At 39.2% G+C, this 288,358-nt stretch overlaps 2 protein-coding genes and 2 pseudogenes across 2 annotated transcripts; 3 read left to right on the top strand and 1 right to left on the bottom strand.

Annotated features, from left to right (window-relative positions):
* Positions 1-47,425: 47,425 nt before the first annotated feature.
* LOC149996475 (alpha-parvin pseudogene) lies at positions 47,426-47,839 on the bottom strand (annotated as a pseudogene).
* Positions 47,840-56,751: 8,912 nt separating this feature from the next.
* KCNU1 (potassium calcium-activated channel subfamily U member 1) lies at positions 56,752-180,360 on the top strand. The gene is given in 29 exon segments (XM_090258223.1): positions 56,752-56,946; positions 59,648-59,767; positions 75,377-75,438; positions 76,430-76,520; positions 78,301-78,409; positions 79,338-79,413; positions 81,646-81,721; positions 89,761-89,931; positions 90,825-90,916; positions 92,419-92,529; positions 95,951-96,056; positions 97,177-97,257; positions 98,409-98,480; positions 101,535-101,687; positions 105,410-105,474; positions 105,476-105,520; positions 105,897-105,965; positions 109,638-109,727; positions 109,863-109,960; positions 116,328-116,439; positions 150,222-150,309; positions 153,587-153,811; positions 155,170-155,356; positions 161,927-161,998; positions 164,913-165,052; positions 175,590-175,784; positions 177,468-177,592; positions 180,047-180,130; positions 180,132-180,360. Coding segments are annotated over 29 exon segments (3,339 nt in total).
* Positions 86,560-88,329, top strand: LOC149996474 (DDB1- and CUL4-associated factor 8-like). The gene has a single exon (XM_090258815.1). The coding sequence runs from the start codon at positions 86,560-86,562 to the stop codon at positions 88,327-88,329; it is 1,770 nt and encodes a 589-aa protein (XP_090114941.1).
* A 13,606-nt stretch (positions 180,361-193,966) lies between the features above and the next one.
* Positions 193,967-196,419, top strand: LOC149996472 (exocyst complex component 3-like; annotated as a pseudogene).
* The last annotated feature ends 91,939 nt before the right edge of the window (positions 196,420-288,358 follow it).

The following is a 288,358-nucleotide window of genomic DNA, read 5'->3' as shown; positions in this document are numbered from 1 at the left end:
TGACAAGTGCCATTTTTCCACAGCCATTCCTCTCTCAAGTTTGGGAAATGTCAGATCGTATGAAAATATCATATGTTCTATGCCTCAACAGACAGACCAACACATACCCACTGTTGACCCCTATTCATGAGTTCAATTTAGGGATGTCAGGAGAATAAACCTCCAAGAGGTGTGTGTGTGAGAAAGTACGTGTGTGTGTGTGTGTGTGTGTGTAATTGGTTTCAAAGAGTAAACTATAATGCTGGGTATATTGAAATTGGGCTACCTATAGTCCAAAGTTGGTCAGCAGCTCTGCATAAGCAGCCCCTCACACAACTCAGAGGCCTGAGCCCAGCGATCCACACATGAGTTAATGAAAACCATAATTCAGGATAATTCAGAAGGGAATTTATTTCACGGTCTTGACATTATAATATTATGGGCTGTTTGTTGATCATTATGATTTTTAGGGTGTATGTGGCGGGGGGGGATACCAATGATAAAGAGAGCACACAAATCAAAGGGACAGACTTGACAGAGTCAGCTTCACTTTCGGGCCCTAAGTGTGCCGCAGCCTGATAGATGAAAACACACCAAGAACAAGGGGAAAGCAAACAACCAAAGCCCAAACAGGCAACTCCAAGGAAAGCTTTCAGAAGCAGCCCTAGCTTATTCTCCTCCCTTTGTTAGCCCAAGCCAGCACCTGCCCCAGCACCCAGGTAGCAGCAGAGCTGTGTGCCCTCTCTTACTGTGGGCTAACACCTTCTTTGCTTTGATTCTCTGGGCTTTGAAGTACATACATCCAGACACACACCCCAAATTGAATTTCCACAGGGCAAACCTCAGTGGTTTCTTTTTTTCAGGATTTTTTTTTTCTCCCCTTGTCTTCTCACCTTTTTCTCATATACACTCCTTCAGCGTGCACTTCACCTCCAACCCCACTTTCATTTTTAGAGCTGTCATTTCTAACTAGCTGTTCTTAGTCAACAACTGACTGTGTTCTGTGAGGCATCTCCCACTGGGCACCTTGCCTGCATGTGAGAGGGTCTGAATTACAGGTTGGCTGCATTTTTGATACACCCTGAACATAATGTATTATCAACCAGGGATGGAGACAGCCAGTGGCATTTGGACTGAGTAGTTCAAGAAACGTATTTTTCAGACATATTGGATTTTGCAAGGTCTGCATTGGATTTTGCCTCACAGGTATACTACTTATTTATTCCTTTAATTTCGGGGACTTTATGGATTTAAGAGGGTCTGAATCATACGAGCAAGTTACAATGAAGCTTTTTAAAGTTTAGCTTAAAACCCAAGATGCAAAGAGAAATCTCAATGAATGGCAATTCTGAACTTACAAAACAATGGTTTATTTCCAACATGCTGCACAATTGTGTTTAAAATCCAGCAGTAAGCAAAGGATAAACATGAAGTAATGAATGTTGATGTATATATTTGTCAGCTTTTACTGTGGCAGCAAGCAAACTCAAGATCTCAGTGGCTTATAACACATTCATTTCAGACTAACGGGTCTGTAGATTGGGTAATGCTCTGCTGTGCTCAGCTGGGTTTGGCTGGGCCTGGTTCCAGGTTGTAGTTTGGGTTCAGGTCTGCTCTACTGGTTTTCATTTTTGTGGCCCAGGCTCAAGGAGCAGCTACTCTCTGGGGCTTGCAGTCAGGGTAACTGAGGACAGAAGATCAAAAGTCTGAGCAGAAAGGGGGAATTCCTCTTAAGTCCTTCACTTGGACTGAGCACAATGTCACTGTCATGCACATTTTATTGTTCCAGGCAAGTCACATGACCAAGCCCAAAGTCAATGGAGCATGAAATATATTGTATAGAGAAAAAATCAATATTTGGTCTTTGTTTTTAGTCTCTTTCACAGAGCTCCTAAAACTTTTGAAATTTATTGTCTTTTATAAGCCAGTAAGATGACTCAAATGGAGGGGCCCTCGGTAGCTTTAGGATAGGGTTGGTTACTAGAAAAACCAGCCATATGAATACAGGGTTAGACTCTCAGCCTTAACCCCAGGTAGAAACAAGAAGCTGGGGACTGAGTTCAAACACCAGTGTCTAATGACATAATTATTTGTGCCTATGTAATAAAACCTCCATAAAAACTCCTATGATAGGGTTCAGGGACCTGTAGGGTTGTTCAGCTCATCAATGTGCTGGGAGGTGGCAAGCCTAGGGAAGGCGTGGAAGCTCTGTGCCTCCCCAGTTATACCTTCCCCTGTGTGTCTCTTCCATTCAGCCTTTCCTGAGTTGTAGCCATTATAACAAACCAGTAACACAAGTGAAGTGCTTTCCTGGGTTCTGTGTCATTCTAGAAAATTAATGAACCTGAGCAGGGCTGGGAAGCAGGTGGAAGCGTTGGTAGCCCACGGACCCCACTTGCAACTGACAGCTGAAATGGGTGTAGTTTTGTGGAACTGATTCCTGAAACTGTGGGGTCTGCACTAACTATTGGTAGTTCATGCCAGAATTGAATTAAATTGTTGAACATCTAGTTATTGTTGAAAAAAACTGGGAGACTTGAAATAACATCTTTGGTGTTTGAAAATACCACACAGAGGACTTCTGGCCAAGATGGAGGTGTAGACAGACATGCTGCATCTCCTTCCACAGCTAAGAATGAATACAACTACCTCAAAACTAAAAACAACCAGAAGTTCCAGAAAACCAAACTGCATAGAAGTCCAACAAACAAAGATATAAAGAAGAAATACTCATCCAGACAGGTAGAAGGGACGGAGTCAGGGCAGAGAGAATGCGGTGTAGTGGTGGCAGCAGCGGAGGCAGCAGCAGGCCAGCAGAAAGCACATTCACACGTTTTAAAGTCAGGAGGGACACCTGGGAAGCGTTCCCAGCTCCTCACCAGATGGCGCAGTTCACAGTCCCAGCCCCAGGGAAAATCAAGCCTCATTGCTTCTGATTGTGCAAACCAGTAGGGGTTGGGGAGGAGGCAGAAACTGCTGGTCTCTTAGCAGAGCTCACTTGTTTAAAGGGCCCCACAGTCCTAGAATGTCTGCAGACCCACCCACTCTGGGCGCGACTTCCAGGGCAACAGCTAGAGAGGTGCCAGTCCCATACGGAAGTGGGAGAAGTGCCTGGAAAAGGGGCAAGTGCTGGGCAAGCAGCATTGTTCTTCTTAGACCCCTCCCCCCACACAGCACCACAACGTGGAGAAACAGGTCTCCCTGTACTGACAAATCCCTAACGCTCTGCCCCTTACAACATAACAGAAGCAACAGCTCTACCTGGGATGTGGAGGCAAACAAACACAGGAACCTGTCAGAATGAAGAGATGGAGAAGTATGGCCCAAAAGGTGGAATGGATCAAAGTGATGAGGATATAGCCGACCTAACAGATGAGGAGATAGCCAACCTAAAAGATGCAGAATTCCAAACACTGGTGATAAAGATGCTCATAGGCTGACAGATATGCTTGAATACAGCAAACACATAAGAGAAGTGATGGTTCTGCTAAGTGAAATGAAGGAAAATCCACACAAAACCAATGGTGAAGGGAAGAAAATTGGGGTTCAAATCAATTATTTGAAACATAAGGAAGAAAAAAACAGTCAACCAATACAGAAGGAGGAAAGAAGAATTGAAAAAAATGAAGAGAGGCTTGGGAACCTCTGGGACAACTTTAAACATGCCAACATCTGAATCATAGGGGTGCCAGAAGGAGAAGAGGAAGAGCAAGAAATTAAAAACTTATGTGAAAAAATAATGGAGGAAAGCTTCCCAAATTTTGTGAAGGAAGTAGACATACAAGTCCAGGAAGCATAGAGAGTCCTAGGTGAGCTGGACCCAGAGGGGACCACACCAAGGCACATCATGATTAAAGTGCCAAAGGTGAAAGATAAAGAGAGAAGCCAAGAGTTGCCTACAAAGGGGTGCCTATAGGACTATCAGCTGATTTCTCAAAAGACACTTTGCAGGCAAGAAGGGACTGGCAACAAGTATTCAATGTGATGAAAAGCAAGGACCTACAACCAAGATTACTCTATCAAGCAAAGCTATCATTTATAATGAAAGTGCAGATGAAGTGCTTCTCAGACAAGGTAAAGCTAAAGGAGTTCATTATCACCAAGCCATTATTATATGAAATGTCAAAGAGATTTACTTAAGAAAATGAAAATCAAAACTATGAACACTAAAATGACAACAAACTCACAACTATCAACAACTGAATCTAAAAAATAAAAACAAAATCCAACTAAGCAAACCAGAATAGGAACAGAATTATAGGTATGGGGGTCATTTGGAGGGTTATCAGCTGTGAGGGGGAATGGGGAGAAAAGGGGAAATGATTCAGGGATTAAGAAGCATAATTGGTTGGTACAAAGTAGACAGGGAGAAGTTAGGAATAATATAAGAAAGAGAGAAGCCAAATAACTTATATGCATGATCCATGGACATGAAATAAGAGGGGTGGAATTGCTGGAGGGAGGGGAGATACTGGGCAGAGGGGAGCAAAGGGGGAAAAAATGGAACTACTGTGACAGCATAATCAATAAAATAAACTTTAAAAAAAATTTTTTAAAGAAAATACCACACAGAGAAGTATTCTAATCAAGTGAAACCAAGCTTAAGGAATGAATAAATACTTATAATCAAATAATACTATCAACCCAATGGTACTTTGAAATATATTAAAAATACTGAGTACTACTGAGGATCCTCAAATCCCAGCTTTCTAGTGTACTCCCCAACCAACTGTGTAGCAAAGAGAATCATCTCCTTCTTTCATAAAACCATCAATATAATCCAGCCTGGGTCAGAGGAGGTCTGTTTCCTGGTATATATTTCATATAACTTGTCTTCCACTCAAACTATTCAGTGAAAAAAAGGACGAAAGTTGTAAAACAATACAGACAAGGCCAGCATAGTCCTCGGTGCTTCCTTTCCTTAGCTCCTTTGCTCTCATGAGAGCTCTAAAAGGGAACACCATCACCTCCAAGCCCACCCCAGTTGTTCATATGAGAAAACTGAGATTCAGACACAAGTAATTTGTCCACAGTGGCACAATTGGCATGCCATAGAACCAACTTTTGAACTTAGTCCTGTACAACAAAAGCTTTTCTCTCTACTCAGTATTTTTCCACAGGAGAGGTCCTAAACTTGACTTTCTCCCAAGAAAAGACCAACTAAGAATTGCTGTAATATAGATTATGAAATCTAGCAAATGTTACCTGTATTTGGAGAAGAAAGCAGTAAAGTAAAACTGTATTAACCTGAATAAACAAAACTAGTATTAGATATCTCTGGCATAAGTTATTCTTCACAGCTAGGGTTTATTTGCTTGTTTTAGCAGAGCCCTCTATGTACCTTACACCCTCTGAGCAGACAGTTCACCAAAAAAGATAAACAGATGGCAAGTAAACACATGAAAAGATACCCAATATCACTAGTCATCAGGAAAATGTAAATTAAAACCACAATGAGACCCTACTATCAGAATCGCTAAATTAAAAAAATAAAATAAAGACAATAACAAGAATTGACAATGATGTAGAGTAACTGGAAACTCTTATATACTGATGAAAAGTAAAATTCTATAACAAAAATTGTACAACCACTTGGTAAAACAGTTTGGCAGGTTTTTTTTTTTTTTTTTTTTTACTGGTAACAAACTATATGGCACAACTATGTGACTATCAGATAGTTACTCAATAAAATTAACAACATATGTATACAATGATATTTACACACAAATATCCATCAATAGATACATGTATAAATATAGTGTGGTATAGCCACATATAATGGAATACCACTCAGTGATAAAATAAATCAAGAGGATACACACGACCACATAGGTGAATCTCTATGTTAAGTTAAATAAGCCAGGACACCCCCCCCCCCCGCAATTATATGATTCAATTTATGTGAAATTCTAGAAAACGCAAATTGATATGTAGTGACAGAAAGCATATCAGTGGTTGGACAAGGATGGGAGGTGGGGAGACACAGGAAGGAAGAATTACAAAGAGCATGAGGAAACTTTTGGAAGTGCTAAATTTTATTTTGATGGTGGTGATGGTTTCATGGGTATACACCTATGTCAAAATTTATTAAATTGTACCCTTGAAGTATGTTCAGTGTGTCGTATGTCAATACACCACAATAAAGCCTTTCTTAAACATAAAAAGTACACCATACAGGCATATTGTGAAGAATAAATGATATCAGATATGAAAACTTAAAACCATGTCTGACACATTGTAAGCATTTAATGCATGCTAAGGTCTTAGAACCTTTGTTTTCATTTTTTTTTAATGTGTTTTATTGATTACAGTGTTACAGTTATCCCAATTTCCCTTCCCTCTGTTCCCCTCCACCCGGTGGCCCCCCTCCCTCCCCTTGTCCCCCCCTTTTAGTCCATGTCCATTGGTTGTGCATATAGTTCTTCTCAACCTCTCTCTGTCTATTCCATTCCCACCTATGATGTTTCTTAATTCCTATACCATCTCCCTCCCTCTCCCCCTTCCCCTTCCTTTGTTTTCATTTTTATTGAGAGGGATATTGCAGGGTCATTGCTGCCATTAAATATATCTGCAAAGATCTACTTTATACTTTCTGCAGCAGTTGCCTTCCTGTGGCACCGCTCAACCATGACAGAGTTGACAAAATCTAAGGCAAAGCCTTAAGACTAAGTCTGACTGAGGAACACCGTCATGTCTACATTTTACAATGTGAGAAAATAAAATCTGTTCCATGTGAAGTCAAATAGTTTCTATTAAGAATGGCTTTTGATAATCCTTAATGAGCCCCAAGAATTTAGCATTACTGACCTCAAGAGGTTAAGCTGTCCTCCAACCATTTTCCCTTTTCACCCACCCTGACTGCTGAATGGGGCTCAAACGTTTCTGAATGTTTCACTGTCTGGGGGAAATGGGGAGTGAAGCTAGCCCAGCTCCAGGGTCCATCAGAATCCACATGCCTTGACAGTTGTAGTAATTTCCCAAGTATTAAAGAAGAAATTATCTTCACTCCTTTACTTGTGTTCTAATATCATTGCTAGGTAGTTCACCTTCGTGGTGTACAGATTCCTGTTGATAAACAAAGACCCTGTAGGAAGTGACCTTGGACAAACAACAAATTTATAAGTTTCTCTTTAGGTTGGAGCCACAAGCCAGAAAGGACATGCGCTAAGAACACTGGGGACTGGCCAGGAAAGTCACCAGTGAATGGCTGTTAACTGCATCTTAAGTAAGAATACACATATGCAAGTGACTGGAGTTAGATCCAGGCTGAATAGTGATTATAAAAGGGGGCGGGGTGGGGGGACTAAAACTCTACAGAGATTAGGCTTGAAGAACATCGGTGTGACCAACCTTTCTAAGCTTTTTAAATATACTACCCTGAAAATTTTTATCTTTAGTATTAAACGACAAGATCTTTTGCTCTCACCTTTGTCCTGGCTACCTTATACATATTCTCTCCATTTTACTGATCACTGGGGAGGAATAGAAGTGGGGAAATGTGAAATTTGTGTCATCTTTATCTTCATCTAGTATAAATTTAGCACTTTTTGCCACTTTCTTGGAAACTTTCTGTATGGAGATTAAAAGAGAAGGTTGAACTCAGGTTGAATCAAATGTGATCTTTGTCCTCATAACTACAAGTGATCAAGCAAAATTCAACTTTATTGAAATAAGGGAAAGTGTCGGCTCGCCATTATATCATTATATATAACATTATATTGGGTTGGCCAAAAAGTCTGTTTAGCTTTTTTCCATAAAATAGAAGACACATTTTTTATTTTCATCAATAACTTTTTAATTTGGATATTTTGAGTATGTCAGCTATCTCCCATGTGGTGTAATGTTGATTGTTCTCAATTAATGTCTCCATTTGATCGTTATCAACTTGCCAGTGTCCCCCTGAGAAAGTATCGAGACTTGGAGCTCCATGCAGACTAGGTGAAGGAAAAGAAGCCTGTAAGACCTGACTGGAAAACTGGGAAAGCTGGGTGCATATGTGCCTCGATGCTATAGCCAGTGGGCCCCTGTGGGAATCAGGCCATGAGAAAATGCTTTATGTCCTCTGAAGCTTGCCCTGCTCTTTTACCTCGCTTGATCGCTTTATTGTACCAGCAGCAGAGGTTTTAACTTTAACTCAAAATGAACTCACCCTCCCTATTTTACGGCCATCTGAAGTCTTTGTGTCCAACACACCCTGACCTGAGGGAGAGTTCAACGTTCCTTCTATTGTTATCCCTGAACAATATCTGTTTTCCGTAATGAGCACTGTTTAACATGGTTGATGAGCTTTACATGCATGCTATATGCCCTTAAGCTCACTGCACTCGATAAAAGACCTTGGAGGAAGGCAATTGGAGCATTTGTCTCTCAGACACTTGCTGGCCTACTCTCCCCTAGCACAAGCTGCCTGAGAAGCCTTCATTTCATCCACAACACCAGGGGATCTCTGTGGGGTGGGGGTCCCCAAGAAAGTTCAACTGCTCTACCCCACCAAGCAGTATTGTCCAGTGAGAAATCCCCAGCATGAAACTTCACAAACCACTTTTGACACATTCAATCGGTCGTAGCATCTTCTCCATACACTGCACAAGTCTTTTGCATACCAGTGCATTTTTACCTTTCTTGAAATAATAAACCATAATATGCCAAACATTGCATATTTTCTTTCATCTTCAATATTAAAATGGCTGCACAAAAATTCACCAATTTTAAAGTTTTTTTTAATGCACGTTGATATGAAAGCTGTCACAATACCGTCTTAACAAAATAGTTTTGAATGAAGTTGAAGACAACTAAGTGCTATTAAAGCCATCTTATGGAAAAAAACCAAATGAACTTTTTGGCCAACCCAATAAATATATCACCATTTATTTATTTGATGGGCATTTAGACATTTTTTTAGTTCAAAGATATTACAAATTGTGCTGTTCATGAATGCATGTGTATCTACTGGGTATATCCTGAGGAACAGAGTGGCAAGGTCCTGGGTATGCATATTTCAGCTTTAATAGAGGTTGCCAAACAGATTCCTCCGGTGAGTGTTCCAATGTACACTTTCACCATCAGGCTATGGGAGTGTCAGTTGTTCCATATTCTTAACAGCACTTGAAATTTTCATGTTGGCAATTACAGTGGGTGTGCTACGGTACTTCAGCATAGTTTTAATTTGCGTGTTTGTGGTAACTATGAAGATGAACACTTTTAGATTTAACCATCTGGATAACCCTTTTGTGAATTGTCTCTTCAGGATTGCTGTCCTGTTTCTTTCTATTGAGTGTTTTAAATTACTTTGTCTGGACTCCTTACATATTCTGGATGCAAACTTTTTGATGAAATCATGGATTGCAAATAGTCTCCCCACTCTGGGGCTTGCCTTTTTATTTTCAAATATATATTTAACAAATAAAATTGTTAATTTTAACAGGTTTTCTGTTATGTCAATTCTTTTATGATTAGTACTTTTTTCCTTATTCTAAGTTCATGAAATCATTCTCCTAAGTTTTATTCAAAAAAAGTAATCATTTTTCCTTTCACATTCAGATCTATAATCCATCTAAATGGATTTTGGGTATATTGTGTAATAGGGGTTAAGATGCATTTTTCTTCATATAAATATCCAATTGACCTTATATTATTTGTTGAGTAAAAAAATTAAAAAATGACTTTCCTCCCATTTTTTGCAGTGGCAACTTTTTTAATAAATCAAGTAAGTATGTATGTATGAGCTGCTTTTTGGACTCTAATTTGTTCCATCAGTTTGCTTGTCTTTCCTTGAACTAATACCACACTATTTTAGTCATGTAGCTTTATGCCAAGACTTAATTAACATCTATTGAAGAAAGTCCTATAAGTTTTTGTCATTTTTTTTTTTTCTATCTTGGACCCCCACCCCCTCAGCTGTCATTTTTTTTTTTTCTTGCCTTTTCTTGGGCCTTAGACTTTCTACATAAATTTTAGAATCAACTTTTCAGTTTAAAAACAAAACAAAAATACTTCTGGCATTTTGACTGAGACAGCTTTGAATTTAAACCATTGATCTATGGGAGAATTGACATTTTGAAATATTGAGTCTTCTAATTCATGGACCTAATAATTCCTTCTATTTATTTTAAAATTTATCTCAGCAACGAGATTTCATTGTAGCAATTCTTTGCATGTTTCATTAGATTTATATCTAAGTAATTGATGTTTTTTATGCTGCTATAAGTGATATTTTTTATAAATTTCAAATAAAATTTATTTTAGATGATATACAGAAATGCAATTGATTTTTATGTTGACTTAGAATCCAGTGACCTCATTAAATTAACTTATTACTTCTTTCGGTTTTTCCATAGATTTCTTTTTGTTTGTTTCCTATTCATACATGAAGGCCTTGTATAAATAATGATAATTGAATTCATCCTTTCAAATCTTTACTATTTTTATTTTATTTCTTGAACTATGTGTATTGTCTATGATTTTCTTATGTATTGGATAGGAATAAAAGACCATAAATTCTTCTCTCATTCCCAGTTTTAGCTGTTAGTAAGATGCAGCTAAGTATCATATATTATTTTTATAGGTTAGTTTTTTTTATATAAGTACTGATCTTACCAGATTAAAAATGTTTGCTTCTATTACTAATTATGTTGGAGTTTTTATTATGAATGGCTATTAGATTTTATCAAATGTTATCAGATAGTTTTTAGCATCTTTTGAAATGAGTATATTATTTTCTCTTTTGTTCTTTTTATGTAGTAAATTTAATTGATTGAACTTTTAATATTAAATCAAACATATGATCATAAAATAAATCTAGTTAGGTTGTGTTACTAAAAAGATTCTTATGCATAGTTGTATACAATTAGCTGATATCTTATTTTAAAAGTTTCATTTATGTTTATAATTTACTGATATATAATTTTCTTGTCCTTGGTACAATAGTTTGTAGCAATATTTTGGTAAGAAAACTATTCAAGCTTCTATGAGAGGTTTTCTTGTTGTTTTTCTTTGAAAAAGTGCATGTAGGTTTGGTGCTTTTTAAGCTATTTGTTCACCTCATCTAAATTTTTTAATGTATGGCTTTATCAATTTAATTGGTCTTTTTAAAGAACCAACATTTTCTGTTCTTGATTTTTCTCTTGTAATTTGTTTCTATTTTATTAATTTCTACTCTCAACTTGTTTCATTTTTTCTACTTTCTTTGAGTTTATTACATAGTCCTTTCCCAACATGTTGATTTTGATTCTCAGACCATTGATTTTAGCCTTCCTTTTTAAAAAATACTATAAATTATATTTTAAGAAAAGTTTTAATTTCATTCAACAAGTTCTGATATACTGTATTTTTATTGTCATCCACACAACAGGATTTAAATCCAGACTTTCTAATTCTAATCTAGAATTCCCTCAGCTAAAGTGTACTAGTCTTTCATTTGTCATCCATAAATAAATGGTACTCAAAATTTTATGTAAAAATACTTAAATACAAAAGGGAAGAAAATTGCCATTTTTAGATTGTACATTCTGTGCCAATAAATGGCCAAGCTTTTTCCTTATTTGTGCTTTTATGTTTAATACCTTGGGGGTATGCATTATTATCTCCTCTCTACAAATAAAGAAACATGTACAAACATATTAAGGGATTGTATTCAACTAATATGTATTGAACATAGGATTTGAAGATGAACAAGATAAACTTTTCCAGCTCTAAAGTCTGTGTTCCTTTTCTTTCATCCTCTCCTACTCCCTGCTGCTTCTACACATATACTACCATGTATTCACATAATAGAATCTAAGAATTACAACTAGAATGAGCAAAGTATCTTAGACCCCTCCTTATATTTTGCAGGTAAGAAAACTAGATTCCAGAAAAGTTGCATGGCTGATCCAAGCCATTTTGCTAGCAAAAGGTTTAGCCAGCGTCAAATCTGTCGTAATTCCTAGAACAATATCTCTGCCCTTCTGAACTGTCCCAGTTCACCATTCAGGAATGGCACTAAGGCCACACCATCAACAATGCTTATATAACCTCTCAGTTCACTTGGCTGTAAATCTGAGAAAGAAGTTAGTTTGTCAGTATTGCCATAAGAAAGTCCAGAACACTGATATTGGTCCCCATTAGCTCCTTAAAAATATATTTTATAACTTCTTCAAAACTTTTCTTGTCCCTTCTTGGTAGTCACTGGGGGGAGTTAATGTAGAGAGTAGAGGAGGAGAGTTCTCAAGTGGTCAGCAAGAGTGTTTTCTGGAAGTGCTAAAAACTGTTACCCAGGTTTAAACTTGACTTCAGGGAACAAAGTTCAGGTATGTGGATTCTATTAGACTTGACCGATAAAACTCCGCCTGCCAGTTTTTTCCATCTTTTGGCCTCTGGCACTTTTAGTAGCTTACCCTCCTGCCCCCGAGGAATTCTGTTAAGGGTACCCAAAGCTTTGATACCAGGTCCCTGTGGGCTGTGACAAGAAAGAGGAGATTGTAACTGCATGATTTAACCTCTTTTCACTCTCCGTACTCCTTGCCAGAGAGAATCTCAGTCACATCAGCTAACAGCAGCAACAAGGCCAGTGAAAGAAACCATAAACTGTAAAACTCTATTCTCAGAAAACACATCATCCAATGAAGCCTGGTAGCTTTTGCTGAGACAATAAATGCTACTGCTCTGCAGTAAGGAGAAATGAGAAATTCTATTCCCAGGGGAGAAAAGAATACATCTCCAAGTGTGACATGTAGTTCACATTATGAATACGGTTGTCCTGCGTTCTTATCATGATGCAAATTTGTTTTCTATTCACTGGCTTGAATAGTAACAAAATAATATTAAAATGTGAACGAAGCATCAGCCACAAATTTTATTACAACTTCCATGGCAATCTGACTGGGGGTGGGTGGAGTTAGGAGTGAATAAAAGCAGATAGCAGTTAGTCAACTCTAGTATTTATAACCTCTATAGGAAAGCCAGTCTGTTTATTAATAATAAGTCAAATGCTTGTTGGGATAAATTTTTTTAAGCTTTGTCAATGTTATATAATTGAATTTTACATAAAGTTTCTGAAGTGCTCTGTACTAACTTGTTGACAAGATTGTCTATTATTTCTTTTGGATGAGATATAAAATAAAATTTTGGCCACAAGGCTCATAAAAACTATTTTATGCCTTTTTTTCTTTTCCTAGGAATAGAGATACTAGTTGTGAGGTTCTGGATAAATCTACTTCAGATTTATCCTTTATATTAAACTGCCAAGAGACAGGACTCATATTTCTTAAAAACTCAGTAGAGCACCTAGGTTAGATAAGTTTGAAGGCATGCATTGACAACAATAAACTGGGGAGTTTTAGGACTTATACAATGATAATAGTTCACATGAAGTGAACTCTAGCATTACAAGTAGACATAAGAGATTTTATTAATTGTCTTTTTATTCTGTATATACATGGTTTCTTCGGGTGTATGGCCTGACTTTCAGAGAGATGCTCATTTTTACCATGACCTAGATTGCTTTTAGGAAATGTAGATATGTTTCCTCACTGCTAAATTTAATTTAAGGTAATTAAATCATTTTCCTTAGCACTAGCTTTCATTTTATTCATTTTATGACTATGTTCAGTCTAGAATTTAAATAGCTTTTGAAAATATTTAGTTTAGAAATTACATTTTTGTTTCCAAGAATTGTAACGGGTTCTTTTTCATTTTCTACCTCTTCGTATTTTGTCTCTGTACTTTTTTCTTTTCTACTAATAGTTGCTATAATGTTTATCTTCTTGATTATATAAATGTTTTATCAACGTTTTTCAAATGGTTTATAAATTTCATGTCATTTAGAGAAAATTTACCTTCCACTATTGACACTTTGTCGTCTTTCTTAACTGAGCTGTCTCCCTGTGTTTTGGAATTTTGGTTTGCAGCTACATATGGAGAAGGGGGATTTCTGCCTTTTGTCCCCCTTTTTTTCCCTTTTTTCTCTTCATTTATACCTGTTCTCTAGTTGTAGTATTTTTCCTTACTCAGTCTTCCAGGCTCCCAGCCCAGAACTTAGTCTTATATTAGTGATCTAAAGACAGTATAGACCTTGTTACTCAGCCTGTGGGTGGTTTGGCTCAGATTCGGTCTTGAGTCTACACCCGCGTCCTCCAGAATGCCCTCCCTACAGACGTGGCCTCATGGAAGTCAGAGTCTGGCATGTGCCAGCAGGAGTGTTTTTAGCTTTTTTTCACAAATGAGTTTGGGGGAAGGGACATCATTCTTCCAGTTCCTAGTTTCAATTTGTCATTTTGTATTTTACCTATCACTTTTAAGTCTTTGGATCCATAGAAAAACTTATTTCTGGAAAAGATACATTACTTTTATTGAAAAAATAATATAATTTGTTTGAAACACCAATGGATATGGAATGCATTGACCAGAGGTTGTGGAAGTCAATTTTAGGATAATTTAAATACAGAAAGGTGATCTCAGGAACTGGAGAACAATATCAGAGCTGGAAGTGTCCACCATTATTAATTCCAACCTCTTCATTTTAGAACAGTAGAACCAGGACTCAGAGAGGCTGTGAGATGCTTCTACAACATTTAGACTCCAAGCCTGTAGGAAAGAGGTACCAGTGATTTCATTCTTTCACCAGGGCAAAGCCTGGAATGAGTCTTTTAATGTTTCAGCTGTTTCTGGACTCCCCCCGCTACCCCCTCCCCCCGCCCCCGCCTCAAGAATGCTACACAAGAACCAGGAGAACTTGTGTCAGCATTATGGAGGCAGAAACAAAGAAATAAAATTATTTCTAGCCTTCACCCACAAACTGCAAGGCTGGAGGAGTGAGGTCAATCAATATGTGTGTTATTGCATTTAGTCCTGGCTGGAACACTATCACAGACAAGCCTTGATTCTGATTTCTGCTCCTCATGGCTGCAAAAGTCTGCTGGATCCCTTGTGTTGGATTCTTATTGGTAATAGTCTTTCCCAGTGCTGGAAAGTGTCCGTATTCTGTGTGTGGAGAAGGCTATTCACATCTAAAATTGATTATAGGAGCCAAGTGAGAACCCTCTTAAAGTGACAAAGTCAATTTAACTTACAATACACAGAGAGTACAGTAACTGGAAAAATATGAAAAAGATCTTGCTAAACCTTCTGAGTTCCTGATTGACTTCACTAAGGAAAAAGCCACTGACAGGAATAGCAGAACTTTCCAAAAATATATATTACTTAATAAATTTAGATTGCCTTCCCCTTCTACTCCAGTAACTAAATGTAATGTTAAAATCTTAATAATGCTTTCTGGGTTTCACATAGCTTACATAACTTAATTCTCAATGTGACTATGTGAAGTAGTTACTGTAATAGCTATTGTTGTTACAGAACCCCTGGGCTGCTCCAATTGAAAACAAATCCACGGGCTCTTTAGTTAGGGGCCCGATTGCCCAGCACCAAAATTATAACTCTCAATACCAGAGTTTAGTGAAAAGAAAAAGAATAGTTTATTTAACAGTTATATAGATTTAGTTATTTGCGGATTTCTGTTGTTAAGTCTTATGTTCTTTAAAACACCCATAAACACATATCCTTGCCTCCCCCCCCACCAAACCAGGATAGTTTTAGAAAAGTCAGAGAAACCCTTTCCCTACTTTCCAAACACAGTTCAGCTTTATCAGTAGCTGCCAATCATTCAATTCTGATTGGGGAGACCTCATCTGTGTTATGGGGTCCACCAGCTTTTAATCCAGAACCTCCTGGATTCTTGGCCTCCTTGTAAACTGTATAGTTAGTCCTTTTGTAATCCGCACAGTCAACCTCAGCCTCAGTCAAATCCGCAGTCCACCTGGCTAAAATGTCTGCCGCTTATTTTTAAATCCCTGACTCCATCCTCTGATGCAGTGGGTGTGGTAACCAGTTCTGACCATTCACAGAACCCCACACAGGCCCTGTGTGCTTTCTCCATATCATCCCCTGGTCCAAGCCCCCTCCCATCTACCTGAGGCTTTGGATGCATTAAAGCCATTTTGCATAAAAAAGACACCAGCCACCAGCCTCAGGCATGTGGAAGCACTCTAAAAGCTGCTTCCTTCTCCCCATCCCCCAGCCGCAAACTCTGGGGTTTTTTGGACTCCCCTGTTTCTGTGACATTGTGATCTCCACTCACAACTGCTTGTCAGGACCCATTACCCATTCGGCAGCGGCAGGAGAATATTAGCTCAGACTGTTTATGCTGCCTTCCTCTACAGAAGTTGCCTTTGGCCTTAGGGAACAGCCACACCTAAGATTTTTGTCTCCTTCCAGGGTGTAGCATATGACCACCTCTGAAGAGCATTCACACAATTGATCTGGCAAATCCATATTTTTTTTTTCTCTCTCTCTATCAGAAAAGAAGTTCAGAAGCAGTTCTCACTCATCTGGTACTGACTGACAACAGGGTACATTTACAATCAGCTCTAAACTGTCTAGCCTTTCCATGGAATATTACGTTGGTCCATTCTATTGGTATAATGCTAACTGATCAAAGTGAGTCAAAAATGGTAACTACATTGGAGACCTTGGTAAGAACGTGCTTCAGAGAGTTGAACATAAACACTATAAGGCCTACCATCCTAGTACTGTTATTGGAGATTAGGTTGTTTGGGTGCACTAGGGTATCCTTGTTAAAGCAGAGGAGACAGAGCATCTGGAACCCTCCATTACTCAGAAGGAAACACAAAGCCTGTTAAGGCTCTTCAGGTTCTGAAAGAAGCACATTCCCAGTTGATAACTTTGTGCCCTACAGTTTCAATGTCAGCACGGACTTAATATCTAATAGTTTTTAAAAGGTCTAAATATTTCTTTTTCCCCAGCATACATTGAGTAAATCATGGCGTAATCACTACTGCATGTTCTTGCCAGGGCGTTGCAGAATCCTTCTTGTGACCCATCTCCTCCATTAAATACCTTATGGGTCTGAAAACTGGCTCACATTTAGAAATGGAGTAAGGATGTTGACTATTTAGCATCATATGGGATAACTTTCTTCAACCTCTTAATCCCCTCTTCTTGATTTATTTGTTGTGTAAAATAAGTATTATTCTTGGTGGCTGCTCATCTATTTGCCCCTATGTACACAGTGTCCCAGTAACCATTTTCACAGCTCTCTACAGGCCAGGCCTCTCGACTACTGCTCAAACCTTGACACTCACTACGATCATTGTGCCCACTGGACTGCGCTCTGCAAGCACAGCCACCTGGGCTCTATGATAACAGATTTTATTATCCCAGTTGTGTATTCACATCTCCTGCTCTCTTCCCTAGTCTACAGAAGTCAGAGTATCATTCAGCTTTCGAATGATATTTTTGCCCAATTCTCCAGGTGTTCCTTATTGCTTTGGTAACTATAGTATCTTTGAACTCCAGAATGCAGCTGGCAGGTGAGTTTTCTGGACTTCCTCTAGCATGCTCATACCTCTGGGCTTTTAAATTCCTCCTTACACTGTGTACCATGGAAGTTCTAGCATTTCAACTTAACTTAGTGTGGGCCGTACCTTTCTGTAAGCTTCCAGTAACATCCTATTAGCATATACAAATCATCCAATGGTCCTTGCCAGGGCATTAAATAGTATATGTCCACATCTATAAATTCTCCATTAATTTGGATAACTTTATATTCTGTCCCTCTTGATTTACTACCATCAGCTTCCTGTTCCATATGTATGCTCATTACTATTTCGAACTAAATCCTTAGTCCCTTCAAACTCTTGCATCCTTAGTAGGCCCAGCACTTCCCGGACACAGTTATGTATCACTTGACCTTAGTTATTTGACCTATGAGGGCTGTGAAGGGACATGAAGGTAGTTTCTAAAAGGATGTTGCCATACAAGAAAAGGTCTTTGAAAAGTCATTAAACAAACTGAGCACTAGTCTTTAAGTTGGAGAAGTGAGTCACTTCTGCAATCTCAGAGCATTGTAGACAGTCTGAGGACTCAAGATTTTCAACTGCATAAAGTTTGGCAGTCCAACGCAGGGAGCAAAGTCTTTACTTCTTTCCATTCAGGTTCTTGACCTTGGGGTAACAAACATATCAGGGCTAAGAGGTCAGTCCTCTCTGGAATTTTGCTATCCATAGGTATTGGATAAAAGGATCCTACTGGAGAGGGGGAATACTTTGGGTGAGGCAAGCTTCCTTTGGCAGAGATCACTCCCAGAAAGGAACTCAACTTTGAGAAATCAGCAGCCAACTCTTCTGACAACTGGGGGAAGGAGTGCTATAATCCCAAAAAGGGAACCTGTACTATTTATTATAGCATCTATTACAGTAACCCTGGGTTTATCTCTCACGGAGAAGGGCCTGAGTCACTCCACCAACCAATCAACTTAATTCAGCAGAGGTACCAGCAAAGCATGAGATTAATCTAGAGTGTATGGAGGAGGGAGGGGCTCGTAGGTGTCAGTTATGACCTTGAAATCAGCTGCACCACTATAGACTATAGTGCGGGCCAGTCACTGACTCTTCTCTTGTAAGTTTCTCCAGGAATAAGACCAATGAGAATTCTGTAGAAGGTGTCCTTTATCGGTAAACTTATTATATGAAGCAGATGGACTTGATCCAATTAGGAGTATAGTACAATTTTGTACCAGAGAAGGAAAACTCTGACTCCAAAAAACCTCCGCTGCCTTGCGGCATACCTCTTCAGGGGAAAGGCTAAGGGAGTAAACCCCGACAGAAAATCCGGAGCCCGAGTCCCTAAGGCGGTTTGACATTGTAGTCAACACTGGCAACTCCTGCGGCGCACCTGAAGCCAAGCTGTATTGACTCCGTCTTTCCCTTGGACCCTTCAGCTGCGAAGAGAGGGGGGGTCTGCTGCATGGGCAACAGCAGACCCTCCATATCACCCTGCCCAGGCTCTGTAGCTTCAGCTTCACTGGAGAGGACACTCCAGCGTCATCACAAGATGTCGATTCAACACGGGAGGAGACAGATACCGTGTCACTCCCGAGTTGGACTGCACAGCCATTCTCGGCGGTGCAGATAGACTCTTAAGAAGCTACACCATCGTCTCTCGAGACGGACGGCTGCCGACGAACAATTTTGTATGGATCTCCTTTTGGGGCCAAACTGCCTATTCACCAGAACTGGAATTATTACCTGCTGATAGTTCACAGCTGTGTCCCTCACTGGGCATTGCCTTCCGCCAAGGGATCTGCTTTCCCCAAGGTTATGCTCTTTCCCACAGGGGGACTCTCAGGCAATGACTGGCTGACACAGGGCTATAAAGATTTGTCCTCTTGCCTTGACTTGAGACAATAGAGGTACAGGCTCCTCTAACCTGATTTGCCTGAATTCTCTGTAGGATCAACTGAGTCCTGAGTTGCAACCACATTGCAGGTAGCTTCTCTTTCAGTCCAATACTGCCCTTTTCACTTCCTAAAAGACACACATTCCAAGTGTTAGTTCCCAATAAGCCTTTCGCATTCAACTCTCCGTCTCACAAATTGTTTCCAAAGAACCCAATCTGAAGAGTTATTATTATCATTCTCATTTATACTTGAGGGAAAGCATTCTTTAATATTATGATTAAATCTCAGTCTTTTAATAGGGCTGTGTCTCTGAGCTGTGACCTTTGCAAATGTTTCTCCCTCACACATACACCAAGGGGTGATAGAGGGGACTATAGTGGGGTAAATGTTCTTCCTCTGAGTGGGACAGAGAACTACAGAGGGGACTATGGTAGAGTAAATGTCCTTTCTTCAGGTGAGAAAAGGCTCAGGTAGTCTTTTATCCTGGAAAGAAGGTCTGGGAGAATGGCTGACTATGTTTCAGAATGGGTACTTTTCTGCTGCCTCTGCTAGAGCCGTAAGAGGATCTTTCTTCATTCTTCAATGTGCAGATCTGTGGTGTTCTTGAAGGTTAAATGTACTAAGGGATGGTCATTCTCCTAAGACTGTGGCCTCTAGGGGTTTCTAATTCTCCTGCTAGTCTATGTTCAGCCTCCACTTATTTATCAAAATAACCATTTAAGTATTTCTAACATTTTATTGCTCAAGTGACAACTACCCCAGGTAAGAAAATACTGGCTGTGACTCAGGATTTTCCTATATCTCCAAATTTTGGTGTGGAGGTTGTTCTTGAGACCTCAACTCTCTGATAGATTCAAGGCAGGTCATTAATTATTAGTTTATTCAGTTTTTTCTTATTGTGAGGTTGGGAGTGATGAATTCTAGCTCTTGTCAGAACTGAAGCTGGAAGTCTCCTACTCTCTTTAAAAAGTTAGTGACATAAAAAATAAAGGTGGAGAGGTTCTAGAGGAAAAGAGCATTATAACATAAGTACTACCAAATAAAATTTGTTTTCCTTTATTGGATCCTAGTTTGGACACTAGGTATTTTTTAATACCACACATTTTGGATACAATTGGAAGCATTTTACTATGTACTTGATATTCGATTATATTAAGGACATATTACTTTATTTTGGTACTCCAATGGTATTGTTAATGTTTTTTCACACACTGTGTTTATTTTTTAAAATGCATATTTAAGAATTTAGAGTAAAATATCATAATATTTATAATTTACTGTTAAAACTCTAGAACAAAACAGGCAAAAAATTTGTCAAAATGTTAACAATTAATTTATAAAATCAAGGTAATATATACATAAGTATTCATATACATAGGTTAATAGGTATGTATGGGTGTTCATTACACTATGCTGTATACTTTTCTAGATGTTTAAACATTTTTATTTCAAAATTTTAGAATAAACTTAAAATATTATAAAATTAATAAAATTTAAAATATAATTACCAAGCATGTAAATGAGTAGAAAATTGTACATACGAAATACCAAATAAATTATTGGGTTGGCCAAAAAAATCCAGTTAGTTTTTTCTATAAAACTCATTTTCACCAATAACTTTATTGATTTGGATATTTTGAGTATGTCATCTATCTCCCGTGTGGTATAACATTGATTGTTTTCAATTAATGTCTCGATTTGATTGCTATCAATTTCAACTGTTCTACCTGACTACGTCCAGAGAGAAATCTCCAGCACAAAACTTCGCAACTGCTTTTGACACATTTGATCAGTCGTAGCACCTCCTATATACATGGCATAAATCTTTTTTTGAACTTCTTGCATTTTCATATTTCTTGAAATAATAAAGCAGAATATGCCAAAAATGTTGCTTATTTTCTTCCAGCTTCAATATTAAAATGGCTACACAAAAATTCAGCAATTTTGATGTTTTTAAAGTATATTTTAATGATTATGTTGTTACAATAGTCCCAATTTCTTTGTCTTTGCTCCCCACTTCCCAGTACCCCTCTTCCCTCCAGCAATCCAGCCCCCTTAGTTCATGTCCATGGGCTGTACATATAAGTTCTTTGGCTTCACCCTTTCCTATATTATTCTTAACTTCCCCCTGTCTATTTTGTACCAACCAGTTATGCTTCTTAGTCCCTGCACCATTAACCCCATTTCTCCCCCTTCACCCTCACAGCTGATAACCCTCCAAATGATCTCCACACCTATAACTCTGTTCCTATTCCACTTAGTTTGTTTTTGTTTATATTTTTTAGATTCAGTTGTTGATAGTTGTGAGTTTGTTGTCATTTTGATGTTCATAGTGTTGATCTTTTTCTTAAATAAGTCCCTTTAACATTTCACATAATAACGGCTTGGTGATGATGAACTCCTTTAGCTTTACCTTGTCTGGGAAGCACTTCATCTGCCCTTCCATTCTAAATGATAGCTTTATGGGATAGAGTAGTCTTGGTTGTAGGTCCTTGCTTTTCATCACATTGAATATTTTTGCTAGTCCCTTCTTGCCTGCAAAGTTTCTTTTGAGAAATCAGCTGATAGTCTTATAGGCACCCTTTTGTAGGTAACTCTCTGCTTTTCTCTTGCTGCTTTTAAGATTCTCACTTTATCTTTCACCTTTGGCATTTTTATATGATGTGTCTGGGTGTGGTCCTTTTTCAGTCTAGCTTGTTTGGGACTCTCTGTGCTTCTTGGATTGTATGTCTATTTCTTTCACCAAATTTGGAAAGTTTCCTTCCATTATTCTTTCCCATAAGCTTTCAATTTCTTGCTTTTCCTCTTCTCCTTCTGGCACCCCTATGATTCGGATGTTGGCATGCTTAAAGATGTCCCAGAAGTTCCTCTCCTCAGTTTTTTTCAATCCTCGTTTCCTCATTTTGTACTGGTTGACTGTTTTTTCTTTCTTATATTCCAAATCATTGATTTGAACCCCAGTTTCCTTCTCTTCACCATTGGTTTTGTGTGGATTTTCCTTCATTCCATTTCGCATAGCCTTCAGTTCTTCCCTTATGCATTTACCATACTTAAGCATATCTGTCAAGTCTGTGAGCATCTTTATCACCAGTGTTTTGAACTCTACATCTATTAGGTTGGCTATCTTCTCATTTGTTGGGTTGGCTGTCTCCTCATTGCTCAGTTCTCCCACTGGAACCTTGATCTGTTCCCACTTTTGTGCCACACTTCTCTGTCTCCTCATCTTGATAGGCTCCTGTGTTTGTTTGCCTCTGTATCTTAAGTAGAGCTGTCGCACCTGTTACATTGTAAGAGACGGAACCTTAGGTATTCGTCAATATAGGGTATCCGTTTCACCACATTGTGGCGCTGTGTGTTGGGGAGGGGTCTGAGAGGGAACAATTCTGCTTCCTCAACACTCGCCCCTCCCCCTGACACCCCTTCCATTTCTGTATGGGACTGGCGCCTCTTTAGCTGTTGCCCTGGCCGTGATTCCCAGAGTTGGTGGGGCTGTGGATGTTCTAAGACTATGTGGGCCCTTTAAACAAGTGGACTCTGCTGAGAGACCAGCAGTTTTTTGCCTCCACCCCAACCCCCACTGGCAGTTTTGCAAAGTCAGAAGCAATGAGGCTTTATTGTCCCCAGCGCTGGAATTGTGAGTTGCAAGGTCTGGTCTGGTACTGCGAGTGCTCTCCAGGTGTCCCTCTTGATGTTTTTAAATGTTTAACTGTGATTTCTGCTGGCCTGCTACTGTCACTGCTGCTGCTGCTACCACATCGCATCCTTTCCATCCCAGGTCTGCCCCTCCTGCCTGTCCGATGAGTATTTCTTTTTTATATCTTTGTTGGACTTCCATGCAGCTCGATTTCCTGGAACTTCTGGTTGTCTCTAGTTTTGAGGTAGTTGTATTCCTTCTTAGTTGTGGAGGGAGACACAGTGTGTCTGTCTAGGCCTCCATCTTAACTGGAAGTCCCTTGATAAGTTTTTATTTTTTTTAATGTGTTTTATTGATTATAATGTTACATTTGTCCCAATTTCCCTTCCCTCTTCTCCCCTCCACCTGGTGGCCTCCCTGCCTCCAGTTGTCCCCCCTTTTTAGACCATGTCCATTAGTTGTGCAATAGTTCTTCTCAACCTCTCTCTGTCTATTCCATTCCCTCCTACCATGCTCCTTAATTCCTATATCATCTCCCTCCCTCTCCCCCTTCCCTGCTGACCTCCCCCCAATATGCTCCCCATACCTATAGTTCTTTTTCCACTCTCGTTGCCTGTTTAGTTTGCCTTTGTTTCAATTCCCGAGCTTCTGTTGTTGTTTCTTGTGTTGCAGTTTTCATTTTAGTGTTCATAGCTTTGATCCTCCTTTTTCTAAACCAGTCCCTTTAACATCTCATATAACAGTGGTTTGGATCTAATAAACTCTTTCAGTTTTATTTTGTCCTGGAAACACTTTCTCTGCCCTTCTATTCTGAATGACAATTTCGCTGGATAGAGTATTCATGGTTGTAGGTTTTGGATTTTCATTACTTTGAATATTTCTTGCCAGTCCCTTCTTGCCTGCAGGGTCTCCCTTGAGAAGTCAGCTGATAATCTAATTGGGACCCCTTTGTACATGATTCTTTTCTTCTCTCTTGCTGCTTTTAAGATTCTCTCTTTATCTTTAACTTTTGACATTTTGATTATAATGTGTCTTGGAGAGGTTCTCCCTGGGTCCAATTTTTTTGGAATTCTCTGTGCTTCCTGGACCTGTAACTCTATTTCCTTCCCCAAGTTTGGGAAGTTCTGCTTTATTTTATTTTCACTTAATTTTTCAATTTCTAGTTCATCTTCTTCGCTCTCTGGCAAACCAATGATTCTTATGTTGGGCCTTTTATAGCTGTCCCAGAGGTTTCTGATCCTCTCATCATTTTCCTTGCTTCCTGTTTTTTCTCTCTGCACTGGTTGACTGTTTGTTCCTTCTTTGTGTTCTGGTTTGTTGATTTGAACTCTGGATTTTATTTCCTCACCATCTGTCTCGTATGTGGTTTTGTTCCTTTCAGTATGAGTGTTTTTCGATTCTTTCTCATCTTTTTCCAGATATTTTGTTAATTCTGTAAGCCACCTGATAACAATGGCCCTGAACTGAGCCTCTGACAGGTTTCTTATTTGTTCATCTGTCAGATTCTTCATCTGTTGCCTGGTGAGCTGCGCCACCGGGATTTCTATAGTTGTCTGCCTCATTTTGACAGATGCGTTTTGTTTTCTTGGGCCGGCTATAGGGGATAGTGCCTGTGTACTCATCACAACCCAGCAACTGGCACCGATCCGCAACCTTTCTCGCTGGTGCTTTGCCGTCACTGCCCAGTGACCAGTGGCGATCCGCAACCTATTTCTCAGCCTGTGGCGCTTTGTGTGGGGACGGGGGTCCAAGATGGATTCACACAGTTATTCCGCTAGGAGACCGGGACCTGTCCTCCCGCCCCCTGGGCCTCACTGTTCGAGGCGATGTGGTGGCTGCTTCTCCCAGTGTTGGGGTCGCGAGCTGCCAGGGTTTGACTGCAGCTGGGATTGTCCTCCCTGCCGCTGGGATTGTTCTCCCTGCCGCTGTCCCTGGTGCGACCGCAAATAGCACCACCCACTTTCGCTCTTCCTACCTGCCCAAAGAGCGCCACTGACAACTTCATATGCTGGGCTTCCGTGTAGTTTTATTTTCTGGAATTTCTAGTTATCTTTTGTTTTGAAGTAGTTGTATTCCTCTCTAGTTGTAGAGAGAGGCCTAGCATGTCTGTCTAAGCCTCCATCTTGGCCAGAAGTCCAAGGCCATTTCTCTGATAAGTTTTTTAATGCATTTGATATAACAGCTGTCACAATACAATCTAACAAAATTGTTTCAATGAAGTTAGACAACTAAGCACTACTAGAATCTTCATACGGAAAAAAACATATGAGATTTTTGGTCAACCCAGTAGAATGCAAGGCATACAGAAAGTGCTCAGTAAGTGCTATGTAATATTATCCCCTGATTGCAAATTTTCTATTCTGGAGTAAGGAGTCATGTGTTGGCTTAGAATAAATAATGTGGTCCTCTGAAATTAGTTTCACTTCACCTAACACTCATCTTTTTCAAGCAATGAAGGGCAAATCAATGTTGCTTGTCAAGCAAACACTATTAGCATGAATGTAGCGTATGTTAATGCCTTTGCAAGTTAATGTTAAATGATCAATAAGTGAGGTAGACACCTACAATACAATCCCACCTGTGAATTTCCTGACACTTGGTAGACATCCATTAAGTGATTCATACTTAGTTGGGGATTGGCTGGTCAGAAAATTTATTGATTTTCGGAGCTTCAAAGAAGGTTCCAATCTGTGAAAATATGCATTCAGAAGGTTAACTTGAATTTAATATATGAATAGTTTACAAACATTAAGTTGCATGCTTTTCTACCACCCTGGTAAGCTATTTAACAATTCTATATTCTATGAATTATGAGTTGCTTTCAAAATCAACTGGAACATAGGAACCATTTGGCATAACTCTCTCAATTCAAATATGAGGAAAATAAACTCGAGGAAACCAAAGGACTTCCCAGACCAGAAAACAGGAATCTTGTTCTGAGTTCTGTGTCCTAATACATAAAACACATACAAAGGATGTTCTTTCAAATAACTTTAGATGGGAGTTCAACATAATATGGAGATTACTCTTTTTTTTAAGTATATTTTATTGGTTATGTTGTTACAGTAGTCCCAATTTATTCCCCTTTACTCCCCTCTGCCCAGTACCCTCCTTCTCTCCAGCAATCCCACCCCCCCTTAGTTCATGTCCATGGGTTGTGCATATAAGTTCTTTGGCTTCACCCTTTCCTATATTATTCTTAACTCCCCCTGTCTATTTTGTACCGAACAATTATGCTGCTTAATCCCTGCACCATTTCCCCATTTCTCCTCCTTCCCCCTCTCAGCTGATATCGTCGTCGTCGTTGTCGTCGGTGGCGGCAGCCGTCCGTCTCGAGAGACGATGTTGTAGCTTCTTAAGAGTCTATCTGCACCGCCGAGAATGGCTGTGCAGTCCAACTCGGGAGTGACACGGTATCTGTCTCCTCCCGTGTTGAATCGACATCTTGCGATGACGCTGGAGTGTCCTCTCCAGTGAAGCTGAAGCTACAGAGCCTGGGCAGGGTGATATGGAGGGTCTGCTGTTGCCCATGCAGCAGACCCCCCCTCTCTTCGCAGCTGAAGGGTCCAAGGGAAAGACGGAGTCAATACAGCTTGGCTTCAGGTGCGCCGCAGGAGTTGCCAGTGTTGACTACAATGTCAAACCGCCTTAGGGACTCGGGCTCCGGATTTTCTGTCGGGGTTTACTCCCTTAGCCTTTCAGCTGATAACCCTCCAAATAATCCCTATACCTATGATTCTGTTTCTATTCTTGTTTGCTTAGTTGAATTTTGTTTTTACTTTTTAGATTCAGTTGTTGATAGTTGTGAGTTTGTTGTCATTTTAGTATTCATAGTTTGATCTTCTTTTTCTTAAATAAATCCCTTTAACATTTTATACAACAATGGCTTGGCGATGATGAGTTCTTTTAGCTTTTCCTTGTCTGGGAAGCACTTCATCTGCCCTTCCATTATAAATGATAGCTTTGCTGGATAGAGTAATCTTGGTTGTAGGTCCTTGCTTTTCATCACATTGAATACTTGTTGCCAGTCCCTTCTTGCCTGCAAAGTTTCTTTTGAGAAACCTGCTGAGAGTCTTATAGGCATCCCTTTGTAAGTAACTCTTTGCTTTTCTCTTGCTGCTTTTAAGATTCTCTCTTTATCTCTTACCTTTGGCATTTTAATTATGATGAGTCTTGGTGTGGTCCTCTTTGGATCTAACTTGTTTGGGACTCTGTGCTTCCTGGATTGTAAGTCTATTTCCTTCACCAAACTTGGGAAGTTTCCCTTCATTATTTTTTCACATAAGCTTTCAATTTCTTGCTCTTCCTCTTCTCCTTCTGGCACCTATGGTTTCAATGTTGGCACATTTAAAGTTGTCCCAGGAGTTCCTAAGCCTCTCCTCATTTTTTTCAATTCTTGTTTCCTCACTTTGTACTGGTTGACTGTTTTTTCTTCCTTATGTTCCAAATCATTGATTTGAACCCCAGTTTCCTTCTCTTCACCATTGGCTTTGTATGGATTTTTCTTTGTTTCACTTAGCATAGACTTTACTTCTTCCCTATGCATTTCCCATATTCAAGCATATCTGTCAAGCCCATGAGCATCTTTATCACCAGAGTTTTGAACTCTATGTCTGTTAGGTTTGCTATCTCCTCATTGCTTAGTTCTTCCAATGAAACCTTGATCTGTTCTACCTTTTGGGCCATACTTCTATCTCATCATTTTGACAGGATCCTGTGTTTGTTTGCCTCTGTGTCTTAGGTAGAGCTGTCACTCATGTTACGTTGTGAGGGGTGGAGCCTGAGATATTCATCAGTTAAGGGGAACCCGTTTCGCCATGTTGTGGCACTGTATGTGGGGCAGGGGTCAGAGAAGGAACAATGCCATTTGCTCAGCACTTGCCCCTTTTCCAGACACTTCTCCCACTTTTGTATAGGACTGGCACTTCTCTGGCTGTTGCCCTGGCCCTCACTCCCAGACTGGGTGGGTCTGTGAATGTTCTAGGACCGTGGGGTCCCTTTAAAGAAGAGGACTTTTCTGAGATAGACCCCCCCACCCACCCACTGGTTTGCACAGTCAGAATTAATGAGACTTGATATTCCTTGGCACTGGGACTGTGAGCTTAGCAGTCTGGTCAGGAGCTGGGAACGCTCCCCAGGTGTCCCTCCCCACTTTTTAAAATGTGTGACTGCACTTTCTGCTGGCCTACCACTGCTGCCACTGCTGCCTTCACCACACTGCGTCCTCTTCACTCTGGCTCCGCCCCTCCTACCTGTCTGGATGAGTATTTCTTCTTTATATCTTTGCTGGACTTCCATGCAGCTCAGTTTTCTGGAACTTCTGGTTCTCTCTAGTTTTGAGGTAGTTGTACTCCTTCTTAGTTCTGGAGGGAGACCTAGCAGGTCTGTATAGGCCTCTATCTTGGCCAGAAGTCTGGAGATTACTCTTTATTGTATTCTCAAATAATTTTGGTTTCCTCAAATATAAGTTTATCAATTGTTTGCCATGTGACAAGCAATCAGGATTCTAAAAGAAAATTCGGTGTTTCTTGCCTTCAGCAAGCTCACAATCCAGTGGGGAAATTAAATGAACAACGGTAAGCAGGTTAACTGAGAACAATGAAAATATCAACTAGAAAGGAATAGATTTTGCCAGGGTTGACCATGCAAAGAGAATAGATGTCATGGAGGAAATGGATCTGATCTAGGTCAATACATATGTGTTCACTGGATAAAGTAGGAGTGACAAGGGACAACGTGAACAATGACACAAAAATGCAAAATGTAAAAGAAAAGTGGAGATAGTAAATTTATCTGGTGACTCAAGAACTTAGTTTTTGCTCAAACAGTTAGTTTTAGCTGTTAAAATACTTTCCAATTCTCTGTAATAATCATCAGACTCAGGGTTTTAAAAACACTCAAAACTAAAAGACTATTTTCCTCAAATCTCTCTCTCACTCAAATATCTAATGACACTGGTATTAAAGAAAACACAAGGTAGGACATTCTCAGCTTCTCTGGATTTATCAAACCCTCATACTACAATCCCAACCTTTAAGTTCTCAAACATTGTTTTAATTCAATCATCTCAATGTTCATTTATCTAGAAAATATTTAATGCATATTGATGGTGTGCCAGGCCCTTACCTGCAGTGAATAAGACAACCCGTTTTTATACTCATGGAACTCATACTCAGGCAGGGTCCTTGTTCCATTGAGTTCACTTCAGCACTTCTCATTTCATCCTTTAATTCTTTCACCAATGCAAGTAACTCACAACAAATTTTGGTTTAGATTGAAATATGCACTCATTTTTTTCCATCTGTCTTCCTATTGTTTCTCTTCCATTTATCTTCTTTATTAATCTCTTAAAATCACCATCACTACATGTCACTCTTGTTCAAAAATCTCCCATAGGTTCCTCTGGCTTTTTGCAGTGAATTTGTGGTCATTTTTTAATCTCCTCTCCCATCTCACCTTTCTTTGAGGATCACTGTGTGTCAGTTCCTGTTATTGAGATAAGTAGAATACATTCCCCAGGTTTATTAGGATGGAGAAAAAAAATACAAATTCCTTACATTAACCGCAGCCATGCCTGATCCCTCAACTCCTTGCTCAGCTTTACCAACCTCTGATACAGCATTATTCTCATACTCTCTACATCCATGTCTAAAATCTCTTCCATCACCCTGTTTCTCCCTGCTAAAAAGTCCCAGTGCTTTTGGATTCTTCCGGTTTTCAAAAATTAATATTTTTTTCTTAAAATATCATTCATGTTATTATTTTCACCTCTATTTACCTCAAGAGATGAATGGCCTGTTGCAGGATCAGGGCCATATTTTATCATTATTTGCATCGTGGGCACATAGGGGCAGTGTGGGATGAATGCGAGAGCTTCGTGCTTAAAAGTCAAACAGACCTGGATTCAGATCTGGTTTAGAATCTGATAGATCTTGATTTATTCACATACCAAAAAATAAAAGAAAAGACACTAGGTCTTTTTTTTTTTTTTTTTTTTACAACTTTGAGTCTATTAATTTACCAACAAGGGAACATGTAGCAGGGAAGAAATTTACTTAGTTGATCACTGAGTGCTCCAGAATATGACTATATTGGAGATAGCACCCTTTAAGCAGTAACTAAGGTAAAATGAGAGTATGTAGGGAGGTTGGGGAGCTAATCCAATGTGACTAGTACTTATAAGAAGGGCAGATGGTCAGGACCCAGAACACACACAGGAAGGATCGTGTGAAGACAATTATCTGAAAGCCAGGAAGAGAGACCCCAGAAGAAAGCAACTTTACTGAGAACTTGGTTGTGGACTTCTAGCCTCCAGAACTCTGAGAAAATAAATTTTAGTTGTCTAAGCCACTCAGTCTGTACTACTTAATTATGCAGCCCTAGCAGACTAGTAGACATTTTGGTCCTGGGAAGCAGGGTCCTGCCATGACAAATAGTTAAAAATGTGCAAGTGGGTTGGAACTGAGAAATGGGTGGAGACTGGAAAGGTCTGAGGTATGCGTTACAAAAACCTCGATTGTCTTGAAAAGAATGTTGGTAGAAACCTAAAGATTAAAGGCATTTCTTGTAAGGTCTCAGACAGAAAAGAGAAACATGTAATTGGAAACTGAAGGAAAGTGATCCTTGTTACAAAGTGGCAAAAAACTTGGTTGAATTGTGTTCTCGTGTTTTGTGTAAGTAGAACTTGTAGGTGATGCACTTGGATATTTCACTGAGAAGATTTCCATGAAAGTGGAACATTCAATACGAATCAGAGATGATAGGAGATGTGGGATAATGAAGGCCTGTCTCAGTTGTTAGAAAAGCAAGTTTTCACTAAAAACCTTAGCCGGAAGTCCAAAGAGAAGCTTTAAGTTCAAATCTTACTTCTTACACTATCAAGGATTACTCAAGAAGTCTAAAGAGCAATGTGTTTAAAATCTGTCTCAACAAATGTCCCAAAGGTCTAGTTAAATACACTTATCCTTAACTTTAGTTTGAGGTTTGCAAAGCCAATAATTCTTGACACACACTTTCTGTTCCTATTAATTGGCATAAAGTGACTGGAACTGTCTTTAGGGAAGTGCTTAGTTCAGAATTTTTCACCCTGAAAATGACATTGCTGGCCTGGTTCCCACCCACAACTTTGTTATTCTCAGACCAGAGACCAGGGAGAAGGTTTGGTCTCTGATTTCAAGCAATCCGTATAATATTAAGTCTTTGAACAAATAGACTTTTGTACCTTTCTCCCAGTCCATTATTTAAAAGGCTTTAAAGACTTAGTCAGGAGGTGGTCATAATTCTTAACCAGATACATAATATATACTAAATACAAAGTTCAAAATACCCAGTTTCTTTCCTCATAAAACTGAGATGAAGCAATTCCTTTTCCTAGGATTTTTGCATCTTAAAGATCTCTTTTCTACTTTTGGCCTGGAATATATATACTGCCACAAAAATAGTGGTGCTGTTACATATAGAAACGTAACAGGACATCTTCATAGAATAGTAGTTTTTAACTCTAAATCTTTCTATTTCTTTAATTTAGATCACATAAAATCACCAACTGAAGTATGACTTTTCTTTCTATACAATCATTTGACAATAATCGATGTAATTCTCTGCATATTTTTTTCACACGTGTGTGAATTTCTGGAAGGTAAAAAAAAATGTCTTTTACTGTAGTATTTATTTTTATCTAGTATCATACCTTGCAGATGAGAGGTACAAGATATAACTTGCCAAGTTAATCTAGTGAAAAACAATATGGAAAAACAACATTACACGCAATATTTTTCTTATATCAATGATTATAAATCCCAAACTATTAATAAAGTATCCAGAAAGACAATAATGAGAGGCCATAGACCATCAGTGGGCCAATTCACTTAGTCATGTGGGTGTGGAGGTGCACTTACTCCCTACGGAGCATTGGGTCACAGTACTTCTCTAAGTCAAATTGTCTATGGAAGCTCAATTGTGCTAAAGATGGACATAGTCACATCTATCCTCAAAACCTTTTACCCAATGTTATTTCTTCTATATCTTCTGGTTTAGACATCTCTATGGGCTTCAACCCAGGACTTTCTGAAGCTTCTGAATAAAACTTTGGCTCCAGAAGAACACTTGGCAGGGCATTCTTTAAGAGCAAAGATGGGAAAGCTCTCTATATCAGTAAGAAATCAAAGCTAGGTATTTTGTTTTCAAAAGAGAAAGTCAATTTTGCTACCATTCTGCCTGGTTATTTGAATTTAATAGATCTCCTTTCAGCACACAATTCAAACTGTTTGTTTTTCAGCTGCTTATCAGTATCCTAAACTCAAACATTTTTGCCACCAATCTCCAACCTATTTTTTTAAAAAAAGGCATATCCACCATTAGTAAGAGGATAGAATGTCGCCCTCTTTTGGAAGAATACATATTAAAATAACTAGCATATGGGGCCTCTGGGACAACATCAAGCATAACAACATCCATGTCACAGGGATATCAGAAGTAGAAGTGAAAAAGCAAGGAATCAAGAACCTACTTGAAGAAATAATAACTGAAAACTTCACTAATTTGGGGAAAGAAAAAGACACTCAAGTCCAGGAAGCTCAGAGAGTCTCAAACAAGATGAATCCAGAGGCCCACATGAAAATACATTATCACTAAATGCCAAAGATTAAAGACAAAGAGAGAATCTTAAAAGCAACAAGAGAAGAGCTGTTAGTTATCTACAAGGGAGCTCCCAAAAGACTGTCAGCTGATTTTTCAACAGAAACATTTCAGGCTAGAAGGGATTGACAAGAAATATTCAAAGTGATGAAAAGCAAGGACCTAAAACCAAGATAACTTTCTGCAGCAAAACTGTCATTTAAAATCAAAGGGCATATAAAAATCTTCCCAGACAAGAAAAAGCTATAGGAGCTCATCACCACAAAACCAGTATTACAAGAAACATTAAGGTGTGTGTTTTTTTAAGAAGAAAAAAGATAAAAAATATGAATAATATAATGGTAATAAATACATATCTATCAACAATTACTTTAAATGCAAGTGGATTAAATGTTCCAATCAAAAGACATAGGGTACCTAAACAGATAAGAAAACTAGACCCTTACATAGGCTGTCTACAAGAGACTCACTTCAGCTGGAAAGATACATACAGACTAAAAAGTAAAGAGGTGGAAAAGTATATTTCATGAAAATGGAAATGAAAAAAAAGCTGGAGTAGCAATACTTACAGCAGACAAAATAGACTTTGTTTATTTACTTATTTTTAATCTTAAGCTGAGAATATGCTTATTGATTTTAGAGAACGGAAGAAGGAGAGAGGGAGAGAGAGACAGAGAGGGAAATATCATTATGAGAAAGAAACATCAATCAGTTGCCTCCCATACATGTCCTGATTGGGGATTGAACCTGCAACATTTTGGTGTACAGGATGATGCACCAATCAATTAAGCCACCCGGCCAGGGCCATGAAAAGATAGACTTTAAAACAAAGTCTATAACAAGAAGCAAAGAAGGACCCAGCAATTCCACTTCTGGGTATTTATCCAAATAAAACAATACACTAAATTGAAAAGACATATTCGTCCATATATTCACTGCAGCATTATTTACAATAGCCAAGATATAGAATCAACTTAAGTGTCCACTAATAGATGAACAGATAAAAAAAGAAGTGGTGTGTATATACAATGGAATATGACTCAGCCCTTAAAAAAGAATGAAATCTTGCCATCTGCAACAACATGGATGGACCTAGAGGGCATTGTGCTGAGTGAAATAAGTTAGGCAGAGAAAGGCACACGCCATATGATTTCACCTACATATGGGATCTAAAAACAAAATAAACAAACAAGAATAGATACAGAGAATATTTTGACACTGTCAGATGGCAGAGGGCTTGGGGGGAATGAATGAAAAAAGTAAAGGGATTAAAAAACAAAAATTGGGAAAAAAATTCAAGAGGTTGTCTAAATTGAGTGGAATGAGATTAAAGAAGGTTTTTAAATCCTCTTGGAAGAGTGCAGACTTGTAAAAATAGTGAGATAAAGCAGCTAAACAAAGTTTGTTGTGGTTAAAGTACTCCCCATTTCCAATAATCTCTTATTCATGTTTCCCTATTATATATTATATATATATATATATAAATATATATAATATTTGACTCATAAATTGGGGTGCTTGGAACTGTCAGTCTCAGGTGAGGGTAATATTTTATTTCCCAGTAGATTATAAACAATTTGAGTAAGGCAACAGCATTTTTTTGTTCTTCTGTCATTCCTTCTACACATATAGATACTGCAATGATTGTAAGTCACCAAGGGACTCAAAAAAATTGCAAGAGGGAGGTGATGGATAATAAAATGCCATAAGTCTGCACTCTGACCTTTATTCATACTTCGGTGCAATGTGACTTTACAGGACTTCCCGGCCAGGGACAGAATCTATTCCCTGATCCTGTACATCTGGCCTATACTTGCTCTGACCATGGAATGTGGGAGAAATGATGCTGTACCAGTTCTGAGCCTATTCCTCAAGAGGCCTTGTATGCCTCATTCTCTCTGAGAACCCTCCAGCCACTATGTGAACCAACACAGGCTAGCCTGCTCTATATTAAAAAATGCTTGATCTATTGGCAAACCACATATTGTCAAGTAATATGTAGCCAACCCGCAGAAGCAGAGCCTCCTGGCTGACCAGAGCTGACCACAGATGTATTACTGAACCAAGCTTAGGATTGCTAACTCATAGAACTGTGAGCTGAATAAATGTTTGTTGTGCTAGCCACTCTTTTCAGGGTGGTATTTTTCATAGAAAACTCTAATTCATGCAAGGGATGAAGGGGGGTGGGGGAGATGAGATAGAAGGAGACAGGAAGGGAGAAGAGCCTCCCTATATGGATGACTTTTTCATGGAAGCTCTGATCCTATATTTTATTTAAACAGGCTAGCTGTTGCATTGGTAGCATTCAGCAAAGTCACAAAACTTATGTTTCATTCCTTCTTCTATTTTATCAAACTTGAAGTTTGAAAATATTCATATAGATAAAAGAACTCATTATAATTCAAGAGAAATGTCTTCATTTGCCATTAGCTCATATGTACAGAAGCAGTACCTGTCTTCCAGCAACAGGTAGCTACTTAGTCTCGCATAGCAGTTTTCCCTTTGATTAAGCCCGTATATCAGACATTACTGCTTTCCTGTATCTATTAGGATAGCAGTGATTTACCTTTTTAAGGCTGTTGATAGAGCATTGAGTGAGGTGATTTTTTATAGAGACATTGATCAGATTCCTGAAGCCACCATAATTTTGGACTCCAACATGAAGTTCCTATTTTTTTCCCTCTCTCCCCACCATACACCTCCTCTGAATATGTTTTTCTAAAAATCAGAAAATACATGAGAAATAGTACCCAGTGAAAAAAGACTTACAAAGACCTGGAAAAAAGGGAGTTTAAGGGGTGAAGGGATCAAACAAAAGGGAAAAAGGACTCCTGGGCATGGACAACAGTGTGGTGATTGCAAGGGGGCAGGGGGTAAAAGGGGGTTAAATGGTAATGCAAAAAATACAATAAAAAAGATCAACATCAAAGTTTAGATAAGAGATAATTTCTTTTATCCACTATCAAAATGTCAGTGTTCTCTCTTCATACCGTGCAAAGACCTCAGAGAGTATCTGTGGACTGAGAAAATGAAAGAAAGAGGTACAAGAAGTTAAAATAAAGAAATATTAAACTCTTGAATCACTCAATTGCTTACCCCCCTATTAAGGGTTTCTGAAAAATTGGAAGAAGACTGGGGAACCAAGGGGATATGCAAGGCAGTGATGCTGATGTTATTAGAGAATGAATAGATTGGAGGAAATAGAGGAAGCATGGGATAGAGACATCTGATATTTTCTTCTGTAATTTTGGCTTTAGCCATATTTCTTGGTCTTTTCATTCAGTGGACTGCTCTGGCAGATCAAAATAAAATTATTAATGCAAATAAATTTAATTCTACTTGTCAGTATTCTTATACCTGTTAAATAATCTAGTGGCATTAGTCAATGTATTTCCATGCCCCTCCAGCCTTCCCTGACTTCAGGGTGGGACAGGCTGAAGGAGACTCATGGTTCCCAACACACTTGGGCGACAGAATTGCCTTAGATATTCTAACAAATAATTAGACATCTTTGAGGGTGGGAGCCTGATCATCCAAATTCAGAAAACTCCCCCAGTTAATTTTCTTGCAGCCATCCAGGTTCTGGTTCATGACTAGATTTTTGAAAACCACTGGACAAGATGAAATTAAGGTCAAGATTCTAGGATAAGGCATTTGTAGAGCTTTTGGTACAGTATGCTGATTTTTATTGAATTAGTTTTGGCATTTCTATAAACACACCATTTTAACGAGGCTCTAAAGCAGAGATTACAAATACAAATACCTCCAGAATGAAGCAGGCAAGTGGAAAGTATAAAATACTTGGGGAGTAATGCCCTTTCTAAAACTCATAGCCTATTACTGCCATCTGGAAATGAGAATGCAGTCTGATTTGTCAGATACATCCAGACATCCAGATATTTTAAAGTAAAATTTCTTAATTTTAAAATATTAGCACTTGTTTTTAAAAACTTAGAACACTATCCTTCACAGGCCCCACTGGAAGTTTCTCTGGGCTGGAATGTGACTGCTTCATAAGCAGATGTGACATTGCCTTTGTAGAACGCCATTCTATAATAAATATTCTCAAGTATTTCAGGTATCAAAAGACTCTAAGCACAGCAAAGAAATTACCCCAGATTTAATAATGACTAATCTTTACCAAAAGTTATTTTTTTTACATTTGTGTACATTATGACTTCATTCTAAAGACAGACTGATGTGGAGCTCAGCAACACCCTTCTGTCCACACGTAAACTCAAACATGTACATATATTTTTCTTTTGGCATCTTCTTGTGTGAGCTTATGTACATGGGTGTTTGGTTTTTGGTTGGAGGAAGCACGTTATCCAGGAATGCTGGGTGTAATAAAGGAAAGGAACCATGGCTACTGCTCTCCACGTTTCCCCTCACTTTTGGCCCTTGTGGAGAACAGTGTTAAAACCACAAAATATAACAGTTCTTTTTTTTGAGAGATCTTGTAAGTCTCTGAGCCCAAAAGGTACCCAGAACGTCAGCACAGAGCCAAACGTTCTCTCTCTTTCTCTTCAGTTGACCACACGGCTCCAGCACCTGGGGAACTCAAAGACAAGACAGCTTCACCGGGCACCTGCAGAGTGGTTTGGGGTCAGGAATTCAGTATCTTTTGGAGAGTGGCACTGGCAGTGACAAATGACTTACCTAGAGTCAACTGTCAGTAGCCACCATCTACAAAGAAAGCAGAGTTGACATAAGCCAACTCATTCCTATATATCAATGAAACCACCGAGGGAACAACCAGAAAATTGATCTCTGCCTACCATATACTGCCACCATCATCACCTGTGGCCCTAGTGAGTGCATTACTCACCCCAACAACACCAATGAAGGCTGACCTGAGCCAATGTAGCCATTCAGAGTCATTGGGTTCTTTCTGGTAACTATTAGTTGTCTCCAGTGGTTAGGGATGGCTGGAGCCAATTGTTCCCTTGCATCATTATTGCCAGATACTATGTTTTTTTAAAAAAGCAAAACCATACCTAATTCTGCCACGAGTACCAATATTTATTGGTGAGCAGGCATCAAAACACGCAAATGATGAGGTCTTGCAAATTTGGTGACGTCCCCACTCTCCATCCTTTCCATTCTGTGCTCTCTAGGTATACCACAAGCCCATGTCATGAAAGGCTCATCTTGCCATACCAAATACTCTGACAGCAGAAACAGCTATGTTTCTCATTTGAGCAGAGCAAAGAATTCACTATAAAGTGGGGAACTCAGGAATAAGTAGAGTTCTAGAGCTGGGGTAACACTCAAAAAATATTATCCTGCTGGGATTGTCAGAGTATTAATCATGCAAGGGTAGATTTTCCTGTACAAATGTTCTTGGCTGATATATATTGACACTATTCATTTCTCCATGGCATAATTTAATATTCTTTATGTTAATTAATAAACCCTCTGGTGCCAAATCAGACTGTGATATGTGAGGTACTTCCTGTAGTCCCCTCTGGGGAATGTGAACCATAGAATAAGGTTTTTGAATTCTAACCAACCACTTCTGAAATGTTCTGAAGTGTAAATTATCAAGTAGCATACTTCACACGTCATGTGACCATCCCTGCAGTACAGATTAATGTTAATTTAGACATGTGCGTACACCTTCCACTGTCAAACTGAAGTGCTTCAAATAAATTTTAGAAAATAGAGTAATATTTCACAGAATACTGTGCTTGGCCAAGGAACTCACTTTTCAGTGAAAGCATCCAAGTCCATGGGATTCACTAATCTTACCACCCAATCCATCATCTAAAAACAGCTAGCTCTCTAAAACAGTGGAATGGCTTATTCACTGTTAACTAGGAGGAACTACCAAACAAGACAGGGGTGTTGTGCACAGATTTGGTCTTTGCTCTGTTATCAGCAGCCAGCAGTGGAGCCCTTTCTCACTGAATGCACAGGTACAGGAGTGAAAGGAGCCCCTCTTAGGTTTATGCACAGAATTTCACCTTTCGCAGCAGTAACATATTCCCACTATATAGTCAATACCACTTCCCTTGCCCAAGAATTCCCAAATCACCTCCTTCTTTTCTGTTTAACTGGAAGCTGGAGAAACCCAAATTAGCCAGCTTCAAATTTATTGGAACCATGTTTAGTGGCACCCCTATACTCCTGAAATATTATGGGTTGTTGTTTTTTTGTATTTTTAAATACTTATTGTATTTTTCCCATTACCATGTAACTCCCTTATAACCCCTTCTCCCCCTTCAATCATCACACCATTGTCCATGAAAAATTTTACAACCATTGCAGCTCTGGAAGGACTAGCACCTGCCTGCTAACAAGCCATCCAACTGCCTTGGACTGCTCAGGACAGGGTAGGGATGCTCAGATCAGCCTTTGAGTTGGAAATCTCTAGGAGTCATTCTGAAAGAGAGGGCATGAATCTGAAGACATTCAAATGTGGCCTCAGATCTGACCGATGGACTGGACAGAAAGGAGAAAATTGAGGAGTCTGTCTGGAAGAATGTGCCAGAGCCTAGACATCAGTTGGTAGACTGGTTCTAAGAAAAGTGAAGCTAGCTGGCCAGTGCCTGCCATAGCTCCTCCTCTGCCCTTGAATCACCTTGCTGTCTGGGAAGGAGAGGCCAGGCCTGTGGCATAACAGAGGATCCTGACCATTCTGGTGTGGAAAATCCCTTCCAAAGAGCTGGTTGAAAACAGAGAGGAACATACCTGCTACCCATGCTGAGAGAAGCCCGTGCTGGTCAGGGAAGTTCTCGGGCTGAGACAGAAGGAGCAGCCATCATGGAAAGGTAAGAACATCTAATATTTTTGTGACTTTATCCTCTTCCTTAACCGAATTCCTAAAAACTAATGTTGCGAGGGGAGCCCAGAAGTGCTTAATCAAGAAAGGGGAGGCTCTGAACATTGATATTTGTGGAATTACAGAATATTTATAATGCCCGGTAGGAATCCAGGACACCTATGGGTTACAGATAAATGCACCAAAGGGTTAATATTATCCTTAATATATGATATGCTTAACATTGAAACAAAGAAAGGATGGCCTTTCCAATGGAAAAAATATCAAACGATGTCAACAGATAATTTACTATCGAATAAAGGAGATCAGAAAACGTTATCCCAAAATATGCCTCTTTGACATAAAAAGTTTTTGAGCTGAAGGCAATTAAGAAACAGTAAATTCAGAAAAAGCTCTTCTTTTTCTGCCTAAAGATAAGATGTAAATTCCCCTTTTACTGCAAACTCTTATCAACCCAGAGATGGCACCACGGGACCCTGCAAACAAACCTTTGTTAAAGTAACACCATCTTCCTAGTTACTGGTCATTATTTAATCATTTACTACCCCTAGAACAAACCCAAACCCCTTGTCTGGTCAGTCCTTCAGAAATATCTTGTTCTTCTGTCTAAAAAGTATAAAAGATTCCTGCTCTGGTTACTTCTTTGGGCCTTCATTCTCTTGTGAAGTCTCCTTCATGCATGTAAAATTCAATTAAATTTGTATGCTTTTCTATTGTTGGCCTGTCTTTTCTGCCCTACATGAAGAACTGTGACTGACAAATACATAATAAACAAACATTCCATTTGAAAATAAAAAGAGAAATAACAATTAAAATGATAAAATACATTAAGTTATCAACCAAACTAATACTTTTAAAATGCTAAACACTACAGTACGGGTGGAAGAGAGAAGACCCAGGAGCTTCCATGAGAATAAAAATGGCATAAGCTTTCCAAGTAAAGATTTGACAATAAATATGGAATGCTTAAAAATGCTTATGTTCTTTGACACAGTCATTTCACTTTTAGGACTCAATCCAAGGAAGTCGCTAGAAATGAGAACTAATATTTACAAAGATACTTGTTTTTATAATAAAAGCAGCATTTTTGTAATTAAAACACTGAAAACCTAAATAGCTAGGGAATGGCTAAATAATTAAGGTAGCATAAGTATTACACAGTCATTGAAACGATGTTTTAAAGTAATTTTAGTGACATGGAAACTATTCAATATCTAACATACAATGGAGCATAAAAGGATGTGAAACTGTAAAGAATGATTACCTACAAGCTATCAAATCACTGAACTGTAGCTCAGGTATCACCCAGGCCCCTGAAATCATTTTATGGATAAAGAAATTAAGGTTCAAAAAAGAAACGAAGGATGGGAGAAGGTAAATGACTTCCCCAAAGTCACAGAGTTAATTAAAAACAGACCAGGGTTGAAATTCTAGTTCCTCAACTCCTCATTCATAGTTCCTGGAATTTGCTTACAGATATTTCCTGACTCACAACATGCACCCCTAAGGGTTTCCAACCTCCCAGCTGCATCACCTCATGGCTCTCTTTTCATTGGCACTATCCTTATCAACTAGTTAGGACTCTAGCTCAAGCTGTCTTAGCTCCAGATCCAAACCTTACTAGGTAAAGGGAATTCTTTTTCAACTACTCTGCATCCACTCTAAATTTTAATTTGGTTCTTTTCTCTACCATGCCGTTAACACTTTAAGAACTATGCATGTCCCTGGGCCTTCTCAAATTCACAAATTTGAGAATACCATTACACATCACTTCACCCATAAAATGCTATAAAGTGTAACTTAAAATTTTAAGTGACCTCCTTAGACAATTCATGAGCCTACAAATTGAGTGCTAAAGTCTTTCATATAGCTATTAAAATAAATTCTGGTAGAGGCAATCGCTGAAAGTTTCACAAATTGCTTACTCTTTTTTTCTCTGTGGAGTATGTACCTCAAACTCTGAGTCGAACTCACCATTTGAGTCCTTAATATTATTTTCTGGCTTAGAAACATAACCTTTGGAGCCACTTAACTTTCATTCCAAACTTAATTGTTGACTTTCTTTCAAGGTCATTTTTCAAAAAATATGTATATTTTGTTATGTTTTTAATCTAATCATGAGCAATAGTGAATAGACAGTACTAAGTGGAGAACAGAGTTGAGTCAATATTTAGATATTGGAAAGCCAAGTTCACCTACTAAGAGACTCAACATCATAACCCATTCGAGAACATTAAGTTCAAATTCATGAGCCCTGCAAAATCACTATGCCAAGGTCCCAAATAATTGAAATTTAAAATGTTATCTATAAGTGCCAAGAATCTACTCTATTGTTTTAATTGTGGTTTTTTGTTTTCAGTAGGACACTTTATTATCTACAGTCTATTTTTTAAAATTATCCTTTGCCTATCTTATCTTCCTTCCAATTAGCTTAGGTAGATACTTCACTGTTCTTAACCCCATCTCTAGCACAATGTTAAACAGTTTCTCAGGACTCACCTGTTTGTCTGACAAAAGCTCTGCAACCATACCAGGCTCAGATTGTTAGTGGTACAGAGAGGAAAGACTAAAATGCATGTTCTTGGGACAGCCCTTTGGTTTTATGCAATCAAACCTTGGATTTCCTACATTATCCTGAAGTGAATGTTAAGGGGGAAATTGCATTGTAAATGTATAGTGGAAGAATAAAATCCCACTATATATACCTTTTGCAAATTCCATTATATATTCCATTTGCAGAAAGTAAAGATGAACACTCAAATTGTTATGGTCTTCCTTATTTCCCCAGCAAATACCAGTTCACAGAACTATTGGAAAGGTATGTCAAAACATAGTCTAGCTTTGTCATGCTGAGGACTATGAAAGGATTTAACATGTGGTCCAAAGAGCAGGGAAGCCCAGACTTTTAACTGGAGACATAGAGAAGGGACCTACCTGTTCCTTATTAATGTGTGTTCGCGACTTTGAACAAGTCAATTATTTCGACCTGAACTTACTCTTGAATATTTTTCTGGCATAAATTTCCTTTGGTTAAGGGAAGATTTGAAGGATTGTTTTTCAATGATTATAATAAAAGTCACCAAATGTTAACAATTTTTGAGTCTAGTAAATAAATTTCAATTAGATTTGCATGGTAAATACTAGTGTGCTTTATCACTGTTCCCATGTACAGTCATGGCTGAGTCCTCACAATTTTACCTCCTAAAGATCTTTCACATTCATCCACTCTTCTTTGTTCCTGCCAGCATCATCCAATATCACACCACCACATTCCCTGACTTGAACTTTAATAATTATTTTCTATTCTTGCTTCCCACCGATCTCTTCTCCCCATTACCGAGAGAGATTTCAAAACATATCTGTTGTCAAGTCTCTGCTCAAAATGCTTCCAAGGCTTCTCAGTGCTGTCAAGATAATCATTAAGCACACACTATAGAAATCCCATGATCCACAGAGCCTTACATGGTCTGGTTCTGCACACCTGCCAGTGGGCTCAGAACCAATGGGCTGAAGTTTGTATCACCTGGAGAGAGGAACCTGGGCCAAAGAGGATGAGGTTGGTGGTGGTGCTGGGGGTAGGGGTGGGATTTGTTAGCTATTTTTTAAAGCATCCCTCATGATTCTAATACTCCAATACACAGTCAGATTTGAGAACCAAGCCTTCCAAGTGGTGGGGGTCAGCTCACTTTATTTTGAATTCTCACAGAAACGTGCTTACTTCATTCATAGTAGTTGTTTCCATTTGTAATTTTACACTTGTTTAAGGGATTATTTGGAAATCACTGGAACCCTCGTAGGCAAGTGCCTACTTAGCACTGTGGTTTCTCAGAACTTGTTAAATGAGTGAATGAATGAAAGACAACTGCAAGCTCATTGGTTATTTTATTTAAAACCTTTGCAACAAAGCAGTACATATTCATTATAGAGGCCATGAAAAACATAAGATAAAGAACTCCTATAATCTCACCACTAAAAGATAACAGGTGTCCCTGCACTATATTTCCTCCAAGTCTTTTTTTAACCTAAGTGTAAATTTGTAAATATTATTGTGATAACAGTATACATTTATTATTGCCTTTCTTAAAAATAAGTTATTTTGTCATTTTCCATACTATGAGTGGCAGGATAACACTATACTGTGGATGTCTTTATTCTTTTTCATTTTCCATTTAATCCTTAGGTACTATTATTTTTTTCATTAAAAAAAATACCATCTTTTTGAAGTGGTTTGTTTTTTTTTTTAAGTTCTGATTGCTTCCTAAGGATAGGTAACTTAAAATAAATTATCAAATAAAAGGAAATAAATATTTTCATGCTTTTGCAACATTTATATTTTCAACAGCAGTATTTGAGGCAAAATGTTTGACTGCCCATATGAAAAGAAAACTTCCTTTTATTGGAATTTTCAGATTGTTTTCAAATTCCAGTTTTTATCTTCATCACTGAACAGTCATGCCCTTTTCTTTTTTCCAGTGATGTTTAGAATTTCTTATAAATTTTATATGTTATTAATAAGAGAAATCAAACTTTGGGCCAATTAATTATACTAAAAATATTGCTTGGTTTTAAATTTATGAAGTCTATGAACTATAAAAAATTAATTTCCATATTATCAAAGAAATTCATTTTCCTCTTGTGATTTTTTTTCTCTCTCTCATTCTGCTTAGAAAACCTTTTCCCTTGCCAGGTCAGATAAATAGCAACCGCATTTTCTTCTGGCTTTAACTTCTTTTTCTCTCTTCTTTCTCTCTCTCTCTCTCTGTCTCTCTCACTTTCTACCTCTTTACATTTTTAGATGTATATCTGTAAATCTCAGACATGGTTTAAAGGAAAGAACACATGGTTTGGGATCAAAGGATTAGGGCTTCTACTTCTGATTAGGTCTATGATCTTTGACAAGTTAACTCATACCTTTTAGCAAACTGGGAATCATGTCCACTAGCCAAGACTATTATAAAAGAAATGTTGTAAAATAGCTGGATCTCGAAGATAATATTTCTGTTTTCTTTCCCCTGTGCATGTATATTCAATGTTCATTCTTTCTTGTCATAACATATTTTCACCTGTAATGATTTTGTGTTTCCTTCACCCTCTAAATTCTATCTGGTCTTTATTGGTGTCTCCTTCTTAAGACTATTCAGTGTTACCTAATCTCATATCCTTCCCTAGCGCTGCACCCCTGAGGGTATAATTAAGTACTAAATGTCTCTTCATAGCCTCTCACAGCTTATTGTGTGTTTGCCTTCTCTGCACAACTATCTCCTCCACTAAATTCCTCATTTAAAATGTGAAGACATTCTGCAAGATGCTGTGGAGGAGACAAAAGAAGATCTTACAAATCTCAGCTGACTGATATTTTATTTTTCAAAATAAGATCAACATACAAGAACTTAACCCCTACTGCCATCTGTATGCTAACCAAAGAACTTGCACTTAAAAAAAAAAGTATATATGGAAGAAATAATAGAGCTGGGTGAAGAAGCAAGGTGTTGTCTTAGAAGATGTTAACCCATTACAGAGCACCTTATTTGACCCATGCTTCTATCATTTGTTTGGATTTTATTTTAAATATGTAGATTAAAACATATTTGGTTTTTGTTGTTATTTTGTATCTATAGAGCAATATATATATATATATATATATATATATATATATATATATATATACACACGTCGCATATGTGTGTACATGTATACACACACACACACACATATATGAAGGGATTAACCAAATTCCAGCTACAGGCAGCAAGTATCAATGACAAATGATATATTCTAGATTAGTCCCCCTTTCTAATGCAGTTGGGAGCTATGGGGCTATTTCCCTGTTCTGATCAGTCTCCAAAATTGAGACACTGGGTTGAAGTACTTCTAAGAGGGCCTGGGCCCACGGCCCTGAGTACTCTTTTTCCTGTCTTCCATGGGATCTCAAAGTTTTCAAAGCACTACAACCTCCCAGTCTGACTTCTTAGAAGAGTCCCTTTCATGCAGGCTACAAAATGCTACTAATTAGGTGTGGTGACTGGCCTCTTCCCTTCAGCTGCTCTGCCTTCCCCTTTCTCTATCCTCCATCCTTTTCTTTTCTTCTTAGACTGAAGACTTCCCTTTAGATAACAAGATTTCCAAACAGGAAGGTGGAGCCGATCAGGATGGTCATGGAAGGCCATTAAAGTTCCTTCATTAGCATCAAGTGCCCCTTTGTAATGAACCCTTGGCCTGAAAGGAGAAAGGAGGCTTAACCTCCGCAGGGAAGCAGCCTTGGAGGCTGAAGATCTTACTGCCCAAGATAAAGGCAGTGGCTTGCAACAGACTAGTTCCTAAAGCGATGTTGGTTAATGGTCATGTAGAGAAGGAAAAGATTTTCCTCGCCACTCTTAGGGTCCCTGCTGGGTCTGAATATTAAACTGACAAAGCTAGATGAACATGAAAAAAGCATGCAAATTTTAATGAATTTTAACATGCCCACAGGAGCCTTCACAAGAGAATAAAGACCTAAAGAAGTGATAGGAGAAGGAAGACGTAGTATCTTTCAGACAAAGAAATGTATTAGTGAAGAATTGACAAGACAAAGAGGTTTAGAGTAGGGGTAGTTAAGGGTAAAGGGGTAACTAGGAAAATAAAGGTTAATTCAGCAAATATTTTTATACAGACTTCTTGACCCTAAATTCCCTGCATGCCTCTGGTTATAAGAATGCTTTTTCCACACAGTGTAGGGAGGGCACCTTTCACATGGGAGTTTTGTGACCTATTTCAGGAAAAGGCAAGGGGAAAAGGGGGAAGATTAAAATAACCTTGTTTCTGTCATTAAAAAAAATTCCTTCAGATATTTTGTATGCTGAGGTGCCATACTTTGGGGTAACATGTCCTAAACCCCAGCAGTGAAAACACTGAATCTGGAGTTGAACAGGCTGTAGAATGGGCTTTGAATTAAAATCACCACTTGTGAACTCAGAGACCTTGGACAAATTGCTGAATTTCTCTAGACCTCCAAGTTTTCACCTCTAAAGTAGGGAAATTTATATCTCATGCAGTTGTGATGATTTAGTGAGACAATCTGCATAAAGTGTTTAATATGGAACACTATGCTCAATAAATGACAGCTATTATTATTGAGCATCCAAAGTGCTATCCCACTGAGGGCTTAATACACTTGAAATTTACAAAGTACCTAACTAGACCTTCATGCAAACTATGAGGCAGACAACATAAGTATTTTATCTCTCAGGAGACTGTTGGGTTTTTGTTGTTTTCAGATCTGGTAAGTAGGAAAGCCAAGGCTCTAAGCCATCACTTGACAGCCCAAGGCACTTTCTCCTGGCCACAAAGGACCTTGGGATCGCCTCTCTCTGGGTGGAACCATCATCTACAGGGGCCAGAAATCCCCTTTAAATAATGAGTTTCTAAACAACGAGAGTGGTGTGTTGGGTTGATGTCATTCCATCTACTTGATCCAGCCAGGCGGTATTAAAGTCAAGAAGTCCAACTGTTGTGTCCTGTCATTCGCCTAATGAATATTCTAGGAACAGGTGATTTCTGTTAAGAGTGCAAGTGACAGATAGCTCATTTCATAGAAATGCATGTTTGTCAAACTAGGACCCCTCGGCAAACAGGGAAGCAGAGCTGTCTGGTCGCTAACCCACACCCAACAGAACGGTTAACAATGTGATTACCTGGAGACTGTTTGGCCAGGCAGGGGTGCCAGACTCTGAACATCTCTACTACCACCTGTTCCCTCACTCCAGAACCGAGAAGCCCATGGGACAGGCAGGATGAGGGAGAATGAACAGTGCATGTGACGGTTTTGAAAGAAGAGTCTAGAAATCAAAAGGGGCCCCAGGAGCTTATTTTCCAGTTGGCGAGATTAGGGAGGACTCACAAAGCCACGGAAGAGTCCTGGACCATCTTTCTTACAGCATCGCTGTCTTTCTGGAGGAAACCATTGAATTTCTCCCAGCTTTCTGCGCTTTGTCTTGCCTCATCACATTAAATTGGGAAGGTTTTTAAAGATTCTCCCGCCGAAGTCTTGACCTGTGTGGTAAATCTTTTTTTTTTTTTTGGTATTCTCCACCCAAATGCACAACTTTAATAATAATTTTCTCTTGTCCAAACCTCTGAGGTGGGAGAGAACCATATGTGCAGGTGTCTAGTGGGCAGTGAAGCATCAAAGTCTAGAACCAAACAGCTTCTGCAGGACTTGTCCGTCATACAGATCTTCAGCCAGGTCTTTCACGATCATTCTTTCTCCAACCAACACATCATTAATCCAGTCAATTAATACCTTCATCAGTTCTTGAAGTTTGGGGTCGCTGCGTGAGTTTGGGTCCACCATTGTTCGCACTTCATTCTCCTCCAGCATCGTGTCCTCAGGGTCCAGCTCAAAGGGGATGGGGCTGAGGGGCAGGTTGATGGCGTTCATGCCCTCCTCCTGAAGCTCTGACACCTCTTTGGCTTTCTTCCTCCGGGCCAGAGTCCCTCCGAGTTTGCCCAAGAAGGAGTCATCTTTCTTCCGGGACGGGGGCGACTTGGGAGTGGGGGACTTGGGGACCGAGGGCGACTTTTGCGGGGACGTGGCCATGGCGGTGGAGCGGACAGCCGTGGACCGGTCGGGACGCGGAGCTGGTGCTGGGCGAGCGCGGCAGGACTCCTGTGTGGTAAATCTTAATAGTCAATGATTGAGATCACTTTTGCGAAGGTGGCCTTTGCATCAAGAAAACCCTATGCTAAAGAAGACATTTTGAGTGAAAATGCAATGAAATAATTTATCTTTTTGGTTCTTTCATTACACTCACTAATCCAACAATAATGCCTCAGGGCATGGATTAACTCTGCAAACATGTTACAGTTCTCTGACATATGAAAATCCAGAGAGGAAAGGTATCCTGTGTAAAATAGTGAGGTTTGTGTGCACAGACCCAATCATCTGTCCTAACTTCACTGAGGTGAGCCAGGGCAACAGCAGACAAAGGGAGAGCCAAAGTCTCACTGTCAACTCGGGATTCCATTTCTTTCCCCCTCCTCTGAGCTGGCTGAGCAAAGGTGTGGGTTTCTGTTTTTTTTTTTTTTTTTTTTTTTTTTAAGTGTTTATTTGGAATGTTCTCCAGGTCAAAACAAACAAAAAAACAAAAAAGGCTTTTCAGGCAAAAGTTAGTCATCATCGCTCCCTTGTGGCAAAATTTCCAAAGAGCAACCTTTGCTTTGCTGAGTAACTGCAATGACACTTGCTAGTTGGAAACCTGGCCCTTGACATTACTGATCAGGAAAAGTATAAGTGATGCCCAGGACAGCTAGCTCAGTTGGTTAAAGCATTGTTCTGATATGTCAAGCTTGCGGGTTTGATCCCTGGTTCAGGCACCTATAAGAAACAACCAATGAGTGCATAAATAAGTGGAACAACAAAATGAACAAATAAAAAACAAAACTAAAAAAAAAAAAAAGTGTAAATGAGGAGAAGGGGGTTACGAGCTCAGTGACGGCCATTCCATGGAGTTTGATTTTTCTCAACTAACAGATAAAATCTTGCCAGCAAAATCCTACACTGTCTCCTTTCATTGTCTCTCCTGGCTAGAGAGGATTTGATTCTCTTCTATAGTATCTTTTTTCTTCCCACCATCAGTTTAATGACTGTTAGAAGTGAGATAAAAAGATATTTTAAAATACTGAGGAGGCTCAAATATTTTACCATATCAGCTTACCATTAGTCCTTGATAACTACTCCCCATCATAGGCTGAACTTTTTTTCTTCAAAACACTATGCATTTGGATGAGTTGAGAATGGCTCTGCATTCACAAACTGAGGAATACATTCCTGCCCCCTGGTCTGGGTTTCCTTGTTTTTAAAAGAAATAAGGAGGACTTAGGAATAAATAGATTTAATGTTCAATAATTCTGATACTTAAAGGCTTATCTACGTAGTTTTTGCATATTATATTCCAAAAGGTCCTTACTTCAAGGAAAGTCCCCAAAAAGAAAATAAATGTATTAATGCAACAGCTACATTCAAACTCTGTATCAAGGGCATTGATTACAGAGGCAGTTTTCAGAGAAATGCAATTAAAATAACAGTGCTGATGAAGAATGTCAGAAATACTAATAGAAAGGGCAGCATTATCCTTGGTGGGAGAAATAATAGAGCTGGGTGAAAAAGGAAGGTGTTGTCTTAGAAGATGTTAACCCATTGCAGAGCACTTTATTTGCCCCACACTTGCACTTTATATCGTTCGTTTGGATTTTCTTTAAAATACATAGATTAAAACATGTTTTGTTTTTATAAAGTTATTTGGTATCTGTAGAGAAAAAGTTTTTCTCCTGAAAAAATTTAAAAACTGTTGAGCTATTCACAAACCAAAGATAGAGCTAAAGCCCAGTCTTTTTGTCCCCAAAGTTTGCAAGGAGACAGGAGCATTTAAAAAGCAGTTTTTGGGTGAACATACTGATCCAGGGGGAGTTGATACAGGAAAGATATTGTTTCACCTCCTATGCCATTGGTGACAAATCAGTTTTCAATATAATCTTCAAGTTGGATATGACACCCAGAGACTCAAACATACATGCATGCACACACATGCATAGTTCATTGAAATAGGGATTTTGGAAACACACACACACAGCACTCAGAGGAATAATACAACCAGCTGCTGGGATAGTGCTTGGTGATTCGACAGTAGGCCAGAAATTCCAAACTGGAGCAGAAGAGAGGATTGGCAAAGGGACAGCGTGATGACCTCTGGCCAGAATCGGCAGCTAGAGCAACCATCACACCACTCAGGCTCATGGGCCTTAAGCGTTCCAGTGAAATCACCGGCCTGATGTTCAGCTGGCCTGGTTGCTGAAGAGACTGATTGCATTATTCATTTCTCGTGAAAAGATTTTTAGATTCATAGAGATTATATTAGATTAAAAAACTCTAGAGTTATCACAGTTTAAGTTATCATTCTATTCTTTCAAAAGGGACAGCAGCAGAGGATAAACAGAACCTGAATGCAAGACGGTTTTGGTAAGACTGAGTTTGGAAGCCCAGTTTTTTTATAGAATTGGGTGTTCCTCTCTTCCTTGCTTGGTTTCTGTTTTTTATTTCTCCTTTCTACTTCTTTTCCAGAGGGGTCCTCCATCTTCTTTAAAAAAACAAAACAAAAACCAAATCAAACAAAACTCTGCTGCTTGTTAATCACCTATGAAATACTTCCATCTACTGGACAAATGAAGAAGTTTCATGTCTTAACTTTTTTTTGTTGTACCAGGATTTATGAAGACCACCACCCTCCAAACATTTAGTGCAATCATCAGGAATTACAAATCAGAAAATTAAAGAGGCTTATAAAATTTTTTACTTCGCACTTAGCAATTCATCTAAGTAAAATCTTCATGTATGTGATATGCATATGGACACACACATGCAGTTTGCAAATACCCAAAATAAACCATAACTCCGCAGTACTGCAAAAAGCAAATCAGTGAGAAAAAGGAACGGAAGACTGAACAGAGAGAGGGGAAGAAATAGTCTCTCTGGCAAACAGTCAGCATATTTGGTCACAAAGAGACTCTGGATTCAGAGATGGAATCAGAGACTGTGGCCGAGTGAAGCATATTCGCTCTGAAGAAAATTAATTCCATGAGACCTGAGATGAAATTCAGGTTAATTTATCAAGACGATACCCCCTTCAAAAGAAAAGCCACTCAGAGTCAAGCTTTCCTCCCTTTTGTTCAATTTTTCAAAAGAATCTATCTGGGAAGTATCAGGCACTGGAATATTAAAAAATGATAATCTGTTGGAGACATAATCTCGGATGACGATCAAAGATTCACAGTGTGTCAAAGCTGGGAGGGATCCCAAATACCAGTCCAGCCTTCTCATTTTACTGATGAAGAAATTAAGATTGGGGAGCATAAGAATCTCACCCAAAGGCTTGTATTTCAGAAGTAAACCAACAAATTTGAAAAACAGATAAAGACAAAACTCAAGGCTTCTGTATGGATTTAAAATATAATTAGATTATTTTTAATATCAGCCTCTCCAGAGCTGATAGTTTCTAAAAATAAAACCACCAAAATAGTATAAACATTCTATTGGATTAAAAGACCTACCACAGTGGAACGTCTTGCTGTGGTTTATCCATTTTGAAAAAACAGGAAACAACAGAGTGAAGAAAAAAGTACCGTGCCTTTTTAAAAAGGTGAATTTCAGTAGATTATGGATCTAAATAGGATATGGATTAAATTATATTATTTCAAAAGTAAGCTTTCTCTAAAAGTGACTAATATACAATCTGTCCTATTCCATGAAACTTGAGGAGTTAAACCAAAAATGAAACATTAAGAAGATGAAAGGTAAAGACTCGGAGACTAAAACAGCTTCATGGAAACACCTTGTGGAATGGAGGCAATAATCTGTCAGTAACATTCCCAAAGTGATAGATACATTAAATCAGTAACAAGACGTGTACCCGAGAAACAGCTTACTGCGATGCACTTACACAGTGATGGGAGTGTTCTGTGGAGAAAAACCATCTTCGTTCTTGACTTTAGAGCTGTTTCTGTCACTGATTAGCTGCACAAACCAGTCCCAGTATGTCCTCAGCACAGTGTTTGACTAATATTCTTTGGGGGTAAGAAATAAATGTCTGCTTATAGAAATAGAAGGAGGTGGGGATACATCGATAACTGGGACAGATGGATATAGACTCTTAAAGGATAACATTACAATATGATTTACTACTTCAGAAGCATTAAGTACACACACATTCATGAGTGCTGCTATATACACTTAAAAAATGAAGTTCTTCCTCTTCAAGTATGGCATATTTCTTGGGAAAAAAATGGAAGTTTTAAAATGAAACATATGTTCAATCTCATTATAAAGTATAACTTTTCCCAGGATATTTGAGTGCCCAGAAGTAATTTATGGAGATGTGTACAAAGTGAAACTATTTTTCTAATCAAATCATTGACATGTTAAAAAATTCATCTGAAATAAGGAAGTGTTCAGTAGCATAGTCTTGTTCATTTCTTAGATCTAGTTTTTTAAAAGGTAGCAGTGAGAGTCCCCAACAACCACCCAGAAGGACAAGCCAGAGGTGCAGAGTCAATGTCCCACCTGCAGGTGCACAGCCCTCCCATCCCAGCCTCTGCTCACACCTGCCGCCTGTCCCACCCACCAGTGCAATCACTGGACTAGCCCCCTCTCGCCCTGGCCCAGTGTCTTCTCTGACTAGAAGTCAGGGTGGTCCTTTTACAACTGGCATTCGATCCCTTCTTTCAAGTCCTAAAAGTGTTATCATAAAGCATTTGTTTGTTCGTTTGTTTTCATCTTAAACTGGAACACAAAGCCTTGGATGATCTGGTCCCTTCATGCACATCTAGCCTTCTCTTGGATCATGGCTTTCCATCGACCACCCCTTTGGAGGGCCATCTCTTTTCCGCCCTTGCCCACAGTAGTCCCTCAGTCTAACAACACATGACCCTGGTTTCCTGACCCCACCAGGGGTCCTGGCCTAGGTAGCATCTCATGCTTCAAACCTCAGCTTCAAACATGACACAGCCACTAGACTCCTCACCTAAGTCAGGTTCCTCCTTCCACTACATGATTTCCCCCCAAAACATCTCCCAGTTTCTAATTGTAAACATCCTCCTCGGTTAACTGTATCGCCTCTTGGGGGACCAACAACGTTTGCTCTGTTGACCACTGTGCTTCCGGTGCCTGGTGCACGCGCGTGCGCGCGCACACACACACACACACACACACATCCTGTGTTCATGCATACGCACACCATGTCTTCATATGTACATACACACACCTTTGACAAAGAGTCTGCTTGCAGTAGGTAGCCAACAAAGTAGATATTATTTTTTGTTTCTTTAAACTCTCGAGTACAGGAAGAGTGCTTTCTTACTTATTGTGAAGGGTAACATGGCTTCAAAGTTGTCTACCTCCTATGTTGTGAACACTGAATTGCTACCAAGTTACAAATGGCAGATTTTTCCTAGTCACACATGCCCCCTGTGACAAAATAACTTAATAACTATGAAAAAGTTATCAAATTCAAACCTGTCAGCAGAGATAGCACTTTAAATGGCATTTGATCCAAATCAGATAACAGATACCCAGTCTACTACACACACACACACACACACACACCCCACGACCACCACTATACATCACACACAACAAACACACCACAAACTGTGCATATATACCTGGCAGACAGGACTTCCTTCATGAGAGCAATCAGAGATGGGAGAAAAGGAGTACAGAAGTGGGGATAACGTGGGCTAAGGTCCATGTAGATTCAGTATTTCATGCACCTAACATATTTGTTCTTTAATTTTTAAAATTATAAATATATATATTTCTCAATTACAGTTGACATATAATATCATATTAATTTCAGGTGTACAACACAATGATTAGACATTTGTATGCCTTACAAGGTGATCACCCTGATAAGTCTAATATCCATCTGACATCATATATAGTTATTATAATGTTACCTAACAAATATTTTTAAGGATTTATAATTGATTCATTTAATCATCAACTCTTAAGTTCCTGTGATTTCCCAGGCATGTGCCAGGTTTATTACTAGACATGGGGTACTCACTTGGTTATGAATGCAAAAGGTATGATCCCTAAGCTTATGGAGCTTATGTGCTTGTGAGGGAAGAAGGAAAACAAACCAGGAGACAAGTAAATAACATAATTACAATTTTAAGTGCTATGGTGTGCTGTGAAGGAAAGGTTCAATGTGCCACACCAGAGAACACTGGGGCAGGTGACAGGGCTTTCCTTTCTGTAGGATGGTCAGGAAGGCAAGATGAGACCTTTAAATGGAGACCTCAAAATATAGCTGCTTCGAGAGATGTTTTCCAGGAAACAGGAGAGATGAGTTCAGAAGGCCTGGAGAGGAAAAGGCATAGCTTGTTCTTGTCGCTAAGAGGAGGTAGCATGGCTGTAGCTCAGTGTAGATGAAGAAGCATGAGGTGCAGGTGACCAACAATCCCAGTTTGCTCAGGACTAAGGGGTTTCCCAGGGTGTTGTACTTCCAGTACTGAACTTGGGACAGTCCCAGGAAAGCTAGATGGCTGGAATGTCCCAGGTTCAAGATGAATTTGGAGAGACTGTCTTTGAAACCACTTGCACGTTTTTTGACTCATCCACAGAAGTTAATTACATAACAATAACAGAATATTAGAGGGGGCAAACTACCTATCTGTTTAAATTGAATTAAATCTTTTTTGTTCTTATAGGTTAATTGCTGGGAAAAGGGAAAAGATGCCTACACAGCATCTTGGAAACACATGGTAATATTATGACAATATTAAAGAGTAAGTTAGGAAAATTGGCACATTTCTTTGATGATGATAGCTCAGTCATTACTTAAGTCGTCGGCGTCGTCGGCGTCGGCAGCCGTCCGTCTCGAGAGACGATGGTGTAGCTTCTTAAGAGTCTATCTGCACCGCCGAGAATGGTTGTGCAGTCCGACTCGGGGGTGACACGGTATCTGTCTCCTCCCGTGTTGAATCGACATCTTGAGATGACGCTGGAGTGTCCTCTCCAGTGAAGCTGAAGCTACAGAGCCTCGAGAGACGATGGTGTAGCTTCTTAAGAGTCTATCTGCACCGCTGAGAATGGCTGTGCAGTCCGACTCGGGAGTGACACGGTATCTGTCTCCTCCCGTGTTGAATCGACATCTTGCGATGACGCTGCAGTGTCCTCTCCAGTGAAGCTGAAGCTACAGAGCCTGGGCAGGGTGATATGGAGGGTCTGCTGTTGCCCATGCAGCAGACCCCCCCTCTCTTCGCAGCTGAAGGGTCCAAGGGAAAGACGGAGTCAATACAGCTTGGCTTCAGGTGCGCCGCAGGAGTTGCTGGTGTTGACTACAACGTCAAACCGCCTTAGGGACTCCGGCTCCGGATTTTCTGTCAGGGTTTACTCCCTTAGCCTTTCCCCTGAAGAGGTATGCCGCAAGGCAGCGGAGGTTTTTTGGAGTCAGAGTTTTCCTTCTCTGATGTGCCCTGACTGGAAGATCGAACCAGCGACACTTAGCTCGCAGGCCGACGCTCAATCCACTGAGCCAAACCAGCCAGGGTAATTACTTAAGTACAATCAGACTAAGTAAATAACATGAATGAACTTTGACTTGGAAACTGTGATCTTATTTTCCAAATAGCTAAAAGTATGTGTGTATCTGTGTGTAATATAAACAAACAATTCCTCCCTCCCTCCCTTCATTTTTTCTTTCCTTCCTTCGTTCTTCCCTTCCTCCTCCTTTACAATCAATGTCATTCAAAAAGGAACTGAAATAACTCTAACTGTATTGAGTTTATGTTTTTCAATATAAAACCTTGTTGAATCTCCACAATAATTCTATCAAGTAGCTGTTATTTTCAACACAAAGTAAGACTATGAAAAGTCAAGTGACTTGTTAGACATCATATAGTAACTTACTACAAAACTGGGTCTGGAACCCAAGGCTCCTAACCCCTAGATCAGAGTTCTTTGTGACACTGCCCTGTGCCGGTCAGTTAGCTTCATGACACAGTTTTGCGGAAACTACAGGTGAGCTTAAAGGAAGGAACCCTAACGATGGCAGCAGTTCTAGGAAACATATTTATCTTCTAGACATAGTCTGCGACCCAAAGCAGAGTCATGGCGGACTGCAAAGGCAACAACATTTTTCCTGGGTCTCATCACCTCAGGTCAGGTCATCTTCACAATAACTGGGGGGAACCAGACCCTCCTTCAGGCTCTGACATTTTCTCTGCCACTTGTATACACCGAAAGGCATCACGTTTCTTACACCTTTGAAAACATCAGAGAAAACAGAAGAAATTGCTCTTATTCTGAACTTTACCTCTGCTGAAACCAAAGGATTTGCTGACAGGGCAAAGATAAAAATAAGAAAGGGGAAGGTCCCATGAAGAAATAAAAGGAGCAGGATCATGGGTTCAAATAACGATTGACGAATGTTCACACTGGCAAAATTGCCCCCTACGGTACCTCTACTCTATACCATTCCTTTCTTATTGAAAGGATAAACTAAAATCCTGACATTCTTCTCTCATCTGTCCTTCCAAGATTATGGAGAATGTAGTATTTGCTCAAATGAAGAATCAATTCACTGACACAAAGACGTTTGGATGTCATTTCGTTCAAAAAGAGCTATTCTGCAATTGCTTGACTGCGCAGACCAGATAAAGAGCCTGTTGACCAGAGCCACAAAGGATGTAAATTCCTGAAGGTAATGGAAAAAGTAACAGGAATCACATCTAGAATTCACATCATTCGAGGACCCCTGTGGTGGACCCCAGCTTTCTCCCTCTGTTCATTCATCTGCATCTTATGAGTCAGCACCTCAGTGATGAGCCAACCCACATTCTTAGAACCACTCATTGTACTGCACCCAGTGTTAAGGCTGTATACACTGAACTCTAATTCCTAGAATCATTACCATGTGACTATGACATCATAGAATCCTGACATTCTGTTTCCTGATGTTACAAACCAAGCTACGAAATGCTAATGGGAAAGAAGTGGGGAAAATGTCCTGCACAACTGAGATCCAAGCTGCGTTTATTCTTTCCTCCTTATGGACATTCTTAGGTGGACTTCTCGTCTTATTCCTTTCCAGGCTAATCTGGAGGGCCATCAGAAAATGGCAAAACATCAAGAGAATAGGAATTCTCTAGGTCAGTTTCCTTATTTGGGACCCCACTGTATGAAGATCAGAGACAGGTTTGACATGTGTTTGTGTTTAGAAAATGATTAAGGCTTCACTCCATCTTTATAGGGTAAGAGACCCAGCTCTGATAGGGTACCTAAGAAAGGGGCTGAGCCTCCTGAGGCTGAATATCAGGCCCCCAGGCTGCTATTCCAAAGGCTTCGGGTGCAGGGCCAGGCCTCCTCTCCTACAACTTGGAGAAGAAATGTCTTGTATGGCTGATGATGAATGTTAGCTCTGGGAAAATAAACAACACCCACACATTGTGCTTATGCCTCTATTTTGTATTTTAAAATGACAATTGTGCTGGGTCCTGTGAAGGAGGCAAAAAGGAACACCAAATTCAACCTCAATTTCATAGATCCTTCATTCATGATTCATATGCCTTCACATATGTACACTGCCTTTTGTATACCCTGTGAACACAACACACTGAGTTGCACACACCTATCACATGGACACCCATGCACACACGTACATGACATCCTGCCTCAAATGTGGAGACCTTTTCATGATAAGACAAGTTTTGCGAGGGTGGGTGCTGTTGAATGGCATATGGCAAGTGACAATGACAAGAATAATGATATATTACCCAGATAAGATGTTGCTTACAAGCTTGAAATAAAACTCTCAAATGCTACATAACAGTTATTCTATTACCAGTGGTCCAAGGTGAAGAGCTTTATTATGCCCTATGTGGCTTGTTTCTAAATTTTGTTTTCTAAACTTTGTTTCTCTGATTATAGTAATTTCCATTGCAGAACATATTTCATCTGTGCAATATGATTAAATTGAAAAGTTTCTTGAAACATTTCTCTTAATGCTAAACGTTGACAGAAATAACAGAATTAATGATAGAATGGTAACTTTTTAAGATTATTGACAATCTCATAATACGGAATTCAGGTTTCTGCATTCAAGAAGTACCTAATATAGAAGTTCATAGATTTTGTTGCAAAATAAACTCACTCTATTACTAATTTCTTCTAGATTAAAGGTTTTAAGTAGTGGCATAAAAATTGGGGAAAGAATTCTGCAATACCGACTCCTTATCAATACTGACAGAATATACAGATAGGTATGGTGAATTAGCCTTCTTTTCCTATTTTCAATGCACAATTCAATTGGCAGAATTATTTAATCTTCTTAGACTTCTGCTACAGGAACTATATCATCTTCCCCATTATATTCATTTGCATGTAGTTACCAAAAATATGTGAATCCATTTGTCCATATATATTTGCTGTATTTTTCATTTCTTTCTTTGGATATAATTCCTGTCCACCCTTTAGTACAGGGGTACCTTTTAATTAGGAAGCAAATGTTACAAAATGTTAAGCAATGAGGTCCAAGCAAACAGAATACTATACTGTTATGCTCTTAAAGCTTGAGGATTTTGAGAAAAGTTGAGTGACTTCTCAATAATTTGTTATATTAATGCAAATTGAAAGTGCTGTTATTTTTTCTCTAAGCTTTTGGGAAAGTTGGCCTAATATAAAAAAATGCCACAAATCTAAGTACTGTCAAAAGTTCTTGTAAAAATTATTTGGAGAGTCATAATTTTTCTCCTTAAGTGTGCATTTTAAAAAGGTTTACTACATTAGTAAGTATAATTTTTATTATATCTTAGGGCCAATTTGTTTTCCACAGAAGGCACCTCCAATTTTATAATGAAATTCAAATGAGTGTTCTATATTAATGTCATATTGAATATTTTAAAAAAATCAATTCTCAAACATCTCAGGAATACACACAATGAATCATAGGTATGAAAGGGCAAATCATTGATCAAGATATGAACTCTATCCAATAGTTATTTATTAAGATTTCGCTTCCTTCCACTCAGAAAATATGAGTAAAAAAGATTAAGTCATTTCAAAATCCTGGCCCTATTAAATGAACTTCTCTAAAAGTCAGAGGGTCCAGGCAGCATGGTGTGGTCAGTCCTAATTTGCTTTTGTTTTTCTTGATGGTAATTCAAGACCAGCAACAGACATGGAGGTGAATTTAGACACTATCTTTCCTGATTGCCTGCTTGTGGGCATGTCATTTAATTTCTCCATACCTTGGTTTCTTTATCAATATAAAATGGATTTAATCATATTTGGTTTACATCATAGGATTATTATACATGTCATATATAATAAGTAAAGGCACTTGGCAAATGTGAGGATCAATTATAATTTCATCAGGATATGATACTAGATAAGGAACTAAAAGCAACATCAAATTCCTAAACCTTTTCCTTTTTCTCTCAGAAAAGCAGATACTTAAGTAATTACCTAAAAATCAATTTGTAATCTTTTTACTGTATCCACGTATCTTGATGGAAAAGGATAAGACCCTTGTTGCCAGAGCAGAAAGAAGCGTGCTCCTCTTAATCCTGATCACTACAGCAATATCCATCTGCAGGGTCTGGGAGTATGAGTGTGGAAGAAAAGTGTACTGAAGACTGTGAAATTCAGAGTTAAAAAGCTGTGCAGAAGACCAGTCAAATGCAAACTCAGTAAAATGTATCTCTTGAAACACTGAATGACCGACTTCAGTGTTCCGTGGGCTGGACTAAGTAGGTGGGGTAGTTTCTGGCTGATACCACAGCAAGCGAATCTATCAACAGATGACTTTCTCTGAGGTCCAGCTCACACTTGGTTCCTTTCTCTTGTTTATAGAAACTAACCTTGCCAAAGAGCATCAGTAGTAAACATTTTAAAAGTCTCCATCTCCATGAAGTATTTCAAGATCAAATAGAAATGTTACTTTCGGCACAGACCTTTGTGGGGCAAGTGTTGGTAAGTACATTTTTCACTGATACCTTGCTAACAGACTTTAGCCATGGGCATGATGATAGTTGGTATATAATCTTATCATGCAGGTAAGTGTCTAATATTCTCTGATGGCCTCATCTAAAATATCACTACTTCCCAACTGCCATCTCTGTGTCTACCCTCTTTAGTACTGTTGTGCTTATTTTTTCTTTGGAGTAAATATGATTACTTGGCATTATGTTTTATATTTATTGTCAGGGCAAAGGTTGTAAACATTTTGTTCTTCTTGTATGGATGTCTGGCATATAACAGAAGTTCAAGAAATTTTTATGTTTAGTGGATTCTCTGGCCTGAAATGTACAGCTGTTTTCCATTTCTTTGAATACAATAGCCTCTTTTCTTCCTTAAACAAACTAGTCTTTTTTTTTTTTCTTTTTGCCCTTTCATAATATTTATCATTTTACTTTGTGTTTTAATCTGGGTAACTTGGACTTATTAAAACTCAATCCAGACACCATCTCCTTGTGGAAACCTGACCTTGTCTCCACATTAGGCTAAGAGTCTGTCTCTAAGGCTCTATAACATGCATTGAACACTGTTACTAAAATTATCTGTGCATATGCCTCTCTCCCCAGCACACAGTGAGTTCCTTGAGTAAAAAGATTATGCCATGGAAATCTTTATATACCATTGTCTGAAAATACCAGATGTCCTATAAATGAATATTATGCTGATCATCATTTCAGTAGTATACTTTGATCTGAAACATTAAAAATCAGAATCTGTAATTTGAGGAAATGCTGCCATCAGATGGTGGTATGACAGAAGTAGACACATGTAAGCTAGAATTTCCTCTGCTTTTTTATAATTGGGAAAAACACTGCTCTTTTCTAACTAGTTTAATTCAAAATAATGAATTTTTAAGACATATTTGGAAGTGCATAAGTAAAACTGCTTTGATAATATCTGCAAGGCATATTGAATCATCTGGGAATGTGCCTCTCTTTTCTCTTCTTTCTGAGTTTTTGATTTATTTTTTCCCCCTCCAAAATCTCTGCTGGAATGACTTGTTAAGGAAGAATTTTGAAATTCTGATTATAATATGGATTTCTTGGTTAGGATCTCTTCAGCTGTTCTAACTGTGTTTGACTGTATGAGGATGATATTGGAAACAATATATTGTACTAAAGGTCACTGCTGTGAGGCAGAAGAGAACTTTTATCATCTACAAAATTTCCCCTTTTTATAAGAACACCATTGCTATTGTATGGACTCCTATGATCTTACTTAACTTGAACACATCTGCAAAGACCCTATTTCCAAACAAGATCACTTCCTGAGGTACTTATATATTAGGACTTCAACTTATATTTGGTTGGGGACGGGACACAATTCAACACTTAACCATTGTAATGATAAATGTAACAAACCTCAACAAGGATGTGACATCACAAATACCCTTACACCAAAAATATAACTTAAAAAAATGAATAAATGAAAAAGAAATAAAAAAGAATTATTAAAAATGCAAAGGTAGTAAGAACTTTTAGTTCAGTAATCTCATATCAGGACATACTAACTAGACAGAAAAAATATTAATAATCACGAAGACGACAGCAGCTTAATTAATTAGAGAGCTGATTGAAATGGTTAAAGTCAATATCTGAAAAGAAATTCAACTTACAAGTGACTATGGACTATTAGTAAGAATTCAGCATATATTAAGCCACAAAAAAATCCCAAGTATAGAACATAGAGTACAGACAAACAAAATTAACTGAACAGAGTACAATAAATAAGAAAATAATAAATAAACCCAGGGGAAAAAAAGAACCAAAAACAAAGACCTTACAACTAAAATATTAAAAAGTCTCTCTTTAATGATTCTTGACTCAGAGAAATCAAAATAATAATTTTGGTATATATAAAGCATAAAAATAATGAAAACACCACATATCACTTGCAGCTAAAGTATAAGAAGAGGGTGATTCTGGGTTAAAGGCATAACAAAAAACTTAGATGAATAAAAAAATTAAAATAAATGAATTAACTATGAATCTCAAGAAGTTCAAGAAATAAAATTAAATCTAAGCAGAATAAATGTAAAAAGTCAGAAATTATTGAATTATAAAACAGCCTATTATTTGAAACAAACAATAAAGAAAGAAACCAATAGCTAGTCTAAACAAGGAAAAGAGGTACAAAACACAAATACATATGAAATAAGACATTAAAATGAGAAAATAAGTACAGATAAAAGGAAATGAGAACAATTTGTTTGCAATAAAATTTGAAAACTTGATGAGTCCTTAGGACAACATAAATTACCAAAACTGACCATAAAAGAAATTTTAACAGAGCAAATATCTGGAGGAAATAAAGATGTTGTCAAAGACCTATATTAATATCACCATCATCACCCCTCCTAGCTGGAGACCTAGATAATTTCAAGGTCTAGTCAAACAAATCTTCAATGTGTGGGTTTTTCTAATGATAATTCAACAGTGCCAGGACAGAAAATAATAGAAAGAAAACACCCACTTTTCTTTTTCAATGAAGGCAAAGTATCTACATCAAACCCCCCAAATATAGCAAATTAAAAATCTCTACAGAATAATGTCCTTAATACTCTGTGGAAGGATTCTCGGCCAGCTACCCCGTGGAAGAAGAAAAGGAAGGGAGAGGAAAAGAAGGAGAAGAGAACGGTGAAAAAAGGAGAAAAAGAAAAAGAAAATAAGAATGAGGAGAAAAATCCAATAACCAAAGGGAAAAAAATATTATCTTCAAAACAGGATACCTTCTAGAAATCCCTCTAGAGATCAGAACATGGCAAAGTATCAATCACTTTTATGCGTGTGTGGTTTTTTGTTTGTTTTTTAAGTTATCACAAGGTATGTTTTTACAACTACTTGTGGAGATTTTTTAAATTTAGTTCTAAATATAGTCCTAGTCTGAAACAATTCGTTCCCTTGGGGAGAGGGGTTTGTTGTTAATTATATAATGAACTATGTTTCTTTATTTCTCTGAAGCCTAGACCATTTAAAACCAAAATTATGGCTCATATTTATTAAGTATTTATTTTTAGCCTCATTCTAGGCACCACTTTTATGTTCACATTCTGTTTTTCTGTCTTCTCTGACTTCAATTTGTTTTTTTAGGTAATTTATCACTTTAAGTGTCTTTGTATTCTGCCTTAACTCCTTCCCATAAAAGTTCAATCTTTTCTGTGAATGTGAAATTCTTTCTGTAGATATGTAAATAAGACTTTAGCTAGAACAACAGTTGTCAGTCTCAGTATACAGAACAACTAAATGAGCAAAGAAAGCATCATAATTCATTTGAAAATAAGAAAGAATATTTCAAAAATGATACTGGGAAAATTGACTAAATAAGAAACTATTTTGCTGGGTTTTGCTCATTTTTGTAATGTAATGAAAAGAAAAATATAAAACATAATAGAAATGATCAGTCTCTTCACATTTTGCATCCATTGTTTATGTTATAAAATAAAACAACATTTTCTACCACCTTGAAATTTATCTTCATCTATGTTTTATTTCATTTCCTTTCTTATTTCATATTTCATATTTAACATACTATCAAGCATCAGGAACTCTTTTTGTTAAATAGTATGAGATATGCTTTAAGTTAGAGATCTTTATCATATGAACAAAGAAAACATTTGTAGAAAATACAATATTCACACTGATTATTTCTGGATGATTTCATTGTTTGTCTTTTTATGTACACGATAAAATATTCAAAAAGTATCAAAGGGTATATAGTAAAAAAAATACTTTCTTCCTTACCCCTGTCTCCATCCACTGCCATGAGTTTCTTCCTTCAAACCTGCAGATTCTTAGCAACACTGTCAGATTTATTTTCTTTAGTTGTTTAGGTAACTTAAGATAATAATTCTCCCTCCCTCACCATAGGTTATATCTGTAAAATTTAAATTATGAAGTGATAAAATTTGTTATTACTTGTGGCAATTCTTTGTGGAGAATAGTAAAGTGAATGGTTAATGGAGCCAGTGGAGGTAAAATTAGATCTGAATTCAGGTTAGTCCATTGATCTTTTTCTTTTTTTTTTTTAAAGTATATTTTATTGATTATATTGTTACAATAGTTCCAATTTTTTTTCCCCTTTGCTCCCCTCCGCCCAGCACCCCCCTTCCCCAACAATCCCCTACCCAAGTCCATGCCCATGGGTCGTATATACAAGCTCTCCTGCCTCACCCTTTCATATATTCTTCTTCTTTTTTTAAAAAAATAATTAATTAATTAGTTAAATATTTTAACAATAAAAAATAACAATCCCTCCCTCTCAGACTTAAGACCCTTTACAATCTTATAAAGGACAATGGACGAAGGTCTCGAGCTCCTCTAGCTGCTTCAAGCTGGACATGGTCGTCGTCCTACCTACCCTTGGGTCAAGAAATCCCTAATAAGAGTGGGGGTGTGGAGGGGAGGGTGGCCTTCCCACAAGGGGAAGGATCGTGCAGACTCCAGGTTGGTTGGCTGTCTCTGGACAACGGCATGCTTGGTTTAACAGGTTGGCATCCTTGTTGTATTCTGGGGGCAACAAGGTTAAAGGACATCATTCAATCCGTAACCACTAGATGACAAAAGACAGGTATTAATTTTTCAATGTCCCACATTAGGGAAAAGAAGGGCTTCTTTGGAGGAAGGTATGCCAGGTACATCTCACCTGTCCAAAACCCTTTTGCCCATTATACTTAGTTTGGACTGAGGGAAACATTTTAGGTTTCCCCCTCTCAGGCCTCTGGGCTCTTTCTGTCCAAGCCATTAGGATAGAAAAGAGAAACCAGTTTTAAAGTGAAGCCCACAGACCACCCTGTTCTTCACCAACCCAGCCACTTAGTTCAGCCAAACCATTGAGTCTCAGGAGGCAGCACTGCAGAGAGGATTAAGTGAGGCCTATACGTACAGACAATCACTCAGGTAATGAGATTGTAGGCTTATGCCCTTTGAAAACAGAAAACACATGTTAATTTATGTAACATAACCCACATACAAGTCTCTAAATCTGTAGGACTGTCTTATCGGAAAGACATCCAGTTGCAAGGCATTTGACATTCTTCTTGCCTGTAAATTAAACATCTTTGATAATGCCACAGACATAGTTTAACTTTCAAATGAAAACAAATTTTAAATGAAAAGAAACTTTAAAGACGGTTAGCTGCACTACTTTATAGTCTACCACTGGGCATTGTGATCTTCCTTGAATCTTGATTTTTCTCCCTAAGATTACCCTCCTTGTCATTAAAGGGACTGCATTAAGTCCATTTTTAATTTATCCTGTTCATTTGCATAACACAACAAGAGCAGCAAATGATCACTTATGATCTTTAGTTCTGCTTTGCTGGAACTTACACAAGGAACATTTAGGGTGACCTTCAGTCTGCCCTTCAGGGCACAGAAGCTGAGCCACATACCTGGCATTCAGCCTCGCCTGTAAACACCTGTCTTTTCCAGGTCCTCCTGGTTTTCCATTGTGCCTTAAGGTCCCTTCTAGCCATCTTTCAGGAAAACAACTTTTGTTCCTTACCTGGAAAGATTGCTATGGACCACTCATCCATCCAAGGTACCAGGCCTTTTATCTCGTGGACTTTTATTACCTTTGAAAGTCAGTCCCAGTTGCTCAGAGCTTTTTGGTAACAACCAAAGCCCAAGTACGTCTCCTTTAGGCATGACATTCCATTCAAAGTCTTAGTCAAAAAAATCGTTATTAACAACTGGTCTTATTAGTTTTATGCAAAGAAACTTAGGTCATTACTTACTTCTTTAGAATGCCAAATTCTGGAGGGATCAGATAGGGAGAAAATATATACAGTGTGAGGGAAAATCCTTGTCCTTCTAATATTCACTGAACTTGCAATTCTATTCTTTATATTTTTATTCCCCCCCACTAAAAATTTTTCTATTTGTTTGTTTTTCCATTACAGTTGTCTCACTTTTTTCCCCCTCTTGCTTCCCTGCACCCTGCCCCCCCTTCTTCCACATTCAGTCTCCACCCAGTTGTCCATGTCCATGGGTCATTTATACATGTTCTTTGACTAGACCCTTCCCCTTCTTACCACTTCTCTCCCTCCCATCTCCCCCTTTGTTGCTGTTAGTTTATTCCTTGTTTACAAGTCCATTGATCTTGTATCTTCAAATTGAAATACATCCCGGGGAGGAGGTAAAGGCTGTTCCAAGAGATTTTTGAAGGGCCGACAGATACCATCAGTTCTCCAACTTTCATAAGTGCTATTTCTTAAAATGGATCTACCTGAGGATTCTTCACAATGATTCTCCTCTCCTATCTTCCTTTTACAACCCATCTTAAAGAAGAGATGTACTATCATTACCTCCTTTTGATAAATGAGGAATTTGATGCATAAAGAGATAAAATGAAAAAATTATACTATCTATAGTTTATTTCAATGAATAAATGAGTTAATATATAATATGCTGAATATTAGCTCATTCGAGCAATATTTATATCCATAAATACATACATTAATTTAAAAGTCCATCTTATTTGTAGGAATTTCCTATATGATTTTACTTTTGATAATTATCAGAATCTGTAATATAGTTATGTTGCTTAATCAAATGCATCTTAACAACTGTAATGATAATTCAGTCCAGAAAAAAAATTATAAATATGTTTAGATTTGCATCTTTCTGATGACTAGTGATGTTGAGCATTTTTTCATATGCCTATATGTATGTCCTCCTTGGAGAAGTGTCTCATAATGAGATATCACTTCACACCTACCAAAATGCCTACCATTAATAAATCAACAAATAATGAGTGCTGGTGAGGAAGTGGAGAAAAGGGAACTCTAGCGCACTGTTGGTGGGAATGCAGACTGGTGCAGCCACTGTGGAAAACAGTATGGAATTCTCTAAAAAATTAAAAATGTAACTGCCTTTTGACTCAGCAATCCCACTGCTATGATTATACCCAAAGAATCCTGAAACACCAATTCAAAAGAACCTATGCATCCCTATGTTCATAGCAGCACTATTTACAACAGCTAATTGCTGGAAACAGCCTAAGTGCCCATCAGTAGATTAACAGATAAAAAATCTGTGGTACATTTACACAATGCAACACTACACAGCAGAAAGAAAGAAGGAATTCCTACCTTTTATGACAGCATGGATGGAACTGGAGAATATTATGTTAAGTGAAGTAAGCCAGACCGTGAAAGACAATCACCACATGATCTCACGTATAAGTGGAACCTAATGACGATGGAACTCAGGGGCAGGCTGGGTGGAGGGGGCACAAAGAAGGAAAAATTGGGACAACTATAATAGCATAAACAATAAAATATTTAAATAAGTAAAATATTTAGAGACAGGTGTCAGAAAATTTATATTCTTTTAGTTTCTTGGACCTATCTTGACATTTCACAACTGTTTCCCCATCTCTACTCAATTACTGTCTCCTAGAGGTATTGAGCAATAATTACTGAATCAACATGACATAGGATAATCATAAGCCAGGTTTTTGCCAGTTGTCCTGATATAATTGATAAGAGAGTCTCTTGCATTCTTGAAGTTTATGTGTGCGGACAATAAATAATAGACCCACCTTTGATGTCAAAGCCATAGGACATTTTCCAAAGAAAAAGAAACACTAGAGAGAATGTAACTTTGAAGGACTCCTTAACTGCTCCATAGATTAAAACGTTACCTTTGGTTAGAAAAAAAACTTTTTCTCTCTGATGCCCTAATTTACACCATTTCCATCCCATGACCTGCCACATTCCTCCCTTTGGGTCTCATTTAGCCTTGCTGGAAACTTATATTTTTCATTAGTCTCGTGATATACATATATGTATAATTAACATATTTTTATCATTCTGGACTTTGTTACCTGGTTTTTTCTCCCATTTATTTTGTTTAATTTCCTTTTTTCCCCATCCAGTCAGTATTAACGAATGATAATATTGTATCATATACAACCCCACCGGTTTAGGGTGAGAATTTTCTAATAAGCCTTTCGGACTCTAAATCTGCTTTTTCTCATACCATCCTTAGGTCCAAGTTTGGGGAAGACCTGACTGGATAGGTTCTGAGTTGATTGGAAGAAATCCCCAAGTTGACATATTTCCCTTCTGCAAGGAGATTGGTCAGGGAGAGCGAGTTGTAGTCCCCCCTCCACTCAAGGAAGAAGGATTAACAGACAATAAACATGCTGCTCCACCTGGTAAAGCCTGCCCTTAAAAACAAAACTCCTTAACCACAGATCAGTTTTTTCCACCTTGGCAGTGGCTTACATTGTTTCTTGCAAGGACCCTGGTTCCCAAGCACAGAATCTATGTATTTTCATCGCTGGGGCAGCTTTGATGAGCTGAGCCTTCCCGAAATCTGTCTCAGCTTTGCGAAGGGTTTGCAGTCTCATTTCTTGTCAGTCTGGGGTCCCTGCGTTCAGGGCCCTGGTGTCTCCCCTGAGGCTGGCTGCTCAGCCTGGATGCTGCCACACAGCCGGGTGCTGGCCTAACCTTTCCGGCTTCTGAAGTTGAATGTGACTTACAAACTATTTTTTTCTTCAGAGTATTTCTTTGGCTATATATCACAGACTTTGGCAAGTAATGTCGTTTTTTTAATTAATGTCTAATTCATCTTTATGTTGTTTTAAATGTTAATTTCTTGTTTGATTCATGACCTATTGAGATTAATGTGGTCTGCTTTTATTTTATTTGGGATAAAGTGGCTGGCTGCTTTTTCTGCTTTGGTGAAATTTATGGACCAAGAATATCACTGCCTTTATTATTTCTAGTTTATAAAATGTATGGGGAAATTGTTGCCTAGGGCACATGATCATTTTTACTACTAAATGGACTTTTGAAAGAATATATGTAGTATATTTTTTATATATAAGAACTCTAATTGTGTTATATATGTTTTCTGTATCCTTAATTATTGGATGACCAGAAGAGGACTGTCAAAATTTTTCATTGATGATTTTGTAGCTTTATCAAATATCTTGAATTTCTAATAGGTTTTGAATTACAAATTTTATATAACATCAGTTATATAAAGTGCATAAAGTTACCTATTATATCGTCTCACCTGAGTGTGCCTTTTATCAATATGAAATATTCAGTTCTGTCACATTTAGGGATTTTTAAGTTTTTGGGGGGTGGGACTGGAACATTTTTAAGTACAGCATTAGTATGTAACATTGCTTCCATTCATACTTCATTGGGACGTCTTTGCCCAGCTGTCTTTCAATCATCTGTCTTATTTCCTTTTCGGTGTGTCTCATAAATGCCGTGTACCTGGATTTTTATTCTTTTATTGATTTACAAATACACTTATTTGTTAATTTACCAGGGGAGTTATTCTTCTTATGGTTATCTGCTTTATTGGTCTTTATAATATTTAGAAATTGAATTTGCTGTATAATAGAATATCCAATATCAGTAGCTTAAAAAAATGATGTCTATTAATAAAAAAAAGGGAGAATGGGACTTCCGGCCAAGATGGAGGCTTAGACGGATGCACTAGGTCTCCTCTACAACTAGAGAGAAATACAACTACTTCAAAACAAAGGATAACTAGAAATTCCAAAAAATAAAACTACACGGAAGCCCAACATATGAAGTTATAAACCAGCGGTGCCCTTTGGGCAGGTAAGAGCGAAAGGGGGCGGCGCTGTTTGCGGTCGCACCTGGGACAGTGGCGGGAAGAGCAATCCCGGCTGCAGTCGAACCCCCGGCAGCTCGCGACCCCAACGCTGGGGAAAGCAGCCACCACATCGCCTTGAACAGTGAGGCCCAGGGGGGCGGGAGGACGGATCCCGGTCTCCTAGCGGAATAACTGTGTGAATCCATCTTGGACCCCCGCCCTCAAAGAAAGCGCCACAGGGCTGCGAAATAGGTCGCGGACAGGCACCGGTTGCTGGATTGTGACGACAAAGCACCACGGCACAGCAAGAAAGGCTGCCGAACGGCGCCGGTCGCTGGGTCATTACGAGTACACAGGCACTGCCCCCTACAGCCAGCCCAAGAAAACAAAACACATCTGTCAAAATGAGGCAGACAACTATAGAAATCCGGGTGGCACAGCTCACCAGGCAACAAATGGAGAACCTGACAGATGAACAGATAAGAAACCTGTCAGATGCTCAGTTCTGGGCCATTGTTATCAGGTGGCTTACAGAATTCACAAAAGATCTGGAAAAATATGAGAAAGAAGCGAAAAACACTCATAACGAAAGGAACAAAACCACATACGAGACAGATGGTGAGGAAAAAAAATCCAGAGTTCATTTCAACAAACTGGAATATGGAGAAGGAACAAGCAGTCAACCAATGCAGGGAGAGGAAATGGGAAGCAACAATGAGAGGATCAGAAACGTCTGGGACAGCTATAAAAGGCCCAACATAAGAATCATTGGTTTGCCAGAGAGTGAGGAAGATGAACTGGAACTTGAAAAATTGAGTGAAAATATAATAAAGGAGAACTTCCCAGACTTGGGGAAGGAAATAGACTTACAGGTCCAGGAAGCACAGAGAGTTCCAAAAAAACTGGACCCAGGGAGAACCTCTCCAAGACACATTATAATCAAAATGTCAAAAATTAAAGATAAAGAGAGAATCTTAAAAGCAGCAAGAGAGAAGAAAATAATTATGTACAAAGGGGTCCCAATTAGACTATCAGCTGACTTCTCAAGGGAGACCCTGCAGGCAAGAAGGGACTGGCAAGAAATATTCAAAGTAATGAAAATCCAAAACCTACAACCACGAATACTCTATCCAGCGAAATTGTCATTCAGAATAGAAGGACAGAGAAAGTGTTTCCAGGACAAAATAAAACTGAAAGAGTTCATTAGATCCAAACCACTGTTATATGAGATGTTAAAGGGACTGGTTTAGAAAAAGGAGGATCAAGACAATGAAATCTAAAATGAAAACTGCATCACAAGAAACAACAGGAGCTAGGGAATTGAAACAAAGGCAAAACTAAACAGGCAACGAGAGTGGAAAAAGAACTATAGGTACAGGGAACATATTGGGGGGAGGTCAACAGGGAGGGGGAATGGGGAGAGGGAGGGAGATGATATAGGAATTAAGGATCATGGTAGGAGGGAATGGAATAGACAGAGAGAGGTTGAGAAGAACTGTATGCACAACTAATGGACATGATCTAAAAGGGGGGGACAACTGGAGGGAGGGGGGCCACTGGGTGGAGGGGAGCAGAGGGAAGGGAAATTGGCACAAATGTAATATTATAATCAATAAAACACATTAAAAAAAAAAAAAAGGGAGAATGGGTACCAGATACACAACTAAGCTCCATTCCAGCCTAGGTTCCATATCTTACTGGAGAGGCAAAATTACATGGTGGTTGTAATTTTTGAGAGACATGGACTCAAACACTGGCTCCTCCACTTCCTCCTGTGTAATCTTGGGCAAGTTAGTTTTCTTAAGTTAGATTCTGTTCTTATAATGTGAATAACCTCCTTTAAAGTATTGTAGGGAAAATTATATGATAATACATGTAAACCATTCAGGGTACATAAGCACTGACTATTAACTGATATTTCCATTTCTGATTTGTTACTTTTTATTACTTTTATTTAGTTCCTTGCAACCTTGACTTGGATAATTCCATTTTTAATATATAGCATAGGCATATTAGGTAAATCAAATTCAGAACAAAATTTCCATTCTGTATTTCTCTATGTATCTCTGCACATTTTATAACCACATCCTCTTCTTGCATGAGATCTTCACACGACTCTTCTTTCCTTCCAGAAATGAAACTAATCTGACATTCATGTCTGGATTAGCATTTTGTTTTTAGCATTATACACCTGTTAAGATTTTTTTCTTAATATTTGCTTCAGGGTCAAAATTGCATTATTTTTCCCTCTCATTATGCACCACTTTTATCTTCCTGATTTTTTTTTCTTTTTTTTTTTTTTTCTCTTGAACACTTTCCATATTTATTTGAAAGGGAAAGTGTGGGTGGTATAATCTCTGAATTCTTAAATATCCAAAAATGGTTTTTATCTTCCTGTCACAAGTGAACAATAATTTGATTGGATGTAGAATTGTTGGCTTGCAATCCTTTTTTTTTTTTCACAATTTCAGTGAATGTTGTTTCAGTGTCTTCTAGAATTTAAGACAACCTGCTCCCAATCCACCCTCTATCCTCTGCCAGCACTCAGCAATGACATGTGTCTTGTTGAGCTCCCTTATGCTCATAATTAGGCTCTGCTAACAGGGCTACAAGAGGAGACAGGAATCCTAGAGGAGAGGAAGGGAACTGCTTCTTCCATATTTTGCATCTGTAATTTTCAGCCTCACCTGCTCAATGATATTTTACTCATGTAGCAGTCAGTACTTAAAAAACTATTAAAACTATTGAAAAACTATTTTTTTCTCAACATTGCAAGAACCAAGCTCACAGCATCTCCTCAGAGGTACAATTGCTAGCCAAGCCAAAACCTGTCCTCATAGGTCTGAATCTCAACTACCAAGGGTACCTCTTTTAAGATGCTAAATGTTGATAATCCTGACCTCTTTTATTGATCTTTCAGCCAGTGTTGGGGTGCAGCTTCCTGCAGTTATGACATCTATGTTATCTCCATATTCTTTTCTTGCTTTTCAGATCCTCCTTACTACTTAACACATTTTTAGAACCGCACTGGGAACAGTAATTGCAATTTTTAAAAGTTTAATTACATAATCTGTTAACTCTTTCATTGGAGGTCATTTCATCGCTTTTCTCTGCCTGAGCCTCCTGTTTTCTTACACTTTACATATAACTGTCCATTTTTATTGTCTGCTAATATTCATAAATGAAGATTTAAAGTATTCACAGTGTCCTTTGGTAACCATGTTGACTGCTGTTTGTATTCTAAAGATACCCATAACTATCCTCCAGCTAAACAGGGAGATTTAAGCCCCATTTTGGAAGTCAGAGCCTCAATTTACTGTGCATTTTCCCACACAGGCAAACCCAGGGTGGACAATGCTGTGACCAGCAACTCTGCAGATGAGGCTGTCTCTGGATGAGGTCTTAAAGTATTCAGTTAATTTTTCTCTGACTACTTTCCAAAGTGCTTCAGAGAAAAAAAAGTGTTGTTTGCTAGCTAAAATGTTCCTCCTCAGCAACTGCTTGGCTTCAGAATGCCTCCTCTTAGCCCCTCTGGCTTTGTGGCTCCATCCTCGATCTGTGCCTCAGGTGGAGAGCTTTCTACCTTTGTCAAAGAGCCAGCGTTTCCAGATTTTGCTCCTTCAACCCAGGAAGTCTTCTCAGAATTATCTCCCATTTCATCCTGACACTGAACAATGTCCATAGCTTTTAGGTTCCAGTGCCTTTTTTGGTTTGGTATGCATTTTTTTGTGTGTTACATATTATTTTTTCTGGATAAATGTTCTTTAGGTTTGTGACATGAGGTTTGTATTGTTCTCAATTTTGATAAAACTAACATATTCTTATTTTTGTTACTTTCTATGATTTGGAGGGTTGTAAACATATGGCCTGCCCCCATCTTTCTGGAAGCCTGTTAATATCTGATTTATACTTAAAGAATCACTTATGAAGCTTAGTAGAGAACAAATATGTTCATATGTAAAGAAAAGAAAAAAGATTTCATGAAAACTATGTATTAATAATTATCAATATGCTGATACACACACATACACACACACATAAAATCTTCACATTATTCCTAAGCTTAGAAATATCTCAACACTTAATATAAATGTTAAAATAGATGTCAGTAACTCGCATGTTTAAGTAAGTTGCAACACTACCACTTCACAAAGCAGTTAGAAGAAAACCAGTTGAAGATCTTAGAATATTACCCAAACACATGTAAATGAGGGTAAATTGGAAATAGAAAAGGTTTTTTGAAACCAGTTCTACCGTAGCAGAAGTGTGGGATTATATCCTCTCATGTGAAGCCTGAAGAAAAAGGCATTCGAGAGACCACTCAGAAATTTCAATTTGCATCTCTTGAACTTTGGGGACACAGTGAACTGACATCTGGCTTACCTGTGATAAAGGACCGTCTGGCTAGCTACTCTATGCCAGGAAAGTTGCCACACTGAAGGTGGTCTGTCCTTCTAGTGTTTGTTGGGGCAAAAAATACTTGAGTTTATCCATGGGCCAGATGTGAATCCCATGTGAGACCTTCTCTTACCTGCTCCAGAGGCAACTGGAGGTTAAGGGTTTCAGCAGAATATAGCACTATGAGGTATATGGAGAAAAGACTTGTGAGCAACCCAGTGGTTTACCCAATTCACAGGAACCACAAATGGCACATGTAGCAGTGAAATATTATTAAGATGGCAACTGTTCTGCCCCCTCCCCTTGCATTTCTCAGTTCCTTTCCTTTATTTTCCTAGCATGGAGTATCTTCTAACACACCTTATTAATTAAGCTCCATATAGGCAGGGATGTTTGTATAAGTTGTTTGCTGATTTATCCCAGTCACCAAAGTAATGCGTGGGTCATGATAGGAGCTAAAGAAATAGTTGTTGACTGACTTGAATTGGGTTTGCCAAAGAGCAATGGAAGAACTCACAGAAGTAAACATTAAACATGCCCCATGCTCAGAGAGCCCCAGGGTGAAAGCGTCATAATCTAAAAGCAGTTGAGTCCAACTCTTCAACTCCGGCCTTCCCTTTCTGTTCACTGCCCTACATGACCTATATTTCCGCAGAAGCCATAGATAGCCTAGTCACTGGGCAACTAGGAATAAAACCCCCCAAAATGCTTAATAGAGAAGAAAGTGACCTCTTTCCCAGTACAGATAACCTACCGCAGGAATACCTGAGCTGGAAGTGTGTAAAGCTTCAATTATAAATAAAATTAATTTTTATTATTAGCATTATTAAAACTATAGTGGACTGGGCATATTAAAGAAACACATAGTTTGAAAACTAGAAATAACTGGAAGAACATTAATTTACCTAAAGTTGACCTGAAAAATCAAGAGGGCTGCAAAAGATTTCATCCAAATGCATCAGGGTTTTGATGGCTAAATTTCTGTTTATATTCTACAAGCTCTGCTTATTTCATAGATCAGATACATTGGCAGGTTAAAAGCATTCATTTTTTTCCCCCTCCTTGTAGCATTTTCCCTCCAGTCAGGTCAGACCATCTTGTAGATGGACATGCTTGGGACTGTTTTTTCTACCATATCACAGGCTAGTCAACCCCAAAGTCTATATCTAGTAGCCCTTGTTTTCTAGCATGTAATAAAGCGTATATCTTATATCAACTACTTAATAAATGCTTGATGAGTGAATGAATTAATAAGTGATGGAACTTCTTGAGGTTAGAAAACTTTAGGAACAGCAGGAAGTATGAACTATTAGGAAATGTGTGAGAGGTAAAATTAGGTAAGTAAAATGGGTGGGTATGTGTTCCTTTACTGAATATCCAGTATAGGTCCAATCAATTTTTCTTGAAAAAAAGAATGAAACAATGAATGAATGAATACTAACATAAATAAATTGTGAAAAAGGGCTACCCATGTATAGACAAGATATAAAGAAAAAAATAGTTTTGTTGATTTGTTTATTCATCTATATCCATGTCAATAAAATTGATTTTGTACATTTGTCTCTGCTTTTTTTTTTTTCAGATAATCCTTGTCTTGGTACTAAGCATTGGGTCTCTTATAATCTATTTCATCAACTCTTCTGAGTGAGTAAAATCCCTAGTCACCTTTGTCTGCTGTATCATTAGGTTGCCAGCTAATTTTGAATTTTCTGTCATGAAAAAATGGTTAATATGATTTTAAACATATTCACATACACAAGCTCATAATAAGGATAAGTGTTTAGTTGCCCCCAGGCAGCACTAAAACCAACTCCACAAAAATGCATGATTTGCTTCTGCATCCAGCTGTGCTGCTTTGCTAGGGGCTCTCTAGTCTTTGGGTCACTTAGGAGGGCTTTATACACCTTTGGATTCTTTAGATGTTGAAGCAGCAGTTCTGCAGTCATTTCAGGGTGTCTCATAGGTCCAAACAGCTTAGGGTAGTCTTGAGAAAGAAAAATACTAGATCTCACCTGGGGCAAAGGAGCAAATTATTGTCTGCTCCTCTCTGAAGACATTTTCTTTTATGCCAAAGTGAGAATGAACCCAATCTAATCTGAACCCCATGCTGGACCTCTGGGAATTACCTTGGATTTCCAGCTGAGGTAAAACTGGGATTGTGGGGCCAAAAAAGTCACGCAGCTTTAGAGATCCTAAGAAAACTAGTAGTCTTTGCTTTGTGAATTCCTTATTGACCTTTTAGAAATTTGTGTGTTTTCTTTTTAATTTGTTTTGGGTCAGTTCATTTGACCTAAGTTGTTCTGTATCAAAAGTGTACAGAACCTAAATTTTGGGGCTGGGTAGATGGACATACAAACCAAGAAAAGCCACATAGTTTCTAAGCCTCTGAATCCCTGTTGATAAAACAGAAGTAGAAGCAATAATCTCTGTGAAAGCAAAGCAGGTAATTTTCCTGTTATTTTCAGCTCCACACACAGTCTAGTGGTTTTATTCATGCATACCTCTATTCCCAAGATAAAAGATATTTCCTTGAGATATGAACTTAGGTGTCTAGATTGGCTCTTTTTATTTCATTGTGTGTAGCCACAGCTTTTAAAATGTACATCTTTATAAACTGTCCTTGTTTCTTTTCCAGCCTTGTCAGGAGCTGGTCTTCATACCAAGACAAAACCATGCCTATTGATCTGACTTTCAGTGCTTTCTTTATTTTCTATTTTGGGTTGAGAGTAAGTACCTATTGAAAGTGGGAGTAAACAGACAAGCACAACAGGTGCAACACAAAGAGATCTGTGTGTGCCTTGGTTAGGCAGTCGGCCTATGTTTGCAGACTCTAAAGTTAGAGGGTCCATGCCCTAAATTGTTAAATGCATACTAAGTAATAATAACTCTCTTGCATCTGAAGCTGTAAACCAGGCCAAAAATTCCAACACAAAAATATCATCAGCCTGTCAACACTGCCTTCCTTATTGGCTTTCCACCTACCATTGAGAAAGCTTTACTAATAATCACAAGCTAGCAGAACCTGGATAACAAGCCTCTGAAAATGTCATTCGCTTCACTGACGGCATATGTGCCATGTAATGGTATAAAATACTTTTATATCTTTGTTTCATTTTTGTTACACTCATATATTAAATAGTTCTCTCGTGCCACAGGCTCTTATTGAGGACCTATCCTAGATCTAGATTTCAGTGTACTTAGATATGTTATACATACAAGGTCTGTCTGGAAAAAGTCCAGCTATTGTTAATGTAACGGGAACCGTTTGTGCAACATTAATGTAACCTGGCAGCCAAGGAGAGTGGACTGGAATGCACATGTGTGAACAACGATGACCTCACTATACTAGTCAGTGGGGGATGTAGACACCATTGAGTGAACATGTGTATTGTGTGGCCATCACATTCAAAATGACTGAGTGAGTAGAGCAATGAATATGCATCAAATTTTTCAGTAAGTTTGAATATTCCTCTGGGAAAACTATTCAGATGATTTAAAAGGCTGCAGCTATGGGCAACTGGTGATTGGCAGCTTCATTACAACAATGTGCTCACTTATGCATCATGTCTTGTGCAGAGTTTTTTGGCAAAACATCCAATCACCCAGGTGACTCAGCTCCATTACAGCCCAGATATGGTGTCCTGTGACTTCTGGCTTTTCCCAAAACTGAAATCACCTTTGAAAGGGAAGAGATTTCAGACCATCAGTGAGATTCAGGAAAATAACAGCGGTGCAGCTGATGGCGATGGGAAAACTGTGAGATCCCAAGGTGTCTACTTTGGAAGGGACTGAGGTGTCATTGTCCTATATACAGTTTTTCCTTTATTTTGTATCTTCTTCAATAAATCTCTCTACTTTTCATATTACATGGCCGGATACCTTCTGGATAGACCTCATATATATATATATATAATATGTATTTCTGTGGCTATCCTTCAGAACATACTCTGGCCACACTGACCATCAAAATTATCTTTTTACAGCAAACTCTCCTTTCTGGAAATGCTTATTTCCTTAATCTAAATAGGGAAACTCATAAACACAGGCCCTAGCCAACCTAAGTTCTAGATAGCTGTACCTTTTCCAATGAAGACTGCATTAAATCATCTTTCTACGTGGCTTACAAATAGAGGGTTTTGACTATATAATTATAAAGCTCTGGGAGCAGCAGAAAGGTCAAAGTGTGAGAGTTAAGATCCAGTAAGTAACATGGGTTTGTGTTCATTTATTGAATACCTGCTAAAGGTACAATCTTTATATCTACCAAATTATATATGTATATAACTATATATAATATATATAGCTATAGAGTAAGAAGCTACGCCATCATCTCTCGAGACGGACGACTGCCGACGACGACGAGCTATAGAATATGTATGTGTGTGTATGTGTGTATATGCATATTATGGAATTAGAGCAAAACACCACATGATGAATGAAATGTGGTTGAATAAAGCCACTCTGGTGTTCAAACAGAATTTGGAATCTTTTGTTTTTATTCCATAGTTTTGGGCAGCTAATGACAAGATCAAGTTCTGGTTGGAGATGAATTCAATTGTAGACATCTTTACCATCCCACCAACTTTTATTTATTATTTGAAGAGTAATTGTCTAGGTAAGCTTATCATGGGAATCGGAAAAAAATCTCTTTAAAAAGCCTCAACATTCATTCATAAGCATCTTCCCTTTTCCTTTAATGCCTAAATGCCATTTTAAAAAATTCCTCACTGTACTTTCACGGTTTTGTAATATATTTTCAGAACCCGTTTCTTTTTACCTCAGTCCCTAGCACTGTGATGTACCCGGTGCACAGTAGGTGTTGATGTCTGTTGTTGTTAAGGGACTAGCTCATCCGCACCTTGAGAAGCAAGGCCCCAGCACCCCATCCCCCCTGGGGTTCCTTTATGCTGGGATCCCATGAGTGGGAAAGATGAAAACTTCCCTTGGCCTTTAAAATCTATAAATCATCATATCCAGACGTGCTGTGACATGTTAAAGATTTATTTAGTGACTTAGTCTTTAAGGTGGACATATTGACAGTACATGGGCATCATGTGGCTTCTGCCAATTTTCATGTAATTTTGTTTATTATCTACAAAATATTCCTTGCTATCATTATTACCAAACTACATAAAGTGAAGCATCATACAAAGAGTGAGGAACATACCATAGACATTTTGTAGTTAGAAGTTTAAGTAGTTTATGGATAATTTGCTTTTTATTCTAAGGAAGAATTAAGTAAAATGTGAGTAGTGTTATTACAACATATGCTTTCTATTAGCTCAGCAACCCTATGAGGTAGGTACTATTGTAATTCCCATTTTATAGATGAGGAACTAGAGAAGTTGATTATAATGGCTATTAAGTGTCAGGGCTGGGATTTGAGCCAGAGCTCACACTCTTAAACCTATGACATTACAATATATTATGAGAATTTCAGGAAGGAAAAGAGTGTAATCACTCCTAACTGTGTTGTAAGACAATTCACTCCCTGCAGTAACCCTCTTCTTCTGGTGGCTTTCTCCTTCCTAATTGCTTTCTAGGTTTAAGTTTCTTAAGAGCATCGAGGCTCCTAGAACTCCCTCAAATCTTGCAAATTCTGAGAGTCATCAAGACCAGGTAAATGCCCTTCCTCAAGGACTACTTATTGTTTGGGATTAAGGAATTAAAATGTTACCTGAACCTTCAATTCAACTCATTTCTTAGCAAAACTTATTTGCTCACTTTCTCCTACTGTGTTAACATCACACACTCACTGAAAAGTTTGCAGTCCTTTTGAAGATATTGTTTCTTCTTTGTTTTGTAGAGCTACAATGTGTAATTCCGATGAGGTTTAATTCCCCTACCGTCGTCGTCGGCAGCCGTCCGTCTCGAGAGACGATGGCGTAGCTTCTTGAGAGTCTATCTGCACCGCCGAGAATGGCTGTGCAGTCCGACTCGGGAGTGACAATCCCTGCCGCACTTGTTACAGGTGAAGGCAGATGGCCGTTGTTGCTGCTGTTGACGCTGCTTCCGCCTCGATCTTTTCTGGACCGCCTCCTCGTTGCGCGCAGCCTCTGCGCGTGACGTACCTTGTCTGACCGCGAGCCTCCAGGCTAGGCGGTCGTCTGCTTGAACTTCCCATGTGTTGAGATTGATGGAGCATTGTGTCATGTCCTTTTTGCAGATGTCTTTGAACCGCAGTTTTGGGCGCCCTGTCATCCTCTTGCCTTCTGCTAGCTCGCCGTAGAGGAGGTCTTTGGGGATACGGCCTGCATCCATTCTTTTGACATGGCCAAGCCACCTGAGGCGTCTCTTGCTAAGAACTGCATGCAAACTGCTCATATTGGCTCGCTTCAGCACCTCGGTGTTGGGGACCTTATCCTGCCAGGCGACATGCAGGACGCGTCGCAGGCACCTCATGTGGAAGCTGTTGAGTTTCCTTTCGTGCCTTGCGTAGGTGGTCCACGTCTCGCTGCCATAGAGGAGAGTGCTGAGTACGCAGACTTGGTAGATGCGCAGTCTGGTTTTCTCATTGAAGCTGGAATTGTTCCATGCTCGCCGGTTCAGTCTGGCCATAACTGTGGCTGCCCTGGCGATTCTCCGGTTGACCTCCAAGTCGACTGACAGAGAGCTCGAGATGGTGGACCCGAGGTAAGTGAAGTCGTTGACAACCTCCAGGGTGTATCCATCGATGGTGATGCATGGGGGAGTCCCCGTGCCTTGAGCCATAACGTTCGTCTTCGTCAGGCTGATGGCTAGTCCGAACTCCTTGCATGCATGGGAAAGGCAAGTGACTAGCTGCTGGAGTCCCTCTTCGGAGTGTGATGTCAAAGCTGCGTCGTCGGCGAAGAGCATCTCATGGATGAGCACCTCTTTGACTTTGTTCTTGGCTCGTAGACGGGCATTCCCCTACCACAACCACCCAAATAAAATATCAAAGTAATTCAGTGGCTTTGGTTCTATGTATTTGCTATTATGGATCGTGTCTTTCTTGGCTAGAAATTAGGAAGGTGAGACAATCTCTGAGCATGAGAGCTGCCCAGTAGAACAGTGAACTATTGCTTGCAGAAACAGAGCCACCCAAATATCACAAAGAGAAACAATAAAACTACCTTTAAGCAGCAATACTTCTAAAGTTTTAAGCAGTGTGGTCTTATGTTACCCATTCAAAATCTCCATACCTCTACATCCTCACTAGAAGCATCACATATTACAGGCCAGGAATATTTCACTGCTAAATATTTATGCATGATGGAGAAGTCAGGTCGGGAAAAGGCAGTTCTTGTGTAACAGGTGGTCCTGCCTGCAAACCACAGAGATTTCAGCCAAATGCTAGGGCTCTATTTAGGGGACAGGAGATTGGCTGATCCTCTTCACTCAAAGATGGTGGTACAAGTTTAGCAACATGAAACTGCATTTCTGTGACCTACTCAAAATTTCATTTAGCAAGCCTACTCTGGATTCCCAGGACACTGCAGTTCATACAACTGTTTTAGACAAAGTAGCAATCTATTCAATTTATTTTATGGTGTTACACATATCATATGCTTTTAAAAGCAGTCTAATATTAGGCTAGTGGATATCATAGCAAAATCTAAGCTTTAAGAACAAGTGTGTATAATTGGGTGTGTTTTAAAGCTGTGCACCTTCTAACACGTATATGAATCAAGCAGAAGATCTTGTAACACGGCAGGTCTGTAGATCAGGGATGGGGCCTAGGTGTCTGCATTTCTAATACACTCCTGGGCGAGTGTATCATTGTTTCAGGTTCATGAACCATACTTTGAAGAGCAAAAATTTACAGGGTGAGGTATTTTTGTTGTTTGGAACTTATCAGAACCCAACAGCTCTTTGTCTTTCTTCCTCTAACAATTCAGTGAAGTTTTCTAAACTGCTATCAATTGTTCTCAGTACCTGGTTCACAGCTGCAGGATTCATTCACCTGGTAAGCATCTCATCAAACTCTAATGTTGCCAGTCAGCATGAATGTCTTTTCTTTAAAAAATGGACCATCACTGTAATGAGTGTGAGGCTTATCTTTTTACTTCCCATTTCAGGGTTTTCTCCAGCCCCATATTTATGACAAATATGTATCTCCTACCCTCAAGCTATCTGTATTCTTTCTTTCAGCTTTCAAAACCTACCCTAGTAAAGCTTACCCTTCAGAGGTATAAGCAATAGGTAAAATTTATTACTGTATCTTCACAAGGGTTTCAGCATTTAAAAAAAAATCCAAATAAATGAAGCTAGAGAGAGAATTTTATACTTATAAAACCCAGAAAATTGTGGGGGAGGTGTTTCTGAGTTGTAAAGGGGTGCTTTGGGTATTTCTTGGTTCTGAAATTAATCTGCTTCCTTTGCCTATACGAAAGGTTAGTTTTTATTCCACATTAATCAGCAAAATAATAAATGGATTTCCACAATAGGAAAGAAACTTGTAGATTTTATTGCTCTAGGAGAGTGGAGGAACAGTCATTAGAAAATGCAGAAATTCAAGTGGGATGTTAAGAGCCTGCACACGCCTTTGAGAAAAGCAAAGCAAAACAAAAATATAGCAGAAGTCATTTTCACATGAGTCCTTGTCTCAAAATTAATTAAAACAATAGCAAGAAAAAAGAAAAATGTCAAGCACCAAATGCAAATTGTGATACAAAACTCTAGGAAATCTGCAATTAGTCACATCCTTTCTTAGCACTCAAGCAAGCAGGACAGAGCTTTTCCTGAAATGGAGTGTCGCAGCAGTAAGGCAGGTCCCTAGATCTAGAGGATTGGCCCTAAGGGCACGGGACTGCCACGGGAGAAGCAATCACCAGTGGCCTTGTAGAGACCTGTGGGCCATCACAGGATATTAGGGCAGAGCATGTGAGGGGAGAAACGATGGTGACAGGGCATTTTGCCTTCAATAGCAGTTCCAATGAGGGGCTTGCAGGCTGAATGTAGGCTACTGTCATATTTTATTTGACTTCATTATGTTTATATTTTATTTTCTATTTTTTATTGCTTGCTAACTTTTATGGAGAACCTATACAGAAACCCAGATTTCTGGATTTGGGGGGAAAATACAAGGTTCTGGCAACCCATTCTACCAAGGCCACCAACAGTCCTAGTTGAAGACTAGCTGCTCCCTGTAAATAGCATGTGCTCCTGAGTTTGACAGTCTCTGCCAGACTTATTTGAATCATCCAAGTTTTTTGCTTGACCCTTCTAAGCATGTGAATATGTGTCCTTGTTGGGCATCCAGTCACCCAGGCAAAGAGACCTCCAGCAAGGATGCATGTAGGGAAAGAAGAAGTAACCAAATGGCTTGTGATTTAAAGGGATCCACTTTAGTCCCACCAACATCTAGAGTTTTAAAAACCTAGAAGAGCTATATTCCAAAGCAAAGAAAATAGCAGATTTTGTGGAGAGGATATTTGAAATGACAAAACAAAATAAAAGTATAGTTGTCTCAACTTACCAGCTTCCCATAGTCACAGCTAAAAGCTAATACCATTTAAAAGTGAGTATTAAGCAGAAAGCAATCAATATGGTACCTATCCTTAAATGCTGCCAGAAATAACAAGAGGGTATGAAGGAGAGCAGACATCAGCTTAACTACATTTACGTAATATAACAGTTCTAAGAACAAAAATTACAAGGTAATTTGCCCAAGGAAACAAAATTTAAGAAAAAGCCCTTATATTTTTGGAAAAATACAAATGGAGGGTTTTAAAAACTGAAAATGATAATTCAAACAAAATATATACAATTTTAAATAACAGAATGTTAAACCATAGCAGGAGCTGAAAATGGGCTGAAAGATATCAGAGAAGAAGAAAAGTATTATGGAGACGAAAACCACATTAGGGGAACCACAATGTAGTAAATGAGACAGCACGTGCTCAGAAACATGGTAGGCAGGCCTGAGGCAGAACACTAACATGGAAGTGAAGATGCTCAGGTGATTGCTGGGCAGAAACACGCAAGAAGGGCAATGTTGATACAGCATACTATTAAATTCGTGTTTCTGAAGAAAACGACATGCCAAACGGCACCAGAAAAATGTTTAAAATAAAGTTTTGAAGCTGTAGTTTAAAAGGTACACTGAATCCAGGAAAAATAACCGTAAATTATTTAACTATATTTTGGAGAAGTTTACTGACCTTTGAGGATAAGGAGAGAATCCAAGCAGAATATAGCAAAGTCTATAAAAGGGGAAAAAATTCAAATTATCCTCAGATTTCTTGGTAATATCGACCAATACAAGATGATAGAGCAGTGTCTGCAAAGTTTGTGTGAAAGAAAGTGTTACCTGTCCTGTCATTTTAAGAGAAAATAACACCTATAGTCCCCTTTAAAAAATGTGTCTTGATGATAAAATCTAGCCAGAGAGGAGACAAATCAAAATTAAGAACTCAAGAACGAAAAAACCATGATAAAAATTAATGGTGGTGATTATTGAATGACTTTAAAATAGAACTAAGATGAAACTAAGGGCATTATGGTTCTAGACCAGAACACACATATATACAATGTAAAAATAATATATAACTAATACAAATAATGAGGAGGAAGGAGATGGGAGAGTGTCCTTCTGCCCTCCTCCTCTATAGCATATCTAACGTAAAATTGAAACACGCTTCAATCTACGTCCCATGTGGGGCTGACAGGTCAATGCTAACGTGGTTAAGAGGAAGAGCAGACTAGACAAGCCAACCAAGAGAAGGCTGCCATGTCCCAGGGCTGTGCCAGGGGAGTAGGAAAGGACTTGAAACACTAAAATAATACTTCCAAAGAGATTGAGTGAATCCTTAAAGGGTTATTTACGTTATTGTAAAGGAGATTTCCAAGTTGAAATAAATTTAGTTTTAGTTTGTACAGCACGTTGTATAAGGATATGTTGAAACCATGTGCTAAGATGTTATGAAAAGACACTGTAAGGTTTTAGCTTAAAGGGAACTGTCCCAAGTAACTCTTGTATTCCTGGGTGGAATATATACATACAGGGTGAAGCAAAAGTAGGCTTACAGTTGTTTGTATGGAAAACAGTAGATTAATAAATCATACAAAAATAAACTCTGTGTTTTACATACAAGTGTGTGTATATATATTTTAAAAATCTGTGTAATTTAAACTTGGTTTTCTAACAGTACAATAGTTTCTATGAGTACAATAATACTTATAGCCTACTCATCAAATTTAAGAAAGGGTCAGCACTGGGTATATCACTTTTAAAAAATGATCTCCTACCTGCTCTGACCAGTGTGGTTGAATTGTTTGGGTGTCATCTAGCAAAGTGAAAGGTCACCAGTTCGATTCCCAATCAAGGCACCTGTCTGGATTGTGGCCTGGTCTCACCAGTGGCATGCGAGAGGCAATCATTTGATGTTTCTCTCACCCATCAATGTTTTTCTCCCTTTCTACCTTGTGTCCCCTCTCTAAAAATAAGTATATAAAAACTTTTTAAAAAAGTGATCACAAACCTGATCAAACTACATTATTTCTAATTTACATTCCAGTTCTTCACAACAAAACAAAATCCTACTTAGGCATCTTTAATATTTTATTATTTTTGTATCAAATAGAAAAGGAATATGTCTAGGAAATATGTAAGCTATTTGGAAAGTACATTTAAAAATTGAAAGAAAGCGAACACACTATGCGTCAGACACCAGAGTCAGAGGATCGGTACCGTCTGCCAGGGTAGAGAGGCCACATGGGAGGGAGCACGCTTGGGGGCAGCTGGCTGGGGCGATTTGAGACCTGAACCTCAGAGAATGTTTTCTTTTTTCTTTCATAAAATCATGGTGGTATTCCCGAAGTATCTTAAACTGAACAGATTCTAAATAAATACACAAAGTCTCTGGTGAAAGAAGGAAAAAGTGGTGCTTCTATTTCAAATGGGTGATGCAGCGCTCTTTCAATGTCTACATTAAACCGACCAGTTGATTTCAGCCTGGATTACACAGAGCGTCTAAATTATTCTTCTTGATAAAAAGGCTGCCAGATTTTTTAAAAAAGAAAAAGGAAAAAAGGACACACATTGAAATTTGTAATTCAAATAAATAATAAGCGCCTCTATTAGAAGTCATGCCTAATGCAAAATTTAGGATCTACTGCTGCTGAAAGGGTGTTTATTTTGAAACGTAAAATGCAATGACCTGGGCATTGTGTATTTTATCTGTCCACCCTACGGCCTTGTAACCAATTCGAGCACTCGGGATTTCCCTTAAGCTGTTTGATTCGCTGAAGACATTGTTTGTATTTCGGGAACTGACTATCTGTGCTGGCCTTAGCAATCTTACATTACGTTTGACTATTCATTTCAGAACTGTACATTATCTTAAGCAAAGCACTGAGAGACTTAGCCTAAGTGATTTTCCCGAGAAGGATCGGGGTTTTTTGTAGGTTCTCTAATAAGAATGTTTCGCAAGCGCAGTATGTTTCAATGTTCAGAAGAACAAACAGTAAACAAGATAGTTGACAGTTCAAGATAGCTGCGGGGGCGGGGCTCCGGGCCTGGAAACAGGAAAGGGGAAAAAAAAAAAAAAAAAATCTGAGCGGCCCCAATTATCGCGAGACCACAGCCGGGACGAAGTCTTTGAGCTTCCTCGGCACCCATACTGGCTGCGCGCCGTCAGCCACCTACGGCACTTCTGGCTTTGGCCTATCTGAAGTAGCGTCGGACCTTTGGATCTACCTTCTTCTCCGCTGTCCTAGTCCCACCCGGGGCTGATCCGCCGCTGTCTCCAGGACTCTAGGACTCTCACAGTCACTACCCGGCTACAGCTAGCGTCTTCCGAGATGTCTGGCCACGGCAGTGGCAGCAGCAGCGGCGCTGATGCCCCAGAACAGCAAGGTGCAGACGCGGGAAACGACCGCGTCATCTCTGGACGCGTGGAAGGTGGTGGCGACAACACGGCCCGTTACCGCGAAGTCCGGCTGAGAAGGGATGTAGAGGCGGTCCAGGAGGAAGCGGCAGTAGAACAGCCCCAGGTACAGAGCAGCGGGGCCAACCCTGATCAGTACCTAGCAGATGAGGATCGGGCCCTGGAGGACTGGCTGTCCTCAGAAACATCTGCCCTGCCCCGCCCTCGCTGGAATGTCCTCAGTGCCCTTCGAGATCGGCAGCTGGGTTCAGGGGCCTGCTTCGTACCCGCGGCCTGCGGGGCGAGAGTGTTTGTGCAGCGTTTGAGCCTGCAGTACGGGCTGGAAGGCCACCAGGGCTGTGTCAATAGTGTTCACTTCAACGAGCGGGGCACCAGGCTGGCCAGTAGCAGTGATGACCTGAGAGTGATAATTTGGGACTGGGCACGCCAGCAGCCGGTAATGAACTTGGACTCTGGTCACAGAAACAACGTCTTTCAGGCCAAGTTCCTTCCGAGTTGGGGCGATTGCACCCTGGCCACGTGTGGCCGTGATGGGCAGGTACGGGTGGCACAGCTCCCTGCTGCGCCGGGCGATGTTGTTTTCCGGAAGGTGGCCCAACATAGGAGAGCCAGCCACAAGTTGGCTCTGGAGCCGGGCTCCCCTTTCACATTCCTAAGCTCTGGTGAAGATGCTGTTGTCTTTGCCATTGACCTCAGACAGGAGCGGCCGGCTTACGAACTGGTGGTGACGAGGGAGAATGCCAGGAGAGTGGGACTGTTTACAATCTTTGTGAACCCCGCCAATCCTTACCAGTTTGCTGTGGGTGGAAAAGACCAGTTTGTAAGAATTTACGACCAGAGGAGAATTGATGAGAATGAGAATAACGGGCTACTCAAGAAATTCTGTCCTCATCACCTGGTCGGCTGGGATGACCAAGTAAATGTCACCTGCGTGGTGTACAGCCACGATGGCACCGAGCTCCTGGCCAGTTACAGCGATGAAGATATTTACCTCTTCCACTCCTCTAGCTGTGATGGAGACCAGTATGTTAAGAGGTATAAGGGGCACAGAAATAAGGCCACGGTCAAAGGCGTCAATTTCTACGGCCCCGGAAGCGAGTTTGTGGTGAGCGGTAGTGATGGCGGTCACATCTTCCTCTGGGAGAAATCATCCTGTCAGGTCGTTCAGCTACTGGGAGGGGACATATCAGGCACTGTGAACTGTGTGGAGCCCCATCCTTACCTACCTGTGATGGCGAGCAGTGGCCTAGACTATGATGCCAAGATCTGGGCGCCCAGTGCTCAAGCTCCCACTAAGCTTCTTCGGTTAAAGAATGTGATGAAGACGAACAAGAAGCGTCGCGATCAGGACTGGTTGAGGTCCGGTAACACGTTGGACACAACCCTGCTTTCCAATTTTTTGCGTCACCAGCCACAGAGAAGTTTTCGCCTTCTTAGCCGTCGTAGGGTATTTGACATCGGGGGTGCACAGGCGGATGACCCTTCCAGTGCCTCAGATGTGTCCGATGATGATGACTACAATGGCAGCAGCGATGACGATGATGAAGGCAGTGATGACGACGGCACTGATGACAACTACGATGACGACGACGACTACGATGATGACGACTACAATGATGACGACGACAATGCTGGCGACGATGATGAGGACGAGGAACCCCAAGACCAGGGACAACACCAATAATATGTGCGGTGCCTGACATCCTGAATGCCTGATACCTGATCCAGCACGATGTCACCTTAGTAGGCTGGACTTTTAAGTGTGAAATTCAGTTTTCCACGATCCAAGCCACGTTTCATCTCTTCCCTGTGCTTTCCTTCCTTCCTTTCTCACATTCTTCGCCCCTCATTCCTTTCCTCTCTCTTGGTCCCTTTATTCCCCTCTCTTTCCCCCTTGCTTATGCGTGCATGTAGAAGCCATTTATTTATGCTGATTGTTGTTCTCTTATGGTTGACATCCAAAGGTTCCCTATTCTGATGAAAATATTAAGAGCCTTACTGAATACATTATTATTTCTGACACTGAAAACTCTCACCTTCCTTTCACCTTTAGGAGCATATCAGTAAGTTCTTTGGCTGAGCTGAAAACTGTACAAAGGCGTTGGTTCTTTAAAAGTGATAAACCAAGTAAACGCACACATGTACACAGGGATGTGTACTTACACAGAGTCTCGCACAAAGAGGGGCAGAGGGCGCGGAGAGAAAGGAAAATGGAGAGAAAAGGAGGTGGTTGGATACATTCCTAGGAAGGGAACTTGTCTGTCTAGAATTAATAACTTTGTGTTGTTCTCATTTTCTCTTTCCATATGTAAACAATGATTAATTTTAGTAGGTGGCAGTGCTGGTAAGGATTAAGTTTAGTGGCATGCCACTCTTTACCCTGTACTTGAATTCTTGTGAAGTTTCATGGCTGAGAACTCCCACAAGATTACCTTCCAAAGACTTCTCTTACAATGGCCAGCTCCTAGAAGGTACCAGCCATGAATATGAGCATTCTTTTTTTATTTTATTTTATTGATTATGTTGTTACAGTAGTTGCAATGCTTTCCCTTTTGCTCCCCTCTGTCCGGTACCTCCCTTCCCTCCAGCAATCCCACCGCCCCCTTAGTTCATGTCCATGGGTCATGCATATAAGTTCTTTGGCTTCACCCTTTCCTATATTATTCTTAACTTCCCCCTATCTATTTTGTACCAATCGATTATGCGTCTTAATCCCTGCACCATATCCCCATCTCTCCCCCTCTCCCCTCCCAGCTGATAACCCTCCAAATGATCCCCATACCTATGATTCTGTTCCTATTCTGGTTTGCTAGTTGGAGTCTGTTTATATTTTTTAGATTCAATTGTTGATAGTTGTGAGTTTGTTATCATTTTATGAGCATTCTTGATATTTGAAAATGCATATACATTTGAACCAACTTTAAAAATTACTTCATGTTGCAATAAAGAATGGTTTGTGCTTACAGAAAAAAAAATTGAAAGAAAGCAAGATTTCACAACAGCTTAGGGATCATTTAATATTTCATTAGAATTGAATTAAGTGATTTTGCCTATCTTTTAAATCCTTTGTAATCTGTTCAGAAACCTTTGCTGAGTCTTTTTCTTTTCTGGACAGGTAGAAAATTTTGGTGATCCTTGGCTCAAAGGTAGAAATTCACAGACTATATCATATTTTGATTCCATTTACCTGGTCATGGCAATGATGTCAACTGTTGGCTTCAGAGATGTGACAGCAAAGACATTCCTAGGACGAACATTCATCATATTCTTCACCCTAGGGAGTTTGGTGAACAATATTTTTGATATCTTTTGAATGTAGCTGTGTAAATGAAAAGCATTTGGTTAATGACGAGAAATAAAGCAGTATAGGCTTGAGAGTGAATGCTACTTTGTTCAGGTGTCAAATAAAAAGCTATATGGATCCCATGTTTTGCCAAACTGTATCCCCTGGAGCACGAGATGTAATTGTTTGGTTGCCAAAGATGAGGATGGTTGACAAAGGAGAAGTAGATTTTCCTTATTTGCCTCCACATCGATTTGAGCAACACTATTTTCCTTGATCTTTTGCCCATCAGATTAAAGTCTTTTTCCAAAGAGGAAGGGCCTTTGAGATTTGATCTGAAGAAAGTTCTGTTCTTTCCAGCCCAAGTGACTAAGCTTTCCAAACCAGCATTTACTTCAGATAAGTGAACATCTGTGCGTGGGTCAGGAGTGTGTGTCAAGGACAATAGACTCCTCCTTTTCTTTTAGTTTCTAATTTCAATTCCTTAAAAACCATGCCAGGGTCCTCTACTTCACCTGTGTGACATTCCATGTCCACATTACTACATCTCATTTCATTTTGCCTTGACTCTACTCTGCCCCATATGCTCCCCCCACTGACACCCCAAATGAAATCAAATCAGAGAGTGAGAAGGACAGTTGGTAGTGATGAGGGACAAAATGGGAAAGAGGTTGCCTTACTGCTAGTCTTTGTTTCATTGTTTTCATCATTTTGAATGCTGAGAAGCATTTTATTCAACTTTAACCAAATGTGAAGGCAGAAGTAAGAGGAAAATGGCATCTCTTTAAATAAGAATTCACAGTGGTGCCCTTCCTTCTTTCTTCTTTATAATCTCAGAATTTTGGATTATCCTTTAAAATGATGAGACTTAAGGTTTTATTTGCTGATCAGTTTAGGTACTATTTGCAAATTATATGCCTGAGATGGTGGAACTTTTTGCTCGCAAGAGGGAATATACCATTTCCTATGAAGTATTGAAAGGAAAGAAGTAAGTAGCTTTCAAGTATAATTTGTACATTTGGAGATATTCACTAATCAACTATCTGTTTCTAAACACCTATTGCTTGGCCTAGGTGAATATATTGACAGGATCCTTTATTCACTAAAGAGGGTTGTGCTAAGATAAATGCCGTAAGAAGATAATATTTGCTACTTGATACAAACTACTAAATAGATGCTCATAAGGGTATTAACTCAACTAAAATGACAGATGATGTTGTCATTCACTGTCAAATATTGATTGTGACAAAATTTTGACCTTCCTTATCACTGGCTCTTATATCCATTATTAATTGTCTTATTCATTTTAATCAGGCTAATTTTTTACATGATGGATCAAATTCAAGCCACAGTTTGAGTTTAAAATAATTTAGTTGTCTTAGCCAGAACTCCCCTAAATCATTGGGGCTCATTACAGGCAGAGGTTTGCTAGGGTGAGGTGCAATTTCAGCCTCTTCTCCAGTGTTCCATAGATCTCCTTTGTCCTGCCCCAGCCATTTGTTCCCAGAAGGAACACAGATTTGTTTTTACCTTATTTCTTTGTGGATATATGTTGCCTCCATTTACATGATGCTTTTTCACATCTAAGGGTAAAAAGGAATGAATCAGAGATCTTAAATTTGAAGTGATGCTTGTTTTATTTAGTCTCTATTCACTGGCAAGGAAAGAGGCACCGTGGAGGCAAGTTCTTTTGGAGTGGTCTCCTAGTGCAGCTGAGTGAAAACCGAGTCTGACCTAGGACAAGAAATAATGAAAAGAATCAAGACAATGGAATAAACTAGATAAGCCAAAGTTTGATACAGTTCATCTAAGAAAAGGGATATGTGAGCCATGCTAAATCAGCCAGGAAGATCTGGAAAATTTAGGGTAAAGCAAGTTTTTAAAAAATATATGTTAAGCTTAAGGAAACTGACAACCATTTCCCACCATAAAAGTTACATGCTTATACTTTTGCACCTCTCCAAGGTATCTCTCCATTGGACTTACCTTTTTTGTGACTACTAGATAATTTTAGATGTGGAAGATAAACAGAAATAACCTAGATTCTAGTGCTACCTCAGCCATAGCATTTAAGTATAGGAAAATCAAGAAAACATTCTGAGCTGCAGTTCTTCCTCAGGGAACAATAATTATATCATCCAAGCAGGAATCAAGTGGAAAGTCAAATCAAATTACACATTTACAAGTCTGTTATAACTTACAAATAGCCATGAAAAACCTAGCAGGTATGAGTTATGGTTGGCTGTCACTAGGTGTAATTCAAATGTCTGAAGGGGTATCCTGTATAGGATGAACGAGAGATGACAGAAATCTTATGCTTCTTTTGTATAATGGAGATGCAGTTCTGAATGCTTCTATTTTTCAAATCTGGGTGGTTAAAATACCAAATTTATTTAAAACTAAGTTTAAGCTAATAGTCCATCTCTAAATCTAGAAAGGAAGATAACTTATGTTCCTTCGATGATTGCCTGACCTGCTCCTGCCCCCTAGGTTCATTGTGGTGTGTGGCAACATCACTGTGGACAGCGTGACCACGGTCCTGAGGAATTTCCTCCGTTACAAGTCAGGGGAGATCAACACTGAGATTGTTTTCCTGGGAGAGTAAGTGCATCTGTTTGGCTTGTGAGCTCTACACGAATACTCGCAATATGTGTGAATAGTTTAAATGGAACAAAATTAACCTTGTAATATTCATAGAAAAATTAGAAATAAGAAATTAAAAGAAAAGAAAAAGCAACCTCATGACCAGAGTTACTTCTGAAAAAATTTGGGAATATATCTTACCAGATGTTTTTCTGTCTATGTGCTATTAAGTGATGGCCTTTCATTAAGGTTATTCTACACTTACTGCTATGATATAAGACCATAATTTTGTGCACAAGTCTGGTACACTTCATGATTATAACTCTGGTAACTGTTAATTATCAGAATTGGACGTCTAAATCTCAAATTGATGCACAAAGGGTTTTTTTGATGATGTTTTTGTTCTATACAGTTTACCTTTTCACAAGCAGAAGAGTCCAAATCAAATATTTTGTGGAACACTGAGAAATGTACTTTTAATGTAAAAAGATTTTAAGTGGGAAAAATGGTTTTCTAATTGTTTTATTTTACAATTTTAGTTCCTAGTGAGATGGAAAAACGTGTGTGTGTGTGTGTGTGTGTTTTTAACTTTACTATTTATTTTTTTAACCAGTTTTATTTATTTTTAATTTATTTTTTATTGATTTTCTATTACAGTTGCTCTGTTTCCCCCCTTTCCTCTCCCCTGCTCACCCACCTCCCCCTCTCCCACAGTACAACCCCATTTAGTTCTCCATGTCCATGGGTTGTTCATACTAGTTCCTTTACTAGATGGTTTGCTTTCTTTTTTGAAATTCCTCTTGATTTTTTAATCCTCTTTTTTTATGAGGCAGGTCACCTATTATTTTACTGACTTCCAAGCACTCAATATATTTTGATATTATCTGTTTTGGGTCACATGTTGTAAACGTTTCTTCTCCCTTTTTGCCTTTTAATTTTGTGTACATTTATTTTAATATAGGAGCATTTGATTCATATGCACTTCAATCCATTCACTTTTTATTTTATTTTATTTTTCTTGGTTTCTTGCTTTTCTTACATCCTTAGGCTTCTCTGTTCTAGGATTAAGTAAATATTTCTCTAGCATCTCTGTGTTTTCATATGGAAAATTTTTTCTTATATTTAAACTCTCTGGAATTGATTTGGTATAATGTGAAGGAAACTAAGTTCTTTTTTTCCCAAATGATTAATCAGTTATTTAGACATCACTCAAGTCAGACAAGTTTGAAATGATATTTTGGTCTTATACAGGAAAGTATAGAGGATTCACCTCAACCTTTACATGCTTCATAGTTAAAACAGAAAACTAGACATTGTTTTTAATACTCCTGTCTCTCTCAAACCCTGTGTATGCTTTCATCAATATCATTAATTTTGTTTCTTAAATACATTCTAATTCTACTTCTCCCATTTTATTTCCACTATCACAATCCTGTTCAAAATTAATATCTTGTCTCTCCTGAGTTTCTGTAAAGGCCCCTTTATTGATTTTTCTTTTTGCTTAGAATTTCTTCTACCTTTATATGACCAGTTTACTGTCACACTTCAGCACTCAGAGAGACCTTCTCTGTTCAACACACCTAAGTTAGTATCTTCTAATCCTTGTCTCTTTACTCTATTTCTTTTAAAGCACATGTCGCCGTCTCTAATTGTGGTAGATTTTCCTTTAATATAACTATTAACATTTTCCTCCCTTAACTGTGCATTCATGCTTCTCCTCTCAATAAAAGATGGAGTCTCTTTCTCCTCCCTTTGAATCTGGCCTGGCCAGTGACTTGATTTGATAAATAGAATATGGCACAGGAAACACTTGGTTAGTTTAAGCCTGGCTTTTAAGAGGACTGGCAGTTTTCAACTTCCACTCCAATCATATAAAAAGTTAGAGTAGTTTGCTGGGGAGAAAGCCCAGCCAGATCTCACCTGCTCTATTCAGGTAACTGAGACAACAATTATATGTGTAAAGTCATTTTAATCATTCCAGCTCTGAGTCAGACTCTGATGAATGTACCACATGAATGGCTGCAGTCACTATGTGGAATTACTTTGCAGAGACCAGCCAACCACAAAATCATGAGAAATAATATAGTCTTCTTGTTTTAGATCAATAAGTTCTAGAATGGTTTGTTTTGCAGAAACAAAAAGTGGTAGTGGAAGTGGGGTGCTATTATAACAAAAGCCAAGATGTGGTCTTTTCCTTGGAACTAGTGGTAGGCAGCGACTGGAAGGGTTGCATGGAAACTCTCAGTAGAGGCCAGAAAAACAATGAGAAAATTTCTATTAGTTATTGGAAGAAGAGATGAATTTTGGTAACAGTGTCACTAAAAGTTAACATGGAAGATAGAAAATGTACATACTGCAGATGTGAAGCTGGCTAAGAAAATTTCCTGAAAGAATGCTGAGTGTCATTTGCTACTTATCAAGCTGAGAAAGCTGCTCAAGTACAAATATGGGACATTTATCAGGGAAAAAGAAAGATGGCTCAAAAGGTTAGAGGACAGAAACAAGAATCAAGAAGAACAATGGATTAGCTCATAAGGACAGAACTGGGCTCTAATTGAAAGGTTCAGGGATTAAGAAGTACAAATTAGTAGGTACAAAATAGACAGGGGGATGTTAAGGACAGTATAGGAACTGGAGTAGCCAAAGAATGTATATGCATGACCCATGGACATGAGCTAAGGTGGGGGGATTGCTGGAGGGAATGGGTATACCAGATGCAAAGGGACAAAGGGGAAAAAATTGGACCAACTATAATAGCATAATCAATAAAATATGTTAAAAAGTACCCTCTGCCCCTGGAGTAGGGACCCCTAATACTATATGCTCAGAGAGATTTCAGAATTTCTTTGTGCTGATTTTTTGCATCTGTATGTGCCCTTCATTACCAGCCACACCTCTTTTGATTGAGAATGTCTTTTGCAATTTTCTTTTTATTTATCATGGGGTGTTGGATGTGGAGATGGGGATATTAAAACTTGACTGTTTAGTTTATGGGTCTTCAGAGGAGGAGGAGCTATACCTGAGGATCAAGTCAAGACTTGACTTAAGAAGACCACATTCAGGACTTTGGCCTGATGGATATGAAGAGATGAGACTTGGAGGGGAGATCATGAGAGTATTTTGTACAGTGGAGGGATGTGAATTCTGTGGCCAGAGGGAAGACTGTGGCAGATTGTTTTTAAAAGAGGGCTACCAGCCATTTCTCCCAAATGTTTATACATGTACTGTTTCTCTACCAAATTCAACCTGATCTTCAGACCTTTCCCTAGAATTAGGCTAGTGGTGTCAACATCACCTAACTATATGGATTAATAATGAATGGAGTGTATGTTTTTTCTAAGAGGAGATTGGGGGTTCCATTAAATGCAAATAAATATAATAATCTCTTAAGCAAAATCAGTCATCTTTTTCCATCTTTGGTCCTCCACTCTTTGTCCAGGATGTCTCCTTCTTTGGGATTAGAAACCATATTTAAGTGTTACATGGCCTACATAACTTTTGTGTCTGGATCTGCACTCAAGTGGGAGGATCTGAGACGAGTTGCGGTAAGAACTAATTTTTTTCTCTTTGTAGTGAACCTCAACTACAGTAATTAGGATGATAAGATATATGCTCTTTTAAAAGCATTACTCTAGACCCTTAAATTTGGAGAAATATGACTTTCTTAATTTTAAAAACTAATCATAAAGGAAATGTAGTAATTGGCCTCTAGTTCCTCTGTGACAAATACCAAGCAGACCTCACTGTTTGTCTACACTTACAGTTAAATTATTTAGTTCACTAAATTCTCTATCTAGAGCGTTTTATTTTCACACACTAAGAGATCTGAAAAAATTATGGATAGCAAAAGTGCGTTTGATCTTATCATTCAAATGGGATTTTTACCAGAGGACAGATTTACCAACTTCTAAACACACTGATGTGCCTTCTGATAGGAGAGACATGAAGGAAAACAGCAGAGATTCCATTAAGGTTGGAACTAAAACTAATGATTAAAGGCCAACCCTCTAGGCAGCTTTCATTTAAGATCAAAGCTAGCTTCCTCTCATTTTGTAGGTTTCACAGAATCATATAAATCAAAAGGCTTCAGTTTTTCAAAGCAGAGATCTATAGTTAACATAGAGAATTGAAGCAGAAAATGAGAGACTCAGAATAATCATTCTCTTTCCTGCACCTTGGTTTTATAAGAACTACACCAATAATTTTCTAGAATCTTAAGATTCAGAACCCACAGGTAGTGAATGACTGCTTACTTTGAGCTAAGCAGATGTCCAGTTCCTTCATTCTTTGCTGTCCTGAAAGGCAAATAAGTATTCCAGCAATTGCTTTGAAAGATTGTATTACCCATCAGTAGGCATACATTGATGATTAGGATGATAGGAAAAATATAACTATGCACTTTACCCATTTTAAAGCAATCTATGTTGGACAGCCTGTGCTCTAGTCCATCTATTGCAACCCTCACAGCCCTTGCAGCATTTGCAGGACTATGATCCAGATGTTATTGCATCCCTATCACAACTCCTTCCCAAGTGTGTTCTATTTCTCATTCGAAATTTTATGAAAAAAAAAAAGAAAAGAAAAGAAAAAAACACCCAAAAGAGAAACACTAGAGCATCTCCCATGTAATTAACAAGATGGTTGCTGTTCAATCTTGAAAAATAGGTGGAATCTGCAGAAGCATGCCTGATTATAGCCAACACTTTATGCAGTGATTCACATGCTGAAGACACTTCAAACATTATGAGATGAAGAGCTGGTACTGTATTTTTAATGCTCCAATGCTGATTTATTTCTGCCTCTTTTAAAAATAAAGCTTGATGCATGGGACTAAACAGGAGAATATGTCATTTACCACAGTTATAGGTTCATCATATTACAGGTTTCTGCCTATTTTTTATTTATTTTTTGCCCCCAGAGGTGGTGCAGATGTATGAAAACATAATTGAAAATAGAATATCCTGAGTGTCTATGGGATTCTCCACATATTTTCCTGAAGTTTTATATGAATAATAGCTATCTAAATTTCAAAAGCAAGCATACAAATAACTGATAACTGTTCAGATGGCATCATTATAAGTAATATCCTCTCCCCCTCAAAAGCAGAGATGCTTTTGTTGATATATGAATGCTATTAGTAGCCTTCACTTACTGGGATTTTCCCCACTACTTCTGGTAAAAGATTGTGCATGGTTCAGTGTAATGTGCTTGTGACTATTGGAAATTCTTTTCAAGATGGCCCAAATTAGAGTTACCATCTTTAACTGTGAACTATCTGTGAGCAGGAACTTGACTTGTCACAGATTCAAACTATCATTGTGGTGGCAATGGCATTGTTCAAGACCAGATGGACTTCTGGCCCCCACGGAAAAATAAATATAAATAATTAGGGCGACTCTACAAATAGTAAAAAACAAAAACAAACAAACAAAAAAAAAACTGAGAATTTGTACTGTGAATAATTTAGTAAATATGAAACAAACTTTAGTTTCATAACTTGTGAAATGAGAAAGTTGGATATGAGATGTCTATGAACTATTTCAAGCTACAGACAATGATTAATTCAGTATTCAGAGTTTTTTTTTTTTTTTTTGTAATTAATGTGTTTGAGTTTGAAGGCTAAAATATATATGAAACTATTTATTTCCTTCTCAAGAATTGGTACCAGAAGTCCATAATCTTCTAATACCAAGAGCTGACCTTTAGATAAATTTATTTTACTAAGTCACTAAAACAACTGCATCCTATTAAACAGAACATTTTTAGAGAACAGCATAATAGTGAAACTTATGTCATTTTATTATGCTTACCTACATATCAATTTAACTCTGAATTGAATTGTATTACAAAACTATTGTATGTGGCACATCACTAATAAGCATATTTGTTGTTTATATAGGATACTCTCTATCAAGAACTATAATTCTAATACCAGAGTCATCATACAGATACTTCAATCCCATAACAAGGTATTGTAACTTTCAAGCCTATCCAGTCACCTTGTCTTTTAGTCTGAGGAGCTAGATGAACTTAGTTCATCTAATAGATGAATTTATTACTTCCAAATGGGTTTACACTCAAAACATTTTTGCCAACTGTAGATGAAATTTGGAGTCCCATTAAGATTGTTAATCACTGACAAATGGAAATTCAGAAAGCAGTATATTTGTGTACTTTAAAAGCTGCTACATGAGGCTCTAACTTCCAAATCATCTGAATCTAGGTGATAAATGAGATATTTGCTCTGGGACACTTACAGGTCTTGGCACCCTCTCAACTGCGGGGAGCCACTAAAACTAAAGTAGGCTGATTTAGACAATCACAAAAGTTTGAGAGACAGCCAGGAGCTAGGCTGGGGTTGATTGATAAGGTTCATCGTCTACACAAGGTCATTCCTTTAAGATTAGAAGAGGTCGATGTTTTCTCTAATGCAAAAAAACCAACACAGAGGGTCAAGAAAAATGAAGAAACAGAAATATGTATTCTAAACAAAAAGCAAAACAAGACAAAACCTCAGAAAAATACATTAATGAAAGAAAGATAAGTGACTTACTTGACAGAGTTCAAAATCATTAACATAAAAATGTCATTGAACTTGTAAGAAGAATGAATAAAAAAGTGAATATTTCAACAAAGAGGTAGAAAATATCAGAAAGTACTAAATAGAAGTCACAGAACTGAGGAATACAATAACTGAACTGAAAATTGCAATACAGGAGCTCAGTTCAACTAGATGAATCAAAAGAAAGGATCAGTGAACTGGAAGACAGAGTAGTGGAACTCATCTAACCAGAGCAGCAAAAAAGAAAAAAGAATGCAAATGAGTTTAGACGACTTAAGTGGCTTATGGGACAACATTCAGTAGGCCAACATGTACATTATAGGAGTCACAGAAGGAGAAGAGAGAGGAAAGGGGGCAGAAAACTTATTTGAAGAAATAATGGCTGAAGACATCCCTAACATGGGGAGGGAAACAGACATCCAGAATCAGGAAGACAAAAATTCAAAATAAGTATAACCCAAAGAGACCTACACCATAACACATTAAAGTATCAAAAGTTAAGGATAACCAAAAGTTGTTTATTTGAGACTTTTCTTTTTCTCAACATAGGTATTTATTGCTATGATCTCACTTATATATTGAATCTAAAAATAAAACAAACATACAAATAAACCCTGAACTCATAGATGCAAAGAATAGATTGGTGGTTGCCAGAAGCAGGGGATGGGAGTGGGAAAAATTGGTGAAAAAAATGAAAAGGTACAAACTTCCCGGTAAAAATAAATAAATCATGCTGGTGTAATATACAGAATGGTGACTATAGTTAATAATAGTTTATTATATATTTGAAAGTCGATAAAAGAATAAGTCTCTAAAGTTACCATCACAAGAAAACATAATAACTACAATTGTGATAGATGTTAGCTAGACTTATTTTTGTGATAATTTTGTAAGGTATATAAATATTGGATAATATATTCTTTCTGATTGGTATTTCAAGATTCTTAGGCTATATTCCTTGAATCCTAAAACACCAAAGAGAAAGAATATATGACCAGAAAGTACCCAGTCACGTAATATGAAAAATAGAGACTTTTAGTGAAGAAGATACAAGATACAAGAAACATTGGACATAGGACAATGATGCCTCAGTCCCCTTCAAAGTAGGCACCTTGGGACCTCACACAGTTCTCCCAATTGCCATCAGCTTCCCTGTCATATTTTCCTGATTCTCATCGATGGTCTGAAATCTCTTCCCTTTCAAAGGTGATTTTACCTTTGGGAAAAGTCAGAAGTCAAAGGGTGCCAAATCTGGACTATATGGGGGCTGAGTCACCTGGGTGATTTGATGTTTTTCCAGAAAACTCTGCACAGACATGATGCATGAGTGAGCGTGTTCTCATGATGAAGCTGACAATCACCAGTTGCCCATAGCTGCAGACTTCTGAAGCATCTGATTAGCTTCCGTGGAGGAACATTCAAGCTTAATGCAAAATCTGATGCAGATTCATTGCTCTTCTCACTCAGTCATTTTGAATGTGATGGCCACACAGTACACGTGCTTACTCAAAGACATCTACCACCCTCCACTGACTAGTACAGTGAAGTCATCATTATTCACACATGCGCATTGCAATCTCCTCTCCTTGGCTGTCAGGTTACATTGATGTCATTCAAATGGTTCTCATTATATTAACAATGGCTGGACTTTTTCTGAACAGACCTCATATGCACCCTTATGGTCATAGCAGCATTTACAATAACCAAGATTGGAAAATAGCCCAAGTACCCATCAATAGATGAGTGGATAAAATGATGTGCTATATTTACACAATGAAATACTACACAGCTCTAGGAAAGAAAAAAAGAAGAAGAAGGAACTCTTATTCTCTGTGACAGCATGGATGGACCTGGAGAATATTATGCTAAGTGAAATAAGCCAGCCAGAGGAAGACAAATACCATATGTGGAATCTAATGAACAAAATAAAACCAGAGGCATGGATACTCGGAGCAGACTGACAGATCTCAGAGGGGAGGAGGTGGGGAGAACTGGAAGAGATTAGCCAAAGAACATGTATACATATATGCATAGCGATGGACACAGACAACAATGTGGCGAAGGCCAGAGGAAGGCAGCCTATGTGGAGGGGGGTCAGGGGGGAAAAAGAAGGACATCTGTAGTAGTATCAACAATTAAAAATAATACTGGATTGTTATATTGTACAACTGAAACTAATATAATGTTATTTATCCATTATACCCTAATAAAAACAATATCGTTCAAAAATAAATAAACTAAAAAGATTGTAAATTTGGAGTAGGATCAGAGTCTAAGCCATTTGACCTGTTTTTTGCAACTATAGCTATTTTTGTTTTAAAAAGTGGAGCAGTGGACCATGAACCACTTTTAAATGTTGAATTTGTTCTTTTCTCTTGACCTGGGCACAACAAATGCTTTAAAGTAAAATAAAGCCATTTATCTAGAAAGAACTTTCTCAAATCATATTTATTCTTCATAGGTTTTTCTGCCAAAGATTCCCAGCTGGAACTGGACTCCTGGAGACAACATCATCTGTTTTGCTGAATTGAAACTTGAATTTATTGCCCAAAGCTGTTTGGTGCCAGGCTTCTGTACATTTTTAACATCTTTATTTCTTGAGGAAAACAATAATGTAACCTTGTAAATTGATGTTGAATATTGGCTCTATCCCCATGTTCTCACATATTAGGATCAGAAATAGATGTAAAAAATCGAGGAAAGCAAGAAGGCCCCAAGAAATAAGATTTGAATTCTACTTGAGTTGGATGGAAGGGGTTTGAGAGGTCTAGACTGAGTACATTGACCTTGAAAAAAGTTATTCATCTTATTCTTGCCTAAGAATATTTACCTGCAAAACAGAGATCATAACTCCGCTTCCTACCTGCTCCACGATAATATGAATGTAAATGTATTCATAAATGTAGAAGCACTTTGAGTTATTGAAAGTAGAAATATAATTAATGGTTAGTTATTAGTGGAGAACTCATATTTAAATATAAATTAAATACAAAATAATAAACATGATAATAAATAATTATATTTATCAACCAAAAATAATAATATGAATAATAATTAAAATCTAATTTTCCAGGTTATTTTGAGGGCATTTCATACAGTAATAATATTAATGACCGCCTATTGACCGCCTACTATGTGTTATGCATGTTAAATACATTATGTTTTCCCTCAATAACTTTCAACATAGGATCCCAGAATGGGTCAGTGATGCTAAATAACTTGATTGTATAGTAAGTGAGTAGCAGAACTAGAATTGTCTGACCTGCGGTCTTACCACTGTGCCCTATCCCTGTGGTCGTTGGGTCTCTACAATCTCCCACATCAGGTCCTATGACACCTTTGAGAAAAATAAGCAGCTAAAAGGGGCTGTTGAAATTAATTGATATAGCACAGAGTATGGCCTTTGAAAAATGCCATTCCCAGGAAATGTTCTAACTCTCAGCTGGACCTGGTATTCTATTGTCCAATGGCCCTCCAGAGATTGACCTTTCTCTCCTTTTAATTACAAGTCCACCTTTCCCTTTTCTACATGCAATTTTCCTCCCAGTCTCTCTTCACACTTTAATTCCGTTTTTCAATAAACTCAGAGAATGTTTGCATTTTTTCTGATTCCTTTTCTGGTGCTATTAATGAAAAGCAAAAGAGGTGAATGATACTCTGGCCAGAAAAATGCTAACTGCAACACACAGAATTCTTCTGCGGTTCCTTCTGTGAATCTGAGGAGACATGATATACAGATAAATAGAAATGGCCATCAGGCAGATGGAAATGAGCTTCATGCTACCACAGTGACCACACTTTGACCTTCATTTAGTGGTCACTGTGTGTGGCCTAGGGAGTGGCTTGTCAGGAAGTCCTCTTTGGGTCCTATGCTTAGAAAGTGGAAGTTAACTGCCACGTCTGTTGTGATGATTGCAATGTTAATCTTTATGGCTGGACAAAATAAAAGGAATGAGTTTTCCATCTGAAGACCTCATCGTTCTCATTGAAATATAGGAGGCAGAAATGCAAAACCAGCTCTTCTGTGCATTTCTTTTTCTTTCTTTCTTTTTTTTTTTTAATTTTATTGTATATTTTATTGTTGGTGCTATTACAGTTGTTCCATTTTTTTCTGCTTCACACCCCTCCACCTAGCTCTCCCTCCACTTCCAAAATCAGTCCCTTCACCATTGCCCATGTCTATGGGTCCTTCATGTATGTTCTTTGACTAATCCCTTCACCTTCTTTCAATCAGTCCCCACCCCCCACCTCCCCTCTTACCGCTGTCAGTCTGTTCCATGTTTCTATGCCTCTGGTTCTATTTTGCTCATTAGTTTATTCTGTTCATTAGATTCCTCTTATAAGCGAGGTCATATGGTATTTGTCTTTCACTGACTGGCTTATTTCACTTCACATAATAGTCTCCATCTTAAGTTGTAATCTCCTCACTGAGGATGGTTATCTGTCATTATTCATCACAAGATGGTTTTTAGAATATGGAAATTGAGAGATATTTGTGGTCATGAACATTTTCCTTTAGAACTAAAGTCTGAAACTCACTTTCAGAAATCCCAAACTGGGCAGAATGAGACAGAGCAAGACTTTAATGCTGTATGCTGCTCTGGTGCTTTAAATTCTATAATCAACTATTTACTTAGGTTTAATGACCAAGACTCCAGCATCTTATGCCCCACTTTTCTCAGATTGGGCACTTAACTTTCTCTGTCAGTTTTTCTATAAATGAGTCATTAATCTCATAACCAGATTTTTCAAAGTATTGAGTTAAAATTTGTAAAACTTCTGAGTGCTCAGATCAAAAGGCCTTGGATCAATAGCATGTGGTTGTTTGTTTGTTTTTACTATATTGAGTATATTATGGGAAATTATAGTTCAAAAAGCAATGTAGTTGGTTTTAGGCACCAAACATTTCCTTATAAGCTTAAATCTAATCCAGCTGATTTACTTGAACTCCCCAATTCTACTATCCAAATCCAAATCCATCTTGCCTTACTGTTTCCGTTTCTGACCTTTTAAAATTAACTCAGGAAGTCTTCTCTATATAAGCCAGTTTCTTCAGTCATGGGGACTGAAATAGTGGTATGAACTGCCCAATATGGTAAGCCCTCCTCAACGGGGGAATTTAAGAGTGTGGGAAAAGGCAGGACTCAGTTTAGCTGAGTCTTGGGAAATGGTGGCGGTGGGGGGGGGGGTGGCTGGATTGCATGAAATGGTGGTCTTTTTCAGCAGAGCAGAAATATTTGTGTTTTTGTTTTTTGTTTTTCCTAAACCACAAAATAGCCATTGGAGAAGTATTTCTGAACTGGCCTTAGCTCTCCATGGCTACAATGTTTCAGTGTTCATAGAAATTCCAGACTTTTAGCGGAGATTCTGGGCTTTAAGGGGCCTGTCCACCATGTCAGAAGAGCGGGTAGAGATTCTCGTGAAAGCAGTTGGGGGACCATGAGGAGGACACAAGGAGAGCATGACAAAATTTTGAGGGATCTTACACAAATACTGAAGATGAGTGACCCAACTGCCCCAGTCCCCTCAGGCCGAATTTAGCCTTTTTGAGAGATATCATTCTCCCTTCACATCTCCCATTTCTCTAGAAACCTACTGCTATCCTTGATTTTTACATTTGTATTTTCATTAATCAGGGTGGCTCTTTGAGTTCATCTGAATCCATGGAGGGATCAGATACTGAGCAGAAACCATGTATATTTTTTTCTTTGTGGTAAGTGGTTAGGAACATTCCTCAGAGATATTACAGGATGATTCTAGACCATTGTCATAATGCAAGTATCTCAATAAAGTGACTGGTAACCTTTTTGATGGTGTAGGGCTTTGCTGTCAATTTGTAAAAAAATGCAACACTTGTAAAAAATACATCTAAAGTGCAATCAAGTCAAACACAACAAAATGGGGTATACCTGTGGTTAGTTAAAAAATAACGTGTTTTAAAAAACCAATCTTAAACAGCCATATCTAGGGAGAGACAATTTAGATTCTATGTTATCCTACCCATTTTATCACTGACTCAAAAACCAGTCTACGTTGCTGAAATTAATTAAGAGAAGAATTCTAATTTCTAGCAAGGAGTCTTGGGTGCCCTATGGGAAGAAACTAAGTTATGATGCTTCCACTTCATTCTGAGCTCTTTAGTGAAAAAGACTGAGTTGTGTGTTACAGTTTTAGTTCTTCCTTTGACATTTCTCCAGTTAAACACTAGGACAAATCTCCTTCCTGTCACTTAAGTGCAATGGATACTGGTTTTCTGCTTAGCAAAATATGCAACTTGAATGATAGCATCCCATATTCCATGCCAAGAGCTTCATGTGGCATGATTGTATATTACAGGTTTGTCCCAAACAACCCTGGTAAAAAATTTTTTTAAATAGCCTGAAGAACAAAATCCTGACTGAACATCTCTGATGACTTTGCTGGAATGACTTTTCCTGAAGTTTCCCGGTAAGTTAAAAGAAACACTTTCCTCATTTCTTCATTCAGGGACATTCTTTCAACAATGTTCACTGATGATTCTCTGTAGGTCAGTCTCCATGACAAGCACTGAAGATATAGGACTAGAAGATACAAGAATGAATAAGCCTGAGTCTTTGCAACCTAGAATTTGGGGGACAATTTTACCTGTGTCCCAGTTGGCACACTGGCTCTGAGTTACCTCAGGCTGGATTCACTTACAAGGGGAGATTCCACATTTGGGAGGCCCTTCCTGTGCCGAGGTACTGGCGTTCTCCCAGGGGTAGAGCACCACGCGTTGGTGGTAGTATCGTGAAGGGGCACCCTGCTGTCCCCTTTTCCCTCACAACTCTGTCTACCTTCCCAGGCTCTGCTTTGTGAAGCTGCACCTCATGCTGATAGCCGTCGAACACAAATCCGAGTCTTCCGGTTACGGGTAGCAATGAGGCTTCGAACCTCTTCAGTTTTTTGTTGTTGTTGTTGTTTGTTTGTTTTGTTTAAGGAGAATTGTATTATTAAGAGTTTTCCAAAGAATACAGCCATAACTAAGCTTTCTGGCATTTGTTGAGAGCCAGTCTATTGGGCACCCAGCTTGCTGTGGTGCATTCGGTATTATCTCTAACGACTGGGATTAGGATGGTTACCATGAAGGGTAGACAGGAACCTTGCCTTTGTTCCTATGACCCTGCCCCTGTCCTCATCAGAGGGGGAGAGAAGAAATGGTCACCTTCTCATATCTGTTCCTCTTAATGTATTACTAGGTCTTACAAATCTTGACCATGAAACCATACCATGAAATAGAATTATTTATGATAAAAATGTTCTCACGAACTCTAGTCTTAGAAACAAATCTGCAAAGTATGGCAAAATGGGAATTTGACTGCCCTACTAGATAAAATCTCCTGTGAATGGGGAGGTATAAGAAAGAGATAACGTTACCAGCATTTCCTGAGAGCCCATACTGGATGATAATAAGAAGTAAGAAAAGTTATCCATGTAATAAAAAATAAAACTTAGGACGAACAGAGAATCAGCTACAATGATATATAATGAGAAGATGAGGAAAAATAAAAAGGGAGACTTACATGGATGGGAAACAAGAAAGCCATTGGCTTATGTTTGGTTTTCAGTTTAAAACTACCTTGAATTAAATTAGAATTCACACACTAGAATCTAGTCCTAATTATGATTTGCTAGCCTGGTGGCCTCGGCAAAGTGTTCATCCTCTATAAAGTGAGGAACTCATGTTAATGACCACCTGAGACCCATTCCAGCTCTAAAACTGACATTACCAGGAACCCTGCAATTGCAAGGAAACAGTTAAAATTCAATAATTTTGAGTGATAGCACATGGACTACAAAGAAATGATTTTATACAAAAGGTTGGAAAGAACAACAGTTCTGTGTAAGTAGAAAGCGTGCAGAAGAAATCTGGGCAAGAAAATGGGGGGAAAATGGGACAACTGTAATTGAATAACCAAAAAATAAAATTAAAAAAATAATAAAAATAATAATAATAAATAAAGTAAGCTGAAAAAAAATGATTTTGAAAAAAATAAGGTTACTATAAAAAAATTGATGTTAGTTATCCAATATCTTTGCCTTTAAATAAATTTTTTACTGAAAAAAAAAAAAAGAAATCTGGGCAAGAGAAGTCAGCAGGGTACAATGCAAAGCAAGTCATTAAGGAGAGAATAACAAGTAGTATTGTCTGGCTGGCTAAGTTCTGTCTATCAATCCTGCCATGCTCAAGAAAACTCTCAAAATCTAAACTTAAACCAGGCAGTTTGGATTTCAGACCAGCCCAAAACTCACTCAAGTTTTAACATCGTTTTGACTTTCAACAATCCAGCTACACATCAAAATTATTTACAAAGTTTAAAAGATATATAGATTCTAAAACCCACTTCTGAACTTTGACAAAAATCAAAATCTCCAAGGGTGGGATCCTGAGAGTTTTTAAAGTCACCAGGATATAGTAAGCTTATTCACTGGCATTTGGAATCTACTGGAACAAACGCTTTTAAGATCCATTTCAACTCTGATGTTCTAGATTTCTATAAATAGTATTAAAATGACTAGTAGGACATATACTGGAAACACAAATATCTATCGAGCAACTAATTTCTATATATATAATTGAGAGGTCCTGGTGCTATTTACTATCTAGCACACATCTACCAACAATGAAAGAGGAACTTGTTCTAACATAGATTTAACTTTGGGTTCTCACCAAGAAGTCAGGTGAATCAAAGAAATTAAATCCTGATTTGGCAAAGATACTGCCAATAGCAATCTCAACATGAGTGCTATTTCATGGCCAACAGTGCAGTGGGCACTTTCCTTACATTAACTTCTGAATCCTCACTACGGTGCTGTGAGATGCACACAATTATGAGCTCATTTTACAGAGGAGAGGGCTGAGGCCCAGAAAGGTTAACTAAGTCCCCAGGCTCACAGTGCTCCTAAGTGGCAGAGGCAGAACCTAAATTCAGTCTGGCTCCAGGGCCTGCACTTCAGATCACCAAGCTGTACTAAATCCACCATAGCCACATATAAGTGGAAGGAAAATAGCGCATATTAATGGCTGGGCTTTGGGCGAGTGTATTGAAACACAGATGGAAAACCTCTTTTCTTACATTTTATTTTCTCTTCTAATTAATACACTTGAATATACTCTAAGACTTGCAAAACCCCTGGATAATCATAAAGATTTGTCTTGGGAAATTATTTGTCACCTGCTAAGAGATAAAGTTGGACCTGTCCCAGTTAGATATTATTCTGAGATTGTTCCAGTAGTGAACATTCTCTAGTAAAGCAACTGGCCATGATTAATGAGGAGGGGAATTAAGCAATAATTCCAGTTCAGAAAAATCTTCAAAAGTTCACCTCTTCTTTCAAATGCAGCCAGAGATATTAATAATGACAATATCTTCATAACTAAATATTAAATAAGAGTTCAAAGGACCATCCCTTTTTAACAAGGAGATATGAAGGTACAACTAAGTATATGTTTGCCAGCTAGTGAACTTTAACCAGTGCTATTTGGGGTGGGAGGCACAAATCCATGTTTTTTCTTGTTTTTAGTTAAAACAATCATTCCACTCATTAATATTAGTCAGAAAATACTCAGAAAATGCCATCTGATGTCTTAGGTAATAATCTGCCTGCTCATAGCTATTCAGCATCTTTCTTCTCTTGGCATTGGACTGAAGAGCTTTGTTGTGCAAGTCCTTTTATTTTTGTAAGGCTCTAACACTTGGAAGTTTCTTGGGCATACCCTAATAGCAGAAGAAGCTTTGCCAAAATAAAGACTTAACCTCTTCCCAATGTGAATATCAAAGGAATGTGTTTTTAAAGGACGGCAGGATACTTTCATCAGGCACAAATGAAGCGCAGGGAGTTATAGGATTGTAAGACCTTATCATACCAGAGGTCTGAAGAAAACAAAAGATCTGACAAACATACGGAGAAATGTGAAAAACTCAAATAGTCATAATAGAGTGCTGCCTCAAGGAATATCATGAAAGAAATTTATAGGACAGCATTTTTAATCACACAAACCATAAGAAAATGGAAAATCAAAATGTTCAAGTAATGTAGAAATAGAAACAATTCATGTGGTTCCTATTCTCAAAAATCTTGCAATTGGGAGACAAAAATGAAGTCAAAAGAAATATACAAGTTCAGAAAATGGCTTAATTTAATTTGAAAGGTCAAGTAACCTAAGAATGAACACCACTAGTGAGTCCAGCACCTGTGTGACCTTGGCCTAGATGGTAATCAATAGCCTAAATCATCAAGGCTTCATACATCTGAGTTGGTTTGACCATCTCAGAATCAGTACACAATCCAAGAAAGAGCTTACCCTTAGCTCAACTGTGTACACAGCTCAGGAGTTGCACTGTGACCTAGCTTCCCTTCTAACATTTAGCAGCGATCAGAATATTAAACACAGTCAAATCCACATTTTCTGTCATATTTAGCAGTAAAAGGGGATTGAGGCCTGTTAATTCTGTAATTTAGAGAATCCATTGGTAATGAAACACCAAATATTGGCACAGAAATTGGAGGGAAAAATTACTGCATTTTTATTTTCTGTCTCTAGTGGTCTGATACTAAATCCACCTGCACAGGTTGAGCTACATAAGAACACTTTAGGTTTCTTTATTGCCGAATCTGCAAAGGCTGTCAAAAGGTAATTTTTTTATTACTTTATGTGGAGAAAGTCCTAAAGTACATACAACTTAATGGCAGGCAGATTGAGTCAGCGCCATGCTTCCCTAGTGTGAAGCCTCACATAAGTCATTCTTGATTTGCTCTTATTGTCCAGAGCCTTCTTTTACTGTGCTACCTGTCACAGTGACGTGCATTCTCCTGAGATAATTCGGAAATGTAGCTGCAAGAGCAAGAACCATCGGCCCTTCACAGGTAACTGCACTTTATATCTGTCTGTCCCCAGCCCAGCTTCTGGGGGTGTGGCCAAGGAAATAGGAGAGGTCTCCCCTTAAAGGATAATGTCCATTTGAACTTGACCAGGATGTGGCAGACATTTCCCCACTGGGCAAGGAAGACATGAGAATCAGTCTTTTAGAGCTGAAAGCAACCTTACTAGTTATCTGGTTCAACCTGATCACAGGCCAGGTGAAGGAGTCTGAAGGAGAGGCATCAAGGAGCAGGTCCATGGGGCTTCTCGTGCTGCCATTCTGCATGCAAAAGTAAAGGCTCTGTCTTAACCCTGTCTTTGCTTTTTCTGAATCTTTCAATTTCCCCTTGAGAATCTAAGACAGTCTGGGGCATAGGAAAAAAAATTCCTAAGATGGCCACGTACAAGCCCAAAAGAGAGGCCTCAGATGACACCAACCTTGCCAATACTCTGACCTTGAACTTCTAGCTTCCAGGATAGTGAGAAAATAAATATGTTTTTAAGCGGAAAGTGAAAGAAAAATATCCCTATATAATTTTCTGAAATGCTTTAGTCTGAAGAATATTATTAATTAAATGGGCTTTAAGACCCTGTTATGGACTCAGAAGTTAAATGTTGACTCTTTGAATTCTATAACAATATGAATCTTTTTTGAGGTAGTAGATGAAGCTGACTAAATATGGGAAATGTCCCACTAAAGAAGGTGTGAATAAGAAAGAAAAATATGAATGGTTTCGTGCAGTAGACATATCCCTACACACACACAGTGTGCAAGTTAAACTTTTGCAAATAAATTATACACACTCATGTGCTTGCACTGCTATCAGTCATTTTGCAAAACAAAAATGTTTTATAAAAAGGTGTCCTCACCCTTTTATTTAGCTAACTTTTAAGTGTGGTTTTACTATAAATATTTTAAAACAGAAAGTTGCCTTCATATTTGTATATATACCAAATTTTACCCATTTCTATGACATGTATTTCATAGTATCAAAGGAATAAATTAGTAAGACTTCCGAGTTACATTCTAATCTTTGATGTAGTACCACATTCCTCAGGACTCTTTTATTCTCAATAATAGAATCATTTCTTCTTTCTGCTCCATACGGCTCCTCAGTCACCACTCATACCCAGCCTATTCCATTGGATTCAAGAGAACTCGATTAATCTGGATGGAGACTTAAACAGCAGGCAATGAGTGAACCAGCTGTTCTTGACTTCAATCTGCCAGATGATGGCAGCAGAGTTCCATGAAATGCTCAGTGATCTGGTGGCTAGAGAGCGGACTTGAGTGTGCATTTGAATCTGGAGAGTTAGTTCTAGCCAAAATGTTCCAACGAGGACATCATTATAGAAGCCGACTGCTTTGCCGTATATATTGAAAATCATGAAAATATCTGGAAATTTTCCCAGAGAATTAACTTTCAGAAAAGGACTTAGAAACTTACCAATGGATGCCAAAATTGATACTTTACTGACTTGGGATTAATACCAAGTCCAGGTTGAATATTTCACATTTCAGAGCCAGATAAAGGGTATCCCCAGTCTACTTCCTTCAACTAAGTATTAGACTAAGCTAATAAAGTTTTCTCAGATCCACAATTTCTTCCTCCTACTATGCCAAGTGAAAATTCAGAAAACTTGAATTCTGACAACAGCTGTCTGTACCACTCATTAGCTGTGGTTTAAGAAAAAGATGTTACTTTGGGGGATTTGGTGTCATTTCCAAACTTGGAACTTCTCATCACCTGTATGGCCCTTTTTCATTCGGACATTCCAGCAGTTTTCAATCGATACACCACAAAAAATTTTAAAACATGCAATACCTGACTATTTAGTCAGGGGCACTGACCTTTTCCCCCTTAGATTGTCAGATGAAAAAAATGAAAACAGCCAACACAACAATAGCAATCCAGTGTGAATGAATAAAAATAATACTTATTTTTTTGTCAGATAAACATAATATATATTTTTATGAGCCACAGAATTTTAGTAATTAGTTTATGTGTGTCATGAAATGAAAGAGGTTGAAAATTGCTGTGATAGTCTAGGTTTCATAATCCCTCTACCTTTTATTACTTTCATTTTTCCAACCTAGAACCACACCAGAGGTTCTCCACTTCCACTGAAGTTCATAATCTACACAGTTTTAGAGAGGAAGCAGCGTGCAATGGTTAGAGCGCAGATTCTGTGTTGGTCACTCAGCTGGGGGACTTAGGGCAAATTATTTAAGGTCTCCCTATGCTTCACATTTCTGTAAAATGTTGATAATAATATTATGTATCTCAGAGGATTAAAAGAGAATGTTAGTATATAAAGGTATACAAATTGAGTATATTAATATAAACAACATTAGGACCAGTGCCTGGAAAATGGTAAGTACAACATATATGTTAGTCATCATATTACCTATGTGAATAGAAAATGAATTCCTATTTTTTCTAACCAATGAAATACAGATGAAGTAAAAATTGGCAGAGAAGTTCTAGTAGGTTATACTTATTATACCCCATTCATTAGCATGAAGACTAATAGGGCTAGCCTTCAGAGCAGGAGGAGTAATTTTCTTTCCCCTTTTCTGTTTAATGTAAGTTAGATAAGTCATTGGGCAGGAACTTTCCTAGTGCCAGTTGAAGAGTTCACTGCTTGCTCTTTCACCATTGACATCTGGAATGCTGAAGGAAGGTCTTGGAGGAGTGATCCTGAACCAGGGCAAGGAGAACATAAGAACCTTCACAGTATGATGGAGTGGAGGGAGTGGGCAATGTAAAATGGCCTTCCCTCAGGAAAGTTGTGGCCAAATGCCTCTGATCCTGACCCCCTGAGAACTTTTTTAGAGCTCATTAGAATGCTAATTTTTGTAATGGAGTCACACCTGAAAGGGAAATTATGAAAATGAAATTGGGAAGAGGGCATGAAAAGAGTTAGAAATAATCTGAATAGGTGGCCCAAACTTGAATTAACTTCACTTCACAGTTTTCTTAAGGTTTGGCCCTGGGTCACTTTTTACACAAACATCCAAGACTAACTGACCCAGGAGTCACCCCAGCCAATGTTCCCTAGGGAGGAGAGTTCTAAACCTAGAAGGTAGAGATATGACCACCTAAGGACCCTACCATCTCCCTAGAATGGCTTACCTAAGCAGCTCTGAAGTCATTAGAGCTCTCCACCTGTACCAGTGGCCTTAGGTAGGAGGGAGAGTAGGAGGTGTTTCTGTGTGGCTCTTCTCTAAGGCAGGGTCATCATCACATGTCCACTGAATACCAATAAAAAGGAAAGCAATTTGGTAGTAAGTCCACAAAGAACATAGAGAAATACCTTGAATTCCTATATTCATGACAGTTGTTACTGTTCTTTCTAATCCTACAGTTGACTCTGGGGCTTTATATTCTTTGGCCTTTATTATTCATCTCCACCTCAGCTGTGACCCCCTTTATTTCTCATTCCAATGATTACAGCAGCTTTCTAGCTACTTGTTCTTACCTAGAATATATGATATCACTTTTTAGGTGTGTGATAATGATTGGTAAATGTAAAATTTTGAAAATAACTTCAACAAATTAGCTACTTAGTAAGTTGAATAAGACTCAGAATTATCCAAACAGTATGGGAATTATTTTCACTCATTTGAAAATATGGTAAGATTTATTGAGGAAAATAGAAAAGGGTAGAATTATTGCCATCCATTTGTCCTGTCTTAACATGTGATCTTATCATGCATGCCAGGGAGGGAAAATGGTTGCATATAGTTTTCAAGGAAATCACTTCTTGAAGAAGAGAGAAAGATAATGATAATGTTGGCCACATATAGGACTTACCACTTTTTTTCAGTCATTCACCGGTCTTAGATGCCATGTCTTTTTTGATGTCTAATGCTTTATTTAAAAACTTATTTTAGAATATCCATAGGGAAGTCATATTAAGTTGTGACGAGACATTATCAGTCCAGCTAGAATGTTAGACAAAATCCATTCCATTTTTTTCTTGTCTAAAATATAAAAAAATTGCCCTGGCTGCTGTGGCTCAGTGGATTGAGCATCGGCCTGCGAGCCAAGTGTCGCTGGTTCGATTCCCTGTCAGGGCACATTACTAGGTTGCACATCAGGTCCCCAGTTAGGGGTGCAAGTGAGAGGCAACCACACAGTGAAAAAAATAAATAAATAAAATAAAATATAAAAAAATAATTACTTGCACACTGTCAGTGATAGATAAAAATACAAATAAATAAAATTGTCTTAAAATGAAGTCAGAGAAATTTAAGTTACTCATCTACTGCCTCGATAGAGGTGACTTTGTCTTCTTATTCTTATTTTATTTTTTGCTTTTTTTTTTTTAAATGTTCAAAGCTGCTTAGAAACTGGGAACAAGGGCAATGATAGATTCTTGCTCATTCTTAACTGCCCTGTCTGCATGCTGGTAGAGAGAACACTTTTAGACTTTTTTTTCTTGAAGGTCATTAGGATTATAGAATTCAGAGTTGAATGCGTCCAAAAGAGATTGTGTGTGCCAATACATCTTTTGCCTTCAGGCTGCCAATGCACAGCCAGAAACTTTGCCAATCCTCATACAGGCTGTTCTTTCCGACCCCCGCATCCATGCACGTACTTCACTAATTATGAAAGCTTTCAAAATTATACACATCATTAATGTGTTTTCAGAAGAGATTTTATAAAGAATGACACAAGGGAAAGTTCAAAGCTTTAGCAATAATTTCACACCCCTTTTTTAGTACCTGGCAAATGTCATTGGCTCGAGTGTTAGGCTTTGAGAAAGCAGAGACTTCCCGAAAGTTCTATTGTTCCCAAGCCAGTTTGAGCATGTTGCTTTTTACATTCCATAGCTCAGCTTTCTCTCACGTGTCCTAAGCCACTAGCCTTTAAAGACTGACAGTTGGTAACACACTAGTTCTCACTCAGACTTTTCTTCAGATATTCCCTTCCTGGGCCATTGCCCCAGGACCAAAGATAACCACAAAATAAGAAAACATCAGTCAACCCAAAAGCCCCGTCAAGCCTCCATATGTAAGTGGAGGCTTCTGAGGATTACCGGTAGGGAGCAGTCTTATGCCTGCCTGACTTTTGGCACACCTGTGTGATGCAATTACTGCTGGTTTAAGCCAAAAACTCACACACCCATAGGGATGTGCCTCTTCTTCCAGAAGTGTGTTTTGACTCAATTGATATTTTCTGTGGATTAGAATGGTTCAGAAAGAATTACAACAAAAGAAGAGGATACCAAAATTTTTGTTGTGGCTTTTTCTGTCTGCTGTTATCCAACACCTGATGATATGTGGGTTTAAAGCCTTGTTCCATGTGAACTCCCCATTCTGAGTAGTCTCAGTACTGAAATGATTCTTAAATTAACACAGGAGGCAAAGGCCACGTGTCTTTTCTCTACTTGGGTGGGCGAGGGAAGAGGAATATCAATGATGGCTACTCTTTGAGTGTGTCCCTCACCTTGATAACTTCTTCTCAGGCAATCTTCCCATCTTTGATCAGGTTCAGGCAAGCAGATAATGCAGTGTCCTTGAAGAATGAAAGAGAAGCATTTAACTTCCTAAGCATTCTTTGGAATGTTTTTCTTTTTTAATCATAACACCAAATGCCAATTTACCAATAAAGGCTTCCTATCCAAATGTGTTGAAAGGATTCCTAGGTTGAATGTGGGTTCTGAAGTAAGAATGTCATCATTGTGCACCAGCATGTGGGTGCAGGAAGAAGTAATGGCTCATGCGCCAGCTTTCCATTTCAGTGCAGCTTCACCTTGCTCGTGTAATTATTAAATTTCACACATTCTTCATTTTTCTCCACAATCATCCTTTGAAGTCCCAGTATTATTCTCATCTTTAAGGTGAAAAAATTATTTGATTTTGAACTTTACAAATGTTTCAAGAATTAATATTAAAAGAAGCCATGTAGGGAAAATAAGGTAATAGGAGGCAATATGCAAGCAAAATGAATTACAACCTGAGTGCTAGCTGCAGAAGGGAGAAGGGGACTCATAGTGTTTTTTTCTTAGAGTCATATAGTGGCTCTGGACCCTGCCTATAGCAGGAAGGCTCCCTAGATGCAGTGCTCTTGGGTGAGAGGGGAGGAGTGATGGATCAGAGAAATAAAGCAGCAACTCGATAGGTACTAAATTTGAGCATACTATGGCACTGAAATCCACAAATCAGTTTTCACCCACTGTGAATTCTACAGAAGGCAAATAAAGAATTTTTTATGATTTATTCTCTTAGAATTAGTCTATAATTAAGGATCCCCAGCTTCTCTCTAGTTAAGGACCTAGAAATGTCTTAACCAATAGTAACAGTTCAAAATTCCCTACAAACAGATATTATGCCAGCTCACTAAGTTTGCTGTACTATTGCAGGGCCAACAATAGTGGTAAAGACCAACAGCATGGAGGAATGTGGGACAGCAATGAGGGATTCTTTTCCAGAGGAAAAGCCAAGCATGGTTAGTGACTTGACCTCTGCCACCAGGTAAGAGTCTCAGGGAACCCTGGTCCCCTATAGTTTTCTGAGAATCACAGGGCAATAAAAATTCCACTTAAACCAGAACATTTGCTTTATCAGCTGCCATATTGACCAGTGGAATTGTTGCTCACCAACATGAATTCACCCCTACTTCTCACAGGATCATTAAGCTATGCAAATATACCTCCCCCAACACTCCTGAAATAATTTAACTTATGATAACCAAAGGTTATGTACCCAGTTTCTTTCAGATCACCCTTCAGGCACTCCAGAAATGTAAGTTGAGATGAAATTTCAATTATTCCCAAGTGGTTTTTTTATTGTTAATATATTCCCCATTTTCAATAAATCAATGATGAGATTGCCTTTGTTTTAGAATTGGAAAAATAGGGTCAGTAAATCCCTCCCCTTTCCCTACAGCTCTTTAATAAATTAAAACTGATTAACTAGAATGCAGGGTTGGAGGGAGAGAGTGATCTGACCTGTCTAGTAATTTTAAAGAGAGGGTTGATCTAAAAGTTCTATTACTCTAAACTTTATTTTGAATATAATATGTTGGCAGCATTACCGTTTAGTAGCTATCCTATACCAAGAAAATCTTCAGTGGTTGAGAAATGTTATTGTATACTGTTCAATATTATATTATCAGCAGAGCACAGTCACTATTCTCTGGCATTACATAAGGTAAGTTGAAGTGCTGGCTCTAACCTTTGTGATTTGGAGCAGGTTGCTTAACTTCTAGGTATCTCAGCTTTGATATCTTAAACAAGTATAATTGTAATGAATTCTTTATAGGTTCGTTTGTAGTAAGATTAGGTATTTAAAGCACTTTTCTTGATTCCTGACTGAGAGTAAGTGCTCATTAAATATCCCTTATTATTGCAACGATCAATTATTATGCCCAGGAAGGTGTACTGAATTGGACTGAATGTGTAATAAGTGCAGAGCCATCCAAAGATGTGGATTGTGAAAGAAATTCTTGATCTTGTTTTTGCTATAATTCACCTCTTTCTTTTACTACATGAAAACTCATGCTTTTGTTTAACTAAGGACTCTGAATGTATCACTTTAACGGAGGTTTTACTCTACCTCTTCTACAGGTGAGGCAGGTGTTAAATGCCTGAGCCACCAAAAGTGCCACCACTTCATGTGTGCATTGAGAGGAATGTAAAAGTCCTAGGAATTTTTGTTTCTATCCTTCCCTGTCTTTCATTCCAGGATTTGATGAAACTGAGACAACGTGTAAGAAAAGGTTAAGAACTGCTTAGGAGAACAGTGCTGTGAAACTTCGTGAATTTATATTTTGCCTCACTCTTAATGACAACAAAACAGCTACAGACTGGCATTGGGATTTGCAGATAAATGTATTTTTCATTTAAAATGGTTGGTAAAAAGGCATTTATTGAATACGCTATTGCTAGGTAGGCACTGTGCTTGACGTGTTTGTAGATATAAAAATCATGTTTCAACTCCTAGGCAATCTAGTTAGGTAAAGAAGGTGAATTCATATAAAATCAATCAGAAGCCAAATAAGGCAGCATTCCTTCAAATGCGGCGTTGATGATTCTAGCAGAGGTCAAGGAGGGCTGGATGGATTGTTCCAGAAAGTTTTATGTGGGAGGTGGGACTTGGGAAGATAGAAGAGAGTGGGAATATGAACTCCTGTAAAGAATGTGACATGGGCAAGGCATGGGACAAATGTGGAGCCTTCCATGTACCAGCTAGCCTGATAAGAAGTGAGGATTCATGGTAGAGTGCTGTGAAAATAACATCTCAAATTTCTTAAGTATACATTCTTTGCTACTGATACTGTGCATGTGTACATATGTGTGTACATTATGTCTACATTAATGCAAAGTTGTTACAAAAGTTGTCCAAATTGGAAAATTGTTTGGATAATATAAAGACAAGATATGTGATAACACATGAAGTGCTCCAGCCATGTTTATACTTCCACTTATTCTTTGTCATGTCTTCTCTGTGATGATAGAGGATGGTCAATTCATGGATAATCAAAGCCACTGAAAATCCTCAAATGCGATTTTAGCCATTTGGTTTAACTGACTTTTCCCATTATTCTTTAGCTCAGCCAAAAATAGTAATAATAATAATTTAACTTACTGATATTTTTCTCATTGTATTTAATTCCCCCATTGTCTATGATAAATAAGGAAATGTTCTAAAGCAGGCATCTAAAAGGAGAATTTATCCACATGACTTAGTCCATCCTCAGACTGAGCCCATCAGCCTTACATCTGGCTGGATGATCTCTGAATGTGCTTTAAAAGCCCCTAAATAAGATGAGAGAGTGATAGCTACCATCCAGATCATCTCTAAAGATCATACTTAATTCACTTATACCTTTAAAAGCAAGATATGTTCACATAAACTAGAGGTTAAGAAAAAACACTAATCAAAGTCATACTGCTTATTAGACAGTTATAAACTTTGATAGATAAGTACCTTTTCTGGGTGAATGTCTGTGATACTCCATCAATGGACTTGGTTAGCTCAGTTGATTTAAGTACGTACAGTGTTAATGAGATCAATGACAAATCCTTCTCCCACTTTGTACTATAGAATAGGGTGGCTTTTTGTTTTGTTTTTCATTTTCATTTTTTTAAAGGGCAAAGGTAACTCCAGCCAGCGAATTGGCAAACATAAGTCCTGGATAACAACAATGAGTGATAAAATAGACTTGATGGCTTAGTAGAGACAAGTAGACATTACTGAGGGAAAATGTCAAACACATGCTATGTGCTATTTGTGATCCATTTTTGGTGTGTTAACAGTATCACATTCACATACTAAAATCAGCATAATATTATTTATAGTTTTGCTGACAATGGGATTGATGCTTTTAAAGATGTAATCTTCGGGCCATCAGTGAGTTTTCTGATCAGTTCAGAAACTGCAGTTTTCTGGTTTTAGTACTTGAAGCAATACAGAAGCTCTGACTTACACAAGGTTATAGTCTGATATTTCATTGCATCCCTGGTGTCTCTCCTTTCTCAGAGAATAAGCAATGTTATAAATAGCAGTTAGGTTCTTAGACTACCAAACAAAAGTCTATTTAATAGATGGTAGTTGAATATGTATTTGTTGAATAAATAAACACTAGGTCTATTCACCTGAATCCTGTGTTTTTAAATCAAGAGGTCATGTAATATGAGAGAAGATGAGAATTTCCTTTTCCTTTTCAGGATGATAAAATTAGACCTATGAAAAATTTAATGATAAAAATGCATCTCAACCATTCCTACAACCTCTTTGTCCTTGCTTCCAGCTTCTATATTCTGGCCACCCTACTTTGGGTGAGCTGAGGGACTTTCTGACCAATAACAAAATATCCACATTGAGTCATTCAGTATTTTTAAAAGTAGGTGTTTATAAACCCAAGTTGATATTGATGGCTATCGAATCAGTGAAACAAGGAGAGACAGACATTTCCAGACAGTGTATGATAGATCTGAGTCAGGAGAAGAAAGCATTTCTAATAGAAAGGTTTGTCTTCATTGGATATATTAACCCTTCCCTAGCATTTCTCTCTCTGGGTCTGCTTAATTCAACTCTAATAGACTATATTGAAATCTGAACATACTTTTCCACATAACTTCTCTGTCTGAGTTTTCTACAGAACCTGATCCCATGAGGTCTGAGCAGGTACTTTTTTTCCCATTCTTTCATATTAACTTTTTAAAATGTCTTTTCCTTGCAATAAGCATACACTTTTCTATTTGAATAAAATATAGTCCATAACTAAGAAATCAAAAGCATATACCATTGGTATGAAGTTTAATAAGCATTTTATCAAGTTTCAATATGAAGTCCAAAGAAAACAATAATACAATAGGTATCCATAGTTACAGGTATAGATATGGGGTAGGGATAGAGGTAGACATGCAGAAATAATGTTTTTAAGCAAAATGAGCCTGAGTTCCAAAGACAGATGAAATAGTTTGGGTGGCACAGATTATAGAAGAATAAGAATTGCAAAGGAATGAGTGGGTACTTTCCTTTAGACCCTCTAAGCACCTCTTTTCTAGTTTTTGTCTTATACTTACGCAGGCAAAAATTGGATTTCTGAGAAGCAATGTGACACAACTCTAGCAAAATACCATCTGTTTATGAATAATTTATCAAGTATGTATTGAATAAATGCTTTTTAGATTAAAAACAATATTTTATTATTACCTGAAAATAGAAGGCAAAAAAAAAAGCTTCAGGCTTCAGAGAAGTGTCAGAGTAATGCCACAGAAAATTCAACATATCCCTCCGTTACTTTTGTGGCCCTCACCCTGTCTGTTTGACTCGCTTAGGAGGCTATAATAAAGGAACGACAAAACCCTTTTAAAAACCTCTTTGTGATTCTGTGGACAGATATTAAGAAATACGAAGTAAAATTCTCCTAGGACTTGTGGTTTTGGAAATTTCCACTGATTTAGTGAGGTGGTAAGATGAGGAGGCAGCCCTCATAACATGGGAATAAAAGTTACAGTGTGACAACTGATCATTTACTGTGTATATTTATTTGCATTAAATAATTAGTCTTTACATGTTTTATTCTTATGTATAATCTCCTAAAAGGCCAGGGTGAGACCTTGTCTGTTTAGAGTCATATATAAAAGGCCAACCTGCCAAGACAAGGTGAAGATTATGGGAAGCTTAGTCACTCTTTTTAAGGAAAACTCTATTCAAGGACTAAGGACATGACTTACATAGTTTCTACAAAAAAAAAGAAAAAAATGTGAACTAGGCAATGGCCATAGACTCTTTATTCTTACTTTTTGCCCTCTGTCTGACACTCCACCATTGCCCTTCTCAGGAGCTCACAATCCCTGCCTGTGTACTGCCCTCATCAACATCTCTTTGAACCATCATTTGCAAAAACAGAAGTTTAAAACATTAACCCATCCAAGGGTAGCTTTTCTATTCTCAGGGATCAGGTCTTCAGTTAAGGAACCAAGCCCTAACTGGGAGATTTCAGGCATCAACCGGAAGGGGAGGTATGATTTTAGGTTAGCAAACAAAAGTCAATTTAATAGATGGTCGTTGAATATGTATTTGATTTTAGGTGACACCCACACTCCAAAGGCTACTGCATAGTATGGGATGTTTGTTTTTAGATTGCAGGAAGAGTGATCAAGAAAGGGACTACCTGGTCCTATGATTGTAGAGGGAGCTCCGGAGCGGGCTGTCAAGGGTCAGATCTCAGCTCTTTGACTTCCATGTCATGTGATCCTGAGCAAGTCCCTGATTATTCTGTGGCTCAGGTTTCTCATCCATAAGACAAGTGGTACCAATGCCTTGGGGTCAGTGAGAAGATTAAGGATGAGACTCTTGGCCAAGTTCCTAGCAGAGAATAAGCTCTGAATAAATGTTAGCCATTATCACGATGCAGAAGACAGGGTTGTCCACTAAGCAATTGAACCCATCATCTGGAAACTCACCTCAAAGCAGCTCTCTGCTAAAGTTTTATGACCATTCTGCATTTGTGGCATTAAATCAACAGCATGAGTAGGAAAGAGAGACAACTTAGCGATAAATACAATTTTAATTTAAATACAAGTCAAGGCCACAGCAGAACTCATCTTTAGTAATGGGAAAGATAGACCCAGTTCCTGTCTCCCCATGAAGCAATACGCTCTATTCCTGGTAGGAATGATTTCCTTTCGTTAGCCCTTTCTCTAAGGATATGAGAATATAAGAATTTCAAGCCTATGTTAGACCCATGCTTGGCTCCTAAGGACCATGCTGGCTTTGTTAGCGAAAGTCAAGAACAGAACCAAAATCATCCTGATCTCAACATCAAATATCAGGGGTGTTCACTCAATATATTAATGGCATTCATGCAATTATCTATAACTTTTCATTCAAACTTGTCAAGAACAAGTTAGTTTTTGAGTCTGTAGTAGTCCCCAAATAATTGGGAGAACCTTTCTTACCAAGAGAGGATTAAGAAATGGCACCTTTAACAAACTCCTCTCCTTCCTGCTCCAGAACACACTTCCCTCTCCCTCCCGCTGTCTTGTCCAGTTTTGCAGCTGGTTGGTGAAGGCAAACATAAGGCAGGCAAACCTTCAGGGTTGCTGGGTAGTTTTACACCTTAGCAGCTGTCTTCGGCACATCCGCAGCTATCAGGACAATAAAACATCCAGTTAGGTCAGCTGTAAATATTGGAATTGCTTGGTAAACATGCTGGAAGATTGTGCTGACTTGTTAATGTAAGTGAAAATGTAATTAGATTTATAACACTTTTTTTCCCAAACCATAATTTACAACAACAGAAGGAAAAAAATGTCTCTTGAAACCTGCTGAAGTGTCATTATTAGAATGCACGTGGAAAGTCAATTATGCCAGAGGGAGGCATGTAAGAGAAGTGAGTTTCCATACCCTGGGATCACACCGTGGGGACTCCATATTTCTTATTTATTTATTTATTTTCCCTGCGATCTTGCCGCTGCCAAATGAAAGCAAACAGATATTTTACTTATTCCACTCTGAAATATTGCTGCAGATAGTGCTAAAAAGTAAACTGAATAACTGGCTCCCTGGAAACCTGCCCTGCTCTCCTCCAAGCCCAAGGAAAAATCTAGTCATTTCCATTTGTTTTTATTTACAAGCCTGTCCCTCTTGAAGCAATAGTCACATTTCTTAAAACATGTGGAAATTAAATATGTTTTCTAAACATTATTCTTTTTTACTCTCGAAACAAGTAGGTTATTATTGTATGTAATGCTATGGCGAACACTTATGTAATGACAAGAAATAACCCTTTTCCTTTTTTTTTTTTTTTTCTTTTAAATGAGGAGTTTCCTCTCCTCCCAGGGTCAGACTGGGAGCAGATCTCTGCCCTCAGACAGGATGGCACAGGTGCCACTTGCTTGCCCTGCCGGGGCCAGCAGACACTGGCATCTGGGTGCTGGGCTGGGCTCTCTCTGCTGCAGGGACCCCTGTGTCAGGTGAGGCTCCACCCCACTTCGAAAGGCTGGGATGCTAATCCCAGTCCTGATTTTAACCCAGACAGCTTCCTGCCCCTCTGCTTTCTGGTTTCCTCATAATGGCATGTAGGTATTATTATATCTCATCTGCATTTAAGGTACCAGGGGGGAAAAGCTAGCTTTAAAAAAATCATAAAGCAATTTATAAGTATGAAAGAAGCTGCCATTTTCAGTCTTGAACTTCTCCTAAAATGTTCAGTTTAAATAATGAAAGAAAATTGTAATACATATGTTTTTAAATCACTAGTATGTATATCGTGGATAACTTACTCTTTGGGAGACAATTCTGGTGTTACTATGAAAGAATTAATAAAGTAAATCACATATATCTGTGAATATATATACATATATGTATGTGATTTATTTTACACACCCTTTACATACACACATTACAGATATACATATTTACAGGAAGATCTATAAGAGGCTGAAATGGAGAGTGGCAAACTTACAGACTTTGATTCAAAGTAACATCTCAGTCCATGGATATGGCTTGGTAATTGAGAACAGTGCAAACGGTCTTTCAACATAAAAATGTTCACAGATTTTACTTATTTACTAATGTTATCATTATGACTAATATCTTTATATTCACATTTTATTACAAGTAAAGAGCACATTAATATTCCTAGTTCTTAAAATAATACCGCACGAAAAGACATTTTTGTACTGATTAGTTAGATTTGCTTCAACTGAAATATTCTCTTAGATTTTTCAGCCAGCCAAGCCTGGTGCCTGGCTTTTGCACTGCTGCGGGGTAAATCTGAATCTTGTTCGACCTTTCTAAAGATTCCTGGTTTCAGCTTGTGCCCACAGCATAAGTATTCAGTCTTCAGGACCATGGGTAATATGTTTTCTTTTTTTCTCCCCTGAATTCTGTTTTATTCCTTTGAGAAATCCTTTTGTGGATCAGCCTCGGGAACCAGTTTTAAGAGATTTAGAGATGGCTCATGGGGAAAACACAACTGGGAAGGATTTGTAGGGCCAGGTCAAGTGTGGACTTGGCCTATGAGCTCAGCCTTCCAGGAACAGTTCTCAGCACCCACACCCCACCCAAACTAATGGATTTTCATCTGCATCCCTTAAGCTCACCCAGGAATAAGCTCTGAGATCGGGAAAAAAGTCAATGATCCCAGTGGCATAAGGCTCTGACCTCTCTATATAGATCTGTCTGGTTTTTGTTTTGTTTTTTTTTAACAGCTAATTTTTTGGAAAAATAGTGAGCATATTAAAGTGTAAAACAGGTAGAAACCATTCTAGGTTAGTTTATATTCGTCTGTTTTTTCAAAGTCAAAGGCCTATGTCAGATGACTAAATCTTAAGGGATATTTGGGACCAGGAAGAACACAGGAGAAATGTTTTTACAACCCATATAAGCAGATTATCTCTAACCCTCCTGATTATAGTCCTCCTTCCAAAGGGTCTTTGAAAGTCTACCTTTCCACTTAGGATATTTTTCTTATGGGGGTCGGGGGAGGAAGAATAAAAGTAAATTATTCTGAGTGAAGCACTGTTTCACCGGATATTCTCATCTCTGCCTCCAGATTTGTGCAGTGGCCTGAGCCTCTCAATCCTCCTTGCTGCTTCTTTACTTTCCTTCATTTTACTATTTCAGCCATGGGGTCTTGCCAGGTCTATTTTCCCAAGCCAAGAACTAACAGAAGAGGAGACAGGTGTGTCATGGCAACTCCCAGGAGTGCGGTGTGTCCCTCGGCATGCGTATAAAAATTTCAGGGAACAGGAGGCTTCTTCAAATTGTATCGTGACCCATGATCTAACATCACCCTTGGCTGGCTTGTTTCGCACTGAGAAACACAGTGAACAGGGCTGGGTGTTAATGTTAATGACGGAGCACTTACGTTGAGAGAAAGTGAAAAGAAATTAAGTACAAAAAGGAACTGGGTTCTGGAACAATTTTACTATACAAAATTAGGGAATATAATTATAAAATTCAAATGTTTCCCAAATACCTGATTTCTGCCTCTATTAACTGCAGTCAGCAGCACACTCTAAGGTAGGCAAGAACAAAAGGAAAAATAGTGAACCTAGTGAGACTGGTCGTTGGCTAACACCTGGGCTAGTAGTCTGGGTACGGGATAAAAGAATCAAGTGAGGGAGCTGAGCTTTCCCTGCTAAATTCAATCATTTCTCCTGTTTTCTCTTTTACCCCTAAAGATATCTTGAATCTCCCTTCCTTTTCTATCTCTAATTCTAATCCCAATCCACCCAGCATCTTCTCTTTCTAGAACACAGTTGAATGGCTTTTGACCTGGTCTCCCCACATCTCATTTTGTCCTCTTTTATCTATTCCTGTATTATACTTAGGACGATATATCAAAAGTGGAAAGTTGACAATATCGTTTCCCTTCCATGGTTTTTCAGTTCCCTTAGGAATGAGATAAAAATTCTAACACTGTCCTTTATCATGTGGCCCTGTCTCTCACAAAAGTCCTCTTAATTCAAGCAGTACTACTGTGTTCTCTCACTTCTCCAAATATGCCTGGACTTCTCTTCCAGCCCTGGGCCTGTGCGTATACCTAAAATGGGCTTTCCTCCTCATCTTACTCTGTTCCAAGGGTGCTCCAAAACTCAACTCAAAATACTCTGAATTACTAAGATACAAAGGTATTTGATTAACCTCCAAAAACTCTCCAACATCTCATGATAAGGAATGAATTCCTTTGAAACAAAAATATGTCTCTCAGGTTGTCTTTTATAAAGCTGACTCATCAACAAAATATATACATTTTAATTAATGTTCAATCACTTGCAAGTAGCATAAATCCTTTTAAAATGAAGACAAGAACTTTTCTAATAAGGAGTCACAGTACAGGAAATACGTAAGGAAGAAGGTGATGTACGTCTTCTGGTGAGACTGGAGCCAGGACGTGGAAATCTGTGTCCCGAGGCATCTGCACTCTGCCAGTGGGGCGCAGGAGCTGCTGCCTGGGCTTCGTCCTCTGCACAAGGGCTTTCTGTAACTCTGCTGTGTAGAATTTGGCTACTACTGTCCTAAAGCCACATCCCGGCTCCTGTTCTAGAAACTAGGTGACTAGATTTCCAGTATCCCAGTTTTCTGTGTTTGGAGGAGAGTGTCTGACTGTGTCTGATTTGTTCAATCCTATCCAGGAAATGGAGTAAACTTGGCTATCATGTGGGGGCTGAGGCAGTTCTCAGAGAGGTAAAGGGGTACAAATAATGGGCATGGTAGGCACCCCAAAAGGTTCTTCTCCAAATGAACACAAGGACCATAATAATAATACATAAGTACATTTAAACATTATCACACCAATGAGAGAGATATATGTGTGTGTGTGTATGTGTATACATAGTCACATGCATATATAAAATGTCCCTACAGAGTGCACAGTGGTATAGCAAACACTTGTGGTACCATTAAATAGTAAATCTATCTTCAAAGCGTATGTATGTGACATGCAAGAAAAAAAATGAGACATCAGTTAATTGTAGAATGGATCACATAAATCAATGCACTGCATATTTCCAGCTAATATTTGGTGAGTGCCTTTGATGTGTATTGTGCTTTCAGGGATTCATTAATTACAATGTTGCTTTGAGGGATGGGTCAGGTATTGTGCTAGAGATCAGAAAATTAATGAAATTCATAAGGAAGGCTTCCTGCAGGAGGCAGACATTGAGCTGTGTTTGAAACACCAAATGTTTGAACAGCTGGCATACTGTGATCTGCATGAATAACAAATAATTAGTACAGAGCAAAGCAAACCGGATGAAAGGAAAACGCAGGTTTGCTTCCCCTCGTGTGAAGTTTACCTGGCAACTGGGAAACCATCAGGCCCTTCCTCAACTCACTTTCTTAGGTATTCTTGAAGACCTGCCTAGAGTGGGCACTGTAAAGATTACTTTATGGCTTAGGTATTTGTAACATTTTAATAAGGCTTGGAAACTTAGATGTTATTTACTGCAGCTGCCAATCAAGTACCTACATGAAAGCAAGACAAACATAACAATAAATGCTAAGCACTCCAGTGCTCAGTGATGCTGGCAGGATGCACTGCAGGCTTTATGAATGTGTGAGAGTGAATATACAGAAGCTTGGGAAAAGGTCATTGGTATTTTTGGAGCAATAAATCAAGTATGGAAAGATTTGCATTTTAGCTGTATAACATACAGGGCTGGATTAGAGGGAGAGAATACTTTGAAGTAATATTTCTCCGCTGACTTGTTTTATTAGCTTCCTTTAAACATGTTACATTATTGCTTATAGAATTTCATTTACTCGGATTGGCAGCTTGATAAATACGTCTATTGGCGATGATTTGGATTGCTCTGGGCATTAATATTATTAAAACCTGTCACAAGGAAATGTCTGAAAGATGACTTACTGTAAAGATTACAGCATGAAATAAATCATCCTGTGGTATTTGTTACCATTTATGGCCTCTTGGAGCTGAGTCAATCCCTTTTTATGTTGCATTATTTTTCAAGTTTTTATAGCCTTACATTATATATTGCTGTCAGGAATGAACAGATGGGGTGTCGAACATGAGCTTCCTGAATAATTCCCACCCTCCAGTTATTTGTATGAAGGGCAAGTGCAAAACTGTGCTTTCTCAAGCAAAAAAGGAGAGAGAAAGAGGTGGAGAAGCTGCTGTTGAGGAAAAGGGATCCCTTTGTCAGATTGTTTAGGCCAATTACACCAGCTGGTTGGAATCCCTGACTGGCATTCACCCTGTTTGGGTTTCAAGCAAAGAGCTGAGGTGGCTGTATTTGGCTCCAGAGAGCCAACAAATGTCGTTTTCAAATACATTTTCTCAGAGTCCCTTGCTGAGACACTTCTCCATTTGGAGGTGAACGTGTCATACTGTCTTCCTAAAAAGCTGGGACATTTTTTAAAAACCCACAGAACAGTAGAACAATGAGAAGATAGGCATATTGAAAAGATTTAACATTCTTTGAGTGAATGGCAAATGTGTGGCGGGGGGCACAAAGGATTCTGTGCAATCTGAATTGTTTAGAATCAACAGAAAAGGAATAAAAGGAACCCATGGAGTTTTTGAGGCCCCTTAAAAGAGACAAGAACAGAGGTCTACAAGGCCTGTAACGCTTGGAAGCCAGGTGTGCCTTTGGGAGTCTCTAGTTGTGCTCCCCTCCTCTAATGGGACCAGGCAGCTGCTTAATTGTCTCAGGGGCCCCTCTGCAGAGTCCTCCCTAAGGCTCTGCCACCATTGGAAGAGGAGAAGAAACTGACCTACTATAAAGCCAACCAGCTCTTTAAGAGGATGGGGGGCAGAGAGGACTATGTGTGAATTTTCCTCACTTACCTACCCTACCCACCTCTACATCCATTCTGAGCATTTTATAAAGTACCAGACAGTTTAGAGGAAGGCAGAATAGGCACAGAAACTTGGTGATCATCATCCAGTGCTTCCCGTCTTGTCTTGTGTCTTTGAGTGAGTTCCTTAATTACACATCATTGTAACTTGTGGATAAGAATATTTTTTTCTGCTTACCTCATCCTGTTGCTGAAAAATGTCAAAGAGACACACACACACACACACACACACTTTAAAGTTTACTGGTTCCTATGTCTGTCAAAGGTAGGTATTTTTTTTTTCAATTACCAGTTAGTTCCCCTTATAGCCCCTTCTCCCCCAAAATCACCACACTGTTGTCTTTTAACGACCACGGTGCAACCAGTCTGTAGCCTTCTCTTCTGCCTTTTCTTGGGTTTATCACCGTCTCTTACTCCTTTCCTCATCCCCAGGTCCCATAATGTCTAACCCTCCCTCCACCATCTCTTAAAGTTGTTACCTTACTTGGACTGATTTGCAAACAAATCACCTGAGTTTTAGCAGCCCCTCCCCAAGACCACACCCATTCTCTCACACTGTACCTCTGGCTCTCTTGACCCACATCTCTTCTTCTTTGTCGTCTTCCCAAGGATCGTTTATATGAGTTTCTGTTTGTTTATTTATCTCATTTACATGAAGGTACCATCTGGGCATACCATGTAAATGCTGACATTCACCCGTCACACCTGAAAGACAGGGCAGAGGAGGACTGCTTCATTGTAGGCAAATTGCACAGCTTTGCTGTCTTTCCTTTGAGATCTCACTCTAGCAGCACAGGAGGTTTTCTGTCCTTGACCCAGGGAGAGAGTACCACAGGATGAATTTCAGATAGTCGATGAGTTGGTAAAGGCAGTCAATGTTACACAGAGTTGAATTTCTGTGTTCCTGTAAGAAATACTAGCTCCACCTCTCGCTCTGTCTCTCTGTCTCTCTGTCTCTCTTTTCACCATTGCCCCTCACAAAGGAACATTAGCGTAAGCCTCATCCCTAACCAAACCAAATAGGCAATGCTGAGCCTCCTTAGTCTAACCGAACAGGAATCTGTAACTTTTAAATCTTGCATTAGTCTATAAAGTATGCAGTTCTTGTGCTTTTTTTTTCTTCCCCTCTCCTTCCTCCCTCTCTCCCTTTTTTTACTTCTCCCTTCTTTCCTTCCTTCTGTACCTTTAAATGTTGTTTATTTTTGTTACTGCATGAAAGGTCTCAGCCTCTTTTGAATAAGCACCATGCTTTCTGTGTTTCCATATATATTATCTCTCTGTCTCAGATGAAACCATGCTTTGCTAAGTTAAACAGTCAGTGAATTACCTTTTCTGGAAACTTGTCATGGACCTGCCTTGATGTTCTCTCACCCACTCCCATGCCGAGAAAACTCTGATGCTCACCAATGTCCCCATTAATCTGTGGCCTTCTATACAAAGAGAAGCATGGCACTAAGCTTGGAGCCTGGATCTCTTATTCACTAGCAGCCCCATAATTTCTCTAAGCTAAATTCCCTATCTGTAAAATTAGACAAGAGATGAGATATGATCATCTAAATCTCCTTCAAGATTTAAGTTATCACTTCCCCCTGCCAGTTGCCATAACTAGAAACATCCTCATAGAATTTCCCCTGGTGATTGCCTTTTCTAGAAAGAAAGAATTCCCCTGATAATAATTACCAGTATCTTTCTCTGACCAATTCCAATGTAATACCTCATTCAGAGTTTACAGATCATTATAACTCTCATTACAAAACTTATCATAAATACACTAAAACCATTAAGCCATTCATTAAACTACCTTGAGGATGTGTGTGTGTGTGTGTGTGTGTGTGTGTTGTGTTGAATGTGGGGTCAGGAAGAGATGCAATATGACCTAAACTGACCTGACATAATAAAGTTTCATAGTAATGTTTAATTACTGCTACTCACCTCTTTATTATTAATTCCACAATTTCAGCACATAAAATAACTTAATCATTCCAGAATTTGCATGACTAATGGAGTGAGTTCTGATAGAATAAGGATAAGTTTTATAATTAGGTTTTGCTGGGAACTTGTGCAAACCAGTCTATTTATAATCTGGTCAGCTCCTGATTTTTAATGAGGGCACCGGGAGTGACTGAAGCCTCTGGCAGCATTCACTTTATATTTTAATTACCCACAGTAATTCTGACAATTACGCACATGTCATAAATCACATCATAATGACCCATGAAGAAAGCATATTTAATTACTGAAGGAAGAGTTAGATTAAACAGGTAGATGTGATGTGCAGAGATGTGAACCATATTTGAAAGCTGAGCTGCCTGGTCCTGTGACGTGGAAGAACCACCCTGTGGGACTTGCATTATGGAGAAGAAGGCCATTGCCAAATGTGCAGTTTCAGCTTCAACATGTAAAAAGCTTTAAAGTCTTCACTCCCATCCTGACAATAAGAAAAACCCGATCAAACTGAAAATTAAAGACTTCTCTTCACTCATCAGAAAACTGAGGCTGTGGGCAAACTCAGCTGAAATTGGGAGTCACAACAAAGATTTGCTTGCTTGGGAAAGGAACCACTGCAGCCATAACCTTGTAGGAACACTTAATTGGTAATTTTGATGAATGACTTGCAGGTTGAGTGTGGACTAGGTGCAGAGTGAGAAACTCCAGAGGGCTATAAGCTTAGAGGGACCTCCTCACTTTGGGCAGTTTTACCTCTAGGAACTCTATGCAATTATCATACTGAAGAGCCAAGAACAATTCCCTCAGTAACTCTGGCAGAGGGAAGGGAAGAGTAATTATAGTGAAACACATCCAGGGAAATCTCCATAACAAAGGCCTGTTCTCAGGAGAAAAGATTTTACCAATGCCTTATTTCAGGTGAAGGAATGGCATTTCTCCCACTCACCCTATCTAGTCTTCCTGTGTCACCTGAAGGGAGCAGGGTGAAGCTAAGATACACTTCTGATGATCACAGCCCCAAGATGCAGAACCCACTGAGAAACTGAGATTTAATCACAAAATGACATAATCGTCTCTCCCACAATTTACCACCATAGTAACAGGATTCCAGTATAACAACAGTGAATTATAGTTGAAAGAGTTTCAAGAAAGAAAGAGAACCCCACAGTCAATTAAGAAGACAAGTGAAGGACACTAGAGCAATTTGAAACCTGTGGAAACTACAACTACACACACATTAAACATGATGCAGTTACCAGCCAGATTAACATAAAACCTCACACTAAAGATCTACTTACCTTAGCTCCTGTTTGTAAAAATTACAAATCATGTGAGAAGGCAAGAAAAAACACTATCTGAAGAGAAAAGGCAAGTATTAGAACAAGATTCAGATATGGCATGAATTTGGAATTATTAGATAGGGAATTTAAAGTGGGTATGATTAATATGTTAAAGACTGATGTGAAAGGTAGAAAACATGAAAGAACAAAAGGGTAATGTAAGCAGAAAATTGAAAAACATAAAAATGAGTCAAAAAGAAATGCTAGAAATAAAAAATACTGTAACAAAATTTAAAACTCTTTGATAGGCTCATCTATAGACTGGATGGAGTGGAAGAGAAAATAAGTGAGCTTGAAGATATGTCATCAGAAATTTCCCAAACTGCTATGAAAGAGAAAAAAGAAGGATTAAAAAAACAAAAACAAAATACTGAAGAAACATGGGACAATATAAAAATGTGTAACATGAATAATTGGTGTAGAAGGAGAAGAAAAAAATGGAGCAGAAGAAATATTTTAAATAATAATGGCTGAGAACTTCCCAAAATTAATGACAGCAAATCACAGATCCAGAAAGCTCAGAAAATACCAAGTATGATAAATTACAAAACAACTTCAGCTGTGCATATCACATTCAAAATAAAAAACAAAGAGAAAATTGTGAAAGAAGCCAAAGGAACTATTTTGTAGTAATTGATGAGCTGGTTCTAAATTTTATTTGAAAAATGTTTAAAGTAGCCCACACAATATTGAAGAAGAAAAAAGTTGGAGAACCCGTATTTTACAACTGTAAGACTGACTATAAAGCTATATTAATCAAGAGACACCATGATATAGGTAAGACATATCAGTCAATGGAACACATAACAAAGTTCAAAAATAGGACCATACAAATATGGTCAATTAATGTTTGGCAAAGGAGCAAAGCCAGTTCAATGGAAAAAAGGATAGTCTTTTCAAGAAGTGGAAATGGACCCATTGTATGTCCATATGAAAACAAACAAACAAAAATCCCTAGATGTAGACATTATACTTTAAACAAAAACTGGCTCAAAGTAGTTTATATATTTTAATGTAAAATGCTAAACTATAAACTTCTAGAAGAAAACATAAGAAAGTGTCTACATGAACTTGAGTTTGTGGATTCATTTTCAGATAAAACACCAAAAATACAGTCCAAAAAACAAATATTGCAATATCAATAAGTTGGACTTTATTAAAACTGAAAAACTTCTGCTGTTCTAAGGACACTGTTAAGGAAATAATAACATAAGCCACAAATTCATAACAAATATTTGAAAAATATGTATCTGATAAAGGACTTGTACCCATAATAAACAAAAACTCTTAAAAATAAGAAAACAAAGAATCCAAATAAAAATGGGCAAAATAATTGAAAGTACACATCAACAAAGAAGATATACAGATGGAAAATAAGCACATGAAAATATGCTCAAGTTATGTGTCATTACTGAATTTCACATTAAAACAAGAATGAGATGCCACTACCTACTTATTCATATGGTTAAATTCAAAATTGACGATACCAGTTGCTCCCAAGGATGCATTGCAACAGGAATTCTCATTCACTTACTGCAAGAAGGCAAAGTGGCAGTTACTTTGAAAGATAGTTCGGTGGTTTCTTAAAAACTAAAACATAGTCTTTCCATGTAATCCAGTAATTGTGCTCCCAGGTATTTACCCAACTTCTCTGAAAACATATGTCCACATAGAAACTTCCATATGAAAGTTACAACAATTTATTCATAAACACCAAAAACTGCAAGCCATGAAAATATCCTTGAATAGGTGAATGGATAATAAACTGCTTTATCCAAAGAACAAATTTTTATTTAACAGTTTTTATAAAATGAGCTATCAAGCCACAAAAATATATGGATGAATCTAAAGTGCTTTTTGCTAAGAGAAGTCAGTATGAAAAGGCTACATACTATATAATTCAAAATTAGATGACATTCTGGAAAAAGGCAAAACTGTAACGATAGTAAAAAAAAAAAAAAAAGCCATTAGCTACCCATCAAAACTTATCCTAAATGGTTGCCTATAAACAAGATAAAATTTGTGTATATTTTGAAACATAGTATGATGTCCCATTCATTCTTTAGTGAATTCATTTTACTGCAGAAATACTTTTTTTTCTCAAATAATTTCCAATACTTTTGCCTTTGTAAATATTGATAACAATGTTTAAATGGGGGAAAAAGGCAATATTTGCTTGCTTTCCAGCCTTCTCATAGGATGATAGTCATCTGGTTATTTGCCACACATTAGAGTCTGATTTTCAGCTTGATAGGTTTTGCTTTGGCCTTCCAGGAAAGGATGTATACCAACCAAGTAGCCATGTGACTTTATAATAAAACTATATATGAACCTAAACTCTCAGGCTGTCATGGCCAAAGCATCCCTCCTTATTCACAGAGCAACATGGGGATCTTGACCTTTGAAAATGAGGTAATTGCAAGATTGCTATGAGCATTAGCAATAATAACTATAAAGCACCTGACATAGTACCTCCCAAGCAGTGCTTACCCAATACATGCACCTATTATAAAACTGATTATGATCTGAAATTTGCCTGAAACATGAAATTAGAGCAAAATGAGTTAGTTGAATGATTCTGTGGTAATCACAGCCTGTTGCATCTAAACGTCAGGGCCAGCATCATGTTTCCAATCTGTTGCAACATCAGTTTGAGTGCAAGAACAAGGGGACCTTTTCCTATGGGAAGAGGTTAGATAGGTGATATTGACTCTAGCTGCTCTTTTCATGTCCTGCATTAAAGGGAGTTTGTTCAAAGAACATTTCTTTAAAAATAGTATTATTAAATCCATTTCCTAAATAGCAATCATATCAACTTACTATCTTGAACATTTTTTTCCTGGAATCTGGAGAGTTTAGATAATCTCTTGGCTTGTTCATAGATATATATATATATATATTCAATGTTATTCATCATGTGGGTTCTATTACTTTAAATTTCACCTGTTATTTCTCATATTTTGGGGGATACATCTCAATGTAATTGACATATATCTACAAATAGATATGAGTTTCTCCAAAGATCATGGAAGATTAAATCTATAAGAAAATTGAATTTTATTTTTGAGTTTGAATTGCTTAGTAATAAGGGAGATGGTCTGGACTTATAACTTTATTAAATTAATAATGTGTCAACAAAAGTGACCAAGTTTAAAGATACAATCAATGGCTATCATCAGGTACTCAATCTTCAATCATTAAGTCAACAAATATTTACCGGGAATTCCATGGATGTTCCAGTAATTTCAATGTGCCAGACACTGTGCTGGAAGCTAGATCTCGTACATGATCTTTATGCTCATGGAACTCAATCAAACATATAGAGGTTCTCTGTAAGACTTATAGCAGAAATTTCAGTAGTCCTTCTATAAATCTTAATGTCATGTGCTATACTCATAATAATTGCAAGATATTTTCAACCTCAGGAGTCAGGAGTCAGAACTCTTGGAATAAATGATTCTACATAACTTTACCTAGAACTTATCTAAGCATCATTATTGTTTACATAATTTTAGATGGAAATAATCCTAGAAACATTGTAGGTATTTTACTGATTCTTTATGGAAGAAGGCATTGATTATAATTTCTTCTAGATTATTCAATTACCATTAGTAATTATATGTATGTAGTAGACAGGACAGTTATAGTTAATTGAATTGGAGAAGAATTTGACACTAGAGAAAAATAAATAGTAGAATTCTGTGCTTTGTCCCTTCTTGTGGCTACTTTTTTAATGAAAGCTTTATTGATATGTAATTTCCATATTATATATTCATCCTTTAAACTGTACAACTCAGTGGTTTTTAGCATAGTCACAAAATTGGGCAGCTATCATGACTAAATTCAGAACAGGTTCATCACTCTCAAAGGAAACTTCACAGTCATTAGCAATCACTTCTCAGTCACCCCTGTCCACATCCTCTGACAATCACTAATCTACTTTCTGTCTGTATGGGTTTTTCTATTCCAAACATTTTATAACAATTGAATTATATAGTATATGGCACTTATCTCTGGCTTTTTTTTTTTTTTTACCTCACATCATGTTTTCAGGGTTTATCTAGATTGTACCATATCTATTTGTTCCTTTTTAGGACTGAACAATATTTCATTGTATTCGAATGGATTTGTTTATCCATCCATCAGTTAGTAAACACTTTGATGGTTTCTACTTCAGGATATTATGAATAGCAGTGTAATAAACAGTTGTTTACATGTTTTTGTATGAGTATATGTTTTCGATTCTCTTGGATATATGTACTGAAGAGTAGGAATGTTAGGTTATATGATAACTCTATGGATACCATTTCGAGAAACTGTTAAATTATTTTACCAAGTGAAATGCTCCATTTTACAATACCACCAGCAATGTGTGCAGCTTTCAGTTTCTCTGTATCCTCTCTAACATTCATTATTGTTTGTCTTTTTGATTAGAGCCATCCTAGTTGGTGTGAAGTAGTATCTCGTTGTGTTTTTTATTTGAATTTTCCTAATGTGTAATGCTGAGAATATTTTCATGCACTTATTAGTCATTGTATGTTCTTTGGATAAATGTTTATCAAGAATTTTACCCATTTTTAAATTGAGTTGTCTTTTTGTTGTTAAATCGTATATACATTTACAATGTTTTTTACCAGATATATTATTTACAAATATATTCTCATATTTCATGAGTTGTCTTTTCACTTTTTTCATGGGTCCTTTGAACCACAAAGGTTTTTAGTTTTTATAACATCCAAATTGCCTATTATTTCTTTCATTGCCCATGCTTTTGGCATTATAATTAAGAAACTATTGCCTAATCCAAGGTTTAGAAAACTTATACCTGTTTTCTTCTAAGAGTTTTGTACTTTTAGTTCTACACAAGTCTTTGATTAATTTTAAGTGAGTTTTGTGTAAGGTATGATAGGGGTCCAACTTCATGCCTTTCCATATGGATATCCAGTTGTCCCAGCTGTATTTCTTGGAAATATCCCCCCCCCCCCATTGAATTATACTGGCACCTCATCAAAATGAATTCACTATTGAAGTAAGAGTTCACACCTGGACTTCTAATTTCTATCCCATTGATCTATATATCTATCCTTATGTGGGTAACACCAAGGCTTGATTAATGTGGCTTATAGTAAGTTATGAAATCCTACTCCAACTTGGAGTATGTTGAGCTTCTTGGACATGTAGATTAAGGTTTTCATCAAATTTGTGAAATTTTTCCCATTATTCATTCAGATATTTTTTCTACCCCTTTCTTGCTCTCTTTCCTCTTTTTGGGACTCCTGTTATGTGCGTGTTGGTACAATTGATGATATCCCAGTTTTATGAAGCTATGCTTGTACTTTTTTTTTATTCATATTCTTTGGACTGGATAATCCTCATTGACCTGTATTTGAATTTACTGATTCTTTCCTCTGCCAGCCTGTATCTGTTGTTGAGCCTTTCTAGTGAAAATCTTTTTAGTTATTACACCTTTAAACTTCAGATTTTCTGCTTATTTCTTATATTCTGTCTCTTCATTGATATTCAGTATTTGGTAATACATTGCTCTCATATTTTTCTTTAGATTTTTATACCTTGTTTCCTTAAGTTCTTTGAGCATATTTATAATAGCTATTTTAAAATATTTTCCCAGGAAGTCCAAAGTCTGGGTTTCCTCAGGGACAGTCTCTACTGACTGCTTATTTCCTGTGTATGGGCCATATTTCCTTTGTCTTTGTATCTCATAATTCCTTGTTGAAACCCACATACTTTTAATAACATATAATATAATGTGGCAACTATGGAAGTTATCTTCCTCCTTTGCTCCAGAGTTTGCTGTTGATGTTTCTGCTGTTGTTTTTGCTTGTTTGTTTAGTAACTTTCCTGAACTAATTCTCTAAAGTTAGCATGCTTTGTGGTGTACTGACACTGAAGCCTCTACTCATCTGGCTTTGTGGTTTCCCTGAATCAATAAATCTCCCTGCCTTTTGCCAAGGGACTCTTGTGTGCATGTTGGGGAATGCCTTTAGAAGTTTACATCTCTGCCTTAGCCTTCACTTCTTGCTTGTGCAGAGTTTCAAGGTCAGCCAGAGGTAAGAGAAGGGATTAGGGATGTCTCAAATGTTCCTGGGTATCATGTACATATGGTTTCCTTTAGATCCCTAGAATGAATAAGTCAAAAAATTGTCAGAGCTCCCAATGGACTTATTCTCCAACTTTTCCATTTAAAGATTTTTATTTGCCTCTTACTTGCCACACTGTCATCTCTGCCTTAAGTTTAAACAATTGTTGCACATCATTTTTGGAAAATTCCCCAGGGGAACCAGCGATTTCCACTAAGAAAACTGAGTCACATCAAATAAAGACAAGCCTTTTGATTGGTTTTCTTGAAAGAATAGTCTTAAGCTGAAATAATGACATTTTCTGTGAATGGGGCTTTTTGGAAAGCTCAGATTCATTCTTCTCTCTTTACTGGTTGATAGATGGATTGCCAGTTTTCCTGGCTACTCTGATTATGAGTCTGTTGCTTTTCAAAGCTACTGTAGAGCTGAAGAAAGAAGGATGGGAATAAGGCAAGTTAAAATGCCACAAAACTCACTTGCCAAGATTCTGCTATTTTTCTTGAATTAAATACTTTTTGGATTCCTCAAGTCTTTGGTTAATTTCCGCAGTTATGAAAAAGTTGATTTTGAGAATTTCTGTCAGTGTTCTCATCGATTTTATAAAAGTGAATTTTTGGAGGTTCTTACTGACATTCTAGAAGTGCTTTTTTTTTCAGGATTAATTTTCCAAGCATGTCTTTCATCTTCCTATTAAAATTTAAACAGTCCCTAAGCTGATATAGAATCATCTCTTTGTCACAGTGGTCTCTTCAACTAAAATTTGCCACTTTTAATCTGAAAAAAAATTCATGCTAGTATTATAGATAATGAATGTAAAAATGTATCATTAACAAATGCTACAGGGACTATAAGATATATTTGGTTTATGCAAATGTTATTTTTAAATGATATCAGGGTCTGGTCTAGATCAGGATTCAGGAAATTATGTCCTGAAGGCCAAACCTGGCCCACCTCTTGTGCGTATATTGGTTGCAATGGCAAAGCCATGTTTCATTGACAATGCCAGAATAGCTACGCTAAAAGAATGCAGGATCCGTTGACGTCATCAGATTAGTCACTTACCCTACTTCACAGTAAAACACTGGTTTAAACATTATGAAGTCTATTTGATCACAGCAGAATTTGCAACCAAAGTTTGCTTAAGAGTGGCTCATTTGGTAACCAAGAAAGGAAACTCATTTATTGATAGTGAGTCAATTAAATTTTATTTCATTGCAACAGCCAAGAAGTGCGTTCAGAGAGAATAAAATTGTTTTATATCATTAACTTTTCAGGAATAATGGTTGCTTAAACAGTTGACATTGAGAGCAATATCAACAGTCATTTAAAAGATAGGACAAATGACTTTGAGTAGTTTCTCTTGGCTCCTTAGGCGACAACAAATGTAACTAATACTGTCTACTTGTTAAAGGAGCAAATGGAAAATTACCCCCCTGAATAGTCTACACAACACAACTACCTGTGAAAATACATTCAAAAAAAGTTGAGAAAACACCAATTCAGCACAATATGAAGTGGAATCTGCTAAGATGTATTACAACTGATAGTGGTAAAAATACATGTGGAGCAAAAAATAATTCCTACTTAGGCAAATGTATAAGACTTGTAAAATGCAAGGTGCATAAAGACTGGTTATTCATTGTATCATAAGTCAGTAGATCTTTTGTAGAAAATAACTGAATTTATCATGAGTTATTCAGCCAATAGTGTTGATGGTGAACTTCACTTGCTCTTGTGGACTTCACCATTGTTAGTTCTGTGAATCTTTGTCAGAAATAGAAGCTGCATATCCTGACTTGCCCTAAAACAGTTTGAGACCTAAATAGTGGTTAAGATTTATTTTGATTTTTTTTTTAGTTCTTGATCAAGATTGAAATTTTTATGAATGAAAACTTCCGTCAGTCACTATTGTTGAACACTAAATGGCTTTGAAACTTAACATTCACTGCAGGTTTGATATTTTTTCAATGAAATCAACATAAAATTAAAAGACAAAACAGAGCTTATATGTGAAACATACTCTCTGACAAAGTTATTACAATGATAATTACTGTTTTTCAATCACAAGTAATGTCAAGCTTTTTTATACATGTCCCATGATGTCAAAAGTTAAAGTGATATCATTATTTCCACATAAATTTACAATGGATATATTTTCTAATTTCAGTTCCAGTAGTGCTTTTTGGACCTTGATATAAGTGCAAAAGAAATTTCTATATTTTTAAGTTTACTTAACTACAGTTGAGAGATGTCCATATAATCTTACATTGTAAGTGATTAATATACTATATAATGATATGCTAAAAGCAAATATTGAAAGAAAAGTAACAGAATTCTATAAATGCCTTCTAAGTGATGAATATACTCAATTACAGTCATATGCTCATGGAGTACTATCAATATTTGGAAGTACCTATCTGTGTAAAAGGACATTTTCAAAGATGATATATGTTAAATCTCATTAGGGTCATCATTAACATATGAACCTTTGCAATTAATTTTGATGACAAAGAACACTAAATTAAAATGCCAATTAAGCAAAATTCCTTTCAAAATTTCTTTCTTTTCATTAGTATCTCTGTAATACAAAAGTTATTTTATTATTACATTTTTAATATCCTCAATGAAAAATTGTAGAAATTTATTGTCTCTCTCTTGTTATATATACAATAAGACCTACATAATAGCAGTTTTGCCTCTTGACCTGAAAAGCTTAACACATTTTTACAATCTGGCCCTTCAAAGAAAAAATTGTCAGTTCTGTTTTAGATAGTTAAGTTGATCCTTATCACATCAAATATCTGGAAATAATGGCTAAACACAGGTAAAGATTATTTTTAGGATAATTTTATAAAACTGATAATATTCATTTCAAACTATTACTAAAAGTTTTGAGTTTAAATTAAAAGGGTGTTGGAGACTTGGAGAAGTAGATTGAAACAGAGTGCCCACATAAAGAACAATTGACTCTTCAGTTACAGAATCTCAACTTCCCAATGAAACTGAAAAGTATATATAATAAAGGAATCTAAGAGTAGAATAAAATAATCATTAGAATATCTGAAATTTGGTGTGGTTACTGTTAAGACTTTTGTCCTGGAATTCTGAGTGAAAGAGGACAAACTCCTATCAGATGGTCAAATGAAAGAGACTGGGAGAAGATTTCCCAGAACATGCAGTTTCTTTACTCTTTCACAAAGTGATGAGAGCTCAACATAACTTGCAATTTATTTCCATGGAGATTTTGATATGGAAGAGAAAGAGATGATAGGAAAGCATTTGTATTCTTGCAAAATAATAAAGAAACTACTCACCAGAATGGCAAATATTATTTATATTTCTATTAAGTATCTGTATAATTCTATACAGATGCCAGTGTATTCTGATCTATACAAGCCAGAGGTTCTTAGCTGAAAACCTTGACAATGCACTGTCTTTCATCTGGTCTGCAAGGGCAGTAAAGTGGTACATGCTTGCACTTCTACTTTCTGGATGGCAGTGGAGGACCATGGGCTGATATTGTCCCTGCTGTGAGACACAGCAAGAAAGGCCCAATTCAAAACTCACCTATCAGCCTGCACAATGGTTCCATGGTACAAGAAACTTTTAGGTGAGAAGAGGAATCTTATTGCCAAAAGGGGTGTGTGCATGTGTGTTTGGTGGTGATTTTTAAATTATAGGAAAGTTCCCAGAAAGTTTTGGAGAATCATATTCACATTGATATTCCCTTTCTCTCTCTCTCTTCCTCTCCACCACCCTCTCATTTCTCTTCTCTCTCTCCCTCTCTTATAAATGGCTACAACTAAGTAAACAATATTGGAAAGACAACAGTTGTCTTCCAAAAGTTCTTTCTTGAGCTGAAGTAGTAGGGGTAAAAGCTGAGTCATTCAGATAATTTCTTCATGTGAAAGACCTCAGCTTCAAGAAGTTCAGATATTAATGTCATCTATATAGTCACACATCAGACAAGTCAAGGACTTGATGTGCTGCAGGAAGTTAATTTCAAATTAGAGGTGAACAGAACAGTATGAACATTGTACTTCTTTCCTTTTGTTCTGATTCACCTTTAATTTTAAAGCTAAAACATAGGGGGCATCTAAGTAAGAGTGCTCATGACCTTCCTGCCTTATAAGGCTGCTTCGCCCTGCAACTCCCATCTCCCACTAAAAAGCCTGACTCTCACCTTTCATCCCTAATAACAGCCCTACTTTAATCGCTTCTTCTTGTCAAAGAATGCTAACCACAACCTTTTCCCTCCCACCAGAGACCCCTAATTATAACTTTTCACCTTCAATTAAGGCACACCACTTTTTAAAAATAGCCATCATATAACACATAGAGCAGAAGGAGGGCTCCATGTCATGAATGATCCCAAGGGGCCTCCATCTCCATTATCTCCATTGCTTCTTGACAGGTCACTGGTGCTAAGTAAAATGTTGTAATACTCAGGATGCCTTTATTCAACAGGCTTCCTTCCAGTGATCGCTTCCAGATGTGAGGAAGTTTTAAAAGTCTGTGGCCCTCAACACATCATTAGGTCCTTCTAACATTTCCAAAAATTTGTAATCACCCGCACACTAATAATTTGTCTCTATTTTGACATTCAGCCACAGGTATTTCAGAGAATTAAGGAATGTGGATAAGAAGACTTCACAAATAACTTCCTATTTTGAGGGGGGCAAATCTAATAGTATTCACATCCCCTGGAATTATCTTTATTTCCTCTGCAATGTTTATAGCCTTTCCATTTGATACTCCCCCACACACACATACACATGCAGACATGCACACGTACACACTCACATCAGTAATATTTTGATTTGTGCTAGTTTTTCCAGTGCTAATTTTTTTTTTGGGGGGGGGGGAGTTATAGCTAGTAATTGCCCAGGCCAAGCCTTTCACCCCACTGCATGAGGAAAGCATTTTTGTCATGCTATCTCTGATCCAGACTCAATCCCATAAAACCTTAGAAAATATGTTAATGTAATAAAAAAGGAGGTAGTTTTCAGATATTTAAAATTTCTACTTCTCATTCCATATCCCACCAAAAAAGTAAAAGAAGAAAGTCCTGTGCTTGAAATTTGCATCTGTTTCAGTAATATATTTCTGGGTAAAAGTATCAGAGTAACTGATTTAATTGTTTAGTACCTAGTCCATCAAACAGAGAAGACTATATCCCAAAGTGTCTATGGAAGGAAAATATTTCTCATTTAGGTCAGCCTCTATGTTTACTATGTCATTTGACATTTAGAAAATGTTGGGTGGTGTGGGAAAGAGCATCTAAAAATACTTCACGCTGAAAAGACTGGCTGAGGAAATTGTCCCAAATTAGATGTGAGGCTTGCCCTAAGCCCCACACTCTTCTGCTCTGGGCACAAACTCCTGCCTTTATTAAAGGTACCTGCTGCTTGAGGTCATGCCTCATTTGTCTTCACATTGTAGGAAGTCCCCAATGCAATCTCCATAAAATATAAAGGGGTTAAATGAGGGCCCTTCTAGGGAATGGCTGAGGAAGAGGGAAGTTGGTTCTTTATCTTTCATGATCTTATGTCTGGTAACAATTTAAGTCTGAGATGCCTACATGCATGTTTTCACAGAATATTCTCTGCAAAAAGCTGTCAGTTTATACTTACCAGAAATAAAACAAAACTTAGTAGAGATGCTTAAATGCGGGCTTGGATGTGGGTTCATCTATTAGAAATACCATCCTCTCCTTGCCTTCACCTGGGCTGGGGCCACTCGGACCCTGGATCTAACTTCTAAGCCAGGGGGTAGAAAACATTCTTAGCAAAGAAAGATTTTGAAGTGTAAACATTGAAAACAGAGGCCATGGATTTGATAGACTCCATCTGTACAGCAACATTTAAAGGCAAACAGAACACTATTCACAGCTGATTTGGTTTACCTTAGAACACAGTTTACATTCTCCTATGTAGACTGAAATAATATTATACTGAATACAATGATATCTTGAATTTTGACATCTTAAAATACCTTTTACAGATTTTTAAAAAATCACACTGACCATCTTTATTATTAAAGTTTATAATTCCACCATGGCTTCCAACAGACTTCGCATATGCGAAGAATCAGGAGACAGGAACTAGAAGGAGGGGGAAGTTATAATTCACTGGGTCCTGCTTGTCTTAAAACCTTCAGCCACCCAACTGTTTTTTCTTCCACTGAACATCAGCCAAACTCATCTGTATGTATAGAGATGTGAACAGGTTTCTGAGTGCAACATAAAAAGTTTTCTGGGTATAGAGTTTCAAGTTTTATTCCTCCTTCCCCTTTCTTCCTCCCTCCCAAGGAGCTTTTCATATTAGCAGGGGAAAGTATCCCCTTTTTTGCATTAAAATGACCAGTACGATACTACAAGCCCCCTGTCCTGAGCAAAGCAGAATAGTCAGTCACCCCAGCTTCCCCACATGGGTGTCTCATTCCCCTCCTTTCCTAAGGTTTTCCCACATGGCGACCAAGAGAGCATGGTGCTTTAGAGACGGTCACTCTGCTATCAATGTATGCCATACCCCATGAGATTTCATGGTGGGCTTTCTCTCTTTTTACCCAGAAAAGGAACCCCAGGACGGATAGCTGGTCAGTCTGGAGGGAAGGCACGGAGCCTGGTGCACACTTTCACTTTCTAATGAGAAAGGAAGACATCACAGAGGCCTTGCCAACAGGGAAGGCAGACTGTGCTCTCTGCCTTCCTGAGATACTCTGTGGTTGCTTGGTCCTCAGAGTTTCTTGGAGCTCCCAGGAGCCCTTTTTCACTTGCTCACAACAGGCTCCTAGGGGAATGGACTGTAAAAAATTAACCTTGTTTTTAAACCTTAAGTTTCCCTCCAAGGTAAAAATAATACCTTGTAATGAGTATATGGCAACCAGGTGAAATGCAGGAAAAAAAAAAGTCGAAATGTGGCTATAAAGGCTCATGTTCTGAAATTTGACTATAGCATGTGTGTAGGGATGTAGGCGAATGTGTATGAGCTTTAGAGAGAGGTAGTGGGAGGGAGAGAGAGAAAATGGTCAGGATAGGATGGGAAGCACTAATTATAAAACTTGCTCTAATGATTTCCTCTTTCTCAATTCACAAAAGATGGTGGTCGGGATTAACAATAAATGAGTATTTTCTGGCTAAGTATGAACTGAATAGACTTGTCACTACCTAAAGAGTCATTAGAGAGAAGGCAGTTGTAGCCTGCAAGATACAAATCCCCAGTAGCACCAAAGTCATCCTGGGACTAAGGATTTTTCTTCCATTTTTGGTGGGAACTAGAGCACTACCTTCAGGAGATTGTTACAATGGATTTTCCCTATGCTAAGACTTTATGAAACTTGCTATTTTTATTCAGCTCAAGTCTTGAGCAAAATATATATTGTTCTGCATCCAGGCCAGAAAACTCTCTCCTAAGAATTTACAAGCCACCTGTGGGGTTTTCAGGAGGTTTCAGATGGGATGGTCACAAGCCAGGATTTGCTAACACACCCAAAACTGAGGCCTGTAAAAGAAAACTAAGAACTATACGTGCCTTTTGAACATTCTCATAGGTATTGTGAACAGTGGAGGGTCTCATCCATTGGTAGACCATTTTCAAGAATAATCTAAGTGAAGTCTGTTAACAGGAAGAAATAATGGCCCAGCGCTGAAACCTACCTCTCCTTCTTAACAGAGGCTTTTCTGCATGGTTTCTTTTCCCTCTCACCAGGTGCCACCATTAGAAACCAAAGGCACATTGTCCTTCCTTTATATTTCCCTTTGAGTGGTAGAATTCATACAGAATAAGCTGCTATGGACATGGTAGAATACAAGTTTTCTTCAGAATAGTTCCACAAAGCATGGAGGAAAGAGCCTGCCTTCCCCCACTGGGACATGTTTAAGCATGTGCTCACAAGATACTGGCTTCATGCATAGGAAAGCAGCCTGAAGAAAGGCGGTCATCAGCAAAGACAGCTGGGGGCTTTATTCACATGCTGCTCTCTGCACATCCGCAAGTGTACTGGCTGTAAAAACTGGCTCGCCAGTGCACTTGACCTATCAGCTTTCAAAGGTAGATGTCAGAGACATGACTTGAGGATATTTCAAGGTTCAATGCCTCTTGAGTGATCCCAGGTGCAAGGACCATGCGTTGCTTGCACATTAACAATCCTATCTGTGACCACGAACACGTCCTGCTGAGGGCCCTCTCGGATAATTCCCACGATGTTTCTTGCCAGCCTGTCTTACTTGGAAAGCGCCCTCACCGAGAGGCTTCTCCCTGTGGTCAGGATATGGCTTTTTCCTTTTGTCCTGAATGACCTGGCTGGTGCCCTGAGGGTACTTTTCCTCCGAAAGCATTCGTCGGCAGCCGTCCGTCTCGAGAGACGATGGTGTAGCTTCTTAAGAGTCTAGCTGCACCGCCGAGAATGGCTGTGCAGTCCGACTCGGGAGTGACACGGTATCTGTCTCCTCCCGTGTTGAATCGACATCTTGCGATGACGCTGGAGTGTCCTCTCCAGTGGAGCTGAAGCTACAGAGCCTGGGCAGGGTGATATGGAGGGTCTGCTGTTGCCCATGCAGCAGACCCCCCCTCTCTTCGCAGCTGAAGGATCCAAGGGAAAGACGGAGTCAATACAGCTTGGCTTCAGGTGCGCCGCAGGAGTTGCCGGTGATGACTACAACGTCAAACCGCCTTAGGGACTCCGGCTCCGGATTTTCTGTCGGAGTTTACTCCCTTAGCCTTTCCCCTGAAGAGGTATGCCGCAAGGCAGCGGAGATTTTTTGGAGTCAGAGTTTTCCTTCTCTGATGTGCCCTGACTGGAAGATCGAACCAGCGACACTTAGCTCGCAGGCCGACGCTCAATCCACTGAGCCAAACCAGCCAGGTTATCCGAAAGCATTAGCCTTTATGTTATACGTAATCCCTGTTTCGAAGTTCTAAGACTGCTAAGGCTGCACATTCTCATAGATGATTTATTAGTCTCTTTAGGAAGGTATATTTCTGCAAGGATCATGTCATTTGCAAGACATATGGCAGAAGGGAGCTTTAGTTAAGGGATGGTGAACTAAATTGCATCAGGTTTTGCTTTGGCAAGGACACCAGATGGATGCCTTTATGATGAAGTGGGTCTCCTCCAGTCTTTTCTTTTATAAAGGTCTCCAACAGGTGTTTCCTCTAAGGCATATCTGTTTTCCATAACATCAGAATGAAAAAAGAAATGAATGAAGAGTGAAGAAAGCTGTCTGTGACAGCTTGTGTACATAGATCATACTTTTATTATGATAGAAAAGAAGTGTATAGTGAATGATTTGCTATTCTGAGTCAAGTTAAAATGTGCTTGGGAGAAGATTATCTTCCATTTGCCAAAAGGGCATTTAATTTTCAGATTAAAGACTCTGCATTCATTATGGGTAGGGTGGGGGATGGGAGGAGGAGAAGAAGGGAGAGAAAGCTGAAGAAAGTGACCAGAAGAAAAGTAGTGGCAGTTGCTGTAGACTTGAATACTGAGAACAGTGTACAGAAAGTCAGCTCCCTTCAGGTAACTTGGGACATTATATCAACAGCTGAAGGTGTCTAGAAAACTACACATGGGGAGAAAAGAAAGTTCTGTGAATAATTAACATAGTTCTTCAAATCCTGATATGAATCAAAATCAGACTGGGAATCTAGGTGTGTCGCCTTTAACAACCTTGGCGTAAAGCCATCACCATGGTCATGTCCAATACCATTAAGAGAGTCTGTGTGTCTCTTTGGATTCTATGATGCGGCTCATGGCTCAAGGGTATTTAAACCACCAAAAGGCATATTGTTTTAAATGAACGAGATAACGCATTTTGGTGAAACTGACCTTGAGGCTTACATTACAGCATCCTTTGGCCAAGCAAATGATTAGAATCTACTAAGTTTATACATAGGTCTTGAAAGGAGAGGAAAATAAGGATTGCATGTAGACCTTGGCTAATCTCATTAGCAATTAGCCTCTGTACTGTTCTAAATCCTTCCCAGTGCCCCTTCTTCCCACCCCAGCTTCTCTGTCTGGGTCTTCTCTTTATCTCATTACTTTAGTTCTGACATTTCAATCTCAGCTTAAGTAAGTTCTTCTGTCTGAAAAAAATATGACTTAAGATAGCGATTTAGAAACTAACCTGGTTAAAAGAGAAAAAAATTACTTTATCATTATGTTGGAGTCTGAGACTGTGGGCCAGGTGTTGAATAACAGGCTATATTAATTCACAGGGAAAACCCCTAACCCTTCAACACAGAAAGCAATAGGTTGTATTGTTCCCAGGATGTACAGTGGAATCTCAGAAGAGAATGCTGTTATAAGCTATTGACTATCAGAGCTGAACCTATGGTGTGAGACAGTATAGTGTGTCCCAAAAGGAGTTTTAAGGGACAGTAATATATATTTTAAAGTAAGTAAACAAATAAACAAGTAAATAAATAAAATAAGTAAGTATATAAGTTAGTGTGAAAGTTTTTGTGGTGAAATAAGTGTGTGAAGCACTGGATTATACAAATTTTACACAATTTTATTTTTGCAAGGCTTTCAGAAGTTTCATATGTTAAAGTGTAGCGTGGGTCTCAAAGAGGTGATACTTTTCTCAAAAATTTATTAGACTACAGAAGACAGTCCCTTAGAGCTTCTGCAGTTACTGGTATTCTGTGGAACACGGTTTTTTGAAATGGTATTTGTATTAAGGTAGGACGGACTTGCACTGTGGTAGCAATCATGAAATCCCCATGGCTTAGCGCAACAAATGTGTATTTCCTGTTCGTGTGACAAGTCCCACCCCAATCAAGGTCAACGAGATGAGGGCACTCACCTCCACATAGTCACTCATGTACTCAGGCTGGTCATCTCTACAGCAGGTGAGAAGAGAGCCTGAAGAAGAGCATGGGGGCTTTCACAATGTCAGTCATCACTTCTCACATTTCATTGGTCAAGACAAGTCATGTGGCCCCACCCAACTGCCTACATGTTAAGAAAGGAAAGAATTTGGGTATTGTGAGCCCCAGTGATCTCAACATCAGCATTATATTCAATGCCAGCTTTATAATTTGTTAGCTCTTTGACTTTTATCCATAAGTGGTGTTCTTTGAAGTCTCTGGCAGAGATCGAAGTGCTCACCATATATTCAGTTTCTTCCCATCTCCCTTATCCCCCTTAAAGTTAGTAGGAGCTATGTGACTAGTTCTGGCCAGCAATGACATGTGCCACTTTGGGCCAAGGTACTTAAAGCCCAGGCTTGATTCTCCAGTTTCTTTCTCTTACCTTGCCTTAATGACTGAAGAGGATAATGCATCCTTTTGATCCCTAAACCTTCTCTGTGACTTTAAAAGAGTTTCCTTTATTCCCTAACAAGCAAATATGCATTCCTTAGGGTGTGAGATTTTTCAAAGGATTTTCTGAACCCTTTTTGGTGACTGAATATATTATATGATAAACATTGTGCCTAACTGCAGTGTGGTATGATGGCATGGAAGGCTTTGCCAAGATTTAGATCAAGATTAAAGCAGAATCTAGTCAAATGCAGGTCAGTTACGGAGGCTTTAAATAATGCAAAATGCTTTTAATCAGTAAGGATGCTTTAACAGAGACCCATAGGAAAGACATCAAAAGGAGAGGAGAGGAAAACAGGCTAAGGGGAGATGCTACCCATGACTTGATTTCACAACCTTTAGAATTTCATATTCAGGTACATAAAACACCTCTCATTATTTCCCCCAAGCAATAATATCATCATGATAGTAGCAAAATTAGGAGGAAAAATAACTACCTTCAAAGCATATATACTCAAAGGTAAAGGACTGGTGTATATGTTACATACATGCACATGCCTGTGCACACACATGCACACACACACACAATCCTTGTGGCTTTTGTCCAAAGTGTTTCCTATGTCATCAGCTGTGATATAGTCTGGACATTCAGGTCCTGGTGTCCTCCAGACACGGATGTGTGTTCTGGAGTCTCAATAGCTGAGGTCATTCTCAATGAGTTATTCTTCACTTTGGGCTCAAGGCTCTAATGAATTTCACATCTTGGCTTTAATACACCAGAACCCCAAATGTTCTCATGCTAACTCTCCATTCTTCCTGTTTAGGACTTTTCTCTATGAAGATTCTGACTGTCTTGATATCACTGGCATGTTTCACTGGTACAAAGGAACTCATTTGGAAAATGTGATTCTGGTAGGTGATCTTGCACCAAATCTCGAATAAAATTAAGCTCCTCTTAGTCATAAGTACCTGCCATTTCTCTTTGTAAACTATGAATTTTGAAGGAAAAACACACACCTCACCAGCCAGATGAATGGTTTGCAGGGTAACAGATGTGGCATTTGGCAAAGACTATGTGGATAAAATGCTGGGGTTTAAAACAATTAGGTCAGATGCTTCAACTAAATACTTCATCCCTCTTTTAACAGTTTAGCTGAATCAGTTATTCAGAATCATGTTCTCCTGAAACTTTGGTGTTTTGCTAGTAAATCTAATTAATTTAAATACACCAGGGAAACCTACTATTTACAAGAACTCTGTAGTCTTTCCTTTTTTAAAAAGTATCAATAATAAACATGTTCTTTATTGATTTTAAAGTTTGAATTTTCTATTGTAGTTTTTCTTAAAGCTGGCTATACTTATACCTATTACATAGTCAAGAATGTATCTCCTTATAGATATTAGAATCCTGTTCCTGTCTCTGTCCTCTCAAGGTAGTAAACTCAGATCAGTGAAACGACAGCAACTAAAATGTTAAAAGTCTTGTATCCTAATACAGACTCTGAAGCCTGCTTTCTGGATCCCCACCTATTCTCATTTTCCAGAGTTAGAGACTCAAGTATAATCTCAGTGGTTTGCCTTGCAAGCAGTAGTTGATAAATTTAACTAAGAAAAGTGATCGCTTGTATGTTGTATGAACTCTATATAATTTTTTCATGTATGACTAATTGACAATTATGTATTTTTTCTTGCTTTGCAAAAGTAGTTTAGTTCACTTTTTTCTATTACACACACATTCACAAAATCGTTGTGCCACTGTCCTGACAGAATATATTTCAATTTTTGTAAAAGCATGATTGATCATTTGATGAGAAGCACAAAATTGCCAGAGCTGTCGTATCAACTAGAAGACTATGAGGGTTGCTAAAATTCACCAATTTAGCAATTGTATCTTATTCTAAACTCAGCAAAATAAACCATTGAACAGTCAGTCAAACATGTTTCCAGTGGGAGGAAAACCTTTAGAAATGTGGGGAAGTTGGTTGCAGATGGAGGCATCCAGGAGACCAAGAAATGGAAATAGATGGTTTTATTAGACCATATTTATTAAGCACGCAGACAGGTTTCTATGGTAGATATCTCCTTGATGACACTTGATGTGGAATATAGGTCAGAACACCAGCTGAGTCTTTTGATAAGTATAAAAGGGCTTCTAGTTTAAGAAATTCTAAGGGTTTTGGAACTGGTGACCCTAGAGGAGAAATGTCCAGATTGCAAAATTCAGGGAGGCTTTGAAGTAGGTTTAGTTTACAGAAAGGTCAAATGGAAGTGGTTGCTTTAAGTTGCTTTGAACAAATAGTGCAAGGTTCCCTTCCCCCAAAGCCATGGTCTTTCGCAATTGGGAAATAGCTTTGTGCCACAGTTTCTTGGAAAAATTTCCTCTCTAGCTGTGCTCATTAACGCACTCTGCCATGTATCTTGTTTCTAATTGTTTAGTTTTACGCAGAAGAGCAATTGTTGGACTTTAGGCATGTTGCATTAAATCCTGTTAGAGGCTTCATTATTCAAGTTAAAAATAACTGGATTAGCTAGAGACGATTATTTAATAGATTTGGTTAAGATTCATATCACTCTCTAGGAAGGCTTTCCAGACAAGTAGCTCTTATTTCCCCTCACAGGCCATTCCCTTTGGAAAGAGAGTATTTTCCAGTATATGCTAATTTGACAGATTCTAATTGTTGAGATGTCAGGTGTTACTTATTTATCCTGTTAGATTGCATCAGCCCCTGTTTTCATAGAAGCTTGTGGTTTAACCTAGCTAAAGACTGGCATGAGGGACAATTGTGTATCTATTTGAAACATTGAGTGTTCATGTGCCCAGGAATGTAAAACACGCAAATACGTAGCATGCTTTTAAACACATTTACCTGTTGTCTACCATCTTCCCAGAGTTCTTCTCTGAAAATCTAGGAATTTTGTTAAGATTCAGGTTTCATTAATAGTTAATGAGTTGAACACTATATTTTCAATATATTATTTAGTTCCCACAACAGAATTAACTTCTATTTATTTTTAAACCATTTAAACTTAAGGTCAGAGAGATTGACTACTTCGTTCATACTCATACAAAGAATAGCAAAACCAGAACACAAAGCCAGGTTCAGGACCTGCTCAGCTCCAGCCCAGCTCCATGAGAAGAAACAGTGACTTACTTCATGAAAGAAATTGTACAAAGACTTGAAATAAATTTCCTCCAGGAATACTATTGCTTTTTTAAAAGTTATATTTATTGTTTTTAAAAGTCTGTATAAATGTGGAGGAAACCTAACCTAGATCTTTATCATGTATATTATTTTGTTTTAAATTATAGCTACAAGGGAGATGTTAACAGCTGGCAATGCTGATAATAGTATGAGACATATTCAAATATTTGGGATCAAATGGAATTTTTAATTTCTTTTGTACATGTCCCATAAATGATTTTTTCAACTCTAGAAAGAGTTTATTGAATCAGATCAGTTTTTGTTAAAGCAAGATCAATCATTTGATCAGAAGCACAAAATTGTCAGAGCTGTCTTACCAGCTAGAAGACTATTAGGGTTGCTGAAACTCGCCATGTTAGCAATTATGTCTTATTCTAAACTAAGAAAGATAATTATTAAATATAAATATTAGTTTGAACAATGTGCAATTGCCAATATTCAACCGTTTTTGACCCATAAAAATGTAATTTTATATGGTTCAAACTAATATGCATTTTCATATGTATGGAAATTTGCTGAAAACTGCAACATGTTGCTCAACTTGATGTAATTTTCAGGGCTCACTAGAGGACATAGATTTTAGCAATGGAATTTAGAATGTTTTAGTTTGTCATTGAATCTCACAATAGCACAATCAAGGATAAACACATATAATGAAAATGAGAGATATTTTCCCCATTTAGTTCAGTGATTTCATAGTGAATTGATAAATAATGCTGATTTAAGTTTTAATTGATGCACTCCAGGCTAATAGAAAACTTTAAAAAGTGAAATAAGAAGGAACTCCCCCCAAAAGATCAAAAGTGTAAATGCACCACTGTGAATAAGTTCTATCTTTTTATGAGCAGTTTGCAGAATTCTGTTATCCTTATGAAAGCACTCCTGTGGGTGGACCTAGACAAGCTGGGGTGAGGGGAAGGAGCCCTCTTTGAGGGCCTCTCATCTTATTTCTAAAAGTGACCAGAGTCTGCCATACTTATGCTTAGAGACGAACTGACAAGTCAAAACATGAGTTTCGGAACCATGTTGTTGCGTGTATCTTTGGAGAAGCCAACTCAACACTGATGGGGCTTCGGAATTTTGTGATGCCCTTGAGAGCTAGCAACTACACCCAGCAGGAGCTGAAGGACATTGTGTTCATCGGGTCTCTGGATTACCTGCAGAGAGAATGGCAATTTCCCCGGAATTTTCCCCAGATAAACATTCTGCCTGTAAGTATCACATAAAGGGATAGTGAATATTTATAATAATAATAACACAGATAACACTAGCATTACCACTACTACTACTAATAATAATAACTTACAGTTATATAGTGGTACCAGAAAGTGTTCTATGCATTTTTACATATATTAACTAATTTAACCCTCAAAATACCCCTGTGAGATAGATTTTAAAGATATTGAACTTTAGGCAAAGAGGAAGTAAGTTTCCTGTCCAAGTTTACACAGCAGGTAAATAACAGGATTAGGATTTAAATCCATACAGTATGCTCAGGAGCCACCATGTTTAATGTTTATAACCATGTTGTATGGTCTTTATATAAATGAGCGTCCTCCATTTCTGAATCTGATTCTGACTTAATGGCTAAATCTAAGCTGATACTAGCTAGCCTTTATGTTCTAACTTCCTCATCTTTTCTAGAGATACATCTTTTATGGAACACGCAATACCACATGATCCTTGATAGATGTATGAAAAGGAAGAATTAGGTTTACATTCCTGAGAAATGGGTCCATTAATCATATGTGGCATTAGGGTTGTAATTGTATTTTCTCTGAACCCTTATAGATCTGTATCCCATTATATTCCACCATTTCTCTGGATTAAAAAAACAAAAACATTACGTGTAGTGTGAAACGCACCAAAGCATTTGATTTTTCATGAAGGAATGCTGGTGTTATGTAAAGAATATTTTTAAAACTTCAAAAAATTGTTCTCTCAAGAATTTCATTTGCTTTTTTAAAAAGCCACCATAAGTTTCTCCTCACTACCCCTTTATTCACGTCAAAGAAAGGAAGAAAAGAAAATGACCACAATTCTCCTGATCTAGCTAACGTTAGAAATTACTAATATTCGAGTCTAAGATACCTGAAGGCAGCGTCAGATCTAGCCCTATTTTTCTACCAAAGGAATAAAGCAACCACCAGTTTGCTAGTTAATCTGGAGAGTACAAGTGGGGTCAACTACAAGTGAAATTGTGAGGATACAAAATTTGCCTTTAGATCCATAACTTCTCCTTTCTCTGATTTTTTTTCTCTCACCACTGTTTTCTTCCCTCACTTCTCTTCTCCCACTTCAGTTATTTAAATGGATTTAAGCTCCCCACTCTATATCCTCCTTTGTCTCATCCAGATTTGTTTTCAGGAAATGTAGCCACACTAAGATATTAATGATTGATAAGGCCAAATGTGTCAGAGATTAGATAACAAAGCCTTAAAACCAAGTCACTGGAGGCTGGAGAGGTTTGGGCTTAAAAATCGTTACCTCCCACAAAGATCCACCACCATGAGCCATGGCATAAAATCTGTCTGAGAAGTCCCTCCTCTACCCGGCTTTCTCTTATTAGGGATCTGCACTCTTTGCTGGAGACCTCCATGCAGTCAGCATAGAGGAATGTGCCATGTGCGCAGTCTTAACCTCCCCATCCACATCATCAAGCAGCCAGACTCTGGAAGACACAGAGGCCATCTTGGCCACCCTCAACATAAAATCAATGCGGATAAGCTGCTCTGCCCCAACACCCTTGGACCCAGGTAAGAACAACAGCCTGACAGGAAGAGGCTAGGGAGAATTTACTAGGGAAAGAGAATTAACTTCTGTCTGAAGTACTTGAATCATGAGAAGGAGGAGTGGACAGTTTAGTCCTTGGGAATCCTAAGTCAACTGAAGAATGATATCCATCTCCTAAATGGAATGCATGTAACACTTCTCCCGTTTTAAGTAAAATCACAGAATTATAAGCACCAATGTTGTTACTAATCAAATATTAGTGAAGATGTTCAAGTTTCATGGTTGAGAGAACGAAGTATAATTTTATTTTATTCTTCAAGATGCTTTCAATATATGAATTTTACAAGATTATCTCTGAAGTCCCTTCCAGCTTTTATAGACTAACAATGTCATAATTCAGCTTCAGATTGGAAAGAGATGGTGAGAAGTGGCGCTCTCTCCAGGATGGAGATCCTTCCTGTCTTTTCCTCCTTTGTATCCTCTCAGTGCCTAGCACGTTTATGGCCACTCATTATATGCTTAACACATATTTATTGAATTGAAGCAAATGAGCCAGTGAGCTGGACCCTTGAGTAGTTTTCACACATTTCCTGTGCCCTGAAATGTGCTTGACGTAAATTCCCCCTACAAAATTGTTGTTTCCCTTCTCCACTCCCGAAGTAGAAAAAAAGCTTATATATTAGTTTATTTCTAAAATTTGACTACTGTCCACTGAACCTAATATGAGAGCACTCTTACTGAAGAATTTTCTGTATCTGAAGCAGATTTTCTGTTCCAGTAAACCATGATTGGAGCTCCCTGGATCCAGCATTTCCCTTAGGGGTGTTGATTCTCTGGGTCTAGAACAGGTACTCAGTCCTCTGGCCACTGAGCTGCTGTCTATTGCTCTTCCACTTTGCATGGAGCTTGGAGAGGTCAGATGTTAAGGCTTTGCAAGGCTTCCATTATTATGGATGTAGATAAAAATGTTCATGAGTCAAACTGGGAAACCAAAAGAATTCTCTGACCCCTAGGCACTGTTGCTAGGTGGGAAATATATAATGTTCTTGAGACAAAGGAATAAACAAGCCATCTAGTCTGATCTTCAGTAGGTAAACTAAGCCAGCTATGTGACATACCCTCACTAAGCAACCGAACAGGATTTCAGATTGTTTTGCAAAGCAGAACTAAAAGCAGAGCATTTTATGTACATCAAAGTACACTGAAAATCTGGACTAAGGAAGTGAGAGCCATACCTCTGCTGAGCAAATCTGAAGATCCATAAAAATGTCATTGTGTTCTGCACATTAAATCCTTAGCTCAGCAATTAGGGTCACTAATTTACCCAAGATTTGTGTATGGTGTGGATGTGAGTGTGGTGTGGGGAGGAGAGTGAGAGGTGAAGGTGTGGTGTATGTGAGTATATGGATGCACGGGTGCTGTGTGCATCATGCTTGCAACTTTCTATAACTGGGCAGAGAAGAAGTGTTCATTTTGAAGGCAATACCAGCAATAAAGCCCTGGCTGGTTTAGCTCAGTGGATTGAGCGTCGGCCTGCGAGCTAAGTGTCGCTGGTTCGATCTTCCAGTCAGGGTACATCAGAGAAGGAAAACTCTGACTCCAAAAAACCTCCGCTGCCTTGCGGCATACCTCTTCAGGGGAAAGGCTAAGGGAGTAAACCCCGACAGAAAATCCAGAGCCGGAGTCCCTAAGGCGGTTTGATGTTGTAGTCAACACCGGCAACTCCTGCAGCGCACCTGAAGCCAAGCTGTATCGACTCCGTCTTTCCCTTGGACCCTTCAGCTGCGAAGAGAGGGGGGGTCTGCTGCATGGGCAACAGCAGACCCTCCATATTACCCTGCCCAGGCTCTGTAGCTTCAGCGTCATCGCAAGATGTCGATTCAACACGGGAGGAGACAGATACCGTGTCACTCCCGAGTCGGACTGCACAGCCATTCTCGGCGGTGCAGATGGACTCTTAAGAAGCTACACCATCGTCTCTCGAGACGGACGGCTGCCGACGACGACCAGCAATAAACAAATGAAAATGCTCGATCAATAAAAGCCTGGATAAACTGACAACATCATAAGCCACCTACTTAATCATCTGGGTGATTTGTCCTTCTTATAATTATTTTTTAATCTTACAACCTATATAAACTAGAAAGATGTAAACTTATGGTTTCAATTTTTGTTTCCTTTATGTCGTTATTTTCATCCTTCCACTTATTCATTCAACAAAAATATATTGATTCTGTATGATATTTCATGTATTCTCTTACAGGCTAAAAAGTTGCCCTTAATGGAGTAACTGGACTGGAAAGGAGGAAGAGAAAATAAAAGAATGTCAATACATGGGTGGGCAAAAGTAGGTTTACAGTTGTGAATACACGAAACAGTTTATTCTTGTATTATTATTTACTAATTCTTCTATTATTTATTTGTATAAAACCTGTAAACCTAATTTTGCCCTCTCCTATATTTGAATCATCATGAAGCATGAGCAGGTTCTTCCCCAAAGATAAAAGAAAGTTTAGAAAAAAGTTATTGTGTAGGCTTGGCACCATTTTTTTTTTTTTAATTTTTTAAAATGGATGCTGTACCCATCTGAGTGGTAGGGAAGTGTAGACAGGCTCTACTGAGTTACCTAACAAAATTTATTCGGTCTGCTACTCTGGTGCCATGGTTTCAGAAAAGTCACATTCTGAGCACGTGTGAATAGCTCAGAAACCTCACCAGTTACTCTAGCATTATAGGACTCTACCTGAAGTTCATATATAGAAATCCCCAATTCACAGAGAAGGCTGTTTGGCTCTCTTACCCACTCTTCCCATTTCATGGTAATATCCCCTTGCACCATATAAGATAGAAATGGGAACGCCCACCTCCAAGAGTTGACAGTGTAAAAGATTGTGAAATTCTGCCTAGGAGGTGTAATGTATCTCCCACACTGAGCACCAATGTAAGACTAGGTGATGGGCAATTTTTTTCCCTTTCTCTAGGACAATGGTCCTCAACAAGGAGCAGTTTTGCCCCCCAGCAGTCACCTGGCAATGTCTAAAGAAAGTTTTGTTCATCACAAATTAGGGGCATGCTATTGGCATCTAGTGAGTTGAGATTAGAGATGCTGCTAAACATCCCACAATGCATAGGACAACCCTACATGATAAAAAATATATTAAATTTTTTTTAAAACTTCTTGGCTCAAAACATTAATAGTCCTGAGATCAGAACTCTCCCCCTAGTATATCTGATGAGCCTTTTCTGGGACCAGTGGGCTTTTCTACATCTTCACAACCATGATAAACTTACACATGAAGTCCACATCATACCACCAGGCTATTCCACACAGTGATTCCCCAAGGAATGTTGGGGGTGCAGGGACAGCATGGGAAGGAATCTCCAAAGGGACATTAGAAAGCCAGGCCTCCTGGACATCTCAATGGAAAACGGGGCTTTTCAGTGATGCTCTAATTACTGCCCTGTCACATCACAAGGAGAACAGGTTGGCAAAGCTAGGTACAGAGCTAAATAATCTGCAGCAGAATCTAAACATATAATGGTAATTAAGTCTGACAACTTAATATGCTGCTGAAATTTAAATGTACAGTAGTAATCTACAATTAAGCACTTTTTTGTAATAGCACCCTGCCAGCCTGGAAGATTTCAGGTATAATACTGTGTACTATTAGCTAACAAAAATATTGGCATTAGTAAAATGTACCCAGGCTATAATCTAAATGTATTCAAATTAACCATTGCTCTGCAAGAATTGATGGAGTTAAGGCAGAAATTCAGTTGTCCTTCAGCTGATGTTAGAAGCATAAACTTAAGCAGTCACTTCAGCCAGTGTGGACATATCCAATTAAAACATTGAACTTCGAAAGTCAGAATAATACAAGCCCTTTTTCAGAGGGAACTGGAATCAGAAAGGTGGGTTCAAAGGAAGACTGTCCCTTTCAGAGAATCAGAACTAAATACTTTACCAAAAATGTCAGCCAAACCTTGTATTTTTTAATAGGGCTAAAGAGTGGCCCCCAAAAGGCATGGGCTGGTTGGGGGGTTGAAAACGCATCCATTGTTTACAAGCCATTTAATCTTGGGTGAGGTATATAAACTGAGTCGCTTTCTTCAGAGGTGATCTAACTATATTGATTCACAGATTCATTGTGACCATGGTTTAATTCTTATCTCCCTACAGTTTCTGCTGCTCACATTAGCCAAAGGGATCATTTATAAATACTTATCAGACCATGTCAATTCCAGTAGGGAGTTTGAATTTCTCCCACTTCATCCTGTGTTTATATGGGCTCTTTCCTGCTGTAGGCTCTTCCTTGCCGTAGGTCCCTTATCCCGTTTCTCTACCTGGATGGCTTTTTCTCACCTCTCAGGACTCCATTCCAAGTCAGAGAAGCCTCTCTTCAACCCCCTTTAAAGTCAGCTCCCCAACTCAGTCACAGTACTCATCGCTATCAGAAAATATTTTGTATCTGTAACATGTGGCATGTAATTGGGGCAGAGACTTCCACAGTTCCAGCATGGAGCAGACAGTCTTCTAAAATTTGTAGAAGGAAGAAGAGAAAGAAGGAGGAAAAGGGACATGAAGCAGATGAAGCCTCTTGCTCAGTTCTGAGACTAAAGCAGAATCTTAGTTGCCCCAGGACTTCCTGCATTTGAGGTATTCAGGTTCATCACCACTAAGATTCACCAGGGAATTAGGATGTCTGAGCTCTAGCTGTGGATGTACACCTTCCTTTTCGTTTTCTTTTATTGAGGTAACTGGTATATAGGTTTCAGGTATACAACATAATTCACTATCTGTGCACATTTTAGCATCCTCACCACCAAAAACCAGTTCCTATTTCTCCCCACACATTTGACCCCCTTTCCGCACTTTGCCCTCCCCCACCCGTCGTCCCCTCTGGTGACCACCATTCTGTTGTCTGTATCTGTGAGTTTGTTTTTGTTGTGTTGGCTCATTTCTTTCTGTTTGTTGTTTTTGGACGTTTCTGTTTTATATTCTACATGTGAGTTGGAATCATATGATTTTTGTCCTTTTCCATCTGACTTATGTCACTTAGCATAATCCTCTCAAGGTCCAACTTTCCTCTTAAACAGCTGTGTGAACAAAGTTAGCCCTCCAGGCTTCCTTTTCCTCACCTAAATTCCTAAGGTCACTGCCAGCCCTGACTATAAACCACATGTGTTAGGCTCTTCCTGTGCAGCTTTAGCTTTTACCCTGAATCCTCCTTGAGGCATGACTCAGAATTTTTGTGGTTATCAGAAATATATTCGCCTCTTCTCTGCATTAACAAGAAGTGGGGGTTTTACTGAATATTTATTGGGGAGAATGGAACAGGTGGTAAATGTCGCAGTACACAGCATTCTCTGACAAAAATCTCCCTTTGGATTTTGTCTTTTCCCCTGTCCTCATATCAGTGGCCAGAGCTCCCATAGCCCTCCATTTGTCTGTCTCTCAGGCTGTCTTACCTGCCTGCTCACTCCGTTCATTTCACACCTCACTCTCCCTCCCTGCCCCTTACCTGGCTCAGTAAACAGAGGGCTCTCCAAATACTTCACCTTCTTCCAAGGCAGCATGGAATTTTAATTAAAAGCAGAATTTTAACTTTCACAGAATATATGCCCTGTTCCATAGCATTCTCAGAGAAGTTACAAAAGGTAAACAACCATTTTAAAGCATAACTTCTGATAAATAGCTGTGTGTGTGTGTGTGTGTGTGTGTGTGTGTAACTGGACTGCAGTTTCCCTTTTCTTTCTTTACCTTTTTTAATTTTCACCTGGAGATCAAAATTCCAATGTCATGCTTGTTTTTGAAACTCCATAGTTCAGTCTGACAAGGCTGTTGTGGGCCGATGCTGCCCATCGGCTCTCTTTTAGAGTCATGGCTCACAGAGGGACATGAAGGACCTCACCTCCTAACGCAGGAGGGAAATCTGTCTGTAAACTGAACGCAAAGGGAAAAGATGCCTAATGACAACCCACCCAGTTTTTAAGGAACTCCCAAGGCATTCTGGGTTGGAGCAGGCCAACCAGAGGTGGGAGGCAGCCAGCTCTGCTGAAGGAAAAAGAAGGTGTGCATAGTGTCTTGACCCAGAGAAGATCTCAAAGAGGCAGACAGTGCCATCAGCCAGAAACCAGTTGCAACATTACCAAACACACACATGGAGCAGCACCACCTGTTTTTTCAGTTTCCTAAAAGTTCTAGAAGCAAATGGATGTGGTCAGAGGTGCTGCTGGCCTGACCCATTACCCAGCACCACCGCACCATGGAGAATGATCACTTCACTTACGATGTCAATAAGCAAGTACTAGGAGAACTTTACCTTCTTTTTTGTAATTCATTAAAGGTGCCATTTCAAAAACAAACACAAACACACATACACACTTACACACACAAAGTATGTCTCAAAATGAGATGCTGAGGATGCCCAAATAGTTATTTTTCTAAATGTAGGAAACGATTTGGGATTGGGACACGAGAGGAACTTTACAAAGCACCAAGTTACGAGGTGTGCTTCTACATCCTCATCGCGTTTGCAAGTCACTGTGTTTGCATTTATCAGTGTGTTTTGTTCCTTGTTGTCCGTCTACAGAGGGGATATCAGAGTGTTGTAATGGAGCTGGGACCTCAAAGTGCCGAAGAATCCCCATCCTCACTGAACTAAGTTCTGTTTCAAGGACAAAACTCAAGGGAGAAAGCTGTATGATCCATAACTGAGGTCCCAGGTTTCTTCTTAAAATCCACAGTCCAAGCCTGAGGAAACAGAATGAACCCCAGGGAGCGTTAAGTGCTTGATGGAACATTACACTGGGCTTTTACCTGACTGGTGACCTCATCTGGCAGAGCCTGTGGTATCTGGGTGTCAGGGTGTAGGAATACCATCTGCCTTCTCTACTCTTCCAGGTAGCAGGAGAGGGAGAACAGCAGCTGCCTCAGTCTTACTCAGAGGGACTGTCCCGTGGGAGGGGCATGGACTTAAAGACTGCCAAAAGGGACCTTCCTATACCAACTTATCTACCCACCCTGGGACTTCAGGTCAGGCACCCTCCTTTCCTATCCTGATACCAGGGCCAGCACTAGGATGAGGCAAGTGAGACACCACCGAAGGTATAGACTTGAAGGAGAAGCTCACTCTTAGGGTTCTTCACTTCTGTGTCCGGGTACCTCCCTTGTGTCAGCCATCTGAATTCTGGTCCTGAGTGGCAGTCTTCTAAAATGGAAATACTTGATGCAGAAAGATCAGAATAAGCTGTTACCTCTCACCAACACCTTGTGGAAAATACACATTATGGAATATTCATGGATATGAGAAGCTCTGGGAGCAGAAATCAGGGTTCACCTAAGGAAGGTGCCTGTGTGCGTTGGGAAGGGGAGGGATTGTGAGGCACTAGAGGGTTTAATACTGGTAATAAATGATGAGGAAAGGGGAAGTTACCAAAGGAAGGAACCACGCCTTTAATACAGATTGGATCACCTCAAGGACAATCTGTAAAGCTGGTCTGGGGCATGTGCCTAGACTGGAGTCTATAGTATAGCAATATTCTTAAAGAGAATTTTATGACTTTTGAGTATCTGAGCTGATAGAGACTTATATCAAACACGATGAACAGGCCTTTTAGTCCCACAAAGGAAACAGGGGGACAGAGAGAGGAACCAACAGGTGACACCATCACGTGATCTGAGAGTGACAGTGCAAAACACAGGAAGCAGTCTATTCACAATGGATCCTGGGTCAGCAGCTCTTCAAACTCAACTTTGAAGTTCTCAGCTCTCTTGGTCCTGACTGGTACCAGCCAGCCTATTTGTAACTACCTTTAAGCTGTCAGCTGCTGCAGTTTCTAGTTACAGGTTAATTTTATTTTTTTACCCTTTGAACCATCTCTAACCCTGAGGTGTAGCTACACTAAGGACACTGATTGGAAGACTGTGATGTAAGTTAGAGCAGCTGGGAGGGAACCAGAAGTGCAGCTGGGCACTGTCGAGGGACTTACAGCTTTGTTCAACTGAAGACTTCCTGGCACCAGGCGGCCCTTGTCAGATTAGCCTGACAAATCACCTGCCAGCTCACTGTTTTTTATTCTTTGGCTCACTGGAAAGGGTCACAGTGACATGGGAGCTGCAGATCTGACTGCCAGCACTTAGGGACAGAATGTACAGTGGCCTGCAAGGAAATGCCTAGGAAAGCGGAGGCCCCTGGGTTGGGACGACAGAGCAGTTCAAGAAGAGGAAATTATGTTTGCAAAGGAAATGTGGGCTGATATTAGTCAATCCTTGCTCCTCTTTTATGAAAATATATAGTTCTTAAGAGAAAATGATTCACTAATGCTAGCAGGATATTACTTCCCTCAACTTTACTAAGAAATTATTTTAAAAAGTAAGGAAAAAAATCCAGTCTTAGTTAGCAATGTCTTTTGAGTTGTATGTCCAGTAGATTTGTTTTGATCTGTATATGACTGACAAGAGCTGTTAAAAGTTTAAGATTTTAAGCTACTTGCAGACTAACCTGCCAGGGTCTCACAGAGGCTGACAGAAGACACAAAACCCCTGGGTCAGAGACAAAGCATAGTTTATTACTCACAGTGATAGCAGTAATCCAAGCCCTTGTTCCCATCAAGTGACATGAAAAGGGCCAGGTGATACCTGTAACCACTATGACTTGCTTTATAAGAGAGGAACTTGAATCTTTCATAATGGACAGTAAGCATGCCTTTCCTTTGCTCTGGTGGGAAACATCATCTCTGTGCAAACATTGCTACAGCCATAATCTTAGAACAAAGGCAGTCAGTGTCCAGGCTGTCACTCTCAACAAGGACCAGTTCCATTCTCTTCAGAGGCTGCTTACTGGGCTCTGAATTGCTGCCTTGGGCCAGTATTGATATGCTAATTGGTAACATGGCCACTGCAATAGTGGCCTTAATTAGGATCATTTTTTGAGCCCTTGCTACTCAAAGTGTAATCCATGAGCCGGCAGCATCAGCAGTATTTGGAAACTTGTTGGACAGATGGAATCTCAGGCTCCACCCAATCAGAATCTTATTGTAACAATATTTTATTGTAACAGATGATTCATATGTGCATTAAATTTTGACAGGTACTGTTTTAAGTCATTCTGGACCCAGATAATATAGGAGCAATACCAAGCCATCTGTGGCATAGTTTACGAAAAAGACTAACTGGGGTGATCATATGTTCCTATTTATGCCTGTTGTCCCAGTGCAGTTATTGAGACTGCCCCCTTTTACTTCCAAAAGGTCCTGGTTTGAAAGGCAAATTATATAAGAGTGACAATCAGGACATTTGTGTGGAGAAACTGAGCCTGTGGTGTAAGGATATCCCCTCGATGATGAAGGTGCCCAAGAGGGACTCATGTCTTTAAGGGATGAAGAAGATAGTTGGAAAGAAAAAAAAAAAAAAAAAAAAAATGCACTGTAGTAGGCACAGACCCCACAATGACCCCAAAGTGACCCTCCAACCCTTTGATTACGTGGTCACCCCTTGGTCAGCCTATTTCTTAGGCAGATCCTGTATTCTTAAGCTTGCCTGCTTGCCTTTTTCTGTTTGCCTCTTTTGTCTTGCAGAAAATCCTTCCAACATCCACATTATTGAACACATTGGTGGGATGGAAGGGCACCTTCCAGGAACAAGCCTGCATGTCAGCACTTCCTTTTCCACAGGTTCTGACTTTTCCAGCAGCTTCTTGGATTCCCTCCTGGCCACAGTAAGTGCCGCTAAACTGAGGAGCCCCCAGGACCAAGCCCCTAGCAGAGGGGAGCACAGATGGCTTAGGACAGGGGTAATGATGATAATGTCTCGAAATTCTAAATTCTGTTTGATTTTTCATAACAAACTTCTTCACATACAGTATTTCATCTTTTCTTACAACTACATGGCAAGGACAGCAAACTCTTTACATTTTCAAGATTAAGAACTTAAGAACTGGAGTGAAACAAGATGGCGGAGGAGTAAGTGGAAGCTACACTAACTTCCTCCTAGAACTAGTCTGGATTTACAATGTAATTTTGGAGAAATCATCTGGAATAACGAACCGAACACCAGCTGGAGAGAAGTCTTATAACCACGGAGAGACAGAAAAGGCCGCTACATCACAACGTGACCGGTAGGGAGTGCGGAGACGTGGAAGGGCTGGCTGGGCTCCCACGGGTGGCAGCTGAAGGGGCTGAGAAACAGCTCAGCAGCCGGGGATTCCCCCTGAGAAGGGCAGGGTCTAAACCCCCAGCTGGGCTTCCCAGCCTACAGCGACAGAGTGGAAAGTAAAATAGTATCAGCTGTGAAAAGCGAAAAGCCACAGGCTTTCTTGCTAGCCGGAGAGAAACAGCAGGAGAAAAAGAGCTCTTAAGTGGATCACATACGAAAATATTTTGGCCACCACTTACCCTGGGTTCAAGCAGAGGGAAGGCAGAGAGGGCTGGAGACACTTGGGGAGAATTTGGCACGGTGGCTTTGAGGGGAGAACTGGAGGAGCAGCTGACTGGGTCCCAGTGCTGACTCATCCCCAGTACTGCGGGTAGACCATTCCCCTCCAAGTGGCGTCAGCCTGAGGGGAAGCAAAAGCCCTGCCTACAGGAATTAAGCTGCCACACCCACAGTCCTTAAGCCTGACAGCTAATCACAGATTGAATAGATTAACAATCAAAGAAGACAGACAACAGCAGTAGATCCCTGGAAGTCTCCAACAGGCTGCCTAGGGCCAGACTGGTACATGATCTGACGCCACCAGAGGCAGATCCAGGAAGTGCAGATCATTCCAAGAAGCACCAACAAACAATAGGAGTCAAAAAAATGGGGAGACAGAGAAACAACCTCCCATCAAAAGGAAAGGTAGAATCCCCAGAAAGAGTGCTAAATGAAATAGAGGGGAGCGAACTATCAGATATGGAATTCAAAACATGGATTATGGAGAAGCTGAATGAGCTCAGCGGAAACTTCAAAGAACTCCAGAAAAACTACAAGGAACTCACAGAAAATTACGTGAGCATGAAAAAGGACATAGAAGCTATCAATAAGAGCCAGGAGGAAATGAAAAATACGATCTCTGAATTGAAGAACACAGTAGAAGGAATTAAAAGCAGGCTAGAGGAAGCAGAAGATCGGATCAGCGAGCTGGAGGACAACCTACACAAAAACTCCCAGACAATGCAACAAAATGAAAAAAGACTGAACAAGACTGAAGAGGTTCTAAGACAGCTGCAGGACAACATGAAACGTAATAATATCCGTATCATAGGAATTCCAGAAGGAGAAGAAGAAGAGCAAGGGATAGAAAACCTCTTTGAAAAACTAATGACAGAAAACTTTCCTAACATGACGAGAGAAAGAGTCACGCAAGTCCAGGAAGCACAGAGGGTCCCAATGAAGATGAACCCCAACAGGCCCACTTCAAGACACATCATAATTAAAATGGCAACATTCAAAGACAAAGAGAGAATCCTAAAAGCAGCAAGAGAGAAACAACTAATAACATACAAGGGAGCTCCAATAAGGCTATCATCAGATTTCTCAGCAGAAACACTACAAGCCAGAAGGGAATGGCAAAAAATATTCCAAGCAATGAAAAACAAAGGCCTACAACCAAGAATACTCTACCCAGCAAGGCTTTCATTCAAAATGGAAGGTGAAATAAGGAGTTTCCAAGACAAAAGAAGGCTAAAAGAATACATCTCCACCAAACCAGCATTGCAAGAGATGCTAAAGGGTCTGCTTTAAGAAGATGAAGAAACAGAGAGACAGAGAGGAACACGAGTACAAAGGGGGAAAATGACAATGAATAAGTACTGAAAGAAAGAAGGAACTTCTACCATTTGCAACAACATGATTGGAACTAGAGAGAATTATGCTTAGCGAAATAAGCCAGGCAACAAAAGAAAATTACCTTATGCTGTCACCTGTTACAGGAAACTAATGAACAACACAAACAAATGAGCAAAATTGAACCAGAGGTATGTAAACAAGGAATAAACTAACAGTAACAAAGGGGGAGATGGGAGGGAGAGAAGGGGTAAGAAGGGGAAGGGTCTAGTCAAAGAACATGTATGAATGACCCATGGACATGGACAACTGGGTGGGGACTGACTGTGGGGGGGGACAGGGTGCAGGGAAGCAAGAGGGGGAAAAAAAGTGAGACAACTGTAGTGGAAAAACAAACAAACAGAAAATTTTTTAGTGGGGGGGGAATAAAAATATAAAGAATAGAAATGCAAGTTCAGTGAATATTAGAAGGACAAGGATTTTCCTTCCGATAAGACAGTCCTACAGATTTAGAGACTTGTATGTGGGTTATGTTACATAAATTAACATGTGTTTTCTGTTTTCAAAGGGCATAAGCCTACAATCTCATTACCTGAGTGATTATCTGTATGCATAGGCCTCACTTAATCCTGTCTGCATTGCTGCCTCCTGAGACTCAATGGTTTGGCTGAACTAAGTGGCTGGGTTGGTGAAGAACGGGGTGGTCTGTGGGCTTCACTTTAAAACTGGTTTCTCTTTTCTATCCTAATGGCTTGGACAGAAAAAGCCCAGAGGCCTGAGATGGGGGAAACCTAAAATATTTCCCTCAGTCCAAAATAAGTATAATGGGCAAAAGGGTTTTGGACAGGTGAGATGTACCTGGCACACCTTCCTCCAAAGAAGCCCTTCTTTTCCCTAATGTGGGACATTGAAAAATTAATACCTGTCTTTTGTCATCTAGTGGTTACGGATTAAATGATGTCCTTTAACCCTGTTGCCCCCAGAATACAACAAGGATGCCAGCCTGTCAAACCAAGCATGCCGTTGTCCAGAGACAGCCAACCAACCTGGAGTCTGCACGATCCTTCCCCTTGTGGGAAGGCCACCCTCCCCTCCACATCCCCACTCTTATTAGGGATTTCTTGACCCACGGGTAGGTAGGACGACGACCATGTCCAGCTTGAAGCAGCTAGAGGAGCTCGAGACCTTCATCCATTGTCCTTTATAAGATTGTAAAGGGTCTTAAGTCTGAGAGGGAGGAATTGTTATTTTTTATTGTTAAAATATTTAACTAATTAATTAATTAATTTTAAAAAAGAAGAAGAAGAATATATGAAAGGGTGAGGCGGGAGAGCTTGTATGTACGACCCATGGGCATGGACTTGGAGAGGGGATTATTGGGGAAGGGGGTTGCTGGGCGGAGGGGAGCAAAGGGGAAAAAAAAATTGGAACTATTGTAACAATATAATCAATAAAATATACTTAAAAAAAAAAAAAAAAAAAAAAAAAGAACTTAAGAACTGGTACATTTGAGACCAGGGGCAATGAGCCGCTATGGGTAAGCAGCAGCATGTCTGCCTTTCAGCCTCAAGTGCATCGGGCCCTTTGGTGTCAGAGCTTTGGAGATACTGCTTTCTCTTCTCTCTAAATTATCCCCAAAAGCTTGCATAGAAACCAGCCATAAAGGGACATGGAGTTCAAGGAGAAAGCTTTGGCCTTTGGTGGTGTGAGTTTTGTCCAGAGCTAAGTCAGATCTCCCCCCATGCAGCCCCTCCCTTGGGGTGGATTTTTGATGGTATCATTGCTCTTCAGCTCTCAGCACCTCTTAGCATTAATTACAAAGTTTCCATAGTCAAAGTGATTCATTGTGCAAATACCTATTTAACAGGTAATCTGTGCAGGGCTTTGTTCTAGGTGCTGGGGACAGACCACAAAGTCTTTGGCCATGTGGGGCTCATGCTAATGAAGGAGGTTGACATAACATGATGAATAAGGAACACTTAAGGTATGTCAGATAGATACAGGGACCAAGGTGATGTGAGATAGCAAATGCAGGGTTTGAGGAAGGGGTTGCAGATTTCAATAACGTAGGGCCAGGGAAGGGGCACATGTGTCCAGTCTGGAGAAGAGGAGAGTGCACTCCATGCTGATCTCTGAGGAAGAAACACTTGGGTGCAATGGGGAAGGGCAAAGGCAGTGAGGTAGGAGTACTCCTGGTGTGTCCAGGAATTTGACTAAAACTTACAAAGTCTGTGCATAGCCATCTGTGAATGACTGTGCAAAGTCCTCTAAAGGAAATTCTAATAACCTACTGCCTCACAGATCCTTTCTACCCAAATTTTCCAAGGAAGGGGCAGCAAAATGGCTCAATATGCACAGATGCTTAAATGCACAAGGGCACCATTTGACAAGCATACTGCCTTCTGGAATTTCACACAGAAAAGGCATCATTCTTTAATTGTATGGGTGCCTCAGAAGTGCAGCTTTCACTGTTAAGGGAGCATGACAGGTGTGCATGTGTCCCCCTGACAGATTCAGTGCCATTGGATATGAAGGGAATTAAGTTGCTCTGAACTCAGCCTCCCTAAGCCTTAGAGAATGGGGGTCTCCTGAATCCCATCGAGCTCTCAGAGAGAGAAGACTATGTCAGTGATAGTTTAACAAGTCAGTAGACTGAGTTTCCTAAAGGGTTGAGCAGCATTCAGCTTTGACTGAGTCAGGCAGAAATGCATTGGAGGGAGTTGAGACAGGTTGCTTTTCTGGGAAGGTGGCTGTGTCTGTCACTGATAGGTCAATAACCCTTCCTGTAATTAATAACTGGCCGTCAGGCAGAAGGTGACTGTTGATGAGCTGGACCTGTGTGCAGGATACATTTTCGATGACTTTAAGTCTTGGTTCTCTTCAGAGATTCTGGCTTTAAGTCCCAGTTCTCATCAGAGATTCCTAGATGGCAGGCAGCTTTGTCCCTTAAATTAAACTTGAGCCTTAATTAAACTCCACTGACCCACACAGGTAGGAACACAGTCACAGATTCTTTTTAAAGTTGGTGGAAAGAGCAGGATGGGCATAGAAGGGCTGAACAAGTAGAAACAGAAACAAATGAACTCATAATGTAAGCATAGGAAACACAAACTTGGTAATAAGAGTTGGCACTGGGGTCTGTCATCACTTACCATATGAGTGTGACTTTGTGACCTCCTAGAGGAGCACCCAGTCCTCTCAGGCTGCCTTCAGATATTGTATCAGTGGGCTCCTCAGTGGGAGAGGATGATGTAGTCCTGCTGGAAAATGACGTGAGCTATGTAAAAGCGCAATTTTTTTTGAGGGAGAAAGAAAAAGCCACGTGCTGTGGCCAGATATACAGGATAATCCCATGAGGTCACAAGCCACGTTGCCCTTAAGGACTCCTGTTAAGTGCTTAGCTTAGGGGCGGCAAGTGGTCACTGATAATGGAATGAGGATGGACATCCTTTATGTTAAGGGGCCAGCCTGGATCTTGAACCTCTAAATCTCTGCCTAGTGGCCTTCTGCCTCAGTTCTTGAATCTTTAAGGATATATGGCACAGCAACATGAACATACTTAATGCTATGTAGAGCTGCAGCCCCAAATATCTGGCCACAATAAGCTGAATAAGATCTTTGAAAGATTCAGAGAACCCTGGCCACTCTTGTTTTCTTTCCTGCTGGGCCTGGTATTGCTCAACCTTCTGAGAGTGGGGGTGACGTCTTGTCATCTAGCTATACAGAAAGAAAGAGTCGAGAGGTCACACCCATGTCTTAAAGTCTATCATTGTCACTCTTCTGACAACTACTTAATCTTGATCAACCTCCTGACTACATCTGCTAAGGAGCCTCAGAGAGGAAGAGAAAATTTACCCTCTTGCACTAGAAACATTAGGGGCCACTGTGGCAGCTCCAGAATATATTCTCCAGTATCCCATTTTATTCTCCATACACATCAGAGAATCTCCTTGTGGAGAAATGTGGGAGGAAGGCAGAGATCTGGATCTCTCCTTAGGTGAGGATAACAGTTAAAGGCCCAAGGTGGGTCACTCCTCTAGCACATGCCCATGGCAGACACCATTAATGATCATGCTTTTCTGCCTCCAGATCATGCTGCATCCTTCCCAACACAGACCTGGAGTCAACTTCTTCTACTAAGTTTTGTCATTGAGATAATATTAATAATCAAAGCAATATTTGTGATAGGAACAGTAGTAAACATCTCAAGCACTTCCTTTGGGCCAAGGTCTTTGCTAAATGCATTACTTACATTACTTTGTTCAATTCGCCTGTCAACCCAATTAAGAGAATACAATTATGAGCCTCATTTTATAGATGAAGAATCTAGGCTTAGAGGGGTAAATAATGTGCCAAAGGCCACAGCACTTACAGATGACAAGTTGGTATTCAGCCCCAAATTTGTAATGATTATAGAGTCAGACCACAAACAACCACCACTCTTGGAATCTCTTTCTGTGATAATGATTATTTTTCTAATACAATGACATTGAAGATTTGCTTAGAGGCCCCAGACTCCCAGAGTGCTCTGGAGTTGCTGAGGAGACAGGCAGGGAAGGTGAGACCAGGGTGCGCCCACCCCATCATGCCCACCCACACCTTCCCTCTAGTCAGAACAACCCTGCTTCATCTGGGCTGTACAGGAGGCTCCTACATCAGATCTGATTGGGAGAAGGATTTCTGCTGTGAAGAAGACTTTGAAAACCACTCCTTAGAAGTTAGACCATATGACTAACAGAGAGACATAAAATAAAAGAACCAGAATGCTGCTCTATTCTGAGACAGGTATCCAATTTCCAACTGGGAGTCCTATCTGGGAGACAGAAGTCATCCACTCCACCTCATTTTGCATGTCCATTCTGTCCCATAATTTTCCCTCCCCAAAGAACATCTTTTGGGTTTGGCTCTTCCGACCTGCTGCCCACACTTAATGCATGAAGAAATGTGTTTGGTGCTGCAGAGTAAAGAGGCTATAGTTAGAATCAAAATGTTTGTTTCTCTGAGGCCCATAGTAGCCAGAAGGGCAGATGGATTCAGAACAGACTGCCTCAGAAAAAGGGCAGCTAACGCCTCAGCAGTTTCTGAAACAAGATGAGATCATCAGTCCTGACTCCAATTTGGGAAACTATATTCCCAACCTAATACTTAAGGACCCTCTTCCTCTTCATGAGTACACAGAAGATGCAACAGTTCTCCACCATTTCCTCCACGTCGCACTTAAGAAACATAAAAGAGATTGAACACACATGTCCTAAGGACGGAACAAAACCTGAATAACGTGGTGTGAACTTGTCACCACTGAAGTTTTGTTTTAGATTTTCAAGCAGGTATTTCATATTTTCCCTTGACATACCTGTGATTTTACTTTTCAATATAAGTAATGTGGTTTGCCTTCAAATCTCTTGGTTCAGTTGACACTATGGCTTCAAGTGTCCCCTAGTATGCTACCGTACACTTCTGCCCCGCTGGAGAAACATGCCTATGAGGTATACCTCAGATTCCCTTTTAATCCTCTGTCAGTTCAATGCTATAAAAATGAAATATGGAGAGGCACTCAGACCCATAAGCAGAATTCCCGTATGGCTTTACAACAATAGAACTTCAGAACTGGACATGAATTAGGGATCATTTCCCTTTATTTATAAGAAAAGTGAGGCGCATAGAAGTGACAATGACTTTATCAAGGTCATTCATCTGGTTAGTTGCAGTTGTCCTACCATAAACCCTCAATCTCAATTAGAAGTAGTTCTCAAAGAATGTTGAGTCGTAAGGCCTTTTGAGATTCTCAGAATAAAAATCAGCAAGTGGCTAAGATGTTAGTACCTATGTTATTAAGTAATATGCTAGGTTACGAGAGAGACCTCAAGCTTCTTATAGCTAAAAGTTAAAACATTTGGGGCTGCAATATATTTTAACATTGGAAGCCCAAATTCTAGTCAATAGATTTTTATTAGAAATACTATTTAAGTTTAGAAGTCCTAAAATATTTCAAGCACTTTCTAAGTTTCATATTTGCTTCAGAAGTTTTTTAAAAAGTGAGGGAGGGTGGAAGAGAGGGAATATGAAAAAAGAAAGAGACCAGTAAAGCCAATACCATAGAACCCAAATGATAAAAATATAAGATTAGCCCACAGAGTAAAGGTGACTTGGAAATCCCATTATTTCCCCCAATATAGAATTGCAATCCTTTTGAGGTCAAAACTGAAGAAATGATATATTCAAAAGCTAAGCCTGTCTCAGTTAAATATGTAAAGTACATGTTTCCCTAGAGCTTCCAACACCAGGATAATCCTAGAATTTACTCCTTTTCTTTAATCAGTGGAGAATTATTCTAACATCATTATGTTTGATCATTCTACACTATGGCCTCTTGTTCTCAAATGGATTGTGGCTCAGCCTGGATTTACATCCTCTATTCCCTCCTGGATTTCAGCGAGCCAATTCCATAAGCAGGCTTCTGGGTGGTAGCCAGAGGAACAAAGGAGAAAGGCAACAAAGAGACCATCACTCAGGGATGGATGCTTTTAGTCTGGGCTTTAGGCTGGAGGAGGAATTTAAAGTCACCTTTTAATCTGAAAATAATTACAAAAGTTTTTTTCTATGAATTTATATAGATTGTATTATTTCTTAGGTCACCTTGTCCCAATAGCCTCTGCAATTACTAACAATATTTATTTGCAAAAAGTCAACTGCCAGTCAATGCACTTCTGAGGGTGTGAATGTTAGGGAGTCAAAGCCCGTGCCCAGAAAGAGCACGTAATTTAAGGAGTATAATTCAGGGTATGATCTGAGCACCACCACTGTCAGAATGACCAGATATGTCCTTTGAATTCTAATTCCCACTCCTGTGCATAAATTCTGATCCATTAGAGCTGGGATCCTAGAAATCTGCCCTCATGAATATCACTCCAGGTGATACCTGAGAACCAATGGTGAAGAGAACAGAATTTAGCAATGTCTGTGTATATCTCATTTAGTCCTGCAAACCATGCTCAAAGGTGGGTATCATTATGGCAGCTTTAAGGATTATAAGACTCTCACTGAGGAAGAATACATGAATTGTCCAAAAGTATTCAGCTAGGACGTCCTAGTCCTAGATTCAAACTCAGGTGTGTTTCAGGCAAATTACTAATATAAAATACAGAAGACTAAAATAGAATAATATCCAGTGGCCATGGGACCACAAAGAAAGGATAACTTCATTCTGATAAGGAGGCCAGCATAGAGTTTGCCAAGTTCTAAGAGATGAACCAGCTGTTCCAAAGCAGAAACATGAAGGAGTAAATGTGGAGCATGAGAAGCTACAAATAGACTGTTGTGCACTGGAGGGTCCTTTACAGAGGAGCTGTGCTTGGTTTTATAGCAGGGGCCTGACAATAAAGGTTTGAGGAGGTAGATAACATGATCTGACTTGTTTCTAGAAAATCTCTCTGGAAGCATTTTTGCACAGTAGACTTCAAATGACAAAAAACAAAGAAAGCCAGTTAAGAGGCCCATATTATAACACAGACTTTAGAAGATAAGTCCCTGAATTTGGGAGTAGAGAAGATGAATGGTAAAATTTCTAGAATAATAACAATTGAAGTCATTCCTATTATTTATAATAAAAACAAAATAATTGACTTTTATATGGGTACTAAATAAACAAGTAAATTCTCATTTATATTGGAGTAAAAAATTAACAGATAAAACAAAGGGTAGAAATTTTTAAAATATATATTCAATAGATTTGAGAAAACCTAATGGGTTATATATTTATACTGTTATTTACATGTATGACAATGCCTAGTCTACACTGAATTAGGTAAGAATCCTTTGAAAAAGAAGTTTCATAAAATGGCTAGGGTTATTCAGATGCATGGAGTTTCAAAATAAGAAGTTGGCCCGTATGCCCTCCTTTGGTTTCATTCTGATGCCAAAGATTTAATTTTTTTTTTTTCATGTATTCAATAGTTACAATCTGTGAAGTTTATAATAAGAGCTATGGGAGATCGAAATATTAATAAGACCTAAGTCGATACCTGTCCTCAAGTAGGTCACAATCAAAAAGAATAAGTATATTCACATCCAGAGGATTCAAGTCTGTGTGACAGTATTCGTAGTTCCCTAAGGAAAAATATACTGCAGTCTCATTGAATACATATATGTTGATGATTACTAGGATTTCTGTGGCCCGACATACTCCTCCAGTCATTTTTTGGAAGAGAGTACATACTTGGTGTCAGCATAATTACCCATTTTCTTCTTCATCATAGTGTAGCCCCCAAGGAAGCGGGAACTGGGTCAGGGTTATTTTCTCGGCACTTTGCCTAACCCAGCGCCCTATCCAAGCCGCCAGCTTTGAAACGATTTTAGTAATAATGAGAGACACTGCGTCGCACCACCAGACCCACGTCAGTGATGCCCACAACATCTCCAAGACTGTAACAAGTCCACCGTTCAGGAGTTGGCTCTTCTGACTTAACCCACGGCCCACCCTTGCTTTCTAGGCCTTCTACAACTATCACGTCCTGGAGTTACTTCAGATGCTGGTGACAGGGGGGATAAGTTATCAGGTGGAACAATACTTGGATAAGGATAAGTTCTGTGGGCTGACTGAGAGCTGCACTCCAGATTTGTCTGGAAGAAGGCGCTGTAAGCTGGAGCTTCTGTCTTTAAACCAAGCCATGGTTTTGGACATTGAAGTGACTCTCTTAAGACTTAATAGAGTTTCCCACTTCCTTGCATCTCTGAGTTTCTGAAAAATGGTCCAGGCTGTTTGGGTTCCTAGATGGCCTGTAGCACAGAAATAGTAACAATAATAATAGCAACAAATTAATACAACTCACAGTCATAGAGTATTTGACAACTTGCAGTGCATTTTAGCATGTGTCATATTTGTTTCAAAAGGCCAGAAGGTAGATAAAGCAGTTGTGATTATCTTTGTCTTCCAGATAAAAAAATCCAAGTATGCAGGAAGCATATGAGAGGGACAATAACTTGCACTTTGACAAGGGTATTAATAATTATAACAGCTGATATTTACTATTTCTCCTGTGCCTGTCAACTCTTCTTTTTTTTTTTTACTTAGTCAAAGAATTTGCATGGCAGGCATTGCTATTAATGCCACTGAACACAGCAAGAAGCTGAGGCCCAGAGAAACAAGTACTTTCCCGAAACCACATTACCTACTAGTGGCAAAGGAAGGATGCCTTTAAAGCAGCCTGACCCAGGCCTTTCCACTCTCCCTATACCTGAACCACTAAAGAAGTCTGATTAGGTCAGCTGAAATCAGACAGAAGGATTCTGTGTTTGGGTCTGAGAACCTGATCAGGCTAGCCAGTGAAAAATGCTTGAATTTCTTAGCCCATGAGCTAGTGAACAGTAGAGTATAGCAAGGGAGAAGATAAGCATTCTGGCAGATTCCAGTGGGGCATCTGGGCATCTGGGGATCAGGGAAGAGTCCAGCCTGCAAATGAGCAATCTTTTTATCATTATGGTACCTTTTGGCTGAGTTTGCATTGCCATTGCATTCAGCTCCCTAGTGTAATTACAGGGGCAGGCCTTCATAAGAAAACATCTTCTGTTGGTTCAGAGCATATCAGAAGAGCCCCCTTGACAAGAAGCAGGCTCTTCCAGATGTCTGTGCTTGGCATGTCCCAAAAGATATTGAACTTTTGTAGTCCTGGGCCCCTCACCTAAGGTTGACTTGTTATGGATTATATACCAGGACAACAGCCACCTGCAATTTCCTGTTGCTGTCAGAGGTAACAGTGGACTGTTAGCACACTTCTCCTTTCTTTCTCGAGTTAGGTCTTGTTCCCTCACCTTGTTCTTTATCCTGGGGAGTCACCCACAGAACTAAACAGACTGCTCTCTTTTGAGATCACTGAACCCACCAGCGCCTGCTTCTGCACCTTTCACTTGCAGTGCCCCTGTTGGCTAGAGCCTCAGAGCAATGCCAAGAGGAGCGCTTGGGACTGTAATCTTTTGTAGATGGGATAAGATGACCAGCCTCTGGTCACTGAACATCCCAACTATTTATATTCCCTGAAAATGGAATGTTCCACCTGTTGTCCATTGTTGCTTCTTAATGGTTACCAAAACAGCAAACTAAAAAAAAAAAAAAAAAGCATAACCTGCCACACCCACCAGAGGCTCTTCAAAGACCAGTGATTATTTTTGTCTAATCACCGGGACTAGATGCTAAAAACTAATCATAAGTCTCACTTCCAAGCCACTTGACACTGCTTCCATAAAGATATTAGGAAGTGATACTAAGGTCTTCCAAACATCTATACAAGTAAAAGCAAGTGACAGTCCAGTAAGTGCTTGTTATTGCCTGGTTAAAGTGCCAACAGACATATGTTTTTCTCTTCTCTCCACAGCCAAAAGATACCTTTGGGCAGCTTTTCTGTGGCTTGCTAGATAATTTTGGAATCCTGTGCCTTGGCTTATACCGCATGATAGACAACGAGAGGAACAACCCGGAACACAAAAGGGGAGTACGCTAGTTTGGAAAGTGCTAGCCACCAGTCCAAGCATAAGAGCCAAAGCTGCTCTATACTATGGGAAAGAGAGGTCCAGAACTCAGGGTCCACAGTGGCGAAGACGGGTGTAAGGAAGTAGATTATAATGTAGGAATAAGGAAGAATGCATATAATGGTATTAATAAACCCTGGTAATTATGATCCATGTAAGCCATGTAACAATGGTGTCTCTGTCCCCAATGAAAACTGAAACATAGGCCTACATTTTGAATCCTGGTTGTTTTTGTTTGTTTAACTTTAGCCCATCCTTGGCTGTGTAACTTTTTGAAGCTAAATGCCACTGTTCATATTGGAAAGATTTACTTATTTTAGGCTGGGTTCATTGGGTGAATATTTACTGAGTGCCTCTTTTCTAGCCACTGTGCTTTGTACTTATACATTACGGGAGTTAATTAAAATTTAAGTTTAAAGAGGGATCAGTCTGAGAGCAGTGGGAAGGGTTCAGGAAATGTATGTAGAGGGCAGGAGGAGAAAAGAGACATGCAGTAATGCAGGTCTGCTCTAAGATCTGCACAGTAGAAATGGATAGGATTCAGTAGAGGAGGAGAAACTAAAAATCATGGAGTGGAAATATATTATAAAACCTGGTCCTGGAGGAAAGAGGATGAAGCCAAATTACTCAAAATGGAGTAGTCTTGAATAGAAAGAAAGATAATCTCTCTGCTTGTAGGAGAAAGGAAGGAAAAGAATGGATGCCAAGGCAAATATAGCTACCAGTGAGGGGTGTGCTTTTATGTAACACTAGTATTTCTCAGTGCAGAACAGGCATAGCCATTGCTGAGAGGAAAGATGGAGGAAGTAGTCCAGGTAGTTGAGAAAGAGGTAAGAGTTTATATTAACTACTGAGAGGAGTGAGACAAGAGGTTTATCATCAATTTGTAGGAGCAATTCTAGACTGTAATGGGAAAGGATAAAGGATTGGAAGTCCTGATGAAGTTAAAGAGTAGATGGACTCAGTACAGGACTGAGAGAGAAAGAATGATAGGAGGTTGTGGTCAGACTGTGATATATTGAAGCATAAGATTTTAGAGGTGAGACATGTCAGGAAATTATAATACCCAGGATGTGTCCAGGAAAGTATGCTTTGGAGATAAAGATCACTGGAGAGTGTAAATCAAAGAAATATGTCTGGATGTTAGAATTGTAAGCATCATAGACACTGCAGGTTTGTAAGATGATGGGGGCACTAGAGTTTGAAAGAAAAGGTGTCCCAAGTGCCAAGGGCCTAAATAAACATGGAGTGCTATCAAGGACACTGGTGGTGGCTCAAGATGGGGCGTGGGTGATAGGGCTGGAGAGCACCCACCACAAAGGTGGTGGGGAGGAGGATGTTCTGGAAGCAGCACTAGAAAGAATGAATGATGCTGATCTCTCCCCCCCCACCCCAAACTCCATTCCCTTCCCCTGACACTTCTGGAAAACTTGTGGAGAATGTGCACCCATACTTGAGAGGGCCTCAGGAAAGGAAATGAGTCTTCTTTCTTAAAGGGAGTATGTGATTATAGTATACCTTGTATGGGATATTATAGAGGTTACAGGGGACTCAGTGGGAAAGATAAAAGTGAGAAGATTATTCAGTAAAATAAGGTCAATTTGCATTGAGATTGGTGTTTAGGACAGGAGAGGTGATGAGTCATTTGGGGCAGCAGTGAAGAAATGCAGGATCAAAGTCATGAAAAGTTACCCTGTCTCAGTATTCTGACATGAACACTGGTGTATTAACTCATGTAACTCACGTTAACTGAGGATTTGCTGTGTGCCTGATACTGTGTCCGGCACCCAGCCTCCCTACACGTTTCCCATGCAGGTCCCAGCTCTGGGTGTTCTTTAAGACTCATCAACATGTACTCTTTACTTACCAGTCAAGGTTTCAAATACAACTTCAATTTTTGTTTCTTTCCCCCGTTGACCAAACTACATTCTGTGTGAAAGATGGTGGCATCAGTATTAGGGTAGGCCTAAGCCAGGATGGAAATATCTGGAGTGCATGTAATCTTCTTTTGATAAAGCTTGGATAAGTGCTCACAATATTGTGCCAACTGAATTCATGAGTGTAATAGGTATTAAAAGCAAAGAAGCCTGAAGTCAGAAAGGTCTGTCTGTCCAAACCACAGCCATACTATCCCTCTCCATTATAATAATGAGAAGAGTGAGGCCCGGAGAAGGGAAGTTGCATGCATGAGGATGGTCAGTGGCAATGGCAGGGATAAAAGCTCATCTCCCAGTGTCCAGTCTAGGACCTCTCCTACTGCACTGTGCCAGAGGCATTTACAGTTCACAAAATAACCAATGAAGCAAAGCAAAACAGGAAACTACCTTTTCTGGCCCAGCAATATGACTGCCTTATTTTGGCTACCGCCTGTAACTACACTGTCCCAGCTGCAGAGGCTCAGACTCATCTTTGTCTTTTCTTACAGGTTTGTGATCACCCGGCCAGCCAATGAGTTTAAGCTGCTGCCTTCAGATCTTGTGTATTGTGCCGTCCCTTCCAACACTTCGTGTTAAGAAAAAGGACAATTCTTCTTATCAAGGTTCTTATGAAAGTATAAATACAGTGCCACAGGCATCAGGGACATCAGAAGCATCTGCAGACAGAAATAATCCTCCCATACCTGACCCAGTTGGCCAGATGACAACAGCCATTGAATACATCAGTCCATTTTTTTTTTTTGAGCCAAAAACTAACCCTGTTAGTGATTCTAGGCCAACCTTTTTTGACTCAGAGTGGTAAATTATCTCCCCAGACACATCCAGGTAAAACCATAAAGGAAAATAAAAAGGAAAACATGAAGGAGCCCACTGTATATTCAAACTAGACCTGTTGATAATTCTCCACAAGCTCCTAGCTTGCTACTTACAAGGTTATCTCCAGAGATGGTGACTTGGAACAAGGAAAATAAAAATGGAAACATGCCCATTTTCATACCCATTGCTTAGTGGTTGATCAGCAAGCCCATACTGTTTGGGAAGAAGCAAAAAGCTGTTCTGTTACAGAACCCCTGGGCTGCTCCAATTGAAAACAAACCCACGGGCTCTTTAGTTAGGGGTCCGATTGCCCGCCGCCAAAAATTACAACTCTGAATATTATATTTGAGTGGAAAGAAAAATTGTTTATTTAACAGTTACATATATCCTTGCCTCCCCTCTACCAAACCTAACCAGTTTTAGGGGGGTCAGAAACACCGTTTCCCTACTTCCTAGGCACAGTTCAGCTTTACCAGCAGCTGCCAATCACTCAATCTGATTGACGAGGTCCTTTCTGTGCTGTGGTGCCCTCCAGCTCTCAATGCAGGACCGCCTGGATTCTCAGCCTCCTTGCGAACTGTCTTCTTTCTGTAAACCGCGTGGATCTCCTCTCCTTCTCCAGAGCACCTCTGCAAACACTCACCAGCGAGGGAGACAGCCCCAGAGCGTGCCCCCCTTAAAGTGTCCGCAGCTGCCTATATATCCCTGACTGCGTCCTCTGACGCAGTGGGTGTTGCCAATAGTTCTGACCATTCACAGAACCCCACGTAGGCTCTGTGTGCTCTCCATACCATCACCTGGTTCAAGACTCCTCCCATCCACCTGAGGCTTTGGATGCATTAAAGCAACTTACATAATGAAAGACACCGGCCATCAGCCTCAGGCATGTGGAGGCATTGTGAAAGCTGCTTCCTTCTCCCCATCCCCCAGCCACAAACTCTGGGGATTTTTGGACTCTCCTGTTTCTGTAACAGTTCCAATTCTACTGGGTCTGGCATAATAAATAAAGATATGATTTTTTAAATTCTCCATAAGGAAAGTCCATTGTTCTGTGTCCCCTGAGAAGAAAGCACCTTAGTTTGAGCTGTGTTAAAGAAGTTCTCTAGCACTTCTGGGTTCCGCCAGTCAGAGAAATAAGTAATCAGAATCAAATGGGAAGGACCTGGACACAGAAAACAAGAACTAAAGAGCCCGCAAATAAGAATCTTATGTTCTTTCTCCTCAAACAGGCAAGTAGTAAATTAGTATATTATTTCCTTCTCTTTTTTCCTCATGCTTTTTTCTTCTTCACCTCTCTCTCTAGGAGGTGAGAAAGAACAGATGGGAGGATGTGGTTTGAACTGTAAATCAACTTGTGTAAAACTAACACCTAAGTATATGCCTAGCACAAGCATGAATATTAAAGTATCTTGGGATGGGATGCCTGGGTGAGGTCAAGTGTATTGAAATAAATAACCTTCCAAATTCTTTAATTCAAAAATAAAACTATATAACAAAAAAGATATAAAAGAGTCCCCCATGTTCCACAAGGAACCAATCCACTGCTCTATAAATCTCATCTTTAGTTAAGTCATTCCATCTAGATATTACTTCTTCAACATGGGAAACAAAAGTTAGCACACCCAGGATGTGTTTTTTCCCAAGTGATCTTATAATGATGAACTTCATAAGCAATGTCTTCTTACATTATAGATACCACAGAGGTAGAAGGGAAGAAAAAAGAAAAACCATATTTCTCACAAATTGTTTCACATAATGTTTATTACGTCCTTGACATTTTTAACAACATCTTTGCTAATTTGGTATTATTACCCTATTTTACAAAGGAAGAAACTATGGCACAGATAGGGTTGCCAGATAAAGAATGCCCAGTTAAATTTGAATTTCATATAAGCAACAAATTTTTAGTATGGATGTGTCTGAATTATTGCACTTAACTAGCAAGTGATCAAACAAACATGTAAACCTGGTTTAATTTACTCCAGCACTTATTCACATTATGACTCCAAGCACACAAGTAAAATAAAACTAAAAAAAACGAAATTCATTCACAGAAAATAAAATTTTGTATTAGTTAAGGTTAGGTTGTAATAAGATCAGCTTAGTCTACGTGGGGGGAAAAAAAAGAGTAATTGTAAGAAAAGTTGTCAGAGACCAAGGAAATAAATTTTCTTAAAGCTTACCTGTCTTCATTTTTCTCTTTCTACATATAAATGGTAACATTCCTGCAATTCTGAATTTATAGGTAGAGTTACAGTTGCATGAAGGATTTAACTGGACTGTCTTTGAATTCTAATTTCTAGAAGAAAATATGTAGTGGGCTCAGCTTTGGCCACTCTATCCTTTATCAATGGCTGAGGAGCAGGTGCCTCTGAATGGAGGAAGGAAGGAATGTTCAGGAAAGAAAGGAAGGAAGAATGGTCCATGGCCTGGGAAGACATGCTACTAACATCTAGCACAAAGATAATATCATTCTTTCTCCCCATTCCCTGGGCCATTTTTTACACATGGCAAGTTTAGCAGAAACAAAATATTTCTGAGAAAGTATGGAGGACCCTGCATATATTCAAAATCCAAACATCCACATCTGTACACATATTAACTAATATGTTTAGCATCTCGGCCTCACTTTTTCACATTAAAACCTTATCCCACAAATGATCTCATTTCCAACACAGCAGAGAAATTAGAGTGAGAAATTCTAAATTCTTCAGTGGTTTATTGAACGGGGTACCAGAAATATGCCTAAAGAAATATTGAGGTATATGTAACTTTAGCCAATGTGTGAGCTCTCATACTGCCAATATGGATAAATAAAATTGGCAGAGTACCTCAAGACTTATGTGCCAAGTGAGTCTATAACTTCAGAATCAAACTATTTACCTTTAGATGGCAATATTTTAATGCAAGTCATAACACTCAATCTTTTGGCAAAATAGTGGATACTTAATTCATAGTGATTGTTCAATTCTTATTAATGGGAGAACTGGTATGAAGACAAGAAAAAACATGCAAGCAATCTACAGTTCATAAACAATATGTGGGCCAATAGTTTTTAAGGTTTTTCTTGATCCTTTGACCCTTTTAAAAATTGGATAAAAGCTATAGCCTTCCTCCCCAGAAATATTAGTGTTTGCATATATTCCACAAAATTCATCATTTAAGTGCAAGGGAGGTCATGGATCATTATAAAGTGCGTTCACAGTCTTCCCAAATTTCTAATATAGGTCTTCTATAACCAGGAGGGGTCATCAGAAAGAACATGGGTCAGCAGAGTCAGGAGACCCGAGTACTTGTTTTAGGTATCTCATTAAACATTTGTGATCTTGGGCAAGTTCTTAAACCTTTCTCAGCTACTTTACCAGCTCAGTTTACATTTTATAAAAGCAGGAAGTTGAACTAGGAGATTTTAGCATTTATTGAACCTATACGTGTATTTATTCACTACATACTGTGTGTCAGGCACTGGGCTACATGTTGAGGATAGAGTAATTACCAAGACAAAGTTACTTTCTTCATGGAGGATAAATAACAAGATAAGTACAGATTGTGTCAAATACTGTCAAGGAAATAAACATGTTGATGTGATAGAGAATGTGGTGGTCAGGGGCCATTGTAGGGTGGGATCCTGTGGAAAAACTGTTTTAGGAAAGAACTTGAAGTGGTCAAGGAAGCAGGCTGATGTGCTTAGAGCATAGTGAGTAAGCCAGAGGAAGAGATGATATTGGAAAAGTAGGTATGACCTGATTAAGAAAGATTCTATAGACCAAGAGAAACATACTACATTTTATTCCAAGTACAATGACAAACTCTTTAATAATTTTAAATAATGTAATGATGTGTTGTCATTAATATTTTCAAAGACCAGTCTGGCTCTTATGGTTTAAGCAGTACGACTAAGTGAATTCAAATGGATTTGAAATGGAAACTTCTAGCCAAAAGCAAAAGGAGGTCATATTCAAATAGAATATTTGTGAGAGATATAGGACTCATATAAAGAACTGTTTGATCATTGGCTGAGATTATAATGCCATGTGGAGCCAGGTGATGTAGATGAAAATTGAGACCAAATTTAACCATCACCAGGGAAGGATCAGCCCATCTGTGTAAGAGACAATAAACAGACTCCTTCTACTGGTCCAAGAAAGGAACAAGAAAATTTATCTTTGCTTAGGGATGTGGGTATAAAACACACACACACACACACACACACACACACACACACACACACACACACAAACACCTATCATAAGAAATTGAAGCTCCAAGCTCATATCATGTGCAGTTTTAGTACCCAAATTTACATCCTACATGGCAAGAATTTAAAACTGAAAAAGTAATGGAAAAAAATCTGGTTCTGGACCAAAAACTACCTTGATGTAACTGGCAAAAAGAAAATTAAACTTGTCAGGAAAGAATTCTACACTTAGGGCAAACAGGACTCCATGAGGTGGGATGAGGGGCAGAGAATTTAATACTTTTAAAAAACTGGCAATAAGCTAATAAAAACTGAGAAATGAAATAAGGAACTTATCTTTTTAAGTGAGAGTCAGTAGACAAATAAGACAGGAGGGCTAGTGTGACCCCAGAATTTGAATATTAAGACAACCTGGAAAAGGCCATAAAATTGAGACATTTAAAATGATCAAAAAATTTAAAAAAAATGATTAGAAGTCATAATGAAAGAAAAGGATACCGTGAAAAAATGAGCAAGCCGAGTTAAAAAAAAATCAAAACTTATAGAAAATGTTGATTAAGTTAAAAAATTAATGTAGAAGTTGAGTAATAAATTAGATACAAATAAATCTAAAGAATTTAGTTAAAATGTAAAATGGAGAGATAAACACATGGAAAATATGAAAGAGATGTTAAGAGACATGGAGAAATGAATAAAAAAGTCCAATATATAAATAATTCCAGTTTTCAGATGGGAAAATAATGGAGAAGATGCCTCCCAAAAATGTCTTAAAATTTTTAGAATTGATAAAATACAAGAATCCTGAGATACAAGTCTAGTGAGCCATAAACAGGAAAATTAAAATAAATCTACATGCAGGCAAATCTATACTTGGAAAGGCATACAAATAGATTGCCATAAAAAAACTGAGAGAAAAAAGAAAAGATAATGGACCAATTACATCAAAATCCTGTGGGGAAAATAACAGAAGATGTAAAAGTATTCATACTATACCATCTGAATCACCATTCAAAACAGTTTTGCCTAAGAACATTTAGAGATCTTTAATGAAAGAATGACACAAGGTATACTTCAATGAGAAGAGAATGAACCCCAAAAGATGAAGAAATATATAAGGCACAATGATAAAAAATAATTGGAAATTATTGAGATAAATAGGTATTATTTGCAATAATAAAAGTAACAGTAATAATTTTAGAAGGATTAAGAACAAGTTGGAACTAACAGGTATAAAAAGTAGGGACTATGAAAAAGGTGTGATTAAGTAAAATTATTTTAAGATCATATATAACATTTTTCGGGAGGAAAGCAGAGATAACTGTAGCATGTAAAAAATTTTGAAGGATAAAGTCTAAAGACAAAAGGAAGAATACATGACTTCTAAATCAGTTGAAAATAAGTCGTAATGAGACAAATAAAATTCAAGAATGTTGATTCAATTTATAAAACCAGCATTTTTTTAGAAAAGCAAATTAAAAGAATTGCATATTTAAAAAAGTAAAGGGTAGTAATAAGTATAGGTATATAAGACATTAAATAAATGTAAATAGATCAATCTTATTAAAGGATAAAGATTTTCAGAATAGATTTTAAACAGTCACTTGCTCTTTATATCATAAACTATAATGATTCAGAAAATACAAAATTGAAAGAAAATAAAAGAGGTATGCTAGAAAAATACAGACCAAAAGTAGTAATACTATTAATATCAGATAAAGTGTACCTCAGAGCAGATATCATTACTGAGAAAAATAATTTCATTTTATAACTATAACACTTCAGCTAGCAAATAATATAAGATTTCTGAAATTTTATGCATATAACAAGGCTTTAAAATATATAAAACTAAAACTGACAAAATTATTTTAAAAATTGAGAAATCCATAATCATAGGGAAGAATTTTAACATACTTTTCTCAAACCAAAAGTCAAACAGAAAATGTTAGTACTTACATAGACTAGTATGAACTACATAGTTTGTCTCTCCCTCTCTTTCTTGCTCTCTCTCTCTCTCTCTCTCTAATGATCCCTAAAGGAATGGCCCTTGTACTTATCATATAACCAGGTAACTGGTGCTCCAGCCATCTCAGCCATTTTTCAGGCTAACAGCAGAAAATGAAGAGTAAACACAAAACACCTTCTTCATGCAGACACACAGTGCAGAAGTACTACATATGCTGTCACTTACAAGTGCCTAGTCATCTGACCACGCCCACTGCAAATGGTTCTGGGGAATGTCCTCTGTTAACTGGACTGCAATGCACCAACCAAAAATTAGGAATCTGTTACTGAAGAAACAAGGGAGATGAGAATGAGGGAAGAAATGTGCATTCCCTGCCTCTGCCTTAAAATAAATAATATCATGACAATTTAAAGATGTTATATCTCTTTTCATAATACTTTGAATTCTGTTAAAAGCTAAAGCACATAAAAATATGATTCAGTCAGTATAGCACATGGTCATAACGTAAAGAGGTCCATGGTGTTAGCATTACATGGATGGACTGCTTTTGAACAGAGGTTGCTTGGAGGGATGCAGAGTGTTCAGGGAGCATCACTGTGCCCCCACCCCATCTGAATGATTGCCCTTATTGTGATCTGAAAAGTGCATATCAGCTCTGTGAGCCTGACTGCAGAATTCAGTGCTGGAAGACAGAGGAAAGAAGGTTATGTTCTTGTCCCAAAGACGTTTCCATTTGGGCTGGGAAATAAGTTAAATAAATCTTCAAACTTTTTATGTATTCTCCATACAAGAGCTCTCAATACAATGACAGAAGACAATTCACAGGTCAGTGTGCGATTTTCTTTTTGTAACTACATAGTTTTAACTAGCTTTATCTAATAAAGATTAGATAGGGAGATGACTAATCTAACAAGCAGAAAATAGACAGTTTTTTTAATCAGCACACAGATTATATTTTAATTTTTCATGAATTTATCATCAAGGCCATTCTCTATCAATTAATGATACTGTACCAACCACATTGCAATACAATTCAAAGTTGGTAACAAATACCCAGAGCTCAACAAATAAAATTTACCAACATATTTGGAAATAAACCCAACCATAGGTCAAATTTAAAACTTCATAATGAGTATTAGCAAACTTTTGAGATCTAAACAATAATGAAAAGACTATATATTAAAATTTGTGGCATACTCCTTCAACAAATGGTGGTGAAAAAAATGGCTATACATGGGTAAAAGGTAAAATGGGACTCTTACCTTATATCATATACAAAAATTAAGTCAAAATAAATTAAAAACTTAAATCTAAGTTTCAAAACTATAAAACTCCTAGGAAAAAAGGTAGTGGGGAAACATAATGACTTTTGATTTGGCAATATTTTTCTATATATGGGACCAAAAGCACAGATACCAAAGCAAAAATAAATGGGACTACATCAAACTTTAAAACTTCACAGCAGAGGAACCAATCAACAGAATGAAAAGGCAACCTGCTTGGTGGAAGAAAATATGTGAAGAACTTCTACGACTCAACAACAAAGAAACCCAAACAATCCAATTAGAACTTGAATAGACACATTTGCAAATGGCTAAGAAGCATGAGAAAAGACAGTATCATCAATCACCAAGGAGATGCATATCAAAATCAAAATACATACATACAATGAAATATTAAGCCTTAAAAAGGAAGGAAATTTGGAACTTCTGGGCAAGATGGAGGCCTAGACAGACATGCTGAGTCTCCCTCCACAACTAAGAAGGAATACAACTACCTCAAAACTAGAGACAACCAGAAGTTCCAGAAAATCAAACTGCATGGAAGTCCAACAAAAATATAAAGGAGAAATACTCATCCAGACAGGTAGGAGGGGATGAACCAGGACAAAGAGAATGCAGTGTGGTGGTGGCGGCAGCGGAGGCAATGGCAGGCCAGCGGAAAGTGCAGTCACATGTTTTAAAAAGTCAGGAGGGACACCCGGGGAGCACTCCCAGCACCAGACCAGACCACGCAGCTCACAGTTCCAGCACCAAGGAAAATAAAGCCTCATTATTTCTGACTGTGCAAGCCAGTGGGGGTTGGGGTGGAGGAAGAGACTGCCAGTCTCTCATCAGAGTCTGCTTGTTTAAAGGGCCCCCACGGTCCTAGAATGTCTGCAGACCCACCCACTCTGGGAATGATGGCCAGAGCAACAGCTAGAGAGGTGCCAGTCCCATACAGAAGTGGGAGAAGTGCCTGGAAAAGGGGCAAGTGCTGGGCAGGTGGCATTGTTCCCTCTCTGACCCCTCCCCCACATACAGCACCACAACGTGGTGAGATGGGTCGCCCTGTACTGACGAGTACCTAAGGCTCCGCCCCTCACAACCTAACAAGTGCAACAGCTCTACCTAAGACACAGAGGCAAACAAACACTGGAGCCTGTCAAGATGAGGAGACAGAGAAGTATGGCCCAAAAGGGGGAACGGATCAAGGTTCCAGTGGGAGATAGCCAACCTAACAGATACAGAGTTCAAAACACTGGTGATAAGATGCTCACAGGCTTGACAGATATGCTTAAATATGGCAGATGCACAAGGGAAGAAGTGAACGCTATGCTAAATGAAATGAAGAAAAATCCACACAAAACCAATGGTGAAGTGAAGGACACCGGGGGGTTCAAATCAATGATTTGGAACATAAGGAAGAAAAAAAAAGTCAACCAGTACAGAATGAGGAAATAAGAATTGAAAAAAATAGAGACTTAGGAACATCTGGGGTAACTTTAAATATGCCAACATCCGAATCATAGGGGTGCCAAAAGGAGAAGAGGAAAAGCAAGAAATTGAAAGGTTATGTGAAAAAATAATGAAGGAAAACTTCCCAAATTTGGCGAAGAAAATAGACACACAAGTCCAGGAAACACAGAGAGTCCCAAACAAGCTAGACCCAAAGAGGACCACACCAAGACACATCAAAATAAAATGCCAAAGGTGAAAAATAAAGAGATAATCTTAAAAACAGCAAGAGAAAAGCAGAAACTTACCTACAAAGGGGTTCCTACAAGACTATCAGCTGATTTATAGAAAGAAACTTTGCAGGGAAGAAGGGACTGGCAACAAATATTCAATGCGATGAAAAGCAAAGACTTAACAACCAGGATTACTCTATCCAGCAAAGCTATCATTTAGAATGGAAGGGCAGATGAAGTGCTTCCCAGACAAGGTAAAGCTTAAGAAACTCATCATCACCAAGCCATTATTGTATGAAATGTTAAAGGGACTTATTTAAGAAAAAGAAGATCAAAACTATGAACACTAAAATGATAAACTCACAACTATCAACAACCGAATCTAAAAAATGAAAACAAAATCTAACTAATCAAACCAGAATAGGAATAGAATCATAAGTATGGGGATCATTTGGAAGGTTATCAGCTGGGAAGGGTAAGGAAGAGAAGTGGTTAATTGGTTCAGGGATTAAGAAGCATAATTGGTTGGTATAAAATAGAGAAAAGTTAAGAATAATATAGGAAAGGGTGAAGCCAAAGATTTTTATATGCATGACCCATGGACATGAACTAAGAGGGGTGGGATTTCTGGAGGGAAGCGGTATACTGGGCAGAGGGAGCAAAGGGGGAAAAATTGGGACTATTGTAACAACATAATCAGTAAAATATACTTAAAAATAAAAAAATAAATAGAGGAAGGAAATTCTTTTATATGCTATAGCATAGATGAACCTTGAGGACATTATGCTAACTCAGTGATTTTCAACCCTTTTCATCACAGGGCACACATAAACTAATTACTAAAATTCTGCATTACACCAAAAAAAATATATTTTGTTGATCTGGCAAAAAGATAGGTATAATTTCAATTCATTTACACTAAACAGCTATTGTTGGATTGGCTGTTGTGATTTTTTTTTAATCTGAGGGATAAGAGGTCAGTGCCCTGGACTAAGTAGTCAGGTATTACATGTTTTAAAAATTCTTGCAGCACGCTGGTTGAAAATCACTGTGCTAACTGAAACAAGCCAGGCACAGAAGGACAAATTCTGTTGGTTTCACTGATATGAAGTACCTACAGCAGTCAAACTCTTACAGACAAAAAGGAGGATGGTGATTCCCAGGTCCTGGGGAGGGAACAGGGAGTTGTTCGATGGATATAGTTTCAGTTTTGAAAGATGGGAAACAGTTTAGAGATCTGAGAGCTCTTGTACAACAATGTGCACATAGTTAACCATAACTGTACGTTCCACTGAAAATGGTTGAGGTGGTAAATTTTATGTTATGTTTTGACCACAATAAAAAAAAAAAGAGCTATACATATAAATCAGCTCAAAGAAATGAATTATAACCTTATATGCATGTGTGGAAACAAATAAAATGTAATTAAAAATTAATGAAGTAATGGCTCAATTTAGCAAATTAAAGAAATAGTAGTAATAGAGTAAACCAGCATAAACCTAAAGAGATGTCACATCACCCTTGGCTCTTCCCAGTGTACTCGTCTGGAACAGGAAGCCAGAACACAAATCCAGAGCCCGCTTTACTCAATAGTTAACTATTTCTTAATTTGAAAAGTAACAAAAGTGCCCTCTATGAACTGGATTGTTCAGGTACACCTAAAATATGTAATATGTAACTATTATATTATACATTTACATATATACCCATACAGACATACATACACACATGTACATACATAAATACACACAAATATAGTGGCCTCTGGTAAATTAAAATATCTGGAGGTTTGGTTTTAATGAAATCTACCACCTCCAACTATTCAGCATGTTAACTTCTGTTTAAGACCTACAATACATTCCAAACACCTCTAACTATAAAATCCTCAGGCAAGGACTGTCAAACACTAAAGAAGTTAAGGGAAGTTGGAGTTCAGTGAAGGTGATGCACAGTTTGCTGGAGGAACAATAATTTATAGCTCGACACCAGGAGTTGATTCTTCCCGAAGACAAAGAGCCCAGCCTTTAAAAGCCCTCTCACTGCAGATTCTGGATTGACCTGCATAGAGAGGGCTAGAAAGGGAGCTGCAGTGGGTGCAGGCAGAGGGACTAGGGCTGCCGGGCATGCGAGAGACAGGGGGAAAATGGTCCCTAACACTAATTGGGTTTGAAAGAATCCCGAATGAGTCCAGCCCCTGTGTGCTGAGAAGAAAAGATCTTGTCCAGCTGATGCTAAATTCGGATTAAACTAACTGCAAGTCCCCTGGGGACATCACAGGGTAAACCTGATTGTCTCTGTCATTTACAATTATTATCAGGCAGGCTGCCTCTGTAATTTTACTGGGGAGCCAATTAACAGATTCCCGAAGCTAGCAGGGAATGCCCCAGCCTTCCTCTCGTTTTTGAAGAGGAAAAAGAAGGCAGAATCTGTGCTGCTGTCTCTGTTGCATCACTTCAGACCATGCATGTGCCCTCTGCTCATGGGAACGGCTGAAGTCAGCCCCTGTCTCTGCTCTTTTACCCTTTTCTCTCCCTACTCAATTAGCACCAGGTAGCCCAGCAAGACTTGTTAATTTCATTTTGGAGATATGGAAATGCTGGTCATCACTCACTCTTGTCTTCAAGAAAATATCTTTGCAGCATTTCATCTTGCAAATAAGTGGGGAAAGGCAAGTGAATGCACTGAGAAGACAGTATCTTAAACTCATCACTCAGCCCCGCTCTGTCCCCTGGCACCATCCTTTCTCGTGCCTTCCTGTCACATTGAGAGTTTTTAACTAATTGTCTACATTTACTACCTTATTGCCATGTCTCTGATTCACTATGTAAGCCATCCCAACCTGCCTGTAACCTCCATTATTCTGCTAAAAATACTCTTTCTCAGGTCACGAATATTGAAGTCACTCTGTGGAGCAGAATATTTAGTACGAGCCTGAATTGACATCTCAGCAGGATTCATCTCCTTCCTGAAACATCGCCTGCCCTTGACTTCCATGAAGGGAAACTCCTGTCATCTTCCTTTTACCTTTCTGACTATGCATTCCCACATTACTTTCAGCTCTCCTTTGATATCAGCATTACTCAAAGCTTGATTATGGACACTTTTTTTTTGTCTCAGGGATCTCTGAGTTGATCCAGATAATTGAAGAACACTGGAGAGCATACATCTGCAATTAAAAGGACAAGGATATTTACCTGTAGCCATCATTTTCATGCAAGAATATGGGCCCGGTCTTGCCAGATTTCTAAAAAATGTTCAGAAAAATTTTAATTTTAAAATTCTAATTTTCATATAAAAATACTACACATTTAAACTTTTAGTTAGGACTATGATAACTCTATCATAGTAGCAGATCAACCCTAACGCCAAGAAAAAAAATTATTTTAACCGGATAAAAACTTCTAAAAATATGTATTTGAAGTAATCATAGAACAACATAGTAAGAACTGAAAGGCTAAGATCCAAGAGAAAAGAAAAGCACTGAGGTGAGCTCAGCATTCTACACTCTTTTCCACTCAAGGCATTTGCCAATTACTATAGTAAGTGGTACTAAACAAGAGATCAAGTTGAATTTTAAGGCTAAGAGTTTTCAGCAGTCTCAGAGGTCTGGGAGGAAAAAGAAAATTGGAGTTGAAGTTTATCAAGGCAGCTTGGAATTGAGGGGACTCAGTTTTAAAGGAAAGAGAAATGGAAAACTGAGCATGACTTTCTGTGCTGTTTTTTACCCAGAGGGGATTGTTTATTCCTAATACTTTCAACATGAGAGGTTGAGAAGCTAAGAAGAAAGGATCAGCTGTGAAGCTAGAAAGCTAAGTAGAGCTTTTGCCAGCCTCCAAGTGCTAGGGAGGTGAAAATTGGCATTCAAGGTCTGGCAAGTGGGATAGACCCAGGTAAACAGCCTTTGCTTTCAGTGAGAGTCTTGAAAGGACCTACTTTAGAATTACTTGAAACTAGAAATAGAACAGATCTCATAAAGCCTAAAATCAGCTTGAATGCCTCCCATTTTCTGATTGAATTGAGATGGTCAATCCCTGCTATAGTTACTTATAAGTAAGAAATTAATTCTCTCTGCTAGAAGTTAGCATTATTCAGAGTTTCTACACTTTTGCATAGTATCCAGCATTCACTAAAATGGCTGGAGTCAGTTTTATCTCTGCCTCCATTTATGCTTTTCTCTAGTAACCTAAATTAACCTCCAGATAGACCAGCAAGCCTTGTTTCCTTCAAGTTTCGGAGATATTATAATGTTAATAGTCTCCTTTACTCCATTTTTTCTTTAGGAAATAAATAAGTAAATAATTCCATAAATGACAGAGGAGAGACTCAAATCACAAGGAGAGAGAGAGAGAAAAGAAATACAAAATGGAGACAGACCACAGATGATTTCGATATAATAACAAAGACTTGAGAGTAACTGTGTTAACATGTCAGGAACTGGGAGACACTTCCAGACAGGTGCAGACTGTCAGCGTGCCAGGTGTAGGGATTCTGCCTGCTTTTTAACCATGAACGAGACAGACCAGGAGGCTGTTGCTACAATGGTCCAAAGATTTGCTGGCATGCCTCAGGGCCTGCAACATCTGAACAAAGTGGAGCAGTAAAACAAAAGAGAGGCCAGATTGAAGGCCCCTATCTAGCTATGTGGGGTGTGCATGGGCCCGAGCAAGCCCCACAATGCACTGCATGATGTCAAAGACTGACATCAGCAAAGACCGGAGTCAGAGCCTCCACACCACGGGGAGCCTCAGGCACGTGAAGGATGCCTTGTGTTGTGCAGCTCAGCCAGCTTGCTAAGACGGTGGAGAACCTCAAGTATATCTGTGTCACAAACTGCGAGGAGACCCAGGACCTCAGTAAACAAGGGGCTCTCCTGCAGGCTCACCAGAAACCAATGGACCTGGAGTGCTCCTGAGCTGGGCTGACGTAGGAGCAGCACTGCATGGAAAGTAGGAACATGCACAACCTGACGCTCATCTATGGCTATTCAGAAGCACAAAGGGACTCTCAGATGAGCTGGCCAACCAGCTGCGGATGGTGCCACAGAGGTCACTGGTCACCATCCCCCAGGTCTCCACTTCGCTAGTCTTGGTTTTCAGGATCATGGAAAGGGGGAAAAAATTGACAGGTGCATACCTGATCAAGAAAAGCAAACTAGCTTTGTTCCTTCCACGAGGTCCAAGAATTGGAAGGAGAAAATGTTTGCCATCTTGGACAGAATCATACTAGAACTGAAGGCACACAGGCAGACATCAGGGAGTCTGACAGGATCTGGTTTGTCTGCCACCTGGAAATTATAAGTACATCCTGGATGACCTCATCTTTGGCTAAAACCTGATGGTTAAGTGTTATCCACACTATTATGAGGTTTTTAGAAACCTCTTGGACACGTACCACAAGGCCCTGAGTACACGGGTACAAGAGCTCAGTTGGAAGACCTAGAAGCAAATGAAATCATGAGCCTGTTGTTGTGGGTCTTAAAGACCCACTTATCCCAGTACAGAGATGACGGGGAACGTGGACCTGGTGCCAGAAGTGGACTCCAACGCCCTGGAGGTTTCTCTTTCTCCAAACATGGTCTCTGGGATGTTCCACACATACAAGTCAACTCCCTCTTCCAACATCATCGCCTGACTATGGAAAGCCCTAGATGCAGACAAGAGAGACTAGATTAAAGAAACTGAGCCTGAAGCTGACCAGCATGGGTCCTACCACTCAACAATCCCTGTCATCATCTTCCAGATGTTTGAACAGATTCTTTAAGCTGCTGCTCAGATATATACATGAAGATTTGAAAACAAAGGTACTAGGTTGTGTGTTCAGTTAAATAGATACACAGATGAAGCTCAGTCATACAAAAAAAAAATACACCTGAGGAACTAGCAGTATATAGAATAATAGCAATTATCAGTAACTGCCAGAATCCATAGTCAGTTTAGAAAGGAAACACTTTAAAAAATAAAATAGAAGAGGGTGTATCTCTGAGTCAATTGCACATGGATAAGATCTGAGACACCATAGCCCAGAAGAGCTGCTATAGCCTGCTGGAGGAGGTCTGCCTGGACCTAGAGAAACATCTCAATGAGCTGATACCACAGAAGTGGTTCAAACACTATCAACATCATGTGTGCCACCATGGAAGAATAGTCAATGATGTTGCCAAAATTAAAAGCCCATATAAGTGAAATCATATAGTATTTAGTGAAATGATATGGTATTTGTCTTCCTCTGAGTGGCTTATTTTACTTAGCATAAAGTTCTTACTGAACTAACAAGCAAAATAGAGACAGAGTCATAGACAGAGAACAGGCTGACAGCCCTGGGAAGGTTGGGGATTAGGGGTTTGAGGGATCAAGCAAAAAGGAAAAGAACTCATGAACATGGACAACAGTGTGGTGATTGTTGGTGGGGGGGACAATATAAGAGGGATAAATGGTAATGGAAAAAATACAATAAAAAATAATATTTTTTAAAAAAAGGCCATATAAAAACAGGATAATAGCGAGTGGTGGCAGAGTACCCGTGGGCCCTCACGCAGAAGCACATCTCATTCTAGAGTCCAAAGGGGCACAGGTAGGATGCTAAGAGGAGAGTCAGGGAAGCTGAGCATCTCCTTCTGGTTCCAGAAGCTGGCTTCTGAATTTGGCAAAGATACAGATGGGCAAGGTGACACAATTGTCATCATTGCAGAGGCTATTAAGCTAATGGACCCTCTGTGCTCTCCCTGGAAGTCTTGACTCTGGTCAGCAAATACCCAGATATCAGAGATGGCCCCTTCAGCACATGCTGTTGGCCATGCCAGGGGACACCAGCTGGGACATGAAGCAGACTACCTTTGAGACTCTGTTACAGGGCCCGATTGAGGCAAATCGAAATGATGTGTTCATCTTCAAAGAAATCAGTTCTGAGTCTGAAAGTGGCAAAGCTTCTTGAATAGCCTGTCAGTTGTCAGCTTTGTGGACATTTTTTTGCACTTATCATCCCACCTTCAGAAATATATTTAAGCAAAAATGACTCTCAAGGACTCACATTATGTGTTTTAGTTCCTAGTGTCTGTCTCTTTAGGGGCCAAGCATGTTGTTTGTGAGGTGCCCAGGCACATGGCTTCTTGACTAACAATTCTTCTGCCAGCTCTGATTTTCAGGCTTTTTCATTTTTATTGTCAACATCCTTTGTGAGGCAAGATGCTGATGTCCAATGCCTCATGGCTGATTTCTTATCATGCTGGTTAAATGGAGTGTGCAGGTGACAGAGGCTCTGTCTTCATTCATGCCTCTGTCCTCATTTACTTCTGCATGGTGTAACAAGTTCTGAAATCCTAGTGCCCAATAAAATAGTCTAAACTCCCACAGGGAAATGAAAATTAAAAAAAGAAAGACAAGATGGATAAATTTACTGGATTTGTTTATTAGCTCCAATCATTTTTAGTGGAGTCCTCAGAGATTTCTACATATAAGATTATGTCATCTGCATACATAGACAATTTTACTTCTTCCTTTTCCATCTGAATGCATTTTACTTTCCTCACTTGCCTAATTCCTCTGGCTTGGACTTTCAGTACTATGCTGAATAAGAGTGAAGAGTGGGCACCACTGTCTTGATCCTGATCTTAGAGGTAAAGCTTTCAACCTTTTACATTGTTTTATCATTTTCGGCCTTCAAGTCTTTTATATTTTGGTTAGATTTATTCCTGAGTGTTTTATTGTTTTTAATGCTATTGTAAATGGGACTCTTTTCTTAATTTCTTTTTGAACTGTTCATTGTTTGTATATAGAAATGAAACTGAATTTTGCACGTTGATTTGTATCCTACAACTTTACTGATTATTAGTTCTAACAAGTTTTTCTACAAAGGTAACTTTATTCTTCCATCCTGATTTAAATGCCTTTTCTTTCTTTTACTTGCCTAATTGCTCTGGCTACAACTTCCAGTACTATGTTGAATAGAAGTGATGAGAGCAGGCATCTTTCTGAATGGGCATATTTTTAGTTCTATCCTTTAATTTTGTAGCATTTTATAAATAAAATGCCTGACATTTCCAATGTTTCTGTTTTTAGAAATGTAAATTTTTCTGTGTATTTTGTTTCTGCTGACTCTTAGCATTGTCTGAATTCTCTTGGCTTGCTGATATTTTAAGAGTATCATTGATCTTGGTATATGAAATCATTTATTAAATGATTTCCACCTCCTAATAATAACTTTATAATAGTCATCAGCCCCTAGGTCAACTGCATCTTTTTAGGGAGCTAGCAACCTGCTGCATCTCTGGCTATAGTATACGGATTTTTGTTTGCTTCTCTGTTTTGAAGTCCAGTCCATAAAGAATTCATCTACCTTTTGTGTGTGTAGCCAATAATGCCTCAAAACACATTTGCTATGCAGGGTGTATATTTTCTTCAGTGAAAGGGCCCTCCCAGAACACCTGTCAATTGTAATGACAGAAGCAAAAGCTCTAGCTTATTTTGGCTAGAAAGCAAATGAGATGTTTTCATGACTAACTCTGATAAATTCTGGCCAAAAGCAATGCTACACAGGGGTCATGTGAAAGGATGACACAGAGATGGTGGAGGTAGATGCCAATGAACTCAATTATTCTTCAATTTGAAAACCATCTGGCATTTTGAGGAGTGACAGTTTGGGGAAATTAGGAAGGAAAAAGAACTCAGCACGTACACTGGCATTCTTATGGAGGGCTTGGCGGAGATAGTGACGTACTGACGTAACAAATCAGATTGGATGCTGTTGTTGTGTAGAGGGAGCACATACAGTTTATACCATAAACTTTATTTGCTTCTAGAAATCTGAATGTATATAATTCTCACATTCTTGTATCCCTTCTTTTGTCTTTCTTAAATGGTGACTTAAGATAATCTAACACAGAACCAAAGAAATTAGACTGCCTGTTCCTACTCCATAGAGTTCCTCAGGGACTTCCCAGGTTGTATGTCTCTCCCAAGTGACCTGAGTGGGATTGGAAGAGCAAACTAGAGCCTTTGCAACTAGGAAAAGGCTAAGCTCATGTGTTACCCTATGGCTGGCTGTCTTCCATCACAGTATTCCATTATTTTGAACAGCAAATGTCAATCATCTTCATAGTTCAACAATTCTCCTGAGTGGGCATTGATTTTTACACATGAATTTTACCTGTGTTTTTGGTGTTGAATCTGCTGTAAGAGCTAATAAACAAGCAGCTTCAGTGTCAGGTGATGGGATATGAAATCCAACCAGCACAGTGGTGTGCAAAGTAATGATTAAAATCTGCTTCCACCTGACAAATGGGAATAAAATACACAGATATTTGAGAGATGGAAATACTTGCTTTGGGGTGCCTGAAAGTAATCTTTATTCTCATAAAATACAAAGCAGACAGCTACAATCTCAGCTGACCAAATTTCTGTTGTTCTGGTTCCTAGAATAGCCTCAAAATAAGTTTTATTTTGATAGTAAAGCTAGAAAATGTGTACTCGGTAAACCCTGGGCTTTTGTTGAGAGAACCAGGGGCTTAATCAGACAGAGGAGAAGTAATTTTGACTCATATGGAACCTGTGTAGTTATGAATTTGATTTAGAAGTCTCCTTTAATGGACATTCACAAATTAATATGCACTAAAATGGACTTGTCTCTATAAAATTATTAGTACTGAGCTGACTACTGTTGGCATTTGAAAACATGGATCTAAGCAGCAGTGCTATCTAAAATACACTTAGATTACGGACACCAAAAATCAGGTTGGACATTGACTGTGCAGAGGGAACAGAGTCCTTGATTGGCAACCCCTTTCAGATGTTGTTAGTGTTGACATAATTGTTGAATTCTGAACAGGGCTAGAAGGCTGAGTCTCTTACTATGGTGGAAGGGGACCTAAAGTTTTGCTGGGTGACTATTTACCAATTACCATAGAAGTATTTTAATACTGTATCAACCAATATTGTCATCTCAGTGTATACTGGCTATAAAGCAGTCTCTTGAGAGACTTTTCTAGAAGTCCTACTACTTTCCAGATGAAACATGTGATATTTATTTGGTCATGTGGCTGAGATTATTTTGAGAGTCCTTATATTACTTTTTTTCCAATCAAAGTGGTTGTTAGTTGCTTGACTTATTCTAACCCCTATTCTTTCATCAACTCACTCCAGTTGGTGTTTCTATTAGACACACCATAGGAACAATTCTTGTCAAGGTAATCTGTGACCTGCGTGTAATTCAGTGGAACGGCCAATGTGCTCTTATGTCACATGAGCTCTCAGCACCACACATAGATTATTATTTCTTCTACTGAGAACCCCTTATTTACTTTACTTTCATAATAGCTCCTTTCCCACTGGTTGCTCCTTCCCAGGCATATCTAATAGACCCTATTATCGACCCTTTAGTATTAGAATGTGCCAGAGCTCAGACCTAGACTACCTCATCTTCTTTATGTTTATTATTTTCCTTAGTGGTTTCATTCAAGTCCATAATTCCCAATATCTTCTATATGTTGATGACTTTAAAATTGACACCTTCAGCCTTTATATCTATCCCCTGAATTTTATGTGTTTACTGATTTCAACACCAAGATTTCTGATAGTATGTGAAAGTTAATATGGCCAAGACAGAACACTGATTTCAGCATTCTCTTGGCCCCAATTCTCTCCACCTGCACTATACTACATCTCACTTAACTCTACCTGCATGGACCCAGTTTCTCAGGCCAATAGAGAAGGAAGGCCCTATCCTTTCTTTTTCTGCAGTCCATAGCCAAACCATCAGCAAGTTCTGTCACTTCTTCCTCTAAAACATAACTTTGTTCCATGTACACGTTGACCCTCTATTGCTACCACCTAATTCGCTCTAGTTTATCATTTTAAAACTGGACTATTTTCCTGGCCTCCTAAGAGATTATGTTTTAACTTATAAATAAATTGGTTTTGAGGGTTTTTTTTAAATACTCATTGCCCCCATATACTACTGTATTCTTGATACTTAGAATAGTGCTTCACGTATATTAGGTTCTATGAATAGATATTAGATGAATGAATTAATAATAAACATGAGTTTTTACACCAAAGGAATACTTTTCATAGTTTTATGAAATCCTACTAAATTGACAAGTAAATGTATTATTCATCAGAACATGTGTCCTGAAATTTTCTACCACTAAAAACATGAACAAAAGCAGTTCAGAATAATGGCAGCTCATTATTTTACTGCTATCAAAGATACTCTATGTTTAGGCATTTTGCACATGGGGTTCTGATCTGAAACTCAGAGGGAATATTCCTAGCCTGCTGCTGAAGAGTTAGCAGTCCAAGAAGTCTGAGAAGAATTATTCTTTTGAAAATATTCTTCAGAAATTGTGTCCTTTCTTAACCCATGTATTTAAAGTAGACTATTAGAGGTTTCACACTTCATAGAACCTACCACTTTCTTAAGTCACTCCAACATTTCCCAAACATGCTCCTCACTGTGTTATCATTTTATTCTTGCCTTTTCACAACATTCAAATCAGATAACCTAATAAACCCTCATTAGGCAAACATTGTGTTCCTATTGGAGTAAGGGAAAGTCTGAGCATCATTCACACGTGGAATGCAGAATAAAGAAAAGAAGCTGGTTTTAAAGGCCAAGAGGCCCAGGCTCCAGTTCTGGCTCTGTTGATTTGTTGGACATGAATTTGGAAAAGTGGCCTAACTTTTCTGAATATTATTTTCTGACCCAAGAATGGTTGCTCACAATGCCTTCCTTGTAAAGGTGTTTGTGAATATAGGAAAATTCTACCTGGGTCGGTGCACACAGGTAAAGTGCAGACCCCATGCTTGGAGCTAGTTGGTTTTGGAAAGCTGTTTCATTCTGGACCATGCCATCAAGAGCTCCATTTTTGTTTCTGTCCATCAACCTCTACTTATTACTATTACTAGAGCAATTGTCAGGGCTTCCCTCTTCCCGAGATCCAGACAACTTGAGGACAATGAGAAATAGGGGAATCCTGAGACAGTTGTAATGTCTCACTCGTTACATTAAATGTGGCCACCTGAGCTGGCTGCAGTCACACTGCAGATAATCAATAAACATTTCAGAATGAATTAATAGATGAAAATGGATGATTTTTTCCATGGTCATTTAACTACTAGATAAATCTGACCACATTTTTCATTAGCTTGTTGTACTTTGCAAGTAAGAAGTTCTTAGATTTGCAAGATGGTAGCAGGGCTGAATGAGAATAGAAAGCCAGAAGGATGGGGGCTGAAGGTGAGGAGTTGTGAGCTCCAGAGAGCAGAGATTCCATTCTGAAGAGAAAATCCTTACTGGGTCCAGGCTGCTTTTGCATAATTCTGTTATCTCCACGAAGAAGAGAAATAATCATATTAGGTGTCTGCTGTAGTACTCAACATGGCTTGGCTTACCTTACTTTTGAAGTCAGACCAGTTTAAATGCTTTGTGTGAGCGAGTTATTCAGAAGACACCCAATCAATAAACAGGTGCTGCCAGAGCTGAACAGGAATGTTTTTTGATGTTGACAATGACATACATTCTTGTGCAGAAAGGAGTAATCCATTCAGTCACAGTTAATAAAAGGTTATATGTGTGTTGCTTTTGGGAACAGAGGCAGTGCCATCTGGGAGTGTGGTCTCCAGGTAGGATATAAGCATGGTGGTGGGTCACTCAAGAGCAAGAGCAGCCCTTTTGTGAGCCTCCTTGGTGGAAAGGGGTATGTTCTCACCCAGCCCCATAGGGCTGTTGTCAGCTTCAGCTCCACTTCATCATGTTTACAGTTCCTGGGCACCTCATTAATCTGTATCCAGTCGATTCCTTCCATTGCCTCTCCCTGAAGTCCAGCACAGTCTACATCGAGGCCCGTGCTATTCAGAGCTCTGCTGATTCCAGGCCAGGCTTGTCAGAAGCCTTCCCCACAACGGACCACAGGTGGCCAAGGAAACATTTTTGCACATCTCCCCCACCACAGAGATGCCCAGTATAGAGAAAAAGAACAAGAGCTATGGTCTTATGAGTCAACTATGAACATTTCTCTCTTTTTCTACTTTATTCTTTTTTATTGTTTATTCTGTTACAGTTGTCCAAATTTTTTCCCATTTGCCCCTCTCCACCCAGCCCACCCCTCTCTTTCACAGTCAATCCCCTCTCTGTTGTCCATGTTCATGAGGCATTCATACATGTTCTTTGACTAATCCATTCCTGAGCATTTCCAAACTCCAGCAATATTACTAGCTCGGAATTGGCTAGAGTGGGGATAGTTGCGCCATGGAAACCAGAAACCTCTACAAATAATGTTTTTTGTTTTGTTTCTGTTTTAATTTTTGACAGTTCACCGTTAAACACTTACCAGCACAACACTGGGTGAAGTGCAGGGAGCAGAAAGAGGAAATCTGGAATTCAAAGTCCTTTTTACCCTTGCTACCCTCTCTCCTGGTGGGTGCTTAAATGGCTCATCTGAACCTCTTCTGTATACTTTGACAACCGTAGCCAACCACAGAAGGTTTTGTATGTGCTTTTTAAAAAAAATCAGATTTATATTTTAGAAAGGTAACCATGGCTGGCCACAATGTGTTGGATAGACTGAAAGGGGTATAAAATCAGACATAATATCAGAGGCAAAGAAATCAGATGGTAATCTTATTGCTGTTGTCCAAATAAAAGATTATGAGGCCTGAACTAAGGCAACAGCAGTGGAAATGAAGAAGAGAAAACAGATATAATACATGTTAGAGAAATGAAGATCACAGGACCTATGAATTGATTGGGTGTCAGGGTGAGAAAAAGAAAGACTGGATGATAAAATTCAATTTTCATATGACATTGCTGTTCACCAAGACAGAAGATTAGCTGATTTTGGTGGAACAACTTATATTTAGAGTAAGTTGAAATGCCTGAGAGATAGGTAGATAGGGCTGAAGGTCACAGGAGTAGCGTTAACTGGAATGCCTTTGAAAGTCAGCAGGCGATAAGAAGATATCACTTAGGGATGGTATGAAGTAAGAAGTGGCCTAAGGAAAAAACATGCACAGAAAACAAAGAGAGAAAAGAGTTAGAGACATGGATAGCCATTGTGTAAAATATTGGGTCAAGACCAAGGAAGAAGAAACCAAACAAAGAATGCATGCAGTTTAGCTGAAGACTGTTAGAGTCTTTGGCCAGATCAGTTTCTGGGAGTTCAGGGAAAGGAGGAGCCAGACTGCAGGTGTTTGAACAGTGAGCAGAAGGCAGAAATACCAGAAAGCAAGTAAGAAACACAAATTCAAAGTTTGGAAGGTAGGAAAAGTTTCAAGGAGATGCGGGGTCAAGGGAGGGCTTTATTTTCAAAATGGACAACAGACTTGATCAAATTTTATTCTATGTAGAAGGGACCAATAAAGATGAAGTTGCCAACTGAGAAGGATAAAGGAAATCACAGGTACAGTAAAGTCTTAGATGAGAGAGGAGAGTCAGTCCAGAGCACAAGGAAGGGAATGACCTGAAGAAGAGAAATAATAGTTCTTCCTGAGAGACCAGAAGAATGGGGGTGAGAATAATTGCAAATACAGATAGATTTTTAATTACTGGAAACTGAAGAAGCTTAAACTCCATGTTCTCAGATTTATTTTTTCTTGAAGTTCTGAAAAGTTTAAGGAGAGTGGGAGAAGTTCGAGGTAACAGTCACGGGGAATGGGAGAGGGTGTTACCTTCCATTTTAAGCCAACATTACATTTTAATAAACAGACATAATTTTATTGGTCTTTTTTATATTTTATGCCCCTCCCTTTTAGAATCTGTACTATTACAAACATAATAGCACATCTCACACTGCATTACTATTGCTCATTTGATTACCTGTCTTTTCATCTAGCAATAAACCCAGGTAAGATAGGAACAGTGCTTCAAGCCTAGCAGAGTGCCTAAAGTAGAATGAGTGATAAAAAAATATTTGTTGCCTGGAAGAATGATTGAATAAATGAGCAGATGTCTGAATTCATTCAATCTTCCCAATTAAACTGTAACTCCACTGTGTCATAAATTTAGTTGGATTACTAGCATTTTCAGTATATAGAAGCTTCACAATCAGAATAAAATAAGATGAATTGGGTCACTTCAAGACCAAGGTGTTGACATAAAATTCAAGAAGTAGATTCTAGAAAAGAAGCCTGAAATCAGATAAATGGAGAAATGGAATTCAAATTAGCTAAACCTGTATAAGAAAATACAACCATCTTCCTCCTCCCAATAACTTCCAGTTACTAATTTTTTCCCTCAGTCTTAGGAAAAGTATCCTTTGATTATCCCTGTGCCTAATGTTTTCCATTTCTTTGTGGAATCAACAGGTCAAGCCTATTCTCTGGCTTCTTGGACTGTAACCCCCGTGGTGTGAAGACTTAGCTCCAGAGAAGTGTCAGATGTGTCCCTGCATTATCTTTTCTCTGATTCTAAAGCTGTGCTTCCAATTGTCAGTCCTCTGTACTGGTAGAGAGAAACCCTTCAGGCAGGCAATGAAAGGCAGTTCCTGCCTGCCCTGCTCTGAGATGTCCCACGGCAAATGATTGTGGCAGGGAAATGTCTTAATACAGCATGTTGTTTAGCATAATTGATGTTCAGATGCAGCGTTCGTAGAAACAAGCCTAGTTAATTGGTCTCTCAACCCACATTAGTTCTTGCATTGCGGCCAATTAGGGAGGGGTCAGAGGGCCCTTTGCTTGGCTGTTAGAGCCCCCCCACACTGGGACCAGAAGGGTGCTGGCAGTCAGGCAATGGACATGGTATGAATGAACTGCAGTGAACACTGTGAGCAGCTACACCACAGCCAGAGCCATCTGTCTGTTTAGGAACACGGGACCTTAAACAACTAATCTTAAAGGCAACAAAAGGAAACTAATGTTCAGGGGAAGGAAATCTGGGCTCTTCCAAAGGGTGGAACACCGGAGGACTCTTTGAAGATTATAGATTTGAAGGATATACACCTAATACTAGTCTTACAGCCCTTGGCTGGTTTGGCTCAGTGGATTGAGCGTCGGCCTGCGAGCTAAGTGTCGCTGGTTCGATCTTCCAGTCAGGGCACATCAGAGAAGGAAAACTCTGACTCCAAAAAACCTCCGCTGCCTTGCGGCATACCTCTTCAGGGGAAAGGCTAAGGGAGTAAACCCCGACAGAAAATCCGGAGCCGGAGTCCCTAAGGCGGTTTGACGTTGTAGTCAACACCGGCAACTCCTGCGGCGCTCCTGAAGCCAAGCTGTATTGACTCCGTCTTTCCCTTGGACCCTTCAGCTGCGAAGAGAGGGGGGGTCTGCTGCATGGGCAACAGCAGACCCTCCATATCACCCTGCCCAGGCTCTGTAGCTTCAGCTTCACTGGAGAGGACACTCCAGCGTCATCGCAAGATGTCGATTCAACACGGGAGGAGACAGATACCGTGTCACTCCCGAGTCGGACTGCACAGCCATTCTCGGCGGTGCAGATAGACTCTTAAGAAGCTACACCATCGTCTCTCGAGACGGACGGCTGCCGATGACGATGACTAGTCTTACAGCAAGATTTCTAATAAACTAAGAGCCCATCTCTGCTCTCTGAGACTCGGTGTTTTGGGAATGCCAGGGACTTAGAAAGGAAGGACAGATTTCAAGCAGACACTGTAAGGTTGCTGCTCAAAGTAAGATCCTCAGACCACCAGCACCATTGCCATCTGGTAGGGTGTTAGGAATGCAGATCTCAGGCCCACCTGTGACTTGCTGACTCAGAATCAGCATTTGGACAAGATCGCCAGGTGTTCCACTTGCCCACTAAAGACTAAGAAGCAGCCCTCTAGGCCAGGGATCAGCAAAGACATTTTATGAGAACACAGCATGACCATTTATTTGCCTCTTGATTATTCTGCTTTCACATCACAACAGCAGAATTGAGTATTTGCAATGGAAGCCTTGTGACCCACAAGCCCAAATTATTACGCTCAGGTTCTTTTCCGAGAGAGCTGGCCAACTCCTGCTCTAGGCAAAAATCTCAGTAACCAGCCCATGTTAGTCCTCAGAGAGCAGGTTAGTACCAGCTATTTCATTTGCTATTTAAATGTTGCCATGGACCTTGTGGACAGATGGAGCAATGTATGTTCAATGATAATGATCCCAATTCCAGGGGCTTAGGAGTATCTAAGCTAATACAGACTCCAGCAAAACTTGGCAAAAACTTTGAACTTTCTGCTACCTTGGCTGAGTCAAGGATCCCTTCCCTCTCTCATTCATATATGAATAATAAAGAAACAATGATAACCTGGCACTCGCAATAAAACAATCACCACATTTCTGTGTTGCATCCTTGATAGCATATTTACTGTGATTGGAAGTAGTAACTTTTTTCCAAATATACCAAGAGGTTTGACTTTATGCCAGTGTGTGGGGATAATTTCATACCCAATGAATCACCTGAAGAGACTGCATTCCCTTCCTCCTGATTTTCACCAGGGTGGAATGGTCAAACAGGTGTGACTGCGCTGCTTTACATATGGCAGAAGGATTGTTGAAAATGTGCGTTCCTTCCTGCATGCCAAAAAGAGAGCTTAGGCAGAGAATCCACAAGGACTGCAGTGACTAATGGTGAGGAAGAGACCTGCTAAACCAACACTTCTGAAATTGCCTAGATATTTTGATAGGAGATCCTGCCCTGGAGCTTGTACGCTTGCACTTGCAAGAATATTAGAGAGGCACCGCACTGTTTTTGAAACCCTCAGTGTTTTTCCAAGCATGTGCTTCCCAAGCCTCCCTCTGTCTCTGTCTCTGTCTGTCTGTCCATCTGTCTCTTTCTCTCTCTCTCTCTCTCTCTCTCTGTCTGTCTCTCTCTCTCTCTCACACACACACACACACACACACACACACACACACACCAACAAAAGCTAGTCTCCAGACACATGCATCAATCATAATCGCAGCACTGCCAGCAGCCATGTAACTGCTTAAAGACCTCAATAGCCTTCTGGCACTTAAAGGGAAAAAAAAAAATCATCTAATTAATCACAGGTGAAACAGCTTGGACTGTCTCTAAAAGCCCCTGAATTTACTGCCAAGCTTTGATGCTAATTTTCTTTCTAAGTAACCCCCTAAAGAAATTTATGATTAGGTAATTAAAGTAATGAATAAAGAGATACTTAGGTGAAGGGAAACTAGGAGAGGGAAAAAAGTCTCTATTTCCATCCTGCAGTAAAGGCATCTTGGCATACATCATTTGTGAACCCCAACTTAAAGGTCCCCAAGTGGCTTTCTCCCAAATAATATTTTAAAATCCATATTTGAAAGACCAATATGAGGCACATAAAGGAAGTTGGGAGCAGGTCACTGTTAGAAGCCTGTAAAATAGGAAAGGAAATCTGCCTTTGGCCTGATCCTCTGGACTTTGTTTTTAATGCCACGATTTGTGTCCTATGGGATAGTATGGGAAGATGGGTGGTGGTTCCTTCTGGGGACCTGATTGGCTAGCATCACAGGGTTTAATTTGGAGCTCTCCCCTTCCTCATGTTCTCCATGGCCCTGCTGGGATAGATCCTAGATCTCTTGGCTTAATTGGCTGGAAAGAAATTGCTCTGATTCAGGAAGTGTTCAGGAAAAGACTTTGGATGTTATCATCCCAGCCCAACCCTTTCCTCTGTCTGCCGCTCAATATTGGAACACTCCAGGAACAGGTGCTTTAGTTAATTGGCTACTCTAGGATTTAGAATTAAACAAAAGTACTCCTCATTTCAACGATGAATCAAAGAGTTCTTGCTATACTCCAATGTGCCCAAAGCTCCAACCATTACTGAAAAGTCTGGCTAGCAACTATTTTTCTGTCTTAATAAATAAATAGTGTAATAAGCAGAATTTTTAAAAATAATTCAGGATCTTGAATTTTTTTTATTGGAAAGCTCTTTTCTCTGATTTATATCTTCCTTCAAGATAGTTTATGGGCTTTTTGAAAGCAATGATCAAGTAGATCCCCAGTTTGTTTCTCTACCAAGTCTAGCAGAATATGAGTACTAATAATTTATCATTGCTTCATTATATCATAGGTTTATATAAAGGAGGTAGAAGACATTGTACTAAAAAAAATACTGACTCAAAGATGTTCCCTGGGAATTTAGTTTTTATTTTTTAACTAAGTTACCATATGAACTCCTGAAAGAGGAGGGGGTGAAAAACATAGAACCAAATTTTTAATTTTGAAGTGAGGTTAGAGATTTTATAGTCTTAAGCTTCATTTACGAGCTGAGGAGAGGGACTCAGACTCAGAAAGGTAAAATGATTGGACAAAGATGCCCAGCCACCTAATGGGTTTTTAAGACTATAGAGGCAAGACATATTTCATTTGTAAACTGCTCTGCTACTTACCAGCCATGAACTGTGATAAACTATAATCCTTGCCTTCTGAGCTTCTTCTTCTGACTTACAAGAGGAAAACAATAATATTCATTAGTTACAGTAAATATTCAATGTGTTAATATAGGTGAGATGCTCAGCATTGTGCAAACACTAAAAAATATTGAGCTCTATTAGTCTTACTTGTTTTTAATTATTATGCATTTAATTTTATTTATATTGACTGGATTCTTTTTTATTATTTACAATTCCTTACTGCCTGCCAAAGAAGGTAGTCATAATTAAAGGTGGCCCTTTGGTTTTCAGGGCCAGATGGATGTAGACGTCCCTATTTGGGGAGCTAGATGAGAGCTCAACTGCTCTGTATAAGAAAAAGCCAACATGTGGGAGGCTCTCTTTCAGACCTTTATCTTCTTCCTAGACAACACGGATACAAATGTTGAATGTCATTCCTAATAGAGGAGTGAAAGATCTTTCTCCCCAGAGAAAACAATTTCAGGACATGACCAAACCCAAGAAGAGGGATGGAGGGTGGGAGGGAACATCATTCAGGGATTTAGGATCCTTCCTGGTATTTCCTGAATCAGCCATTGTCGAAGGTCACCATCTACTCAGCCCTCATCTCCCTGATCTGCTCCCCAGTCCTAAGAGCCTCAGTGCCTCATTCTCCTCTCAGCCTTTATCTAAAAGGCCAGGGAAGTTGGAGATGCCTGCCAAGTAGGAATTAAAAATGACAAAACAGCTGATTAGATCTGAGGTGACAAGAATGAGAAATAAAAGCCATTAGAGCCCATTTGCAATGTACCCTCAATGAGTCAAGTTTCAAGGTGTTCCTCCACAGATTATTAATGGCATGACAGTGTTTTCCGTGCAGGAATCTGGTACACGAAATAACACCAGTGTACACACACTGCATTCTAGATGGTAAGAGGGGCATGTCCTCATTCATTTAGTTTTGCTGATTTGAAGAGACGCCCTAATTTGGCTGTCAGGGTGAGTGCTCATATAAACACCCACTGCTTGGAGGAATAGATTCCCACAGTAAATAGTGTCTTCTATAGCAGGGGTTGGCCAACTACAGTCTGAGGGCTAAATCTGGTCAGCTGCCTAATCTTTTGTATGGCCAACAAGCAAAGAATGTTATTTTTTTTTATTTTTAAATGGTTTTAAAAAATCAAAAGAATATGTTATGACATGTGGAAATTTTATGAAGTTCAACTGCCAGTGCCCATAAATAAAGTTTTACACACGCCTTTGTTTGCATATAATCTGCAGTTGCTTCTGTGCTACAACAGCAGAGTTGAGTAGTTATGACAGAGACTGGGTGGTAAGCCTACGTTATTTACTATCTAGACATTTACAGAGAAAAATTTGACAGTGCTTTTTTATAGGATTTCTCAGCCAAACTAATTTACTTTGCAAAAAGAAAAGTAGTCACAACTTTACCAAATATCGTCATGGTTGTCTATAGAAGAATATTGCCTCATTTTAGATTCACAGTATGGCAGTCAGTTTATCCACTGTTCCCTGGGACAACCACCCAGGGAACAAGTTCCAGATTTTGTAAAAGGTCACTGAAATGGAGATCCATGTAGCCATTCAGAACTACTACAGCTATTCCAAACGCAATGTAAATGTCTTTTCAGGGGTCACCCAGACTGTTGATCAGGAATCCCTTATAGTTGGCTCCCTCACATTTTACCTTCATCTGTAAAGATAAGTGAGAGCTGGAAGAAGTTCTAATTGTTTTTGTATTCACCTCTGAGTTACATTGCATTTCTGTCTCTTTCTTATGCTTGGACATTTTTTTGCAAGATTCTACGTCATTTCCTTCCCCCTTCAAATTTGGTTTTGGCCCTCAACTGACACAACCAGTTGTGTCCAAGATACTCATTATCCTGAGTCACAGGTTGCTCACAAAGTCCTTTTCCAATCAATTTTTGTAAGCGAGAGCCAATGGGGTGATGTTGCAATGGAGAACGATGTTGCAGTTGTTTGGTGAACAGAATGAATAAAGACTGACAATGAGCTGCAGTGACACTGGCCTGGGAGCCTCAGACCACATCATAGGATCAATCATGACATGCTCAACAGAGTTGTAAGGTGCCAATGACCAATGCACTTATCATGCAGCGGGAGAGATGCACAGACACATTCATAAATAACATGGAGGGAAGGCAGGTCACAACAAAGAAAACAGACAAACAAAACAAAGGGACATTGGGTGACACACTTCATGGATAACTTCATGAAAGAGGTAGAATTGGAATTGAGTCATAAAGATGGTTGGATTGCACTCACAGAGAAGGGAATTAATGGAATTTTTGCAGTAAGAAAATCCTTAAAAACAGAGTTATTTAATATCTTTAAGATAGTTGGTGGCAGAGTCAGTCTCTTGACTTCCTAACTGAATGTTCTTCAGAAAAATGAAGTGTGAACAAAGAACCTTTAGTCAGTATCTCAATAGCCTAAGGAAGGAAGTTTCATAGTTTACAGTTCTTAAAACATAAAATGCTTCATGGGTAGCCTGATTTTTGCTGAGGTGGATGGAGGAAAATGAGAGGGACTTTTAATCCTGCTCTTTTATCAAAGGAGATAAAATTTGGGCAAGCAATCTTCTTCCTGGACTAATGCAACCACAACACCCTCAGTTTTTAAGGTTCCTCTAGATTGAAACCTAGGTTGAATTAGGGAATGCAGGTCAAGTGCTACCCAAGAAAATCCTGCACCAAATGCAGGAGCTGGATCACAGAGGTGACTCTTCTTTCCCTCTTTAGTTTTTAGAAGTCCTTTCTCATAGATCTCCACAGTAATTTTTTCCCTCTTTTTCATAGTGTAGAATCTCTCATCTGTGGACACTGAGGTTTCTTTCTAACAAATATGGAAGAAGAAAAAAACCCTCACGTTTTATGGTGACCTCATGAAGTAGATGAAAGGAAATGTGTGGAGTTAGTTTAAATGACTTTAAAGGTTTTTTTTTTTTCCCTCTAAATGTCATTCTTTTAAAAATGCATCCCTGAGTTATAAGCAGGTGCCGTCACATTCAACTGGATAGAAATTGTGAGACACTCAAGTTAATGGTCTTGCAAAAATGTAGGTCATATTGGAATCTGACAGAAATGGTGTTTGAAAGCAGGAACCATAACATAATACCCGACTCACGAATAGTATCACAATCTCCTCATAGCATCACAGGGAAACAGAGGTCCTGTGAGCAAAAGGCTCTCTGTAAGCAAAGGTCACTGTGCCTCCCTCAAGGGTTGCCAAAGGGCAGATTATTAGAAGTTAAGATATCACCTGAATAGGTCTCTACCTCAGGTGCTCTCTACAGCTCTGCATATGCCATCAAGTGATGTCCTTTGAGAAATGCAGAGGACTGTTTATGTCAGTTGGTTATCTTCAGTGCTTCAGGGTAAATTTCCTATTAATTGAGACCCCTGTCAGCCACCCCACCTGGTCATCAGCTAATAGAAGAGCAGCTTCACCAAAGGCTTCTCAGTAAGCATGTTGTTCTGCTTACTGCCTTCCAAAGAGCCAAAATGAATCTTTCAAGAGGCTCAAGGCCACCTCTAGCTCAGAAAATATCAACAGAGAAAGGAAGGTGAGAGAAATTGCTCTATTTAGGTGTAAATGCACACTTCTATACATAGAGGGCAAATACCCTTCCTCCCACACATAGCCAGGAATGTATAGTGTTGTATAGTGTAACTACCCTTCAGGAAAAAAAAAAAAAAAACCACTAATTGTCAGTGTGCAATTGTTAAAATGAAAAGCCTCTTTAACTAGGACCAAGTTTACTCCTGTTGAAACTCAGAGGAGCTCAGAAGAGGAAAAGGTGACTGCAGGTTTCGCCAGAAAGCCTTCAGGTTTGAACTTGCCTTTCTCCTCTCCTCTGTTCTGCCAGTCACAGGAAGCCTGAAACTCCTTTGACCCACAGCGATGACAGATCCTCCCTGAAGACTCTACAGCCGCAAACAAATGCATTGTTCTCCCCGTCAACCCACTATTGAGAGATGATCCGCAATTGGCTTCATTTGTTGGTGTTAGCAAGTGTAATGCTGAAGCTCATTACCCCAAGGAAAGCGAAAGCCTGGAACAGGTTCCTGAAATGGGCTCCCTGTGGAATGCAGGGCCTGTCAGCAAGCCTGGGTATGCATGCACCACTTCCAGCTGATGACTGAGGGCTGCTTGTCCCTCTTAGCGAGTCTGCTCATTCTCACCTTGAACAGCCCATCTTTAGAAAGTGCCTAAGAGAGGTGTTTTGACCCAGGATATGAATATTTGGTTTTCTGGTCCAGTTGTCCTTCCATCACTACATTCTGCCTCCCTGTGGAGCAAGAGAATCCAGTGGCTGTGACTGTTAGGAGCACTTGGACACGTGACTTTCTCAGATAAAAGTGGTTACTACATCGTCCTAGTCCCCATGTAGGAAGGCATTACCCACTTCAGCATTTTGCGTAAGCTCTAGTGGTGCATTACTGTTTCAATCATCCCTTTTTAGACTGTGATTTCTTAAAAGACAAGGGCTTTATTTTTTCCTAAGAGGTGAAGGGAGGGAGAAAGAGAAGGAGAGAAACATCAATGTAAGAGCAAAACATCAGTCGGTTGTCTTCTATATGTGGCCTGACTGGGGACCAAACCTGCAATGTAGATATGTGCCCTGACCAGGAATCAAACCCACAACCTTTTGGTTTGCAGGTTGATGTCGAACCAACTGAGCCTCACTGGCCAGGGCAAAAGACAGGGGCTTTGAGGGCAGGTATGGGCCTCATGGGACATGGGCTTTTGCCTGGGTTCAAAACCTGACTTTACCATATTTTCAACATCAATTTTTAAACCTCTCCAAGATTCAGTTTTCCCCCCTACACAATGAAGAAAATAAGGACTTTTATGGACTGAATTGGGCCTCCCACCTCCTCACAAATTCAAATGTAGAAGTGTTAACCCCTAGTACCTCAGAATATGACTGAATCTGGAGACTCTTTAAAACAATGATTAAGGTTAAATGCGGTCATTAGGGTGGGCCCTATACATTATGACTGGTGTCCATGTAAGAAAAAAGGATGAGGACACAGGCAGGCACAGAAGAAAGATCATGTAAAAATCCAGGGAGAAGAAGACAGCCATCTACAAGCCACGGAGACAGGCTCAGAAGAAAGAATCCTGCTGACACCTGTTTCTTATAAACAATAAAAAATTATTTCTTATAGTACTAGAGGCTGGAAATTTGAGATCAGGGTGCCAACACGGTTGGTGAGGGCCCTCTTTTGGGCACCAGGCTTCTTGTGTCCATAAAAGAAGCACTAATCCCATTGGTGGGGGTTCTGTCCTCATTGATGTAATCACCTTCCACAGGCCCCACATCCTAATGTCATCACCTTGGGACTTAAAGATCTGATGATGGGGACACAATTATTCAGACCATACTGCATCTTGACCTTGGAATTCTAATCTCCAAAATTGTAATAAAATAAATGTCTTTGTTTAAGCCACCAGACTGTGGCACTTTGTTAAGGTAGCTGCAATATTGTGATTTATAAGAAATATATGTTGGGTCATTCAAATGAAAAAACTATACAACTCATATATATTTAGTCTTTATCCATGGTTCTTGTCTCACAGCTCCCAAACCCTTGAAATTTCCTCAGTGATAAGAGCAATGGGGGCATCTTTTGTCATAACATTTGGTCTCCTGTCCTCAGTTCCTGAAATCTTTAGAGCTATAAAGGTAAAATGGGTGCCTTGTTATTTATAGCAAGACTTTTCCACCACAACTGGGTTTATGTCCATGAAGGTACTTTTGGAAAGCATCTAAGGATGAGTGGTGGTTGCCAGGGAAACCAACTATGAATAGAGGGGTGGAATTGTAAGTCCCATCCCTGATTTCCAGAGAGGGAAGAAGAGATGAGCCAAAGGTTGAATCAATCACCAGTGGCTAATGATTTAATAGTCATGGCTATAAAAAGAAGCCTCGATAAAAATCCAAAAGGATGGGGCTCAGAATGTGTTTGGGTTGGTGAACATGCAGAGTTTTAGGAAGAGCAAAAAGTTCAGAAAGGGGATGAAAGTTCCATGCTCCTTCCCATATACCTTGTCCTGTGCATCTCTTCATCTGACTATTGATTTGTATTTTTTAAATATTCTTCATAATAATATGTAATTTGGTGAGTAAATGCGTTTCCTGAGTTCTGCGAGCTGCCCTAGCAAATTGGTAGAACACAAGGACAGGGGCAAGGGAACTTCTGATTTATAGCCAGTTAGTCAAAAGCACAGGTAACAACCTGGGCTTTTGATTGGCATCTGAAGTGGGAGGGGTCTTGTGGGACTCAGCCCTTGACCTGTGGGATCTGATGCCATCGCCAGGTAGAAAGTCTCAGAACTGAGTTGAATTGTAGGACACCCAGTTGGTATCCTGAGCATTGCTTGGTGATGTGTGGAAGGGAACCCATCCTCCACTCTTTGGAACTGGGTCCAAAATCCAAAATAGCCGCCCTAGCAAACTAATACTGGCAGGTCTGAGCTAGAGTTCTTTTAGCCTTAACAATGTAGGCTCATGGTTTCTATCTTTAAGGATCACATACCCCTTTGAGAAGGTGCTGGAATCTAGGGACTCTCTTGGAAAATGTGTAAACACACAAAAGTTTGCAAACCATCCAGGGCCTCAGTGACCTACCTATGGGTTATTAATGTCCTAAGCCTTTCTGGAAGCTTGGTTGATGACTTGATATTTCATGCGGCAGGAAGAGAAAGGGAATAAAATCCTGAGGTGGTAATCAGGCACTTTTGTGGATGTAGGCCCCTCGAGAGAGTTAACATTTGGGAAGAAACCTTGCCACTCTCACTTCAACTACCATTCCCTGAAAGTGACTTCAGTCCCTTGTTTTAGGGGAAGAAAATAGATCCTTGAATTTTTTGCGAATATCTTTGCAGACCTCAGAAGATTCCCTCAGAGCATTTCCCCTACTTTTCTACCTTTGCTTGAAGACAAATAAATGAGCCAAGCTTAATATGCTGTACTATTCATGGAAATGTCCCTTTCCTAGCAAGCTTTATAGAATAAAAGCATTTGGCCATCTCACTTTATCTAAGGGAATATCATATGTGAGGAACAAGGAAGAGAGTGCCCTTCCTAGTTCTAGTTTAGCTTTTACAGTCACGGAACCTTCCTTAGCAACAAAAGACTCAGACTTTAGCTAAAACAGTCTCAAATTTAGCATGTAGAACCTTATTCCTCCCACCAGTGGTCACCCACTCCGTGGTTTACAACTAAACTTTTCCAGTAGTACTGGACCTTTCTAGTTCTAAGCTCCCCTCCAGATTCTCATTCTTCTATCCCTGCTCCATTTCCCCACCATGTGAAATCAGCAGGTTGAAATGATCTCTATGGTCCCTTCCAACTAAAATAGTTTACGACCTTATGATTCTCTGAATCCCAGTGCTGTGGTAGCTCTAATTTCAGGCTTGTCTTTAATTCTTTGCTTTGCTTCATAGAGCAGGAGAACAGCTTATGTTGCAAAATGCATCCCAGAGAGCAGCGCCCCAGAGAGCAGGAATAAGGTGAATGCAGGCCAGGCGCAGCTAATGAGGACCACCGCAGCCCCACCTGGTAGAGGAGGGGGAAGGGCCTGTTTGTTGATTGTAAAGAGCTTTGCTTGGCAATTTGGCAATGCTGATAATTACAGGGCAGGGGAAGTTGTGAGTGAAATGATGGTGGAAGATTTTGGTTAAGGGAGCTGTTCCAGGGTTTTCTTTCTAAATAGCTGTGTTGGAAAATGGGAAAGTTGGCAGAGAGCCAAGGATAAAGCTTGAAGGGAGCACACCAACTTCCTTACCTACCTAATTTTAGGAGATCATACCCATGTCTTGTTGTTGTTGTCGTTGATCTATACTGGGAGAGGCAGAGGGGCTTTCCTTGCCATGAAATGGGAGTTTGCTGACTCACCCTTACACTTGCTGTGCACATCTTCTCAATCCTATTAGACAGAACCCAGGATAAGTAATGAATAATTTAGGGAACTTCTGTATGAATTAAATGAGATAAAGTGGGAGCATGGGATTTGGAAATTATCCTATGATAATCCCAGTGAGGCAGGGCTGTAGCAGAAGCACTGGCTGTGTAGACAAAAGAACTGGTTAAGATCCAGCTTTGCACTTGGCACTTAATGAGATCTGTAACCAACGCTCTTTAAGTCACACTGCCCCGAACTTCAAAACAGTGTATCTATTTTGCAATTGTAATAACAATTACAGAATGAGTTGGAGTTGGTAATTAGTAATAGTAATAATATTTTTCTTTCAAAAGAGAAAGAAACCATTAACCAGAGACTTCAGCTTTATTCTTGACTCTGAAGGATTTTCTCCTTGACATTCTCTCTCCATGGAGTTGGCTGGGTCAATAATGTTCTGGTCATGACAGCTGCAAATGACATTTTTAACCAAACCCTACTGTGAGCCTTGGCTGCTGTGGCTCAGTGGATTGAGCATCGGCCTTCGAGCCAAGTGTCGCTGGTTCAATTCCCAGTCAGGGCACGTGACTAGGTTACACGTCAGGTCCCCAGTTGAGGGTGTGAGTGAGAGGCAACCACACAGTGATGTTTCTCTCCCTCTCTTTCTCCTTTCTCCTCTCTCTACAAATAAATAAACCAACAAACAAATAAATAAATTTAAAAAATAAAAATAAAATAAAATAAACCCTCTTAAAAAAATAAGAAAGGAAGGAAGAAAACTGAGGCTCAGAGACAGTAAGGACCTCACTTGAGTCCTCAAAAAAAAATTTTTTTAAATCGCCCAGTGAGGAATCACTCACCCTGCCTGGGCCACCAAGGAGTGATTTACCTTTCTCTGATGTCTCCAGAGAACACCAGAAAGTTGGTGAAACAAACTAGTCAGTCTTTATGAGGCTGTCACAAAATAATTCCAATTGTAGCATAAGTGTAAATACTATATTTATAATGTTATGGTCATATATAAATACACATTGAAGAGACACTATGAGTATCTTGGGTGATGAAATTTAAGATAATTCTATACATTATTTTTCTGTTTTTCTTAATGAGCATGTATTTTTCTTCTGAATCATAAAAAAAGATTAAAATTGTTCCAAAAAGTTGTTGAATTAGCCCAGCATCTCATCCAAGTATAATCTCATCTCCCTATTATAATTATGTCTCCTTTTTTTACAGATAGATTCCAGTGGGCCTTTAAATCAAAGGAGGGTCTTGTCCTGAGGTGTCCATTTCTTAAAAGACACCTCAGGAGAAGCCAGTTAAGATCACTTACTTCTTCCCAAACCTGTAATAGCTTTTTATTTTCCCTTCTTTACTAAAAAATATGAGGCCTATTTCATGGCAAAACCAAAACCAAAAATAAACAAACAAGCAAAACACAGCACCGACAAAATCAGAGGTGCTTAGCATAGGTAGAGAGTGGGATTCACTCAGGATCGGGGTTTTGCCAGGTTAATATTTTGAAGGGAGAAAAGGCAAGGGTACTCAAAGTGCATGCAAAAAGTAACTGTAGTGATGGAGCATAGAATCTAAGCTGGGTAAAGAATAAGATGAGGTTATTGAGGGTGGTGTAAAGAATAGTGAAAAAGTACTGGGATTGATACATTGGCGATCCTTGTTATCCCAAAGATTTGCTAGGGCTAAGTAGCTTGGAAGAAATGAGCAGAAATGTTAGGAAGTGGTAATCAAGTGTGGAATGCTAGAAATCAAGGTTTAGGGGGTAGTACTGTTACTAGTAATGGTAGACTATGCTGTGACCAAGGGGGTGTGTGGCTGTAGTGCCAAAGATGCATTCTGAATCAAGAAGGAGGGTAAGAAACAAGGTATCAGAAGGATTTTCTCACCTGTAGGCAGCCAGGCTTCAGCTAGAACAGGAACATGAAGAATTCAGAGGGTCTGAACATTCACCGTTTTGCGGACGACAAACAGCACTAGGGAAGGATTTAGAGGGATTGAGAAAGGTGAAAGCCTGAGGTGTATTAAAAGATAAATGGAAACATATTAAAAATTTTCAGAGTTTATCTGGCAAAAGTCGATCTGAATTGAGCCGCGCCAAACCGGAAGTGGTTAGGAGTGCATCGCAGACAGGCGCTACAGGGTAAGACTGTCATAAGGAAGATGCGGATGCAAAGCAAGCAAGTTATTTGATTGGCTGTAGCTTAGGCATTTGCCTTATTTGAAAAAGCCTGGCTGGCTGTTTGTGACTGGTTGTCCTTAGTTTTTGGTTTCTTAACCTTAAGGCATTTCAGGCATAGGTTTTGGCGCTGCTAGAGTATTAGAAGCCTCTCAGTCTAACGGCCTCCTTGCTTAATTAGACAGGTGAGTTAGTTAATGTACAGAGTTCTATGGGATGAGTCTTTATGTCAAGAAATACCCATGAAGGCTTAGAGTTTTGTGGGAAATGAAGAACAGAGGAATGTTGAACATAACTGATGTCCCTTAAGGTGAACTGAGTAAACCTGTCTTGGGACTGATTTCTCCAGAAGACTGAAGCAAAGAGATGGGACCAGGACAAGGAATGAGAGGATGAGTAGGAAAAAAGGCGTGTGGCACTCTGTCATCACCATGGATAGTTTCAAGGTCTGGGTGGCAGTGATGAGGAAGCCTGGTGTTCTTTGGAAGGGACCTGCAAAGAGGTAAGGACAAAGCATCTTCATCTTCCCCATTTAGAGAAAAATTAAGAAGACTCAAGAACAAGAGGCGCATATGTGCACACACACGCATGCACACATGCACACAAATTGAAAGACATCTGACTCAGAAAGCTTGCTTCAGATGCCTAATTTCTTAACCTTCTCACAGCAGGCAGGGGAAAAAGTGAAAGCCCCACCTCCCGAGCAGCTAACAGCTTCTTCTTTTATTCCACATTTTTCTAGTGATTTTATTTATTCTTTGAGTTAAGAGAAGAGAGAGAAATACAAAAGGAAAAAGGTCCACAGCAATGCCCAGGCCTGCTTCAAGGGGAAGTGGGACCCCTGACTGTCAGCAGAGGAGGGGGCACGTGTGTCCAATTCTTCCTGAAAGCCAGCCTGTTTTCCGTTGCTTCATGCAGACACATGAGTGATTTATTGCTTCTAACATCTCTTAGTTTGTAATAAAGTTTTCAGCAGCTCTTTTTAGCTGCTGCAGCCTCTGCCCCTATAAACACACACACACACACACACACACACACACACACACACACACTGACTTCACTTTGTTCTTTTTTTCACATAATGTCAACTCATAAAACTTTCATCAAGTCAACCAGGTGGAAAAATCCCCTTGCTGAAAAGAAGCATTCATTCAGGGAGGTGGAGGCAACCCATTGGACAGGAGAGGGGAGTGGTAGACAAGGTGAGGAAGGGAAGAAAGTGCCCTGATGGGAAAAGTTTTACATGTGGGGAAGTGAGTGTAAACTTCCCAGGGGTGTGCCCTCTTGATGAAAGGTCTCTTCACCTTACATACCCCACCTGCCAACATCCACAGCCCCTGACAAATCTGTCATTACAGGAATGGGGACTAGAATTCATAATATACATATTCAAAGAAGGAGAGCTTTGGGCCTAATACCCAGGGATGATAAGAAGGCTTAAGCGAAGTCAGGCATTCCTCCCAGTGTTACAGCCCAGCATTTTGTAAGGAGTTTGGTTTCTGTTTCCTTTCTCCCAGGATCCCACTCACCCCCTGGTTTCCAGCTCCAGCTCTGCTATATATTTCCATGGTCATCCCAACCACTGGACCCCACCCAGCTCCTCAGAGCCTTCTCAGCCCACTCTCTTACAATTAGTCATTACATACCCTACTACCATGTGGGGAGGATAAGGGCTGCTAGAAGAATACTGTTTTTGGAGAAGGAGAGACCTGAAGGAATCAAGAATACAAGGAATGGTAGAGTAAGAAGATTTGTGATGTCCTTTATTGCTCAAGGACTAGTATCACTGTACAAGAGTTTAAGATTTGGGGAACGGTTGAGTATGGCCAGAGCCCATATTTTCTAGTTTTCCTCACAAGAGGTTAATTTGGTGGACACTGCCTAAATTCCTAGAATGTAAATGAAAGCCTCATGATAAATTGAAGATTTTCAGGGATCCTGTGGAACACCTGGATATTAACCTTGTCCTTTCGAGATTAGATGGGAAAAGAATACAACAGAGGTGAAATGGCCTACTTCTCCCATCATACTAGGGGGTACATGATTGTCTACCTGACAGTACTGGTGACACTAATCTTCATCACTTGGTTAATGTCATCTTTGCCAGGTTCCTCACTGTGAATTTACTATTTCTCCCTTTCTCTACTTTATTCTTTGAAAGTGATTCACTAAGTCTAGCCCCCTCACCTTTGAGAACATGAGGAGGGTTAAGCTCCACCTCTTAAAGGGGAGATTTATCTACATATATTATTCAGAATTCTCCTTTAAGGAAGATTTGCCTCTTCTCCCCATGATTTATTTGTTCAATCATTCATTTATATCAGCATGAGCTCATAGATATTTATTTTGCATTTCAGGTTATTATTCAGTACTACTTTACTTATTTTGCTGCTCAAATCATTTCTGCTTTGGCCATTAGCTCTTTTAGTTGGCTCCTGCACCCCTTTGCACATCTTCATCCTTTTGTTTTGTTCTTCTTTGTGTACCTCCTTACTTTCTGGTACAACAGGATGCTCCAGGCTCATCTTGTGTTTTTCCTATTTCAGCCCTAGACTGTAGAATCAATCATTTCTCCCAAGGAACCTGGATTTCTTTCCTTCTTTGAAAATGATATTTAGAAACCAAGATCTGGGTGCTGCATATACCTATTGTTATCTGACTGATTTTTTTATTTCAGATATTTATTTTTTAATTTAAGATTCATTTGTTTCTTTTTATGCTTTCTATTTTTGTGCTGATGTTTTCTATTTGTCCATTTTTATTACAAGCATTTTTAACATTCCTGAGCATAGCTGCTTTAAAATCTTTTTTGCTAGTTTCAAAATATGATTATATTGTGGTTGGCCTCTATAGATTGCTTTTTCTTTTAAATATATGTCAGGTCTTGGCTTAACATGTTTAGTAATTTGGGATTGTATCCTGGACATTGTAAATGACATCGTGAATCTTTGTGTGACTTACAAAGATTGTGAGCCTTTTGTATTCCTCCTGTTCCTCCAAAATGTTTTGATCTTTCTGCGTGTGTGTGGAAGTGGGCTGGCTCTGTTTCTCTGCATGTAGTGAACAGCAGCCGATATCTCCAGTCACTTCTTTTAGACTTAGTTGGATTTTTGGAGTCTCCCCTGTTCACATGTTCAGAGATCAACCAGACATTTAGGCCATTTAGGCACCATATTTGGAGTTTTTGCTCTCTCGCTATATTCCTTCTAAAATATACCCCTATACTTTCCAGTTTCTGTGGTCACTCTTCTGATTCTTCTGTTAGCAAAGCTGCAAGTTTCTACCAGAATTTTAGCCATTGCACATGGGACCGAACTAAAGCCAAAGAGTCTTTAAAAAAATAGGAAATTGTCAATACCATTTCCTTCTGCCAAGTGTATATATCCACTTTACTTTCTGTTTTGGGTCATTTGTAGTTGTGTTTTGGTAGTTAGTTTTCTTTTTGTTTTCTTCCCTAAATTTATAGTTGTTATCAGGGAATAGTTGGCCCAACAGGAGCTACTCATAATCGCTAGAAGCAGAAACTTGCTACTGCTTTTTCAGAGTAGGAAAAAATGTCCATTGACTATACTATTGTCACATTTTGAGTTGTCTAGAAAACTCTTTAAAAACTTTAAAAACAAAATTCAAACTATATTCATTTAATAAAACATGAAATGTTATCAAGAACTTATTTTCAACATCTATAAATTTTACTGAGAACATGGTGTAGTTATGGCCCTATAACTCTCTATCTGCATTCATGGAGGATATAGTCCACTTAGAGAAGTAAGACTTAACCATAACAGGTAAGCAGCATTATGCAGCAGCAAAAATAAATACTGACCTAGTGATACAACTATAATACTGAAAGAAAGAAGTATTAATGAACTGAAATCGTTCAGCAAGTCTTCTGGGACTAAAAATTGAGCTGATCTTGAAGGAAGAGGAAACACGTTAATAAATGGATTAAAAAATAGAGAATTTATTAGGAGAAGAATAAATATGTGAATAAAAATATGTTTGATTTAGGGACAATAAATGGATCAGTTAGGCTAAATCAAACTGTTTCAGTAGAGAAAGTATGAGATATAATGTTGGACCAGATGGTAGAAGACCAGGACTTTAAAGCAAAGTTATTTAGATTCCATTCTGTTATGAGCGATGGAACTGAAATTCATTATACTGGTTATATGGTGAGTTCAGGACAATATATAATAGAAGTAACCTATGATCCTACTTTTGGTTATGTTCTGACATGACAACTATAAAATATGGGGAGTAGCCCAGAACCCTTTGGTTGATAGTGGTGTCTCCCTGAAGTGAATAGACTTTCTTAATACCAAGTATCTGTAAAAGAGGTAGCTTTTAGAAAGGAAACTCAGACCAGTCTGAAACTACCTAGAAAGGAATTTTCTTTTCCTCGGCCTTTATTCTCTTAACTTCTACTTCTATTTTGTTTCTAGAAAGTAGGGGAAATTTGGTCCTTCCCACAAAGGACAAGTTGAAAAAGAGTTAAGGAGATACACAGACTAAGCTCCATAAAATCAAAGATTTACATACCCATGTCATTAGACAGCCAAGTGCTTACATTGTCAGGCAACTAGAGGCCACTGAAAAGTATGAACATTTGTATTAAACTGAATGAGCTCAACCATACAAGTTAATTGCATTTTACTTTTTTTTAAGTATATTTTATTGATTATGTTGTTACAGTAGTTCTAATTTGTTTCCCCTTTGCTCCCCTCTGCCCAGTATCCCCCTTCCCTCCAGCAATCCCACCCCCCTTAGTTCATGTCCATGGGTCGTGCATATAAGTTCTTTGGCTTCACCTTTTCCTATATTATTCTTATATCACCCTGTCTATTTTGTACCAATCGATTATGCTTCTTAATCCCTGCACCATATCCCCATTTCTCCCCCTCCCCCACTCACAGCTGATAACCCTCCAAATGATCCCCATACCTATGATTCTGTTCCTATTCTGGTTTGCTTAGTTGGATTTTGTTTTGTTTTTTTAGATTCAGTTGTTGATAGTTGTGAGTTCATTGTCATTTTAGTGTTCATAGTTTTGATCTTTTTTTCTTAAGTAAGTCCCTTTGACATTTCATATAATAATGGCTTGGTGATGATGAACTCCTTTAGCTTCACCTTTTCTGGGAAGCACTTCATCTGTCCTTTCATTCCAAATGATAGCCTTGCTGGATAGAGTAATCCTGGTTGCAGGTTGCCTTTCATCACATTGAATACTGCTTGCCAGTCCCCTCCTGCCCGCCAAGTGTTCTCTGAGAAATCAGCTGATAGTCCTATAGGCATCCCCCTGTAGGCAACTCTCTGCCTCTCTCTTGCTGCCCCCAGGACTCTCTCTTTATCTTTCACTTTTGGCATCTCAGTCATGATGCGTCCTGGTGTGGTCCCCTCTGGGTGCTGCTTGCCAGGGACCCTCCGTGCTTTCCGGACCTGTATGTCCATCTCCTTCACAAAATTTGGCAAGCTTTCCTCCTTTTTACCAATCCTTGTTTCCTCATTCTGCACTGGTTGACTGTTTTTTTTTTCCTTTAGTTCCAAAACATTTATTTGAACCCGGTTTCCTTCCCTTCACCATTGGTTTTGTGTGGATTTTCCTTCGTTTCACTTAGCATAGCCTTCACTTCTTCTCTTATGCATTTGCCATACTCAAGCATATCTGTCAAGCCTGTGAGCATCTTTATCACCAGCGTTTTGAATTCTGCATCTGTTAGGTTCTCTATCTCCTCATCTGTTAGGTTGGCTATCTCTTCATCACTTAGTTCTCCCACTGGAACCTTGATCCGTTCCCCCTTTTGGGCCATACTTCTCTGTTTCCACGTTCTGACAGGATCCTGTGTTTCTTTGTCTCCACGTCCCAGGTAGAGCTGTTGTTTCTGTTACATTGTAAGGGGTGGAGCCTTAGGGATTTGTCAGTACAGGGTGACCTGTTTCACCACATTGTGCTGTATGTGGGGGAGGGGTCTGAGAGGGAACAACGCCACCTGTCCAGCACTCGCTCCTTTTCCAGGCACCTCTTCCACTGCCACACCGGACTGGCACCACTCTAGCTGCTGCCCTAGCCATCGTTCCCAGAGTTGGTGGGTCTGCAGACATTCTAGGACTGTGGTGGCTCTTTAAACAAGCAGACTCTGCTGAGAGACTAGCAGTTTCTTTCTCTGCCCCAACCCCCACTGGTTTGCACAGTCAGAAGCAATGAGGCTTGATTTTCCCCGGTTCTGGGACCCTGAGCTTCGAGGTTTGGTGAGGAGCTGGGAAAGCTCCCCAGATGTCCCTCCTGGCTTTTTAAAATGTGTGACTGCGCTTTCTGCTGGCCTGCTGCTGCCGCCATCACTGCCGCCACCACCCCGCATCCTCTCCACTCTGGCTCCGCCCCTCCTACCTGTCTGGATGAGTATTTCTTCTTTATATCTTTGTTTACTTGACTTTCATGCAGTTTGATTTTCTGGAACTTCTGGTTGTTTCTAGTTTTGAGGTAGTTGTAATCTTTCTTAGTTGTGGAGGGAGACAAGGCGTGTCTGTCTATGCCTCCATCTTGCCCAGAAGTCTGCATGTTATTCTTTATGCTCATTTTTTCCACTCTTCATTTTGCTATTTAAAAATATTTTAGCCTATGAGCTTAGGCTTAAGCATTAATTAAAAAATGAGCAGTGATAGTGGGAGTAGAAATTAGTGACAAATCCTCAAGGATATTCCTCATGGAATCCCTGGGTTTGCTTGCATTAAGGAAGCTGAAAAATTCCCCAATGGGTAATTGGAAATATTTTTTTCATTTTGTATTTCAACAACCCTGTAAAGGTGGTATCATTATTTGCACATTAAAGATGAAGAGAATGAGATCTAGGGAGGTTTACTACTTCACCCCAAAGCACACAGCTCGAGGTTAGCAAAGCTAGAATTTAAAACCATATGCCTCTCAACTGGACTATCATTCAGACCTAAAGATGGGCTCACAAGCTTGGCAAGGTGTCATGTAACAGATGGAGGTCCACACATGAAGGGAAATTCACCTTCAAGAGGGATGGTGGTAGGAATAAGCTAATGACAGAGCTAAACATCAATATGCTTTTTCTTGACATGACCCACAATGAACAGTTAAAGAGTAGAGTCTGACTGAACAAATAAAATTTAGAGTAATTTTCTTGAATCATGTCAACAGAGCTTACTACAGGCAAAACTAAAACTGTGAAGAGATCTTCAATGTTTATGATGAGAAAATTACTATGTTTCCTTCTTTCTCCACTTCCCTAATACTCCAAATTAAAATTAAATTAAGGCTAAAACTCGGTTCAGATAATAACTTAAAACCATCTCCACTTGATTTATCTCACTAAAATAGATCGATCCACTGAGGGACTAAGCAGCTAAATTTGGTCTTAGTTCTCTCTCATTTAATTAACTCGTTCAACAAAACTATGTCTCAAGCATTTTTTGTCGGCATACAAGGCATAAGACACAGAATCCTTACCCTCAAGGAGCTCACAGTGCAATTACATGATCCAAAGAAAGTGACTTCACTGTCCTCAGGCTCAAACAGATACAACAATTCTCATCTCTAAAACAGAACAATTCTAATCTCTTTTTTGAGAAGCTAAATATTCTCATAATATCAAGGAAGCCTGTGCTGCATTGCAGAATGAAAAGTAACCTATAGGAAAATTATTTTTACCTTTTATTCACTGCTTCATTTAACAGTCAATAAGCTAAACCTAAACTATGTGGAAGAATTAGGCAATTTTCTGCTAAATGCTCTGAATTTCTATGAAATGACTAGTAGAGTGATATGAAATCACCTCCTCTTCTTAAGGATTTGGGATATAAGAGTACAAGAATGAGAATTTTTTTACAAATTCACTAAATATGACATGATTTAGGATCCAATTTGTCTGTAAGTAACAGGGGCCCAGAAAAGAGTAATTCAAATAGGCAGAAGTTTATTTTCTTTCTCACATAAGAGAAGTTGGAGGTAGAGAAGTCCAAGACACATATGGTAGTTCCAGAGTGGTCTGGATGAAATCAAACTTGATAGCCTTTGTCCACTTGGTCCAAGAGAGTTGTCATAATTACAGCCATCACATTTATTTCTCAGTGGCAAGATGGACAAAGATAGTTGAAAAAGCATACTCTCTTTCACCTGACCAATTCACTTGCAGTCCACTGGTCAAAACTGAGATACATGGCCACACTTTGCTGCAACGGAAGCCAAGAAAGGTAGTTGTTAGGGGACAATGTGCCTAGCTAAAGGTCTAATGAGAACAAATATTTGTACGGCAACTAACTATCTCCACCACAGGAAACATCATAAAAACTACTGAAAAATATTCATTGATCTCTCCTTCATCCTTACTTCCTTTCTGAGAGCTACCGTCTACTACTGTCTAGGACAACTCCAACTCTAGGCAGTGGTTTTCAAACTTCAGCAAGCATCAGAGTCACCTGGAGGACTTGTTAAAACAGATTATTGAGACCCAGCCCCAGCATTTCTTATTCAGTGGGTCTGAGTTGGGGCCAGATAATTTGCATTTTAATAAGTTCCCAGGTGATAACTGGTGTAGCTGATCTGGGAACCATACTTGAGAATTACTGCTCTAAGCAAATGTACAGAACAGGAATGAAAGAAAAAGGGGGAGGGGGGCAGGGAGGAGCAAGAGATTTGAGTATTTATGATGGAGTGAGCCATGGAGAGTAGAATTGGCAAATAATAATGCCATCAAGCCATGAAGGTGGGAATACTGTAAGTCAGTACCTCTAACCCACTTTCTAAGCCTCAGAAGAGTTCTTCTAGTGTTCCAGGACATTTCAGCACATAATGTAAACCAGATGCTCTGACTCAAGAGATCCTGGGTGTAACTGTGCCCTGACCTGCTCAACCTGCCTTTTCAGAATTAGCAGAGAACACACTCCCTTGCTCCAAATGGCTGAAATAAGATTTGTTTCTTACTTCTGACACATCTTCTACACATTCATTGGAATTGCTGGCCTATGACCTGCCTGAGATATTTGACCCAAGTTTCCCCTGGGAAGGTAGAATGCTGACCCCGGTATAGTCATAATCAGCTTCCCCTTTCTCACTAACTCATGAAATCAGTTACCTGGGAGCTCACACTTTCCTTGTCATCTCTTCAGATGCCTCTAATTATGACCTCTTTCAATGTCGGGTGGCCAGGAAGGTCAAGACAGAAGCTTCAAACCACTGAACAAGAGGGACAGCCATATTCTCTGGTTAGATGGGGTGCCTTACTTTATCACTGGGGCTTGTTTTTCTATTTATTTAACATACTTTCCCCCCAGAACATAATGTTGCTATTGGCTACATATACAGGATGTGACAAAAGTAAGTTTACAGTTCTGAGTATGTGAAATGGAGTTTATTCTTATAGTATTATCTTTTAATTATTGTATTATTTGCCATATAAACAACTGTAGACCTACTTTTGCCCCACCATCTCCTCTCTCCTCCAGCTCATGTGAGCACCTAGAGCATCCAGCATTGGGCCCAACATCTAGGCAATTTCTAAGTGTTGAATGGTTGATTTGAACCTGGGATTTTTCCATCCACATTTTGTCAATAAAGCTTTGAGATTCCCTGCCAACTGCCCTGTCAAAAGCTCCAGGCTTTACCTTCACCTATGAGCACCACCAGTTTCTGGTCTCATTCTTTTTTCCCTCTTCATCATCTGAAAAAAAGCTAATATTCAAAACACATGCATCCTACTTTTGAAAGAGTGCCAGGCCCTAATGCAGGACTTTGGCAGGGACACACAGAGATAAAAGTGGCAGGATATAAATTCCTAAAGATGTTCTGTGCAGGAGATAGCAAGTGCCTGAATACTACCACAGGGATCCCCCAAGGCAGCAAGATCCTAACCCATTGGGTCAGTGAATGTTCAATGAGAAGTTCTCTCTCTCTCTCTCTCTCTCTCTCTCTCTCTCTCTCTCTCTCTCTCTGGCATTGAAGACCCCTGGGAAACTACCTACTGAGAGATCTTTGAGGGAGGTATAGAAAATCAGGAAACCATTAATACTCCAAAAAACTTACATCTTCCTTATTCTTCCACAGGTTTGGCAATAGAAACCTAAATCTCAGCCAGAAAGCAAGAACAGATGAGGTTTTCAAATTACCCATACCTCAGGTGCCAGGCTGTCTATGGAAAATGAAATTGATATGTTTCAAAGAATTGATTGGGCTTAGGAAGATAGTTCCCTGAGCTGTGTGCTCTGTTCATCTGCCCTCATCAGCTGCCTTTCGGAAGGGGGTGGGAGGTGTCTCATTTAACTTTTCTTGCCACAGGGATAAAATAACTGAGAACAATAAAAAGCAAAGGAGTGATGGAGGGAGAAAAGGAATTAAAGGGCTCCTGAGTGAATAGGTAATTTGATTCACTGTTTACATTGCTGGTGGAGATATTTAAACAGTTGACCTATTGATGACCCTTTAAACTGAGATTTCAGAGAAATTTTTAAAACCAAATAAACTTTAGAGAAATAAAGACTATTTTGTAAACTGTAGACTAATCCATGTGGTTAAACTAGGTAAGGGTTGGACAGAGGTCATTATTGGGGAGGGATCTGAAAAGACAGGGTTTTTTATTTCCTGCTTAAAACCATTCATTATAAACCATTGAAAATTTACGGCAACATATTATGTGCAAAGCACTATGTCGAGCAATTAAAATTATAGCTGGGGAGAAAATACAGTATAAAGCACAAAGAAAAATATATCTTTGTATGTTACAGGTACCAAATGGTACAAACAACAATGATTATGATGATGTTAAATGTTGGAAAGGGAAAGATTACCACATGATATGATATTCAAGAAAGACTTTACATAATTGGTTAAGACTCTATTAGGGTCTTGTGTGATATGTAAAACTCAAACAGGAGATGGTTGTAATTCTAGAAAAAAGAAAAAGGCATGAGATTAGATAAGGGAAGAGAGACAGTTTGCCAAAGAGATTACTGCTTGTCAAAGTAATGGGCAGAATTTTGGGGAAGGATGGGAAGGTAACTGAAGGTTTCCAAGCCTCTCTTTCTGTACACTTCCCCAAAGAACCAAAAATAAGACAAGTAGAAAAAAATATTTTACTTTTGCCAAACCAAGGGAGCGATCCTTGTTTTACTCATTAAACCCTGAGAAAAATGTGTCAGATACAATCTGATCCAAATTGAAATGAGTCAGCAAATGCTGAAAACTAACCCCAACTTCTCAAGAAATCTATGCAATGTTCTGAAAAGATGAAAAAAAATTTTATATAATAATTTTTATAGGCTCTAATCTCCAATTTATTACAATGGAGATTGTGTATATGAATTGGGGGCAAAACTGTCTGATTTCCTTTTCTGGCTTAGGTCAAATATACCCTGAGAACCCAACAGTTGTGACAGAAGATTGCATGGACATACCACTTTGTTTTTTCCTTCCGAACGTGACTTCGTAGGTTGACTCTGCAACAAAGACAAACCCTCCTAATATGGAGAAACATGGTTTGAAGTAGAACCAGACCTGGTAGAGTTATTTCCACCGCTATAGAGAGAATGTATTTGCACTCCAAGTTCTTTAGCTACCCATGGCTTGAGTTCATTACCTTTTGACTACTGAACAAGTATACTAATTATTTAAATTCATTATCCAGGCCTCCTGGTAAAATTTAAAGGGAACATTAAAATGGTGTACAAGTAAACTGAAAATAGAAACAGGAATAATAATTCAATCAGGCAAATAACAAGCCCAGAAGAGCTGCTTGCATTAAAAAAGTGATGAATAGGAGAACAAACAAACTTATCAAACAAACATTAGACCCATGTAAAAATCCTGCAATGATAAATGTATACCCCCAAAATTAAAATGAATATAAATAATAAATTTTCAATGAAATTTATCCTTCAAAATTAAAATTTAATGAGAAAATATAAGAAAAATTTAGACTGCATTACATTCTCAATAAAATTAAAGACTCTATAAACAAATTGAAAGAGGGATAATTAGTAGACCGGGTGTCTTACTAAACTGTTAAAAAATCCCAAATTACTAAACCCAGCAATATTTATGGAAAATTGGCATAAAACAGACATACAGGTGATAAGTGAGACTGAAGAATAAAACAGAACAAATGGGACAGAAACAATATTTGAAGATGTAACAGAAGAAAATGTTCCTAAAGTTAATGAAGATTACCAATGTACACAATGAAAAATTTTACCATGATTTATCAAAATTATCAATAAACTTAAAGGCATATTCTAAGAAATTTCTGAATTTCAAAAATAAATAAAATACTACAAGCAGCCAGAAAAATGTTAATTTGAAATGGAAAAGAAAAATGAGACTGACTTCACAGTGACAGAAAGGCAGACTAAAGATTGAGGCATGGAATCCTCTGAAAAACCTACTGGAGGGTAGAGTCTAACTAAGAAATTAATCAAAGTAAAAAAGTCACAGTAAAGATTATTTGGGAAAAACCAATGTTGAACATTTATTGTATGTAAATACAGAGTTAGGGTCAAGTAATTTTGTTAATTATATTGAGGGAAAAGATTGTAGATATCTAATTCTTCAAGGACAAGGTATGTAATATAGAAATAATAATTAAAATCTAACAATAATTTAATGAAATCATAATAGTTTTACTAAGAAGACCATACAGGAATATAACAAAACCCAAATAGCAAAGTCTAACTGACCTAATTTTTATATCTTTAATAGAAAAAATAAATTAATGTTAGTTTCTCAGTTTAATTAAGCAATAATTATAAGTTTGACACATTAGTTAAGCACATCAGGTATTCACAATCAGAAGAAATAGTGAGCAGTTCTCAAAAAACTGGCCCACAAGGAACATAAACATATAACAAAAGATACTCAAGTAAATTCATACCAAAAGGCAACAGAAAAAGTATTTTAAAAATAAAAATTAAGTAATTAATAAACCAAAAGAGAGAAAAAGTATGCCAAGCAAAAGCATAAGATAACAGAATAATATCAAGTATGTTCTGTAAACATAAATATACATTGATAACTTACCTATTCAAAGAAAAACTCTCAGATTGGGGTTTAAAAAAGACATAACTTCAGTCTTCAAAAAAACATACTTATAACGTGGGCTGAAACTAAAATGATATGCAAATATATAGCAGATAATTGAAAATTAAAATAAAACTAAATCAGAAGGAACCAGGCTTTCAAAAGCTATGTATTGGAAATTTGAATTAAATTAAAGAATTAAATAGGACAAAGAGAGTTCTATTTTAATGATGAAGAAATAACACTCAATGAATGTGTGTTTAACCTCTACCTGTATATGTCAAGTAAAATAAAATTAAACTATATAAAATAAAAATCTGTTTAAAATGCAATAAAAATTTTACTGAAATACACTAGGCATAGGAAACTGAAACACAGTTCAAAATCAAATATAAAAAGGCTTTAATATTTTAAACAAAACATACCTGTTCTGAATAATATAATGTAAAAGTTATAATGCACAATATTTCATTTCAGATTCTATATATAAAACTTCATGTCTAAAAAATAAAAATATACCTATATTTTAGTTTCAAATGCTACATTTTTTAAAAAGTTTATCATATAAAAAAACTCAGCACCTTTTTCTAACTGCAATGCAGCAAAATGAGAAACAAATACCAGAAGTACAAATAATTCACAGACTGAAATATTTTTAAAAATAATAAATAACAATAAAAGAAACTTTTGCATTCAAACTTACTAAATGCAAACAAAATTGTGTTCAGGGGTGATTAATAGACCTAAACAACATTATTATTTAACATAAACTAGTATAAATTATTAATTTTAATTCAGAAAGTTGAAAGAATAAATAAAAAATTAAGGAAAACATATGAAATACATTCACATGGATAAAACAAAAACTCAAGGAATTCAGGTTTTATAAACTCTAACCAGCAAAACACATGAGTCCATTAACTTGTCTGTCAAGAAGTTTTAAATATATATATAACAATGGATAAAAAGAAAGAGGGTATATTCACAGATTTAATAAAAATTAGAAGAGTTTTTTACAAAAATGCTTTACCTGATACTACACTAGTAAAACTGAAAAATAGATGAAAATAAAGATTTTAATTGAAATATATAAATTATGCAAATTAGCTAAAAACAAATAAAAATATTTAAATTTATTAATAACCACTGGGGAGAAAAATCAAGAATACTGCAAAAACAGAAATATTGGGTTGGCCAAAACGTTTGTTTAGTTTTTTTCTGTAAGATGGCTCTAGTAGCGCTTAGTTGTCTTTAACTTCATTTGAAATAATTTTGTTAGATTGTATTGTGACAGCTATCATATCAGCATGCATTAAAAAATAACTTATCAAGATTGGTGAATTTTTGTGTAGCCATTTTAATATTGAAGATGGAAGAAAATATGCAACATTTTCAGCATATTGTGCTTTATCATTTCAAGAAAGGTAAAAATGCAATTGAAAGGCAAAAAAAGATTCGTACAATGTATGGAGAAGGTGCTGTGATTGATTGAATGGGTCAAAAGTGGTTTCTGAAGTTTCATGCTGGAGATTTCTCACTGAACGATGCTCCATGTTCAGGTAGACCAGATGAAGTTGATAGTGATCAAATGGAGACATTAATTGAGAACAATCAATGTTCTACCATGCAGGAGATAGCCGACATACTCAAAATAACCAAATCAATAGTTGTTGGTGAAAATGAAAAATGTGTTTTTTCTTTTATGGAGAAAACCATGCAGACTTTTTGGTCAACCAAATATATTCCCCCCAAAAGAATAACGACAGAGCTGAGACGATTTCAAATGTGATTCATAGGGGCGCAGTAGTTTTTGAATGAAATACCAAATTCTGAAGAAAAAAAAAGAGGATTTTTTAAATGTTTTCCTGAGGCTGCAGCCCTGGGAATAGCCTGGATTCATGGCCAGCTAAATCAGAAATAAATTTTAAACTTTATTTTTCTAGGCAGCATCAGGAGCCAGGAGAAGGTGGACAGTTAAATAAAACATCAGTTCACACCTATTAAAAGCAGTAGAGGCAAGGTTCCGTGCCAAATTGGCTTGAAGAAATAGTGTGGCAGGTATGCTTTTAATGAAGATCATTTCTCCACCTTCCTGTTTTAATTTGATTTCCCTGGCAGAGTTGTGCTTCTTTGGCTTGGAGGAAATCTGCTTAACTACCACCATCTCAACTGGGAGCCAGACAGAGCTGGATTTCTTCACCACTTCTGCAGTTTGGCTTTTGACTTCCACAGTGGTAACAGCCTGGCCTCCACCAGAGTCCTGGAGAGGGGCCAGCAGGAAAGGAGAGGCTGCTCTGCTTGGCTGGGGCAGGCCACGCGATGTCAGTGGCAGAGGCTGTGCCCACTTTAAGCTAAATTATGAACTACATCCTCTTCCCAGATTCATAGCAGCTACATAGACTCTCTTTGTAAACTGCTCCAAACTGCAAAGTACCTCCTTGAGCTGGGAGCACAGCTAAGGCCTGAACCCTCTGTTCGATTTTAGAGCAGGCTGGGACTGCATTCATACCTAGCCTCTAGGGCTCTCGATATATAACCACACTTTCCTTACAGAGTACATAAAAATTTCATGGCCATTTTATTGTTTTTCAAATAGGTTCAAAATTCTATCTGCCTATGGAATGTCCCCCAGTCCTTAATCCAGACAGACAAGTGTTTGCTGAGCATGTCTATATTTGTTTCCTATTACTGCTGTAGCAAATTGCCACAAACTTAATGGCTTAAAATAACATATATATATATACACATATATGTATATGTGTATATATATATAATACCTTACACTTCAGGAGGTTAGAAGTACAAAATGAGTCATGGCTAAAATAGAAGTGTCAGCAGAACCTCCTCCTGGAGGTTCCAGAAAATTCATTCCCTTGCCTTTCCCAGCTTCTAGAGGCCACCTGTATTCCTTGGGCCCCTTTTCCCGTCTTTAAAGCTCATCACTCCAACCTCTATTTCCACTGTCATATTCTTCTCTCCTGACTTTACCCTCTTGCCTCTCTCTTAGAAAGACCCTTGTGATTACCTTGAGCCCACACAGATAAACCAGGATAATCTCACTATATCAAGATCTTTAACATAATCACATCCACAAAGACCCTTTTGCCATGTAAAGTGACATATCCACAGCTTCCAGGGAATAGGGCCTGAACATCATCAGGGGCCACTTTCCTGTCTACTCCAATGTCTTCAATGGATAGCCCAGGCTGGACAATATAATTCAACCAGGCAAGAGCTGTCACAAAGCTGTAAGGGATTAAGATCCAATGAAAGAACAAGAGGTGTAACAAATGCCAAGACATCAAAAGAGAGAGAGGGCATCTTGTTTGGGAGTGGTCACATGAGCCGTTATGGAAGAAGAGCCAGGAAATTGAACCAGATCTTGAAGGATGCGAGAGAAGTTGCTTCCCCGAGTCCTGGAGGGAGCCTGATGAGCAGTAGTCAGTTAAGGTTATGAAATGCCAAATATGTGCTGTCAAATATGGTAGCTACTAGCCACGTGTGGCAGTTGGACTCTTGAAATATGACTAGTATGACTAAGGAAGTAAATTTGAAATTCTATTTCATTTTAATTAATTTAAATGTAAATGCAAATAGCCACATAAGGGGAGTGGCCAGTGTATTAAACAGCACAGCTCTAGGTATCCAAGCTGCATAAGAACCACAGCCATGATTTAATCGTCCTTCTATCCCATTGCTATCATAGTGCCTGATACATGTTTTCCACTAAATAACTATTTCCTGTTTGATTGAAGAGAGGAAATAAGGATTACATGTTCCTATTGTGCTAACATGGAAAGGGGCCAACAATTCCTTGCTTAAATTCTGTCTCTATCTCTTCTTATTAGTTGTATGAATTTTGGCAAACTATAGTTTTTAAATGACATAATAATCTTAATAATAATTGCTGACATATTTTAAATGCTCGGTGCATGAATCCTTTATGAGAATTTGTTTGATGCATGAGACAAGCCCATATTTCAATTGAGGAAACCAAGACTAATAAGAGGTTAAGTTAGTGATTTCAAACTGAAGATTATGACCTATTACTAGGTATAAAATCAATTAAGTTGACTCCACCAGACTAAATGTATACTATATACACATGTACATATATGCATACATGTATATAATCATATATGTACATATATTATGTGTATATACATGCATATGTGTATTATATGCATGCATTTTTATGAGTGTTTGAAAACCACTAGATTAAGTAGCTTCGTTAAGGTTATTTAGTTAGCTAATGGTGAACTGAGATTTGTACCCAGGCTTCTGACTCCAAGTCTTATATGTTAACTGGTATACTCTACAGCTTCCCCTGGTTTTGTAAGAAATGCATTTAAATTTTGAGCAACTTACACATAAATACTGAAAACCTCACCCATCCTTTAGATAAGAAATGCATGTATATGCATGCACACACATACACTGTCTTTGAGTGATGTCTAATATCTTTTAGATTTAGTCCATTGTCTCCAGCTATGTACAAAAGAAAATTGATCCTAATTTAAATGTCTCTAAATCAACCTAAAGCATTACACTTTGGCTGAGATGGTTAGGGCTTACCAATATATATATTTCTCCTTTTCATACTGGGCTACATTTTCCATTTTCCTTAAAGTTTGGTGAGGCCATGTAGTTGAGTTCTGGTCACTGGAGTATAGGTAAAAGTGATGTACACCATTTCCAGGACTGGCCTCTACAACCTCCCACATAGTACTCTAGACTCTCCTTTTGCTCATCAACAGACACTAAAACAATAGAATGAAGTGGAAGATCCTTACGCCTAAGAGGATGGCAGGATTAAAAGAGCCGTGGCCCTGAATGACTGTAGAGAGCACAGCCCCTGCCCTGTCCCCTCACCCTGCTTTGGACTGTGACATGAGTGAGAAGCAGTCCTTAGTTGTGTCATGCCAACGGCAATTCATTGTTTGTCACAGCAGTTATCCCATCTGACTAATATATTACTTTAGTTGATGAGATGCACAAAAGAAAACAAATCTGAAATGTGTCCTTCTGCTCCTATTTCATCCACTGTCATGCTGAGTTCAGGAGGCTACAGAACTTCCCGTGAGCTCCTAGAGTCAGGCTGGGTGAGAGGTCTACTTCCAACTGTTTGGGCATCAGAAGAGAAAGACAATGGGGATTTAGTCACCTTAATAACATGAACTTCAACTTGTATAGTGCTTTGTAATTGCAAAAAGAGCTTTCTCAATACATGATTTTATGTGATTAAATTGAATATAGACAAGAAAACCTACTTTACTGATGATGAAGCTGAGGTTCAAGTACAATCATATTTACATGCAATCTCCTATACACATTAAGAGTAAGGGTATGATTCATACCCAAGTCTACAGACTCTAAATCCAGTGACTTACTGGAAAGAAGGTGGAGTGAGGGGCAGCAGACATTTCAAACCCAAGTTTAAAATTGGTCTATATTGGTCTTGCTTCATAAACTCAAGCTCCTGTCTGCTTGCTAGAAGAAAGGCACACATTATATGAAAAGTTTTAAGCTTTCCAAAGTATTCTCACAAATATCATCATATTTGAGCCTCATAATAACTCTATAAACCAAGCAAGGCTAACGCTATTAACCCCATTTTATAGATAAGTCACCTGAAGTCCAGAAAGATAAAGTAGCTTTCCCAGGTGCATAGTTTGTTAGTGAGAGAATTAAGATTAGAACCCAGGTCTCATGACTCTCAGATCTATATTATTGTTGCTGGATTATGCTTTTTCTTTATCCCTGACCCAAGAGAACTTCCTCCTAGAATGATAATTCTTCACCAGCTAGAGATGCTTTTTTTTTTTTTTTTAAATTCCCTAGGACTTGATAGCTCTGCATGAACTAGACATTTTTTTCTAATGCATTTTAGTTCAAGGGAAATCAGTAGTTTTAAGGAAGGTGAAAATATTCCTTAATTTACTAGGCACTTTTTTTTTTCTTAATTTGTTTTAGTGTTCCTTGTTTGGGACCAAGGAACAGTTCGGTTTAGTATTTTATATTGCCTGGGTTGTGTTGCTGTGGGAGGTTGCCATTGCTCTGGCAGGAAAAAGATGGATGGATCAGGGAAGAGGAGATACAGAACATCCTGGCCCCTTGGATAAGGGACCACAGGCTCCAATTTTCCATCGTGGAATCCAACAGCTGATTGACAAGAACTTTTAAAAAACAAAATAACAAAAACTAAGACAGTGAAAGGTTGCCATCACTGTCAGGCACACGTGCACTTCATTGCACCTGGGGCTGGAGAGTTAGAAAATAATTCTTGGGACAGAAGATCATAAATCATTTCAGTGATTGGCTCAAGAGAGAACATACATTCTGCACTATGAGGATTGATGGCAGGAGGCAGAAATAATGCAAGAAGCAGAGATGGTTTAGTGGGCTGAGTGGTGCCCCCCCCACCCACACACACCTCCTAATCCTCAGGACAAGAGAATATGACTTTACATGGCAAAAGATATGATTAACTTAAGGATCTTGAGAGAAGAAACTTTTCCTGTTTTTTTTTTTTCTTTTTCTTTTTTAGGTAGATAATAAATGCAGTCATGTGTATCCTTCTAGGTGAGAGGCAGAGAGAATTTTGAGACAGATGCATGGAAGAGAAGGTGATGTCAAGATGCAGCACAAGCCAAGGAATGCTGAGAACCTTCAGAGGCTGGAAGAGGCCAAGAACAGGTTCTGCCCTAGATCCTCCAGAGTGTGGCCCTGCTGACACTTTGATTTCAGACTTTGGCCTCCAGAACTGAGTAAGAATAAATTTGTGTTGTTTGAAGTCATCAAGTTTCTAGTAATTTGTACAGCAGCTCTAGGAAATTTATATGGATGGGTTTATATTAGCAGAGAGGTGACTCTGAAGGATCTAACCCTCTTTCAAGGAGCAAAAACATCCAGAATGCAAGATCAAATGGACATCAGACCTCAACTAGTTGTCTCAGAAAAGAAGTCCCAATTGAGTTCTACTGTAAAACCATGACAAAGAGCAGAATATGAGAATAAAATTCTAGGTTACTTTGGAGGCTCAGTTAACAGAACAGTAAGTAATTAGTAATAAACAAGCTGATCATGATTTCCACATCCCCCTAAAGACATAGCTCCTTTGATATCATCTTTTGCAGTCAGGGGAAAAATGCAGCCATTGGGGAGAAGTCAGATTAACAGAGAATAATTTTGAAATGCAATTCATTGTGTGTGTGTGTGTGTGTGTGTGTGTGTATGCGCATGTGAATTCCCTTTTCAGGGGAGCAGCCAAGATGGTACCTGGGGCAGGGAGAGCTAGTATTAGCCCCTTCATGGCCTACGGCACAGATGTCAGTGGAGGGTTACTAACCTCAATGGACAATCCAGAGGAAGAGAATACAGGTTGATCCTTCCAATTTCTCTCCCCAGAAAACAACATAAAAAGGGCAGATATACAGATTACATAAAAACTGAAGTATTTCTTAAACCTCATCACATTTTCCCAGCCCTTTTGGGAGGTATACTGAAAAAGGGACAATCATTGCAATCAGACAAATTACGTCCCAGCTCCACTACTTAGCTGGGTGTCTTCAGGCAAATTACTAAATCTCTCTGAGCGCCACATTCCTCTTAGATAAGAATGACCCATGATGTATAAAATTCATTTACTATATACATGTAATGAACATTAGATCTTCTTGAATGCAATATTGGTTTCAATATCCTGTGGAACCCAACTGATATCTGAGATGCTTCCTTAAACAGGGAAATCAGACTTGACCCTGCTCTTTTTAATTAGCAGCAATTACCTACTTCAAACTCCTTGCTCCTAATGCAAATCTAAACTGATCTATTCATTTCCTAAACCAGACCCCAAGGAACATATTTTCTTACTGGCAAAACTCAGATTTAAAACTGGACTTTTTTATCCTTTTATTTGATGTCTTCATTAAGTTTTATATTTACAGAGATTCTGCTAATTGTTTATAGCCATTTATTTATTTTAGGAGTTGCCATAGAACAGTAAAAACTTCCTGTTCAGGGGCAATCACCAAATTGGGAACAGAAAAAGTAAGACCTCAGAGCCCAGAATTCATTCTGTGGCTGCCCAGGCCCCTTCCTCTAAGCTTTCTTATCACCAAGAGAACAGGCAAAGGCCTCAAACCTCAGCTCCCAAATCTCAGAGAGAAAAACAACAAAATCACCTGCCCTTGCCTACTGTCCCTTTCCATTTCATTAGGTAAAGTGAAAAGCAGAACCAGAAAAAAAAATTTTATTTTTTACTTTTAATTTTAATATTGTCAATTGTAATAAGTTCAACTAAGTTTTACTAGCAAAATGCATTCTGTTTGTTCGGGGGAATTAAGCTCTAGTTTTCAAATCCTGCCTTAACTAGATATTAAGTTTTGGAATAAAACTGCAGTCTCTCACTGCTCTAATGAATTCTGCTGGCTGCTAAAGACCTGCAGCCTATGCTGGGCTTGGTGGGCCATTTAATTCATATACCTCTAGTGATTCACTTAATACAATATATAAACAAGAGAGGAAATGCCTTTTGAGGCACTAGAAGCACTTAATGGCATCAAACAAGATAGTCATAGCAAGTTTGTTGACTGTTCCCACAACTTCAACAGCAGCCCAATTACCTTTGCATAAACATTCAGTTGAGATTGAAGTGTTATGCAAACAGTTGTGATGAATAAAACTTTATTTAAAGTTGGGGCCGAGTATTGGGTGATTCTGGATAGCTGAGTGTGTCAGGTGAAGGGAGCCAAATGCCAAAGGAGGGGCTTCTGATCCCCAAGGAGTCCTCTGGTTTTTTTCCAGGAACTCCTGATCTGAGAGTGCTCTCTGGCTGGCAGCTTTCTGGGGCTGGCAGCCATTAGTGGGTGTCCTGGTCATGTCTGGGTCAAAATGACAGCAGAAACACAGTCAGTGCTCTCAGCATCTGTCTTTGTCTTTTCCAGGTTGGGAGAAACAGAAGTACAGAAGAATCTGAACTCAAACCACAAAGCCACAAGCTTATACATATCTTAAATCAGAGAAGGAACAGAAGGAATATGTTGGTCACTAGGAAACCACCATTCTTCTCTGAAGTGAAGTTCTGACTGTGCTTCTAAGTGAGAGTGTCAGAAGTATCATCTGAGACAGAGATGTTGATAAGCCCCTTAATACAACCATCAGGCTCTGATTAGACTCCTGCCTGTTTTTCCACTCTTGCTCTTACTAATCCCAGTTCTGTTTCAAAATTCACTGGTGGTCTTGCAGCCACCCACCTCCCTCAGGTTCCCTCTTCTGAAGGATTGTGAATAGTTATCTTCTCTGCCAGAGAATCCTTCTCCTGAATGAATCCTATTCATTCTGACTTCAGGGCTTTCCTTATCCACCCTCTTTGCCCTGCCCAAGTCTGAACGAAGTGCCACTCCATGTGCATCACGTTAATATCCTCAGTTTTCTGAGTACTTGTCGATATGGTCCCCCTCCTCCAATCTGAGTTTTATGAAGGGGGTCGTGTCTACCATCAACTGCCATAGCCTTGATACCTTACAAAATTTATGGCACATGTGTATTAAATATTTGCAGTTTGGGCGGATAACACAGCTGTGTGTCTATAAGCATGTGTTTGAGCCCAGTGATGAGGTGTACGGAAGAAAATAAAAATTCCAAATCAGACTGCTGATGGTTTTATTTCTTGATCACAGGCCATCTCTCCCCTTATCAGTAGGCATTTGAACATTTGGTATAGAAGCCAAAGCAGCTCTGTGGTTGATTTAACTGACCTTAAAAAAATGAGAGCCAGGTCAGTGTATCTTCAATTCCTACCACTTGTAAAATACTTAGATGTTCCCAATCTATCTGTCTGGGCTAATAGTATCCTTTGCAACCCTTTCAGCGCCACCCCCTGCCCCTCCCCCCGTGCTTGGGTAGTTTCCTCTGTCCAGCTAGCTCAATTCACTCATTAGGCTTTGGTTCCGGAGTCTTGGACCTGGGTTCTACCCTTTGGCTCAAGCTGAACATGCAAGATTTTCCCTTCATCAGGCTAATGAAGTAAGAGTCTTATGTCATCATTAGTGCTGGTGTTAATCCAAGCAGAACTAATGTTGGTGTTGTTCCAAGTAGAGTTAACTAAGCCCAGCCCCCAACAAGCCAGATGTTAGGCATTCCTTACTGATGTTAATGAAAAATTCCCTTGGGTTTCACAAACAGCTGAGTCCACCAAATGAACTTCAGGGACCCAGAAGCAAGCTGCATGCCTAATAGAGATTTGTCCTAGGAGGATACTGAGGGCTTAGAACTTCTGGGTTGAAAGCAAAGAAGAGTGATTTTTTTCTGGGTAGCAAATGACCTACCACACCTAGCTCTCCAAAGAGCAAAGAGAGGACCACCTGAGGACAGCTATCAAGCCCCTGAGGCTTCCTAGGGAGTGTTTTCCTTTGCAGATCCTGCTCTCCTTATGTGCCAATCTCCACAGGGATTATGTGTATGTGTGTTTACTTCCTCCACTGGACTTTGAGTGCAAGGACTGTGTCTTTTCATCTCTATGTGTCTAGCACCAGGTAGAGAAATCACCTAAATGTCGTATGGAAATAAATGATGGTAGAATGTCTTCCGAGTTGGTTTGCTTTACCTTCCAATTCCACATGGGTCTTTTCTCACTCTCCATCAAGTAAAATGTATCCACTCTAGACTTGCCATTTATGCTTGATCACTGCCGTCATAGGAATTTGATAATGAGAATGAAAAGCATTTATAGGAAGGTCCAGACACTCTATTAAAAAAAAATTGCACGCATTTTTCAATCACCCATGAAAGCAGTATATCAGGATTTTAAAATACATGACCAAGGCTTGGGGTCTGCACAGGGTGAGGGAGAGGTCATTTAAATGATTTGCTGATTTGTTTAAGGTCATTGGACTAGTCCAGAGAAGAAGAGCTGGTGACACATTCCACTGGCAGTTGGGTGAACTTTTCAACAGGAAACTACCCATTTACCCCACCTGAAAATAGTGGTACAGATGTCTGTAGCACGAAATCCCTGTAGTAGGAGGATTTTTAAATGAGAGGCTTAAAATATTATGAGAAAGAAATAGAGGGGACAAGGAAGATAAGTGGGAGCCTTTAAGAATATTCTTTGGATTCCTAAAATAATGAAGACAGTACACTAAAGAGACTATCAAAACCAATTTGCAGGGCCTGGAAGGGTAGCTAAGTTGATTAGAATATCATCACAATATGCCAAGGTTGTAGGTTTGATCCCTGGTCAGAGCACATACAAAAATCAACCAATGAATGCATAAATATTGGAACAACAAAAGTCAATCTGTCTCTCTCTCTCTCTCACCAATAAATTAAAATTAAAATAAAACAACTTGTGGATATTATATATATTACAGTTGATTTCCATTTACTCTACCCCTCCTCTTATGCTAGAATGTTTTCAGGTTCTTCGTTTTAGTGAGATGCATATAAACATCTTTTAATTAGTAGCAGATAATATGAAAACCAAGAGGATTTCTCCCTCTGTGGATGCTCCTCCATCCAGATGTTCAGAGTCCTGTCTATAATGACTCAGCTCAGCTATTGACTCCCTCCTCCTGGATCCCACCAGACCTATAGATGAAGAGGGCCTTGGACTACTGCACTGGAAAGAGTGAAGCTTTATCAACCCACCTCCCCACTATGATAGAACTTGGCTCCACCCTCGCTAACTTCATGCAAGAGTACAGCAGAACACCCTGACTTAACTTTGCCCATCCTCTCACTCAAGTCTCAGTTCCCACCTTAGTATAAGGGCACATATGTGTCCCAAATACCCAGTGTAGTCTGTCTTCATTTTCTTTTCTCCTCTTAAAGTAGCATAGCAGAAATCTCTAAGCTTATTCTATTGTCTCTTCCATTTGATGCCCTTTGTCACTGCCTAAACTACAGCTTTCTCTTTCTTTTAATTATCTTTGTCAGGGGTGACTAAAACTTTCAGTACACATAGACTGAAATATTCAGTTGGAGGAAAAGTATATAGAAGGAAGTTAATTTAGTGTAGGCTTTTAAAGAACACTCATGGTTGGGGACAATTATGCACATAGATTCTTTTCATGAGTCAATGTCCAGTCCATTTGTACAAAATCTGAGCCAGATTATGACAATGATAACAGACCCGTTTATTGAACACCCAGCCTTGTGCTTTAAGCATGCATTGGGATAGGTACTTCCCATGCAATATCTGTAGTTTAATGGCCCTCTAAAGAAAATATGATCATTTTCATGTTACCATTGAAGAAACTGAGGCCCATTGTCAATGTTAATTGATTTGCCTTAAAGTCGTATCATTGGAGATGACTTTGCTTCTCTTTCCTTTGTTGAGGAAACCACTCTTCATACCTGAGAAGGGGGAGACATGCTGGTGTGCCTTGAACAGCCAGCTCTAAACTTCTGCAGGTAACCTCTTAGCAGAGCCTCTCCTCTGGAGAGTTATGACTTCAGAGCCCCCAGGGCCATCAAGAAACATTCTCCACAGACTTCACTGTGCCCTCCCATGCCAATCTTGCTCTATGTGACCCAATGTATAACATGATTAGGTCTTTTCTAACAGATAAAATGCCGTATTTTGAAAGCCTTCCTTTTTTTTTTTTTTAATCTGCAAGACTGTCTTATTGAGAAGACATCCAGTTGCAAGGCATTTGACATTCTTCTTGCCTGTAAATTAAGTATCTTTGATGATGTCACAGACCTAGTTTAACTTTCAAATGAAAATAAACTTTAAAGACAGTTAGCTGCACTAGTTTATAGTCTTATCACTGAGCATTGTAATTTTCCTTGAATCACAGTTTTCTCCTTAAGATTACCCTCCTTGTCATTAAAGGGACTGCATTAAGTCCAGCTTTAATTTATACTGTTCATTTGCATAAACACAACAAGAGCAGCAAATAATCACATATGATTTTTAAGTCTGCTTTGCTGGAACTTACACAAAGAACCTTTAGGGTGACCTTCAGTTTGCCCTTCAGGGCACAGAAGCTGAGCCACATACCTGCCATTCAGCCTTGCCTGTACACACCTGTCTTTTCCAAGTCCTTCGGGTTTTCCATTGTGCCTTAAGGTTCCTTCTAGCCATCTTTTAGGAAAGCAACCTTTGTTCCTTCCCTGGAAAAATTGCCATGAACTGCACAACCAACCAAGGTACCAGGCCTTTTTTCTTGTGGGCTTTTATTACCTTTGAAAATTGATTCCAGTTCCTCAGGGTTTTTTGGTAACAACCAGAGCCCAGACATGCCTCCTTTAGGCATGACATTCCAGTCAAAGTCTTGGTTAACAAAACCTCTATTAACAACTAGCCTTATTAGTTTTATGCAAAGAACGTTATGTCATTACTTACATCTTCAGAATGCCAAATTCTGGAGGGATCAGGTAAGGAGAAAAATACACAGTGTGAAGGAAAATTCTTGTCCTTCTAATATTCACTAAAGTTGCATTTCCATAGTTTACACTTTCTTTTGTTCACTTTCCTACATGTGAGGGTTTTGGGGGGAAGGTGGAGGGGGGATTTGCTGGCTCATTTATTAATTTATTTTGCTTCAAAAGCCTTCCTTTTGTGTTTGGTTTTTATACTTACCACCAGGTCTATCGCTTTTCTCAGCCCTTTCAACTCCTTAAACTTATAGTTTCAAATTGAGACATGGTTCATACTAGTATATGATATTTTATAATGATTAACAAAAAATCACAGTAAGCTTTCAAGAAAATAGTTTCCCAGTTGGGCATAAGGAACTAAAGACATCACATCTAAGCCCTTCCTTTAAAATTAAATTTAACCCCAACTTAAAAGTGTCTACTTTGCAGCATCTTTTTCCCTCTCCTTCCATGCCATCTGTATATTCTCAGGGGATGTAGATGATGCTCTAACCTCCCCATGACCCTCCAGGGTCAAGGCCTAGAACTGACAACACCTAGGGAGATTCTGGCAAAAGCAGAGCTGATGAGAAGGATCCCCATCAGCCTTTTTCCAGGAAATGAGAAAGATTCAGGAGTGGGAGGAACAGCTGATGGCTGGGCTGAAGGCTGGGCCAGGCCTACTTGAGCTGCAGGCTTTGTGCCTTCCATGGCTCATGAACAAGGGGCTGTTGGGCTTTGCTGTCTTGCCAGAGAATGTCGTCAGTGCTGCAGCTGTCCAAGGTGCGGGACCTTCAGGGAGAAGATATGAGGTGCCAACATGGCAAAAATAGAAAAATAGAACAAGTCAAGGACTGGAAGTTAATTGAAAGCAAATGATGCATTTTGACTGGTGGATTCAAAAGCAGATGTCTATGGAAATAGCCCAGTGTAAGGCATTCAGGAGCACAGAGTTATAAATGAAAGTTATAAGTGTGCATTGCTGTGATTATGGTTAACAATATAGTATTATATACTTAAAGTTGCTAAGATAGTAGATCTTAAGTGCTCTTACCACAAAAGAGAAATAGTAATTATGTGACTTGGTGGAGGTGTTAGCTCTCTCTATGATGGTAATTATTTTGTGATATATAACTGTATAAAATAACCGTGTTGTATATGTTAAACTTATACACTGTCATATGTCAATTATAGCTCAATAAAGCTGGAAAAATAACTAATTGTTAATTAATTAATTCATTAATTCATTAATATGCATTGCTGTAATCTCTTAGTTATCTTTTACTCCTCTCCTTCCTGTGTCCTGCCCTAGGTCTCAGGGATGACACAAAGATTGTGAGAAGGTTGTGTCACAGTGTTGTTTATCCCCAGCGCATCTCTGCCTTTCTTATACACATACTCATGCACATACATAGGCACACCGCGGTGGTTTAATCTCCAGTACTCAGCGTGTACCAGGTGACAGCATTCCCAGCAGATTTATGAAGTTTCAATGTCAGGCAATGCTCTAGTTTTGGAAATGATCATTCAAAGTTTCTCCACATATATGTGCAAAACCGCACTTCTAAGCACGCAAGTACATTTTTCATTTGCATCTTTTCATAACAAAGGCCCAAACATTCATCATAATAAAATGATAAGCACATGCTGAACATACTTTCAAAGCCCCAGAGTTCTGTAGTCCTCCCAGATACACGAGAGCCACGCTGAAGCACACCTACACATGCACACACACACTGCAGTGTCCCCTGCCTGCCTCTGTCCAGAGAATCACTGGCCTCAAATGCCCTCAACTCCCTCTCTTGACTTTGCAGACTGTCAATTCACCAGTCGCCTCTGATCCCTGCCCTCCTTTTCCTCCAAATTAAATTTCAACTTTTTGTAAACCTCTGTGAAAATGACAAGCTGGTGCCAGAGCTGTCTTTTAATACACAAAAGCATAAATAATGCCATCCATCAGGTCTGTCACTCAGAAAGATAGATTGCTAGTTGTCCAGACCCCCGAATGACACGAAAGCCAAAGTTAGAAAGTGTCTCTTTTCTTTTCCGTACTGGCTCTCTCACTCCTACGCTCGCTTGCTCGCTTTCTTTTTTATTTGCCGGACTGCTTGATTCTGATTAATGGTCCTGTCAGGGTGGGATTCCACTTGCTCGGATAATGAGTCAAGAATGTATTCCCTGTCACAGGCGCAGCAGATGTCAGGGGCAGAAGGGTTCAGGGATGCCAGAAACAATATACAGTTTCTTCCTAGTCCCCTGACAGGCCAATATGCTGCACAAGGTCTAATTTATGTAGACAAAATGGAGGCGGGGCTGCAGCAGCCAGAAACCTACCCCAGAAAGCCCAGCTACAGTGCAGCTTGCAAGCGGGGCCTGTGAGCTGGCTGGACCATCAGCAGCAGGCTGGTAATGAACATCAACCGTAGACTCAATAGTGCTGCCTCCCAAGGCCTGAACACACCGAGAGGCCCAGGATCCCTTTGACTTCATTAAACTGCACTTTATATCATTATGAGAAGAAATCAAATAGGGCAGAGGGCTTCTGTTTCCTTTAATGGCCTGATTAGGTTATTCAATGTTGGGCATGGGCGTTATCACACTGGTGGCTGCTGAAGGGTGTTGGGAAGTGTCAGCCACAGAGCTGCTCCAGCCAGACACCCTCTTTGCTTTGATGGGACTAATTTGATCTCAGGAGTTTGTGGACCAAGTAGACCTGAGTCAGGGCCCCCTGTCACTCCACTGGCACTTCAGGAAACAGACTGCTCCTTGGCCGAAACATAGATGCTTGTGCTTGGTCTCAGCCCAAAGGTGGCCATACTTGCATACAATCAACCTGTCCATACAGATTTTGTGCATATGCACATACTTTTTTTTTTTTTTTTGAGAAAAATCTTTTGGGCTATTTCTTGAGTTATAACATTAAATCAGTGCACATTTCCATTAGAAATGAAAATATGGCTACATTCCTTTGACAAAGAACTCAAGCAGTTAAACATTTAGGACACAACAAAATGAGATAAATCAAAACCAAGCAGGGGACAGTCACATCACCAAGACTATGAAGGTGAAACTCGTATTTATGAACTTCCATTTTAATCTTAACCATGTTACAAACATCTTCCATTAAGAAGAAGTACTTCAAAGAGATGGTAAAACTCCATGTATTCAGTACTAAGATTAAGTAACTTCTGCATAGCTTCTAGACTTCATTTCTGTGGTTTTAGTGGACGCTTTCAAAAGGGTCTCCGACTGCAGGTGCAAGGGTGTGGGTCATGTTTGTTAAAAGGCAGCAGGCAACATGACTGAGCTAGAAAGTCAAGTCAAAGTGTTATCAGCTCAGTTGACATTTCTTTCTTTCTAATGGTGCCCCCCCCCCATTTTATTAACATGCTTTTCTCCCTCACAGAGACTTTTTAAATTTAAATAGGATGTCGCCATTATGGGAGCCAATGTGATGTGGCAGAAAGAGTGTGGATTCCAGAGTTGGACAGGTTGGCATCTGAGCACATTCTGCTTTGTACAAGGTTCAAGGCTACTGGCAAATCACTTAAGCTCTCTGAACCTTGTTCCTTTTAACTGAAAATGTGAGTAATACCATCTCTTTGGCTTCATTTGAGATCATGCACACACAGTGCAGAATAGTGTTGGCCTTGTGTAAGCATTTTCTGAAAACCAGGTGGCCAATAAGTGGTAGCAATTATTGTTATATATTTTGTTCCACTGTCTAACATTATGCTAAGCAAAAGATACTGCTCTGCTGATATGATACCTTCCACACTATTTAGTGGGAGAAGAAAATTAAAATAGGCCTCCTGTTGTCATCACCCACTTCAACTGAGTTCAGATACACCAATCACCTGTGTATCAGTACCAGTCTCGTCCTTACTCGTACTGCCAAAGCTCATCCTGATTTAAAGTGGACTCTTAGCCTACCAATTTAACCCTGTTCCTTCCAAATCCTGAGTGCTGATTGGGTCTCTCCTACTTCCATCCACGTATGTTTCATGTTAATGGCTGCCTGAGATTGTTACAAGGGATAGCAACGGGAAAAGAAAGAAGGAACGAAGTTCTACAGTTCTTTGCCTCCCCTAAGGTGAAAAGATGTACTGTTTAATGGGGGGGAAAGCAAGTTGAAGAAAAGTTATATATAATGAAATCCAGTTTATATTAAATGTCTGTAATTATTTAAATTTATTTAAATTCTGGAAGGATACATAAGAAATTTAACATTATCCCTGGCCAGTGTGGCTCAGTTGGTTGGAGTGTAGAGTTGTAAACAAAAGATTGAGGGTTTGATTCCCATTCAGGGCACATACCTGGGTCGTGGGTCCAACCCCCAAACCAGGCCTGTATGATCCCCAGTCTAAGTGCATATGGGAGGCAACCAACTGATGCTTCTCTCTGACATTGATGTTTCTCTCTCCCTTACTCTCTCTCTCTAAAAAACAGTGAAAAAATGTCTTTGGGTAAGGATTTTTTTTTATATAATTTTTTTTGAGATTTAACAGTAGTTACCTTGGGGTAGTAGGTGGAAGGTCAAATTTTTTGTCATGACTCTGCATTACTTTTATATTAAGAACCAAGTTTTAAATAAATAAAAATAAGTGAGCAGACCAAATTAAGCAAAGCTACTTTTTGAACTGCCCCCAACTTAAAACACTGATCTCGCTCTAATGGTCTTGAATTTATTAGAGAGCCATTAGGCTAAAACAAATATCACAATATAAATGAGTCCTACTTTGTGAAAACTCAGTGTGAAAAATCCAAACATTAGGCAGTGCTCCAACGAGAAGAAGCTGCAGCAAAGACCCCTTCTGTGATGCAGTGATGAGGGAAGGTCACATGGCAGGAATGGAGTTGACCATGGACAGGGGCATCCATGCGCAATATGGCTACGTGTTAAGGACCTTCCCAGGAAGGAGCACAAAACAGAAGGATGTGGGGGATGTTTTATGATTATTAGAAGATTTTCATGTTACAAATAATTCTTTCAAGGGTAAGCTCCTGCAGTGTTTATACATTTTTATACATATGTCACAAAGGGACGCAGGGCAGGGAAATTAGCATTTGCAAGGTTTAAAGACCATATTACCAGCTGGTGAACAATCAGATAGGTAGGTTGGCAGATAGTGCCTGCCTCCTCCAAAAACTAAACCAAGAGACGCAATTTACAGGCACCTTGTGGGAACATGTATCGTGTAAAATGAGCTGCATTTGCACCAGCTTGACCTTCAAACACGCCTATTTTGATTTATCTGAGGGGAGGTCGTTCATCACAGACTGAAAAAATCCCTGAGCTGAGGCACTAAGCAAGGTCACCAGAAAGATGTCAGGGTGAACACACTGGAACAAAAGCTGAGAAGAACGGTGGAATGGAAAATTAATTTTAAATCCCAGTTACTGAACTGTTTCCAAGGCCTGTCTTTTCCAGGGCGCGGGGAAGTGTGGTGTGGAAACTGGCCCTGGCTGATTTTATGCCCCTGTCTAGGGCCTTGCTAAAGTGTGCTGGGACCAGGGGTCAGCCCCATCACCATCGCAGTCGGTGCAGACAAGCATGGAAACAGTGGCGTCATTGGCAGCGAGGGGTTGAGAGTTCCAGGGGTGAAGGGTGTTTCTGTTAGTAAGCCCTTTTCCTCCAGGCATTCCCTGAAATGTCCCTCATGGTCCTGATGAGGGGAAGAGCTGGAGTTGATAGCTGGTTCATCCTGGCCACGCACGTAGGATTTCCTGCCTCGGTGTCAACACGCAGGTCTCCCCACTTCCCTGAGCTCCATCTTAGTAAATTGCCAATGCTGCCTTCAAAGCCAGCTCAGATCCAACCTGCTCTGCCTTTCTTGTTATAAGATACCCAGAGTCATTTTTTGAAAGTTGACTTTCAGGTGTGATCTACAAAGTCCTGTCAAGAGCCTTCCTTTGCTGTCCCTCAGAATATGCTTTCTAGCAACACTGTGTGGAGGGGAAGTTGGAGGGACTGACCTTGCTCTCTCTCTAGTCAGGGAAGCACGGGTCATCTTTGGCGGGTGACATAGTGCCTACAGAGGCTGCGGCCCACTGGTGACAAAACTCTTCCGTGGTGGTGGGCTGGTAATTAACCCAAATGTGGAAGTCACTCTCACAAGTATCTCCCTTCAAACAGAAGCACAGGGTGCCCCGATGACAGTTTAAGCAGTCTTCTTTGAAAAGGTTAGTGATCATCCCAGTTTACGTATCTCTCAGGGAGGCCTCTCTAGTTGGAGTAGTTCCCTCCCAATTCCTGGTCACTGTAGTGCTTTTCATTTCCTTTGTTGAGCCTATCTTAAAGTCTGGGTTTCCTCAAAAGCAGAACTTGAGGCAAGAACATGGGTATAAGTTGTCTATTGGGCAGGTGATCCCAGGGAGCAGAGAAGTGAGGAAGAGGAAAAGCCAGTATATACGTGCATTGCCATGGGCCCCGGTAAAGATGAGAAGAGAAACCCTGCTGTTCACCTCACAGACTGAGAGATGGAGCATTTGCCCACCAATTCCTGGTGTCCCCTATTAACTGAGGTCATCCCTGGAAGCATAAATTGCCCCTTACTGGTCTGTTGCCAGCCAAGGATCCCCTGAGAGATATCTGAGAAAACCCTGGGCAGAAGGCAGGAGACACAGGATGCAGGCTGGCAGTGGGCAGTCCCAGCAAAATTTGAGTTCACAGAAAATTTTCCGCCAGGGGTACAGGTTGAAATCAGAGGTGGGTCAAAGGGACGTGGCATGAGCACCAGAGGCCTCTCCTACAGAATTTATTATGAAATTCTCTTACATATAAGATGCCTACCAACTTAATGTCTCTCTCACCCCATCTGACTGCTCCACAAGAGCAGAAGCCACCTCCATGACCCTTGTGAGATTTAGAAAATGGCACTGGCCGCCACTCTCACTCAGGTGGTCACAGCTACTCAGACACGAGACGCGACTGTAAGAGCTCCCCTTCGATGTAACTCCCCTTCAGTGGCATGCTCTCATGCAAGGCAAGTCCTGCATGTTCTCAGAGGCGCCCTGAATATTTCTTCTGTCTTGCTGACTGTCTATCCATGGTACCTGGGATGGTAACTGCCTCACAGTAGGTGCTCAACAAATTCTTTTAGATAAAAGAATTCAAATCACCTTAGCCAATCCCTTTATAATTTTTGACATCCTTTGAACATCAGAAGTAATTCTCTTCTCTGGATGTCTGGTGGTCATATGGAGCAGAGCCATATTTTCTGACGTCAGGGTCTGCCCGCTCCTCCGGGGCTCCAGGGAAGGAGGAGGTCTGCCACAGGTGCTCCTGGGGTCCACAGCCATCTACTGCAGGCTGCTGTGGGGTTTTGCCTAAATAATTGGAAGTGAAACACACTTCCCAAATTCCCAGTCCAGCACACACACTTTTGATTCTATTTTAGAAATATGCACCCCCTGCACATTTACATAACTTTGATCATATTTCTTATAAAATCCTAGTTCTGGTTTTATGATGTAGGTATCATATATTAACTCATCCTGTTCTGAGTTGTTTTGTAACAGTAACTCATATTAACTAACAATGAATCATATGCACCCAACTCAGCTGCTTAAAAAAAAAAAAAAAAAAAAAAAATCTGACCTTTTTCCTAAAATAGGGCAGAGACGAAGAGGATGGTTTTATGATAAGGGTAAAAGTTGGATTTCACCCAACACATAAACAAACAAAAAGCTCCACATTTTATGTCCTTATTTGTGGCTTTTTCTTGAATTCTCTTAAACCTAAAAAGTAGGCAAGAAGAACAGATAGTATCTCAGTGTATCCCAGAAACATGGAATATAGTTACTAAAGCTCTGGCCATCACCAGGGCTCTCAGATGCACACAAGTGTCTTGAGCTCACATATGAATATCCACACATATAGTCTCACAAATAGATCATCAGGAGTCAGAGTGTTTGATTATATTTTATGACCTGAATCTAGTCACAATTACAGGAAGAACTCTGGACCCGTCATCTGGTACCAGCCAGAGCTAGAACCAAACCTTACAGATAACTTTATTTGAACAGACATGCAAGACTATTTTCAGTTTTGTAAAATACAGTACTTCTAGGTCTTCAATTACCCCCGCCCCTCCACCTCAGTCAAGGTCTAGAAGATACTCACTTATGAAAAGAGAGTAGCTAAGTTTATAGTGGCTTGATGAATTATGAATTCTGATCTTCTCAGAGAAAGTAAGAAGGGCACTAGGGAGTGTTATAGCTTGAATTATGTCCCCCAAAAGATATGTTAAAGTCCTTTCCCTCCGTATATCAGAATGTGATCTTATTGGAAATAAGATCATTGCAGATGTACTTAAGATGAGGTCATATTGGAATAGGGTGGGCTTTTAATTCAGTATGACTGACATCTTTATAAGAAGGAAGAGCACCAAATAAAGACACACAGGGAGAAGATGGCCAAGTGCCAACAGAGGCAAAGATTGGAGTGATATATCTACAAGCCAAGGATTGCCAAGAACTTTCAGAATCTAAGAAGAGGCAAGAAAGGACCCTTTCATACAGAGAGAGTGTGGTCCTGCCGACACCTTGATTTCAGACTCTGGGCCTCAGAACGGTGAGACAATAAATTTCTGTTGCCTTAAGCTGCCCAGTTTGTGGTCCTTTGTTATAGCCCTAGGAAACTAATGCCAGGGGCAAACTAGGATAACAGCATAGGAAGTGGATCCCATTAGCTTTGGAAGTATAAACATCACCACCCCCTACTGCCCACAGAGGGTACACAGGGGCTCTGATGTGCCGGACATGCTGCAGTGGGCAAAGAGTCTCTCAGGGAAATTGTGCTCAGTGGCCAGAACATTTGGGCTACCTCGCCAGGCTGCATGCAGATAGGGAGTATGGTGCTTTGGATATGAAGTAGGTTCCTACAGAACTGGGAAACTCAGCCCTCCCCACCCTGAGGGTTTTCAGGTCTCTGAAGAAAATGAGATGTGGATTAGCTGTTATTGCAATTTGGATAAGGTGGAAAAAATATGTTTCTATGGTTAACTTTCTTGGAGAACCTTTGGGGATTACTGTCTAAGAACAACCGGGAGAAGAAAAAGGAGGAGGAAGATAGGTTTGGAGAGAAGGTGGAGGAGGAGGGATCAGGAGAGGAAGAAGAAAGAAGAGAAGGAGAAGGAGGAGGAGAAGGGGAGGGAGAGGAGAGGCAGGCAGAAGGGAGGAAGAAGAGACGTACAGGCAGGATTTCAGAAGGAAAAGAGTAAGACTCCCACCTTAATTCCTCTCGATCCTCTACATCCTGTTTATCCTCATATATGCATTTTTGAACCCATCAACTTTCTCCCTCCCCTCGACCAGGCCCTCATTCAAAACTCTACATCCTCTCATCTTGATTCTCGTTAAAACTTTTTACCAGGCCCTAGAATCCACCTCGACACAGTTACCAGGCTGAGCATGTACCTCCCCTGCTCCCAACCCTGACACAGAACACGAGGACCTCAAAATCGTACTTCAATCCACACTTCCTGCATTATCTTGTACTCCTCACTGAGCATCCTAAACTCCGTCCAGTTATATACCTTGTTTTTCACATAAGCGTCTGCTTTTTTCCCTGCTTGAAATGTTCTTCCCCTTCTTCACCCTATGAACCTCTACTCATTCTTTTAGATAGAGCACAAATATCTCCTCCTTTGTAAAGACTTCATGGCCTCACACCTACTCCAGCCATGACAGAATGAACTTCTCGCTCTCCTGTGCTTCCAGAGAACATCAAAGATGATACCTACCACACTGAGCTGTGGTTATCTGACTATAGGGTAATTTACCCCAATAGACTGTATGTTCTGTGAGCCCCTTATTTGACCACACTACCCCAAGGCCTGGCATCATGTCTGAAATGTGGAAAGTTTTTAATAAATGTTGAAAAAATGAAGAACTTGAATGAGAATAACACACACCAGGCACAACAACTTACCCCCATGGTCCTCACAAGCTGGCGCCCTTTCCCAAACCCATCAGAAAAATTCACCTGATTCTTGAATACCACTGCCATCTCCTTCTCTGCACTCCACACAGGGCTCTCATCAAGTTCAGCATTGGCATCAGTCTAGGAAAATAAAGAGGCCTCCCCTTAGACACGTCGAGCCAGCTAATTTATATGACAAGGAGATTCCAGGCCCCCTGCTTCCTGGACTGAGCAGAGAGAACAAGATGAAGAGTTGTAACTTGAGTTACTGTGTCCAGCTTGGCCTCTCTCTAACATTGGGACCTTCTGCTCCTTTCACAAAGGTTTATGCTAGAAGTCATTAAGGTTTTCTGCCAAAACACAACATGTTTCCTTTTAAAAGCCCTTATTCCCGCTCAGAAGTTTCTTAATCAGAAACAGTGCCTAACTGTTAAACTCCAAATAAAGGAAATAAAATTAAATGTCCCAATTGCTTTTGCTGATTTGGACTTTGGTTTAATTTTATTATTTTTTTTTTACAAGCCTTAGGCTTATGGAGAACTCCCCAATGCCCAGTTCACCACTTGGCTGTAGAAGGAGAGAGGTGTAATGCTCAACATGACGCTGGAGTTATAGTTTCTTAAACCATATGACAGTGATGGCTGGAAATTCAAAACTAGCATACCTGGCCTGTGGTTAGGAGACTGCTGTGGACCCCTATGTGCTGAAGTGTTGAGGTATTTCCAGAGCCAAAGACACAATGGTTCAGAAGGCAAGAAGAGGATTCTGCCAACTTATATTGGGTTGGCCAAAATGTTCATTTAGTTTTTTCCATATGATGGCTCTAGTAGTGTTTAGTTGTCTTTAAGTTCATTCAAAACAATTATGTTAGATTGTATTATGACAGCAGTTGCATCAGCACGCATTTTTAAAAACATCAAAATTGGTGAATTTTTGTGCATTTTAATATTGAGGATGGAAGAATGTATGCAACATTTTCAACATATTATGCTTTATAATTTCAAGAAAGGTAAAAACACAACTGAAGCGCCAAAAAAAAAAAAAAAAATTGTGCAGCATATGGAGAAGGTGGTGTATGACTGATTGAACGTGTCAAAAGTGGTTTGTGAAGTTTCTTGGTACTATTAACATTTTGGCCAAGTAATTATTTGCTGTGGGGCTATTTTATGCAGAAGATGTTTAGCAGCACCCCTGGCTTCTACCCACTAGAAGCCAATAGCAAGAGATAGCCGACATACTCAGAATATCCAAATCAATAAAGTTATTGGTGAAAATGAAAAATGTTTTATTTAAGGAAAAAACTAAATGGTCTTTTTGGCCAGTACCTCTTTGAATAAATTCCGGCTGCCTTTCCTATTTATGAAAGGTGATTACAGTTGGCCTCCTTAATTCAACCATAGAAACATCTGGAACATGTCCATTTGGGGACTGTATGGAGAAGAAAGAAACAGTAAGAAAGAGAGAAATTCGGTCGAGAGACTTAGAATCATTAATGTTAAGGTTAGAGAACATCTATTTCATTGTCCACATGTGCGAACAGGGAGAGTGGGACCCAGAGAAATCTGGACTCCCAAAAGAAGATAAAATTTTTCCATCCCATCTTAACTCTACTGGAAAGAAAGCATGAAGGAACGGGGCAGGTCAACCTCTAAAAGTAGCACAGTTCCTGGCACAAAGTCGTGAATAAATACCTGATAAAACAATATTAAACACTAGTTCACACAGGGGAGAGAACAACCCAATATTTGCATTGTCCCTCGGGCAACTCCGCACAAAAAAATAACAAGAGTCTGGAGTTATTAACTTTATTTGGAAATTATTTCAAACTTACAAAAGTTACAAAAATAGTATGTAGGTCTCTGCACCCTCTACTCAGACTCCTCAGGTTTTTAATGTTTGCCACTTTTGCGTTCTTACCTACCTACCTATATACACACACATATTATTCATTCTGAATCATTTATGAGGAGGTTCCTTTGGGCCTGTTTCCCTTTATTACTTCAATGTGTATTTCCTAAGAACAAGGACAGTCTCTTAGAGTTTTCAAAACCAGAAAATTTAACATTTACACAGTATTTGTCTAAACCACAGCTCATTTTCAAATTACATCATTGTCCTACTAAGGCCCTGTATGGCATTTTCTCCACACAGGACACAATCCAGGATCATGTCATACAACGAATTATCATGTTTCTTTAGTCTACTTAAATCTGCATGTTCCGCAGCCTGTCTTTGTCAGTCAGGATGTTGACATTGTTCACAAGTGCAGCCCAGCTCTTCTTGGGATTGCCATTCCTTTTGGATTGCCTGCTGTTGCCGCATGATTAGATTTAGGCCACCTCCTTTAAGCTGGAGCACTACATGAGTGATGCATTCTTTTCCGGGTACCACGTGTGGAGGCACACTAAGTCTGTTTGCCTCTTATTGATGATGTTAATTTTGATCAGTGACTTCTCTGCTGTCAAGTTGCAAGTGTTTGTTTTGTAATTAGCAAGTGAATTGAAGAAGTACTTTCAGACCATGCAAATTCTCTGTTCTCCATCATTCCCCGCAATGAATTTAACAACTGGTAAATTTTTTGCATTTTACTCCTAGGGTTATAATCCATTGCTGCTGACCTTATTTATTCTAGTGCTCAAGTTGTCCCAGGTCTGGCCAGAAGAACCCCTTCAAGCTCTCTTCTGTCTTTTGTTGAGTGCCCATTTTTTTTTTAGCTTTTTTTTTTTTTTTTTTTTACTTTTTGGCAATATAAAATGTTCTAAGATCCTCTTGTATCTCCCTATCCTATCCCTAAAGTCAGCCTTTAGCCAAGGATTCCTGCTTCCTTTAAGTAAGGATGGTATTTAGAAATCCAGACCTCGGAGTCAGGTGTGCCTATCGCTCTTGGGATATCATTTTTAAGTCCTATCAGCAGACACAGCTGATAGATAGACATTTTTTAAATTACTTACTTATAGCAGTACCTCCAATCCAAACCAATTCTTTGGGGCTAGTTCTTTTTTTCTCTCTTCCTTATTTGTATCTCATTACTTCAGAGTGAGAATCCTGGCTCTCAAAGCAAACAAACGAACAAACAAACAAAAACAAAAGCCTTACCAAATAGCCCAAATTTGTTCATGGGTCATAGGGAGCATGAGCACTCATCTTCCACACCATGGTTTCCTAAACCCCCACCTCTGGGAAGGATTAAACTAAACTTGCCAATACCCTCAAACCAGCCATTGTATGGTAACAACATCTAGAGTCTCTCAGGCTCTTTGAGTTACTAGACTCAATGACCAGGGTGTTAGTGGTAGAACTGAAGAAGCTGTATGGATTAAAGGAAGCTTTTCTCCTTCCATCCTCCCCGCCTACTTCCACCTTGTTAGGGCTCCCTATCCTTACTAGGAAAGTATGATAGATAAAGAAGAATAAATAGTGAAATTCACAATTTAAAAGGGAAATTCTACTTAGCAAGTGGTACGTTAGGTGTTTCAGATTTATAATTTCATGTAATTTTCAAAACATATAAAGTCAACATTTTATTTCCATTTTATAGATGAAGGGTTCAAGTGAGGTGTCTGATTTGAATGGGTGCAGGTCTTCAAATTACATACTGTATGTTCTTTTAATGGTTCTAGGCTGTCTGCAGGCAACCTGTGGTTGTCTCTTATTGTCATTATTCTTTTGAAAACCTAACACAAACTTAACAGGGTTTATGGAAATCCTGTTATCTAGCCCAAGAACCATTAGATCCACGTGAGACTCCCTAAAGCCCTTAGCTTAAATGCCAGTGCTCATCACTACTTCCAAAAGATGCATCTGAGAATGATGGAGAAATTAGCTTGGGCTCATCCAAGTCAAGCTCCTGGAGCACCACGCCTGTACGCATGCGCGTAAGTGAGCACCTAGGAAGAGCACATGACCAATGTGAGCAGACATAGCATATTGTAAAGAGCAGCCCATCTCGGCCTGTGTGCAAATCAGAAATGCCAGATGATTTTTTCTCAGTCTTCTATAGTGTTCATTACAAAAGTCCCCATATGGCAGATGGCTATTAGCACACTGTGACCTATATAAGTGTCAAATGTAAAACTATTGCCCCTGCAAAAATCTCAAAATAAATAACAACAGAAGGGATGAGACTCTGTTGTCATCAGTATTTACAGTTTATGCATTTGGGCTCTTCCATTCTCAAGCCAGCCCAGAAATACTTTCACGCCACAAGGGAATTCAATTAGCCAGGGCAATACAGGAAGTGAAGTCCCAAGAGTAAATGGCACGGATGAAGAATGACTATCCTGAAAAGACAAGCCAGTGGCTGAGAAGAGTGGAATGGCTTTAGGGAATTGCTTAGCCCACATTTTATAGGTTTATTTTCAGATCTTTATCCTTATGGCCAGGTATAACCCAGAGCAAGGACATTCTTTATCATCAAAGGGAAGATTCCAGATCTTAAGAAATATAGAATAAGTTATTTTTGTATGGGGCTGAGAGGATAAACTTCTTCCATATTTGAAATTCAATATTTTCCACCGTGATGTGTCTGTATATGTGTGTGGGCATACAATTTATATATATGTATATATTTTATGTATATCTTTATATATCTATATGTATATATCTATATGTATATATAGATATCTTTTTTAACATATCAGTGTTTCTAACACAACACAATTTAAATCTTGTTCTCCAGATGCACAACTAAAAATTTTTTTAGTCAATCTGTTCAGTAAACTAAAGTCAGCTTGCGTTGCTTTATTGGACTTGTGGTATAATGGTTCTGTTTAGATTTTTTTTTTCTCTGAACCTCTGAAGATGTAGACTGTTCTAGGATCTAAGTAGCTAGGGTGGAAAAAACAAAACAAAAACAAAAATTACCCCTTGATCTTGGGCAAAGATTTCACCAGGAAACAAATGAATAAGCAGCATGATCTACAAGTTCAAAGAGAGGGTGACTATGCAATTCACCTTCTAGACTGGGACAATTCTGAGAGTGAACAGCAATGTTATTAATAATTTCACCAAGGCAACAGGTATAAACCAGGAGTGTCCAGGACAAACAAAGACATAAGGTTACCTTATTCAAAGATGATCTATAAACACCACAAAGAGTTTATTTAAACATTAATGTATCTGTGAAACAAAGTTTTCATTATGAGAAATAACCAAGGCAGAAAGGCAGCAAGGTATAGTAGGAAGAGCTTCGTAATTTGACAGCATTTTATTTTAAAACTAGCTCTCTTTCCTAACTAGCTATGCGAGCTTATGCCTCTAATTTCTCATTTGGACAGTAAGAATAAAATACCTTGAAAAACTGTTGTCAGAATTAAATGAGATGAAAAATATAATTTTTATTTCTCTTCTTAGGAACATACAGATCATACTTCAAACCTGTTTCATTCCATTATTCTTTGGTTTTAAATCAACAACTACTAAAAAGGCACTTGAAAAATAATTTCCAGCAAAATTTTTCTAGTGATTGACAGCTGGAAGATTGCAAAATGACTGTACACATATTTTTGTGAGTCCTATTGTGGAATAGAAGTCTTAAATCCAAATGTTTTCATTTTTACTTTTGAAAAAAAATTGCGTGATTGCACAAATAACAACTCAAGCCATGATGTCAAGCCAAAGCTTAGACTGGAAGCAGAGAGATCTATTCCTAGAGAAGCCTCCCAATTCAGAGAAAGGTCTGGTGTGCTAATTGGGGGCCATGAGCCTCCCTGTGCATCTTGTAACATGTGATAGTTCTGGCACACAGGGGCTGGGGAGTATCCCACATACTAATTTCATATGTTGCGGGAAGTAAAGGTTTTATAGTGAAAAGTTAATTTATATTATTTTGTTTCACTTCCAGAAAACTCTCCAAACGGCCATTGAGTCCCAAAGAGTAATGGCCCACCTTCCACATCAATGCAGTTCCTATGTCCTCAACCCACGGAACTTGCTGGAGGAGACTTTACATGCAAATCTCTCAAAAAAAAGCAAACTTGCAATTGTTGCACTGGAGTCACTTTCCAAAATCCTACTCACAGTATGGAAAAATCTAAGAAAAAAAGTTGTCCCTGAGGCTCTTATTATTAAAGTTGGGCTCACACTCTGAACACCACGCACAGTCCGAAAGGAGTTTTAAGTTTCTTACTCAATAAATGTTTATAAAATTCCCATCACACGCTGGCATCGTAGTAGGTTCTGAGCAGATCAGATGAAGGGCCTTAGTCTAGACACTCAAGGCTCTGTCCCTCCCAGGAGAACGCAGCAGTTAATTACCATACACCAAGTGGTTGCTTTACGAGGGTCATGAGCAAGCTAAATTGGAGCAAAGAAAAAGAAGCATCTAAACAGACTTGGACACTCAGGGAAGGTTTCAAAGAGAAAGAGGTATTTGAGCTGGGGTTTAAAGGTTAAGTTTGTAAAGCCGTCAAGGTGGAGGAAGAAGAAGCAGCGCGTGCAAGGCTGCGAGCATGGAGAGAGGGGTGGGGTCTGGACACGACAAGCATCAATACGACACATGCAGTGCAGGGTGGGGAAAGCCAATGAGGCTGGGCATGCAGTGAGCACCTGGTCAGGAGAAACTCTTTAGGCTTTGAAAGGCGTGGAAGCGTTTCTCTCCCAGACTGGCAGGTGCCTGAGGGGGCTCTGAATCTGCAATGCAACTGCATTAGAAACCCCTGTCTACTTTACCTTAAGAATCACTTGTCCTGCAGCTGACCTCCTCTCACCCTTTCTCTGCCTGGTCAAGTTAACACCATCTCCCACCTGGTGTTCGAGAGTTTCCTTCTAAATTGTCTCCTTTTTCCACCTGTGCCTCCTCCTACTTTACTATCATTTTGTTGTGTTGGATCTTCTGCTCAAAACTCTCAGGGTTCCCAGATTTACTCAGAGGGCAGGTTGATCCAAACGACCTTCCACTCCCAAAGTGATCTGAACATGCTGCCCCCACTTCTCTAATTGTGTGCCCTTTCCTGTCCCCTCAGCCACTCATCTGCAGCCACACTAGCCTCCACGCTTTGAGACCTCAAAGCTTTGACACTTCATTTCTTGGGCCTGGAGCATTTTTGTCAACACAGCCCTGCCTCTCTGGGTCACCTCCTTTGGTTCTCTAACCAAATATTCAAGCTATTGAAGAGGCTGTTCTTGACCACCTTATTTTGTGACAAATCCACCCTCACTTCAGCTTTGCTAATCTCTTACCATGCTTAATTTCTTTTATCACTATCTGACATTTATACATTTACTTATTGTCTTATTACTCACCTCCTCATATATGTCTTTCATAGCTGGATTGTAAGACCTATGCAGGCAGGGACTTAGATTCATCTTTGATAGTTGGTTTATTCCCAGTGCTTAGGGAAGAGCTGGCACATAGTTGGCACTCAGTAGATACAAAGGGTTGAACAAGTGAATGAAACCCATTAAAGGAAAAAAGGGAAGGCCAAACAGATAACGTTCAGTGCCTTCTACTTCTATCTGTGATGTTTATCAGGGTTTCTCATAAGTTTTTATTTATTTTTTTATTTATTTTTTTACCCCTCCCCCCATTTTGTCTAAGTTTTTATTTTAATAGCATTTTTTCCAGTTACCATTTAGTCTGCTTACACCCCCCTAACCCCCACAATCACCACACTAATGTCCATATCCATGAGTTCTTTTTCCTTTTTTGCTCAATCTCTCCACCCCTAACCTCCCCTCTTAGCTGTCCTCCTGCTCTCTATCTCTGAGTCTGTCTCTATTCGTTCATTAGATTCCATATATGAGGGAAGTCATCTGGTATTTGTGTTTCTCTGACTGACTTATTTCACTTAGCATGATGCTCTGCTGGTTCATCCATACTGTCGCAAAGGATAAAATTTTCTTCTTTTTTATGGCCAAGTAGTATTCCATTGTGTAAATGTCCCATGGTTGTTTTATCCACTGATGGACACTTGGGCTGCTTCCATATCTTGGCAATTGCAAATAATACAGCAATGATCATAGGGGTTCATGGCCTATGTTCTTTCAAATTCGTGTCTTGGGTTCCTTCAGATAAATTCCCAGAAGTGAGAATGCTCAGTCAAAAGGCAGATCCATAAATGCAAAAAGGGTTCCACTTCCAAAAAATAAGTGAAAGAAACAAAGGAAGGAAGGAAGGAATGGAGGGAGGGAGGAAAGAAAGAAAGAAACAATGTGATTGCCCTGATCAGACTTGATGTTGAAAAGTCACAATATGCAGGTCCTAAAGCTAAAGGGCATAAAAGCAGGTAAGATGATCCTGAATGGGCAACATGGGAGCCGCTGAGACCCTGTATTCAAGTGGGACCTGTAAGAGCAGAGGGAATGGATGGGATGAGTGACAGGGATCGTTAGGAGGAAGATCAGGACAAGAAAAGGAAGGACTCTAAGAACTCTCACTTTCTGGCTTGAACAACAGCGTAGAAGGTGACAGTACTGAAGTAACAGGGACGATAGAACAGTCTGAAGCTCATTCAGTGTGAAGACCCTAGGGACATGCAGGTGACAGTGTCCATCTAGGTGATAGGAGACAAGGATATAGAACTCAAGAGAGATCTAGAAGTCATCAACATTTAAGAGTTCAGTCTAAGTACGGACTTGAGTGAAATTACTGTGCAGAGTGAGTGGAGAGAGAGGAAAGGACATGAACAGACACAGGAGTCCCAGTTAGTCTTTGGTTAGAGCCTGACAGACCTCAGCTGTTACCGTAGCTCCACAATTTAGGGCCATGTTACTTCACTCAATTTACCACACTTTTCAGCACCTCAGCTCCTTCGTCTGCTAAATAGTGCTAATAACTGCCTCACAGAGTAACTATGAAATGGAAATGGAAAACAATGTATAGTCCTAGAACATAGAAAGCTTTTAATAAATGTTGTTATCAATATTATTACTTATTGTATTATATCAGAGAAAAGGAAACGAAAGAGGTCAGCACTTTATAGGAAGCACAGAGTCACCGAACTTAAGGAAGGAAAGAGTATCAGGAAGGGAGTGCATGGTCAACAGCTGAAATATTGCTGGCAAAACAAGCAAAATGTTTCAAAAATGCTACAAATGTGGGGACTGAGGTTTTTGGTGACTCCACCAAAAGCAGTGGAGAGGGAGTGTGAAGATAAAAGCCAGAGGAGTTGAGTGAAATGACTGAGGGAGGGAAGGAAGATAGACCCAGGTTTAAACCAGGTTCAGTCTTTGTCCAGCTCTGTGATTCTGGAGACAATGCTTAATTTCGTACCTCAATGATATCATCCATAAAGTAGAAAATGACCAAATTCTTATGATAGTGTCTGGCCAATGATAGTTGATCAATTAAATGTTAGCTTTCTCCCATTGTCTCTTCTCTTTTCTCTGATAGTGGAAATGCAAAAAGAACCCACACCCTGTCTGTGAGGCTGCTCCAAACTCTTCAGCATAAAAATGCATTGATAGTGTAAAAATTAGGCACCCTAGAACAGTGTGAGAGTAGTAATGTGGTAGGAACATTAAATAGCTTAAGTATAATTTGCATGCAGTATCTAAAAAATTATGTAAATCATCATATCCAGTCAACGTTTTATTTTTCTCTTCCCTTAGCCCAAGTTTCCTTACCCAATAAGTACTCTCACATAAACTAAATGTAATTACACAGCTACTGGATAAACCCACCACATGTATTTTCTTAACACCAGTCATGAGTGAAATTGACTACTATGCTTGCAGCCTTTCCCCAAATTTAACTCCTTTGGACTTTAAGGGACCCTGTTTTGAGTTTGGCCATAAACCACTGTTGCCCTAATGAGGAAGCATTTACAAGGTTTCTGGGTCTTGCTATTAAATGACCAGTCTGCTATTTTTCTTGTTCAAATGACCTCATTTTCTTAAGAGTCAAAAGGGGCTCAGTGGCCCCCCCTTTCCTTCTTACAAATCCTGCTCCAAGGAACTGAACGCCAAAGAGCAAGAAGCTACATTTCCCCAACTCACGAGCAGAATCAGAGTATTCATTTCCTGCCCAATCTCCTTTGGGAAAAGATCCCCTTGTTCTTCTGTTGGTGAGGACAGAGTTAACATGGCCCTGAAGAAACAGAATAAAGGCTTTCCTCTCTCGTTATTCTGGTGTGCCAACGTTTCACTTCGATGTCTATTTGCACGATCATAAATTCTGAACTCAGGAGAATAATCTCAGCCAAAGCCTACATGTGCCGGATACCATAATGTAAACTGCATATGTTGCGAGAAGCTGTTAGATGGAACCAATGAATAAAAACGTGGCCAGCTTGATGTCTGGGCCCCTGGATTTCCTCTTCTCTGTAAACCAAGGCCTCTCCCCTCAATTCTAACTTTCCGACATGCCCATAAATAAAAATATTTTTGGCTACCAAATCCCCTTGAAATGTTGAGGAACAGCCTCAGTTCCATAGTTAAAGTTCAGGCTCTTCTCTAGAGTCCATATGGCCAGGTCTGCAGCTCCCATCCATCCCGACTGTGAATAGACTGTGACATACAGCAAAAAGCACAGCAAAGGGGCTGCATTTCTATCCTTCACAGGCTCATCCCCGCTGCCTTCTCTCCTCAACCCCACTGGAAGGTGACCAGTTCGTGGGCAGACTGGTTCAGTACATGAATCCAGTCCACAAAACCAGTTTAATAACAATTTGAGCCCCCATTCAGCTAGAGAGGTAGCAACTCATCTGAGTTATTTTAGCCCTCCTGCCCTCAGCTTTCTGGGGTTGCACTGAAGTTCACGTCTATTACACAATGCCAAGGCATTTGGGGCAGAATCTGGACCCTGATGTCCTCTACTGGAGGGGCATCCACTGAAGTACACATCTCCCTTCTCAGTCCTCGGTTACTGGTTCATGTGCAGTGATGCTAAGACATCTCCATTTGCATGCAGCCACTTTGGCACCAGCTCCATTCTCTCGGCTTCATTTGCACTATAATATCTATAATTTCTTCTTCTATATCCAGACCTTGCTGGGTTCTCAGAGTTTCTGTAAAAATTACCTTTCTAGACTCTGTTGCTTTCTCAGGCCTCTGTCCAGAAAGCAGGGGCCAGCACTTCTTGACACGCTAGCTTCCATACTCTCATTTCTTCCCCCTAGAGCCCAGCATTTAGTTCTGCAAAATGCCACTTTGTAGTTCAGCACCAGTTTTGCTCAAGATAGAAGGAAAAATTATACTCCTGGAGGCCAAATGGAGATCTGTCTTAGAGTTAGTAGCCTACGTTTCTATGACACACAATCCCCAGGAACCATCATATCTCATGTCATGTTCTCTTTTGCAGCACGAGTTCTGAAAATGATGCAGTTGTATGTGTCTTTGAGCAAAGCGAACTGAGATATGCTAATACTCCGAGCACAGGGCTTTGGTTTCCATTGTTTAAGGACAGGCATCCCTGAACAATTGCACTCACTGAACAGTCCACAAAATAAGAAAATGTAAACAGAAATGTAACCATCATGATAATTTAAAATATTTTACTCCATGTGAAATATAGATCTTCATTTATTAATATTTTGTTGGAGAGATGAGTTACTGCAAGTCAAGCAACCCGTGAACATAAACATACACACAAGGAGAGGAAAGTAGAATCTGGGTTCGTAATACTGGTGTTCTCTGAGAACAAATGTTAGAATCATATCCCATAGGACCAGAGAGTTGACATGACTCTCTCGGCTTTACCATACATGTCTCCAGAAATGCTTGTGTCTGCACCAGAAGCCCCAATCTATCCCCATGACCCCAGAGTTCATCTACAAGTCATATCTAGATGTCTTTTTATCACTTTAGCATAAAAAATTAAAGTCACTGTAGTGTTCTTTTCTCTCTCAAGACTGCCCACTCAGCTCATTCCCCTTTGGTCAAATGACTAAGTGGTTAAGTGAATAAGACCTCAGTATAACAGGGGTCATAGAATTAAAAGAAAGTAAAGCAGGTTCATTGCAAAACAATGTATATGGGAAAAATTTAAATATATAAAATATAAAATAAAAATTGCTAACAATCTCACTCTTAACATTATTCTTCCAGTTTTATGTGAGTGTGTGCATTGTCTTCAAATATACTTAAGATTGGGATCATACAGTTTTATTCCCTGTTTTACATGTTAGAATTTTATTAATTGCATTTTGCATATTCTTCAAAAGTGATTTTTAATGTATGCTTGGCATACTGTGTCTTTATTAAAAAAATTGGAACATGCAGGCTACTTACAATGTTTAACTGTTATAAATCATACTGTAATAATATTGTGACGATCATCTTTATACACAGCTTTTATTATCTCCACTTGAAAAATATCTAAAAAGTAAAAAAAACTTGAACACTTTTAAGCAGATTGGTGCATATTGCCATGCTGTCTTCTAAAAATAATTTCCAATATTCTATCAGCCAGTCCCTTAAAAATACTAGCTTTATTATCTTTGACCTCTAAGTAAATGTAAATAATGCTCAATAGTTTTAAGTGAATTGATTGCTAGGAAGCTGTATAATGAGCCCCCAAAGATATCAGGTCCTAATCCTTGGAACATGTAACTGTTACTCTATTTGGAAAATGGATCTTTGCAGACATAAAGAAATAAGGGATTTAAAGGTAGAGAGATTCCCCTGAATTATTGGGTGCTTTTAGGTTTCTTGCTATCTGATTTCTGCATCTATAAACAAGTTTATTCCAGTCACTTCTTGTCACAAGTCACCCTCACATCCCAGCATGATACCTGGGACATGCAATGCTCAATGTCAATTCCCAACCACTGCCCATGCTCAGTAGCCCAGTTAAAATGCTATCCCCACTGCCTCGTGAGACTGTAAATAGCTGGAAGTAGGGGTCATCTCTATTTATCTTCACAAGGCCCTAGGACCTAGCACAGTACCTGGGTTGTAGTAATAAGACCATGCTTACTGAGTCATACTGATCTAGCTCAGCACAGCGCCATCATCTGTGACATCTGTTACAAATACTCAAGGCTTATTCATTGATCCAAGTTCCTACTTTTTACAATTATTTTTTTAAGTTTTTCTTTGGGACATAATGTAGGTCAATATTTCATAAATGTTTTATTGATGATGAAAATAAAGAATATTCTCTGCAGGATATAAAAATCAATAAATACACATTTATACATATAAGCTTATTAATTATATTATTCAGGGCTTGCAAAACTTGCTTTTTCTTTTTCTCTATTTGATTTATAGATGTAGAGGTATGTGTTCCAGTCTTCCACTACCATGGTAATTCTTTCAGTTTCTCCTTTACTTTCTAAAACTCTTTTTTTGTTGTTTGCTTATTCCAATGATACTTGTGTCACTCAGCTTTCAATCAGTTAAGCAGAACAGCTATGACTTACGAGATAAGGAATTTGTGTTTGCAGTTAGATATTAAACAATTATGGGAAGAACTCAGGAGTGCATTCTGAAATGGGATTTGGAGGGTCAAAGAAGTCAATAACGGGCTACTTTGAGAAGCCTAGTACATCCAACCATTAAGGTTGGGCCACAGAGGGGCTGAAGCTGTGGAAGAACTCTGTAGGCCACAGCCAAGTGTCTGGCTATGGGCCACTTGACAATAAGCTGCACATGGAAGTGGCAGCAGTAAAGGAATGTTGGGCATGGAGTGGAAGGATCCAAAGACAGGCTAGAACTCTCTGACCCCCTTAGTCGTTTACCACATTCAAGCACCATAACCTTCTGCCTCCGAAATCTCATACAAGTTCCTCTTTTGACCATCTTTAACTTGGAAGGAGGTTCTCAGAAACTTCAATCCAGTAATGATACAATAATTTAGTACAGTGCTACTCTTATCAATGTAGCATTTATACACACATTTTTAAACTGTGAAGACAATAGAAAAGTCACCGTCCACTTTACATGAGGCAAATATACCCCTCATACAACCTAAAGAAATCCCTCTTCTCAAATGATAATACAAAAGTCCCGTGTCATTTCATTCTTACATACAGGGTGGAGCAAAGTAGGTTACAGTTGTATGCAAAACAGAATTTATTCTTTTATTTTATTTATTAATTATCGTATTATTTTCCATATGAACAACTGTAAATCTACTTTTTCCCCACCCTGGATATGAATAACATAAGGAAGAAATTATCTTTTTTTGCGTAACTGGTTATGTCATCATTGAAAATGTTTATACCTTCTTTCTTCCTCTATTCATTCCACGTTCTCTTTTCCTCAGCTAGTCATAATTCTTTGCCTGGACTCAAATCTTCATTTCTGAAGCATCTGTGCCTCAGCAGCCCTCTTACGTTAAGTATTTGCCACTGGTTATCTGTCTATATCAAAGTTTGGCAGTGGTATGAGTTCTTACAAAATCTTCCTCTATATCTTAGTCAGTATTTTAGAATGGGGCTACACAAGGAGATTTAAAGCAAATGCCATTTTGTATGAGACATGATATTCACTAATGTAGACAAACATATAAACCCAAAATATTTATTTAATAGTAACTATCTTCCTAGAACTCTTCTTGGTCTGGGGAACCATGAAATGTCCCCCCAAGGAGCTCAGATTTAGTAGAAGGCATATGCAATATAAAGCAGGAATTGCAGTAGAGTGGAATCTGTTGTAATCTGTGAAAGTGCAAAGCTGAAATAACTGGCTTTGTTGGCATACTGAATGAAAACATCACAAAAGGACAGGCATTTTAGCTGCATCTTGAAGAAAGAGAAGGAGTTTCCCATAGAGACAAGTTGGGAAAAAGCAATCAAGGACAAAGAGCAGCAAATGCATAGGTAAGAAGTAAAATGTCAAGTTAAAAAACCAACCTTAGTGATATAAAAGTAAAAGTATTCCAAACATTGGTTAAGAGGTAGAAGAGGTTGTAAAAATGGATTAATGTCATCATAAAAATGGGAAGTCAAGAGAACTATCTTTGTAGAATATGATAGGGCAGTTTAAGTAAGATGTTTGAAGTTGCAGGTGGAACAGAAAAAGAGCAATAATTGTTAACTATACCGAGAAAAGGTGAGAAAAGGCAGAGGAGATATGAACTGTGCCACTGTCTAGAAAGGTAGGGAGTCAGTGAACTACGTACAACAATAATAAAGAGAATAAAGGTATGATCACAGCATTTAGATACTTGGCAATAACAAAACAAAGAAAAGCAAGAAATGGTTAGAATTAGGTTGACCAAAAATGTATCTCCCAAACCAAGACATTTTGAAATTAAAGTAGATGCTATTAATAATTTTATTGAGAAAATAGGCATAAACCTGGACTGAACAGGGCAAACTGGAAAGTACAGTCACCACCTACGTAAAGGATCAGATAGCCTTTCAGTACTACTTGATTTTTTTTCTGTGTGCAGACCTTTGATTGAAAAAATTTCATCACTCTGTCTTTTTTTTTTTGTATGTCTAAATGATGTGACTTTCTTATATTTCTGCCCGATGTAATTGTGAACTCCTAGAGAACAAGTCATGTCTGACTCTTCTTTCTATAACAACACAGCTTCTGATAGAAGTTGGCACACTTGCTGAATTAGTGGATATTTCTTCTCCTTCTGAGTTTGTTTGGCTTTCACATTTTATTGCATATTTTTTTAATTAGTCCAAATATATCTAAAAGGTATGAGTCTTGGATATGGAAAACAAACAATCCCTACAGCAATTACAAGGATCAAATAAAAGAAATTCTGCTTTCCAATTTTCCACTCCATGAGGACATAGGTTATTCCATCTGACCTTTGTGAGTACTTTACTTGGAGAGTCTGTACTACATCTATCTTGCAGATGAAGAAGATGAAGTTCGGAGAAGTCAAGCAACTTGTCAGGAGTCACACAGGTTTTTAATGGGTTAAGGCAGATCTGACGAATTTTAATTGCCATCTCAATTCTCAGCCCATTACCAAAACCACATTTCTAATGAATCATTTTCCTATCTCCACTGAAATGCACTGGCAAGAGTTGGATTGCTGACTGCATACAACAAACTCTGCACTGGCTCCTTCTCATTTTATGTTGCCAGTTTCCTATGATTGAAATTTGAAAGCATGTAACTGTTAATCTAGGAGTGATTAAAGAGTTTCATTTCTCGGAAGAGTCGGTACTCATCACTGGCTATGATGAATGAGCCCCTAACATCCCCTGATCCCATTATATTGTGATTAATTGTGCCAGTTTAAGTCAATAATTCATTTGTTAAAAATAGGCCTGCAAAGTATCATTTGTCTCATGGGAGATATCAGAATAAAAAAAAATTCATTTGATACTTCTCATTAAATTAGTGTTGGAAGTTATATTGAAGAGCCCTGTTCATCAAATACTTATTGCAGGCTTATTTGATAAGAAGTTGTATTTGTCTAAAATTATGTCTGCTGACTGTCATAATGGTCTGCATTTTCCCTGTGTTAATGAAGGAATATAAAGTCTACATATGCACGCGACTGGAGAAAAAGATGGGGCTTGCAACTGGGATTAGAATAATTCTTAAATGGTCTGGGTTTTTTTTTTTCATTACATTAAAATTTTTTGAAAAGTGAGAGAAATTGAGTAGGGTATCTTCTTCTTGGGTTTAGAGACTGTCCCTGGAGGTGCCAGGCTGGTAGCCTAAGAGATGGATCTTCCCCATTGTCTCTTATCTAGAAATTATTATAAATGTTGGATTCAATCTCATTGGGCCATTAAGACATTTTCAGCTGTAAATGACTCTAAAGGAAGATAGAAATGAAGAGCAGTTCCACTGCAAATGATAATGGTCACCATCAAATGAGACACAGGATTAATATCTTAATACTTCCAAAGCAACATCATAATAACTTTGGAAAAACTCCCCAAGCACTCCTGAAACATTTGGATACACGAGGGGAGATGATAGCTTTTGAAAGGCTTAGACACCTTCAAAGACTGAATTACAGTACTTCTTTGCCATCTGGGGTATTTGGGAATGGGTAAGAGCAAAGGAGGACAAAAGTGGGATGACTCTAATCCAGTGGGGCAGGGCAATGAGGGTATGAGGCCAAGTCCCAGGCACATATTCAGAACTTAGTATCTGATGGTGGAAAAGGAAAAAGAAAGAAAAGAGCAGAGAGAGAAGAAGGCAAGATATAGATGAGGAAGGAACAGAATGAATGGACAGAGAAAATGAGACTGACTAGCAGGTGATTGTGCTTTGTGGCTACAACTCGTCATGGCCAGTCCTGAGACCAGCTCCCTAAGCATAACATGTGAAAACTTTTTGAATTTTAGAATTATGGGTTCTGAACTCCATCTACCCTCACCCCAAATCCTTTTCAGACTTGAGATGATACCCAAGATAATGCATTTTTAAGTTTCTTGGGTGATACTGGTGTACGGTCAAGTTTGGGGAGGCAGGGCGAATGCTCAGACGACTGGCCAAATGCTCAGAGCCACAAGGGTGGGAGGTGCTGGCCAGCTGGTGGTCACGTATGAACCATGCCACTTCATATTATTGAAAAAGAAGTCATCGTGAAGACAATAAAATATTGTACTAATATAAAAGGTTACATATACTTATGTCAGGCAAGAGAAAATGTTATTTTAGAAAATAAATTATTGAGGCCCATTCTTATGTAAAGGAGGTGCTGGTTACACTTAGCCTCTCTGAACTCTCTGGTTATGTAAAAGTCACAGTAGTCTAATTATTATGTCCAATCAAAACCAGAAGATTTGCCGATATGCTCTTTGATGTTTCATGGGGGAATGGGGGTCCTGAAATGGAGACCCAGAGAGGAAACTAGAGCCAGTGGCAGAGCATTGGTGAAAGTGGCCCCTGCAGCTGGCAGGACTAGGCAGCCGAATGACCAAGATATTTTCTGAGAACTTTCCTGTAGCAAGAAGGCTGACAACATGGTTTCAGGTTATATGTTATTTTGTGCTACACTGGAGTGCTCTTCATTTCATCCCAGTATCGCTAAGTCTATGACACACAATGGCATTGGGCTAATGCTGCTGGATAAATGAAAAAGAAAGGTATGTTCACAGATGGGGAAAGATACAATGGAGAAGGGATATTGGCTGGAGGAGCTTAAAGAGAAAGTAAAGGCCAGTGATTTATTCCAGAGCTGGAACTTGATGCAACAGGTGACAAGACAAATCGAGCCTTACTCCGCACTTCCACTTTAGTCCTGGAAACTTCTAAATTCTTCAAAATATATTTGGAAAGGTGTCAGGATTACCACAGCTAACCCTTGGGTAGGCTCCTGTTAACTTCAAACAAGGGGTTCATGCAAAAAACAAAGAAAGAAAAGCTCAGTGGATTGAGCACCAGCCTGCAAACCAAAGGATCACTGGTTTGATTCCCAGTCAGGGCACATGCCTTGGTTGCGAGCCAGGTCCCCAGTTGGGGACAAGCGAGAGACAACCACACATTGATGTTTCTCTCTCTCTTTCTCCCTTCCCCTTTCTCCAAAATAAATAAATAAAATCTTTTTTAAAAAAGCTTCTTTTACCAAAAGTTCTTTCAAGTGGTGACAGCAGTGGGATAGAGATATCATTTGAGAGACCTAGAATCTATTTTTCCTACATTCTGCCTCCTTTTGAAGCATTTCACTAGCAACCTCTTCTTTCTTTATAGTTTGCTCAAAATCTCTTCTTGGTCTTAAGATGGCAAGAAAAGAAAAAGTAGTAGATTAACCCAATGTTTCCCTTTAACAAGTACCAGTACTGCCTATCTTTATTACATTTCACCCATTTTTAATATTTGACAGAGGTGGGAGCACTGCCACTATTATACTTCCCTCTCCCCAATATTAATGCATGAATGAACAATGGAGTTTCACCACCCACCACAGAGAATAATGTTATAATTCTTAATGGGCCTTAGAAAGGCTATTAACTTATTCTAAATATTTTTTTGAACAAGCCTGTAACTTCAGCTTTATTGCCTCCCCCATACAGTAATCAGACCTAGGCAAAACTGAACCCCAGACATCCCCAAATAAGAAAAATACCTTAGAATTTTGGCACTAAAGGGAACTTCAAAAATCACCTTGTGAAAGCCCTCTTATTTTTGAGGCATGGAATTGGAAGCTTATAGATATGAATTAATTTGGCTAAGGTTATATATTTCTTTGGTGTCATATCTAAAATCAGAATACATGAATCCCATTTATTCACTGATAAATATTTGTAAAAAAAAAAATTCCTTGAGCTGGGCCTTTTCTAAACGCTGAATTTTTTTAAAAAAAATTGAAAAGGTACAATCCCTTCACTCGAGTTGCTTATTGAGAAGAGATAGATATGCAGAAAAATACATTTCCAAAAATCATATTGTTTTTAATATTAATTAATTTAATCTGCCAGGGGAAGAGTGGGGAAGGGGACAGAGAGAAGAACATTATGACATTTGGGTCACAGTGGTCATGCCTCCTGACCCCTAAATCACAATAATAATGGTATGTTTCTGAAACCAACAGTAGCAATGGTGGCTTACCTACATTCTAAACCTTTTGGGGGGACTTGTGTTAGTAATTTAGAAATATTGTATATACTTCTAACTGTTCTAAATACCATACTTCTGAAGACTATCCTGACAAAGTGAACCTCTGTAAGTTCATAAAGATGGACTGAAAGGATAGGAATTAAAACAACAACAACACAACTTTGAATTGAAAAGGCTGTGTAAGTTGTTAAGACTACACTGAAAACCCCATCAAGCTCCTGAAGAATATATATCCTGAAACAGTCATGCTCCTACAAAGGAAGTCCACAAACCCAGGTACTTAAATCTCACTCTTAATCCTGAACCCTTGCGGCAAGAATTGGCATCACAACGGTTCTGTGGTCCTGGCAGATACTGCACACCTCCTAAATCAACCTACCTGGGACCTGCCCAAGCAGGCAGCACTGGGGCTTCATTGTCTGGAGAGGACCTGCCTGTTTATTGACAGAAGGCTCTGAAAACATGTCTTCTCCTTCCCAAACCCCACCAAGAAAACTCAGAGCTACAAACCTCAGGCCAAAAATATATTAGCGTCCAAGAAAGGTTACAGGAAAGAGGTTTCTGATGGAAAGACAAGTTTCATATGTCAGGAGTGGGGCAATGAAAGAGCACTGACCCAAAGCCATGGGAAGTCACTTATGCACTGGAGAAGATGAGGGCCTTGATTATAGCTAACTGGTCGACTTCGCTGAGGTATTTAGCCAAATAGCCCTAGATCCTAACTTCTGTGCCAGAGCAGAAATGGTCTAAGACTTCCAGATATTGCTTGAGGTTACAGATCACATTAGCCCACAGAGCCATATTGAACAAACCTCATGTGCCAAGTAATGTTGAGGTAGTAGTCATGTTGAGAACAAAAAAACAGGTGAAGGGATGCAGTAATCAGGTTTTTCCCTTCCTTAAAAATAATCTTTTCCTGAATGATACAGATTTGAGAAACAATAGCAAATGTATGATACAGAATGTGTATTTTGTTATGCATAGAACCGGTTATGCATTGCCCTTTTTAAAATCAGTAATAGAAGAGTCTATAACTATGTTTTGAAAATAATTAAAGGTTAAATTTGCATATTTCAAATGAATGCTTTCTAGGACATCAGTCTATCTCTTGGACTGAGGAATGTTCCCTCAAGTATATATGTTTCTTAGATATCATCTGTCTCTGCTCTGTCATTTTACAACCAAGGAAAATGAAGCTAAGAGGAGTGATCTGACTTCGAATGTGGTAAAGGTAGAGCTACAGTACAAATCCAGGCCTCTGGACTCCTAGTCCAGAGCTTTTCATTTATGACAGTGATTCACTTAAGGGCATAATTGGATCAAGAGCCAGCTCCACATTCAATAGCGTTGGTGAAAAGCTTAACTAAGAGGGAGATGAACAATACAGGAAAATGCTGATAAATAGTATTCTACCATAGTTTAATTTAGAACAAATGTATTGTGGTCTTACAGAATCAGCCTGTCACATGGAAAGGACAGGGAGTGGGGCAGTAGGGTTATGTGTCATGTTTACTGTTCATGTGTCAAGGTGAGCCTGGGGGAGATGGGCAGCATTGGAGACAGACCAAAATCACAGGAGAGGCCTTTCCTCATATATTCTGATTTTCTCAGCTTCCCACAGCACCTAACAGGCAGAGAGAAAGCCTGTGCCTTTTCTCTGTGTTTACTTTCCACTGGGCTATTTTATTGCTTCCTATTTCCCTCCCCCTCTATTTATTCAGGTTGGGTCCGTGTTTAGGAGATGAGGGTGAGAGGAAATTCAGAGCCATGTTGTGGGGCCTCGGTGCCTCCCCTGAGACTTGTAGGGCTGGGTTGGACATCTTCCTGTTTGCCAAGCTTTCCATCAGTGCTGGTAAGCAGGGAGTTAGTTACTGACCCAAATATGTTCCTGAATACGCTCTCAGCAAGCTCTCATGCCTATTCATTTTTAGAAGAGGAATCCATGATGGCTTTAACAAAGGTGGTTTAAAATACTTAATATAGAAGGGACATTGGTTATAATCAGACTAAGAACCACTGATGTAAAGAATCAAGGTGTTCATGAAAGGCTGGCCACAGGAGATTTCATGGGATCCATTTGTATTTACATTAGAACATAGTTAGTTTTTGATTCTATTATATGACCAGCTAAAATATAGCATATAGAGTTCATATGTTTCTGATATATTCACATCTGTTAAACAACAACAAAAATACTTCTAATAATGTATATTTGCTTATTATTTTGTATATTAATGGTTCACTAAATACTTGCATTTACCATACTTAATTTGGTTCTCAAAAGTATCCCATGAGGTAGGTACTGGTCATTGTTATTATGCTTCCTCATTATTTGCTAAGGAAGTTGACATAAATAGAGATTAAATAGCTGTTTTAGGTCCTTGTTAGTACATGGTGATGTGGGAACCTCATCACGCTCCCCTATTGTGTCACTCACACTGGAAAATGACATTTTATTGTTTTATAATGCACAAACATGAATTTAGCATCAACTCTGAGCCTTAATGATGTTAATATCATGTAGGATTTCTCTGACAATAAAATAAAGTAATCTATGTAAAGTGCTAAAGACAGAGCTTGGCATATGAAAGGCACTCTTTTCTAAACTCCATGGCTATAAGTAGGTATACTGGTTATGCTCTGGAGGCAGAAGACTAGGTGTTCTGGATTGCCATGGAGAGCTGGTAGCATCTTGTGTACACACAGAACATATAAGGGCAGACTTTTATAGAGATCATCCTGTTTTTTCAGTGGTCAAGACACATCAAAGAAACAGTCTTCCCATGCTTGTTTTCTCTCTTTACCTAACTTCTTTGCTCTAGCCTAGCAAACTATTTTGTTTCCAATCCAGAGCCCTAGGGTATTCCTGAAGGAGTCAGCAAAGAGTAGCACTAGTTCTTAGAACTAGAAAGTAATGTGGAAGTCATTTAGTTCAACTCTTATTTCATAAATAATCCAACTGAAGCTTAAGTAGGTACAGTGACTTGCCTAAGGTCTCACAATGGTAGATTCAGGATGAGAACCTGAGTCTCTCACTATCTCTATACCATGCTCAGTGTTGATCGATTAACCAATAAACCAAATGTACAAGACATTTTCGGGGGAATGTCTTATCCTTCCCATGTTTAAGATATGATTGAAGAGCTAAGAAGTGGCGGTGAAAAGCAAGCACTCAGTTGAACAAAGCAAATGTTTTGTATTACACTTTTGTTCAAGACATTGTGCTACATGTAGCAGGAGATGTAAGAGCTGCAGCAGCTTCCTCTAGAGCACATGGTCTGAAGTTTTCACAAGACCTCACTACAGCACCATGCAGAATAGAAAGTGTGCCACATTGTGCGGTGTGAATGTTTTAAAAAAGAGAAAGAAAGTCAGGCAAAACTTCATGGTTGCCTTTGAGATGGGTCTGCAAGGAATAGCAAGACTTTGTTAGGTGAAATGGTGGTGGCAAAGCAGGAAACTCTTGGGAAATTCACAAAGATCCAGAGAAATTTAAAGGAAAAGGTGTGCTTTAGAAATAAGCAGTTCCATTTGGACTACAAGGGGTTTTTAGAGGAGTTAAACTGGGCAAGATCTCTTGGGGCTAAAGTTAGGAACTTTCTGAAGGTCAAGCTCAAACCCTACACTTAAATCATTGGGAAATAGGTACATTATGTTTCATTTTGTTATTTTGTTTTTATTTTTTATTTAAGTGTCTATGAAAACAACAAAAAAAGAGACTCATAGAAACAGGGGTCAAACGGATAAGTTACATTATGTTTTGTCTTTGTGACTACCTTTCCAAAACCCTGAATGCTCCCAGTGTCAGGTACTTCTTGGGCTCAGCCGTGTCGCTGCTTCTCCTCTTCTTTTGGCTCATCTCACCATTCTACATTTCCCAGTGCTGTTCAGCTCTGTCGATGAAATGCGGGTAGAGATGATGTGTACCACTTCCAGACCTGACCTCAGGCCTTCTCCTGCATTCCCTCCTGTGCTTCCTTTTCTGCCAACTGAATGCAGAGGATCCAGGGAAGGTCTCCAGAGCTCTAGAAGATGAGGAAGCCACCAGATGAAAGGGCTGGGCATCAAACATCTATGTAAAACAGAGCATGCCCTTCCCACTGCCTCAACTCTGCACTGAACTCCACCATGTTGGGCCACTGAAATGTTGGAGTTGTACCTCATAGAAATTAGCAAATAACTCTTTGCAAACAATACTGTGTCCTATTTTAACTGCCTCTCTGTCGGACCTTGTACAAAGTAGCAACTCATATATTTTAGAAATGAATGAATTATACTGAATGAATAAATGGAGTCATGAACACAGGTGAGTTTAGAAAGCAACATTCAAACAACAGCATAAAAGGGGACCATAAAAATTAAGGTAATTTGGAACTAAAGAGATTATTTGAGTAGATATTATGATAGTTCAGTAAGATGAGACCCTGAATCAATTTAGGGGCACGGGAAGTACAAAGGAGGCAGAAACAAAGGACATCCTGGAGATAGACTCTGAGGAAAATGGCAGCTGAGAGATTATGACAACACATTTCACCAGGACTCCAAAGTTTCAAGTCTATGGAAATAAAGAAGAGTGGTACAATTTGGAGAAATATAGAAGTTAAAAAGAAGGATATTAGAGGAGTAATGGAGGGCCAGTGGATGGTCTATGACAATTTATCACAGATGATAGCTCAACTCAGATGATAAGGGAACACATGAAGTTTGCGTCCAGCACGGCACTGGAGCTGTGCTCCTGATCCTTCAGCAAGCAACTGTGGAGTCAGAAATGGGAACAGAAGACGTGGGTATGGGAGTAAGTTAAAGCACTCAGAGAGAGATCACAGAACAGAATATAGGCAATAGGCACAGCCTAATGAATAGGTTACAATTATGGGGTGGAAAGGAAAAGAGAAGAAAACAAATGAAACTCTCTAAGGGCAGGTGGTGGAGAGGTGATCCATTAATGCAGGAACCAGAATCATGCAGATTGCTGGAAGCCACAGGAGAAATTGTCACCAAGAGCTAGTTTACAGAGCAGGTGAGCAGTGTGGATTGGGAATACTTGCAGGATCACTGTTTCAGAGGCAGTAGCAGAAGATGGAATTAAGAGCCTAGGTAGAAAGACTCACTGGGATTAGGGAAAAGTGCAGGCCTCCCTGTCTGTGATAAGAATAAGAAAGAGATGGTGGAAAAAACAACAAAGAAAAAGCAGAGGTGCTTCGTAGAGGCGCGCTACCCAGAAGGATCTCCAGGAAGAGAGCTTGTCTTCTCAAGGAAGTGAGAGAAAAGGCAAACCACAGAGAGTGAAGGAGGCTGAGGAGGGGGTGGAGCCCTAACAGGGGAGGAAGTTGTGACAGGTACTGCTCAGGATATAATAGGAAGCCAGTGAAAGGGAATGAGGGACAAGATCCCAATGAGAATTAAAAGTTGCTTCCATGAAATGAGGGAATAAGAAGAGTGAAACAAGGAGGAAGGTAATGGTCTCAGAAATATTAAGAGTTCAAGATCAGAGTAGTGGAGGAATTCTGATGATGATGATGATGATGATAATGTTAATTACAGCTAACATTCATTGTGGTATTAAAGTGACAGATAGTATGTTAAGCAGTTTCTTTGCATTAGCTCATTAAATCTTTACAACACTCCAGTGAGTAGGGTGTTATTATTTTCCCATTTTACAGATGAGTAACTTAAGTGCTTTCTCAGAGGCCCATAGTCAAGTCAAAGGCCTAGAATTGAAACTGAGTCCCATTAGGTCCAGAGAATTTAGTGTCAAGCTGCTGCAGATGACCATTACTATCAGCCAAGTGAGTAGATCTGTGAAGGCAAGACAGAACTCCCTGAGGATACGAAACTTGAGTTGTGCCTGATACAGAGCTGGTAGGATGATTAATTATCATCTGGGAGGCCCTCAAACTTGAGCAAGGGAAGGAAGTCTGTGAGCCAGATGCTGGGATCACTAAGGAAAGCAAGAAAGTGCTATAAACAATGCTGTGTGAATTTCAGCTTGGCAAGGTTGTTGGATGAAGGTCACAAACTCATGGTGGGGAGGAATTGGTGTGGAGAACAGACATGCCAATCCCACCTTCTGTTCTATAAGAGAAAGGAATAAGAGATGGATAGGTTGGAGAGGATTACAAGAGAGATGGTGTGTCTTCAGAAAAAGGTTGCCTAATGCTAGGAGACAAAGAGCTACTTGGAGATATCTATAAGTTTTTGCTGTTGTTGTTTTTTTAAATATAAAGTCTCCCAAGGCATAAGATGCACAGTGTTGAGTTAGACAAATATAAGTCAAGAGTTTAAGGCCCTCTGGATAAGAATGAAAAAATAGCTAAAAATAAGGGCTAAACTGGAGGGAATATAAAATTTGGGATTTAATATTGTAACTTTAATAGCCAGAATTTGGGAATAAGAGATTGAGGAGGTGTCTTGTGAGTTATAATGGAAGAGGAATGGCAATGAGGCAGAAATGAACAATTAACGAACGTGGAATTGTTGGTTTTACATGGTGACCACTAGGGGGAGCTCCAGCCTGTTCCTCAGCCAGTAGTTCAGAGGTTAAGAGGAAGGTCAAATTCCGAATCTACCTACCAGATGTCTGACTTAGATAAGCCACTTATCCTGTTTGTTAAACGGAGATGATAGTTGTTCATAAGACAGCAATGAGAATTAAGTGATATACTATATGCAACATGTTTTACATAATAAGCCCTGAAGATACGTCATCAGCACTGAGTGGAGGAAATTCCTCTGGGCATCAGAAACAAGACCCTGAAGACACTGGGCCACGGTGCAAAGGGCTTTAGTGTTCACTGTGACAAGGGGAACTGTTAACTGTTGTTAACGCTGCCATGTTCTTCAGGGATTGTCTTTCTCTCCGGTGTGGATATGGAACTCATGTGACAAAAACAGGGTAAAGCTACCTCAAGTTTAAGAAGAATCCATTGACAAGAAGTCCAGGATGGGGAGTTCTAAGCCCTTCTAAGTTTTCAAAGGAAACCTTCTACCTTTGAGACATGCTTCACTCTTCCTTGGCTCTTCTACACAGTTGTGTGCTGAGATGGTGAGATTGGGGTGAGGGTCTCTGGGGGAAGGGCCAAGAGGCTCTTCACCTTGGTTGGGACCTGGCCCAGAATGTCTCGTGGCTCAAGAAAGGCCCCGGTCAGCGGTCCAAGACCACAGCAGGTATACACAGCTGGAGAGTCGCTGGCTATGATTGCAACAAAGTGATGAGAAGAGCCACTTCCACTCTCTGTTTCCATTTCTAGAGCCTATCCCTTGGCATACTTTTCTCCCAGCTGCTGAAGGGGCTACCTCTATATGCACCTGCTTGGAATAGGATAAGGCCTGTCAGACACTACAAACAGGGACTAGAGAAGCAGCAGGAAACTTCCTTGAAGTAACTACTTAGCAACAGTGCTTTTGTGAGGGCCCTAAGTACCCTCATTATCATTTTATTACATTTTTCTCCTCAGTGCCCTTAGGACTTTCTCTAGAATAAACATAAGGCCAGTTACTTTAAAATAAAATGTGGTTTTCATTAAAACCCTATTCTGGCTCCTCCAATCCAACAAAGTGTTTTCCTCCTACTCTAATTGGGTTTCAAGTATCAGTTTCTTTACAAGAAGGTAGAAGAAGGTAGAACATTCCCCTCTCCTACTGGTAGCCCACCTACCACCAGTATGAAATGAAATTTCCCTTTGGGGAAGTACAGGAAAGTATATGGAAGGTTACTCAGAACTTGAAGAGGAAGTCTCTCATCCTTGTAGAAGTCTTGGTCCATATTTCTTTCTCTTTTTCTCTTTCAGGCCATTCTCCCTTCTCAGCTGGGGACCCTGTCCAATCCTATCAGCCAATACACATTCAGGACTATGAAAAACATGGCCCATTAGCTGACTCAAACTGGATGCATCTAGAATGTATTTTAAGAGCTAACTTACTGGAGTTCTCAACTGAGAAAAATTGAAGTAGCTCCATCCCAAAGCAAACCAGTCTCCACCTGCACTTCTGTTCAGCAAGAAGAGAGCCATGGGGAGCACCAGCACCTATCACGACAGAATCCCTGGAGAAAGACCGTAGGTTTACATTTGAGTTATAGCTCTACTTTTGCCACATTTGAAGCCAGATCACTCCTCTTAGCTTCATTTTTCTTGTTTTTAAAAAATATGTGCAAGCATAGGCAGGTTTCTCTCTCTCTCTCTCTCTCTCTCTCTCTCTCTCTCTCTCTCTCTCTGACTGAGGAAGGAATAAATGAGAGCTAAGAATATTTCTAACATGCCTAAGGTTTACATTTTAATTATTTTCAATTATGTCCTCACAAACCATCAAAAAAGGTAGAAAATTCTTGAGAAGTGTGTAAATTGATGTTCACCTCTAGCATGAATAACGAATAACCCACATAGTGATAAGCTCAGACTACTGACTAGTGGGTGTAGATTTTGGCTAATACCCTCCATATTGTCATATTTACCTTCTAATCTCAAATGTACTATATCTACTGAAAGTCACTACCCTCCTTTTATTTTGTTACCCTTCCTGGTCTGGTGAGTTGCTCAAACTGTGAATGCTGGGCCCATAAATATGCTGGTGGCCAGAACGCAGGGTGGTGGGCTTCTGAGTATCATGGACCTGGGCTGGAGGCTGTCCAATGCTTCTGCCTTTAGACACATAATAATCTATCCACATACAGAATCTCATGGATCATGGATGATATGTTTCTGTTTTAATGTCAAAAGTATAATCCATATTACTATTTTATAATTTAGGGCCTTTTTACCAAATAATGCTGTTATCTAGTCCTTTAGAATAAAATGGACTGATGTGGTTACAATTATGCTATAAATAGATAAATGCACTTTGGTAATTTTTTCAGATCTGCAAAAGACAAGACACTAGCAAGAGCAAAATTTTTATGGAAAGATGCTGTATCCACTTAGGCCCCAAGCCAGGGTCTTTCCAAAAGCATGGACCAAGACCTAAATACCAAGTTCAAAACTCCTTTTGCTGGTGTTATGAGCACCTGCCTCACCTTGTTGAGAAAAGACTTCAAGCATGAGGATAGGCCTGTGCTGAAGCTAGACCCAGGTTTTCTTGGGACTAATATTGCTCAGAAGCCCTGGGATCATCAAGAAAGAAACAGTGAGGCCCACTCTATATATGGGATTCACCCATAAATCCAGCACCCCATTTTGGAGGATGAGGTAATAGGCAACTAGCAGCTACTTTTCCTTCCCAATAGCTTCTTGCTTCCTTTTCCTTGCTTGTTGCTGTCACCGACTGCTCCTCAGTTCTGCAGGACTGTGTCACCCACTGTGAGCCATGAAAATACCAAGAGTCCACTGCCATTTCCAACCCAACGGGGTACACAGGGTGCTGTTTGGATCATGTGTGCACATGACCAAACACAGAGATATTTCTTGGTGCCTTATCTGTAGGGATGGGACTAAACAGGGGCCAGAACTATATGAGGCTTTTGGCTTAAGCTTATTTGGGGTTGACGCCTGATTATAATGCCAGTTGCCCAAGGAACGGGTAAATCACACACAGATGATCTGATCTGACTTTTTTAAGAAGTGGTTTGATTAGTTCACTTGTTTTAACAACCCAATCAGATCGACTGGGTTGACAATGCATTGATTTGATGGTACCACCTGAATCAATCTGAATAAAACCATCTAGTGCCACATATCAACACAGCTTAATTCAGACACGTGGGATGAAATCTTTCCTTTAAGGTCTTCAGCAATAGAAAATCCTCGTTTCAATTCCATCCTAATTCCCTAACTCCCTAAACCTCTTTCTTAGTTCCATTCAACAGGATCCCCTTTTTTACATGCAATGAGCTCTAAAAAAGGATATTTCTGACTGCAACAGATAAAGACAGGGAACCAAGGACAAATGCATAAACTATCGCAAAGTTTATTTTCATGCCATTATGCAACCCCTGACCTCTGACCCAGGGGTCAAAGAAAGATTGATTATTTTCTGAAATAAAATTGATCCGGCAGGATATATGCTAAAAGGGGATTCTAAGAGATTCTGGGCTATCAACTACTTCCTAGCCTTATTCACAGTCATACTTCCTTTCTCATTAAACAAAAGAGAGCTCCAAGCGGGAGGATTAAGATTATTTGAGCCTTTCCCTTGACCATCCCCTATAGTAGTGTCTAGTTCTATACTTCACTGCTCCTCAGCACTCTTTGGATACAACTCAGACTGACAGACCAGTTGTCTATAGTAATCATATGACTTGGGTTTAGTAAGGTATTTCTAATTACTGTTCTTTTTTGCTGCCTGTGTCCTCCCTGCATCTCATTTTCTCACTTGTAAAGTGAGGTGGTTGAATTGGGCCATCTCTAAGATCTCTTCTGGCACTGGCTTTGTATGCCTTTAATATCTTATGCTGGTATTTACATAGCACACTAACATTTTGTAAGGCAATTTTGTATCTATAATCTGTGTTGCTCCTTCTCTGTTGTTCCAGAAAGACATACCCTTCAATTTCTTTGAAAGTGTTGCCCTGTTAGATCAGATACCCAGAGTCTATCAGCCTCACTATGGTAATTGGTTAGTTAATATGGTTGCCATCATGCTGGCCGTTGGATTCTCAGTCAGTTCTAGATTCATTATCTGTGCACGACAGTGCACTGTCTATGTGAGAGTTAATGCCACCTGTCAGCATTCGACGTGGGAAATGACTGTGGCATGAGACAATGAGCTTTAGCCATCTTGTGTTGAAAGACAGAACTTTTCTTCCTTATAGTTCAGCTTTTATCAGGGCCCCTTAAAATGCAGCCAAGGCATTAAAGAGAAAGAAAAAAAACTTGGAACATTTTTTTGTACTTTTTGTAAAAAGAAAATTCTCTTTCTTTTTTTTTTTTTTTTACCATTACCAAAATCTCCTCCAAACACACAGACACTACAGTATCCCTATTAAATTATATAGAGCGAGTCCAGCCCTTGACTGTCAGCGGGGCCCATCAGTCCTAATTTATCGCCCCAGGAAACACAGTACAATTATGGTAATAAATAATAATAGGATTCAGTACATGACAACATGAATGATGGAGCCTCTCAGAATTCATTTACATTGCTTTGTGTTGCAATCATCATGCCTCTAATGTAATGCCAAGCAAATGAACCCCTTTGAATATTGTGCAATCTATTGCAAGTCAACTGGCACAAAACTCACTCAATAAATCATGTTCAAACACATGCCTGTAATGACAAGTAAATCAACAATGAAGTAATTGCATTTAATGTATTGAAATACTGGACAAAAAAAAAAAACAAAAACAAAAAAAAACACTGACCTCAAAGTGACTTTTTGTAAAAGGTTTGATATAGTTGCAACAAGGAGTGGGGTCCTTCCTAAGAGGCATTTCTTGTTTAGATGCACGTGACATAACTTATGATGCTGTCCCCTGCACAGACGTTGGCTGGCCAGCTTCTCTCTGCAGTAATCACAGGACTAGGCTGCAAGGGGGTATTCACTAGGCTGAACAGAAGAGTCATGGGTGAGAGTAGAAATCAGCCTCTAGCCCAGCAACCACTCCCCTGCCTGAGCTGTCACCAACTCATGAGGCAGTCTGACGGGGGAGGAAAGAGCACTGGGTCAGGAGTCAGGAGGGCTGTATCCCTAACCTAGCGCTGGTGTTAACTAAATCAGTGGATGACTCTAGCCAAGTCACTTTGCCTCACAGTCCTTTGTCTGTAAAATAAAGTAGTTGGACTGTCATCTCTAAAATTTATTGCAATTCTAATATTCTGTGAAGCTCTGATTCTAATTAGAGATCTTCACTTCTAAGCAGGCAGAAAAATGTCCCCCCACCGCCCTTGCTCCGGAGTGTTGAAGGCTCTGGTTTGAACAAGCATGCATCTCTTCATCATTCCTGCTGGTTAGGCTGAGTGTATGTGCTTCTAATTTCTGTGAAACTGGGGCCTGCCCCTTTCTGGGCAAGCGGACAAGTCTGAAAATAGGGCCCCAGGGGCCACATGGATGGATAACAGGCAACATTGAAATGACAACCTTCCCCACATTCCCCGTGGCATCCACCCCAACTCCCCTCTTCCCAGGGACAATGTCAAGAAGAGATGAAGCAGAGCCTCTGCTAAGCCAAAGGCCACTTAAGGAACTTTCCTGCTCTCATGAAAAACTTATTCTTGGCTGAGCGGCTGCCTGACCCTCCCCCACTAACATACGTTCCTCTTTATCCTTAACGCTCAGTCCCTGACAAAGTAGATCTCATAGACTTCATAATCTCAGAGATGTAGGGAAGTGGCAAGGTATGGAGGAAATCACACTCGATCTGGAGTAAGAAGATCTGGCATTAAGTCCTGGCTCCGTAGTTTATTGACAAGTGACTTTATGCAAGTCCCTAACCCTCTGAGCTCCACTGCTTCATCTGTAAAGTGATAATAATAGTACTTGTGCCCACAGTGAGGTTGTTGGGAAGACACCATGACATATATGTGAAAAGGCTCTGTTAGCTATAAAGTATGATTTCTAAAAATCTCATTTTTATGATTCATTGGGAGAAAAGAAAACTCTAAGATCAATGCACTCAGACAATGCTTCTTACCATTAAAAAAAAAGACACCCTTATTTATTTATCTATGTGTTGTTATTGTCTGATTTTCCTCATGAGAATATAGAGTAAACTGAAAAGGGGCTCTGAGGGTCTTATTCTCATCATTCATATATTCCCAGCATCTAGAACTTTAACACAAATCTTGATGGAATTTTTGTTGTTTTAATTATATCTTATTGTTTATGCTGTTACAGTTGTCCCAATTTTTCCGCTTTTGCCCTCCTCCACCCATTTCTCTCTCAGGCAATCCCCACACCATTGTCCATGTCGATGGGTCATGCATATACGTTCTTTGGCTAATTCCTTCAGCTTTATTTACTTTTCTTTCTGCAGTGTGGCAGGTTAGTGGTAGATGGCTCCTTTAGTAATAGCCTCTACTGGCAGGATGGTAATTGAAAAGTTTTTAAAATCCACTGACGTGCCTTCTGAGGCCAAAGCAGGGCCACAGTTCCACAGGCAACAAAAACTCAGAAAGAGACAGCCCACTTCAAGGTAGGAAGGGATCTGGAAAGCTGGAAAAATCCACAGACATTTTCCTATTAGAGGGAGGTGGGGAGTTGTGGTTAATACAGCCATCACAAGCCCTTGAGTGAAAGCGAACAGGTTTCCATTTTCAATATCCCATGCCTGTAGGCCCTGTCTACCCTCTCTCGGATGCCATCCTGTCACAGAACCATGAAAGCTGACTTAGATTTTGCTTTTCTCCTTCCTAAACCAGGCCCTTACTCCCTTGATAGCTCCCATATGATACACTCTGATTAGCAAGGCAGGAAGCCCCAGGGAAGAACAAAAGACCCATTAACCAGGGCCGGTGGGCGGGGACGCAAACCTGGGGGCTGTGGAAGGGGAGAGAAAGAATCAGAAAAACTTTAATTTTAGAAAATTGTTACCAGTTGCGGGATGTTAAATGTTTTCCCCAAAGATGGGAACATCAGGAATGGAGGGACCTGGCTTCTCCATCTGACCTGATGATTAATGGGCTGGGAGTTTGGATCCCTGATGATGAATACCTACTGTGTTGATCTTGGGGTTTCTTAACACTGGGCTGGATTCAGATTGTTCCTGGAAGCAAGATGGGTATTTGGCAGCACCTGAGGAGCAAGAGCTCAAAAACCGCGCCTCCCACTCTTGGGATTCAAAGGTTCCTTCACAAAACAAAGCCCTTGGGA

The sequence above is a fragment of the Furipterus horrens genome, unplaced genomic scaffold (genome assembly GCF_987537825.1).
Source record: "Furipterus horrens unplaced genomic scaffold, mFurHor1.1.pri manual_scaffold_12, whole genome shotgun sequence".
Lineage (NCBI taxonomy): Eukaryota > Metazoa > Chordata > Mammalia > Chiroptera > Furipteridae > Furipterus > Furipterus horrens.
This window is presented reverse-complemented; position numbering and strand designations above follow the sequence as displayed.

Bases quoted from the DNA above. Each gene is read 5' to 3' on its own strand.
- LOC149996474 (XM_090258815.1), top strand. From the start codon at position 86,560: ATGTCTGGCCACGGCAGTGGCAGCAGCAGCGGCGCTGATGCCCCAGAA.